Source organism: Pelobates fuscus, chromosome 11, assembly GCF_036172605.1.
Source record: "Pelobates fuscus isolate aPelFus1 chromosome 11, aPelFus1.pri, whole genome shotgun sequence".
Classification (NCBI taxonomy): Eukaryota; Metazoa; Chordata; class Amphibia; order Anura; family Pelobatidae; genus Pelobates; species Pelobates fuscus.
In genome coordinates, this window is record NC_086327.1 from 130,507,106 (window position 1) to 130,795,463 (window position 288,358).

The 288,358-nt window shown below is 42.2% G+C and overlaps 6 protein-coding genes and 1 long non-coding RNA gene across 8 annotated transcripts; 4 read left to right on the top strand and 3 right to left on the bottom strand.

The window, feature by feature from the left end:
* Positions 1-12,136: 12,136 nt before the first annotated feature.
* ESAM (endothelial cell adhesion molecule) lies at positions 12,137-74,336 on the top strand. Its single transcript, XM_063435431.1, has 7 exons — positions 12,137-12,201; positions 68,838-68,992; positions 69,386-69,599; positions 70,754-70,909; positions 71,901-72,023; positions 72,875-73,016; positions 73,365-74,336. The coding sequence occupies exons 1-7, from the start codon at positions 12,144-12,146 to the stop codon at positions 73,816-73,818; spliced, it is 1,302 nt and encodes a 433-aa protein (XP_063291501.1). The 5' UTR covers positions 12,137-12,143; the 3' UTR covers positions 73,819-74,336.
* On the bottom strand, positions 32,486-187,125 carry NRGN (neurogranin). The gene is made up of 6 exons (XM_063435676.1): positions 186,997-187,125; positions 184,844-184,972; positions 176,959-177,074; positions 174,621-175,242; positions 141,550-141,763; positions 32,486-32,498 (listed from the first exon to the last, which is right to left on the bottom strand). Exons 1-5 carry the CDS (start codon positions 187,123-187,125, stop codon positions 141,566-141,568), a joined length of 1,194 nt encoding a protein of 397 aa, XP_063291746.1. The 3' UTR covers positions 32,486-32,498; positions 141,550-141,565.
* On the top strand, positions 102,894-125,317 carry VSIG2 (V-set and immunoglobulin domain containing 2). The gene is made up of 7 exons (XM_063437225.1): positions 102,894-103,089; positions 111,736-111,899; positions 116,154-116,361; positions 119,752-119,907; positions 120,873-120,992; positions 123,044-123,191; positions 125,077-125,317. Exons 1-7 carry the CDS (start codon positions 103,023-103,025, stop codon positions 125,177-125,179), a joined length of 966 nt encoding a protein of 321 aa, XP_063293295.1. The 5' UTR covers positions 102,894-103,022; the 3' UTR covers positions 125,180-125,317.
* A 73-nt stretch (positions 187,126-187,198) lies between the features above and the next one.
* Positions 187,199-194,107, bottom strand: LOC134577547 (uncharacterized). Its single transcript, XR_010086040.1, has 3 exons — positions 194,011-194,107; positions 187,724-187,901; positions 187,199-187,269 (listed from the first exon to the last, which is right to left on the bottom strand). It is a non-coding gene; the product is annotated as an uncharacterized LOC134577547 (long non-coding RNA).
* A 17,487-nt stretch (positions 194,108-211,594) lies between these two features.
* Positions 211,595-242,772, top strand: SIAE (sialic acid acetylesterase). The gene is made up of 10 exons (XM_063435902.1): positions 211,595-211,675; positions 234,846-235,007; positions 236,596-236,771; positions 239,318-239,456; positions 239,790-239,982; positions 240,412-240,509; positions 240,626-240,759; positions 241,076-241,230; positions 241,319-241,511; positions 242,295-242,772. Exons 1-10 carry the CDS (start codon positions 211,627-211,629, stop codon positions 242,529-242,531), a joined length of 1,536 nt encoding a protein of 511 aa, XP_063291972.1. The 5' UTR covers positions 211,595-211,626; the 3' UTR covers positions 242,532-242,772.
* Positions 242,773-245,168: 2,396 nt separating this feature from the next.
* PANX3 (pannexin 3) lies at positions 245,169-260,059 on the top strand. Its single transcript, XM_063437038.1, has 5 exons — positions 245,169-245,469; positions 250,808-250,950; positions 251,780-251,994; positions 256,341-257,017; positions 259,835-260,059. The coding sequence occupies exons 1-5, from the start codon at positions 245,286-245,288 to the stop codon at positions 259,861-259,863; spliced, it is 1,248 nt and encodes a 415-aa protein (XP_063293108.1). The 5' UTR covers positions 245,169-245,285; the 3' UTR covers positions 259,864-260,059.
* A 1,117-nt stretch (positions 260,060-261,176) lies between these two features.
* TBRG1 (transforming growth factor beta regulator 1) lies at positions 261,177-282,067 on the bottom strand. Of its 2 annotated transcripts, none has more exons than XM_063436089.1 (10): positions 281,987-282,067; positions 279,513-279,651; positions 276,949-277,019; positions 275,135-275,349; positions 270,690-270,829; positions 269,214-269,360; positions 267,757-267,854; positions 267,143-267,259; positions 265,277-265,419; positions 261,177-262,143 (listed from the first exon to the last, which is right to left on the bottom strand). In XM_063436089.1, exons 2-10 carry the CDS (start codon positions 279,648-279,650, stop codon positions 261,992-261,994), a joined length of 1,221 nt encoding a protein of 406 aa, XP_063292159.1. In that variant the 5' UTR covers position 279,651; positions 281,987-282,067; the 3' UTR covers positions 261,177-261,991. The 2 variants fall into 2 exon arrangements, with proteins under 2 accessions (XP_063292159.1, XP_063292158.1); XM_063436088.1 differs by having other exon boundaries at positions 281,937-282,067.
* Positions 282,068-288,358: the final 6,291 nt, after the last annotated feature.

Genomic DNA, 288,358 nt, shown 5'->3' on the forward strand with positions numbered 1-288,358 from the left:
CAGTACTGCGTACAATGGCATGAGCACTTCCCTCTTTCTACTGCTAATACCTCTCCCTATACAACCAAGCATTCTGCTAGCATTTCCTGCTGCTCTATTACATTGTCTGCCTACCTTCAAGTCATCAGAAATAATTACCCCTAAATCCCTTTCCTCAGATGTTGAGGTTAGGACTCTATCAAATATTCTATACTATGCCCTTGGGTTTTTACATCCAAGATGCATTATCTTGCACTTATCCACATTAAATGTCAGCTGCCACAACTCTGACCATTTTTCTAGTGTACCTAAATCATTTGCCATTTGGTTTATCCCTCCTGGAACATCAACCCTGTTACATATCTTAGTATTATCAGCAAAAAAAGTCATACCTTACCATCAAGACCTTCTGCAATATCACTAATAATATTAAAGAGAATGGGTCCAAGTACAGATCCTTGAGGTACCCCACTCGTGACAAGCCCATGCTTTGAATATACTCCATTGACTACAACCCTCTGTTGTCTGTCACTCAGCCACTGCCAAACCCATTCAACAATGTTGGAATCCAAACTTAAAGGAGCACTATAGGGTCAGGAACACAAACATATATTCCTGACCCTATAGTGTTAAAACCACTATCCAGCTCCCTAGGCCCCCTTTGCCTGCCTAAAGATAGTAAAATCTTATGTGTATTCAAGTCTGAAGCTGCTGCAATCAGGTGGCCTGATCCAATCACAATGCTTCCCCATAGGATTGGCTAAGACTGACAAGGAGGCAGATCAGGGGCAGAGCCAGCACAATTCAAACACAGCCCTGGCCAATCTCCTCATAGAGATGAATTGAATCAATGAATCTCTATGAGGAAAGTTCAGTGTCTACATGCAGAGGGTGGAGACACTGAATGTTTGGATGCATTTTAGGCAGCCATGACCCAGGAAGGTTCTCTAACAGTCAACTAAGGAGTGGCCAGTGAAGTTATCACTAGACTGTAATGTAAACACTGCATTTTCTCAGAAAAGACAGTGTTTACAGCAAAACGCCTGAAGGTAATGGTTCTACTCACCAGAACAAATTCAATAAGCTGTAGTTGTTCTGGTGACTATAGTGTCCCTTTAAATATTGCAGTTTATTGATAAGCCTTCTATGTGCAACAGTGTCAAAAGCCTCACTGAAATCTAGGTAAGCAATGTCTACAGCACCACCCTGATCTAATATTTTAGTTACCCAATCAAAAAAATCCATAAGATTAGTTTGGCATGATCTCCCTGAAGAAAACCCATGTTGTCTCTGATCCTGAAATCCATGTGTTTTTAGATGTTCAACAATCCTATCATTTAACATGGTTTCCATTACTTTCCCCACTACTGAAGTAAGGCTTACTGACCAATAGTTGCTCGACTCCTCCCTTTTACCTTTCTTGTGAATGGGCACAACATTCGCTAATTTCCAATCTTCTGGGACTACTCCTGTTAACAATGATTGGTTAAATAAATCTGTTAATGGTTTTGCTAGTACACCACTAAGCTCTTTTAATAACTTTGGGTGTATTCCATTAGGTCCTGTTGACTTATTTGTCTTTACTTTTGACAGTTGATATAGAACCTCTTCCTAAGTAAACTCACATGTAACAAATGACTCATTTCTCCTTTTTCCTAACAGGTCCATTTCCTTAAATTTCATCTGTAAATACTGAACAACAATGCACACATCCCTTGCTTTGAGATGTTTCTCCAGTGATATTCTATGTGTTTTTTGATAAACTGGTCCGATATAACACAAATGGAAGAATGTTGCCAATTTAGCTATTAATGTGCAAGTCTCTGGTACATTCCTGGTTATTCGTGCTTTAGAAATAACCATCTTCCTCCTTTTTTCTGACATAGTGAATTGGTAACATGTTTAATGACTGACTTTCCCATGAATTTTTTGCAGAGTGAATGCATGCAGTAAAGTGCATATGGAAGAGTTGCACACAGTGTTTCCTGTGGAGCAGTGAATAGTGAATATAACCGGTGCAGACATGGGAATTGGGTTCATCCTGAACTGATACCGGGGGCTGCGGAAGGATTCCCTCCCGATTTGGCCACAGAAATCACTACTTCAAGTGTTTCTCGAAGTCTCATGCTCTGTCTTTTCTGCATGGTGCCAGTTCATTGCACTCTACCATACTCCTTTCTTTTACCGCTCCACTCTGCTCTACCACACTTCTTTCTTTTATCACTCTACTCCTCTCTACCACACTCTTTTCTTTTACCACTCCTCTCTACCACACTCCTTTCACTCCACTCCTCTCTACCACACTCCTTTCACTCCACTCTGCTCTACCACACTCCTTTCACTCCACTCCTCTCTACCACAATCCTTTCACTCCACTCCTCTCTACCACACTCCTTTCACTCCACTCTGCTCTACCACACTCCTTTCACTCCACTCCTCTCTACCACACTCCTTTCACTCCACTCCTCTCTACCACACTCCTTTCACTTCACTCCACTCCGCTCTACCACACTCCTTTTTTTTTTACCACTCCGGTCTATCACACTCCTTTCACTCTACTCCACTCTATCACACTCCTTTCATTTACCACTCTGCTCTTGGGTATGCGGTCTACGCTGTCAACATAATGTGGCAGTTCCTCTGTAGGGATCGCTGTGGAGACACCCTGGATTTTTATATGAGGACAGCGTTGGCGGTCCTCCATTGCATTCATCTGGATTGTCATGACTTTCTGTTGGGTCTGCAATTGTTGCACCGAGTCGCTTAGTGTTGAGAGATAAGTTTTCACACCACGGATTTTCTCCTCTGAGGTTCTCATGCATTCTGTTGTTGACTGTATGTCAGCCCTGATGAGGGTTGTATCCGCAGCTAACTGTTTATATCTGACAGCAGGACCTTCAGGTTTTTCTTGGTGATCGAAGCCGAACTGTGAGTAGCTCCGTAGAGGTCTCCAGCTGTTATTGCTAGAGTGTGGTCTGTGTTCCCTGAGGGTAATTTGGGGCTGGTCGGGCCTTTGTAACATGGTCCCCATTTCCCTGCCCTTTGCCGCTGTGTTGAAATTCTGTGATCGGCTACCCATGGCCAGCATGTAGGAGTGGAATCGGCTCCCCTTTTGGATGCCACACAGGAGAGCTTCAAGGCTTGCTAATTTCTCTGTGATACAGGCCCCAGACCTCCTCCTCCGCTTGGGTTAGTTCGAGGCAAGAAAGAAAGGCATCTATCGATGCAGTGGAGTTGGTAGAGCTCCGAATGGGCCTTGAATATGAGGATTTTTGGTGAGTTTTGAGCAAATTTGTGAGAGCTGTGAAATATGGCGGCTGCTCAGGTCGGTTAGCAAGCTCCTCCCCAAAGTGAATTTAGATTTTAAGACCAAAACAGTCAAACTTCAAACAGAATAGACTTGGGGAATTTTTCTACATTGGATATTTTGGGCTCAAGTGTTACATTTCTGGCATTTCTTACTTTAGTGAATAACTCTGCAAGTCTGGGGTTGTGCCATTCTGGCATTAGCCCTTTACGCTATATAGCGGCCCACTGATAATACTGAGAAAGGCTTATATATAATGCTTTGAGTGTCGGAGGGATGTGAAAAGCGGTCACACTAAGGGTTAATGCTGGTTCACAGGAAGAGCAGTGTGCGCTGTTTAATGTATTAATCCTGTATGTTCTGAACCCGGGAGCTGACTAGTTATTTAATGTGGAATATTATGTATAAATTAGTGAGGCAGGCAGAAGCGTCTTTTTTCAAGGAGACGTCCTTAAAATCTTCCTCAGAGGCAGCGCCAGCGCAGAGGTCCTCGGTTTTCCTTCCAGGCCTCTGGCTGCCATCATGCTTGACTGCACCCCAAACCTAATGAGCCGGTAGCCAGGATGGGGAGGGGGCGAGGGGCACAGAAATTGTCACAGGATTGCGATTTAAATAGCTAGAAATCTGTGTTTTACCGGAGCGCTCTCTCTCTCTGTTAGGAGTCACTCAGACCTACATCATCCTAATAACCTGTTCAATGTGTCAGTGGGACGCCGAATTATACCGACACTCGAGATTTATTCAACAAACACTGAATTTGAAATGGCTAACATAGCCAAGCTGTGAGTGTCACTGAGTGAGGAGAATTGGGAGGGGGTGAGGCAGATCTACTAATTTTTCAATTAGTTTTCATAGAGGTCACTATTTAGCGAATAGTCCCCTTTGTTATGAATGTTGTGTTTATTTTTAGCAATAATGGTATGGAAGCATCTTATTTGTGAATAATGCAAAATGTGCATGGAGACTCTTCATTTTACTCTACAGTGTAGAGCACTGGCTTAAATAAAAATGTAAACCTTTTCAGACCAATCATAATGACATTTAGACCAATCTGGGGTGACATTCAGACCAATCTTGTGTGGCGTTCAGACCGATCAGGGGTGACTTCCAGACCAATCAGCGATGACATTTAGACAGATCGGAGGTGACTTTGGGTGACGTGACCAGGGGTCATGATGGAGGTGACGCCCCACATATAGAGTGAACACATTTACTGACAATCAGTTTTACAGCAGGCACGAATTCGAATCCTGGACCTGGTTCGTTTCCCGGGATCACCTAGTAATGTCTGTCTGCTCCTATCTTATGGTGACTGACACAAGCTCTGATTTTACCGGCCCACATCCCGCTGATAGCGTGTACGGTGTGTACAACGTATATCATCAGGACTGGCAGCAATCGTAGCCGTGGCAGACTGGTGTGCAGGCGCTCTTTGCTCTAGGTAGAAATTCCCATCATTGGTTTGGATGTCAAACATCACGTTCTGCAGGACCAGAAAAATGGAAATCCATGAAAAACCTGCACCATTGCCGAGGAGACAATCTTTATTAATTCAACCACATGTGACGTTTCGCTGGATCACATGACGACCATACATGTATCCATTGCCACCTGCGTAACCTGGGACCGGCACTGGAGCACACTGCCCTGGGTGCCCTTCTGGTTGCTGACCCTAAATTCTCCTAGGAACGTCTCCATAATCCCTCACAAACTGGGAATTCAATGAACGGACAATAGAATTGCTTTAGGACAGATTTTCTGAACTGAACAAATCTCCAACCCAAACATTTTTAGTTTGTTTTTTTTAGTCTAAACTGCAATTCCTTCATCAAATCTCCCAATTGCTGGTTTGGTGGATAGACCCCCTGGGTGACAGTACTGGTCTCATTATTCTCTACCTCTGGCGTGGGGCAGCCCAACATTTCAATATCCGTCACTATCCTGAAATTCAAATCAAGGAGGTCAGAAAACATCTTCGCCGGATTTAATATGTCATGAAAAAATACTACAGATTATTACTAAAATAATACTACGTATGGTGAAAGAATACTACAGATCATTAATAAAATAATTCTACAATTTATTAATAAAGTAACATTATGTATCGGGAAAAAGAAATACAAATCATTAAAGGACCACTCTAGTGCCAGGAAAACATACTCGTTTTCCTGGCACTATAGTGCCCTGAGGGTGCCCCCACCCTCAGGGACCCCCTCCCGCTGGGCTCTGGGGGGAGGAAGGGGTTAAACTTACCTCTTTCTCCAGCGCCGGGCGGGGAGCTTTCCTCCTCCTCTCCTTCTTCCTTGCGACGTCATCGGCTGAATGCGCATGCGCGGCAGGAGCCGCGCTCGCATTCAGCCGGTCGCATAGGAAAGCATTTACAATGCTTTCCTATGGACGCTTGCCTGCTCTCACTGTGATTTTCACAGTGAGAAGCACGCAAGCGCCTCTAGCGGCTGTCAATGAGACAGCCACTAGAGGCTCTAGATGATGGATTAACCCTCAGTATAAACATAGCAGTTTCTCTGAAACTGCTATGTTTATAAAGAAAAAAGGGTTAATCCTAGCTGGACCAGGCACCCAGACCACCTCATTAAGCTGAAGTGGTCTGGGTGCCTAGAGTGGTCCTTTAATAAATAATACCATTGATCATTAATACATTGTGTAGGCTTTACTCTGCCTAAAATAGCCGCAAATCACCAAACTGCATTCACATTTCACGTTCGTGTTTTGTGTATTTTATTACGAATTGTGTTCATTTTCAGTAAGAGACATATTAATAAACTCTGTGTTCTGGACTATTAGATGATTTGATATTTATGTCCGGTAATTGCTTCTTTGTTTTCGCCCTTTATTTAGGGAAGCCTTGGTTTCCGCTGTTTGAAGTTCTGAGACGCTGGAGGAAGTTCTGAGACGCTGAGATAAGGCGTCTATGAGTGGACACAAGTAGATCCCCAAGGGGACGAAACTACGTCCTTTCCCATGAATGTGAGTTCATTTCCTGTGTTTCTTTTCTTTCGCCCTGAAATAAAACCAGTTTTACTGACGGTGGAGTGGCAGCTACAATGCCCAACTCTTATTACACGTATTATATTCCCTCAAGAAATGGCTGTTATCTGAGCGACGCAACAGGACAAGTAGGAAATGCAAAACCTACCCTGGGATATCACTACATAGAGTGTGCACTCCATTCTATCACCATCCTGCCTGAAATATACCACTTTATAATCATCCTGCCTAAAATATACACTTTATTATCATCCTGTTCTGAGATATACACTTTATTATCATCCTGATGGAAATATACCACTTTATTTCACCCCAAAATATACCAATTTATTTCACCCCAAAATATACCATTTTATTATCATCCTACGCCAATATATACCACTTTCTTATCATCCTGCCCCAGGACACTGCATTGGGATATTGCGTTGGACAAACCGTGTACCCCGATTTATCTATTGCTTTCCGATGGAATTGGGATTTTACTAATGTTTCGTCAACATGTTTGACACATGAAGCCCATGTACAGCTATCTTCACCATTGGCACATAGCTGACCACCATGGAAACAATAGATTCGCAAGAATAGAGGAGAAGCTCCTCGTTTCGAACTTTGTCTTACTTCACGCTCAGTGACACTTTGTAACTCTATAAATCTTTTTATTGGTTCCAGTTTCAGAGGGTGTACCCTGTACGACACTCGCCTATCCACCTCCGACACAACATATTCTCGATCTTGTTTTAGAGATTAAAGTCCATAGGGAAGGAGAGGAGCCGGCCAAACGCAAACATGTCACAGAGATCATAAACTGGATTTTCAGCCATTTGTGATGAGTTAACATACGGAATGCAAGCGGCTGAATTCATATTTCATAGAAAATTAAAATTTTGTCGGTTAAGGTACAGGTGTGTCAGTTTGACAAATTCACTTAGAATTCATAGCTATTCACACATTACTACTTTAGTGATTAACTCTATAGAGTAAAACCCCAAATCATAGCTAATGGAAATCTAAATGGCAAAATTTAGGCCGGGAGGGGGCAAATGAGACACATGGAGGACTGGAGGAGCTAATGAGACACATGGGGCCAATGAGACACATGGAGGGTTGGGTGGGGCTAATGGGACACATGAGGGGGGATTGAGGGGGCTAATGAGACACATGGAGGGCTGGGAGGGGGGCTATATAGACACATGGAGGGCTGAGAGGTGGCTATAGGGACAGATGGAGTGACTGGGGAGCTAAGACGGAGGTCTGAGGGGATAATGAGACAAGATGGAGGGCTGGGGGTGATGGATTGAGAAACATGGATGGATGGGGGCTAATGAGACACATGGAAGACTGGAGAGGGTGGAATGAGATATATGGAGGGTTGGGTGGGGGTAATGAGACACATGGAAAGCTGGGAAAGAGGCTATAGGGACACATGGGGGGCTATTGAGACATATGGAGGGCTGGGGGTCTAATAAGACGCACAGAGGGGCTAATAAGAAACATGGAGGGTCTGAGGGAGCTCATGAGACACATGGAGGGCTGGGGTAATGAAACACATGGATGGTTGGGGGGATGGATTGAGAAGCATGGAGGGGTGTGGGGTTAATGATACACATGTAAGGCTGGAGGGAGTGGAATGAGACACATGGAGGGCTGGGGGGTAATGAGACACATGGAAGACTGGAGAGGGTGGAATGAGACACATAGAGGGCCGGGGGGGGGGGGGGGGGTAATGAGACACATGGAGGGGCTGGGGAGTAAAAAAAAAAGAGAGGCTGGGGATAAAAAAGACACGGAGGGGTGTGGGGTGAAAGAGACAGAGTGACTGGGAAAGGGGAACAGTAGACACACGGAGGAGCTGAGGAAGACAAACAAGAGACACACAGAGGGGTTGGGGAAGGGGATAATGAGACACACAGAAGAGCTGTGAGGAAAAACACACAGAGGTGCTGGGGCCTGGGAAATAGACACACAGAAGAGCTGGGGAAGGGGAGAAAGAGACAACGGGGCTTGGGGGAGAAAGACACAAACAAAATGCATCTTCACTTGTGTCTCCTGCTCTCCCTGTAACTCAGTCAACCATTGAGAGAAAGAAGTCGTATTAAAGGGACTATGGTCACCAGAACTACTACAGTTTAATGTAGTGGTTATGGTATCTATAACCTTTTTCCTGTAGGCTAAGCATTGTAAATGCTTCCTATTTAGAGAAAAAGTAGTGTTTACATTGCTGCCTAGGCACATCTCTAGTGACAGTCTGTGACAGCGTGCAGCACCTATGTTGAGCGTCTCCACACTCTGCATGGAGGTGCTGAATGCTCCCCGTAGAGATGCATTGATGAGTAGAGGCTGATTTTTTTCTACTTTTCAATATGTGTAGTTCAAACATGTCAAACTTGCGGCCCACGGGCCTCATGCAGCCCACAATAAATATCTTTGCGGCCCAGCGAGCCGCGAGTTTGACATGCTTACTGTTGAGCTCTGCTATCCCCACATTGTAGGTGCCTACTTTAAAATGTACCTGGCCGGGTGGAGAGGACGCTTGGGGCATCAAGGGAACTCAGTCTGTTCTTCCTGCTCTTCACTGCTCCTTCGCGCACGCCCTTTGTAGTGACAGAATATGACGTAATTCCTGCCCGACATCACTAAACTGCGCGCGTGAGAGAGCAGGAAGGGAGATCTCCAAAGAGAAGAACCCCACTGGATCCCAAAGGTAGGAAGCAATAAATAAAATGATTTGTGAGTGTGTGCAAGAATGTGTAAATGTGTCTGTCTGTCAGTGTGTGTCTGTCTGTCAGTGAGTGAGTGTGTGTGTGTTGCTATGCCCGCGGCTAGACAGTGGAGGACCTGGAGGTGCACGGAGGCACGCAACGCCACGTCACATTCAGACATGACGTCAACGTGATCCACCTTCACGGTGCTGCAAGGAGTAGCGGGAGGATCCACTTTGGCACAGGGTGCGGACAGCGCCATTGGGGGTATACCAGTGGCTGGACTCTGGAGTTGCATACTGGCAGCGGCAATGTGAGTGGAGTCTGCTTATTGCTTAAAGGACCACTATAGTGCTAGGAAAACATACACCATCAGGGACCCCCTCCCGCCGGGCTCTGGGGAGAGGAAAGGGGTTAAAACTTACCTTTCTCCAGCGCCGGGCGGGGAGCTCTCCTCCTCCTCTTCTCCCATTCGGCTGAATGCAAACGCGCGACAATAGCTGCGCGCGCATTCAGCCGGTCTTATAGGAAAGCATTATCAATGCTTTCCTATGGACGCTTGCGTGCTCTCACTGTGATTTTCACAGTGAGAATCACGCAAGCGCCTCTAGCGGCTGTCAGTGAGACAGCCACTAGAGGTTTGGAGGCTGGATTAACCCATTTATAAACATAGCAGTTTCTCTGAAACTGCTATGTTTATTAAAAAAATGGGTTAACCCTAGCTGGACCTGGCACCCATTAAGCTGAAGTGGTCTGGGTGCCTATAGTGGTCCTTTAATATATATATATATATATTTTTTTTTTTTTTAAACAGGGGCTGGGCTTTATTAGAGGGTAGGACTGGGATTTAGTATGGGGGGTGGGGGGCGGGGACTGGGCTTTAGTATAGGGGGTCTGGGATTTAGTATACAGTTTAGTAGAGGGGGGGTTTGGGATTTATATATAGGGGGGGTCTGGGATTTAGTATAGGGGGGCTGGGCTTTATTATAGGGGTGTCTGGGATTTAGTATACAGTTTAGTAGAGGGGTGGTTTGGTATTTAGTATAGGGGGGGTCTGGGATTTAGTATAGAGGGGCGGGGGGACTGGACTTTAGTATAGGGGGGTCTGGGATTTAGTATACAGTTTAGTAGAGGGGGGTTTGGGATTTAGTATAGAGGAGGGAACTGAGGTTTAGAATGGGGGGGGGGGTTGGGCTTTAGTATAGAGGAGGGAACTGGGGTTTAGAATGGGGGGTCTGGGATTTAGTATAGAGGAGGGAACTGGGGTTTAGTAGAGGGGGTCTGGGATTTAGTATAGAGGAGGGAACTGGGGTTTAGAATAGGGGTGGGTCTGGGATTTAGTATAGAGGAGGGAACTGGGGTTTGGTAGAGGGGGGCTGAGGTTTGGTAGAGGAGGGTGCTGGGGTTTAGAAGGGGGATGCTGTTTTTTTTTAATATACTGTACTTTTCAAAATAAACCTACGTTTGTATGAAAATTTAAGTTTTTAGGTTTTTTTTGCGGCCCACATAAACCTGTTTTTTTTGGCCCGTGCTAGCCTTTGAGTTTGACATGCTTGGTATAGAGAAATTGACAAAGTGAAAGATTTTAAAAAAAAAAAAGCGTTTTATTAACAAACACGTGTTTATATTTAGCTGGAATACAACATACCATATTGCCCCCATCCTGTCTATATTGTCCGATCCTCTCTCCATATTGTCCCTCTGTCCATTTTGCCTCCATCTTGTGTCCATATTGGCCCGTCCTGTCCCTAAAGCCCTTCTCTCCATATTGCCCCTCTGTCCCCTTTTGCCCCTCTGTCCCTATTGCCCCTCTCTCCGTATTGCCTCCATCTTCTCTCCGTATTGTCTCTATCCTTTTTTCCTATTGTCTCATCTTCTCTCCATATTGCCCCACCCTCTGTCCTTTTTGCCCAATTTTCTATCCATGGTGCCCCATCCTGTATCCATATTACCTTATCATCAGTCCCTATTGCCCCAAACTCTTTCAATATTGCCCCATCCTCCTCTCCCTATCGCCTTATCCTCTCTCCATATTGCCCCTTTCTCCATATTCTCTCTCCATGTTTCCCATCCTCTGTCCTAGTTACCCTACTCTCCCTATTGCCCCATCCTCTTTCCATATTGCCTCCATCGTCTATCCATATTGCCCCTCTCCCCATATTGCCTCATCCTCTCCGTATTGTACCTCTGTCCCTATTGTCCTCACGCCCTGCCCTTTGCCCCTACCACTCTCCTTTTTGCCCCATCCTCTGCATCTAATGCCCCATTCTCTATCCCTATTACCCAATTCTCTGTCCATATTGCCCCATCCTCTCTCCATTTTGCCCCATTATCTATTCCCCCCATCCTCTCTCCATTTTGCCTTCATCCTCTGTCCCTATTGCCCCATCCTCTCTTAATATTGCCCCCTGTCCATATTGCCCCATCCTCTGTCCCTATTGCCCCATCCTCTCTTCATATTGCCCCTCTGTCCCTATTGCCCCATCCTCTCTTCATATTGCCCCTCTGTCCCTATTGCCCCATCCTCTCTTCATATTGCCCCTCTGTCCCTATTGCCCCATCCTCTCTTCATATTGCCCCCCTGTCCATATTGCCCCATGCTCTCTTCATATTGCCCCCCCTGTCCATATTGCCCCATGCTCTCTCCCTATTGCCCCCGGTTCATGCTGCCACCACTCTCTATACTGCCCCTCTCTGGTTAACCCTTTAAGCTGCCTCCTGCCCCCAGCAGCGCTCTCTCTGCCCCCCATGGAGCAGTTCTCTTCCATTGGGGTCTGCACAGACTCATATCCTTTACTCCCATCACTCCCAGCCTTGCAGAGAGCGGCCAGTGGTGTCCCTGCTCAGCCTGCAGGGTGTGCCTGGAACTGGGGGCGGGCTGGCAGGAGGTAACAAACTGCAGGTGTCCCCTCTCCCCGCCCCCTGCCCCAATTCGGGTCCCATTACAGCAGCTGAGCAGAGAGAGAGAGAACTGACTGAGCATGGACATGGGGCACAGTGTGAGCAGGGGGCACAGGATGGCACTCAGCAGGAGGCACTGGCTGGCAGCGCTGGGCACATTGCAGCTCATCATCAGTAAGTACCAGCAGGGTCTGTGGGGGGGTGCTGTGAGTGTGGGCAGGGGGCACAGTGTGAGCAGGGGGCACAGGATGGCACTCAGCAGGAGGCACTGGCTGGCAGCGCTGGGCACACTGCAGCTCATCATCAGTAAGTACCAGCAAGGTCTGTGGGGGGGGGGGGTGTGTGAGTGTGGGCAGGGGGCACAGTGTGAGCAGGGGGCACAGGATGGCATTTAGCAGGAGGCACTGGCTGGCAGCGCTGGGCACATTGCAGCTCATCATCAGTAAGTACCAGCAGGGTCTGTGGGGGAGTGCTGTGAGTGTGGGCAGGGGGCACAGTGTGGCACTCGGCAGAAGGCACTGGCTGGCAGCGCTGGGCACACTGCAGCTCATCATCAGTAAGTACCAGCAGGGTCTGTGGGGGTGCTGTGAGTGTGGGCAGGTAGGTGCAGTGAGTGTGGGCAGCGGTTGTTGTGAGTGTGGGCAGGGGGTGCAGGCAGGGAGTGCTGTGAGTGTGGGCAGCAGTTGCTGTGCGTGTGGGTAGGGAGTGCTGTGAGAATAGGCAGGGGGTGCTGTGAGTGTGGGCAGGTAGGTGCTGTGAGTGTGGACAGGGGCTGCAGGCAGAGAGTGCTGTGAGTGTGGGCAGCAGTTGCTGTGAGTGTGGGCAGGGGGGTGCTGCGAGTGTGGGCAGGGGGGTGCTGCGAGTGTGGGCAGGGGGTGCTGCGAGTGTGGGCAGCAGTTGCTGTGAGTGTGGGCAGAGGGTGCTGTGAGTGTGGGCAGGTAGGTGCTGTGAGTGTGGGCAGGCAGGTGCTGTGAGTGTGGGCAGGCAGGTGCTGTGAGTGTGGGCAGGGGGTGCTGCGAGTGTGGGCAGCAGTTGCTGTGAGTTTGGGCAGGGGGTGCTGTAAGTGTGGGCAGGTAGGTGCTGTGAGGGTGGGCAGGGGGTGCAGGCAGGGAATGCTGTGAGTGTCAGTCCCTGTGCTCTGTCCATGTTACTCTATGATGGGCTGTGGAGATGGCTGTGGGTGTATAGTAATACTAAGTAGCTCTATTTGTGTGTGTGGGGCTGCAGTTCTGTATAATTTGAGATTTTACTTGTCAAATGTTCATGCATCACTTTACTGAACAATACTTTGTGAGATTAACCCTTCACTGTCTGCTAGCACTACTGGAATCACATTAAAATAAAGTAAACAGGGACATTATGTTTGTTAGAAATGCCCCTGTTAATGCTATAATTTGCCATTATGGGGTATCATGGTCAGATAGGAAATGGCGGAGAAGGTGTAGGTGGTGACAATGCTGGAGATGGTGACAATGACAGAAAGGCAAAGCTTGGTTTAGGATGATATCAGGTGTATGACATGTAATCTGCTCTCACATGGTCTAATTTATGAGGATGTCATATAATGTCTTGATTTATGATGTGTCATGATTTGTTTGTTTTCTGATGTCATGATTTGTTTTCTGATGTCATGATTTGTTATCTGATGTCACAGAGTTCATTTTATGACATCACCTGCTTTGGTTTATAACGTCATGGTTTGTTATGCTTTGCTTTGGTTTGTAATGTCATAGTTTGTTATATGATGTCACATTATTTGTTTTGTGATGTCATGGTTTGTTTTGTGATGTCACCTGCTTTGGTTTATAAAGTCATGGTTTGTCCTATGATGTCACACATTTTTTTAATCTGTATTTACTTAGCAGGGTACTCTGCATTAAACGTATCTGATGTGGCTGATTATGTAGCCGCTTTTAGCAGGATTTTTTGGGTAATATGTAACCCCCGAATAATTCTATACCCCCAAATCCTAACATCACAAACTCATTCAGTGACTGATATTTAACAGGTTTCATTTATTTTCCAAAACGTCTCCCGGTTTTAATGCTATAACTCCAGAATCTTGCAATTTCTCTCCGTGTCCAGGTTCATTAATTTTATTGTTTCCCTAGTGACCTTCCAGAGCGTTTAAAACAATAACTCTCCATTTACTGATCATATATATGTAAATCGCTCCCTGGCGCTCACCCCCAGGATACGGGCACGGCTCATGTCATTTCTGGATTTTCTTTTATTTCAAACTTTTTCAAACTGTATTTTGCATTTTTTGTGCAAATTGAAACGTTTCTTATTTTCACAGCTTGGGATAAAACAGTGTGATTATTGGGCGACCGGGAACATGGTGTTAAATGGTTTACTGAACGGCGGTGGGAGTTATTTCTCCTATTATAAACTTCATTGGGATTCTCACTACAGCGGGAAAGGGCCAAGAATTGCTGTTGTAGATTCCACAGAGCTGGAAATTTTGGGAATTGTTCTCATTGAACGTTTAATGTACAGTTCCTGTTATAATGCCACTTCTCCTCCCAGCGGATATTGAGGAGAACTGACACATTGAATGGATTTTAATAACGATAGATATAAAATTCACAGATATTCCGATTTTAATGTGCGAGAAATCTTCCGTAGTAAGTTTGTGTGCCTGCGTTGCGTAGTGCATTGCCTGAGAAATCACTGACCTTTCCGTTTACAGTCAGAATCCCTAGAACTGGGAGTCACAGAGGGAATTTGAGTAATGACCGGCTTACACTCAATGTTTACAGGAGTCCAGCTCGCTGGGAGAGAGGGAATGGTAGTAGTGTGAGTGTACGCTCGGTAGGACTGTGAGCTGATAAACCTTATTTGAATGATTGAGAGAGGGTTTTACCTGGAAGGTTTTGTGGGCATTATATGTTAACATAACTCGTACAATAGTTCCGATATAAAGTTATACATTTATACAACAATAGCTCTTTAGAATTAGTCACAAAGAGAAAAGTGTTAGAAAGATCTAAAAATAGCTTGTGCTTCCTGGAAAGCTATAGAATGTTCTGTCTAAAATAGAGAAATAACCTGTGTTATTAACTTGGTTCAAAATGCCACCCTAAATGTGCACATTGGTTATAGTACTTTATATCGGTTTATTGCATTCTAACCATACTTGGCAAACCCATTGAGTGTTACATGTTATGATAACCCACCCAACTAATAAATGATAACCCACCTAGCCGGTAGCCAATAACCCACCCAACTAATAAATGATAACCCACCTAGCCGGTAACTGATAACCTACCTAGCCGGTAAGCGATAACCCACCTAGCCAGTAACCGATAACCCACCTAGCCGGTAACCGATAACCCACCTAGCCGGTAACCGATAACCTACCTAGCCGGTAAGCGATAACCCACCTAGCCAGTAACCGATAACCCACCTAGCCGGTAACCGATAACCCACCTAGCCGGTAACCGATAACCTACCTAGCCGTTAAGCGATAACCCACCTAGCCGGTAAGCGATAATCCACCTAGCCGGTAACCGATAACCCACCTAGCCAGTAACCGATAACCCACCTCACTAATAAATGATAACCCACCTAGCCGGTAACTGATAACCCACCTAGCCGGTAACCGATAACCCACCTAGCCGATAACTGATAACCCACCTGGCCTATATTTTAAGTTGTTCTTTAATGAATTATATTTATAAACTAAGATTAGCGTGTGGTTGTTATGGTACTAGATTATAATGGCAGCTAGTAATTCCTTTGACTTTATATAGTGTGGTTTTGTTGTGTGGCTCGATGCAGCAGTTACTGTAACTCAGCCAAATCGTTCTTCACAAATGTCACATCTTGCTCCCGAGAGGATGTTGCTACTTTTGGCCCAAGGGTCATGAGAAATGCATCGGGGGACGTTCCCAAAGCGCACAGCTCTGCTTTCTTAGGACACAGATTGCCTATTTTAGATAAATATTTCATGCGATCTGTCAAAGCTTCACACTGGGTGAACGGGGCAGGTTTAATGCTCAGAACGTATCTGGATTATAGGATATGCACACTTCACACTGTCACACTTTACATTGAGCTATTATCGCACTTATTTGCTGTAATAACCCCACAGTCCTCAATCACTCCATGATTCCTGAAGATTTTGTTATCCCTGTTTAATTTGCTCTGCACTCTTATGTGGTTTAATCATTTTAATCTTACAGAGCATGAGATGAAATCTCTCTCATTCTGTAATTCCCAAATAGCTTTATGTATGCAGAGCTTAATTGTAACGGACCAGTTATATCCCAGCTGACGGATTGTAAGAAAGATATCCAAATTCAGTAAATAACTGAATAATATCTGCTCTTTGTTACCATAGTGTCTGCAGACTGAGAATTATTCTAGTTACTGTATAGACAATACTGTATGTACTAGTTACTGTATAAACCCTTGGTTATTATATGGACTGGTTACTGTATAGACTAGGCATTGTGTAGAATAGTTATTATATGGACTGGTCACTGTATAGACTAGGCATTGTGTAGAATAGTTATTATATGGACTGGTCACTGTATAGACTAGGCATTGTGTAGAACAGTTATTATATGGACTGGTTACTGTGTAGAATAGTTAATATATGGACTGGTCACTGTATAGACTAGGCATTGTGTAGAATAGTTACTTATGGACTGGTCACTGTATAGACTGATCTCTATTTATTAAAGCATACTCATTGTACTGCGTATAGAGGGTTCCACATGCTAGTCATTGTGTAGACTGGTCACTGTGTAGACTAAGCTCTGTTAGATTTGTTCATGTATAGACCTTGTCTTTGTATAAACTAGTTTATAGACTGGTCACTGTATAGACCAGTAGATAATGTACAGTATACATATTGAATAGACTGGACTTTGTATAAACAAATTAGTTATAGATTAATAGCTAATGGAAACCTGCACTCCTGCAGGTAATTGGAATTGTCCCATTACCCTATTACCCCATTGTCCTATTGTTCCATTACCCTATTACCCCATTTCCCTATTGTTCCATTACCCTATTACCCCATTGCCCTACTGTCCCATTACCCTATTACCCCATTGTCCTATTGTTCCATTACCCTATTACCCCATTTCCCTATTGTTCCATTACCCTATTACCCCATTGCCCTATTGTTCCATTACCCTATTACCCCATTGCCCTACTGTTCCATTACCCTATTACCCCATTGCCCTATTGTTCCATTACCCTATTACCCCATTGCCCTATTGTTCCATTACCCTATTACCCCATTGCCCTACTGTTCCATTACCCTATTACCCCATTGCCCTATTGTTCCATTACCCTATTACCCCATTGCCCTATTGTTCCATTACCCTGTTACCCCATTGCCCTACTGTTCCATTACCCTATTACCCCATTGCCCTATTGTTCCATTACCCTATTACCCCATTGCCCTATTGTTCCATTACCCTATTACCCCATTGCCCTACTGTTCCATTACCCTATTACCCCATTGCCCTATTGTTCCATTACCCTATTACCCCATTGCCCTATTGTTCCATTACCCTGTTACCCCATTGCCCTACTGTTCCATTACCCTATTACCCCATTGTCCTATTGTTCCATTACCCTATTACCCCATTGCCCTATTGTTCCATTACCCTATTACCCCATTGTCCTATTGTTCCATTACCCTATTACCCCATTGCCCTACTGTTCCATTACCCTATTACCCCATTGTCCTATTGTTCCATTACCCTATTACCCCATTGCCCTATTGTTCCATTACCCTATTACCCCATTGTCCTATTGTTCCATTACCCTATTACCCCATTGCCCTATTGTTCCATTACCCTATTACCCCATTGCCCTACTGTTCCATTACCCTATTACCCCATTGTCCTATTGTTCCATTACCCTATTACCCCATTGCCCTATTACCTAATTGCCCTATTACCCCATTGCCCTATTACCCCATTGCCCTATTGATTCATTACCCTATTACCCCATTGCCCTATTGTACTATTACCCCATTGCCCTATTGATCCATTAGCCCATTGCCCTATTGTTCCATTACCTATTACCCCATTGCCCTATTGATCCATTACCCTATTACCCCATTGCCCTATTGATCCATTACCCCATTGCCCTATTGATCCATTACCCCATTACCCCATTGCCCTGCTAATATTTTTTACTCTGGTTTTATGTTTTCTTTTAACATCCAGTCTTTCTCCAGATTCTGTAATTGCTTTAATATTATTACTGGTATTTGCCCCAGGCTGAGGTAAGATGCTATTAAAGGTACATTATAATGTCCTAGTCACCATTTAGGTTACCGGGTCCCACTTCCAGGGTTAAAACTGTGATTTTACTTATCATATCTCCCTCGCAGTGCTAGTCGTCTTGGTGAAGCTCCATCATTTGATCAATGATCTCAGCCAATCCAATGCTTTCCTTTAGGAAAGAACTGGGAGGCCAGTGTGTGTCTGCAGGAAAATGGCACGCTGTGCCAATCAGATGGTCTCTCTGATACCATCTGACAGATATAGCAGCGTTTTACTCCATTATCAGTATGACAACCACTAGAGCAGGCTAAACCTGCAATGAAACATTACAATACCTGCAGAATGACAATTTCCACAGCTGTAGAGTTAAAACGGGGGCGAAGACCTGGCCCCCTCACCGCTTTATTGAGATCAATATATCTACAGTGTGCCTTTAATGTACTTCCTATTTCCTAGCCTGAATTACTGGAATTTGCTCCTTATTATATATTGTAATGAACAATGCCACCAGACTTATCTCCTTTTACCCCTCGCCCCTCTGCCAGTTCTTAAATTAGCTTTCTGTACCCTTCCGGGTCCAGTTCAAACTACGGACACTAACATAAAGGAACTCCACAATTCCAGCTCTCGTTACATTTCCAATTTCCAATCTCACCCGTTACCCTGTCCTCATTCTCGCACACCGCTTACCGTCGCCTACAGGGCCGCGCCGTTCCTATAGATTCTATTAGACTTTGTGAAGAAGTTTCTTGAAACTCTTCTCTTTAGGAAAACCTGTCATCAAAGTCCTAGCAGTGGATAGTAACCATAGAAACCAGTGACGCAACACGCACACTCCATTGGTGATTTCTCCACGTTTACAATTCTCACCACTTTTCAGAATCCCCCGGAATTTATATTCTCATTCCCCCACGTCCTCCTAGATTACCGGATTGTTAAAGCTGGGATATGTTTAACTCTTCTCTCTTTTGACACATTATTATGTTTGTTTGTTATATAATACCGGTATGTTGGTGCTCTATAAATCATTGTGAGTTTAATTATTGCTATTGTGCATCACCATTGTAAAAAAATTATGCAATATATTGATATCCTTTACCGCTACGGCAGGAATGGATGGTGAGATTCAGATCCCGTACTGTAAGGCGTGCCATGTTAAACCCGCCATTGATTCAGCGCACCGGCCCTATGGCTACCAGGAAGCGTTCTGAAATCAAGGCTGCTCTCAAGTCTGGTAAGGAGGAGACTATATTTAAAAGAAGAAAAACTACCAGAAGAGGACATAGTTTTAAATTAGAGGGGCAAAGGTTTAAAAATAATATCAGAAAGTATTACTTTACTGAGAGGGTAGTGGATGCATGGAATAGCCTTCCAGCTGAAGTGGTAGAGGTTAACACAGTGAAGGAGTTTAAGCATGCGGGGGATATGCATAAGGCTATCCTAACTATAAGATAAGGCCAGGCACTAATGAGAGTATTTAGAAAATTGGGCAGACTAGATGGGCTGAATGGTTCCTATCTGCCGTCACATTCTGTTTCTCTGGTAACTGTACAAACTCAGTCATGTTCATCCCTAGAAAAAGTAGAATCCAATAAAGCCGTATTATATAATCTCTGTCCCTATGTCTTGGCAGTGGGAGGCTTACATTCAGTCTAACCCACCCTGGTCCTTTCTACACCTTCGTCTGACCTGGAATATCTTTGTCCACACCAGCGTCCGCCTATATTTAGACAGATCTATTTCCATACATTTATTATTCATGGTGTACACGGAATATCCTGCACACAACATTCTGTGTGAGTCTTACAATTAGTCAGAATGCAGACTCTAATAATCTCTAGTTTTTAAAGTTAATTAAATACATTCCATTCTTTTTCTTTCTTTATTGATAATTTTACGGTTTAATAAAATGGCCAATGTTTAAATATCTTTAAATTAACTTTAGTTTGAATAAATGAAATGTACCACATCGGCTGGTTTTTTTGTGTGAATATTGCAGGAATGGTGAATAAAACTGATATTTAAAATCTTACTCGATATCGAGTAGGTATTGTGTCGGTCTTTTTCATGGTCGGCGTGTGAGGATGATGGTTGGGAACCTACCCATGACCTGCCGACACCGTGTTGTACTCTCACCACACGGATGTTAACAAAATCATATAAACATAGCGATATACCGTAACGTTTTCTAGTGATGTAGAAACACATTGCTTTTAGTAGTGTGATGTCAGCACTGGGGTATGATGTCATTACAGAGATAGAACTGGTTGTGTTTCACCTTGTGATCTTAAGATTTCTCTCGTTACCCTGCATGGGACTCCGTAACTTTTATCATTTTGTTTTTATGCAATGGAAGCAATGTATGGTAGCACTGAACAATTGCAAAGACTGAAATGCACGTTAAAATTCATTGTAATATTACATGAAATACACAACAGCCCTCATAAACCTTCACACTAACAGAAAGACAAGGCCTCTGCCTAGTGAGCTCACAATCTACTCCGAAGGTTTGTTTGTAAAAATCCTGTTACCCATTATCCTAGCTTTATCTGTAATTTTAGATTGAAAAATGAATGTAATGTCTTCATAGTGTGTGTCAGATATATGTGTATGGTAAGTAACATGTATGTAGTGTGTCACGTATCTGTGTGTATAGTCTGTCTGTGTATTTTAGTACATGGGTATAGCAGGTTTGGGTGTGTGTTTAGTATATGTTTATAGCCTGTACATGTTTCTTTGTGTGTGTTTTGTACACGGGTGTAGCCTGTATGTGTTTCTATGTGTGTTTAGTACATGGCTATAGTGCGCGCGTGTGTGTATTTTTAGTACAAGGGTGTAGCCTGCATGTGTGTATGTTTGTGTGTGTGTTTCGTACTTCGGTGTAGCCTGTATGTTTGTCTGTGTATGTGTTTAGTATATGTTTATAGCCTGTATGTAGATGTGTGTGTGTGTGTGTTTCATACATCAGTGTAGCCTGTATGTATGTGTTTGTTTAGTATATGTTTAAAGCCTGTATGTGTTGGGTGTGTGTGCGTGTGTTTAGTACATGGGTGCATGTAGCCTGTATGTGTGTCAGTGTGTGTGTGTTTAGTATATGTTTATAGCCTATATATGTTTCTGTGTGTGTGTTTAGTATATGTTTATAGCCTATATATGTTTCTGTGTGTGTGTTTAGTATATGTTTATAGCCTGTATGTGTGTGTTTAGTACCCGGGTGTATCCTGTTTGTCCGGCTTTGATTTCTGTTGTTGTCGTTCTGTGACGTGGTCCTTTGTTACTTGAATCTGTCTTTCCATTCATTCTGTGTAAGTGATGACTGACGGGCCGTGTTATATCTTTAAACCTGGGCCTTGCTTTATATTTCAGACTCTGAATGGGCTGTCTGCAAATAACACCACTGATTCGGGTCTATGGTTTGATAAATCGCTTTAATCTTAAAATGCCAAACTCCTTACAAGCGCGGTGACGGTCACTTTGGGGATTTACCTGCAAAGAGCTAGCTGTTCGCACACCTGTCTCGGGATGGAGACACACCTTGCTCACAGTGATGTCAGTAAACCCAGGAACTTGTCAGCAATCAGAACTCATTCATTAATCAAAAAATCACTAAACTGCCACTGTGCTCTGGAATAGATTGTCAGCTTGTGGGCTGGAGTTCTACTATACACAGTATCATCATGTTGAACCAGTTTAGAGCAACATATAGCCATTTCTGAATGATTTTCTGATTACTGTATAACTCGTTCTGCTTTGCATTAAATAATTTAAACCAAAATCCACCAGAAAGTGGTTTTATTGATAGTGCTGTCAGATCCCGTCTGTTAAATAAATCTCTGATACAGTGTCCGTCGTCATCCCGTCCTGGCGTCAGATATTAGCTCTGAATTTGTATATGCAAACAGCCAGCCAGTTTGCATGGAAACACTTTGTATAAAATGGGGCGTAATAACTACAACAATAATAATAAAAATTAATAGCATGAGTAGTGATTTATAAAGTATAATAGATTTATAGAATAATGAGAGTTCATCTGTCATCACATTTAATAACCATTAAATTACAGTTATCTCGCTCTTTTTTTAATGCTTAAAGTTAATTCAGTCTTTAAACACACTGTCCGGTGGCAGTCATAGGCCCAGGTTTGGTTCGGTGGCAGTCAGGGGCCCTGTGGCAGACAGGGGCCAGGTTTTGGTTGCAGTCAGGGGCCCTGTGGCAGACAGGGGCCAGGGTTCGGTTGCAGTCAGGGGCCCTGTGGCAGTCAGGGGCCAGGGTTCGGTTGCAGTCAGGGGCCTGTGGCAGACAGGGGCCAGGATCCGGTTGCAGTCACGGGCCCTGTGGCAGACATGGACCTGGGTTTGGTTGCAGACAGGGGCCAGGGTTTGGTTGCAGTCAGGGGCCCTGTGGCAGACAGGGGCCAGGGTTTGGTTGCAGTCAGGGGCCCTGTGGCAGACAGGGGCCAGGTTTCGGTTGCAGTCAGGGGCCTGTGGCAGACAGGGGCCAGGGTTCGGTTGCAGTCAGGGGCCCTGTGGCAGACAGGGGCCAGCATCCGGTTGCAGTCACGGGCCCTGTGGTAGACAGGGGCCAGGGTTCGGTTGCAGTCAGGGGCCCTGTGGCAGACAGGGGCCAGGGTTCGGTTGCAGTCAGGGGCCATGTGGCAGAAAGGGGCCAGGGTTCGGTTGCAGTCAGGGGCCAGGGTTCGGTTGCAGTCAGGGGCCCTGTGGCAGACAGGGGCCAGGGTTCGGTTGCAGTCAGGTGCCCGGTGGCAGACAGGGGCCAGGATCCGGTTGCAGTCAGGGGCCCTGTGGTAGACATGGACCAGGGTTCGGTTGCAGTCAGGTGCCCGGTGGCAGACAGGGGCCAGGATCCGGTTGCAGTCAGGGGCCCTGTGGTAGACATGGACCAGGATTCGATTGCAGTCAGGGGCCCTGTGGCAGACAGGGGCCCAGGTCTGGTGATAGGAAGGGGCCCAGAATAAATGAGTGCATATCTCCCCAAGTCCAGAGATAATCTCTTAATGTATAGTACATTTTAATTTCATAATAAGGACTCAGTCGAGCATCACAATACCCTCTCACCCTTTTAACGGCTTCTGAGAGCACTTACTGTGCGTCCCAGCTCAGTGGGAAATGGGAAACGGGAAACAGTGCTAATTCTTCATCTTCACACATTGTACTCCGCGGAGACCCTCTGACCAGCCTGAGTAATGCTGAGACCTCAAAATCTCACTTTATCCCCATCTCAGATCTACTGAAGGAGAAATACAAAATGAGTTAGATTTATTAACATCTGGCTCAAATCCACACCCATGAATTCAGGACAAAAATAACCAGCAGGATCCACAAAATACAGATTCTGTAACTTTACATCCTGCTTCAGCCGCTCAATAACTAACAATAAAACCAGCTAACTATTAATAACTCTCATTAAACCCGCTAACTATTTATAACTCTCAATAAAACCAGCTAACTATTAATAACTCTCAATGAAACCCGCTAACTATTTATAACTCTCAATAAAACCAGCTAACTAATAATAAAACCCACTAACTATTTATAACTCTCAATAAAACCCACTAACTATTTATAACTCTCAATAAAACCCACTAACTATATATAACTCTCAATAAAACCTGCTAACTATTTATAACTCTCAATAAAACCAGCTAACTATTAATAACTCTCAATAAAACCAGCTAACTATTAATAACTCTCAATAAAACCCGCTAACTATATATAACTCTCAATAAAACCCGCTAACTATTAATAACTCTCAATAAAACCAGCTAACTATTAATAACTCTCAATAAAACCAGCTAACTATTAATAACTCTCAATAAAACCAGCTAACTATTAATAACTCTCAATAAAACCAGCTAACTATTAATAACTCTCAATAAAACCCGCTAACTATATATAACTCTCAATAAAACCCGCTAACTATTTATAACTCTCAATAAAACCCACTAACTATTAATAACTCTCAATAAAACCCGCTAACTATTAATAAAACCCACTAACTATTAATAACTCTCAATAAAACCCGCTATTAATAACTCTCAATAAAACCCGCTAACTATTTATAACTCAAAAAACTCACTGTCAATCAATAATTCTCAATAAAACCCACTATCAATAAAACACACAAATCATCAATAATTCTCAATAAAACACATAAACTATCATAAATTCTCAATAAAACACAGACTGTCCAAAATTCTCAGTAAAACACAGACTGTCCCAAATTCTCTATCGCAGTCTGTTACTTGGACACTCGACCTTTGAGACATGCAGACTGTGAAAACGAATTACGAGCTTTCAAAGTGCTGTATAGGCCATTGGTCATTATGGACCAAACCATTCTGCTTCCATTAGGTGAGCTTTGTGCTAATATTATTGTAGTGGAAAAGTATGTTAATAGAAGTTTAGAAAACTTGTTTTAGCTGATGATGTGACATCAGTACGTGATAGCCCTTTGTTAAGATTGAACGTTTTTCCATGAAGGGCTAGGGCTCCCTTTTACCCCTCCCTGGTAACACCCAGGAATATGGTCTCACCCGTAGTGAGAACGTGCTGATATCTTGTGAGTGAAGTCCTGTCATTTTATTTTTCGTAACAGATTAACTTGTCTATGGCCTTTGGATGTCACCTGAGTTTATATTGATTGTTTGTTTGTAACCTGTTCTGACCTGTAAGTGGCCTTGACCTATACCTTGGTTTATCCACCTGTGTTAATGCAGAACAGCACAACTTGTACCACAATCCCTGCGTTACATTATATTTTACTTAACAGTATATATAGTCATCAAACGTATAAAGAATAACGAATCAAAGAACCAATAAACATGGTAACTTCCTTCATTTAACTTGGCCGGGATATCAATGAAACCAAGAGATTATCTATAAAGGCAATACTAAGCGATACGGCCTGGCCTGGTACACTTCCTCACTTCTTATTGTCTGTATGTTAGAAACCAGGCGAAGGCCAACCAGCAGGAATATTTATATCTGGGTTTATACAAAGTGTCTCTCGTACTCTGTCACACGGAGAGAGAAGATAAATTGTATTTAATAGATTGTATGGTGTATATTGCAACGTGTGAGTGCGTATAGCTATTATATGTGTATATGGATGTATATTGCGGTTATATGGTAGTATGTCATATTAAGTGTGAGTATACTGTTATTATATAGCATTATGAATGCCTGTATAAATATTTGTTATTATAATACATTATGCGTAAGTATATAGCTGTCATATGTTGTTGTTATATAACATTACATATGGTATATAGTGGTGTTATGGTATATAGTTATGTTATGGTATATAGCGGTGATGTGATATATAGCTGCGATGTGGTATATAGCTACGATGTGATATATAGCTGCGATGTGGTATACAGCGGTTAGGTTATATATAGCTGTGATGTGATGTATAGCTGTGATGTGGCATATAGCGGTGATGTGGCATATAGCGGTGATGTGGTGTATAGAGGTGTTATGGTATATAGAGGTATTAGGGTATATAGCGGTGATGTGGTATATAGCGGTGATGTGATATATAGCGGTGATGTGGTATATAGCTGTGATGTGATATATAGAGGTGATGTGGTATATAGAAGTGTTATGGTATATAGCTGTGATGTGGTATAGTGCTGTGGTATATAGAGGTGTTATGGCATATAGCGGTGATGTAGTATATAGGTGTTAGGGTATATAGCTGTGATGTGGTATATAGCGGTGATATATAGAGGTGTTGTGGTATATAGAGGTGTTATGGTATATAGCTGCGGTGTGGTATATAGAGGTGTTATGGTATATAGCTGTGATGTGATATATAGCTGTGATGTGATATATAGCTGTAATGTGATATATAGAGGTGTTATGGTATATAGCTGTGATGTGGTAAATAGCCGATGTGATATATAGAGGTGTTATGGTATATAGCTGTGATGTGGTATATAGAGGTGTTATGGTATATAGCTGTGATGTGGTATATAGAGGTGTTATGGCATATAGCGGTGATGTAGTATATAGAGGTGTTAGGGTATATAGCTGTGATGTGGTATATAGTGGTGATGTGATATATAGCTGTGATGTGATATATAGAGGTGTTATGGTATATAGCTGCGATGTGGTATATAGCTGTGATGTGGTATATAGAGGTGTTATGGTATATAGCTGTGATGTGATATATAGAGGTGTTATGGTATATAGCTGTGATGTGATATATAGAGGTGTTATAGTATATACCTGTGATGTGATTATATAGAGGTGTTATGGTATATAGCTGTGATGTGGTATATAGAGGTGTTATGGTATATAGCTGTGATGTAATGTATAGAGGTGTTATGGTATATAGCTGTGATGTGGTATATAGTGGTGATGTGATATATAGCTGTGATGTGATATATAGAGGTGTTATGGTATATAGCTGCGATGTGGTATATAGAGGTGTTATGGTATATAGCTGTGATGTGGTATATTGTTATGGGCAAATGCAAATATTACAAGTTTTAGAATGAAATGTTGTATTTCTTAAACTGTGTACTTTGTCTTTAAGAGATATTGCAAACTGACAAGGTGTTAGAAATGGAACATATTGTTTTTCATAGAAGTTTCTTTAAGCAATAACCTCAGTGCATAATATGTTTGCGCCAATTTGTCCCAGACGAATTACAATAACAATAATGCATAAACAAGCTTCAAGGCTATACTACGACTCTTTCAGTACACAATATACTGTGGTAACCCCAAGTTAATGGAACTTCCCCAAATCCGGGAATCTCCCACGACTGTGCACTTACGTCTTAGTATAAACAACAGATAAGCTATTCAGACTTTGGGAAACCATCTTGTCCCTTGAACTTGATGGAAGTTCCCCAGGTCCGGGAGTTTCCCATGACGTGTGCACTCGCTTCTAGTTATGGACTTTTTCATATGAACTATGGTGACTCTAAAATGACGACACCCAAGGTATAAATAAGTGTACTTTTAAATGTTAACTAACAGAGGAGAGACTTGGAGACAGACGCTGCTCCATCTTAAAATGACTGAGAGGCTGACATGATGACATGTTCAGAAGGGTATGTTTACCTATTAATGATATTTGCAAGCATTTAATTTCATCTTATAAACTCTGCTATAATGGATTTTATATGTCTATATTTATATTTTTATATAATAAATATCTAAAAGACAAAACTATTGCTTCCAAGACAATCCTTATTTTATATTGTATTCTCAATTATTTACATATGTTAAATAGAGGATCTCTTACTAACTATATAACATTATGGCTAAGATATCTGTATGGTTAGCCCTGCTAAGTTCTATGCTTTAAGACATTATAGAGGTAAATAAGGGAACCGCCCACGGTTACAATTGGCGACCATGAAGGGACTTGTACTTGGAAGCGTTAAATAAACAATAACAAATACCCAGGTAACCTCTTATACGTAAGAGAAGACACAATACTTTGTCATGGCACAAGTCTTGAAATATCAAGAATCTAATGAGCTATTTGTAGCCCAGACTCAGAGAGAGATCTTCATCAATAGAGATGATTTTAATGTGAACTTGTACAAGGCACTTTGAGTTCAGGTGCCAGGTACATTGTAATTAGCATACAATGCTGACATTTTGTGGATCTTAATTAATATCATAAGAGAGCAAATATACATATTTGGTAAACTCCCTGATATGCCTAATACACCAGCACAGCATTGCCCATTAGTTCCAGGACAGTGGATTGCAGGCAGAGGGGTATGTTCTCTTTGTAGCTGCGTAGTATGCATGCGCAGGAAAAAGATTAATGCAAAATGTTGTCAAAAGAAAATTGATAAGACAGAGCGATGAAATTTGAAGTCTAATTCCAAGAATGCAAAGAAAATTGCATTGTAGCTTAATGAAAACATTCATGCAACAGACAGACAGGACTTTTAATTATTGCATTACTGCATTCTGGATTCCAATCTCCACTATAAAAGAAAAGTTTTATAAAACAGTGATAATTTCCATATTGTCAGTTACGCTAGCTGTTGATTGAAAATCAGGAATTATAACAGCATAACTATTTTTGAAGTCTGGAGTTTCCAGCCAAGGTTGCGGAGATAGGAGACATGTAAACATTCCAAGGAATTGAGAAGTCGTTGGTTTATATTCCAAATTATGAACAACATTATTACATACAGCCATAAAGAGAAAGACATGGCTTTTAAATACATTCAGTGCAGTACAATGCAGTACACTGCAGCATATATTTTATATAATATATGATAACTAGCTCATATTTTTTCCTTAACAGAGTTGAAATTATACTACCCTCCTAGAAAAAATGCAACCAGTGGTTATTCATCCTTTGCTTCCCTAAATGCTCTGCAAAAATAAATAGTTATAAAATGATTAAAAATAATATATATGTAAAATAAATGAGGGCAAAATAAAATTGTAACTATACAGGATCTCTGATAACTTTTAAACTGAACTTATTAAAGGCTTATTTAAATAAAATGTTAAATACATTTACAGCTTTAAATGTGACCAAAAGATACTAAATGATGTGTTAAGCAGCCAGCCCAATTCACTAGAATAGCATACGTATTCTACTATTTAAAGTGCACAATTCCTGCACATAATGACTTTGCTTACTCAGGTACAGTCTTTAGTCTATTGCAATGGCAGGATTAAAATCCACCAATTTTAAAAGGGAAAGCTTACTTAAATAAGTGGTACTATCCCACTGTACCTGTATTGCTAGCAGTAAGGAAATTAGAACAATGATATTATACTACTGACTGTAATCAGATCAGACACATTTAATCTCAGTGAATTTCATAAACTAGGTTTTCATAAAATAACATAAAATAAATACACCAATGTTGTTTATAAATAAATGTATATAGACTAGGTAGTAAGAGCATTTACATGCATTCAGCAGCCTGCTCTCTCAGAGCCAGAAACAGATTCATACAAAAATAAAAATAAAGAATAGGTTTTAAAAAAGTCCACAGTCAACCACACATGACGGGTGAAATAATTGCTTCTTTAAAAGCTATATGCTGCCGCAATGTATATAAATACAGATTAGGGCACAGCGTAGAAATAAAAATACAGTTTCAAATCTCATATATGGGGATTCAGTTCCACCACATATTGGTGTATCTTACACTAATTCCAGTGGTAGATAGTGCTAATGCTGAAGGAGGCTTATTTTAATAATAATGAGTCGTAGGAGCATTGTAAATATATATACTGCAAAATTAGTTTGATATTGCAAAGCCTGCAATATTCTAAACAGACATTAAAATGTAAGAAAAAAAAAAATCATAATGCATAAAGAAGAATGCATAAAAAAATGCAGTGTCAATTAAAGTGATAATACTCTGATATATTAAATCACATTGCATATCATATATCTGCTAAATGAAAAGTATAATTAAGGTAACTTTACTGTCCAAAGCCCCCTCACATCTATTTTATAGAATCTATACTTTTATGTGGTCACCTCCAAAGGGGCCTCTGAAACTGGGGGGCTGAGGAGGGGTGCTCATCCTAAGAGGAATCAGATTTCACACTTAAAATAAAATAAAATAAAAAATATAATAATAGAAGAGGTATTGTGGGAACATCCAGAACATGCATTTTGTATATAAACTTAATTTGCAGATATTTATGCCTTAAAGACATATAAAGGATATTTCATTAAATATGCAGGTATCTTTAAAAATTAAGCAATGTTAAAAATAAATAAATAATAATAAATATATATATATTTTTACCACAATATAAACAGTTTTGTTAAACAGATTTAAGTACAAGTATTTATGTCAAGAAATATACAGAATACATTTACAACAGGCAAGTTTAGCATAAATGCAAAGTTGTTGTTTTTTGGGGGATTTATTATTGCCCAAGAAATCTCTGAACATATTCAGAATTTTTGAGAGCAGCAAGTAAGACAGCAGATTGCAATGGACACCATTACAATATTGCTTTACCGATTGAGGTCAGAGCTTTAAAGAATAAATAAATAAATATTCTATGGCCCGCTAGACCACTGGCTTTTAATGAACAGTTTGCACAACACTTATAACATAGTTTGTTATACTGCACATTATAGCTGTGACATAATATACAGGGTAAAAATACTATTTCACTGTTTAATAGACTTACCCAGTATTTAAGGACGACATGTTTCTTGCAAAGTCAACGGGACTTTGAGGGAGTTTCTAACTACGTTTAATTAATTAATTAATTTACTAAAGAGAAAAAGGTTGGTTTTTTTTTCCCCTGCAAGTGAAATTTCAGCGCAAGGTCATTTTGTGTTCAGACTATTCGGTTTTTAAAAAAAGCTGTTCTTTATCTCACACTACGAACGGCCTTGTAATTCCTATGCACACTAAAAGTTGGCTTTGAAATGTTATTGTTTTAACTTTAATATTTCATAGTTAATACAGAGGATAAAGTAATTTAAAGAAAGTATATTGAAAGTATATTAATTGATAGGATTTCATTTATCTATTTTGGTCCACTGTAAACTGATCTCGAGTCTCAGTCTGGTGTTCAAATAGTTTTTCTTACGATACGTCGTGTGTTTATATCCACAACTGCATGTTGCTTTGTGGAAACAAATTGAAAGCCTGGCATTGTAATACGTGTATGGACATGCTTATAACAAAGCATGGGCCCTCTCCTCATATAGTTGGTCATTACCAGGCACTTTGATGCAATGTGTCTACCAACACTTTTCTGTGGTCACTGGATCACATCGCATACCCTATCTCTCAGTCATGATGCAGAGTTTATGCTTGCAAGGATATCCAGACCTTATCCACCTGGTATCCACGTAAATACTCCTATCGTTTAGAGGGGTTAATTACATAATAACCATTGAAGGTAATATGTTGGTTGTTCTTCCTATAGAGGAAAGATAGACTTGCCCAAAAGCTTTTTCATGGCTAGGACAAGCTCTTATAGAGAGAGGTAATCTACTACTAACTCCTGAAAAGGAATATTGATGGTCCAATATGGGAAATACTGTAATTCATGTGTTTAGTAATCATAAGCATTTGCTTATTGTCACATTACTGATGTACTGTTTATTGAAATACTAATATCTAACGTACTGTTTGAATTACTATAAATTGGAAGTTTGGCAACATCTCATGGTTATAAATATGTTTTTGTATGTGTTGATGTATGTACCAGGTTTACTTGGATATATCCTGTGCGAAGTGCAACCTCTGATGCCACGTTTTCTAGTCTCACTTCCTTAGTATGCATTTGATAATCCCAGGACCATCCATTTGGATGGTGGTCCTGCAGTTACTGCAAAGGAATCCTAAAACTGGGCAACCACATTTGGGTTACTTTGGGATTTCAGTGCCCCAGCCACCCCCAAAGTAGTGGGGTTGTGGTCTGGGAAAATGCTGAGGTTAAATGATTATTAACCAAGTTACTAGTTGCTTGCCCCACACAGTGGTATCTATTTATTCCTATGGTACAGATAAGCATTCACAACATACCTGATGATACAAATGGTGAGACACCATATGAAATGTTACATGTTTTTCACTGACAAACTTATTTCTGCACCAGGGAGAGCTTAGAACCATTGGTTCTATAAGAGAAATTTAGGGAATTTTTTTTTCCAGCCCACCTCACCATGCACCACCACCTATTTCCTACTGTTGGCCAGCTTGTCCTGGAGAGGGTAACTGCGAGAACTTTTACTACAGAGAACAATCAGAGCCAACAGAGAACAGTGAGTTTTTATATTTTACAACCTGCTAAATACTTCCAAGATGTTCACAGAATCACTGACTGACACAGTGAATGCTGTTAAAGATGACAAGATAAAACAAATAGAGGACGACAGAAAAGTCACCAGAATCATAGCCACGTAACAGACTGAATCGTGATCTGACATCTGAACCTGCAAATGTGAAGGAGAAGGATGAACAGACAGATTCCAGTGAACATGGAATGTATGAAAAATGAATCATCAACATCATTATAAGAAAGACTGGAGAAAACAGACTGAACCTGAATTATCTTATACAGTAAGAAAGAAATGCAAAGATATAAGCAAAAGGATGCTAGAAAATTGGTTATGGTGCCTCCTTCTCAATCTGCAGCATCATCATAACATCAACCCTAGCTGTCGTTTTAAAACTGCATTGGGATTATGTTAACAAGCAGGAAGCACCTGAACTGAATTGGACTGCACACTATACAAGTTCTTTGATCGTGAGGACTACCTCCAAGAACCTTCTCAAAAGGAGAGACACAGCTCACAGTGAAATGAATACACTGGTATTTCACAAGGAACCTATTGAGATCATTCCAAAAACTGATTATACATGAGAAAGATGTGATTGGACTATTTCAAATCCTAATAATGGACTCAACGATGATGGCAAAGCATGCTGAAAACAGAAAAAGATGGGACAGATGCTTGTGAAAGACTTTGGATGCACCTATGAAGGTGATGTAAGAAAAGACTATGCAATATAGTTTATCATTGAATGACTACCGCAAACAGCCTTCTTATGCTGAAAAGAAGTGCTATGTTAATTCTGGACATTGCTATTATCCAGACAGAAGATGACCGGAAAAAGAAATAAAGGCTGATAATTGTCAACACCCAGCTGTTTCTCAAGATGGAACATGGTACTGAGAAAACCTGATTGACTATCAAAGCGCCTCACAGTACAAGACACAGATTGTTGCCTACAACTCAGAAAACGTGGTTAATAGGAAGGAGCAGAAGAAGAGGAATATAGATTTCGTACTGGAGTGAAAACCATGCTGGAACAATATTCTGTAACAATGAACTTTACAATGACATTTGGTGGCATATGAATTTGAATTCGGAAGAAACATATCAATTAACGAAAGAAACCTTGATGCAATTAATAAATAATAACACAGGCCTACTAAGAGCAGATGCCCTGCCAACAGAATGGAATATAAAAGGCCAGCAAAATCTTTCAGAAACCTGACATCATGGGACACTTGTACTAAAGCACGATTTGCAGCTTTTCTTAAACTCTACATATTATTTACATACTTGCAAAGCAAAGAACTCCTGTAAACATAAACACAGAGACATTGATACAACAAGGAATCTGTCATGGTTCTGTTGCAGATGTGATCTACCGATGTACTCCTTGCTCTTTTGGTATAACTATACCAATCAAAACGTTAAATGGCTCCATAGAATCAAACGACAAAGGATTTTTGCTATATTCTGGACTTCCAGGAATGTGGTGCATGGACAGAAAAATTATAATTACTAAAGCAATCATGCTATTTTTTTCCCTGTATCAGAAATGTGTCAGTGACAATGTGTAATATAATACAGATACTATAATTAATGGTATAAAATAAACACATAATGTGTTAATTACAAAGGTGGATAGACTTTGTGAATATCTGAAACGCAATTGAAAATTATTGCTAAAATGCCAAATGCAGCTGCAGTATGGCCTACAAACAAATATATTAGATAAAGTATAAGAGCATAACAGCTAATTACCCAGATGAATAATTGAATCATGATAGTTAAAGATCATATGATTGCAATAACAACTGCAATAATGAATCATGTTTTAACCTTAAAAGAAAGTGTAAACTGTTTTTATTAAATCAGAAACTACTCGATATTCGTTTAAGTTTGCAGAGTGGTATAATTAATATAATCTAATTAATATAAGTGAAGTACTTCAACAGTTAAAATGTAACTGAAAGACAGGCAGAAACTTTACTTCACCTATCATAAAGTTTATTTACAATGATCAACATATTCAGTCTGCCATAGCTAAGGCCAGCCAATGGAAAGTAAAAGAGTATTATGAATTAACCCGTCCAGGTGATATACATGATGATTTTGGAAATTGATTATTTAGGTCACCGATTGCAAACAGGTGAAAAGATGTCAGATATAAATTCAACATCAATACCACTCTATGTATATATATTAAAATACACATAATCAAATATTTTATCGTTTTTTCAAATACCAAGGAAATGTTATTTGCTTTGTGATGTTTAAAGGTACATAAAGCCACCTATACAAAGGTAGAGTTATAATAACCTTCAATATTGTATCTGAGTGCTTTCTTAACTCACGTTTAGAAATAATAAAACATTCAAATCATCATCATTTTTCACACCCAACAGCCACTGAAAAATATACTTAAACAATTAAGATTCACATTGTTAAGCATCCAATGTCACGAACGTAACTTTCCACAATGGCTGTCAGATCTTGGTAAAAAAATAAAAATAAAATTCAATATTTGGGTGTTTCTGGTATTTTAAGCCACTAATAACTGTAGTTATTATATTAAAAAACCGTAACTTAGGGAATAAGTTGTCTTCTCCCTAACAGGACAAAGAAAGATGAATAATGTCATATTTCCAATTATCAACTATTCTAAATATATTGAGACATTTTGAATAAAAGAGTATTTTTATCATTTAAAGAGAATGTAATTTTACATACCATTGTGAACAAAGGCGGTAAATACTGTTTCATATTATCCTTATATCTCTAAATCATATACAATGGTTTATCTTTAAAACAAAACACTATAAAGATTAACTATGTTACTATTTCATCTATCATTATTATACAAAGTATAACAACAAATGTAAAGATTTTTCCACAGATTTTACCTGTTAACATTTTTAGCACAACAGCACCTAATGTCATTGAGATGTCTATCACTGAGATGTTACAAAGATTCCAATCCAGCAAAAAGAGGCATTCTTGAGAATCCACTTCGATTGCTGTATCAACATAACATTTACTATAATGGGATCCATGTCACTTAAGACAATGTCTTGGAAATGCTGTAAATTAATTTATTCCGTAAAAGAATATTGGAGAGTATCCAATCTATACACATCATAAACGGTGTAAAAATGTTTCATGAAAAAAACAAAATAAAAAAACAAAAGACAAAGACAAATACCAACACCATCACCACAGTGATAACAGATAATGCTGATTCAAAATCTGCAACCAATTCTAGCCAAATATTTGGAAAGCTGGACTCTACAACCTATACTCTACAACAAATACCCGGGTATTCTACAAACACAACCTCCAGCAATGTATCTAAGGAATGTAAACTTCTACAGGCCTTTAAAGACTTTGGATTACAAATACAAATACTACTTTTAACTTTGGATTACAATTCGTATCTGGATCCATCCAAGAATATCTTACTCTGGAACTTATGTTCTTTTCAATTCTTTCCTAGACAAAAGCTTTGCTCATTTTAATCAACCACCTTTACAGGCAAAGATCACACTACGGATGTTTTACTGTTACAACAATGATCAAAGATGCTGGGAGCACAAAAAACCTAAAGACTGTTGGAGAACTTTGGTTCACTAATTTAAGGAAGAAATGGTCTACAATGCCCACAGTTTAATGGAGAGGGTGTTATGGGCAAATGCAAATATTACAAGTTTTAGAATGAAATGTTGTATTTCTTAAACTGTGTACTTTGTCTTTAAGAGATATTGCAAACTGACAAGGTGTTAGAAATGGAACATATTGTTTTTCATAGAAGTTTCTTTAAGCAATAACCTCAGTGCATAATATGTTTGCGCCAATTTGTCCCAGACGAATTACAATAACAATAATGCATAAACAAGCTTCAAGGCTATACTACGACTCTTTCAGTACACAATATACTGTGGTAACCCCAAGTTAATGGAACTTCCCCAAATCCGGGAATCTCCCACGACTGTGCACTTACGTCTTAGTATAAACAACAGATAAGCTATTCAGACTTTGGGAAACCATCTTGTCCCTTGAACTTGATGGAAGTTCCCCAGGTCCGGGAGTTTCCCATGACGTGTGCACTCGCTTCTAGTTATGGACTTTTTCATATGAACTATGGTGACTCTAAAATGACGACACCCAAGGTATAAATAAGTGTACTTTTAAATGTTAACTAACAGAGGAGAGACTTGGAGACAGACGCTGCTCCATCTTAAAATGACTGAGAGGCTGACATGATGACATGTTCAGAAGGGTATGTTTACCTATTAATGATATTTGCAAGCATTTAATTTCATCTTATAAACTCTGCTATAATGGATTTTATATGTCTATATTTATATTTTTATATAATAAATATCTAAAAGACAAAACTATTGCTTCCAAGACAATCCTTATTTTATATTGTATTCTCAATTATTTACATATGTTAAATAGAGGATCTCTTACTAACTATATAACATTATGGCTAAGATATCTGTATGGTTAGCCCTGCTAAGTTCTATGCTTTAAGACATTATAGAGGTAAATAAGGGAACCGCCCACGGTTACAATATAGAGGTGTTATGGTATATAGCTGTGATGTGATATATAGAGGTGTTATGGTATATAGCTGTGATGTGATATATAGAGGTGTTATAGTATATACCTGTGATGTGATTATATAGAGGTGTTATGGTATATAGCTGTGATGTGGTATATAGAGGTGTTATGGTATATAGCTCTGATGTGGTATATAGCTCTGATGTGGTATATAGCTGCGATGTGATATATAGCTGTAATGTGATATATAGAGGTGTTATGGTATATAGCGGTGATGTGATATATAACGGTGATGTGATATATAGAGGTGATGTGGTATATAGCTGTGATGTGATATATAGCGGTGTTATGGTATATAGCTGTGATGTGATATATAGCGGTGATGTGATATATAGAGGTGTTATGGTATATAGAGGTGATGTCATATATAACGCTGATGTGGTATATAGCTGTGATGTGGTATATAGCTGTGATGTGATATATAGCTGTGATGTGATATATAGAGGTGATGTGATATATAGCTGCGATGTGATATGTACCGATGATGTGATACATAGAGGTGATGTGGTATATAGCTGTGATGTAGTATATAAAGGATGTGATATATAGAGGTGATGTGATATATAGCTGTGATGTGATATGTACCGATGATGTGATATATAGAGGTGATGTGGTATATAGCTGTGATGTAGTATATAAAGGATGTGATATATAGAGGTGATGTGATATATAGCTGTGATGTGGTATATAGAGGTGATGTGATATATAACGGTGATGTGGTCTATAGCTGTGATGTGATATATAGAGGTGTTATAGTATATAAAGGTGATGTGGTGTATAGCTGTGATGTAGTATATAAAGGATGTGATATATAGAGGTGATGTGATATATAGCTGTGATGTGATATGTACCGATGATGTGATATATAGAGGTGATGTGGTATATAGCTGTGATGTAGTATATAAAGGATGTGATATAGAGGTGATGTGATATATAACTGTGATGTGATATATAGCGGAGATGTGATATATAGCGGTGTGAGGGTATATAGCTGTGATGTGATATGTACCGATGATGTGATATTTAGCAGTGATTTGTCATTATAAATTGTGATGGGGTACGATGTGACTGTTTGAGGATTTTTGCGGTGTTTGATTGCTCTGGGTCGGGATCCTTCTAATACTCTGAAAACACAGGATTAAGGAATGCCTGATTGCTACAGGAGCAGTGAGTTCAATCTTACCACCAGCTGCTCCATCATTAATCTGTACATTCACCGTTCTTTCCTTTACGTTACTGTGCATCAATGCCAGTATCATATAAATCATATACCATCGTACATTACTGTGAGTTTTATTGCTGTGGAGCTCTGTGATACAGTCATACCATCGTACATTACTGTGAGTTTTATTGCTGTGGAGCTCTGTGATACAGTCATACCATCGTACATTATTGTGAGTGTTATTGCTGTGGAGCTCTGTGATACAGTCATACCATTGTACATTATTGTGAGTGTTATTGCTGTGGAGCTCTGTGATACAGTCATACCATCGTACATTGCTGTGAGTTTTATTGCTGTGGAGCTCTGTGATACAGTCATACCATCGTACATTATTGTGAGTGTTATTGCTGTGGAGCTCTGTGATACAGTCATACCATGGTACATTACTGGGAGTTTTATTGCTGTGGAGCTCTGGGCAGTTTTAACACACTGTTAGTTTTGAAATCAGAATGTTTTTGTGTATTTCTAAGACTCCATATGGACACAAGTCACACAAGCCAGGAAAAAGTCAATATAACAGTCTATAAAAAGGTCACAAATAAGATTTTGTTGCTAATTCTAAGCTAATGTGATCCTTCGACCTCAAGGAATCCAGAAAAGGGCGACAGATGCTAAGGGAGGGGGTTCTCAGGCAAAGAGCAAGAAAGTACTTATCCGTCCATTACAGTTACCACGGGTCTGTCTTGCTATCTATCTCTTCATGAAGTTCAACAGCCCAATACAATGAGCTGCAATAATCTAACCATAGGTAATAATATAGTAAACTGCAATAGCACACCGAGCTGTAATGATACAATGAGCTGTAATGATACAATGAGCTGTAATGATACTATATCCTGCAATAACACACCGAGCTGTAATGATACAATGAGCTGTAATGATACAATGAGCTGTAATGATACTATATCCTGCAATAGCACAATGAGCTGTAATGACACAATGAGCTGTAATAATACTATATCCTGCAATTACACAATGAGCTGTAATGATACAATGAGCTGTAATGATACAATATCCTGCAATAACACAATGAGCTGTAATAATACTATATCCTGCAATAACACAATGAGCTGTAATAATACTATATCCTGCAATAACACACCGAGATGTAATGATACAATGAGCTGTAATAACACAATGAGCTGTAATGATACAATGAGCTGTAATGATACAATGAGCTGTAATGATACAATGAACTGTAATGATACTATATCCTGCAATTACACAATGAGCTGTAATGATACAATGAGCTGTAATGATACTATATCCTGCAATAACACAATGAGCTGTAATAATACTATATCCTGCAATTACACAATGAGCTGTAATGATACAATGAGCTGTAATGATACTATATCCTGCAATAACACAATGAGCTGTAATAATACTATATCCTGCAATAACACAATGAGCTGTAATAATACTATATCCTGCAATAACACACCGAGATGTAATGATACAATGAGCTGTAATAACACAATGAGCTGTAATGATACAATGAGCTGTAATGATACAATGAGCTGTAATGATACAATGAACTGTAATGATACTATATCCTGCAATAACACAATGAGCTGTAATGATACAATGAGCTGCAATAATACAACCATAGGTAATAATATAGTAAACTGCAATAACACACCGAGCTGTAATGATACAATGAGCTGTAATAATACTATATCCTGCAATAACACAATGAGCTGTAATGATACAATGAGCTGTAATGATACTATATCCTGCAATAACACAATGAGCTGTAATAATACTATATCCTGCAATAACACACCGAGCTGTAATGATACAATGAGCTGTAATAACACAATGAGCTGTAATGATACAATGAGCTGTAATGATACAATGAGCTGTAATGATACAATGAACTGTAATGATACTATATCCTGCAATAACACAATGAGCTGTAATGATACAATGAGCTGCAATAATACAACCATAGGTAATAATATAGTAAACTGCAATAACACACCGAGCTGTAATGATACAATGAGCTGTAATAATACTATATCCTGCAATAACACAATGAGCTGTAATGATACAATGAGCTGTAATGATATTATATCCTGCAATAACAAAATAAGCTGTTATAATATACAGAGCTGTAATTTAAATTTGTTTGAAATCTAGGAGCCAGCTAGAAAAGTTAGGAGCCCGTCTTTTTTAAACTAACAAAGTTTATTTTTGAATGAGAAAAATGCAATACTTAAAGGGACATTATAGTCACCAGAACCACTGCAGCTTAGGTGTTGTGGTGTCTGTAGCATGTGAGTGTAAACACTGTCTTCAATGTAAATACTACATTTTCAGTGACACACACACACATACACACATTTTCTCATAAACTTACACATTTTTTATTTTCATTCATGTTAACCTTTGGGAGAGCCGAGTGGATCTTTTCCTCGGGTCCAGTGTGGCTGCTCTGATCATCTCCCTGCAGTTCCTCTCTGCTTCCCTGCGCCGGATCTGCAGTGATGCCGGGGCCGGAGTGACATCATATTCCGGCTCCCAGCATCACTAATCAGTGCGGGTGGCCGGCTCCCATGGTGCCCTGTGCGGGCTAGCGGCCTTCGCTAAATGGCTGCCATGACAAATCCCAGGTGCCAGGACAAAATATTTAGTCACCATGGCGACCTGGCACCTGGGATTTGTTGAGCCTTGCTGTAATGATACAATTAGCTGTAATGAAACAATTAGCTGTAATAATACAACAAGCTGTAATATACACTGACCTGTACTAATACTATATCCTGCAATAACACAATGACCTGTAATAATGCACAGCGCTGTAATGCTACACCAAGCTGTACTGATTCACCGAGCTGTACTGATTATGGTGGTTAGATTGTCCCTTTTAAGCGACTGTCACAGTCTGGGGACTTTGCATTATTTGCGGTGTTCCAGCGGCTGTGGGGTCATCCGAACCTGTCCCTTACGGCCCCCTCCATGGTCTTCCCACATCAGCGTTTTACTCTCGGGAAGGTGTGAGAGAACCACACTGAGCTCTATGGACACAGGAATTCAATATACGGAGCCTTTTTCCCTACAGCCGTCACCGATGACGTCTGGAGGAAGTGACAAAACTTCACAAAGTGAGCTCCACCTTTGTATCAAGCTTTGCAAGCATAGGAAATAGTACATTGTCTTAGAATACATTCTGACTGTGATGTACCCTATGGGGTGCGGGGACAGTGCGGCTTTAATACGGATACTTAGATTCGATCTGGACCAAACTAAATTTTACTAGAATCGTTTTTAGAATTAACTTAAGGTTTCTCATGGCAACACCCAATCCATATTGATTCCATAGATTTTATTACATCACTCTGAAGTTAACCACTCATCAAACTTTAACAAGTCATCCGGAATTTTCAAAGCTAGTCCTGGAATTGGATTTAGCCAAGGCAGCCGCTGGTCCTTCAATAAGGAGTGGGCACTGCTCTGGAGACCAACCATATAGTGACGTGCCGGGTTCCTGAGTGGGAATGTCACATTTACAGTTTTCTGCATTTTTTCTAAAATAAATGTAACGAGAAGCATTAGACATTCTTCACATCCCTTAAATATTCTCACGTCATACTCTTGTTCTCTGGCTAAATATTCTGGGGAAACAGTTAGAAGGTCCGTGACCCAAATTAGCATAAATTAACGAGCAGTTATTGACCTCTAATTAGTCTTTGGCTTAGCATTATTCCACGTCCTGGTCTGGTCTGCAGACACAGAGACACACTGGTAACGCGCTCATTAATCCGGGGCCGCCAAGCTGTGTCACTCAGCGTTACTAACAGTCGGTTAATCCTGGGAATAAGCACACAATTCGTGAAGAATCTTAAAACGTCAGAGGATTAGTTCACTTTTATTCCATCTATACCAATATATCAGTCTATTCTCTGCCTTTGGGAACCCCTGGCTCTAAACCACAGTTAAACTAAAAATAAACCAAAAATCTCCAATTTGGCCAAGTTAAGGTTTCTTTATTAACATAGGCTTTGATTTAATATTTTTTTTTATAAACTTTTCAAATTATTTATCTATAAAAGTCACAATTAACGTCCATGGGAATATTTGTAGAAATCATTTGATAAGAATTTATTTGATAGAAATCTTCACTCCAGGCCCAGGTATAGTGTGGTCCAAATACTTTGTCACCCTCACCTTGCTGCAACTTACCAAGAAGAACAATTAGTAAATCGACCCTTAATTTGGTTATAAAAACAGCTCACATGAACGATTTGATTTTACTAAAGTTCAGCTACTTTGGTTTAATTTATGCAATTTGTGTGACATCAGAATTTAAAGTTTGTAAATGTATTTCCCTGCAGAAGTTATTTTACAGTCAGTATAATTGCACATTTCACCGTGTTTTCATATTTCCAAAGCATTTGGAAATATATTGAATATATATTATAGAAAATAAAGGGGTGACTGAGCAATGGGGGGAGTTGTATTCTGCAAGCCAGGATGATGGGGATTGAGGGGCACTGTGGTATGGTAATATTGAGTAGTCAGTTATCAATGTCAGTTTGGCGTTTAGGATTAATTGGAGTACCATAATATGCAGCATATCTCGGATGTGTGTATTGGGGCGCAGTAATTAGATATAAGGCTGAGGTAATATTCTTTACATTATTTTGGGCCTCGGTAACGTACAGACCGTACTTTCTAAAAATCTCAGTCACCTGACCCATACAGGGGTCAATAACTAAATTTGTTTTTTCTTTCCATAATTCAAGCAGATTAGTTTTATTTTCTCACTAGTAAAGCTTTAGAAAGTTTGGGCTGGAGTTAACCCTTAAAGACCTGTCCGTGGTTCAGTGTGGAGGCAGCCATCTTGGAATTGTATGACAATTTCCGAATCCGCATTAACTGCTACTGATAGAAGTAAGGCTGCAGTGAGTGCGTGAGGTCCATAACCCCCAGCATTCCACTGGGCTAGCTTTGTTTACTGACTGACATACCGTGTTTCATAAATTTACACCAAGGATTATTCATTTTAGCTATAAAAGAGTTGAACGCTTGGATTGTGGAAGTTGGCAGGACGGATTAATTAATTACTATGCAGCCACGCTAATTGTTTATATACGGCCAAACTATTCCACAACATTGGGGACAATAACTGCTCAAAATAAAAGACACTAATGAGCGCGATGGAACCTCCCACTCTGACCCGGTTACTGTGAGATCTAATCAGATCCATCGGAATGTTGATATGAAAGAGCGTTATTCTGGCCACGTGCTGCTCGGATATAACTCCTTGTAGTAACATGGAATAAATTGTCCCCCACCCAGGCCATGACACAAGAGAAAGGGGTCCCCTGGACTGTAAGGAAAAGGGAAGCATGACTGCTGCCCTACAGTAAGGGGTGGGATAGAGAGGGATACTATGTTGCAGAGATGGGATGGTATAAGAAGGGGTGTAGAGGGGAGGGCACTCACCATTCGCAGAAGGAAAAGCTAGGAACAAGTTTTCCCTTTATCACTTCTGTGGTTTACAAAAAAAAAAAAAAAGATGTAAAGAAAAGATAAGCTACGTTAGAGTTAGTTTCGGGCCTGTTACTTACCTGAGAATTAGTGTCCTAAGTGCCCCTTCTTCAAGATGGCTGCGGTGTCCAAAGATGCGCTGATTGGGATACTGCAGGCTTACCAGGCTTCCAATGGAGCGAGTTCCCTGTCGGTGGTGATGGCCGGGTTTCCCCAAGAGCTGATGGGAGTGGAACAGCGGGTGGCGAAGAATCTATCTCTGGCCAGCTGTAGGAGGCCAAGGCGGTCCATGCCTCCTACTCGCCTTTCCCCCAGTCCAGTTTGACAGAGCAGCGGAGCAGAGGTCACGATGAGCAGGAGGCAGTCTGCTCTCAGCAGTGGAGTAGTTGAACGGAGGATCCCGGGCTTCCAGGAGCTGGCGGAAATGACGGAGAGGCACAGGATGTCTAGGCAGAGCTTGGAGTCGCTGTATGTGACACGGAGTGCTGATGTTACAGGCTCCGCCATCTTGGAATCCAGAAGTAGGTGATTTTTCGCTATCGGAGCCGCAAGAGAGCCGGGAAAGGGCTGAAGATACAGTGTGGAGGTCATTCCAGAGCAGGCGGAAGCACGGTGTGTTTTATTTCTAACACATAGACTCGCGAACCACCCTAGGAGATAAACCTGTAGGACCAGCTTATAACCCTGTCTGAATTCACAGCATGGGCTCAACAAGCTGCTAAAAACTCTCCCCTAGATATTATGATCCACGCACCATGATGGTGTCATGCAGTCATCGCGGATTTGTAAGATTTGTTGGTAGCACATTCATGTTGCGAATCTCCCGATGCACGCCATCCATGCCAGGTTGGAGACGGTTAGATTGGAATCACTGCTGCACCATAACACGATAAACAATCAGTTACACAAAACCAGTTGGCACAAAACCGAGCAGATCCATGGATTCACTCAGTTCATGGTGAATCTTGACCCTACCCATGCGCCAAAACGTAAATAAGAACCATTAAAGCAGCTGTTTCCGTTCTTCTGCTGTGAAACCCGGCGTGGTCTTCTGCCGCTTGGACACATCCCTCAACGTGCAATCAGTGATGATCTTCTGCAGAATGATGTCACAATGTGAGGTCCGGCCACACACTCTGACCTCACTCGTTAACAAGCCATTTTCTCCCACAGAACAGACGCTCCGCGCATGATGTTTTTTTATTTATTTTTTGCTCTTCAGTCTATGTACAAATTACATATTGTCGCCAATTACCAGTATACTCGAACCAGCATGTCTGCACCAGGATTCGTTCCTCGTCACTTAGATCAAAGTTTCTAACGGAGAAAAAATTCCCGGCCTCCAGAAAGTAATTTCTATTGATTTAAATTCCAAATGAAACATGTAGACGCTGATACTGAAGTTAATCCCATATTGGAGAACACGCCTGATTAAAGGTAAAGAGTCAATCCTCAGTGAAATGATTAATGTACAAATTGTCCATAATTCAATATGTCATTGCATGTATCTACATAGACTAATTGCAATGTCTTTTCAAAGGAATTACTAAATATTCGGAAATATTTTTCGAAGTGAAATTCCATCCGACAGAAAAAATAAATAAATAATTGACCCTCTGAAATATAAAGGATAACAGCTTCGTCATGAGTTGAAGTGTATTAATGAAAGGTACAAAGGCCAACGGCGTCTTTAATTTATAAATCCAAAAGGACCCCAATCTTTTTTCCTGGGGTTCTTCTTTACAAGTTCAGTACAGGAGTACCGAATAAAGCAAGCAGGTCTACAGGATACCCTTTCACTGTTACCACCCCCACTGGAAGGCTATTCCAGGTATCTACTACCCTTTCTATATCATGGTTACTGCTCCCACTGGAAGGCTATTCCAGTTATCTACTACCTTTCTATATCACTGTTACCGCTCCCACTGGAAGGCTATTCCAGGTATCTACTACCCTTTCTATATCACTGTTACTGCTCCCACAGGAAGGATATTCCAGGTATCTACTACCCTTTCTATATCACTGTTACTGCTTCCACTGGAAGGCTATTCCAGGTATCTACTACCCTTTCTATATCATTGTTACTGCTCCCACTGGAAGGCTATTCCAGGTATCTACTACCCTTTCTATATCACTGTTACCGCTCCCACTGGAAGGCTGTTCCTGGTATCTACTACCCTTTCTATATCATTGTTACTGCTCCCACAGGAAGGCTATTCCAGGTATCTACTACCCTTTCTATATCACTGTTACTGCTCCCACTGGAAGGCTATTCCAGGTATCTACTACCCTTTCTATATCATTGTTACTGCTCCCACTGGAAGGCTATTCCAGGTATCTACTACCCTTTCTATATCACTGTTACCGCTCCCACTGGAAGGCTATTCCTGGTATCTACTACCCTTTCTATATCATTGTTTTCTGCTCCCACTGGATGGCTATTCCAAGTATCTACTACCCTTTCTATATCATTGTCACCGCTCCCACTGGAAGGCTTTTCCAGGTATCTACTACCCTTTCTATATCACTGTTACCGCTCCCACTGGAAGGCTATTCCTGGTATCTACTACCCTTTCTATATCATTGTTACTGCTCCCACTGGATGGCTATTCCAGGTATCTACTACCCTTTCTATATCATTGTTACTGCTCCCACAGGAAGGCTATTCCAGGTATCTACTACCCTTTTTTATAACATTGTTACCGCTCCCACTGGAAGGCTATTCCAGGTATCTACTACCCTTTCTATATCATTGTTACCGCTCCCACTGGATGGCTATTCCAGGTATCTACTACCCTTTTTTATAACATTGTTACCGCTCCCACTGGAAGGCTATTCCAGGTATCTACTACCCTTTCTATATAAATACTGGTGGAAGTTATGCTGCTGTATAGAAAGTCAAATCCAGTTTATGACGTATTGTGTACACACAGGCTGTAGTTTACAGTAACCGATTCATAGGAAATTGTCCTTTGCCCACAGACAGATGTCACCTGTCACGCAGCCATTGACCATGTGCTGGGCAGTAGTTCATTAACAGCATGGTAAATGATTTAAAACGCAAGAAAATGAGGTAAAACGCTGAGATTGTAATTAAACCAGAGAAAAATTACATTGCAAAAAGATTCAGCTTCTTAATATTCCTCACTGGGTTAATGAGATTATATAAATGGCACCTTAGAACAGACTATATACCCTACTCAAATCCCTATATACCCCACTCCTGCTTGAGCAATCACCATATACCCTACCCCAGACTGAGAAATCACCACATACCCTACTCCAGTCTGAGCAATCACCATATACCCCCCCCCCCCAGACTGAGAAATCACCATATACCCCAGTCCAGCCTGAGCAATCACCATATACCCCCAGACTGAGAAAAGTCCATATACCTCACTCCAGCCTGAGCAATCACCATATACCCCACTCCAGCCTGAGCAATCCCCATACACCCCATTTCAAACGGAGAAATCCCTATATACCCCACTCCAGCCTGAGCAATCACCATATACCCCACTCCAGAATAAGCAATCCCCATATACCCCACTCCAGACTGAGCAATCACCATATACCCCACTCCAAATTAAACACTTTTTGTCTTGTTGAACCCAATCCAAAGATGTCTGACCTTGGGTTTACTGAGCAGTGTAGGATATTTAGTTCACAAACATCAGGACTACCAAAGTTAGGCTTCACTGGTATAGACTGTCCAGCCATGTGTCTTAAATGAATACATAAAAACCCATAACTTATTCCCTTTTAAATATTCTATCAGGAGAGTCATTTGTCATCTTCCCTTAACCATTGACCGTGGCACCCTGACCTGGGCACCCTAACACTGGTACCCTGATCTATTCACCTTGACCTGGGTATCTTGAGCAATGCATCATAACCCAGATATCCTGTACCGGCATTCTGGCCCTGGCACACTGAGCCTGGCACCTCGACCCTAACCCCTGTTCCTATTCAGAATCTGTGCCCTCAGTACGACCAATTTCCGTCCTGTATGGAGATGATCGGCTCCAATGGGAGACTTTGCTCACAGTTTCATAAAATCCCAACGAACATCACATTACTTGTGCAAATCTGTTCTGAATGGCACGTGTGAGGAATTTATTGAAATGTGTTTGTTCTATTTATTACAAAGAAAACATGGCGGCAGGGGGGTGCAGCAGTTTGTCGTGTTTATCCAGCGTTTAGCTTTCCTTGGATTTTGATATCTGGCAGGAAGAGCCAAGACAATTAGCAGGAAACACAGGAAATACATGGAGTCCGTCCGTTGTGGTGAAGAAATCTTACGATCAGTTTAAGTGTTGGGCTGACTTGGCAGATGAAGGAAATTCACCTCCTCGGCAGGATATCTGAACTTTGTCCAACACAATGTGAAGGACACACCATGTTCCTCTTAGCTGTGTCTTGCCACATTGAACAGCTGCCAGTGTCAGCCTATTCAATGGCCATTATCTTTACTCATGACTGTAAATACTTACACTAACCATAACTTTAAATTATATCAATAACCGTAAACACTAACCATGACCTGAAATTATATCAATAACCGTAAACACTAACCATGACCTGAAATTATATCAATAACCCTAAACACTAACCATAATCTATATGAGTAACCGTAAACACTAACCATAACTTTAAATTATATCAATAACCGTAAACACTAACCATGACCTGAAATTATATCAATAACCCTAAACACTAACCATAACCTTGTATTATATCAGTAACCGTAAACACTAACCAATAACCTTATATTATATCAGTAACAGTAAGCACTAACCATGACCTGAAATTATATCAATAACCCTAAACACTAACCATAACCTATATGAGTAACCGTAAACATTAACCATAACTTTTAATCATATCAATAACCATAAACACTAACCAATAACCTTATATTATATCAGTAACAGTAAGCACTAACCATGACCTGAAATTATATCAATAACCCTAAACACTAACCATAACTTTTAATTATATCAATAACCCTAAACACTAACCATGACCTTGTATTATATCAGTAACCGTAAACACTAACCATGACCTGAAATTATATCAATAACCCTAAACACTAACCATAACCTATATGAGTAACCGTAAACACTAACCATAACTTTTAATCATATCAATAACCCTAAACACTAACCAATAACCTTATATTATATCAGTAACAGTAAGCACTAACCATGACCTGAAATTATATCAATAACCCTAAACACTAACCATGACCTGAAATTATATCAATAAACCTAAACACTAACCATAACCTATATGAGTAACCGTAAACACTAACCATAACTTTTAATCATATCAATAACCCTAAACACTAACCATGACCTTGTATTATATCAGTAACCGTAAACACTAACCATGACCTGAAATTATATCAATAACCCTAAACACTAACCATAACCTGAAATTATATCAATAACCCTAAACACTAACCATGACCTGAAATTATATCAATAACCCTAAACACTAACCATAACCTATATGAGTAACCGTAAACACTAACCATAACTTTTAATCATATCAATAACCCTAAACACTAACCATGACCTGAAATTATATCAACAAACCTAAACACTAACCATAACTTTTAATCATATCAATAACCCTAAACACTAACCATGACCTGAAATTATATCAATAACCGTAAACACTAACCATAACTTTTAATCATATCAATAACCCTAAACACTAACCATGACCTGAAATTATATCAATAAACCTAAACACTAACCATAACCTATATGAGTAACCATAAACACTAACCATAACTTTTAATTATATCAGTAACCCTAAACACTAACCATAACCTTATATTAAATCAGTAACAGTAAGCAGTAACCATAAACACTAACCATGACCTTGTATTATATCAGTAACCATAAACACTAACCATGACCTTGTATTATATCAGTAACCATAAACACTAACCATGACCTTGTATTATATCAGTAACCGTAAACACTAGCCATGACCTTGTATTATATCAGTAACCGTAAACACTAGCCATGACCTTGTATTATATCAGTAACCGTAAACACTAGCCATGACCTTGTATTATATCAGTATACCAGGCTGCCATTACTTTATATACAAAGAAATTGTGCGAAATGCAGTGACGCTATATATGTTTCTAAGTGCAGTCAACCCCAAATCCAAAACAAAATAGAAAGAGGATGGGCACTCTGTGTGACATTGCAATTACATACATGTGCTCTGTGGCTTAGTGCATTACATAAAATGAAATATATTTACCCCTTATTCTTCTGTATTATGTATATATTTTGGTCACTACAGTAGCAGATTTCCTGTAAAATGCATGTTCCTGGGTGTGTCCACAGTGGCTAATTATAACCAGTCTAATAAGCCGCTAATTATAACCAGTCGGCCCCCCCCTCCCCCGTATTCTATGTTCTAGAATGGAACCAGAGTTTTTTCTGGATATCTTCCTTGCTCTTCCCTGTGATTGGCTGTCCCCCTACCCAGCCTGCCCTGCTCACGTTATTAGCATGCACAGGCTAGTAATGAGTTTAGCTCATTATGTTCTTATTATGATCGTAGCTTGTTCTCCTGGTCCTGACGTGATCTTTGTAACAGGGAGATTATCTATTTATAACACGTTGAATTGTTACGGCCTCTGTCGCTGTTTGCTTAGCCGGGTAGTGTATTGTTCTGGCGCAGATGTCTGCGTATTGTTTATCCGTATCAGACAGTAACACGGCTTCCTGATCCATTAAACAGGAAATGTTTCATAACACCGTATAAAAAATAAATCATGAGTTTATTAGAACACTGCATCAATCATCCAAAATATCAGACGGACATCTTTCTATTTCCTGTCTTAGGTAAGCACCCTGGTTTTCTACTGGCCCCCCGCAGAGCCTTCTACTTCCCCCCGCAGAGCCTTCTACTGCCCCCCTGCAGAGCCTTCTACTGCCCCCCTGCAGAGCCTTCTACTGCCACCCCACCGATCCTTCTACTGCCAACCCGCAGAGCCTTCTACTGCCCCCAACAGAGCCTTCTATGTCTTTCTGAATGCAGAACCCTCTGTGGCCTCCTCCCTGCAGAGCCTTGCAGTGCTCTGCTGATTCCAGTAAGCTGCTGTGTAATATATAATAGTATAGAGTTGTTTTGGTGTTGTGGAATTTGGGGGTATACAGAACATAGGGTGCTGGGCTGACAACTACCGCCGCAGCGTATGTTTGTGTTTATCATCCCATCTGAACACGTTAATATTTCACGTAATTAATCTAATACCTAATGTAATAAACCTATTGTTACAAACCACCTTTTTGCCGGTAAGATTCTATCACAGATCTTACGGTAACCACACCCACATCCAGCTCAGTTTCCCAGAAAAATAAACAAAACAAACTTGCGCACTTATTAGACACTATCACTATCTGTAATTGGGTGGCTTTCCCACTTAACAATTTTCAATAACAAAATATACATGACTGCTGTCAAGATGACTGTACCACCCACCCGATGCCCCCCTTTCCCAATGACACACAGAGACCGTATTAAGTTGGGTAAGGGCATCGGCCACAGCTTTATTTAATTTTTCCATGCCAGCAACATAAAATACTGTCAGCTGTTGGGGTGATTGCCCAACAGACAGGTCTATCCCCACAAACCATGAGTCCATGAGCAGCCTGCCTCCGACATCAGCTCCCAACAGGCTGCGACTCCCCAAGCCTCCTCGGCAACTCCATCACTTCTGCCTGCGCTGGCCAGTACTCCCGCGTGCTGTGACAAAACAAGAAAAGACAAACCAACATCAAGCACCAGAAACAAAACCCACATTCCTTCAATAACCAAATGTCCTAAGGGCGGGAGGGTGGGAAAGTCAGGATCCCTGCACTTCCAAGAGCTGACTGGTAAGTCCCCTCTCCTAACTGTCCTTATAACTGCCTTCCATCTTAGCAACTATGTATCCATATATCCCCCTCCCATCTCCTATTCCTTTAAGACTCCTTAGCCTAGCCGCAGTCATGTCCCCCCTTCCTTGTCAGTCCAGGGAGGTGTCTTTACAATAACCACAATGGCTCTCACAGCTAGCTTTCTCACTCACTCTGCAGCAAGCCGATCCCTTCTTTTAAAAGTCTGCCTGCTAATTGGCCAGATACAGGTGAGTTGAAATTAGTCACATCTGTGGAACTTTTAAGATAAGCTTGAGTTCTGGATTGGCTTTTACTTAGCAACTACTGCTGTTGTAGCTCTGGCCCACACAGCTCTCCAAATGCTACACCCCAGGGACCCTTACTGTGGTTTGCAGAGTACCAGCAATGTATATTGCAAACTTAACATTTCTCCCTCGGACATTAAACTGAAAACCTCCAGACAAAGCAGGCCTGATGTATCTTCCCTCAACCACCATTCCACATTGTCTCTCACACTATATACACAAACAATACATCCAACTATGTTAGCAACACCGAATCCAAAAAGTGTAAAATGTCACCTCTAAAACCATTACTAACTCTGTGGCTGTTTGGTGGGACACGTGGAGCAGGGCATGCAGCTCTGACCAGTGTCTTCTTCCACCAATGGTCCTCGTAACGCCATCTATTCAAACAGCAAGCCATGGGTCAACTATAGCTGCAGCAAGAGGGAAAAATGTATCCATAAATAAAATTTGCTGTTAATAATTATTGGACCTGTGATGTAATTCCAGTAAAATACAAGTTTAGCAGGCTAAGATTGCCACAAGGCATATGTATGTATATGTGTTTGTAGTATCAGTTGGTTAATTACACGTAGCTAAGATACTGTCATCACTGTACTGACCAGGTGCAGGAATGTAAGAACTGGAATTACGCGTCCCTCTCCTTTGTATCAGATGAGCCACGTGGTTAGACCGGATGGATGAGTTTAGACTCTATTCATTAAATAGGTTAAGGGTATGTGTGGGTGTAGTTAATTGTGGGAGGAGCTACAGTGCTATATAAGGAATGTACTCTATGTATTCAGTACTCAGACTTTGCTGTATTTTGGTGACGCTAGTCCCTCTGAGTCCCGATCGGTGATCCAATAAAGAATCTCTTCCTTCCTGAAGAAACCTGTGTCCATCTCTCTGTGCTTGGCTTCCGTCAGTTTCTCCGGTATCATTTGGTGCATTGGCCGGGAAGCTCATCGTTCAACGGTAGCTGAGAGGCAGAGGCGTGAGACGGTCTATCTTTGCCCACGTTCTCTACGGCTGCACCCCTGAACTTCTGCGTGGACCTCCCTTCGTCTCGGCGCCACTGGTCTGTTGTCCAGGAGATCATCGGCCTCTACGTAAGAAGTGCTGGGGTGTCCCCGTCGATGAGTGTGAACTCAGGTTCAGGAACGAGGAGGTAAGACAACTGCTGTTTTAGACGGCAGGACCCGCTAGGGGTATACCGATTGTGCGGTAGGCCCAAAGGGGTTTTTGAATCTGTGTATCTGCCCCCTCTGTCGGAGGGAAGGAGCGAAGGCGCACCGCTCGATCGAACGCTCTTTAGTCAGACCGTTTGATTTGGTTAGTCAGGCGGGGTCCTGGTGTAAGATAGCCCTAGCCGGACACCGGTGTCTTGTCTAGACTAGCGTTCTAGGGTGTATATTACGTTCGCTAGGTCGGAGGGACCGGGAGACTAAGCGGCGCCTGTGTAAATTCGGTTCGCTAGTTCTCATCCTATCTGGGCTAAGTGGGAAGGCGTGTAAATTTGGAACCCACTAGACTTTTGATAGTACGACTAAGAGGCGCCTGTGTAAATTCGGATCTCTAGCTCGTTGTATAGTGCGACTAAGAGGCGCCTGTGTAAATTCGGTTCTCTAGCTCGCTATGTATATGTGGTGATTGGGCAGTGTGGCTAACCAAAACGGGTGTATATAGTTTTAGGTAGTCCATTCAAGGTACTGGCCAATAGTTTAGTTGGGAATTGTAAATGTGTTAACGATTGTTTAGTAAAGTGTATATCTTGTTAGATAGCGCGAGCTCAGCCGTCTAGCGAGAGTGTTAATAGTGTGTTGCTGTATTATAGTGCACGGTACCATAACCCTGTATATTTACTGACATTGTATAATAAGTACTAATCATTGTCGTCCATTGCATGTTTTAACACCATAACCACTAATAATTGTATTGTGACCTTAACTTGTGCTTTGACCTATGCTAACCGTACTGTAACCGCTATTTGTAAAAGACGATGTTACTGGGTGTGTTATAGACGGGTAATTCGTATATAGAGAATTATAGCGTGGGTGACTGTGTAGTTACGCCAAAGGGCATAATATTGATTATATAGTGACTGGTGTAGCAGCTGTGTGTGTATGGGAATTCCCTGAGTGTTTATTGTTATTGTGTACGTTTCACTTGGTAACCGTACCACGTGGTGCTGTTGCCAGAGGAAACGGGTGTGACTGTTGAATAGTACGCGTGTATAGTAATCGTTGTCGACAACGTTCCACTGTTAAATATGGGTGCGTCGCAGTCAACGATTCCGGATCCCTTAGGATGTATGGTTAAGAATTTTAAAAAGGGATTCAAAGTTTGTGATTTTGGGGTAAAGATGTCTCCTGTACGTTTGGTCACTTTGTGCACTAGGGAGTGGCCTACTTTGGTTGCGGCATGGCCGCCACGTGGCAGTTTGGATCCAACTCTGGTACAGCGCTTACACGTGGCTGTATCAGGTAGGCCTGAACTTTACGGCCAGTTTCCTTATATTGATTGTTGGAGACAGGCCGTAAATGACTCGCCAAAATGGCTCCGGACATGCCACGAGGAGCAGTGTCGCCTCATGGTAGCTAGGACTTGTTCGTCCACTAGGACTGGTGTTAGGCCCATTTTGGACACGCCCCCTGAGTCCGAGATCCCTTTGCCGCCCCCTTACTTTCCGTTAAGAAGAAGTGACGCAAACGCAGGAAGTCCTGTAACCCTTCCCTCACTACCCCCATCCACTTCCGCTTCCTCCTCCAGTGCAGGATCCACCCCCCCTCGTACTAAATCCCCCCTTCCGGAACCAGATAGACCAACCTCCATTAAAAATGAATATCCTGATTTGGCGCCACTTCAGACTTCCGGTCAAGCTTCATCTAGCTCGGCCCGAAGTGTTCTATTCACTACCTTTTCCCAAAACCAACCTCCCACATCCCCATACCCTATCTCTCCCCGACCGGAACCCATGACTGACGCTTCCCTACGTAGCCCCATCCAAACCCGACAGTTGACTGGTGCCCAACAATTAAAGCACTATCAGATGCCTCTTCGCTTAAATCCCGGGTCAGCTTATATCGATGCCGCAGGTCAAATGGCACACGCTGACCCTGTCTTCGTATATGTCCCTTTCACCACTACCGACCTTTTAAACTGGAAGACCCATAATTCCTCGTATACTGAGAAACCACAAGCCATGACTGATCTGTTCACCTCAATAGTACAGACACATAATCCGACATGGGCTGATTGCCAGCAGTTACTAATGACTTTATTTAACAATGAGGAAAGGACAAGAATAAATCAAGCAGCCATTAAAGCATTAGAAGATAGAGCCCGTGCTTTGAACCAAGCTAACCCAGCAGCATGGGCCGCAACACATTATCCCAACACTGATCCCGATTGGAACGTAAATGGTGCTGATATGGTTCAACTCAGAGCCTATAGAGACGCTATAATTGCTGGCATGAAAGCCGGAGGAAAGAAAGCTATTAATATGTCAAAGACAGTTGAGGTGATTCAGAAAAGCGATGAAGCGCCCAGTGTCTTTTATGACCGATTATTGGAGGCGTACCGCTTGTACACCCCCTTTAATCCGGAAGACGCAGACAATTCCCGAATGGTGAACTCCGCCTTTGTCAGCCAAGCTTACGGAGATATTAAGCGCAAGCTACAAAAGCTAGAAGGGTTTGCAGGTATGTCAATCACCCAACTAATGGAGGTAGCTAATAAGGTGTATATGAATAGGGAAACAGAAAGCAAGAAAGAGGAGGAGCGCAAGATGCGTAAAAAGGCTGATATGCTAGCGGTAGCGATCGCAGGCGTAGATAAACGGGGCCCAGATAGAGGCAATAATAGATGGAGTAGGGAGCCTTTGAGTAGGGATCAGTGCGCGTATTGCAAGGAAGAAGGGCATTGGAGGAACGAATGTCCGCAAAGAGAGCAGTACGAGAGGGTCCTACCCAGGGCAGGCTACGGAAACTTTAGAGGCAGAGCGAGAGGTAGAGGAGGCCCCGGAGGGAGTAATGGTTATAGAGGGAGTAATGGGAACAGAGGAAGTGTTAGGGAAGACAGATATATTCCAGCAGCGCAAAGGTCCCGCGATAGAGAAGGTAGGGACTTCGTAGGATTGGCTGACACGGTCATGGAGGACTATTGATACCGACCGGGCTCCATCCCCCTTGGTCGAGCGGAGCCTATGGTCGATGTATCAATAGGGGGGAAAAGGAGTGCGTTCATGATCGACACTGGTGCTGAACATTCAGTGGTGACTAATCTAGTTGCTCCTCCATCTGGAAGGACTATTACTGTGATAGGAGCAACTGGAAGAAGTGCTGAAAAACCGGTTCTTAAAAGTCGACTCTGTACATTGGGAGGCCACGTAGTAAAACACCAATTCCTTTATATGCCTGAATGTCCAGTCCAATTGCTGGGACGTGATATGCTATCCAAATTACAAGCGCAGATTACGTTCCTACCAGATGGAACAACATCTTTAAAGTTTAATGGACCTTCAGGTATTATGACTTTATCCGTACCAAAGGAAGAAGAGTGGCGACTTTATACAGTGTTGACTAGCCAAAACCCTAGGAGTGATGAGACATTATTTAACATACCAGGAGTTTGGGCAGAGAACAACCCACCAGGACTGGCCCGCAATATTCCACCTATAAAAATTGAACTTAAACATGGGGTTTATCCAGTGAGCCTGAGACAATATCACATCCCGCAGAAGGCTAAGAAGAACATACAATCCTACCTGGATAAGTTCATACGGTATGGTATCCTAAAATTCTGTACTTCCCCCTGGAACACCCCATTGCTGCCTGTTCAAAAGCCCGGCACAGATGAGTATCGACCTGTGCAGGACTTAAGAGCAGTCAATGATGCGGTTGTTAGTATACATCCAGTTGTACCCAATCCATATAACCTGCTTGCTTTAATTCCGGGCGGGGCTACTTACTTCACAGTTTTAGACCTCAAAGATGCCTTCTTTTGCCTCCGAATTGCCGCAGAAAGTCAATGTATTTTTGCTTTCCAATGGGAGAACGCTGTAACGGGCTCAAAACGCCAAATGACTTGGACAAGACTGCCCCAAGGGTTTAAAAATTCACCTACCCTATTTGGTTCAGCCCTAAGTCAAGATCTATTGGATTTCGAGTCCATCCCAGGAGAGTGTGTATTGTTACAATATGTAGATGACTTGTTGATAGCAGCAGTTACAAAAGAAATCTGTCAGCAAGCAACGCACGATCTACTACACATTCTCTGGAAGGCAGGATACAAGGTGTCTAGAAAGAAGGCTCAGTTGTGTTTGCCAACTGTCAAGTATCTGGGGTTCCATATCTCTGAAGGTCAAAGAATTATGGGGCCAGAGAGAAAAGAGGCTGTCTGCCAAATACCAATACCCAAGAATAGAAGACAAGTGCGAGAATTCTTGGGGGCAGCAGGCTTCTGTAGGATATGGATTCCCAGCTATGCGATACTGGCAAAACCTCTGTACGCAGCTATCAAAGGTACAGAGCACGACCCCTTCCTATGGACCCAAGAACAGCAAACGGCATTTGAAGATGTGAAGAAGGCTTTGATGAGTGCCCCAGCATTAGGTCTACCTGATCACACACGACCATTCTACCTGTATGTACACGAGCAAAGAAGAATGGCTGTGGGAGTATTGACACAGTACTTGGGATCATGGCAAAGACCTGTTGCCTACATGTCTAAACAATTGGATGCAGTGGCCAGCGGACTTCCACCTTGTCTAAGAGCCGTAGCTGCAGCCGCCCTGCTAGTAGCTGAAGCCGATAAACTCACTCTGGGTCAAGAACTTTATGTACGAGTCCCACATGCAGTACAGACGTTGTTGGATTACAAAGGAAATCATTGGTTTAGTAATAGCCGTATGACCAAGTATCAAGCAATGTTGTGTGAAAACCCAAGAGTGCATTTAGAGACTGTAAACACCTTAAATCCAGCTACCCTTTTGCCACAACCTACTGAAAGTCAACATGATTGTTTGGAAGTAATGGATGAAGTATTCTCAAGTAGACCAGATCTTCGTGATTTTCCCATCCAGAACCCCGATGTTCAATATTACACCGACGGCAGTAGTTATGTGAAAGAAGGGATCCGCTATGCAGGATATGCAGTGACAACAATAGACAAGGTGATAGAAGCTCGGCCACTGGCGAAAGGAACATCAGCACAAAAGGCAGAATTAATAGCACTAACACGAGCGTTACAATTGGCTGAAGGTTTAAGAGTAAATATCTATACGGACTCTAAGTATGCGTTTTTAACCACTCATGCCCACGGAGCTTTGTATAAAGAAAGAGGACTACTGAATTCAGAAGGCAAAGAAATCAAGTACGCAGCTGAAATCCTACAACTATTGGAAGCAGTGTGGGAGCCGAAAGAAGTCGGTATCATACATTGTCGAGCGCATCTGAGAGGAGATGGTGATGTAACCAAGGGAAATCGGATGGCAGATAGTGCAGCTAAGCGTGCTGCTGAATCAGGAAGACAGGAGTATGTAGGGCATATAGCTGCTCTTATACCAACTCCACTGTCCCAATGGACTCCAGTTTATACAGCTCAAGAAGAGGAGTGGTTAAAGACTGAACCGGGAAAGTATCTGGAGAACAAGTGGTATCAGCTAGAAGATGGAAGAATAGTTATACCAGCATCGCTAGCGGTAGAAATTGTCCAAAATTATCACAACGGGACACATTCTGGGAGAGACAGTACTGAAGAATCTCTTAGAAAACATTTCTACATACCAAGATTGTCCAACTTGACTCAGGCCATTGTACGCAGATGTGTAACGTGTGCTAAGAATAATGCAAGACAAGGACCAGTAAAGCCACCAGGAGTCCAGTTTATGGGGGGACTCCCCATGTCCGATCTACAAATAGACTTTACAGTGATGCCTAAATCGGGTGGACATCGTTACCTGCTGGTAATTGTGTGCACCTATTCAGGCTGGGTAGAAGCATGTCCTACTCGTACAGAGAAAGCAGGAGAAGTTGTGAGATTCCTGCTACGAGAAATAATACCCCGATATGGACTACCCTGTTCTATAGGATCGGACAATGGTCCAGCTTTTGTTCACCAGTGCCTACAACAACTGACTCATATGCTTGGTATAAAGTGGAGGCTTCATACTGCATATAGACCCCAGAGTTCTGGTAAGGTAGAGAGAATGAATAGAACTATTAAGAACCAGTTGGCTAAAATGTGTCAGGAAACCCAACTTAAGTGGAACGTTCTCTTACCTATAGCTCTATTGCGAATCCGCAGTACCCCTACCAGAAGGATGGGCCTCTCTCCTTTTGAAATTATGTATGGACGACCACCTCCCGTACTTGGTAACTTAAGGGGGGATTTGAGTCAGTTGGGAGAAGGAATTACTCGGCAGCAGGTTGTAGAGTTGGGTAAGACTATGGAGGAGGTACAGAAATGGGTACAAGATAGATTACCTGTGAATATTTATCCCCCTGTTCATAGTTATCATCCAGGAGATCAAGTGTGGATTAAAGAGTGGAATACTGTACCGTTAGGGCCCAAGTGGAGAGGTCCTTATGTTGTTCTTTTGTCTACCCCTACAGCAATAAAAGTAGCAGAAGTGACTCCGTGGATACATCACTCCAGGGTTAAACCAGCAGCAGTCGATTCTTGGCAAGTTACAGCAGATCCAGAGAATCCCTGCAAGATCCGGTTAAAACGTACTACTCAGTCGGAGTAACGAGGAATTATTGTGGATTACAAATTTTATTGTTACAGGTGTGAGTGAGAAGGCCATAATAAAGCCTGTCCGCTTACCATCACATAGTGTATAAGCCAGGAAAGTCTCGAAGGGACACCTGTGAAGACGAGCAGAACTCCATTCCCTGCAGCCCTCACATCCTGGAAGCTGAGGTTCCATCGCACGGACGAAGACTGAGGATGACGGCGAAAGATGTGCTTTTGATTGTGTTTATTTACATGTGTTTTTATATTCAGGAAGGTAGAGGTACCGACACTCCTAGCTGTGAGGTATGCATTAAGACTACGAGAACAGGTAACCATATTTCCCAAACCCTAATTTGGCATTCACAATACGAGTGTAAAGGAGATGTATCGAGATGTAGATACTTAAATATAGATTATAGTGTGTGCCATTTAGGAGTAGGAGAACCTAAGTGCTTCAGTCCGGAGTATCAACCTCGTACAATTTGGTTGACTCTCAGGAATGGAGATCCTCAGGGGACCCTAATTAATAAAACGGTGTTAGAATCCGTACATTCTTCGGGTGTTCTGCTATTTGATGCGTGTAAAGCGATATCGAGTGGTAGAAAGCCGTGGAATGTATGTGGGGATCTTAGATGGGAGAGGACGTATGGGTCTAACGATAAATATATTTGTCCCAGTAGCAAAAATAAATATGTGAGTCCTAGATGCCCAAATAAAGACTATAACTTTTGTCCATATTGGTCTTGTGTGGGGTGGGCGACTTGGGGACAGACAGTAGACAAAGACATGATTGTTACTAAGTTGCCTACCAATCCATACTGTAAGTCTATGGAATGCAATCCAGTCCATATTCTTATAAATAACCCCGACAAGTTCTTAGATAAATATGGTAATTTATTTGGGTTTCAAATATACGGGACGGGTTTAGACCCTGGGACAATATTATTTATAGGGATAGAGACTGATACGGTATCCTCCCAGACTCATCAAGTATACCATTCCTTTTACGAAGAGATGAGTATAGATAATAAGATCCCCCATAATGCTAAAAACCTGTTCATTGATCTAGCTGAAAGTATTGCCGGTAGTCTTAATGTTACCAACTGCTATGTGTGTGGAGGTACTAACATGGGAGACCAATGGCCTTAGGAAGCAAAGGAGGTAATGTCCGGTTCTGAGGCAGTTCAACAATTAATATCTTCACAAGCCGATTATCAGATGAGTGTTAGAGGTAAATCTGAGTGGAGATTAAAGACCTCCATCATAGGTTATGTTTGCATAGCAAGGAAAGGAATGATGTATAATACTTCTGTAGGAGAATTAACTTGTCTAGGGCAAAAAGCTTATGATGATGATACAAAGAATACAACTTGGTGGTCGGCTTCAAATGTCTCAGAACCATCTAACCCGTTTGCTAGATATGCCAATTTAAAGGACGTGTGGTTTGATCTATCCATCACATCTACCTGGAGAGCCCCAGCAAATTTGTACTGGATCTGTGGTAAGAAAGCCTATTCGGAGTTGCCACAGGACTGGGAAGGGGCATGTGTGTTAGGTATGCTCAAACCATCCTTCTTCTTGTCACCGATTGAAACAGGTGAGACTTTAGGTGTTAAAGTGTATGATGTGAATCATAGGAAGAAAAGGGGACCCATAGAGATAGGTACCTGGGAAGATAACGAATGGCCTCCCCAGCGTATCATAGATTATTATGGGCCAGCCACGTGGGCTGAGGATGGTACCTTTGGTTATAGAACCCCTATTTATATGCTCAACCGTATTATAAGGTTACAGGCGGTGGTTGAGATTATCACTAATGAAACATCACAAGCGCTCAATCTTCTAGCGAAGCATAACACCAGGATGAGGACAGCAGTATACCAAAATAGATTAGCCTTGGATTACCTTTTGGCAGTAGAGGGAGGTGTATGTGGGAAGTTTAACCTGAGCAATTGCTGTCTTCAAATAGATGACGAAGGGCAAGCAATAGCTGAGCTTACTAGCCATATGGTTAAACTAGCGCATGTGCCTACTCAGGTATGGAAAGGGTATAATCCAAGTAGTTGGTTTGGTAGCTGGTATGAGTGGTTTGGAGGGCTTAAGGCAGTGGTAGGTGGAGTCCTACTAATTTTAATGTTATGTCTACTCCTGCCGTGTCTTATACCCTTAGTAGTTAGGTCTGTGCAAAGCCTGATAGGAACTATAGCAGAGAGGAAGGCTGCTGCACAGATAATGGCCATATATAAGTATAAGGCTTTAGATCAGGGAGAAACTATGCAGGAAGATGAGTGTTGAAAAGATTCACATCATAAGAAAAGTCTGGTCTGGTTCATGGTAACCTGAGGTATATGCAAACCAAGGTTAAGTGATGCCTCAAGTAATTGTGAAATATCAGAGGCATCAAAGGGGGGAATGTGATGTAATTCCAGTAAAATACAAGTTTAGCAGGCTAAGATTGCCACAAGGCATATGTATGTATATGTGTTTGTAGTATCAGTTGGTTAATTACACGTAGCTAAGATACTGTCATCACTGTACTGACCAGGTGCAGGAATGTAAGAACTGGAATTACGCGTCCCTCTCCTTTGTATCAGATGAGCCACGTGGTTAGACCGGATGGATGAGTTTAGACTCTATTCATTAAATAGGTTAAGGGTATGTGTGGGTGTAGTTAATTGTGGGAGGAGCTACAGTGCTATATAAGGAATGTACTCTATGTATTCAGTACTCAGACTTTGCTGTATTTTGGTGACGCTAGTCCCTCTGAGTCCCGATCGGTGATCCAATAAAGAATCTCTTCCTTCCTGAAGAAACCTGTGTCCATCTCTCTGTGCTTGGCTTCCGTCAGTTTCTCCGGTATCAGACCGATAAAACACGCTTTTACTGAAATAATAATAATTCCTTCTCTGGGGTACATATGTGATTTTAACCCATTCGTGATTTTGTATGTTTGAGATCAGGGTAGTGTCTGGAATGATGTAGGACGGTAACCTATCTGTTGGCACCTTCCACCGGGAGGGTATGGCCGAGTCCATGGGTTCATTGTCCTGCTAAAACGTACATTTCCTCCAAAGCGCTTCTGTTTTAGTGGAGTTGAGCCGTTTTTTGTTTTTTTTTAAATGTGCTTCCTGCTATTTGGTCATATTTACCATACTTCACTTTGATACTTCACTTTGAAAGAAGAGGCATTCTGCGGCACAGCCAAGGTTATTCCTGATGGGAAGAGCTGGCTATGGTGGTCACAAGTCCACCCACAGCTCATGAATGCACCCACACGTGTGTACGCACAACACGAACTATAATGGCATTATTTAGTAATTGTATATTCTCATTCCGAGTAAATCAGGAGAAATTATTAGGAAACTGCTGCTTTTAGGCCCAAATATTTCCTGCTCAGTTATTTTGGAATAAAATGAGCAAGTTGTCAATTCTCCGCAATTCTCAGGTTGGGGAATAATCTTTTTGTTGTCTCCATTTAGTTTATTAACTGGTGTTCTTAATCTGATTTTAGTGAGGTTAATAAAAGATTAGCAGAGCTTCGTGACTCACAGAAACCCTGAGAAAATCTGTTCATTTATATGTCAACGCCTCGATAAAAGTATTTAAAAATGTTTACTCTGTGTCTGACAGGACGCGGCTTCATTTAACCTGAATCTTTATTGACGATTGAGAGAGCGTGTGCTTGTGTGTGAGCGCGTGCCTGTGTGTGTGTGTGTGTGTGAGCGCGTGCCTGTGTGTGTGTGTGTGTGTGAGCGCGTGCCTGTGTTTGCTTGTGTGCGTGTCTGTGTGAGCGCGTGCTTGTGTGTGTGTGTGTGTGAGCGCGTGGCTGTGTGTGTGTGTGTGTGTGTGTGAGCGCGTTCTTGTGTGTGCTGGTTTGTTTAATGCTTGTGTGCACATGCTTTTGTGTGTTATCAGTGGATTGTGACACGCAGGGAATTGAGTAAAATGTGAATTTATAGTGAATTTCATATTTTAAGTCAAAATTTGTGGTTTGTGGAACTATGCCAAGCTTCCGTTTGGTGTTTTTAAAATGTGAAATTTCCTCTCTGTTCTGGACAATTCCTAGAATAGTGGATGGTGCCTTGTAGCAGCCGTATGTTAGTTAATGTAATGCTAATGCAGTCTTGAACCCCCGGGCACGTCTGATAATGGCCGATAATGGCCACTTTGTCACTATTTCAGGATTTGTCAATATGGCTTCAGTCAAATTATCAATAATCCCCCATTTCACTGTTTATTTTGCTCATTCCTGACCTGATACTGATGTCACATAAATGCATTTTCTATGAAATAGTGACTAGGGAATAACGGTGGAGTGTAAGATGAAGATGAAGGCTGTCCACGAATATCTTCTGGGTGATACCAGACACAAACAGCATAATTATAATGATAATAATTTATGGATTTCATTTTACTGTATTTGCTTGTATGAAGAGGAGCGGGTAGTGCCACATACACATTTTACTGAGTTCTGTTATACACTTAGACACATTACTGGGACTGGGAGTATTATTGCTGTGGAGTATTATTGCTGTGTAATGTTATACACTTAGACACATTACTGGGAGTATTATTGCTGTGGGGCTCTGTTATACACCCAGACACATTACTGGGAGTATTATTGCTGTGGAGCTCTGTTATACACCCAGACACATTACTGGGAGTATTATTGCTGTGAAACTCTGTTATACAATCAGACACATTACTGGGAGTATTATTGCTGTGGAGCTCTGTTATACACTCAGACACATTACTGGGAGTATTATTGCTGTGGAGCTCTGTTATACACTTAGACACATTACTGGGAGTATTATTGCTGTTGAGCTCTGTTATACACTCAGACACATTACTTGGAGTATTATTGCTGTGGGGCTCTGTTATACAATCAGACACATTACTGGGAGTATTATTGCTGTTGAGCTCTGTTATACAATCAGACACATTACTGGGAGTATTATTGCTGTGGAGCTCCGTTATACACTCAGACACATTACTGGGAGTATTATTACTGTGGAGCTCTGTTATACACTCACATTACTGGGAGTATTATTACTGTGGGGCTCTGTTACACCTCACATTACTGGGAGTATTATTGCTGTGGAGCTCTGTTATACACTCGGACACATTCCTGGGAGGATTATTACTGTGTAGCTCCGTTATACACTCAGACAAATTCCTTGGAGGATTATTGCTGTGGAGTTCTGTTATACACTCGGACACATTCCTGGGAGTAGTATTGCTGTGGAGCTGTTATACACTCAGACACATTACTGAGAGTATTATTACTGTGGAGCTCTGTTATACACTCACATTACTGTGAGTATTATTGCTGTGGAGCTCTGTTATACAATCAGACACATTACTGGGAGTATTATTGCTGTGGAGCTCTGTTATACACTCAGACACATTACTGGGAGTATTATTACTGTGGAGTTCTGTTATACACGGATACACATTACTGGGAGTATTACTGCCGTGGGGCTCTGTTATACACTCAGACACATTACTGGGAGTATTATTGCCGTGGAGCTCTGTTATACACTCAGACACATTACTGTGAGTAGTATTGCTGTGGAGCTCTGTTATACTCTCAGACACATTACTGGGAGTATTATTGCTGTGGAGCTCTGTTATACACGGATACACATTACTGGGAGTATTACTGCCGTGGGGCTCTGTTATACACTCAGACACATTACTGGGAGTATTATTGCCGTGGAGCTCTGTTATACACTCAGACACATTACTGGGAGTATTATTGCTGTGGAGCTCTGTTATACTCTCAGACACATTACTGAGAGTATTATTGCTATGGAGTTGTGTTATACACTCAGACACATTACTGGGAGTATTATTGCTGTGGAGTTGTGTTATACACTCAGACACATTACTGGGAGTATTATTACTGTGGAGCTCTCTTATACACTCAGACACATTACTGGGAGTATTATTGCCGTGGAGCTCTGTTACACACTCAGACACATTACTGGGAGTATTATTGCTGTGGAGCTCTCTTATACACTCAGACACATTACTGGGAGTATTATTGCTGTGGAGCTCTCTTATACACTCAGACACATTACTGGGAGTATTATTACTGTGGAGCTCTGTTATACACTCAGACACATTACTGGGAGTATTATTGCCGTGGAGCTCTGTTACACACTCAGACACATTACTGGGAGTATTATTGTCGTGGAGCTCTGTTATACACTCAGACACATTACTGGGAGTATTATTACTGTGGAGCTCTGTTATACACGGATACACATTACTGGGAGTATTACTGCCGTGGGGCTCTGTTATACTCTCAGACACATTACTGGGAGTATTATTGCCGTGGAGCTCTGTTATACACTCAGACACATTACTGGGAGTATTATTGCTGTGGAGCTCTGTTTTACACTCAGACACATTACTGGGAGTATTATTGCTGTGGAGCTCTGTTATACACTCAGACACATTACTGGGAGTATTATTGCTGTGGAGCTCTGTTATACACTCAGACACATTACTGGGAGTATTATTGCTGTGGAGCTCTCTTATACACTCAGACACATTACTGGGAGTATTATTGCTGTGGAGCTCTGTTATACACTCAGACACATTACTGGGAGCAGTGGTAGAACTACCGCGGTCGCAGGGGTCGCAGCTGCGACCGGGCCCACCACTTCAAGGGGCCTGGCCGCCCTTCAGACCCCTGCGACTGTGGTGCCCACCGCCATGTGTGCGCTGGGCCACGCGTTATGGGGTCCATTGGGTGGCTCATGTTAATGTTGGTCCCTTCATTTTAAATCAAAGTTAATACAACCAGTCTCAGAAATTAAATCTAATTTTAAATGCATTGACTGTGTTAATGTTGTTGACTCCTTGAACCCCATGCTGTAGAAAAGGTTAATATTAGTAGTTTAATTTCTGTCTGTAATAACACCCCAGGCAGTGAAAGGGTTAATATTGATGACTCCTCTTTGTGATGACATTGGCAATGCCAGGCAGTGAAAGGGTTAATATAGGTGACTCCTCTTTGTGATGACATTGGCAATGCCAGGCAGGGGAAGGGTTATTATTGGTGACTGTTTGCGAGGACAGTGGCAATGCCAGGCAGTGGAAGGGTTAATATTGGTGACTCCTCTTTGTGATGACTGTGGCAATGCCAGGCAGTGGAAGGGTTAATATAGGTGACTCCTCTTTGTGATGACTGTGGCAATGCCAGGCAGTGGAAGGGTTAATATTGGTGACTATTTGCGATGACTGTGGCAATGCCAGGCAATGTAAGGGTTAATGGTGCAGAGCGTTCTTCCTGTGCAGTGGAAGGGTTAATGGTGCAGAGCGTTCTTCCTGTGCAGTGGAAGGGTTAATGGTGCAGAGCGTTCTTCCTGTGCAGTGGAAGGGTTAATGGTGCAGAGCGTTCTTCCTGTGCAGTGGAAGGGTTAATGGTGCAGAGCGTTCTTCCTGTGCAGTGACGCAGAATGAGCTGCTTCCCGCCCTGCGCTTAATCATGTTGATAGGACTTTGTAGCTGGAGCTGGAGGGAAAATGTTCCACTCAGCGTCCTGTCTCTTCCTGACAATCAGAACGCAGACGCACACAGCGCCAGGATTTCCAGCCAGGGGTCACATCAGCAAAAGCGCTTTCCATCCACATTAAACGGTTTATTCACAGAACGCAAAAATAGCCAAACTGTCTCCGAATCAGCTATTTCAGTCCGAATTTGACAGTTCAGCTTTAAATTCACTATAATTCAGTGATCATTCATGGCAAACTGACAGCACCGGTACAAGCACGGTTTATTATTACGATATATGTCAGCACGGTGCACCCGGGAGCCCCAGTATATGAAGGGAATGCAGGTTTTTGTTGTCGTGTAATGAATGTGGTTAAATATTGCCCGTAGTCTTCATTGTGGCAGTAAATCCGCCCTGTTTGGTGAATTATTGACACCATTATTGCAGTAATATTTCACTGACGAAGCCCTTGGTTCTTCATGTAGAAACAATTTAATTTATGACACTGTGACCATCTCTATAGGGATAATCAATAACACCACAATAAAATGTATTCACCAGAAATCCTATCGTTTCTCTTTGAAAGTTTGCGGGGAAAGGGTCTGGATTGGGATAGGACAGGTAAATATTGAATCTGGGTCCCCAGGTGGGGTTCCTGGTTATGGGTCAGTACATAAACACTGTGGGGAGATTTATACATTTTAGCCAGAAGTTTTGCTTTTTTGCATGTTTTTTGTGTAATTTTTTTAATGTATTCTTTTTGTCTGCTATTCCTGTACATACTCCATTTTTTCAGGGACGCAAGAGATTTAGCAAGTTTTCTGTCACTTTTTCTTCCTGAAATGCATCCTATTGACTCTGATCTATGTTCGCAAATAGTTTGGCAGATATCTCCCGATTCGCCTGTGTCTATAGGGCATTCCGCACTGTGCTCCAACCATTTCAGAAATGAGAAATTAGCACTTGGTAAATGCGTTAGACAGTGTCCAGTTTGTCTGTTTAGGCAGACATATTGCAATAAACTCTGTTTACTGAAAACACCGAATTATTGCAAACTGTTACCTACACATAAATTGAGGTAGTCTTGTTTTCCAGATCCTACGACAAGGATCAGTCCCATTGTATGTACCCTACATGGACATCCCCTATTGACCCACTATATATCTCCCAGTAATGTCATTGGTTACCACACACAGTTACAGCTCGCACATTATGTACATTAAGGTAATGTTTAATTTTTACAGTCACTTTCAGTATCTGCAAATACAATAAAATGCTCTCAATGATCCGCTCCTGTTTGGCCGAGAGATTTATTCACTAAACAGTAGATTTGCCAGTTGAGTTGAATTACAGTCATACCATGCGAACCAACCTTCCAATCTGAGCCCACCATGCAATTCCAACCCACCATGCAATTCCAACCCACCATGCAATCCCAATTAACCTTGTAATCCGATCTAACCATCCAGTCCAAACCAACCATTCAATTCCAACCCACCATGCAATCCCAACTAACCTTGTAATCCAAACCAACCTTCCAATCTGAGCCCACCATGCAATCCCAACTAACCTTGTAATCCGAACTAACCGTCCAATCGACACCAACCATTCAGTCCGAACCAACTATCCAGTCCAAACCAACCATTCAATCCCAACCCGCCATGCAATCCCAACCAACCTTGAAATCCGAACTAACCATCCAATCCACACAAACCATTTAATCCAAACCAACCATTCAGTTCTAACCAACTATCCAATTCGAACTAACCATCCAATCCGAACTAACTATCCAATCCGAACCAACCATTCAATCCAAACCAACCATCCAATCCGAACAAACCATTCAATCCGAACAAACCATTCAATTCGAACAAACCATCCAATCCGAACAAACCATTCAATTCGAACCAACCATCCAATCCCAACTAACCATCCAATCCCAACCCACCATGCAACCTGACTCAAACTTGCAATCCATACTAACTACCCAATCAAAACCACCATCCAATCCCAACTTACCATGCAACCGGAACCATCCATTCAATCCAGACCTACCACGCAGTCTGAACAAACAACCTTGCAATTAATCATGACATCATATTGAAATGTCCTCCTGGTTGTGTTTTGCAGATCTGACTTCTGGTCTCTTAGAAGTATCTGTTCAACAAGCCCTCATCGTGGTGGTGGAAGGACAGAGAATTACCATACCAGCCTGGTACTCATCCAGCGTTCAGAAGGACCCGTACGTGGCCTGGAGTTTTGTACAGCAATCCGAGGAAGTGCAGGTCACCATTAGCAGTATAACTCATGTCTTAATGTAATTAGTAGCTAATTAATTATTGTGCTACATTTAGAAATCGTGCACTACAGATAACAGCATGTGACACGCAGGGTTTTTAGGGGTTAAATTGAAGTTCTAGGGGTTCAGTGTGATTTTTGTCTCACTGCATTAATCAGAACAATATTGTGTACTTTAAGTTAAGGTCATTTGTTTATTTTTATTATCTTCTGTTAACCCTTAAAAACCATTGATGTTCCTCACCACCATTTCAATGCACTGTATAGAATAATCTGATTTATCAGCAGCAGCTCCATAAGGGTTAATTAATGATTTTAAGCTATCAAAAAATGTAATTAAAATTAGAAATTATTTGAATTTTTTTATTTCTCCACCTCAGTTTTTGAAATATTTCGGAGAAGTGACCAGCACGGACAGTCCTCAGTTTAAAGACCGGGCAAGGTTCATCCACCAGATGCCATCCCAAAATATATCGATTACAATTGACAATGCGCAGGAACAGGACTCGGGACGATATAAATGTTACGTGGACATGGTCGGTGAAAGCAACTCTGGCGGGAGTAATATGAAAATAATTAATGTGACCGTACACGGTATGTACCCGGGCAATGCACAGAATACATCACAGATACAGTGTGCAACAAGTGGTATTCACCTGCCATCTAGTGGAGCAATGCTGGTACTGACACTTCATGTAGAACCCTAACCACCCTGCAGCATTCAAACTAAAGACTATAATAATATTATTTTACATGTATCTATTTAGTAACATTGAGGCAAGAAAAAAGGGTTAAAAAAAAGCTTTTTTAACTTATCTGGAACAGACACTTCTTCCATCACTCTGCCTAATGATCACTAGTGAATCGAATAATACGTCAGGTGTACATACTGTCCTTGTGACGCTTTGTGATCAGGCGAATTCGATATCCCATAATTCCTCAGGATCACTTGTCTGGCAGTTCTTAAAGGGACACTATAGTCACCTGAACAACTTTAGCTTAATGAAGCAGTTTTGGTGTATAGAACATGCCCCTGCAGCCTCACTGCTCAATCCTCTGCCATTTAGGAGTTAAATCCCTTTGTTTATGAACCCTAGTCACACCTCCCTGCATGTGACTTGCACAGCCTTCCATAAACACTTCCTGTAAAGAGAGCCCTATTTAGGCTTTCTTTATTGCAAGTTCTGTTTAATTAAGATTTTCTTATCCCCTGCTATGTTAATAGCTTGTTAGACCCTGCAAGAGCCTCCTGTATGTGATTTAAAGTTCAATTTAGAGACTGAGATACAATTATTTAAGGTAAATTACATCTGTTTGAAAGTGAAACCAGTTGTTTTTTTCATGCAGGCTCTGTCAATCATAGTCAGGGGAGGTGTGGCTAGGGATGCATAAACAGAAACAAAGTGATTTAACTCCTAAATGACAGTGAATTGAGCAGTGAAATTGCAGGGGAATGGTCTATACACTAAAACTGCTTTATTTCGCGAAAGTAATTTAGGTGACTATAGTATTCCTTTAAATAAAATATATCTATCTATCTTTCTTGTTCTCTTTCTATGTATCTGTCTGTCTATCTATATATATGTCTGTCTATCTGTCTATCTATGTATAGTCTATATAACTGTCTGTTTGTCTCTATGTATCTGTCTGTCTAGACATCTGTCTGTCTGCCTGTCTGTCTAGGTATCCATCTGTCTGTCTATGTATCTGTCTATCTATATTTATTGTTCCATATTTATTGTTCTCAGTTATTCCGTCGGTTCCCTTATGTAAGTTGATCGGGAATCCATACGTTGAATCCAATGTTACGTTTAGCTGCAAGTCAGCCAAAGGAAAGCCAGACCCCACGTATTCCTGGATGCGAACTGCGCCATCTTCCCAGGTGTTTTTCCCTCCTGCTCAGGGTAAGAAATGTTTTAACTTAATTAACTCAATGAAAGGCAATGGTTTTGTATCTACATGAGCAGCCTCTGCGGTCTATACCGCCTCTCGCAGCGCGCCAGGTGGGAGAATTGAATCACCTGATGTCACTAAACGCTTCAATAGACAATTATTGTGATTTATCTTGAACTAAAAATGTTTAACAGCATTTAGTCCAATTTGTGTTAACATTTAATTTAATACATTTTGACAAGTGAGAAATTGCCACCTTTCCGGATGATCTGACGTTTTCCTGTATTAATGATGAATTTATAGAAAGGAATTGAAAGAAATTATCTGGAATCCACTAAATAGATTTAAAAAAAATCATTATTTTAAGGGGATATTGAGAATGCACCAGTTTAGAGCAGGATCCTGGAATATCTTGGCTATAAAAGGCTTATTGAGAATATCACATGGGCCGCACACTGCGTGGCACAGATCTCACCCATAACGCAACGCTTTCATCCCCCCCCCCATACTTAGCGTTGGAGCCCCGTCCTGCCACTGTTAAACGAAGGCAGTGTTCCATCTCGGTCATTAAAAGCTTGTTTGTTACAGTTTCATTATTCTGTCACTGGTCCTTAAGAGGTCAGAGATTTTAGGTTAATTAGACTAGCAGGCCAGAGTATTGGGAGGTCTCTGTGAATAACAGCAATTTATAGTAAATGAAATAAGGCAAAATTCTGACTAAAAAAAGCTGATATAGAAAAACGCTCCACCTTGTCCTCTTCAGGATTTAGCTATTATCACCTGGTCTTTGCTGCTCAGTCTGTGAATATTGGGTTACTGAACACAGGGAAAAATGTAATAAAAATGAAATGTTATGCAGAGAACCAGGAATCCTTCTTCTCTCTTTATGGAAGATTACTGGAGACTACACGTCCTACGAATGACAGCTATACTATTTAAGAATTGGTTATCTGGTTAGTTAATAAATTCTATTTCTTTGCATTTCATTTTAATTTGTTTCAGACGCTGAGAAAGGAACGTTAACGCTAACAAATCTCACCGCGCAGATGTCAGGAACCTATGTTTGTACCTCGACAAACAGAGTTGGCAGTAACTCCTGTAATATCACCATGGCAGTGACTTCATGTAAGTACATTGTAAGCTCTCTGCCAATACTGTCAAACCCGCTCTGTTCTGTGAATATTTTGCCGTGCAATCGCAGTACTGTCAAACCTGCTCTGTTCTGTGAATATTGTGACGTGCTATCGCAGTACTGTCAAACATGCGCTGTCCTGTGAATTTTGTGACGTGATGCCGCAGTACTGTCAAACCTGCTCTGTTCTGTAAATATTTTGCTGTGCTGCCGCAGTACTGTCAAACCTGCGCTGTTCTGTGAATATTGTGACGTGCTATCTCAGTACTGTCAAACCTGCGCTGTTCTGTGAATATTGTGACGTGCTGCCGCAGTACTGTCAAACCTGCTCTGTCCTGTGAATATTGTGACGTGCTGCCGCAGAGATATCTGCCAGTCCTTAAAACCTGCTCTATTCTGTGAATATTTTGTCCATGTGTCTGTGGTACTGTCTACTCATCCTTAAAAACTGCACATATTGGCCTCGATTTAATATTTTTGGATAAACTTTTCAAATAATAAAAAATCTATTAGTAAAATCTTTTCATGCAATTTATCTACAAAAATTCTCATTGATTGTCAAATAGATTGTGATCATTTGAAACGCTTCTCCAAAAAGTATTAAATCGAGGACTCTATGTCCATGTCAACTTCTGCCAATCCTTCCGATCTGCTCGGCCTTAATAATGTCTGGATTTGATATTTTTGGATAAGCTTTATTGTATTAATAACATGTCAATCACTGCTGCCTGGGATCCACCTGTATTATCTATAAAGCACTGGAAGTTATTAATCAGTTATGGTATATATATTGATCTCTAATAAATGGGATATTGATATCCGATGTTCACATACTTTGTTCCAGATTCCAAAACCGGAATGATTGTTGGAGCTGTTATCGGGTCCATTGTTGGAGTCTGTTGTATTGTGATATTGGTGTACGTACTGATCTACTTATATAGAAGAAAGAAAAAAGATTCACAGGAAGATATGGAGAACGAGATCAAGTGAGTACAATTGAGTTGTGTGAAACACAGAATGCCGTTCTAATGCTAATTCCAAAACCTTTTTTATTATTGAAATAGAATACTGGCGGAAATATAATAGAGAAAGAAAGAAAACTGGAAAATAACATTGTAAAACGTTTTAATAAATATATTTTAAAAAAAGAAAACTTTGGAGAGATGCGGGTAATAACAGCCTATGAGGTAGAAATCCAGTTTGTGAAGCTCCTCGGACCCTTTAATGTAGGTTCGGCAGCTTTTGGCGGGAGTGAATAGCGATACTCCCCTCTGGGGTAGCAGAGATATCAAAGTGAATAATGGTTTCATTTTTTATTAACTTGTATTTTTCAGAGAGGATTCTCAAGCACCAAAACCAGTTTCCTGGACCAAAGGTAACGAGTCTGACATTGTCTTCAAAAATGACACTTTGTCATCCGTCAATACAAACAGAGGCCACAAGGCTTACAATTCAAAGTCTCCGTCTGATACAGCGTCCATAACGACCACCACGGGAAGCAACCTGGGGTTTAAGCCGACCTACCTGAACGAAAGAAACACGAACGCAACCCCAACGCCAAATCTGTCTAACCAATCGTTACCCTCGTACATGATGCCACAGAATGGCACCTATTACAGTAGCAGTCTAACAAGCCAGGACCCTCTTCACAAAGCAAACGGACACAGCCAGCAGGCTCCGCGAAAGGACATTCCCATACAATCAGGGGTCACACCATCGAACCTTGTGAGAATGGGTGCCGTAGCAGTCATGGTGCCAGCGCAGAGCCAAGCTGGGTCTCTGGTGTAACCAACAATTTCTGTTCATACAGAAAATTATATTGAGAAATGTTTACAGAACTTCTCTCAGTCAAAATTCATAAACGTATCTTAATGCAATTTTGCATCGTCAGAGCCTGATAATCAACTAAATCGGATGAACCAGATTTTCACCAGTTCGTGTGTTCTGCTCAGTGATGTGGTCTGGAGCTTGGACCCAGCTCATGTGTTCTGCTCAGTGATGTGGCCTGGAGCTTGGACCCAGCTCATGTGTTCTGCTCACTGACGTGGCCTGCTGCGTGGACCCAGCTCATGTGTTCTGCACACTGATGTGGCCTGCTGCATGGACCGTGTCACACGACTTCAAGGGAGATGTTCTCAATCCTCGTTTTTTTTTTACAGAAGTTGGAGGGACTATGCAATTTTTTATAAAGCTAATTATTTGGATACATGTTACTCATTTTTGTGTCACAACAATTTGTATGTCACTTGTAAATAGGAGAATTGTTTTGTTTAAAGAAACATTTTGCTTGTATAAGAGAAATCATTGTTTTTATATATAAATTTAAGCTGAAAAAGTTCAACTGGAGAAATTCTTCAATTCCCCAATAACCCTTACTTGGCTATTGTCTGCATAATTTAACAAATTTGTTTTTTGTTTTCTGCTTTAGAGAATAAACCCCTGATAGATAATTGGAGAATATAGGATAGAAAAAACGCTCCGGTTTTGAATTGGCTGATTTGGATCAATTTTCTCTCCATTTTCCTTATTTTAAAGGTATTTCCTAACAATCCTAATATATTGAAGCGCGTGAAGATGACATTAGTTGGAAATTTGCTGCATCTATAAAATAATATTTGTTTTTCTCCAGAGAAGGGAGGTTTTTGTTGGTGCGTTGAGCCCGGTCCCAATCTTGTAATTAGTTAAAGGTTTTTAGCCTGGATTCCATCCATCGTGAAGTAAGACTATCTGGGCTGTTTACTAGAGTCAGTATTGTCAGGAATTCAAGTTCAAAACCATAATACCTGAACTGGAAGCTTGACTTATAGAAATACTCCAGTTCTGTTGTTTTAGCCTTAAAGGGTTACTCCAAGCACCATAACCACTTCAGTGATTTGACATGGTCACAGTGCCTGGAGTCTATGCTACGCATATAGAATTTAACCCCTCTATTGCCAGTGGTTTAATTATTTCTCCAGCAGTGTCATTGGGACAGGGGACTGGCGGCTAATGTCAATTCTGTGCAAGTTTCATTGCAAAGAATGTAATTCATTGGCTGACGCTCTCAGCCAGTGAATTGTGACGGCCGAGGCTTCTGCTGTTCTGCACGTCGTTGGACCACCAAGGAGCATCAGAGCCTGGCATGGACCAATTTAAGGAGGGCAAGCCATTGCTAACCAGTTTGCCTCATTGCTGGGAAACCGGGCACCATAACCATGACAGAGGGCTGTTCAGAGAGCGATAGCAGTAACAATGTTTGGTGTAACCCTTTACGTTTGAAATTCACTTTGAATTGTTGAAAGTTCTGACTGTAGTAAGACGTAAGACTTGTATGACGTAATTATTGTAATATTTCACCCCGCTATCAACAGACACGGCTTAGGAATCACTCCCATACTGTCACTGTAGTATAATACATTGAAAAATATTTTTTTCCTAAAACTGAGATAGGTTCATATTTGACCTAAAAAAAAAAATGACACTGTTTTAATGCAAAAGGTATTTATAAAACTTTTTTTTTAAAAAGGGGCAAATGCCATTTAAAAAAGGGGCATATCTTGTGCTGATCAGCAGTATTTTATTTATATCTGGGACAGTGGGGAGCAATGGGTCTGAAAACTATAATGTAATTCTAAAACGATCCCATCTCAACAAAACCAGTCAGATCTTCAGGGGGTGATTGCTGCTTAATATAACTCAGTGTGAGGAAAAGACAATAATTTCTGGTGTTTTAGTGATAACCTGATTTATGGGCAGGAAGTGTTTGTAACATGATATTTTTAGACTCTGAGTTACCTTGTAATATAGGTGAATTCTCATCACACGGAGCTTGGGGAGAGATATTGACCTAGATTCAGGTGGATTGATATATTAAAACAAAGTTTTTATCCATTTTATAGAATGATGTTAATTAAGGCACATTCTCTACGCAGAAAACAATGAAGATATCAATTCTGTGTATTAATAACCGATAAAAGATTAGGATTATATCAGAGGATGATTTTCCTTTATTTACGCCATCGCAATCCCAAGATTTCGCGATATATTCTGCTTATAAACTGTTAGAATATAAGGATTTCACTAAGAATTTGTGTAGTTCTGAAAGTGAGTTTAAACATTCTGGGTCAGAATCCTAAAGCAGAGTTTTATTAAAACTGCTCAGTGGGAAATAAGCCAAGAAAATAACTGTATTTATCAAAGAATCGCCACGTTTCATGTGTTTGCAATACAGAGTTAAACAGGTTTTTTATTTTAAACATGATTCTGGGACCAGCTTCACCCTTAAAAACTCATCAGTTATTTAGACAGACACTGACTACACCTGGTAAATGGTATATAATGCAGTGTTTTATGTTTGTTATGTTCCATTAGATTGTAAGCTCTGCAGAACAGTTGTTTCTTTGTTTGGATGGTTTTTGGCACTTTATCAATCACCGTAGAGTATTAACCATTATTCCTTGTCTGGATAATAATGGACAATATAGGAAGTGCAGGCTGTAATGGCAAATAGATGCAGTTCCGTCTGGCAGTTTGGACGTATTGTGCCATGTGTAGTTGGTTTAATTGGGACTGGCCATATCTTCTTGAACCAGAAATGACCTTATTTTAGCTAAGCAGAAAGGCGGTGGACTTGTGGTGGATGTGGTCAGCCTTCCCTTAGATCAAACAAGTGTTTTTTTTTTCTCTGGCCCACAGTCAGTGAATGTGGCCAGTGTCCGGCTGGGCCGTGGTTAGACCACCTGTGCCAGATTCTCTGTTCAGGGCTGGAGGATGGAGAATCGAATAGTTTGGTAAATGTTGTCTTAGCCAAGGCTTGCGTTACCCTTCCCTTAATGGGTCGACTTGATCTGAAATGCAACTCAAACTCAGGGTATTTGTAAAACTAACTCTAAATCCCTCTCACTAAACCAAAGATTTGTATTTAACATCTAACCTTTAATCTGAATTATGTTCAAACTGCGTATAATAAAGGAAGCTATATATTTAATTAAATGCTATCTTTTAATGTATATATTGATAAAATGTAGATTAAACTAATCTAAGATCGTAAAACAGAACATTTTGATAAAGAATGAGAAATATTATCAAATAATAACATTAAATAATACAATTTATGTTGTCCCTCGGTCCCAGCAAAAAAATGATCACCCAAAGCTCAGTTCTTCCAATAGCGTCAGCCGGGATAATACTTAGTATTGTATTTAGCCTTTAAGATTTTGGTATTTTTATATGTTACAAGCAGCTGCAGTAGCGCAGTATCAAATAATCACATTTCCGTTGTTATTATTGCTTACACTGGATTTGGGTTTTTTTAACGTTACATATCCGTATTTATTCGGTGCCTCTGTAGACTTTTATAGATATGTCGCTTTTTGGGGCTGATGAGATGATCCCCAAGATGTAAACGTTTTATACATGGACCAGCCTTACTTTCATCTCATTTTAAAACATCCATTAAATAATCAGTGCTTGATTTGAATCCTTGTGTTAATTTCCAATAAGCAGTGCTGCCATACATACTGTGGACTGTGCGTTCTTTATGATCTCAATGCGGAGTCTCCCACAAAAAGTGCTTATAGTGAACCCTGCTTCTGATACTTCCGAGATGTGCAGAGAAAGGTGCCTTGGTTCCACCTGGAAGGGCAAGATGTGATCGTAATATGACAAGAAAGTTCTAATGATGGAATCAGTGTCCCCCTAATTACTTGCCAAATGTATTCATCACTAATGGGGCACTGGGAGGGTTTGCAAAAGTTATGGAAGAGAATCCGAAAACGATTCATTTGTTTTCTTTACAGGCACATAGGTCCTTGTTTATAAAAAAAAAACATTAATTTCCTAAAAATTGAATGAAACGTATTGTCAAACATTGCTAGGAAGGAGGCCCGGATTATCATCAATGTTATGCACAGAAGTTAAATATTATAATGTATTCAATAATAAGCTTTTGTGTTGAATAAGTTTTGCATCGGTTTAAAGGAACACTATGGTCACCAAAACAACTACAGCTTAATGAAGCAGTTTTAGTGTATAGATCATTCCCCTGCAATGTCACTGCTCAATTCACTGTCATTTAGGAGTTAAATCACTTTGTTTCTGTTTATGCAGCCCTAGCCACACCTCCCCTGGCTCTGATTGACAGAACCTGCACAAAATAAAACTGGTTTCACTGTCAATCAGATGTAATTTATCTTAAACAATTTTATCTCTTGCTCTGTAAATTGAACTTTAATCACATACAGGAGGCTCTTGCAGGGTCCAGCAAGCTATTAACATAGCAGGGGATAAGACATTTTTAATTAAACAGAACTTGCAAAAAAGGAAGGATAAACATTAGATGACTCTTACAGGAAGTGTTTATGGAAGGCTGTGCAAGTCACATGCAGGGAGGTGTGACTAGGGTTTATAAACAAAGTGACAAAGTGATGTCCGAGAATTGAGCAGTGAGACTGCAGGTGCATGTTCTATACACCAAAACTGCTTCATTAAGCTAAAGTTGTTTTGGGGACTATAGTGTCCCTTTAATTTTCCCATAAATATAATTTCATAGCATTGATGTGTCATATTGTGTGTGGCCCAGTAGAGGGCGCTGTTATACATTCTGTAAATTCCAAATAAGCAGCCAGTGTCAAACATAAAACCACTATATTTATTAGCAGAATTTATGACAAATGAATAAAAAAAAAAATGATAAAGTGAGATTGTCAGAAATGAAATAAAATAATACATTTACACTGCGTTGAGTTTTTTTGCTACCTTGTTGTTATAAATATACTTTGTTTCATTTTTGTGCTGAAGGAATAATTTTTAAAGTCAGTGGTTGCTATGGTAACAGTGGTAATTTTGTAGTTAGATCTATGCACCCCTCTCATATGCACATCATCACTCCTACACTTACACGTTAAGTCTGTGAATGTGTGTGAATTTGTGGTTTATCTGGTTTAAAATTCCTGTTCGCTCCCTTGTGTTTTGTGAAACTCAGCACCTGCGAGAGCGTAATGTGACCCGCTGGGGTTGTGCTCGGAAGCGGTTTGATTTTAACAGCGGACGTAGAGCAGCCGCAATAAACGACAGCCAGCGGCAGACTGGGATCAGAATATGTAGCTTCATCTCTTAAAGGAATATTCTAAGCACCATAACCACTACATTCCGCTGTTGAGTAGAGTGTGACAGTATTCTGGTGGCCTCGATATGTTAGCTTGGAACAGCGGCAGCCTCAGTCTCTGGGTAATAAATCAGGTGGCCACCTTCCTCCTTAAAGCCAACATGGCGGCATGGTCAGAATATTACAGGAGACCCCCGAGATCCCTCGTGTTATGTGTTCAGGGCCCTAGAGAGCAGTGTCTGCTTATCACAGTAACGTTAATCCCCTAAATTCACTCTAATCAGCAATGTATCTCTCTCCACGTATTTCTCCTTTACTCTGTGCTTTGCATTTTATAAATCGTTACTGTCTTTTTATGGTGCGTTTATCTCACACGTTTTTATTATCTTTTCATGTCGCCAATGACTGTTTTGACTTTCTGATTACTCAGCAGACAAATGCTGAAGGGGGGGGGGGGGGGGATATTCTGTAGCAAATTCAAACCCAAAGTGCATAATTGAGCCTAAAATAGTTAGACTAAGGCCTAAAATTAATATTTTTGGATGAGCTTTATTTTAAATGATAATATTATATAATTATATTTTGATAAATCATTTACTATTTGGATATATCATTATAAATCGATTTTTTGATATTTTAATATCTTGGGGGTGAAAATTACTTAAAAAGTTTATTCAACAATAATAAATTGGGGCCAAAGTTGGAATTTTTTTTCCAGATCAGATTTTTTTTTGTTGTTGGAGTTTTTAATTCCGTAAATCTGGCGCTTAGTCCAGTAGTAAGGTTATAAACGGTAACACAATGGGCGTCCGGCCAGTCCCACATGCTACTATAATGGAAATACAAAGGAATGAGCAGAGAGGACAAATGATATTCAAAACAGAAATGATGAGCGATTTGTTGGATAGAGCGCACTGGTAATGAGAGAGTGAGTGTGTGTGTGTATATTGTAGTGGGGCTGCTGAGAGAGATCACATGATGCTGTCGCTTGTGAAAGCCCCATCCTCAGAGAGAGAAACTGTGTGTGTGTACACGTGTGTGTGTGCGTGCGTGCATGTGTACACGTGTGTGTGTGTGTGTGTGCGCGCGCGCGTGTGCATCTGAGGAAATAAAAACAGCCATACAACTGTCCTGTCAAAACACAAAAACTGTTTGTGATTAAAAACCTCTTTCCAGCTAAATAAATGACAAGATATTGTGTAACCAAGTCTTCTATTAGTCAAAATCATTACTTCATGTTAAATGAACATTTTTCCTGTCACAATAACATTCTGCAACAACTGCCTCGATTGAGGTGAGTTTTACTAGCAAAGAAATCCTGTCAGGAACAGACATTTTTGTTAATAAAAGAAATATACAAGCTTTGTCAAAACATAACACATATATGTATCACTGTTATTCATCACCTGCACATCATGTCTGACGTTGGACTTTGAAGGTTCTGTCTTGGCCTGTTCTTCCTGTTAAAATATTTTATATATATGTGTGTGTGTGTTGTATACAGCAGACCCATATTCCAAGAAATCCATATATAAAGTGGAATTATGAGGTGTGGTTCTTTGTTGAGCTCATTTGCATACGCCTACCCAGAATCCCTTGCAGTAGTGAGAGCACTGTTAAAGTGAGATTTCTGTGGGAAAAGCAAGTCTTATGGCTTGACTGGTGTGTGTATTTGGGTTTAGCAATGTATTAACTATCCACTTACCTCAGGTGGAAGGGGTTTTCATCCACACTTTTTTCCCCACCACAACTTTTTTGGTATGTAATATATATAAATATATCAGCCACCCTGCTCAGTCATAAACAGATAATGTACAATGCAGTTCTCGTTTTCTTCCAGTAGATGGCAGCATTATTGCTCTCCTTATTTATTTGATCAATAAAATGTTACACATTTAAAATAAATACAAAATACGATGTTTATACATTCACACTAAATGAAACATTGTGGTTTTTACTGGTATGTGTTTAATGTATGTTCTGTATGTATTGAGAGGTTTGTTTTTTTTTTATAGAAAATACCTTAAACTAGCTGGGAAGAAAAATAGAAACTCATTACTTATGGACAAACCTAAAAATACCCAAAATACGAACTTTCAACAAAGCTTTAACTAGATACAACAAAGACCATTCGAAAATAAAGAGAAGTTTGGCCAAACATTGACCTATTCTCCTACAGGACCCTATACTGACTACTATTATGCCAGAAAATCCAACGATACTTTTTTTTAAAAATTGCAATTTAAAAAACCTTTTAGCTCCTAGTTACGTAAAAGGCATACAAACTACTAACCAAGGAAAAGATCCGAGAGATCCAGGTTTCAGAGGTTTTGGGAGTTGTAAAGCCTGCCGAACCATGACATTGCCAAAAACTACCAGATTTAAAAGCAACAAAACAGGGGAAGAATTCCCGGTCAAGTCATGTTAGACTCACCTATTGGGGCTTCCCTTGACGTGGCAGGTGATTTTGTTTAAATGCACATAAGGGTTTAGGCCAGAGCGCAGGTAACGCTCTCTTTGTTTTTACTTTGTTGTATATTTGCTGCAGTGTCCGTGCGTCAAACAATATGTGGGACGCAATAAACAGTGTTTCAATATTAGGATGTTGGAGCATGCCAATAACATCAGAAGAGAACTTGTGTCCCATTCGGTTCCAGTGCACTGAAACTCCTGTCCAATGTTTAATTTAAAAAAATTTGACAGGCATAGGAATTGAGAAAATCAATCCCCATTAGAGAGGAGGGGACAGATTGAGATCCTTGTGCCAACGGGAGACCTTTTGGATCCAAAAATTGCAGACACCGGACCCGAATGGTTTAAATGTAGACATCGATATGATTTGGTTTGCTTTTTATAAATGAGATAAACACATAATAGATGGATGTACCCCACTGGACAGGCATAATTAGAATTATTTTTGTATATACATTTTTTATCATTTTTAATTTTATAATATATAATTTTTGATTTTGAAACTTATTTTGTTTAAATTGAAATACATTTTATAATGTATTTCTTCTTTTGGCAATTGGATATGTAAATATATATTTTTGTCTTAAGGATTTAATACCAGGAATCCGGGGAGACTTATTTCTGAAGAAATACGTTTTGCGATATAACCTTTTTTTAAATATATTTTGGATAATGTTTTTTTGGAGAACTTCTGGATATTTATTTTTTTCTTTGTCTTGTAGCTGAATTTAATAGATATTCATAATGGTTTGAGCTTGTCAAGTAGGGCAATCCATATACCGATATACATATATATATAGAACGAATAATAAAACAATAGATTTACATTTATTGCACTTTATCAGATGGTGGGTTCACTTTAAAGAAACATTATAGTCCCCTAAACAACTTTGGCTTAATGAAGCCGTTTTAGTGTATAGATCATGCCTCTCAGGTTTTACTGCTCAATTCACTGCCGTTTGAGTTAAATCACTTTGTTTAACCCCTTAAGGACCAAAATTCTGGAATAAAAGGGAATCATGACATGCCACACATGTCATGTGTCCTTAAGGGGTTAAAACAGATGTAATTTACCTTAAATAATTGCATCTAAATCTCTAAATTGAACTTTAATCAATCACATACAGGAGGCTCTTGCAGGGTCTAGCAAGCTATTAACATAGCAGGAGATAAGAAAATCTTAATTAAACAGAACTTGCAATAAAGAAAGCCTAAATAGGGCTCTCTTTACAGGAAGTGTTTATGGAAGGCTGTGCAAGTCACATGCAGGGAGGTGTGACTAGGGTTCATAAACAAAGTGATTTAGCTCCTAAATGGCAGATAATTGAGCATTATGACTGCAGGGACATGATTTTTACACCAAAACTGCTTCATTAAGCTAAAGTTGTTTTGGTGACTATGGTGTCCATTTAAGTTTAGATATATGTAACAAAGTCCCTTTTTTTCTATATCTAAGACTATTTTGTTTCCATTAGAGCAGAAAGTTGCAAACAAATGTGTGGTGTTTTTTTGTATTTGGGACACTATGAACAATAAAGCTTCATACAAAATTTGGAAGGCAAGGAAATAGGCAGTGGAATGCAACCCGAAACAAGGACGAATACAGAATCACACGGTGCCGATTGCATCATTAGAAACAGCTGCCGAGAGGAGGATTGGAGGAGACCGATTGGTAGGAAAGACAGAAACTCCGGAGGACATCAGGAACAAAATATGAAACAAAAAAACTACCTCTACTAGGAGGTAAAATGTGATAAAGTGTCTTGGTGATCAGCAGCTCAACACTTAATGTGGGATACAATTTTATCCACAAACAATACATAAAATATCAAAAGAAAATATGGCATAAAATATCTATTGGTGGAGCGCTCAGTAATAATGTCTGGCCTGTGGGAGTACCATGTTTACCCCTCAAATACAGTATTGAAGTGTACTCGAAGAGACATAAAATGACACAAAAACAAGGCAAAAATAATAGTGCAGCTGGTATAGAAAAGTTCTAATCTAGTGTTAAACGAAAAGCTAGAACCACTCACATGTTCTGGGGCCTATATAGTATTGGCTCCGTAAGATGGACCTTTTTGCTCTTAGGGCAGAAACACACACTTACAATGTCGTCTCCTCCAAAGGGGGAAATAGGAAGATAAACAACCAATATGCAGTATTGTAAAGTGGTTAACTTAAATCTAATGGTATGTATTAAGCTCACCTTTGTTAGAGCCTTCAAATCTTGGCTCTAAAGGTAATACGCAGAGTGCCAATTTTCTGGGGATGGCACCACCCGAATGAAGATTCTCTAAGGCTTCAGAGGACTTTGTTGGAATAATGTAAAAAAGTTATTACAGATTAACCTCTAAGCAGAGTTTAACTTCTTAACTCCACCTCCGGCAATGTCATTAGCACGTCATTAGCTAGCTCTGAACTAGAGTCCCTGCTGGCTAAAGTTAGTTCGGTACATATTGTCTACACACAACATGCTGGCGACAGCGGTTTAATGGCGACGTGGTCCCGTACCATGTTCTCCACTCATCCTGTCCTTTCTGACACCTATCTTCCTCAAACAAGGCACAGGGATGTCAGCTAGGAAGATCTGGCTGCCGGGATAACTTGGTCTCAATGCTGGAATCGAGTTGAGATTTAGCTATTTTTTTAAAATGTATTTATTTATTTTAATTTGGGAGGTGTGGACAAGCACAGCAAGGGTTACTCTAACCAAACACAGTGTTTTCTCAAAACTTTTAATCCAAGCCCCAGTTAGAAGCAACGCTTTGGAATAAACCTGGGAACCGTGTTTAATAATTGTTCAGATAACTCGTCCCCGCGTGCGTCAAACAATTATCGTTCAAACATTAAAATATTTCACACCATAAAAATAAAATTATCCCAATCAATAAGCATTGATTCTTACTAAAGACAAAGACAGCTAATGGTAATCACCATTGACCAAACCCATCACAAACCCATCGGTGGCAGTAATAATGTAGATCACATTATCCTGGGAAAAATACAAAGAAAATCTTTCATATTTCTAACACGTTTTACAGAACCTCCTGGTGAGAATTATAAATAAACACTGGGGGTGAGGGGATTGGGGGGGGGGGGGGGGGGAGAGGGGGGCAGGAGGGGGGACTGTTCTCAAGCTGTTTGGGTGGAATTTCTGCGCTGAAGGAGAAATACAATAAATATTGGGCATTATTTTTACAGGATTTTTCAGCGTTCAGCGATAATAAAACAAATTTCTGGATAATCGAAACTTGTTCTATGGTTTGTGATTTCCTTGTGTCGGACATTTCTCTGTCTGTTAAAATAAAGCCTCATTTTCTCAATGCAAAACTACTTCACAATCGCAGCCCTGTTTACGTGAATTTTCCTTTTTCATTCATTTGATCTCATGCAGAATAAGTGCTCTGTATGGAAGGCCTTTCGCGGTTTTCATGCAGTTTTCTACAATAGCTAGTAAATAATCGCGCAATTTCCTTGAAAAGAATGGAATACGGATCGGAGGGGGGAGGGCGCCGTCACAGGAGCCCAAAAGACACATTTTATGGAAAATGGAACTTGCCATTTCTGTGTAATTGTTGTAAAATGATGGAATTTAAACTCATTGAAGAGCTGGCATTGCGTTTCCTAGCCAACAAACGCCTGACTCCTATCATTCTCAGCAAACCTGTGAATTCTTTATTCAGAACAATTATTATTTAAAACGTCAAATGCAGGGGTTTAATTCTGCGCATTAATGGACACCCAGCTCCCTCACTCCAACAAACACGCTGCGTATCGAAAAAAAGAAAATGGCAGCCGATAGACTCTCAAGGCATCATGGGAGATCTAATGCACAGCTCTCAGAGACACACAGGTTATTTCACCAGTCGCTTATTTCACACGTTTTGCATATGTCGCAGAATTAACATGCTTGTAGGAAACAAATTAATGTATTAGATATATTTATATTAAATATATCTATTCTTCAATCTCTTTTATTGTTCCATTGAAAGTACTGGAGTTTGCATCTTGCTGGACTGAACCAGAATCACTAGAATTAGCCCGACTTGACAGCCAAACCATATCTTTATTTTAGCATTTCTGTCACGTTCTCGCACTCAGAGGACAGAGGCTTACTGGGTAGGGGTATAGTAGATAAACAACAAGCTGAGAGGTATTGCCGGCTAACTTGCAAACATGGCAGTCTAAAGCACTTGTATCACCATTTATTTTTAATATCGGAGTAATCAGCAGTAATGTCTCCATACCAAGACTGGGAACTGTGAAGCCGGTTGGGAACGGATAAGAGTACCTTATATTCTTAACTTCTTTTATATATTTTTTTTACAACAAAATTACGTTTTCTTGTATTTTCACGACGTGGTCACCTAGTCAATGTTGTACACATGTTAATGATGGTCATGTGACCTGATAACATCATAAAAATTTATTTTATTTTTTTAAAGTTTGTATTTTCAAATGATATTTTCAATCATCACTTGAAAAAGCCTTTTGGCGAAATGCGTTGTGATTCTATACCAACGTTTTTATTGGTTTAATTTATTCTTTTTTTTTTTATTGTTGTTTTAATTATTTTTATTTGTTTGGTGAATTACAATAAAGTTGTTTTTACCGTCCAAATTTATTTTATTGATCCTGCATCTATCCTGACACGTCTCCAATCCCGCATGTTTCCATCCATCTTTATACATCCTTAGTGGGGATTGCAACACTCAGATTTTATTGAGCATGACGACTACATTGGAAAAAAGCAAAACAAAGAAAACCAATGACTGATATATCCGTGAGCTGGGATTATACCGCTTCAAGCCTTCACTTAGAGCTGATTGGAAGCTCTTGCTTTGTGAATGCATTTTTGTTTTTATATATTTTATGTGGTTTTACACTGGATTACACTATTGGTGCTTCTTTGTGTCCCCGTATGTTCCATGTGAGACATCTATAACAGGCACCAACTACAACTTTGCTTTTGGAATGCATGTGACTATCCATCCATGTCCTTGGTATGGATGCTATTGCCATAAGCCGGTAAGATTGTATGGATGCTATTGCCATAAGCCGGTAAGATTGGTATGGGTGATATTGCTATAAGCCGGTAGGATTGGTATGGGTGATATTGCTATAAGCCGGTAGGATTGGTATGGGTGATATTGCTATAAGCCGGTAGGATTGGTATGGGTGATATTGCTATAAGCCGGTAGGATTGGTATGGGTGATATTGCTATAAGCCGGTAGGATTGGTATGGGTGATATTGCTATAAGCCGGTAGGATTGGTATGGGTGATATTGCTATAAGCCGGTAGGATTGGTATGGGTGATATTGCTATAAGCCGGTAGGATTGGTATGGGTGATATTGCTATAAGCCGGTAGGATTGGTATGGGTGATATTGCTATAAGCCAGTAGGATTGGTATGGGTGATATTGCTATAAGCCGGTAGGATTGGTATGGATTGGTATGAGTGATATTGCTATATGCCGATAGAATTGGTATGGATTGGTATGAGTGATATTGTTATCAGCCGGTAAGATTGGTATGGATGGTGTTGCTGCTATAAGCCGGTAGGATTGGTATGGGTGATATTGCTATAAGCCGGTAGGATTGGTATGGATTGGTATGAGTGATATTGCTATACGCCGATAGAATTGGTATGGATTGGTATGAGTGATATTGTTATCAGCCGGTAGGATTGGTATGGATGGTGTTGCTATAAGCCGGTAGGATGCTTCGTCCTTTCTTTACATATCACGGCACGGAACCCACCTGAATTTGTCAGGATATCAAACTGTTTGATCAAAGTACATTACTTCCAAGATTCCTCCAATATCATAAAGACTTCTCTTTAGGAACTACCGCATACCATCTATAAGACAATTCCAAGTATAGACTGGACAATATTGTTTACTTATATTAGTATTTGGCGCAGCCAGGTTTTCTTTTCTTAACATATAGAATAATCTGAGGTCTTAGAGTCGCAGGATTGGGTTAAAAAGAAATTTTGAATATTTTTTTGTCAACATCAATATTTTTGGATTCCTTCCCTGTGGATATTGTGTTGCCATGGCGACAGCTTTAAATGTTCCAAATAAACTGTTCTCCTCAGCAAATTCTAATAGCGAGTGTGAAGGAATGCTAATCACTATTAACATTATTTCAAAGCGATACATCAAATCCCAGACAAAATCCTGTTTGTTAAAAATACACGTTCAAAATAAAATGAAAAGACGGAGTAACAACTGTCAATACGTACGCCCACTCGCCATATTGTACGCCAAGCGCCAGAACAAACAGCAACTAATGATGAAGTTTATGGTTTTAAAACATGGAAATGAGAACCGTGAGTGAATGAGGGTATGGCTTACTTCAAACATGATGAAGGATGGGTTATAGTTAGACAAAGATATTATTCCAAGAAATTCACATCGAACTGTATCCACTAAACTAGCAATTGTGGAGAAACGATACAAGGCGAAAATTACTGAACCAGAAGAATTCTGCAATGACGCCATGTTCCCGATTTAGGCCTCGGTTATTATTGGCTCCTAATAAGGCAGGGCCGGCGCTTCTATAAGCAACTTAGTCGCCTAGGGCGCTGGTGGAAGTCAGATTTGGGTGACCTGGCAGGAGGAAAGCGCACACTAAGGGGGGGGAAGGAAGGACCACTAAGGGGTTGGGGGAGATGAAGTACCACTAATGGGGGGGTGAGGGAGAGAGGACCACTAAGGGGGGGGGGGTGAGGGACAGAGGACCACTGAGGGGTTAAGGGAGATGGAGTACCACTAAGGGGTGGTGAGAGGACCACTAAGGGGGGGGTGAGGGAGAGAGGACCACAAAGGGGGGAGGGGAGGGGGTGGGGAGGAGAGGGAGGACCACTAAGGGGTTGGGGGAGTTAGAGGACCACTAAGGGGTTGAAGAGATGGAGGACCACTAAGAGGGGGAGAGTGAGAGAGGTCCACTAAGGTGGGGAAGACCACTGAGGGACAGGGAGGGGAGTGGAACACTGTCCAATAAGCTGTATACTGTCCAATAAGCTGGATACTATACAATAAGCCGGATACTGTCCAATAAGCTGTATACTGTCCAATAAGCTGTATACTATACAATAAGCTGTATGCTGTACAATAAGCCGTATGCTGTACAATAAGCCGTATACTGTACAATAAGTTGTATACTGTACAATAAGCTGTATACTGTACAATAAGCTGTAGTTGTTCTAGTGACTATAGTCACACCAGGACGAATTTCCAGTTTTGGCCTAAAATTTTAAATTCACATTAAATTCGTGACAAATCCAACCTTTGTAAATATCCTGCTGTGTCCACAGCCTGTCACATGAGCTCATCAGGCTGGAATTAATAAATTCACTAACAATCAGTCAATGAATCCACTCACACTCAGCCAATGAATCCACTCAAACTCAGCCAATGAATCCACTCAAACTCAGCCAATGAATCCACTCACACCCAGCCCAGTGGTGTATCCTGGTTTTGTGCTGCCCTAGGCAGGACAAAACTCAGGCGCACCCCTTCCCCCCCGCGCCACCCCCACCCAACCTTTCCCCCCGCCCCGCATTCTATATACACACACACACACACACACACACACACACACACACACATTCACTGACAGATACGCATACACTAGCTAACAGAAACACACACTCACTAACAGACAAACACACTCACTAACAGACACACACACTCACAGGCACACACTAACAGACACAGACAGACACAGACACACACTCACCCACCCACATTAACACATTTTTTTAAATTTATTTTTAACACATTTTTTTAAAATTTATTTTTAACACATTTTTTTAAATTTATTATTAACACGTTTTTTTTAAAATTTATTTTTAACACAGCCCCCCCCCCCCCCCAGCCTCCTTACCTTTGGGAATGCTGGGGGGGGGGGGGTCTCTTCCTCCCTGGTGGTCCAGTGGCTGCTGGGCGATCGGGCTGCACTGCCTGGCGGGCGGGCGGGCGGGCGGCCGGCGAGGGAGCACTTCCCCAGAGCGGTCTGCTCAGCTCCCTCGCGCGCCTCAGAGTGAGGCTGGGAGCCGGAATATGACGTCATATTCCGGCTCCGCCTCCCAGCCTCACTCTGCGGCTGGCGAGGGAGCTGAGCAGACAGCTCAGGGGAAGTGCTCCCTCGCCGGCCACCCGCCAGCGCCGCCCGACCGCCGGCATGTCTGTTAGCCCCAAGGCTAACAAGACATTTGCCTTGGGCATTTGGGGGCAGCTTTTTTTGCCGCCCCCTGGAAAATGCCACCCAAGGCAAATGCCTTGTTTGCCTCGCGGCTAATACGCCCCTGACCCAGCCAATGAATCCACTCACACCCAGCCAATGAATCCACTCACACCCAGCCAATGAATCCACTCAAACCCAGCCAATGAATCCACTCAAACCCAGCCAATGAATCCACTCACACCCAGACACTCACACTCAGACAACAAATCCACTCACACAGACTATTTATCCATTCACACTTGGATAAAAAAATTCACTCAACAATGTATTCCTTCTACTTAAGACAATGCATCCACTCGTACTCAGTGAATCCACTCACACTCAGATAATGGGTGACATTTAGTAAACAGAGTTATTCTATACAGAGACAGAGCAGCGACTCGCATGTTTTGGTTTACATTGTCAAACGTACTCTGAGTGTGTGTTTAGGAGATAATCTGGAGCCAGTATACTGGTAGATCTGAGAGGACAAGAAGGTAAAGCGAATTAATTAGCCATCACATTGGGCAATAAGTCAGCACGCATAGAGCAATATCTTCTGCTTATTACTGAACGGCAACATTGTTAACAGAACTGGCTTTCAAGGATATTAAAAACCAAACATTGCACATCCCTTTATAGCCAACCCGGGCGCGTTGGAATTACAGGGCAGCGAGAAATCTCTCGTAGGCGTAGGTAAATAACATACATAAAATAATTGTTAGGGCTGGCGTCAACGAAAAACAAAGGGACGCTCAGATGGTGAGTGGGTGTTACAGACTGATATATAAGCCACGGGCCGCTGAATTCCCCATTGCTTCATAAAACATAGAACATTTCAGCAGAGAGACTAATTCCTGCGTTTAGCAGCGTCTGCATCACTTTATACTACCGAGAATAAAAGACAGGATATCCCGTATCTAACATCCTCACAGGATAGGGTTTTATTACTCCGTGATCTTTGTTTGATTGCTGAGATGAAGTGATTGAAATGTTAACTTTCACAAGTTGTGTCTTTGTCCTAATTTACTACAAAACTTAAAAAAATGCAGATTTACAATGGGGGCAGCATTTATTGGTTAGCTGCTTAAACTCACCACCTGCGTCACAAGGCAGTTCTTTACTACTGCCACCCAGTGACCTCCCTGACGGCTCCCTCAGACCTTCGGGTACACAGGAGCTGGAAGAGTAAGTTAGGATTACGTTTGTAAACAATGGGCTGTTCCTGCTGATTTCCCCAAGTTTGATCCTTTACACAATCCGCCATTGTGTGACCAGACTGATAATGCGGGTACATAGTACACCACAATAATGTTTACACCCAGACCCAATTACCATCTCATGGGAAATTAAAAAGATTCGTTTAAAAAACAGGTGAAAATATAGAGTTTTACTCTAGTGATAACCATGTGTTTACATAGAGTCACCTTTCATCAAAAACATAACAATCCATCGCAAATTCGTGCCCATGTGGCCTACAAGACTAAGCAAGGGGCATTAGGACAGCTTAGCCGACTATTATGGTATGTTTGGGCACCAAGTACGGACAGCTATGTCCAGAATAAACCATTTTCTGACACAACATGAACCCGAGCCGTACAGTTATGGTCAGTCTGTATTTTGGCTACATGTTACTATATTAGTCTGGATTACACGTTGAGCCGGGTCAGTCAGTATCACTTGCTACAACATAGGTTACAAAACTCAAACTCTGGCCCTTACACTGAACCAAATCCTAAACCAAACCCTGACTTAAACTCTGACCGCTGAGCTCGTATTTCTCACACAGGTCACGACCCGTCAGGAAAAGGCTGATGAACATATTGTCACGTTTTCAGAACTCTGGTAAAAGATATTTGTTAGTTTCGTGTCTCTGAGTGACAGAATTGGGTCTGGATCACCCACTCACAGGTTCCCATACACCCCCTTCCACCCTCCTCTTATTAAAATATTAAACATGACATACGCTAAGATAGTGCTCCAGTTATAAATATCTATCGTGTGAAGCTCTCCTGCGCTCTACTTCCCTAATTACACCGAAAGTGACAAAATATTCCTTCAGTATGTAACTTCGCGTACTAGGCATATTGCACATAGAAATGGAATTTTATTTCAGCTAATCTGTCTGCTTTATTCCTCACATAAATATATTTTAGATTTTTATTAACTCTGTACATTTTGGTGGATTTTACAGGAATTCGTACCCCTCCCCCCCTTTAACAATATCTGGTAGCAAAAAATAAACTTCGGGAATAAACTCTGTGTTAAAAGGAAACCGCTGAAGGAATATTTCACAATTTCAAATTTCGCCAGATTTGGCTTAAGATCACTTTATAAATCATTCATTTCGATCTACGCATTGGGCGTGCCGAATAGCCAAAGAACGGGCAACAGGAAACATATAAACATTTGTGTATTCTTCCTCATTTTCTGATACACTGTCTGGGTTACTCACTAAAGAAAGAATTGTCCAGAATTCACAGTAAATTTAGAATTTAAAGGTCTAAATCGCCGAACTGGAATGATTCTTGTAATTCCTGAACACTATAATTTTAATAAACACCGTATATACTCCAGTATAAGCCGAGTTTTTCGGCACATGTACATTGCCATAATACAGACCAGGACCGCTGGGCTCATTACAAGCCTGGCGGCCCTTTTGGGGGCCGGGAGCAAGCTGTTACTTACCTGTGCAGCAGCTCCGTGCAGCTCCCCCATTCAGCTCCAATGTAAATCTCGCAAGACCCGCGGCCGTCAGAGCGTTGCCTCGGATTACCGTGGCAACGCTCCGCGCGGCACGCAGACCGCAAGATTTACACTGGAGCTGTCCGGAATGGAGCTGCACGGAGCTGCTGCACGGAGCTGCTGCACAGGTAAGTAACAGCTTGCTCCCGGCCCCCCTCCTGCACAGCCCATGCCACTGGACCACCAGGGAATGATATAGCCCCCCTCCCTGGCCAGGTATCAAGCAGGGAAAGGGGACAAAAAAAGAAACAAATAAATATTAAAAATAATGGTATCAGGTTGTCAAGAAAATCCACCCACAGAAAATAGTTTTCACATTCCTGCTTTCATTTTTTTGTCTTGTTTCTGTGTCTATGTTTGTCACCTGCTTGTCCATTGATGCCTGGACCTGACTGTCATTGAGATAGCCCCCTTCCCTGGCCAGGTATCAAGCAGGGAGGGGGGACAAAAAAAAAATTAATTAAAATAATAAAAATAATAAAATATTAACACTATTAAAATAAAAATGCCCTTCCCCCACCCAGTTTACACACACACTCTGCATCATATACACACACTGCATTCATTATATACACACACTGTAAATAAATATTCAATTAATGTAATTTTATTGGGATCTAATTTTATTTTATTTAGAAATTTACCAGTAGCTGCTGCATTTCCCACCCTAGGCTTATACTCGAGTCAATACGTTTTCCCAGTTTTTGTGGTAAAATTAGGGTCCTCGGCTTATATTCGGGGCGACTTATATTCAAGTATATACAGTAACCCTGTATAATAAACTGTAAAATTTAGGTTACAATAGCCAAACTGTGGCTATAGCTGATATAGATCATTTATCTAAATCCAAATGTTGACCTGAGTTTTCCAACGTAGTCTTTATATCCCCACAATTCACTGTTTAGTGATTAAACATACAGCGCCCACCATTACTGCAGCCATTTACAGAGGGTGCAAGTCATTTTAGGAAAATGTATCTTTTGAGTTATGGAGCTGCTGACAAAGACCTTGATTTAATCTTTTTGGATAATATGATTTAAGCTTCCGTGCCACAGACTTTTGGAGAGGCTAAAAAGCCAGCCTCCTTGATTTTTTTTTTTTTTTTTTTTGTCAATCTTTCTTTTATTGAGGCATGAGACAAGCGGGGATACAGAATAAGGAAGAGGGGAATCACAGTATTTGTACAGAGTGGGAACATTTTAACATAACAGTACCTCTCCCTCTAATGGTAGCCTCCTTTTATATTATACAAGTTTGCCGAGAGATTAGTATCATACATATAATAACAGTTATGAGAGAAGTTTTAAACTATACGATTGTATTGTCAAAGTGAATTTGAGTAAACAGGTGTTAATCAGATGAATTACAGCCTAAACTTGTCGCTGCTGACCTAGTCATGGTGCGTAATCAGATCAGGATGTTGCACAGATTAACCTTCGGGGTGCATAAACGTAACTTAGATGGGTCACATAAAATAGGCAAGACCTTGCTATAAACTGGGTTTGCGTAAGCAATGTTTGAGATTGAACAACATGCTGAGTGGGGCACCACTGCGATTACTTGTGTCGTTACGGGCTGGGTTATGCGCAGGTGGCGCCGATTAAGTGGCAGTCAAGAACGATCAGACTGGGGATATATGACTAGAGCGAGTAGGTGCAGCTAAATTATTTTAACAGGATTGTCTAGACTTATAGGTTGGTAGCATAATACTGAATGGTAGGATTTGATGATGCATACAGTTGTTATCTTATACGCTCGATGCTAAACGTTCTTGGCGGTGTATGCACTAGTTATTGGGTATGCTTAGCATCCGTTACTCGCGGTGTTGATTATGCAGGGCAGCAAATACGCGTGGTAATGATAGTAGTTATGCTTGGCCACAGATACGCGTGGGAATGAAGTTGCGTAGTGGCACATACGTGGAGGGTTGAATATGTTTGGCACCTTTTTCGCGTCATTATTAAATATGCTTGATGACAGCTGTTCTAGATAGCGAATGTGTTCGGTATCATATATGCATGGAGTGCAAGGGTATCACCTAGAAAGAGAACAATAACAATGACAAAGACTCCCTAGGAATTAAAGTAAAACATTGTAACGTAACTGAAGGGCCTGTGGTAGGCTCACGCTGAATACCTGTCTATCGTAGGAACATGACAGTCTGACTATGGCACTCTTGTATAGGTAAATTTGTGGCTCGCGTAACGTAAACTGCACATAGTGAAAACATCATTGTGCTGTACAAGGTGAAAACAGTTGAGGGTTATTCTAGGCCAGTCTGTCTAGTTCTTTGATGCTTTAGCTGTAGCTGACTCTGACATAGACATTGAAATGGTTAGTACTATGTTTGAGGGAATATATGTTAAAAAAAAAAAAAAAAAAAAAAAAAAACCCTCCATGGAAGTGGGGCACAATACCCGTTTGTGGGGCACGAGTATATAATCAGCAGGTGCCAGGCTATCTGGGAACACGTCTAGTGGGCGTAATCAGGCGGTAACAGGTTGGAAATGAATATGTTAAGAAGTGCAAAACCAAGTAAAAATGGGAAAACAATGGAGAGCACTTAAAAGTTCAGTGTTGTCCGTTAGGTGAGGCCGGGGCAGCGGTGTCCCCTATGTCGGTGCCCGGAGACAGTCCAAGGCCTCTTACCCGGTCGTCCGATGCTTTGTCCGTGCGGTGATCGGAGGTCGCCTGGCCGTTGGTAAGTGTCGTTCATGTGGGCTGTACAGCCGTCGTCTCGAGTGGGGAGCTGCCTGCAGTCCAGTGGTCTGGTTAATTATATTTCCAGGGATGGGTGAGTTGCAGCAGTGAGCGCTGGTCAATAGCGGTGTTCGGAGTTAGACGTGACATCCTCGTGTAACTTGTGGTGTGGCCCCAGACGTTGGGAGCATAAAACACAGTTCAGGTAGGTTGTGATAGGCTGTTTAGTGACTGACCCGACTGCAGCAGTGGTTTGATATGCTGGGAGTTCCGCATGTCCATGCCTGCCTTCGGGACCGGTGAGCCATGCGGCCGCCAGTCGCGGGTCAGTTCAGGTGGTGATAGTAGCGTAAGGGTCTGGTGTGAGGCCTTGTGGGACAAATGGGACAGTCCTGGTTGGGTCCCACCCGTGACGCGGGGAAACTTGGCTCGTCTGGTTTTGTGGCGTGAGGGAGTCTAGCGTTAGGCCTAGAGATTGTAAGAGTGGGACTGCGTCGCTCGGTTCTCGTATCTGGTGTAAGTCAGTACCTTGTTGGACCGTTAGGGTGTGGGATGGCCGCCAGCGGTAACTAAGGCCTCTTTGACGGATGAGAGTGGTCAGTGGTTGAAGGGATCTTCTCCAGGCCAGGGTGCCGTTGGAGAGGTCCGCATAGAAGCTCAGAGCCCTTCCGTCGAACTGCGGGGGCGTTTTGCCCCTCAGGGCGTCCAGTAGCGCCTTTTTGTCAGTGCTGTTCCGGAAAACGAGTATGGTGTCTCTGGTGGACCCGGCAGGTGCCTTAGGTGACTTGGGGACCCTGAATATGTTTTCCGGGTGGATGGTCTCTGCCTGTGTCGGCGGTAATATCGTTTTGAGTAAGCGGTTGACGACCTGTGGGAGGTCTGCCTCCGTTGTATTCTCTGGGAGCCCCCTTAGCTTCAGGTTGTTACGCCGTCTGGCGTCTTCGTTCTCGGCCATGCGGTGTTCTTGAGAACGTTGCTGTAGTTGGAGCTCCAGGACAGTGCTTTTGAGTTCTCTAATGTCCTCAATATTCGTGTCGGTGAGGGTCTCCACTGTAGTTAGGCGGCTTGTTACTCCCCTAAGGTCCCCCCTCAGCGCTGTGATCTCCTTGTGGATATCGTCGTGGTGATCCGACAGCATCTGCCTGAGGATTGCCACTGTTACCGGTGCGGAGTCCTGAGTGGCGTTAGGCGGCGGTGAGGGTCGTCTAGCTGTGTGGTTTGGCAGATATTCCTCCCCTGAGAGGTCGTCGGAGAAGTCCGAACAACCTCCGTGGAGCGCCGCCATGTTAGCTTCGGTTGCGCCTCGGGCCTGCCGCCACATGTCTCCGATGGTGAGTCCAGGGTTGTTTTTCCCCGGGTTTTTTTTGGCGGTTTTGCGACCCATCCTGTTACGATGTGGGCCTGTGGCAGTTGCCGTGGTTCTGTAGCCGTTTGAGTGGATTTTTGTCAGTTTTTGCTCGCTTGGGCCTCGGAGCTCTAGAAGAGTGCGACCGTTTGTGTCGGCTGTCAAGCTCCGCCTCTCCAGCCTCCTTGATTTAATCCCAGTTAGTACTGAACACGCTATTTAAAAAATATCATGTAAACATACCGTTGTAATCGAAATTATTGAAGCCCCAATGTACAGACTTTCAACTGTTTGCAATGAACAAACCAAACAAAAGCTCAACACAACGAATGCTTCAAGTGCTTTCCCCAAATTCAACTGAAAAGGCAACTTATAATGACTTCTCCAGTCTCAAAATTGTTCAACCCCTTCCTGGCAAGCATCTTTAGTATTTGGTAGAGCACTGTTTTGCTGTTATAACCTGCTGCAAACGAGATGCATAGCCAGACACCAGCTTCTGGCAGAGTTCCCAAGGAACCTTAGTCAATTGCTCATGAGCAATGTCTCCAGTTCAGTAATATTCTTGGGTTAGCGTGCATAAACCGCCTTCATCAAATCCCACCAGAGATGTTCTTTGGGGTTCCAGTCAGGCGACTGTGATGGCCACTGTAGAATTTTCCAGGACTTCTTCTGAAACCAAACCTTGGTGGAATTTGACGTATGCTTGGGATCATTGTCTTGTTGGAAGGTCCAGTGACGCACAAGCTTCAGCTTCCTCACAGATGTCGTTATTACAAAATTTTCTCCTAGGATTTCCAGATACTTTAATGAGTCCATCTTGCCTTCCACAAGCTGCAGATTTCCAGTGTCAGAGGATGCGAAGCAGCTCTAGAGAATCACCAAGCCACCACCATGCTTAACTGTAGGCAGAGTGTTCCTTTTAGAGCATGCTTCATTCTTCTTCCTCCAGACACACCGCTGATCCATTGGGCCAAAAAGTTCCAGTTTTGTTTCTTCGCTCCACTGAACATAATCCCAAAACGTCTGTGGCTTATTTATATGATTTTGAGCATATTGGAGGCAACTTTCCTTATACTTTTGGATCAGTAGTGGTGTACGTCTTGGAGTTCTGACCTGGAAACCTTCTGCGTTTAGTACGCGCCTCACTGTGCACACTGAAACCTCAGTGCCTGTTGCCACCAATTTTGCTGTAGGTTGTTTGCAGTCACTCTCTAAGGTTTTTCACAACCTGCCTTCTCAGAAATCTGGTTGCAGTCATTGATAGCTTCCTTTTTCTTCCCCGTTCAGGTAGTTTAACCACTGCTCCTTCGACTTTGAACTTGCGGACAAAGCTTCTAATGGTGTCTTTTGGAACAGTCAGTGCCTTCGCTATCTTTTTGTATCCTGTTCCTGGTTTGTGAAGGGCAATGATCTCTTCTATTAACTTTGTGGAGCATTCTTTTGACTTAGCAATATTTCTAACATGCAGTGAAATGTGACACTCAACAAACCCCTGCCCAGCTCAGGTATTAAAATTTTTCCAGCTCAAGCACATCTGGTGCAACTATAATTGCATTATGTGTGCTTGAGACAACACCGGTCTTGCATATGCATATTCAGGGGGTTGAATAAATTTAAGACTGGAGAGGAGATTATAAATTACATTTTCAGTTGAATTTGAGGAAACCACCTGAAGCATTCTTTGTGTTGAGCTATTTCAATTGCTTTTGTTTGATTTATTCATTGCAGAGTCTGTAAATTTTGACAATAAACTTGGTTTTCAATGAGGGGGCGGTTGAATAATTTTGATTATAACTGTATGTATCAATTGACATTGACTTCCTGGCAATTTACATAATTTAGTCAATTCTTCTAGAATTCAGATTTGCTCCTCTTTCCTTGTATTTACCTCTGATTTAGTCTAAATATCTATGCAAATACCTGTATTAGCAGATAATAGCCCAAACTCCAGCTGAGATTATAGAAAGTCAAACGCCGCTTGGCCCTAATGGGAGTCCGTGAGATTATGATCCATTGTGCCTGATATAAAATATAAAGCTAATCTTTGTTAAATGGTAACTTTTGATTCAGATATTGACACTTCCAACTTATAAATAAAGATTTAAAAAAAAAAAAAAAAAAAAAAAAAAAAAAAAAAGATATTGACACTTCCACTGGACATATTGCCCATTCTGACTTAATCTTTCTTTTAAGATATGATTGTGTTGGCGCTCCAGGGGTTAATGTCTTAAAAGAGGGAATGTGGGAGCGGAGGAGGAACCGTGGGCTGTAGTAAAGGCAGATCCCGCTCGATAGAGGAGAGTGGGGAAAACCCACATCTATTCAGGCACGTTTAGCAGGGCTTATCGCCATGGCAACTGCCACTGGAGATTAACCCTGTGGGGTGCATAACGCGAGGGAGATCTCAATTAGTTAAACGCCACCAGAAATAATGGTCTTTTAATGGAGGAGGTTATTGGGTTAGTTTTGCTATTGTAAGAAAAGGGTTTTAGAGCAAAATGTTCCCTCTCTGGGATTTAATTAATTAACAATGATCAGCGCTGACACGAACACTTAGTGAAAAGTTAATCTTACTAATTTTAAAATATATTGTACAAACATGTTTCCCATTAATTAGGATATTCCACAATCCGATCACTACATGCCGCTCTTTCTTAAAAAAAAAAAAAAGAAACACAAAGAAAAAGAAGTTAAATAAGACAATTTGAAATGTTTGGTGGAATGCACGCCTGTTACAGGAACGTAGGGCAAAAAAGAAATGATCTGTACAGATCGCGCGTTCAATCCCTGTATTTTCATGTATTCATCCAAGCTTCCATCGTTAATATTGGGATAATAGAGTCCGTGCTGGGTTTACCACGAAGCTGTGTAGGCTCTATCCATTGTACAGCGCTACGGAATGTGATGGCGCTATATAAATAATAAAATAATAAAAATAGGCGCCTGTCTATTAATGGAAGCTCCCTTGTTTACAAAAATGCATTCTTCCATTGTAGGTATTTGGGTATCATTTTTGATCTTTGATCTTGATAGATGGTTGTTGCACGTTTTGTTCCTGTCCGCCATATTACACTATTTTTGCTTTTTCTATTTAGATTGTTTTATTATATTTATCACAGCAGGTTGTATATTTTCCACTTGTTATATATCGTGTGTATATATATATATATATATATATATATATATTCTGTACCTTAAATGAAGATGGATACAGTCAGATATATATTTGTATAATAACAATAATGACAGACACTGGGTCCAGGCCTGGCCCATTCTGTGCAGCTGACTGTTACTGTATTTCTATATTTATTACCCCTGATATTTCGGTTTCAGTGATACTTGATACCATTATTTACAGTAAGTGCAGTATTTGTTCTCACATTTCTCCGTTATCAGATTTTGCTGTTGGGCCTCACCTTCTTCTCTTAGTAACTATTTAAATAATTGAGATTCAGCGGTTACACAATGTTAATTATTAAACAATTCTCATCGAGGAAAGATGTGACTGTTACTGTTCCTTTAATTATTACTAAATGTGGACAGGGCATTATGGAATATGAAGTGCCCCAAAGGCCAGAATGAGGGATTACTGATTAGTGGAGTCTTTTTCCTCCCTGGGCGAGGCCTGTCAGTGTAAATTCAGGAAATTGAACCCCCTAAGGACCAAACTTCTGGAATAAAAGGGAATCACGACATGTCACACATGCCATGTGTCCTTAAGGGGTTAAAGAGGTCTAATTTTTCTTTTTTTATTTATTTTTTCTAATTTACTTATTTTGCCTTTTTCTAATCCAGTGTAATAACCATTGGTTCAGTTCCTGCCTGCTGGGTCCCTTTTACCCTTTGAGTGCCAGAGATATCACCAGCACAATGCAGAGCGTGACCCGCATGGCACTGAGAGAGTTAAACAATGAAGGCGCTAAGAGGGGAGACAATAAGGCTAATCCAAAACTGGAGGTTTCAGAATAAATAAATACTAAGGTAAAAAGTAAAAATAAAGCCATCAGTCAGCCGTGATTGTAAGATAAATTACAGGATACGCCTTTCCTCGTGGGAAGAAGGGATCTGCGATGTTTGTTAATCTCCAATAACTTGTGATTTTGCTGTCATTGTTTCAGCAACTCATTGTCGTTACCCAGCAATTAATCATACGTTCATTAACATGGCCCACAATGCTTTGTTTACAGTAACCTTCGCATAAATTAAAGCAAACTAGCGATCTCACAGGAAATGCAGGCCGTCGATGCGCAATGCGGGATGGCACAAGTACGCAGAGCCCAGGAACACGAACGGGCCACATCCGGACACACAGGAGGAAATCTCAACATGTGTCTTGTAGGGACGAGCGGAGGAATTGTTTTACTTTTGGTCCATTTCGTTAATTTTCTGATTCTGGTTCAATCGAAATTCAGAGAATATAGGTTTGGGCACCTTTTATCCCCTGTGGGTAATGAATGAAGATCTGATCCCCAATGTTACAAAGCACCAACTTAGGGAGTTATCTGCTAAACTGCTGAGAGCGAAACTAAGGAAAGTCCTTAATGTTGAACGTTCCGCTGTTTAGTAGATAACTCCCTAATTTACTATCCTTAGCGAAACAAATGGATCTGGATCTACTCCATTCGATTCATTATGGATACGTTTGTTTTGGTTTTAATTTCTGTGAATTCAGACATAATTTGATTTGGATTTAAAATTAATTTTACATGTCTACTGCCTTTTCTGTAGTTTACTGAAAACTGTACAATGTAAAATGTACTAGATACCTGGAATAGCCTTCCAGTGGGAGCAGTAACAGTGATATAGAAAGGGTAGTAGATACCTGGAATAGCCTTCCAGTGGGAGCAGTAACAGGGTTATAGAAAGAGTAGTAGATACCTGGAATAGCCTTCCAGTGGGAGCAGTAACAGGGTTATAGAAAGGGTAGTAGATACCTGGAATAACCTTCCAGTGGAAGCAGTAACAGGGATATAGAAAGGGTAGAAGATACCTGGAATAGCCTTCCAGTGGGAGCAGTAACAGGGTTATAGAAAGGGTAGTAGATACCTGGAATAGTCTTCCAGTGGGAGCAGTAACAGGGTTATAGAAAGGGTAGTAGACACCTGGAATAGCCTTCCAGTGGGAGCAGTAGCAGGGTTATAGAAAGGGTAGTAGATACCTGGAATAGCCTTCCAGTGGGAGCAGTAACAGGGTTATAGAAAGGGTAGTAGATACCTGGAATAGCCTTCCAGTCTCAGCAGTAACAGTGATGTAGAAAGGGTAGTAGATACCTGGAATAGCCTTCCAGTGGAAGCAGTAACAGTGATATAGAAAGGGCAGTAGATACCTGGAATAGCCTTCCAGTGGAAGCAGTAACAGTGATATAGAAAGGGTAGTAGATACCTGGAATAGTCTTCCAGTGGGAGCAGCAACAACTTCCATGTAAAAAGGGTGTGGCCTTTTATAGCATACTTAATTCCTGCTATGCAGGTGTGAGACTGAGGTGGATAGTTGCTAGTGAGGCCACTAGAGGCGAGAAACAGGTACTGGATTTAAAGGAACAGAAACAAACAAACAAACATAAAACTTATTTGTCAGAATAAGATCCTGACAGTGGGTGTCACAGTGGGTAGTAGATACCTAGAATGGCCTTCCAGTGGAAGCAGTAACAGTGATATAGAAAGGGTAGTAGATACCTGGAATAGCCTTCCAGTGGGAGCAGTAAAGCCATCACAAACTGCAGCCTGGGTTGTTTGTGGGTGACCAGGATATGATGACTAGTAGCCGAAGTGCTCATTAACTAATGGAATATATACCCAGTCTGTGCTAGCCCAATTTCTATCACACAGTTTTCAGTTGAGTGAGGGTCTAGCTTACTCCCGGCCTTTCATTCAGTGTAAAGAATGGTCGATGCTCCGGGAAAGTCACTTTCGTGATGTTTCCTAAATGTTGGATAAAGCGATTTCTCTCCAACAGACTCAGTTTGTCACAATTTGATTCATATCTGAAAAACATTCATTTTGAAACAAGTAGATTTATTCCCTAAACAGGGGACGGGGGAATCCTGAGGTTATAGAAATCCCCAATTCTTTTATTTGCAGATTTGGTTGGCTTGGCTGAGGATTTGCTATTCCCTGTGAATTCCCACTAATTCCCTGTGAACTGCCCTGATTTGTATCTTGCCGACATTCCACAAAGTGTGGAAGTTCCAACGGATAGGTTAAACGGATTCACGGAGAGCGTCGGCGTGTAGAGGACCGGATGAAAGAGGCAGTTTTTGGAGAATGTCAGTGGGCCCAGCCCGTACCGTGTCAGGTTTCTCCGTATCAGAGTGACTCAGAACTAGGACAAAGCTGTTTGTATGTACACGAAAGATAACGTGTGCTACCATTCAGTCCACCAACACCCCTGACCGAAGCACAGCGCGTTCATGGAGGATCGGAACATGCTCCTAAAATCCCTGCTTCTTGTTATAACTGGCCTCGTTTTACACCAAGGTAAGGATTACTAATATAAAGCGAGTACATTAGCGTTACTTTTCGCCAGCGGGCTGTTCATGACGTTTTTATCCTTTCGCTGGCATTGGAATGGTATATAATGGTTAAACATTTTTTCTAAAGCTTAACAATATTAGATTGTTTAGGATATTATAAAGGGTATTTCTATGCTGAGTTGAAATTAAATAGATATTTGTCGAGAAAATAAATGTAATAAGCATGAAAATCTTCAACTAATAAAACTTTCTTCTTCATACACTCCCCCATGCAGAATAAACAATTTATTATTAATGTTTGCATTTATATAGCTCCAACATATTCCGCAGCGCATTACAATTATAGAAAGGTGATAGTTAGAGGTGAAGAAGGCCCTGCCCAGACCAGCGTACAATCTATGACGACTTAACGTAATAAACTGCCAGCGTACAGATTGTTTCCAGCTAACTTGTCCTAAAACTTGCATTTCCTCGTCTGCTCGGCCCAATTCTGGGAATAAACCCCCAAACAGCTGTGATTTCCTGAATTATATTTAATATAGGAGACATGGTAGGGATAATTAATTTATTTACTAAACAGCAAGATGTGACAACGTCTTACAAGATGTTGGAATAAATAGCTAAATTGTGGAAATTCTTCAGTTTAGCAAAATATTATCACAATGCTGTGACATTCACATCACACATAAATCAATATGTTAAAATATCGCCTTATGCATGTTAGTAGATATCTCAATGTCTGTGTATTTAATGTTCGCACTAACATATTGTAAAGAGTTTCTCTATAAAAATTAAAGAGGAACTGTCATTTTCTGGCATGTGCCCGTCCCTTGTTCCTCTGTCCCAATAAATTATATTGCATTGCTTACCACAGAGCAAGATTAACAATGAGGGGACTATAGGCGGCTGCCTAGAGCCCAGAGATTAGACAGGGACACCGGAACCGTGAATTTGTCTGATCCCATTCTCCACCCCTACATAACTTTAGAACATGGGCCCCCAAACCAGCAAGCTGACTCAGGCCCTGCCAGGTGGCAGTTTTACTCTCCTGTGATGTCTCGGGCACATCCATGCGTACTTGGACTAAGAAATTCAGTATTTGCACGCAGTACGCACAGTGCGGCACTGCGAACCGTAGCTAATTTGCAAACTTTGTCAGGCTTGCAAAGATTGTTAGTTAAAATAATAGAAAATATTCTTGTTCTCTATGGTCCCTCTTAAAATTCCTAAGGCTTGGTTAGTAATGATCCAATCTGCCATTAATAAATTTATCTGGAAAAATAAAAAGCCTAGAATAAGTAAAAAAAAATATCTCTAAAAAAAATTGTCTCAGGGAGGGCTTAATTTTCCAAATATTACTAATCTTTATTATGCTAATACTATCCGACATATATACACTTTACAAGAACCACATTTTTTTTCTGAGCCATGGTATAATATGGAATCTGAAGCTCTTCATGCTTCTAGACTTGATTCTTGTGTATGGTCAGATCCTGGGAAGCTCTCTAGGGACTTTCCTAATTGTTTAATATCGTTGGCTCAGTCCCTGGAAACATGGGCTGAAATTAAGAAAATTTGGGGTTTTACTCATCTAATTCCCAGAACATGGAAACTAAATATATTAGAAAATAATTTAGAGGATTTACCATTGAGGCACTGGGCTAACAAAGACACATTAACTCTATCGGACATTATGCAGGGTGATAATATTCTGCCCTTCCAACAGATTGTGGATAATTTACATATACCATCAAAATAATTCTTTACTTACCTTCGTATTAAACATTATATTCAGAAACATGTCATTCAATCTTCCTTTCCTTGGGCTAAGGAGTTGCAAACCTTATTTTGTTTTCAAACCGTACCCAAGGTTATTTCTGTTGCTAATTCGCTTTTCAAAGGTTTAGACACCTTCCCTTCTAAACTGGTTAAAACATGGGAGAATGAATTAAATCTAGTGATTTCTCCAAACGACTGGTTTTCCTCTATAATTCTTGTAAACAAATTTGTTCATGGCCTAAACCTGACCGAGTGTCACTTCAAGCTACTCCACGGATGGTATTACACCCCGACAAGATTGGCCAAAATGTACACTTCCCAAGATTCTACCTGTTGGAGATGTGGTACCTATTCTGGTACATACATTCATATATGGTGGGCTTGCCCAGCACTTAAGTCACTTTGGGCCTGGGCATTTAATATTTTTTCTGAAATATCTCTCAATGAGGTATCATTTAACGATATAAATAAAAATCCAGCTTTGGCCCTTCTTCATTTGAATTGGCCCTTTAAATCACGTAAATACATCTGTTTAGCTATTCATTGCTTTATCGCAGTTAAAATTACCATCGCGAGACAGTGGAAATCCTCTAATTCTTTTCAGAAAATCTCTTTGATTAATCAAATGAAATTCAAACTGACAATGGAAAATGATATTGCCAAAAATTGTTCAGCGGTCTCAAAAAAAAAAAAAAGAGACTGGTATTCAACTTGGCTTCAAAATTGCTCTTTACTTTATGGTAACTTATAAATTCTATTAGGTGGATTAACTGGAAGTATGGTATATGTAAATCTATCTGGTCATTTGAAAATAACTCATGGACAATATGTATTTAAATCCGTGTTTGCTTCCACCGATACATTCCTTTCTATTTTTTACTATTTGGCTACTGACATTTGTTTATATCATATTAATGACTTCCTGGTTCTTTAAAGATTTTTTTTTTTTTGTATGTTTTTCACATTCGTCTGATTGTGATATTTATATGAATCCACTTTATTCATAAGTCGACTTATTTATATCAATCGGACGTTCTATGTATGACTGTATGTATGCATTTTGAACTGTCTTGTATTATAAAAACAAAATTTCTCAATAAAAAAATTATAAAAAAAAAAAAAGAAATGCTGTATTTGCACGCAGTACACACAGTGCGGCACTGCGAACCGTAGCTAATTTGCAAACTTTGTCAGGCTTGCAAAGTTTGTTAGTTAAAATAATAGAAAATATTGTTTAAAACTTTTAGTTTGCTTTTCGGTTGTGCTAGAAAAGTAAAATTTCTACTATATGTTTGTTTTGTATGAGGGATTGACATGGGGTTAGATAGATGAACAATATCATTGACATTTTCATGATTTAAAACATATTATTAACATTTTGTCAGTTTCCCAGTTCTGTCTATTTAAATTCCTTGAAATGCCATGTAATGTGTCAAAGTTGATGAGAGATCGCTCAAACAGAATAAAGTCTTGCAAACTATATTTATTCCTTCTGGTAAATGAATGTGGAATGCAAATATTGAACAAGCAAAGTCTCCCAGATCCTATTACACATTTAAGAGAGGCCGTGTTTTCTGAACCTCGTACGTTATAATACATGGAGAAAGGAGATTTTCAGAACTTTTAATGGGGTATCGGGGAAGATGACAATGTGTGAACTGCTACATATTATAAAATGTTTGGATTAAATACAATCGAAACAAGTCACAATATTACTGTTAATATATCACATCAGCACTATGTTACTAAATTACTCCGATATTAATATGTCACAATATTACTATGTCACTCTAATAATGTTACTGTTATTACAGGGAGTCAGGTGTGACTAGGGCCGTATAAACAAAGGGATTTTACTCAACTTTTATCCTACGTCTTGCCGGTCTCGCTGTGTCTGGCCCCGCCTCCATGGTTGGGATAATCAATCTTGATGATCTCAGCCAATCCAATGCTTTCACATAGGAAAGCATTGAAAAGCTATTGCACATGCACACCAAAATGCCACACTGCACCAGTTAGCATCTCCTCATAGAGATAAATGAAATCAATGCATCTCTATGAGGAAAGATGAGTGTCTCCATGCAGAGTGTAATAGATTAAAATGCTACAAAATAAAGAAGATATTCAGCATCGTAGTCTCTGTAGTGGCGTTCACAACCCAGCGCCAGCATGTCTGCGGATAATTTGGGTAAAATTCACATATCACAGGAGGAGGAAGTATAAATCCTCTACTGCTGTGACAGAGCTGGGAGTAGAGTGGGTGCAGTACGCACAGTGGGTGTAAAACAGACAGTGGATACAGCACGGACAGTGACAGTGAGTGTAAAACAGACAGTGGATAAAGCACGGACAGTGACAGTGAGTGTAACACAGACAGTGGGTGCAGCACGGACAGGGGCAGTGAGTGTAACACAGACAGTGGGTGCAGCACGGACAGGGGCAGTGAGTGTAACACAGACAGTGGGTGCAGCACGGACAGAGGCAGTGAGTGTAACACCGACAGTGGGTGCAGCACGGACAGTGACAGTGAGTGTAACACAGACAGTGGGTGCAGCACGGACAGTGGCAGTGAGTGTAACACAGACAGTGGGTGCTGCACTGACAGTGACAGTGAGTGGAACATAGACAGCGGGTGTAGCACGGATAATGGTTACAGCTCGGACAGAAGGTGCAGCACAGACAGTGGTTGTAGTAGAGACAGTGGGTGTAGCTCAGAAAGAGGGTGAGGCACAGACGGTGTGTGAAGCACGGATAATGGTTACAGCACGGACAGTGGGTGCAGTATGGACAATAGTTACAGCACGGACAGTGGGTGCAATATAGACAATAGTTGCAGCATGGACAGTGGGTGCAGTATGGACAATAGTTACAGCACGGACAGTGGGAGCAGCATGGGCTGTGGGTGTAGCTCAGACAGTGTGTGAAGCACGGCTAATGGTTACAGCACGGACAGTGGGAGCAGCATGGGCTGTAGCTCAGACAGTGTGTGAAGCACGGCTAATGGTTACAGCATGGACAGTGGTTGTAGTAGAGACAGCGGGTGTCGAACAGACAGTGGGCGTAGCTCGGGCAGAGGGTGCAACAGGGAGAGTGGGTTTACTACAGATAGTGGGTGCCATGCTCTTGATCAGGTCGGGTAGGAGACGATTGCCAGAGTTAGCTAAAGAGGTTTTATTTGTAGGTTTTGACATATCAGCAGTATAACAAGGAGACAGAAAGGGAGAAATATGCCCTATATAGATCATAAACAGGGTTGCAAATAATACGAAATAAGAAGAACAATACGGTTTTAGGGTATGGAAATAACACCTTCTAAATAAGAGTAAACAGCAATGTCCAGTTAGTGGTTATGCAGGTTGGAAGTAAACCAGGTTGGCAGGATAAAGCAGAGTTGTAGGAAATCCAGGATGGTATGGAGCAGGGTTTGAAGTAAACCAGGTTGGCAGGATAAAGCAGAGTTGCAGGCAATCCAGGATGGTATGGACCAGGGTTGGAAGTAAACCAGGTGGCAGGATAAAGCAGAGTTGCAGGCAATCCAGGATGGTATGGACCAGGGTTGGAAGTAAACCAGGTGGCAGGATAAAGCAGAGTTGCAGGCAATGCAGGATGGTATGGAGCAGGATTGGAAGTAAACCAGGTTGGCAGGATAAAGCAGAGTTGCAGGCAATGCAGGATGGTATGGAGCAGGGTTTGAAGTAAACCAGGTTGGCAGGATAAAGCAGAGTTGCAGGCAATGCAGGATGGTATGGAGCAGGATTGGAAGTAAACCAGGTTGGCAGGATAAAGCAGAGTTGCAGGCAATCCAGGATGGTATGGACCAGGATTGGAAGTAAACCAGGTTGGCAGGATAAAGCAGAGTTGCAGGCAATGCAGGATGGTATGGAGCAGGGTTTGAAGTAAACCAGGTTGGCAGGATAAAGCAGAGTTGCAGGCAATCCAGGATGGTATGGAGCAGGATTGGAAGTAAACCAGGTTGGCAGGATAAAGCAGAGTTGTAGGAAATCCAGGATGGAATGGAGCAGGATTGGAAGTAAACCAGGTTGGCAGGATAAAGCAGAGTTGTAGGCAATCCAGGATGGTATGGAGCAGGGTTGGAAGTAAACCAGGTTGGCAGGATAAAGCAGAGTTGTAGGCAATCCAGGATGGTATGGAGCAGGGTTGGAAGTAAACCAGGTGGCAGGATAAAGCAGAGTTGTAGGCAATCCAGGATGGTATGGAGCAGGGTTGGAAGTAAACCAGGTTGGCAGGATAAAGCAGAGTTGTAGGCAATCCAGGATGGTATGGAGCAGGGTTGGAAGTAAACCAGGTGGCAGGATAAAGCAGAGTTGCAGGCAATCCAGGATGGTATGGACCAGGATTGGAAGTAAACCAGGTTGGCAGGATAAAGCAGAGTTGCAGGCAATGCAGGATGGTATGGAGCAGGGTTTGAAGTAAACCAGGTTGGCAGGATAAAGCAGAGTTGCAGGCAATCCAGGATGGTATGGAGCAGGATTGGAAGTAAACCAGGTTGGCAGGATAAAGCAGAGTTGTAGGAAATCCAGGATGGAATGGAGCAGGATTGGAAGTAAACCAGGTTGGCAGGATAAAGCAGAGTTGTAGGCAATCCAGGATGGTATGGAGCAGGGTTGGAAGTAAACCAGGTTGGCAGGATAAAGCAGAGTTGTAGGCAATCCAGGATGGTATGGAGCAGGGTTGGAAGTAAACCAGGTGGCAGGATAAAGCAGAGTTGTAGGCAATCCAGGATGGTATGGAGCAGGGTTGGAAGTAAACCAGGCTGGCAGGATAAAGCAGAGTTGTAGGCAATCCAGGATGGTATGGAGCAGGGTTGGAAGTAAACCAGGTTGGCAGGATAAAGCAGAGTTGCAGGCAATCCAGGATGGTATGGAGCAGGGTTGGAAGTAAACCAGGTTGGCAGGATAAAGCAGAGTTGCAGGCAATCCAGGATGGTACGTAGCAGGGTTGGAAGTAAACCAGGTGGCAGGATAAAGCAGAGTTGCAGGCAATCCAGGATGGTACGTAGCAGGGTTGGAAGTAAACCAGGTGGCAGGATAAAGCAGAGTTGCAGGCAATCCAGGATTGTATGGACCAGGGTCTGTAGCAAATAAGGTTGGAAGCAATGAAGGTAAGTCAAAGGTTGTTTCAGAAGCCAGGATCTGAAGTCTTTTCAGTATGAACCTCAACTTCAATGTAAAGGCTACTTGGTTTGTCGGGCGTGGCCTTTTATAGCATACTTGATTCCTGCTATGCAGGTGTGAGACTGAGGTGGCTAGTGGCTAGTGGCTAGTGACTAGTGGCTAGGGAGGCCACTAGAGGCGAGAAACAGGTACTGGATTTAAAGGAACAGAAATAAACGAACATAAAACTTATTTGTCAGAATAAGATCCTGACAGTGGGTGTCATAGGGACAGTGGGTGTAGTACAGACAGTGGGTTCAGCACGGACAGTACGTGTAGTACAGACAGAGGGTGTCATGTGGACAGGGGTTATAATACAGACCGTCGGTGCAGCGTGGACAGAGGGTGTCATGTGGACAGTGGTTATAATACAGACCGTTGGTGCAGCGTGGACAGAGGGTGTCATGTGGACAGTGGTTATAATACAGACCGTCGGTGCAGCGTGGACAGAGGGTGTCATGCGGACAGTGGTTATAATACAGACCGTCGGTGCAGCGTGGACAGAGGGTGTCATGTGGACAGTGGTTATAATACAGACCGTCGGTGCAGCGTGGACAGAGGGTGTCATGTGGACAGTGGTTATAATACAGACCGTCGGTGCAGCGTGGACAGAGGGTGTCATGTGGACAGTGGTTATAATACAGACCGTCGGTGCAGCGTGGACAGAGGGTGTCATGTGGACAGTGGTTATAATACAGACCGTCGGTACAGTGTGGACAGAGGGTGTCATGTGGACAGTGGTTATAATACAGACCATCGGTACAGTGTGGACAGAGGGTGTCATGTTGACAGTGGTTATAATACAGACCGTCGGTGCAGCGTGGACAGAGGGTGTCATGTGGACAGTGGTTATAATACAGACCGTCGGTGCAGCGTGGACAGAGGGTGTCATGTGGACAGTGGTTAAAATACAGACCGTTGGTACAGTGTGGACAGAGGGTGTCATGTGGACAGTGGTTATAATAAAGACCGTCGGTGCAGCGTGGACAGAGGGTGTCATGTGGACAGTGGTTATAATACAGACCGTCGGTGCAGCGTGGACAGAGGATGTCATGCGGACAGTGGTTATAATACAGACCATCGGTACAGTGTGGACAGAGGGTGTCATGTTGACAGTGGTTATAATACAGACCGTCGGTGCAGCGTGGACAGAGGGTGTCATGTGGACAGTGGTTAAAATACAGACCGTCGGTGCAGCGTGGACAGAGGGTGTAACACGGGCAGTGGCTGTAACTCGGACAGGAGCACATCTATTTATTAAACTCTACCATTAAACTGATTGGTGGAATCTCTTCCTGGTTAAGTGGGTGATGGGCTGCCAGATCTAGAAAATATCTGCTGTGAAGTTTGGATTTCCATGGAATTCCCGCTGCCTGATTGACAGCTCGGGAGGAGGAGTATAGCAATTAAAATTATGCAATTTTGAAGGATAATAAATAAGGTAAATAATATAAACAGTTATGTTTAATTAAATGCATCACTTAGCTACCATCCTTCCTTCTGGTTCAGACTCCATACGACATATCGCCACATTGCTTTATAACCCATGTATAAATTGCTGCCTGTATTTACTGTTTTACGTAACTTCCAGTACTACTCAGGCTGCCGCGGCATGACGTTTGCGGTCCCTGCACCCCGTATATTGGGGGCTTATTTATATCTGATCCTGAGAGTCTTATAAACCGTCTGTTTTCCAGACCCTGTGAATTCTGTGACCGTCACAATACGAGAAAATGTGGTGGTTGGTAAAGCTGGCGCCAGCGTCACGCTCCCCTGCTCGTACAGCACATCCGTTGGTACCAACTTTAACGTTCAATGGAAGTTCGCTCCCGGAAACACTCTGCCCTCAAACGGAAATCAGGTATGTCATAGTAACCGGTACCAACCGGTTACATCAAACACAGCCATGTTTAATAAATGGAAGGACAATAATGAACACTTGGCCATAGTTTGTGCAGAACCCCCAAAATGTCATATTTCATACAAAGAGGGACACTTTAATATTAGGGGTGTGACCAGGGGCGGGGCTGTTCTGGGTGTGGGAGAGGGGGGCAGTGGTGGGCTGCTCTGATTTAATTATAACAATTTATAAAACTAAAATGTAATTTATAACAATGTTTTATTTACACAGACTGATTTCTTTTTTTTGTAAATCTTTCTTTTATTGAGGCATTCGTGAGGGGTACAGAATAGAAAAAGGGAAATGCATGGGTAGTCATACGAGTGGATTAGTACAGCGAAAACAGTGTGAATTACATTTCCAGAGTGGTATTGCCTCATTTTTATGTTTTTGTGAGACGGTAAACGGGAACACAATTTAAACAGGTTAACAGTAGATGCTATATGACAGGTGCGACCTTATCAATATAAGCAGTTATACAGGAACGTACAGGCTGTTTGACATGAGCAAAGGCTGATCTGTTAGAGCTAAAGAAAAACCCTATCGGCTCGAAGCCTAGTGCTAGTGCCGACTGCCTGGCATGCAAATTAGGTTACCTTGCTGGTCTGCCTGGGCCCAACGATCTATACAATTCAATAGTGCTTAGTGTGTAACTGGTAGGGCGGTGCATTTTACAAGATACAGTATAGTGCCTCCTGTTGCTAATCAATTGTATTTCGAGTAATGTCAGCATATAATGAAGAGCAGACGTGTTAAACCAGACAAAGCAAAGCTCTACCAGAGAGGGTATATACATAATATGAGTTGAGTTATATGTGATTGAGTAAGGAGCCGAGCATTTTGTAATAGACAAGCTTCTCTTGCACCTGTGCAATGGTTTATGTTAGTACGATAGTAGGTGCTACGGCAAACGCTTACAGTACTCAGCAGAGCAGTATGTAGTAAACCCGACATGGCATGTATTTAGCAAGCTATGAAGTAACAGTATATTAACAGTAGTAGTGGACATATTAGGTTATACATGCATACAGTCTCGTGAGTCAAGCTAGTTAGACACTATAGGGACCGTCACTCAGTAGGGGCAATCCGCTGAAACAATGCTATCAATACAGGCATACGCAAAAAATTGTCCAGAAAGTCACTGGGTCACACATTTCTACATTGGACCCAACTCCAGCAGGGTGTGGGTCGCCAAAAAAAAAAGAAACAGAAAAAATGCCAGGGGAGTGGAGAAGTGAGGGTATCGGCAAAGTGTAAGGCCCCCAAGGCGTACACTTCACCGCTCTTCAGCTGTAACATGCTCTCGGTTCGTTCGCAGGGCATGTCTGCCGGAAGGCTCGGCATCGGGTGCTTCATCCGATACCCAGTGCTGGAATGTCCCGGGATTCAGCGTCAGGAGCCCCGTCACTGGGCATCTCCTGGAGCAGCGGTTGTGGGTGTTGTGGTGTGGGGGAGGTTTGCGTGCGGAGGGGGGCTGCTCCCCAGCTCCAGGTCTCGTGCGGGGTCGACACCCTGTGGCCACAGACTCGGATCCTGCTCGAGGCCGGGTCTCTCCCATTTTGGGCGCAGCGGAGGGTCCTGGTGGTCTTCCGCCGCCGGCGGCGGGTAACCCTCCTGCGAGGTGGCTTGTGTCTTGGAGGTAGTCTCCTGGTGACCCCTCGCCTGGAAGGGCGCTCAGCCCGCTGGTGTGAGTCTGCCTTGCCCGGGATCTGCCCTTCCTGCCACATGCTCTCCTCCGTTTTCCACCACCTTGTAATAAGTGAGAAATTGTTGGGCTTTCCTCTGCTCCAACCGTGCCCAGAAACAACGGAACAGAAGGTCTAAGCGCTCGTGCAGGGGCTGGGTGTGGTCAGGCTCGGCAGCGTGGTCTGCAGGCGCCATGTTGCTAGGCCCCGTGTTGCCCTCAAGCGTTCTGCCTTCAGCCTCCGATAGTCCACCTGTCATGCTTAAGCGGACCGAGATAACCCCCACCGGTCCAGGGGGGGGGGGGACTGGGGCTCCGTGTAGGGTCCACCCAGGGTCGTGGCGGCGGGAGAGCGGCCGTCTCTCCCATGGCGCCCTTGCCTCGTGGCTTCAGGAGGTTAGTGGGTCGCACGGTCCGGGACCCCGTCATGCTTGGTGTCTGCAGGTTCGTCTCGAGCTTCCCCATCAGTAGGTGGCCCCCAGGGACCTTAAATCTGTCTTGGTTCAGGCTAATATGGTCAGTATTGTCGCTTTGCTCGGGAGCCTCTGCAACCTGCGACCGCTCCGTTCAGTAGTCAGGCCCCGCCCCTCCAGACTGATTTCTAAACACATTTATTGTAGTCTAAAGACACATTACTGGGAGTATTATTGCTATGGAGCTCTGTTATACACTCAGACACATTACTGGGAGTATTATTGCTGTGGAGCTCTGTTATACATCCAGACACATTACTGGGAGTATTATTGCTGTGGAGCTCTGTTATACATTCAGACACATTACTGGGAGTATTATTGCTGTGGAGCTCTGTTATACACTCAGGCACATTACTGGGAGTATTATTGCTGTGGAGCTCTGTTATAAATTCAGACACATTACTGTGAGTATTATTACTGTGGAGCTCTGTTATACACTCAGACACATTACTGGGAGTATTATTGCTGTGGAGCTCTGTTATACATTAAGACACATTACTGGGAGTATTATTGCTGTGGAGCTCTGTTATACATTCAGACACATTACTGGGAGTATTATTGCTGTGGAGCTCTGTTATACACTCAGGCACATTACTGGGAGTATTATTGCTGTGGAGCTCTGTTATAAATTCAGACACATTACTGTGAGTATTATTACTGTGGAGCTCTGTTATACACTCAGACACATTACTGGGAGTATTATTGCTGTGGAGCTCTGTTATACATTCAGACACATTACTGGGAGTATTATTGCTGTGGAGCTCTGTTATACACTCAGGCACATTACTGGGAGTATTATTGCTGTGGAGCTCTGTTATAAATTCAGACACATTACTGTGAGTATTATTACTGTGGAGCTCTGTTATACACTCAGACACATTACTGGGAGTATTATTGCTGTGGAGCTCTGTTATACATTCAGACACATTACTGGGAGTATTATTGCTATGGAGCTCTGTTACACTCTCAGACACATTACTGGGAGTATTATTGCTGTGGAGCTCTGTTATACCCTCAGACACATTACAGGTAGTATTATTGCTGTGGAGCTCTGTTATACACTCAGACACATTACTGGGAGTAGTATTGCCGTGGAGCTCTGTTATACATTCAGACACATTACTGGGAGTATTATTGCTGTGGAGCTCTGTTATACACTCAGACACATTACTGGGAGAATTATTGCTGTGGAACTCTGTTATACACTCAGACACATTACTGGGAGTATTATTGCTGTGGGGCTCTGTTATACACTCAGACACATTACTGGGAGTATTATTGCTGTGGAGCTCTGTTATACATTCAGACACATTACTGGGAGTATTATTGCTATGGAGCTCTGTTACACTCTCAGACACATTACTGGGAGTATTATTGCTGTGGAGCTCTGTTATACCCTCAGACACATTACAGGTAGTATTATTGCTGTGGAGCTCTGTTATACACTCAGACACATTACTGGGAGTATTATTGCCGTGGAGCTCTGTTATACATTCAGACACATTACTGGGAGTATTATTGCTGTGGAGCTCTGTTATACACTCAGACACATTACTGGGAGTATTATTGCTGTGGAGCTCTGTTATACACTCAGACACATTACTGGGAGTATTATTGCTGTGGGGCTCTGTTATACACTCAGACACATTACTGGGAGTATTATTGCTGTGGAGCTCTGTTATACACTCAGACACACCAACAATATTGAGCTCCTAGAAAAGAGGGACAGAGGGATTTGGGAACAATATAGGGTCTGACCCTCCTAAACAGGGACACTTGTGATGCGAGATAAGAAATATATGCAGAGGGTTTCATTAAAATGTGCATTTACAATAAATTTTCCAATTCAGGCCACAAAAGATAAACTGGAAAAATGTTCTTTATGTTCGGCGAGTTTTTTTTGTGATTTCCACTATACTGTAAGAATGAGAGAGGGTGTTACACACAAGGAAAATGCTTTGTTTAACGATGGGTGATTTTATTACGCACAGTTTCTCTCATTGAATTGTTGGAGTAGCAGGTGTTTATATCTGATCCGCTCATCCTGTAACATTTCAGATATATTATTATTCAAACGGAGGCTCCTATAAACCTGGATCCCAAGCTGATAGACTGACCATTGTCCATAATCCTCCAACCAGCGGGGACGCCTCAATCCAGCTAAGCAATATCAGGGCGTCCGATAACGGATCTTACGCGTGCGAAGTGAATAACCCGCCTGACTTCTCCGGTACCGGATCAGGGATTGTCCAGCTTACAGTTCTGAGTAAGATCAGGTTACGTTCATTGGAAAAATGTTTTATCTTTTTACATACAGCACACAGTGTGGGTAATATATATTGTTAGTATACTCCATAAACCCCGAAATACATACAGCACACAGTGTGGATAATATATACTGTAAGTATACTCCATAACCCACTAAATACATACAGCACACAGCACACAGCGTGGGTAATATATATACTGTTAGTATACTCCATAACCCACTAAATACATACAGCACACAGTGTGGGTAATATATATACTGTTAGTATACTCCATAACCCCCGAAATACATACAGCGCACAGTGTGGGTAATACATAATTTAGAAAAGCTGAATGTAATAGCGATAGCCAGTTTTCTGGAAAATTGAGAGGGATCATTCTCCAAAGGTACAGCCATTTTGGTAAAATGTATGCTTTTAATATATTGATTCTATCCGACCAAGAGAATCCCATTCCTCTCCAATCCCTTAGGTTTTTATTACTTTGTTTTTGTAAAGGTAAAAAGTTGGCTTCTATTAGATCTTTTAGATTCGAAGTTATAGTTATACCCAACTATTTCAGCCTATCTTTTTTTCCCGGGAGCCCAATATATTTTACAAGAAAATCGGTAGACATTTTATCCATATTTTTAGCTATGAAAAGTGATTTGTCTAAATTAATCTTATATCCTGAAACTTTAGAGTATTTAGCTATCTGTTTCAGTAATTCTGGGACCGATGTTTCTGATTATTCTATCGTCAATAAAATATCGTCTGCATAGATATTCAATTTCAATTGTCCTACCTGATCCTTAAAGCCTCTGATTTTCTGGTTTGTCTCATTAAAATCACTAGAGGTTCTAGCACCATTATATATAGTAAAGGGGAAAGAGGACACCCTTGTCTTGTCCCATTTTTAATATTAAAGTATTGTGACACAAATCCAGACCCTATGACTTTAGCTGATGGTGAGTCGTAGAGGGCAAATATAGCCTGTAGTATTGGAAAATTGATGCTTAATTTTTTTAAGGTCAGACGCATGAAACCCCATCCCACCCTATCAAACACTTTTTCTGCGTCTAATGATAAAAGCAAGAGTGGGATTCCAGTTGTCTCTGTTTCTTCTAGTATGTTTATGATTTTCCTTAGGTTATTAATTGGGAACCTCCCTGATATAAATCCTACTTGGTTGTTATTAATTAGTTGTGGTATTACTATGTTTAGTCTTTCAGCAAGAATAGAGGATAGTATTTTGATATCTGTATTAATCATCAAAATAGATCTATAGTTGCTTATTAGTTCAGGGTCTTTGTCCACTTTTGGTATTGGAACTATATTCACTCTCAGTCACTCCCCAGCACATCTTTCTGAACCCTTTATGTGGTTAAAAATATTTGTAAGTTCTCCTTTCATCTGATCTTTCATTTATTTGTAAAATGTATCTGTGAAGCCGTCCGGGCCTGGAGCGTTCTTTATTTTAGGCTTTTCTATTGCTTTACTAACCTCTACTTCTGTTATGGGTTGATTATGCAGTTTCAGTTGGTCGGGCCGAATTTTTGGCATCTGTATATCGTTGAACAAAAAAAAAAAAAAAGATAAATAAATAAATAAATAAAATATAATAATAAAAGATTTTAAAAAAATAGACTCTCTTTTTCTTTTGCCCTTCTTAACTCATTCCCTGTGTATATTTTATATTCATCCTTCCTTCATACCGTTGTGATATCTTTCTTTAATTCAATAGTTTGTGTGATTTCTAGTATAAGAGAGTGCCCGTCTATCCACCTTATCATAGTTTATTCTTCTTGTGTTTAGTCTACATTTTGTGTAATATTAATTTCACTAGTTATCCACCTTTAAAAAAAAATTAAATCTACATATAAGTATATATATATATAAATAACCTGATTTCTTTTGTTTCCGAAGCCTTTTCTGATTCGTTTTATCTATTCGAGGAGTTAAATCTCACTAATGCCAATTTCCCCCTTTCACTTTCTTTCTTTTCCTCACCTTTTCCCTTCCCTCTTTCCCCTTCCCTCTTTCCCTTTCCCTTCATCCTTTCCTTATTTTAATTTGCTATCGCCTTGTTGTTTGTTGATGGATTTTTGGTGCCACTTCCAATTTTCTTTGCTGTTATTCAGCTTTTTAGATCTTCTGCTTGGTTAAAAGGAATAGACCTACCATCGTGTAGTATAATGATTTTCGTGGGGAAACCCCATCAATATTTCACATCGTTGTTTCTCAATAAAGTGATGCTACCTGTAAAGGTTTTCCTCTTGTGTCTGGTTTGCCATGACAGATCCTGAAATATTTTCAGAGACACCTTTGCACATTTACCCTCTCTTGTTGCTCTTAATATTTGTATCTTGAGTTTAAAAGAGGCACAGCATATCATTACATCTCGTGGCAGATGATCTGGGACCCCTTTTGGTTTATTCACTCTATGATACATATCCATCATAGGGTTTTTGGAGTCCCAATCAACCTCCAGATGTTTGATAAAACCTTCTACGTATGATTCGAGATTTATTGTGTTTATTTGTTCTGGTATTCCTCTGATTCTTAGGTTATTTCTTCTTGACCTGTCTTCCAGGTCTATCAATTTGTTCTCCATATCAATCATTTTGCTTTCTAGTGCCGTATATTCTTCCCGGAGGACCTTTTCCCTATGTTCCATCAGGTCTAGTTTTTCCTCAATACCTTGAATTCGTGAACCAAGAGTCAATAATTCTTTCTTAATCTCCAAAGTATTTGCTTGAATCTCTTCTTTCATTTTCCTGAATTGTATGTCTAGATGTTTGAGTAAGTTGTCATCGTCATTTCCTTCTAGTCTCGGTTCTTCATTTTCCTCACTTTGTTGTTTACTGGTGTCTCTATCTAGTGGGTTATCTAACAAAAGGGATTCCGACAGGTTTGATTTGTTACCTGGGGGGCGTGGTGAGAAAAAGGAGAGGCGTTTTTCTGGTTTATTTTCCATCTTTTTTTCTTTTGTTCATCTGTTTGCCATTTTGTATCTTTTTAGTGGTCATTTTTTATTTAGTTTCAGGTAATCTTTTATAGAAGGCTATGGTTTGTTTGATATAAGGCTAGCTTTGGATGATTTTGATTTTGATGCTCCACCCCAGTCTGTAACCTACGTTCATTGAAAATTAGGTAAAAGAAAGAATAGAAATTTACAATCTAATTTCTAACAATATCACACGTGGACCCAGCGTATATAGAGCAGCTCTGGGTAATATGCTAAAAGTGGAGCAATCACCATAGAAGCCAACAGAATCTTCTCGCTGATTGATCCACTTTTAGGGTGCGTTCCTGAGGGATTAAATATCATTGTTTCCCCGTTTATTCATTAACCACTCCTAATCCCTGACGCCTGGAACTACACTAACTCTAATTGTTTCTGCTTTCAGCTCCGCCGGGCTCCCCAAGTTGTCAGATGTCCGGGAGCCCCATTGCTGGCAGCGATGTCACCCTACAATGCAGCTCCTCTGGGGGAAATCCTCCCCCAATATATTCCTGGATATTTGTGGGATCTAAGACGCCTTTACTCCCTGGAATGATGGAAAGTACGAAGTTTCTAAAGCTAGATTTAATTGATTAAAATAATCAATCGAAAGGGACAGGAATAATGGGAGTGAGTAGCAGAACATGGACACATAGAGACCCCGCGTCTGCACGATGTCATACCAGCACGGGTGACATGTCCCCATAGAAACCAATGTGAGTTACTGCCACACTCTCAGTGCAGCCTTAGAGCTGCAACCTGACAGGAATGGAGGGACCGCAGGGGAGCCTGCCACTCGTTCCAATGGAGAACGTCGAGCAAGCACGATAGTGGTAGGCGCAGTACATCCTCCCGCCATGACAGCCGTGATTGTCAGAGATGGGGGACACACGTTCTCCTCCTATGTTTACTGGTTCATTAGTATACACACCAGTCAAGCATTGTCCATTGCAGGGGTAGGCCACCTTCGGCTTTCCACATGTTGTGGACTGCATCTCTCATAATGCTCTTGCAGCCATACTACAGGAGAGATGTAATCCAGATCATCTGGAGTGCTGAAGGTTGCCTAGTCCTGGCCTATAGCATCCACTCCAGCAAATACAGCACCTGGAATATCCCCTGCTTTGTGTTCCATGATGTCTTTATCCTAGGGATTAGCAGAATGATTTGGGGGAGAATTTAGAAGCCAATCGTCCCATCCGATCTGCCCTTCCCCCATTTTAAAGTTTCCACCACATTGTGTTCACGAATGAGTCTCTACCACCTCTGCTGGAAAGCTATTCAATGAATGTACAACCCTTAGGTGACAGATAAATCTGGTAATTCTTGCAGGTGCCTTATGTACTGGGACCTTGTAATACCCGGTTCCTGTAAGAAATCCAAAATCTACGTGTAGGTTTAGGGTGAAGGGATGAGCTTTGGGGAATGTCAGGAAATTCATGGAATAATTTTTGCCGTTTACATTGTGTTTTACGCAGGATTGATCCATACAATTCATGGATGTATTTTCTTATTTCTCTAATTTAGACCAAAGAACGGGGGCTCTCCTGCTCACCAACCTGTCACAGTCAATCTCGGGCAGCTATAGGTGCACAGCAACTAACGAGCTCGGGCAAGCTACGTGCGACCTCAGCATATCAGTAACAAGTATGTTTTCTATCTCAATATTCTTTCGTTTTTTTTCAACATACACAGAGGGTGTTCGGCATACGAAGCACAGATTAGATTCAGCTCAGTAAATCCTATGTACCAAAGTGAGAGACACTTTACACACTAACAGGGCTATTCACACAAAGTAAATTTAAAGTGGATTTCAAACTTTAGACCAAAGAGCTGACTGGAAACATAGCTGACATGGAGAATGTTTTCCTGTTCGGCTATTTTAGAATGTGATGGCAGATAAGAACCATTCGGCCCACCTAGTCTAAAATTTTGGCCTTAAAATTTGAAATTCACTTTCTTCACTCTGAATTTCTGCCAATTCTTACTTTATGAAATAATTCTAAATTAAATAACAACTGTCAGTCATCTGTGAGTCTCAGGACTGCACACGGTATATCCTCTGCAAAATGCATCAGAGATTTATATTGACATAGAAACACAAGGAATATAGCTGCTTGTCGTATTGGTTTCTATGGTAATTGCTCCTGTTTAGAAATTTGCCCACTTTACTTTTGGCAGCAATTTAAAAACTTGCCACCATTTTAATAACAGGTGGCGTGATTGGCGTCCTCATTGAGCGTGTGTAATATTTATTGTCATCTATGCGCCAGTGTTAATTTTGGCGGCAAATTTCAATTTAGTTTTAGTCATAGTCTTTTGACTAAAAAGCCATTTTAATTTTAGTCGTATTTTAGTCATCAGAATTGTTTTAGTTTTAGACTACTTTTACTCGACTAACCTCCAGTAGATTTTAGTCGGCACGACTAAAATCTAATGGGTTTAGTTAAAGCCTCTATCTGTCTCTTTTGCCCCTTTAGTCTAGTTTAAAATTTGACTAAATGTGTTAGTCGACAAAATTAACACTGTTATGCGCAGCATTAATGTGGCCCTCAGAGGACGAGACAGTTACAAGTCTGATATAAAACAAACCTTTGGAGCAGAAAGGTATTCTGGGGATATTGACTGATAAATGTATACTGCCTCTTAGCGCTAGATCGCATAGTATCGATTTTTATTGTGTCTCGGGCTCGGTAACCCCAGAGCATGATGGGGGGGTGGAGGGCTGACGTTGGAGTGTTAATATAAACAAAGTACACTAGATTAGAATTGGGTTTTTACTGAGATCATTTTGCCCGATTCCTCACATAAATGCTTCGTGGAATGAACGCCAGTCCGCTGCTTCACAACAAGAAAACGATCCGTCTTCCAGTGACATGTTGGAAAATAATCAACAAGAAATGACAGATATCAACTCATAATATTGAGGAGGAATGCCGCGTCAGCCGTCACTGACACCACCGTTATAACAATTTATTTTCAAGCTGTCCGTTTCTATAGCAACTAGAAAGAGGACGCCATAGTATGTGAGCACCCATGATGCACTGCTCCTGGCACATTCTAATGATAAACCAACAGGACAAGCCGCACAATAATGGGGAGATTAGCGGGAGACATGGGAAATATTGGGGAACCATGCAGGTAAATGGGGGCGGGGCTGTGCAGGCACTGTGAGAGGAGCTATGCAGGTAAATGGGGGCGGGGATTCCGCTTCAGCTCTGATTTCAGTGCGACTATTTTGGCCTCAATTTGAAATTCACTTTGAATTCTCACTTTAGTGAATAAGCTTGATTGTGTATGTGACATTAATATAGGACGATGTGAAGGCAAAATGGGAGGGGCTGTGCAGGCAGTGTGGGAGGAGCTGCGCAGGTAAAATGGGAGGGGCTGTGCAGGCAGTGAGGGAGGAGCTATGTATGTTAAATAGGAGGGGCAGTGTGGGAGGGGCTGTGAATGCAGTGTGAGAGGGGCTGTGCAGATAATATGGGAGGGGCTGTGAATGCAGTATGGGAGGGGCTGTGAATGCAGTGTGGGAGGGGCTGTGAATGCAGTGTGGGAGGGGCTGTGCAGATAATATGGAAGGGGCTGTGAATGCAGTGTGGGAGGGGCTGTGCAGATAATATGGGAGGAGCTTGATTATTCTGACAGCAGGATCATTAGTAGAGTTTATTTCAATATGTTTCTTTTATTTTCTCCAGGCTCCTCGAACTCCGGGGCTATAGCAGGTGCCGTCATAGGAGTCCTCTTGGCGCTGCTCCTCATAGCGGCCATTGTCATTTATTTTCTCCGCTACAGAAAGAAACAAAGGAAAGTTCCAAGGCCAGAATACCGAGGGAGTGAAATAAGGTCTGATAATATCTATTATTTATACATACATATATCTATATACACACACACACACACACACACACAAAAAACGATATAAAACTAACTTAAAATTAAGTGTTGATGTTTATAAATGTGTGAATTGATGTCCCCTCCCCCAGTAAACACTGGCAGCACTGATAAGAAACACTGCGGAGGTATGGCCACTGCTTGTGCGCACTCTGACCTCTTCTTTCACAATGCTGTCCTTCCATGCCCTCCTTGGCCTGATGGGATTTACATATTATGCCAGCTTGTGCCTTGTCGAGGCATGATGGGAGTCAGAGAGATTTACATAATATACCAGCTAGTCCCACTGTGAGTCCCATCTTACCGAGGCATTGTGAGACTCAGAGTGATTTACATAATATGCCAGCTTGTGCCTTGCCGAGGCATGATGGGACTCAGTGATTTACATAATATGCCAGCTTGTGCCTTGCCATAAACACTTGGGATTTTATTAAAACAAATACCTACAACTATTACAAACCTTTTTTAGGGAGCAGTCAGTGGAAAAGAGGATCTAGAACTAGATAAACCTAGCCTTGGACCTGAGATGGGAGGTTTTAGACAGTGAGCAGGAATACAATGAATCTCTGTGGGTTTATTCAATAAAAACGTAGAGCTCTATCAAACTAGAATCCAAATGACAAAACACAGGATAAAGTAGCCGATCTGGAACAATTCTCTGACTCGGCTATAGCCACACCTTGGCTATTTTAGCCCCAATTTTACCTTTTGGATTTTAATTCCCCACAGTCTGGAGTTTGGTGAACTAGCCTGCATGTCGTGGATTCCCTGGGATTTAATGTTAACGCTGCTGTTTGAAATTGAATGAGGTCAAAACTCTGACAATGTTCAGATTTTAAAAAAATCACTAAAAAGGATTTATCTCCCACTATTATTTTTAACACAGCAATAATTGGATTAGCCAGGTAGACGATGCCAACAGCAACCAGATTTAAAGGGACACTCCACTGCCTGAATAAAAAAAAAAATGCGTAAAAATCACAGTTTAGTAGATACACCCAATGAAAACATGCATGCATTTAATGATGCATTTTTTTCATTGTGGTTTATCCTAAAGGGACACTATAATCACCAGAAGAACTACAGCTTATTGAATTTGTTCTGGTGAGTAGAATCATTACCTTCAGGCTTTTTGCTGTAAACACTGTTTTTTTTCCATAGAAAATACAATGTTTACATTACAGCCTAGTGATAACTTCACTGGCCACCTCTCAGGTGACTGCTAGAGGTGCTTCCGGGGGCAGTGCTGCACAGTGTGACTGACATTCAGTGTCTCCACCCCTGCATGGAGACACTGAACTTTCTTCATAGAGATGCATTGCTTCAATGTATCTTTATGAGGAGATGCTGATTGACCAGGGCCATGTTAGACTTGTGCTGGCTCTGCCTAGATCTGCCTCCTTGACAGTCTCAGACAATCCTATGGGGAAGCATTGTGATTGGATCAGGCTACTACTTCTAAAGATGTCAGCAGACAGCAGGCAGATCAGGGGCAGAGGCAGCAGCTGCAGACTTGAAGTCAAGTAATATTTTAACTATATTTAGGGAGGCAAGGGGGTGGGTCGGGGGGCTAGATGGTGGTTTTAAACCTGTTTACATGTTTGTGTTCCTGACCCTTTAGTGTTCCTTTAAAACAGCATGTAAAATTTGCAGATCTCTTGTTTGAAGCCTTTGCAAGCCCTCCCCTTCCCCCCCTGCGCTGGGGAATCTTCCAATCAGAGGTTTCTCATTGAGAGAGATTCCTTGCACTGTAACCATTTCAGCCAAAGTGGTTTTGATGCTTTGAGTGAGACTTTAAGAAACATACAATGTAACTCGTGTTTCCTTTTACCAAAAGGGAGGATGCAACATCCCCAGTGTTACATGAAGATCGTCGAGGACCCCAAACAGACTCCATTTTACATGACACGCGGGACAGAGATGAGAACATCGTTATATAGCAAACCCCAAAAATGCACTAATTGTTCATCATCAAGTCTTTATGCTTTTGTTTTTTTAACTATTCTTGTACATTTTCACTGAAATTGTGTTGCTTCATTACTGTGTTTTTGCACAAAATAAACAATTTGACAAGGAAATTGAAAATTTTAGGCCAAAATCATAGAATTGGTCAAATTTGCTAGTGTTATCCCCTTGTTGAATGACTGCACATTAAAAGAGATACATGTGGATCAAATTCTGAGGGCTTAGTGAGAACATGTGATATCATTAATAAGAATATCGATAGCTATTTGATAAGGATGCAGTATAAGAATATCGATGCGCTATTTGATAAGGATGCAGTATAAGAATATCGATAGCTATTTGATAAGGATGCAGTATAAGAATATCAATAGCTATTTGATAAGGATGCAGTATAAGAATATCAATGCGCTATTTGATAAGGATGCAGTATAAGAATATCGATAGCTATTTGATAAAGATGCAGTATAAGAATATCGATGCGCTATTTGATAAGGATGCAGTATAAGAATATCGATGGCTATTTGATAAGGATGCACTATAAGAATATCGATAGCTATTTGATAAGGAAGCACTATAAGAATATCGATAGCTATTTGATAAGGATGCAGTATAAGAATATCGATGCGCTATTTGATAAGGATGGAGTATAAGAATATTGATGCGCTATTTGATAAAGATGCAGTATAAGAATATCGATAGCTATTTGATAAGGATGCAGTATAAGAATATCGATAGCTATTTGATAAAGATGCAGTATAAGAATATCGATAGCTATTTGATAAGGACGCAGTACAAGAATATCGATAGCTATTTGATAAAGATGCAGTATAAGAATATCGATAGCTATTTGATAAGGATGTAGTATAAGAATATCGATAGCTATTTGATAAGGATGCAGTATAAGAATATCGATAGCTATTTGATAAAGATGCAGTATAAGAATATCGATAGCTATTTGATAAGGACGCTGTATAAGAATATCGATAGCTATTTGATAAGGATGCAGTATAAGAATATCGATAGCTATTTGATAAGGATGCAGTATAAGAATATCGATGCGCTATTTGATAAAGATGCAGTATAAGAATATCGATAGCTATTTGATAAGGATGCAGTATAAGAATATCGATAGCTATTTGATAAGGATGCAGTATAAGAATATCGATGCGCTATTTGATAAAGATGCAGTATAAGAATATCGATAGCTATTTGATAAGGATGTAGTATAAGAATATCGATAGCTATTTGATAAGGATGCAGTATAAGAATATCGATAGCTATTTGATAAAGATGCAGTATAAGAATATCGATAGCTATTTGATAAGGACGCTGTATAAGAATATCGATAGCTATTTGATAAGGATGCAGTATAAGAATATCGATGCGCTATTTGATAAAGATGCAGTATAAGAATATCGATAGCTATTTGATAAGGATGTAGTATAAGAATATCGATAGCTATTTGATAAGGATGCAGTATAAGAATATCGATAGCTATTTGATAAAGATGCAGTATAAGAATATCGATAGCTATTTGATAAGGATGTAGTATAAGAATATCGATAGCTATTTGATAAGGATGCAGTATAAGAATATCGATAGCTATTTGATAAAGATGCAGTATAAGAATATCGATAGCTATTTGATAAGGACGCTGTATAAGAATATCGATAGCTATTTGATAAGGATGCAGTATAAGAATATCGATAGCTATTTGATAAGGATGCAGTATAAGAATATCGATAGCTATTTGATAAGGATGCAGTATAAGAATATTGATAGCTATTTGATAAGGATGCACTATAAGAATATCGATAGCTATTTGATAAGGATGCAGTATAAGAATATCGATAGCTATTTGATAAGGATGCAGTATAAGAATATCGATAGCTATTTGATAAGGATGCACTATAAGAATATCGATAGCTATTTGATAAGGATGCAGTATAAGAATATCGATAGCTATTTGATAAGGATGTAGTATAAGAATATCGATAGCTATTTGATAAGGATGCACTATAAGAATATCGATAGCTATTTGATAAAGATGCTGTATAAGAATATCGATGCGCTATTTGATAAAGATGCAGTATAAGAATATCGATAGCTATTTGATAAAGATGCAGTATAAGAATATCGATAGCTATTTGATAAGGATGCAGTATAAGAATATCGATGCGCTATTTGATAAGGATGCAGTATAAGAATATCGATAGCTATTTGATAAAGATGCAGTATAAGAATATCGATAGCTATTTGATAAAGATGCAGTATAAGAATATCGATAGCTATTTGATAAAGATGCAGTATAAGAATATCGATAGCTATTTGATAAGGATGTAGTATAAGAATATCGATAGCTATTTGATAAAGATGCAGTATAAGAATATCGATAGCTATTTGATAAGGATGTAGTATAAGAATATCGATAGCTATTTGATAAAGATGCAGTATAAGAATATCGATAGCTATTTGATAAAGATGCAGTATAAGAATATCGATAGCTATTTGATAAGGATGTAGTATAAGAATATCGATAGCTATTTGATAAGGATGCAGTATAAGAATATCGATGCGCTATTTGATAAAGATGCAGTATAAGAATATCGATAGCTATTTGATAAGGATGCAGTATAAGAATATCGATAGCTATTTGATAAAGATGCAGTATAAGAATATCGATGCGCTATTTGATAAGGATGCAGTATAAGAATATCGATAGCTATTTGATAAGGATGCAGTATAAGAATATCGATGCGCTATTTGATAAAGATGCAGTATAAGAATATCGATAGCTATTTGATAAAGATGCAGTATAAGAATATCGATAGCTATTTGATAAGGATGCAGTATAAGAATATCGATGCGCTATTTGATAAAGATGCAGTATAAGAATATCGATGCGCTATTTGATAAGGATGCAGTATAAGAATATCGATAGCTATTTGATAAAGATGTAGTATAAGAATATCAATAGCTATTTGATAAGGATGCAGTATAAGAATATCGATAGCTATTTGATAAGGATGCACTATAAGAATATCGATAGCTATTTGATAAGGATGCAGTATAAGAATATCGATAGCTATTTGATAAGGATGCAGTATAAGAATATCGATAGCTATTTGATAAAGATGCAGTATAAGAATATCGATGCGCTATTTGATAAGGATGCAGTATAAGAATATCGATAGCTATTTGATAAGGATGCAGTATAAGAATATCGATAGCTATTTGATAAGGATGTAGTATAAGAATATCGATGCGCTATTTGATAAAGATGCAGTATAAGAATATCGATAGCTATTTGATGAAGATGCAGTATAAGAATATCGATAGCTATTTGATAAGGATGCAGTATAAGAATATCGATGCGCTATTTGATAAAGATGCAGTATAAGAATATCGATAGCTATTTGATAAGGATGCAGTATAAGAATATCGATAGCTATTTGATAAGGATGCAGTATAAGAATATCGATAGCTATTTGATAAGGATGCAGTATAAGAATATCGATAGCTATTTGATAAAGATGCAGTATAAGAATATCGATAGCTATTTGATAAGGATGCAGTATAAGAATATCGATAGCTATATGATAAGGATGCAGTATAAGAATATCGATAGCTATTTGATAAGGATGTAGTATAAGAATATCGATGCGCTATTTGATAAAGATGCAGTATAAGAATATCGATAGCTATTTGATAAGGATGCAGTATAAGAATATCGATAGCTATATGATAAGGATGCAGTATAAGAATATCGATAGCTATTTGATAAAGATGCAGTATAAGAATATCGATAGCTATTTGATAAGGATGTAGTATAAGAATATCGATAGCTATTTGATAAGGATGCAGTATAAGAATATCGATAGCTATTTGATAAGGATGCAGTATAAGAATATCGATAGCTATTTGATAAAGATGCAGTATAAGAATATCGATAGCTATTTGATAAGGATGCAGTATAAGAATATCGATAGCTATTTGATAAAGATGCAGTATAAGAATATCGATGCGCTATTTGATAAGGATGTAGTATAAGAATATCGATAGCTATTTGATAAGGATGCAGTATAAGAATATCGATAGCTATTTGATAAGGATGCAGTATAAGAATATCGATAGCTATTTGATAAGGATGCAGTATAAGAATATCGATAGCTATTTGATAAGGATGCAGTATAAGAATATCGATAGCTATTTGATAAAGATGCAGTATAAGAATATCGATGCGCTATTTGATAAGGATGCAGTATAAGAATATCGATAGCTATTTAATAAGGATGTAGTATAAGAATATCGATGCGCTATTTGATAAAGATGCAGTATAAGAATATCGATAGCTATTTGATAAAGATGCAGTATAAGAATATCGATGCGCTATTTGATAAGGATGCAGTATAAGAATATCGATAGCTATTTGATAAAGATGCAGTATAAGAATATCGATGCGCTATTTGATAAGGATGCAGTATAAGAATATCGATGCGCTATTTGATTAAGATGCAGTATAAGAATATCGATAGTTTTTTGATAAAGATATAGTATAAGAATATCGATGCGCTAATTGATAAAGATACAGTATACAAAATAGAGACCGGTCTGTATGTGGGTGGACAGAATAAAGACTGCTCTGTATGTGGGTGGACAGAATAAAGACCGCTCTGTATGTGGGTGGACAGAATAAAGACCGCTCTGTATGTGGGTGGACAGAATAAAGACCGCTCTGTATGTGGGTGGACAGAATAAATACCGCTCTGTATGTGGGTGGACAGAATAAAGACCACTCTGTATGTGGGTGGACAGAATAAAGACCACTCTGTATGTGGGTGGACAGAATAAAGACCGCTCTGTATGTGGGTGGACAGAATAAAGACCGCTCTGTATGTGGGTGGACAGAATAAAGACCACTCTGTATGTGGGTGGACAGAATAAAGACCACTCTGTATGTGGGTGGACAGAATAAAGACCGCTCTGTATGTGGGTGGACAGAATAAAGACCGCTCTGTATGCGAGTGCAGACTGTTCATACAGTTTATTCTGCTGACTTTCAATAACCTTTATTTTGCATGACTGCTTTACAGAAAATGTATTTTTATTCAACACAACCGTTAAAACATAATTTTCCCTTGTGTCCCTTTAAATATGAAAGCAATCACCCGTAGTAATTGGTCCATGGGCTGTAAAGAACAGTCATTTCATTCTGTTAATAATTCAGCCACAGATCACGGCAGGATTTAAACGCTCTCACAGCCAAAATACACATTACTCTAATAAAAACGCGGGTGTGGACACAAACAGAAAGCAGACATACACCATGTTGTGGGATCCGGCACTAGTTGTCATTTCCATGGTTTATATAAAATATAGAAGGTGTTCTAGTGTGATTGAGCAGAAGTATAACTTCATGGAGGGGGTTCCTTATCTGTAAAATGCCAGTTAGCAGAGAACAGTATAGAGAATTAAATTGGGAACATTTCTTTGGTAAATCAGATGGATAAAAGCCAATAGAATGGTTCCTGAATTATTACTTTGATATAAGAATGGATGAGATTTACTGACTGACACAAAGATTGACCCGTGGCTATAGAACTCTACCAGCACTGAGCAGAGGATCCAGAACGGAGGTGGAACACTCGCACAGGAACAAATTAGTATCCAGAACAGTTATTTATTTAGTTCTGGACCTTTAGTGCGGTGCAAGAGCTTGGACGTAGTGCCAATCAGACAGGAAACAATGTGTCCAAGTCCCGCTCCCACTGTGGAATGCATGGGGAGATTAGGTGGTTTATTGGGAGAGAATTCATCGTGCCCACTGTAGATTGTCTGAAACGAGTTAATACATGGAGTGGTTGTGACAAAGACAAATCTTTTTTCCTATTATGTGTTTACATGTGATTACAGATATCTGTACGTGGGATAGCACATTTCTTCTCTAGCAAAGGAAAAAGGGCCAGAGTGCCTCAGTCAAATACATAGTGCCCCCTAGAGGACAAATCTAGTATTGAACTAACAGGAACTCCATTCATTTATGTTATTGTACATAGAAAATGAGAGCCAGTGATGTTACATTCGCCTTGATATTGCTTCGAATTTAATTCGTATTTATTTGGAAGATAGTGAATAAATGATCATATACATGTTTGAAAGGGAAGATTATGTGATTGTCCAAGGAGATAATGACTTTATCAATAAAATTCCTAAATCAGCTTTTATAATTATCTATCATATCATCTATTATTTTCATAGACTTTATGAATATTAGTTTTCCATCTAATACACAGAAATCATTTTATCATACAATTTACTGATATGCTGTGGCTTTTAGAAATTTAAACAAACAATTTGGGTTTTTGATGCAATAAGTGACAATCACAAGTTATTTTTTTCTCATTTTTATTTTTTCTTGCTTAAATTACAGAAAATTGTGTTTCTAAAATTGTACATAAATAGAGAGAGAATTCAGATTTCAGAAAATTCATTATTGCAGAATTAAAGTAAAGAGATTTCTAAATGAATCATTTTCTTTCATACAGACTGCTAGGATTCATGCAAACAGGTTCTGTCCAAGTTTACAAAGCAAATTCGAGCAAAACATGAGAATTAATTAAATCACAACATTTCACAGCAACAGGAGAGGAATCTGGGAAAGTAATTAGACAAAACTGAAAAAAAAAATAATAAAAATAATTAAATTACAGAAATAAATTACACATTCCAGTGGCCACTGCCAGGATCTCGATCTTCAGGACAGGTGAATAAACGCACTGGTTTGCTGTGGATTGCTGTGGCCCCTGGGTACACTGGTGCATTATTCCAAAACCTGAAATGAAAATAGAAAAAGCGTATCATCTACTGCGCTATATTACAAGGTCACGGAATAAACGATGGGACGCAAATTACAATGTAATACGGATATGGAATGTACAATGTCATCCTGATACAGAATGGAACAGGACGGCAGATGTGATCGCTGTAACGGCTCATAATATAGTACGCAATTATATGGAATACAATATGGCGGCAGTTGTTATCGCTGTACCGATCATAATATAGTACGCAATTATATGGAATACAATATGGCGGCAGTCGTTATAGTTGTACCGATCATAATATAGAATGTGGAATAGAATATGGCGGCAGTCGTTATCGCTGTACCGATCATAATATAGTATGTAATTATATGGAATAGAATATGGCGGCAGTCGTTATCGCTGTACCGATCATAATATAGTATGTAATTATATGGAATAGAATATGGCGGCAGTCGTTATCGCTGTACCGATCATAATATAGTACGCAATTATATGGAATATGGCAGCATAAAGTTTCACTCTACTGGCTATCGCCAATATGAAATACAATATGGCAGCAGTCGGTATCACTCGACCAGCTCATGCAAATATGAAATGAAACGGCAGCAGTTGTTGTTGCTGAACAAACTCACACTAATAACAAAGATCAAGAGTGAAATCTTGGTCCATTGGAAAGTGCGATGGGTGAGTTAATCAATGAGGATCAGGACAAGGCAGAAATTCTAAATAAAATATTTTTTCTTCTGTATATAGGGAAGAAGAATCTATGGCGGAAGATTTCCAAATCCCTGTTACAAAAGCCTTGCATCAAACAGGTGATTGGTTACCACAGGATAAAGTGCTTCAGAAATTAAATAAAGTTAATACAAACAAAGCCACAAGGCCAGATGGTATTCACTCACGCATGCTTAGGTAGCTTAGTGTAGAAATGTCTATAGCACTGTTTTTCATTTTTCAGGATTCTTTTATTTCAGAAATTGCACCAGATTGGAGAAAAGTAGATGCGGTGCATATATTTAAAAAAGGTTCAAAAGCTCAACCCTGAAACTACAGCCTGTGAGCTTAACAAAAGTTAACATCAATGGTTGGGAAATTATTTGAAGGGCTGTTAAGGGATAATATTCAAGAATTAAGTTTGAACAAAAATATCAATAGCAGTAATCAACATGGTTTTATGAAAGACATGTCATGCCAAACTAACTTAGCTGCATTCTATGACGAAGTTTGTATAAATATAGATCTGGGTGATCCACTAAATATGATCTTGGATTTTGCTAATAAAAAAATACAGTCCAAACATTTGGGTTTGGATGATTTGGGGGACTGGGCAGGCAAGGCAGCAGATGAGATTCAATAAAGATAAATACAAAGTGATATAGTTTGTGATAAGGAACCCACATTCCACTTATAAACATCAATAACAAACAAGGAAACAGTACACAATGCTGGTCTGCCGTTGCAAAAGCTAGAAAGGTGTTTCCATGTATAAAAAATAGCTTTTGATGCACGTGATCCAAATATCATTTTGCCTCTTTAGAAATCAATGGTAAAACCCCACCATGACATGAGGTGCAATTTTAAATACACACAATATGAAAAAGTGAACTTCACTTAATAATAATGGATAATAAAATACATACAATTATTTGAGATGTATCTTAATATAAAACTAGAAACAAAATAAAAAAATAATGCAATACTATTTAATATGAAAGATGGTGGGTATAATCTGCCAAGAGAACACTCACACTTTCTAGAGCTACAGGAGCTCGGCTGTAATAAAGCGTGGATGGTATAATCCCAGTCTGTGGATGTGGTGGATAAGGGTCAGCATTCTTAGCGTCAGGAAAGTATAACCAATGTACAGAAGGAAGCAGGGAGAAAAAGATGTGTCAAATGAGGACACTTCATTCCTATGTAAACTGGTATGATATTGAAATTGTTTTTATTCACTTCTTTTATATATTTAAAAAAAATCAATACAGTTATTGGAATTTTTACACAATATTTTCATTTGGTCTTTGCTCTCTGGACCTCCTGCATATCCTAAGATGGGCATCATTCCACCTAAAGCTCTACATTACTAGATCAGGTCTGTGTTCTAGTTCCTGTAAGAAGGAGACTACGTATATACCTTTTATCCATCGCTGGCTTATTGCACTATTGGTCGTTTTCTCTCTGCTTCCTTATATATATATAATATATAATATATAATATTGTTGATACGGAGACGGATGACCCTTACCCACCACATCCACAGACGGGAAATATTATATTACAGGGTCACGGAATTAACATTAGGCAAGGGGCACAAGTTACAATGTAAAATTGATATTGAATATAATATGTCACGTTAATATAGAATCTAACATGGCGGTATTATATATTATGGAATGTACCATGTCACGTTAATATAGAATCTAACATGGCGGTATTATATATTATGGAATGTACCATGTCACGTTAATATAGAATCTAACATGGCGGTATTATATATTACGGAATGTACCATGTCACGTTAATATAGAATCTAACATGGCGGTATTATATATTACGGAATGTACCATGTCACGTTAATATAGAATCTAACATGGCGGTATTATATATTATGGAATGTACCATGTCACGTTAATATAGAATCTAACATGGCGGTATTATATATTATGGAATGTACCGTGTCACGTTAATATAGAATCTAACATGGCGGTATTATATATTATGGAATGTACCATGTCACGTTAATATAGGATCTAACATGGCGGTATTATATATTACGGAATGTACCATGTCACGTTAATATAGAATCTAACATGGCGGTATTATATATTACGGAATGTACCATGTCACGTTAATATAGAATCTAACATGGCGGTATTATATATTACGGAATGTACCGTGTCACGTTAATATAGAATCTAACATGGCGGTATTATATATTACGGAATGTACCGTGTCACGTTAATATAGAATCTAACATGGCAGTATTATATATTATGGAATGTACCATGTCACGTTAATATAGAATCTAACATGGCGGTATTATATATTATGGAATGTACCATGTCACGTTAATATAGAATCTAACATGGCGGTATTATATATTATGGAATGTACCATGTCACGTTAATATAGGATCTAACATGGCGGTATTATATATTACGGAATGTACCATGTCACGTTAATATAGAATCTAACATGGCGGTATTATATATTACGGAATGTACCATGTCACGTTAATATAGAATCTAACATGGCGGTATTATATATTACGGAATGTACCGTGTCACGTTAATATAGAATCTAACATGGCGGTATTATATATTACGGAATGTACCGTGTCACGTTAATATAGAATCTAACATGGCAGTATTATATATTATGGAATGTACCATGTCACGTTAATATAGAATCTAACATGGCGGTATTATATATTATGGAATGTACCATGTCACGTTAATATAGAATCTAACATGGCGGTATTATATATTATGGAATGTACCATGTCACGTTAATATAGGATCTAACATGGCGGTATTATATATTACGGAATGTACCATGTCACGTTAATATAGAATCTAACATGGCGGTATTATATATTACGGAATGTACCATGTCACGTTAATATAGAATCTAACATGGCGGTATTATATATTACGGAATGTACCGTGTCACGTTAATATAGAATCTAACATGGCGGTATTATATATTACGGAATGTACCGTGTCACGTTAATATAGAATCTAACATGGCAGTATTATATATTATGGAATGTACCATGTCACGTTAATATAGAATCTAACATGGCGGTATTATATATTATGGAATGTACCATGTCACGTTAATATAGAATCTAACATGGCGGTATTATATATTATGGAATGTACCATGTCACGTTAATATAGAATCTAACATGGCGGTATTATATATTATGGAATGTACCATGTCACGTTAATATAGAATCTAACATGGCGGTATTATATATTATGGAATGTACCATGTCACGTTAATATAGAATCTAACATGGCGGTATTATATATTATGGAATGTACCATGTCACGTTAATATAGAATCTAACATGGCGGTATTATATATTATGGAATGTACCATGTCACGTTAATATAGAATCTAACATGGCGGTATTATATATTATGGAATGTACCATGTCACGTTAATATAGAATCTAACATGGCGGTATTATATATTATGGAATGTACCGTGTCACGTTAATATAGAATCTAACATGGCGGTATTATATATTATGGAATGTACCGTGTCACGTTAATATAGAATCTAACATGGCGGTATTATATATTATGGAATGTACCGTGTCACGTTAATATAGAATCTAACATGGCGGTATTATATATTATGGAATGGAATATGGTAACAGTGTTCTGGTTTTCAGATGTTTAAATTAATGTATTTTTCGCCAAATGCCTTCTGTTCTTTCTACTAGTAAAACTGCAGCTGGGATTCGGCTTGCTCAAATGTCGAACCATTATCACTAATATAAAAAGCATCACAACACCGTTCATTAAATGAAAATGTTGTCAATTAAAATGATTTCTTGTCTCTAAAGGTTAGAAGTAGAAAGATATGTGTCCCAGTTTTGTACAGATAATTATCAAGGACAATCTTAGTTCCCAACAGGTCACAAATACATGATTTCCAAATGTAGTCTCCTTCATAGCAACACTATTTAATTAGCTGTTTCTGGGCAAATATTACACAGGGTTTGGTCAGTTTATTACATTAATACAAATTTTATGTAGAAATAATCAGAACAGAAGATTGGATGGAAGGAAGGAATATATAAGGATATCACAAGGCATTCTTACAAAACAAAATTACTGATCGTTAAAGGGTACCCAGGAAAAAACCTTCCTGTGCTGGTGCAACCCCCCTCCCCCCAATTGAGAAAAAAAAAGCTAAAGTACACCTCAACCCCACGCAGAGGCAAAATTCTCCCAGCAGCACAATCAGCCTCCACTAAGCTTACTCCCCATTGCTGTAGGGGGGATGGAATGTTGGAGAGGGACATCAGGTAGGGTGGGCTGACTGGAGAACATGGGTGGCAATGAAGGTAAAATATGCCACCATTGGACGCCTGTCACCAGCATGCTATGTGTGCTGATGTCAGTCATTTAATATGCTCAGAATTAGCATTAAGCGCAGATTAAGCGTACCCTAGCCATAAGTAAACTGCCACCAACAGACCCTTGGAAGCTGGGTGCCTGCTACAAAGTGAACATAATAATTCTACTGAATCACTGGAGCATTCTGGGAAGTAGCACAGATTAAATTAGCCAACTAATTTCTCTAAACACCTGACCTTGTTAAAAATCCTTAATTATTAAATCACTTTGTCCTGATACTTAATGGGGGGGGGGGGGGGGGGCAAGTCCTCCCCTTCTTCCCTGTGTATTCACGGTTTACTACAACTGTGTCAGTGTGGTATCTTTAGAAAGTCAAACGATCCGGTTGATGAGCACCTAAATAATTCAAAACATTCTAAGTAAGTGGGATCACGTTTAGCTTTTTGCTGATTTTGTAGGAAACGGGTCCTGGCATCCCCTAAAAGTATGCGCTTTCCTTTCTGTTTCTTCTCTAGTACAGCAGACCCTCAAAAAGGCAAGTTTCGGATATTAGTGACACTGGTCACCATTACAGCCTCTCTCCATAAGATTGAAAACAGACAGTAAACTCATTGGGAGATGATCCTGTATAAAGTGTATATATATATATATATATATATATATATATATATATATATATATATACACACCATCACGTTTTAGGCAAAAGAATCTGCTACCGATGGTGCTGACACTATCTTGGGCCTCAGAGGTTGTAAGAAAGATGGCGGATATCTTGGGATTGTGGCAGCTTTATTCCCATTCTGTTCCCAGATGAGCTTGTGATGGTTTGCTGGAAAATTACTAAATCAGGCAAACACAGAATTCTACAGAGTACAACTGCTCAGGGTGATAATAACCCTGTCACCCCATATGATTCTTTATGATCAAAAACCACAATATAAAAAAAAAAAAAAAAAAATTATGAGCAGAAAAAAAATAAAAAATGTTTTTTAAATAATTACTTGTGCAGCATTTGGTGAGATTTGTACATTCTTTAAGCTCAGACTCTGACCATGACGGCTTCTGACTTCAGAATTCTACAGAGAATACAATCCAGAATATAAATAATAGCCGTCAGGAGCCTTCAAACAAAAGAACATAAACCGCAGGAGCATTCCTGAGCAGTGAATGAGCACTAATGAGAAATAATAAAACGTGGCAGAAAAGTCTCGTTCAGCGACACGTACAATTTAAAAGTAGATCAGCCTGGTCAGGTAGGAGCGTGATGGCTCTGAGGGTTTATTCCTGGCACGGCCTTTCTGAAGTCAATAAAATGAAGAGCAGTGAGCTGGATGGTAGTAACTTCTACTTCTCATCCATATATTTTGTGATAATTCTTGTCCTCAACTCATCTTAAAAGTAAAAGCATCAATCATTGAGTCTGTGACGGACCGCCGTCACCGAGTGCCATGCCCACTGCTTATTCGTGTGTTTTCCCCTTGTATCGTGTGGTCCTCTGTGTTTTCCCCTTGTATCGTGTAGTCCCTCTGTGTTTTCCCCTTGTATCGAGTGGTCCCTCTGTGTTTTCCCCTTGTATCGTGTAGTCCCTCTGTGTTTTCCCCTTGTATAGAGTGGTCCCTCTGTGTTTTCCCCTTGTATCGTGTGGTCCCTCTGTGTTTTCCCCTTGTATCGTGTGGTCCCTCTGTGTTTTCCCCTTGTATCGAGTGGTCCCTCTGTGTTTTCCCCTTGTATCGAGTGGTCCCTCTGTGTTTTCCCCTTGTATCGAGTGGTCCCTCTGTGTTTTCCCCTTGTATCGAGTGGTCCCTCTGTGTTTTCCCCTTGTATCGAGTGGTCCCTCTGTGTTTTCCCCTTGTATCGAGTGGTCCCTCTGTGTTTTCCCCTTGTATCGAGTGGTCCCTCTGTGTTTCCGATGTATTTCTATGCCTTTAGAGTAGTGTGCCTGTATATGCAGCTAAGGGCAAGGGCAGCACCTCGGTAAAGTATAGAAGTGAAATGTATTCTTCTGTGCCTCTCCCCCTTCCTTTTGTGAGTGTATGGTCTGCCTGTATCTCTCCCTCTTCCCCCTCCCTCTTCCTGTCACAGCAGGATGTGGACACAGGGACACTGCCAGCTCAGGTTGCAGTGTCCCTCTTCCGAATCCCCCTCCATCAGCTTCTTGGGATTGAGACCCCTGTTTTTGTGTTGGAGACCCCATGTAGGGGTCTGTGCATGTAAAACCATGAGTGACTTAATAAACTAAGTCAGTCAGTGTTGTACCACCAGAGCTGCGTCTCGTCCAGTTACTGCGGGGAAATGGGTCTCTTTATATTCTAAGTGGTTCCTGAGCGGCTGAAGGAAGGAATTATCATAGGGAACCGGTCGGGTTACCCCGGGGTTGATACAGAGTCTTCTTGCAAATGATGTCTAAATATTGAAGGTTCCCAGAAAACCAGACTGTAAACGAGGTAAGAGGCCTTATTAGTGTTCCCATGAGCTGTGCCTCTGCAATAGAGAAAAACCCTAAATAATGGATTACCTGGATTACCAATTCTTCTACCATCTGTTACTGGCAACCTTTATATCTCTGATATTTTATAGCTAATCCTATTGTTGGCCGATACAGAGACAGGTTTTGAAGTGGTGGATGGTGCTTTCAGGGACCCCGGTGTAACGAACGCTGATATTGCAGATACCCATTCGTCCATTTCCTCCCAAACTGCGAGAGGCTGAGTGATTATAGCTCGCAGTTCGGGTGTTGATTCGAACTTTCTCCAGACGAACTACAGCATCCAAGTATATTCCCCAAGCAAATCAGACAGATACCCAAACATCAGCCTAAACTTGATGAAGGGTACAAAAGGAATGGTTTATTCAGGCTAACCACCCGGTTTATATGCAGTTACAAATGTACAGGGTTTACGATGTAATCCAGGGGTATTCCCCACTGGACCTGACAGTGACAAAATACATTCTGCAGTTACATTGGCTCTCAGGTCCAGGACACTCCCACATACAATAATATCATCCTTCCCCTGTACTTGTGAGATAAAGAAGTCAAGCACTATACTAAACTCAATTATCTCCAAACACAAAAAACACACATTTCCACAAGACCCAGAAAGTACCCCAAACTCTATGGAAACCCCACAAAAGTCCTGATTTGGGGGACCAACATATTCAAAAATCACCCAGATCGGTTCAGGGGTTTCATGGGAGGCTTAAGTTGACCGATCGCACACGAGGCTCCTGCCCAGAAACAGTTCCATGAAATTAGGCTGTGCGGTCGGTCCATTTCGAAAAGTCTAAAAACCGAACAAATCCACAAACGGTTTCCGTGGCTCATAGGTAGCGTTTGTTCCCCTAGTTCGTGGGAAAAAATCTACCGAATAGCGCTTTCCTGGCTGGTTGGTGAAAGGAAGCAGGCGTTCGCGAAATTGACCGGCGTTCGGGTAGTCGAGTGTCAGATTTTACTTCCAGACACTCGACGACCAAGCCCGGCTGCCTCCTTTTGTGCGAACAAGATGGCCGCCGTTTTCTTGTGCACGTAAGAGAGAGCACTTAATTTGCGGTCTGCTTTGTAGTTAATAAGCCAGGAGGGTGGTCAGTGTTCGGTAGTTTTATCTACCGAACAAGAAAAATCAAAGGGAATGAAACAAAAGGTGTAGTTTCTTCACACCCGGTCTCAGCATTGGAGATCACACTTACCATTAACACCAACAATGAATGTACTACAAAGAAAGCAAGCATTCTATCTAAGATCTCCAGGAAACCTCTGTGGACTGAGCACAGGGTTAACAGAGCCACGGCAGAGGTGAACACACAGCTCAGAGGTCTTACCAATACTGCACTTGCCAGCCCCTAACTAGGTGTTTGTATTTCTAATGCTATATTGTTTCTTTAACACATTAGCTTTGGTGCATAAATCATGCCCCTATAGGTACATTGTTTAGTTCACTGCCATTATAGGGACACCCAGTCCATAACATATTTCAGCTTGATTAGGTTCTTTCAGGGCTAATTTTATAAAATTTCCAAAATCAAGTTTCAACGTTCCTAAATCTCCATAGTAAGAGATTGTAACTACCCTGTCTCACTCACTTTGAGCGCTATTCACAGAAAATCAGAGTTGGGGGATCGTGATTATTGCCATACATGCGCAGTGTCCCAAAGCTATTCTATGAGAAGCATCCAATACTGGAGTTCTCAGTACTGATAACTTCACAGGAGGACGAGTGAAGCTGCAGGAAGGTGACTCTCCTCCGCTGGAGTAAAGGTGAGTTAATATGTTTGAATCCTCTAAAAAAAAAATTGTCAAAATGGGGGTCTAGGAAAATAAACACTGAAAGAACATTTCAATTAATAAATAAACAAAATGATCCTCACCTAAAAAAAAAAAAATCCCCTAATTTTCTCTATTGTGGATGATTGAAGCACTCTATTTACCTCACTCCAGTTTTGTTTAGTCTCCTTCGGTGGCCCCCTGTGAGGTGCCGGCCTCCTTGCTATCCTTTTTAATGTCCCTATCACCACTTTTCATCTTCTTCCTTGTCATGTGCCCACGAAACCCGGCCTGGATCTTGGCAGCTGCAGCATTAGCGTCAGGGTCATCGAGAGGGATGTCAAGAGCTTCATCCTGCTGCTTCCTAAGGCTTTCATTCTGGAAAACCAAAATTAAAGTAATTAGAGTCTAATTTCTTGGGTAGTATATATTATAACATAGAGAGGGGTTAGGTAGGATATATTCTAACACAGAGAGGGGTTAGGTAGTACATATTCTAACACAGAGAGGGGTTAGGTAGTACATATTCTAACACAGAGAAGGGTTAGGTAGTATATATTCTAACACAGAGAGGGGTTAGGTAGTACATATTCTAACACAGAGAGGGTTTAGGTAGTACATATTATAACACAGAGAGGGGTTAGGTAGTATATATTATAACACAGAGAGGGGTTAGGTAATATATATTATAACAGAGAGAGGTTAGGTAGTATATATTATAACACAGAGAGAGGTTAGGTAGTATATATTATAACACAGAGAGAGGTTAGGTAGTATATATTATAACACAGAGAGGGGTTAGGTAATATATATTATAACAGAGAGAGGTTAGGTAGTATATATTATAACACAGAGAGAGGTTAGGTAGTATATATTATAACACAGAGAGAGGTTAGGTAGTATATTGTGGCAAACGTGCCTATGCTACGAGCTCCTGGAGAAGCCTGCTAGCTAGCCTCCTGCCCAAGGACTATGGGCCATATACAAAGACCCTGATCGGGAGTTAAACCTCCCCAGCTGCCATTAGAAGCTTTCCCTGGGTGCCCCTTGTTCGGCACTTTCCCTTCATTCAAATGGAACCAAATACTAGCTTCCTGGCGGCCGTTCTTATGAAGAAACCCACAAATTGTCCTCAGCTGTACTTAGCAGCGAATGTTATGGAACTGTTTTCGACATGAGGTGACCGTACGGCTCCCGAACAACTTGGTCTGGGGTTTTGAACGACTTTGCAACACGCCAGGAGCGCGCTTTTTTGAGGGAATGTGCCTGAGACTAAAGGGGCACAAACACTACCTGAGAGCCAGCCAGAGCACCCTATATTTTGGATGCAGAAGCTCCTTAAAGTTGACCGGCCAAAGCACCGCCCTGGAACGATTTTGGACATAGGACCACATGTGCGAGGCCGGTGAAAACTTTAACACGGTGGCATTTCCCCTACACTGCATGGATGGGAGCGCTATTTGAAAAACTTGGGTGTTCAGATCAGGGCTATTTGGGAATATATTATTTGTGGGGTTATGATATATTTTTATGATGTTTCTGTGTATTTTCATGTTTTTTTATTTTTATGGCACTATAGTCCCTTTAAATAAATCAGTAAATGGTTTTGCTTATGCACCACTAAACTTTCTTAATAGCTTTCCATCAGGCCCCATCAACTTATTTGTCTTTACTTTTGACAGTTGAAATAGAACTTCTTCCTCTGTAAACTCACATGTAACAAATTACTCATTTGTCATTTTTCGTAATGGAGGTCCCTTTCCTTCATTTTCATCTGTAAATACTGAACAACGATATTGATTGGGGCAAGCAGCTAGACCTTTATCTTCTTCTACATACCTTCCTTTTGTTTTTAATCTAACTAATCCTTATTTTACTTTCCTTTTCTCATTTATGTATAAAAGAAAAAATATATTTAATCTCCCTTTTTTTTGTACTGACTGTGCCATTCTCTCTTGTGTGTGTGATTTGGAGGCTCTTATAACTTGCTTAGCCTCTTTCTGCCCAATCTCATAGATCTGTCTATCTTCCTCACTCTGTTTTTTCTTTATAATTACTAAATGCTAACGTTTTGTTCTATCCATATTGGCCACTTCTGCTGAGTACCACAGTGGTTTCTCTATTTTTCTGCTCTTACTGACAAGCCTAACGCAATTTTCTGTTGCCTTTGGTAGCGCAACTTTTACTAAATGTTTGCTGTTTAGCACAACCCACTCACTTTCTCTTTTTAAATCTATTTCATGAAATATGATCGTACAAAGCAGATTCCTGTATGGAACTGCACAAGATTTACACACTACATATATCTATATTTATTTATATAATATGTGTGTGTTTATATATGGGTTTATGTATATCTCCGTTCTCAAAATTTCCACTAGTCGACTGGCCACGGGTGAATGGAAATTCAGCTTTGAGAAGGGACCACTGTGCGTATTGTAACATTGCAGTGCTGGTATCTGCGTGGGAGTGTAATCAGCAGTTTAAATAATGTATAAACCTTCCTGTTAAAATCAGACCCCATTCAGTTAGTATTGAAATCCTGCATGCACCCATAAAGACTGACAGATTTACAAGTAAGTTCCTCGTTTCACCTCTTATACGGCAATGCTCACAAACATTTCAATTAAAAGCTCAATTTAAAAAGTCACAGTGAGCTTAATGCTGTATTGGACTGCTCTCATTACGGTGATTAACTTGTAAATCTTGCACTACATTGGGGTTATTGGTTTCTGTTGCTGTGCTGGCCACATTACCTGTAAATGTAGAGATGGAAAGTGATTTTATGGACTCCTCAGCCTTTTGCCGTACAGCTGGAGATACTTCAGATATTAACAGGACCCAGGTAAGCTAGGCCCAGCTTGCACCAGACTGTGACCCGGCGGATACCATGGGGTCATTGTGGTACAGGGTGGCTGCGTATCTTTCCAGCAGTTACAAGAAGAGGCAGTGAGTAACATTTTGGCCTGCTAAGTAGCATACACGAAGTGAAACACACACACACACACACACACACACACACTCTCTCTCCGAATGCCTTCCACAGTAGGTGAGTGACAAATCCATCCATTTGGCTTTTTTCTTACTCCTTCCTGTGAATTTGTAGAGATTTCCCTGCACTCAGAGCTAAACACTCCTTTACATTAAAGGGAAGATGTAAGGATGTGGGTAATGATACATGAAAGGTAAGCTCTCCTTTCAGCTTTCTCTCACCACTAATTAGGTTCTAATGGCCCCAGCTCTTCCTAATTACAATCGTTTGATTCCTCGAACAGTTGCCTTCCATGTATTTGACACATTGTATGACGTAAATATCCACATTAATCAACGTTTCTTTACTGCAACACAGGAATTTCATATCAAATAGGCAAATCCTTTTAACTCCAACGATTTACTACTGTGTACCCCATAATCTGGGTCAGAGGAACGTATGCTTTTCACTGTCGGTGACAATCTAGAGCAGGACACAGCGTATTAGATACAGTGAACATCGCTGGTAAGAGGAAGCCCCCTCTACCCACAGGAGGACCAGCTCTAATGCCACAGTGAAATTCCTACCAGTTAATACAGGTTAAGGGTACATGCGCCCTCTCTCACTGCTGGGGGAGTATTTACTGTATTGTGCTCAAATCCTAGCAGGGATATAACAAGGGATACTTACTATTACATGAAGGCCCTGTACAGTACGAATGATCCGGTCTTATCATTGTCATGCAGAATATAAATATATATAAATAATTATCAGTAACATTTGAATGCGTTCCCCTCTCCCTCCACACTGACCAGTCCATAAAAGAGAAATGCACAAGGTCCTTGACAGCTGGTCTTTTATGTGATCTCAAGAACCCACACAACCTCTGTCTGAACAGAGCTCCTGAGAAGGCAAGTTAGGGTTATTTATCCCAAATTAATATATGAACCAGCAATGACATTAGATCAAAAGAAAGTAATGTATTGTTTTTATAGGGAATTTTTACAGTTTTCTAATAGCCCTCATTACCTCACTCCAATCAACGCTAGCAAAGTGAAGGAAACTTAATGAAAGACTATTTAATATGCAACATTCAGGCCTGTATTAATGCCTTGAGTGTCTGTCATTAGGCATCCTTCCATGGGATGGGATTAGCTCTTTGACGGCCTGAAATATATTGCAATTTTTCCGCTAACATTCAGTCTTCGGGTTACACAAAAAATTAAAAAACGTGTTGATGTTCATTTGTTTTACTATCAAGAAACATAAACATTACACAAATAATAGCAGAAGGTATTAGTGGGTACACAGTGCAGATTGTCTTCCTACTGACACGGCTGATTTATATCAATGTTCTGCATTCTGGCGGGTTTCACTTCTAGAACAAGAGCAGATATTGCATTAACACACAGTACATCGAGAAAAACTCACATTTTGCAAACTTTTAAGACTGAAGCAATCCCCATGGAAACCAAAGGGAGGTTCTTGCCAACTCCACCGGTTTCCATGGTGATTGCTGTTAGAAAATCCCGCCCGGGTCTTCTGTTAGTGATTCTTTCAATCTTCCACCTTTGTTAAAAGTATTTCAAAAAATTTCCAGTTTAAGAGATTTCAACCCTGCTCCTGCTTTTAAAACAGGAAATAAATATGCACCATTGTTACAATAAACACAAGCTGCTCTCCCCTTTCCTTGTTCAGCGAGTCGGTTATTGATTTGAGATTTGACACAGAATGTGCTAAATGCTTTTATACACGGGATACCTGGGAGGCTCGGCGAGCATTTCGCGTTCCCACAATTAGAAAGACGCACAACAACTTTAATTACGTGTCCTTTGTGCTCTGATTGCATTGAATTCTAGAAATTTGAATTGGGGTATTTTACATGAATAAAAGCTGATTATATCTTGAACTCACGGTTTTGTGATTGTAGGTTATACAGAGTGATTTATGTCTGCCAGCACGTCCGCTAGGGGCATATTGTGGACATTGCCCCAAATATACAGAAATAAAAGGAACAGTTAGGTTCCGATTCAGGTATTCTATATGAGCGGAAAGGCTAGCATCAATTCTGGCTTTATAGTGACGTTTTATACAACTACAATCAATTCAAATTACAATTGCACATTATGCAGCTCAGGATATTTAATAAAAATGTTTAGCAGCACGAGGGGCAATTGTGTCCTTGGACACTGGAGTCCTCAGAATAAACACTCAAATGGAAAAATTAGGGCAATGTGAGCAAGACATCACACCAGAACTCCAGGAGCTGCTCCAGATCCCTCACTCCCATCAGCCAGAACCAGAACTCCAAGCAAGCCACCCTCCTGGATACAAAAGGTAAGCCAACAGGAGGGTGGCTGCAGTTATAAAAAAAGATCACATGTATGGGTTTATCAGTTTGTGCGTGTATCTGTGAGTGACTGTATCTGTGTGTCAGATGTGCGTTTGTGTGTACATATAAGTCAGTGTATGCGTGTGTGTGTGTGTATGTATGTGTCGGTGTCTATATGAATTTGTCTATGTGTGTCAGCATATTAATGTGTATTAATGTGTATGTATATCTGTGTAAGTATGTATGTATATAGCAGTGTAAATGCATGCATCCAGACAATTGCACAACATGCAAACACACTCCTGCAATCTAACACAAATATTACATACAAATACACCTGTGTATTCAAACTCCCAAATTATATACAAATACACCCCTTCTCTCAAACACAAATACTAGACACAAATGTACATCTACATTTAAAAGACAACATTACATCCAAACACACCTACCCATGACTACTACATCAAAGCCCACTGTCAACATGTTCTACCTGTCACTGACCACCACATCAGAGCCCACCCTCAACATGTTCTACTTGTCACTGACCCCTTCATCAGAGCCCACCATCAACATGTTCTACCCGTCACTGACCACTACATCAGAGCCCACCCTCAACATGTTCTACTTGTCATTGACCACCACATCAGAGCCCACCCTCAACATGTTCTACGTGTCACTGACCCCTTCATCAGAGCCCACCCTCAACATGTTCTACCTGTCACTTACCACCACATCAGAGCCCACCCTCAACATGTTCTACGTGTCACTGACCCCTTCATCAGAGCCCACCCTCAACATGTTCTACCTGTCACTTACCACCACATCAGAGCCCACCCTCAACATGTTCTAAACGTCATTGACCACTACATCAGAGCACACCTTCAACATGCTCTACCGGTCATTGACCACCACATCAGAGCCCACCCTCAACATGTTCTACCTGTCACTGACAACCACATCAGAGCCCACCCTCAACATGTTCTACTTGTCACTGACCCCTTCATCAGAGCCCACCATCAACATGTTCTACCCGTCACTGACCACTACATCAGAGCCCACCCTCAACATGTTCTACCTGTCACTGACCCCTTCATCAGAGCCCACCCTCAACATGTTCTACCTGTCACTTACCACCACATCAGAGCCCACCCTCAACATGTTCTACCCGTCACTGACCACCACATCAGAGCCCACCCTCAACATGTTCTACCTGTCACTGACAACCACATCAGAGCCCACCCTCAACATGTTCTACCTGTCACTGACCACTACATCAGAGCCCACCCTCAACATGTTCTACCCGTCACTGACCCCTTCATCAGAGCCCACCCTCAACATGTTCTACCTGTCACTTACCACCACATCAGAGCCCACCCTCAACATGTTCTACCCGTCACTGACCACTACATCAGAGCCCACCCTCAACATGTTCTACCCGTCACTGACCACCACATCAGAGCCCACCCTCAACATGTTCTACCTGTCACTGACAACCACATCAGAGCCCACCCTCAACATGTTCTACCTGTCACTGACCACTACATCAGAGCCCACCCTCAACATGTTCTACCCGTCACTGACCACTACATCAGAGCCCACCCTCAACATGTTCTACCTGTCACTGACCACTACATCAGAGCCCACCATCAACATGTTCTACCTGTCACTGACCACATCAGAGCCCACCCTCAACATGTTCTACCTGTCACTTACCACCACATCAGAGCCCACCCTCAACATGTTCTAAACGTCATTGACCACTACATCAGAGCACACCGTCAACATGTTCTACCTGTCATTGACCACCACATCAGAGCCCACCCTACACATGTTCTACCTGTCACTGACCACCACATCAGAGCTCACCCTCAACATGTTCTACCTGTCACTGACCACTACATCAGAGCCCACCCTCAACTTGTACTACATTGATCTCTGCTGTATCTGCCTGTGTGAACTTTCTTGTGACATAACAGAGTCCCAGCCACGAGTGAAAAGGCTTATAGCTGCTTAAACTGTAAACAATATTCAAACATGGATTGTGTCACTGGCAAACCCTGGCTGTGGACAATTTTCTCATTTACAAAACTCAGGAGATTATCCTGGTCTCTAATTGAACAGACAAAGACTACAGACCAATAAGAATGAAAGCAGCCACCTTGTGTATTCCATAATACCAAGAATAAACAGAAAATAACCAATGAGCAATAAATCACTGTACGGGCAATAAGTGGGTCAGTAGACCATTTTACCACGGAATCAATGCTAACCCTTGTCCTCGGGGAGCAGTGATTATTTTATGCATAACAGAGAGATCCATTAAATTACACACTTTATGGCGGGAGTGAAAACGAATTGTATATCCATTATAGAATTAAATATATCTGTAAAAATCAATGCAAATTAGAAAACCAACCTGCAAAATGTGATCACGGAATAAAATAATAAGTTAGCACTACACGACTTGTATATGAAGTATGACTTCCCAGTATATATAAAACACATTATATATATTATCTGTATATTACTCAATTTTATAAAACCTCATACTATGTGATGGGCATCTTCACACACAGCGTACAATCCATCCCTTCTGCATTCTGGGAATTGCTCCTCCGAATATCCTCACGCTGTCCTACCACTAAAGTAGCCCTGAACCCAATTTTTTAAAAATCACAACATAAACAGATATAGAATTGAGGCAAGCCTGGAGACTCCACTTTTGGTCTCATGGTTAATTCTGATTGTTAAAGATCCTCTCGATAGCATACTTTTCGAAAAATTATTCGTATTCAGCATCTTGCATGTATTTACAAATTGCTAAATAGTTGGTAAATTGGTAAAAGCATTTTCCATATGAAATTAAAAGCAATGAAGTGAAAGTTAATACAAAGCAGATTAAATAAAAATATATAAAATCCAGAATCCGATCACTCAGTATAAGGGAACACATTCAAACAGAATATTGGACCCATCTGTTCTAATATTCGTTATACACAGAGATACCCAGAACAGCATCCTACCAAAGATAGATGTAAATATATATGTAATTAGCAGAGTACAGTAAATAAAACAATTAGCACATGGTACATACATGACAGCAGTCCATGACTTCGGCGCTCAGAGTAAGGGGTTCAGTGTGGGTTCCTTTAGTGCAGATATCGGAATTTCTCCTGTAAGCGAGCGAGTGCTTCTACAGCCGAAAGTCACACTGAGAAAATCTTATTGCGAAATTAGCATTATTCATGGAGGCCGGTAAGATTGAAATGAGCAGAGAGAAGAACAGGAGGCTGTAACGCTCTGTAACGCACTCCCTGATAATACCTCCCCGTGCCTGTTAGCAGCTGGCTCATTTCATCCACTGCCCACCCCAATCTCACACCCTCTGTGAGAACCTCTGACATCTATTAAGGCACCGTGTCCTATAGGTTATTTGGAAATACAAACTAATGGAACATTAAAAAGGATTTTGTGGGGGTTAAATGGAAATTCCCATGAGGAAAAGTACAGCACACAGATTATCTTTATACAGACCGCACAGCACACAGATTATCTTTATACAGACTGTACAGCACACAGATTATCTTTATACAGACTGTACAGCACACAGATTATCTTTATACAGACCGCACAGCACACAGATTATCTTTATACAGACCGCACAGCACACAGATTATCTTTATACAGACCGCACAGCACACAGATTATCTTTATACAGACCGCACAGCACACAGATTATCTTTATACAGACCGCACAGCACACAGATTATCTTTATACAGACCGCACAGCACACAGATTATCTTTATACAGACCGCACAGCACACAATTATCTTTATACAGACTGTACAGCACACAGATTATCTTTATACAGACCGCACAGCACACAGATTATCTTTACACAGACCGCACAGCACACAGATTATCTTTATACAGACCGCACAGCACACAGATTATCTTTATACAGACCGCACAGCACACAGATTATCTTTATACAGACCGCACAGCACACAGATTATCTTTATACAGACCGCACAGCACACAGATTATCTTTATACAGACCGCACAGCACACAGATTATCTTTATACAGACTGTACAGCACACAGATTATCTTTATACAGACCGCACAGCACACAGATTATCTTTATAAAGACTGTACAGCACACAGATTATCTTTATACAGACCGCACAGCACACAGATTATCTTTATACAGACAGCACAGCACACAGATTATCTTTACACAGACCGCACAGCACACAGATTATCTTTATACAGACCGCACAGCACACAGATTATCTTTATACAGACCGCACAGCACACAGATTATCTTTATACAGACCGCACAGCACACAGATTATCTTTATACAGACCGCACAGCACACAGATTATCTTTATACAGACCGCACAGCACACAGATTATCTTTATACAGACCGCACAGCACACAGATTATCTTTATAAAGACTGTACAGCACACAGATTATCTTTATACAGACCGCACAGCACACAGATGATCTGTATAGAGACCATACAGTACACAGATTATAATTATAGAGACCGTGTAGGCACTAGATGTAAACACACAGATTATCTTTATACAGACCGCACAGCACACAGATCTTTATACAGACAATACAGCACACAGATTATCTTTATACAGACCGCACAGCACACATTATCTTTATACAGACCGCACAGCACACACACACACATTATCTTTATACAGACCGCACAGCACACAGATTATCTTTATACAGACCGCACAGCACACAGATTATCTTTATACAGACCGCACAGCACACAGATTATCTTTATACAGACCGCACAGCACACAGATTATCTTTATACAGACTGTACAGCACACAGATTATCTTTATACAGACCGCACAGCACACAGATTATCTTTATAAAGACTGTACAGCACACAGATTATCTTTATACAGACCGCACAGCACACAGATTATCTTTATACAGACAGCACAGCACACAGATTATCTTTACACAGACCGCACAGCACACAGATTATCTTTATACAGACCGCACAGCACACAGATTATCTTTATACAGACCGCACAGCACACAGATTATCTTTATACAGACCGCACAGCACACAGATTATCTTTATACAGACCGCACAGCACACAGATTATCTTTATACAGACCGCACAGCACACAGATTATCTTTATACAGACCGCACAGCACACAGATTATCTTTATAAAGACTGTACAGCACACAGATTATCTTTATACAGACCGCACAGCACACAGATGATCTGTATAGAGACCATACAGTACACAGATTATAATTATAGAGACCGTGTAGGCACTAGATGTAAACACACAGATTATCTTTATACAGACCGCACAGCACACATTATCTTTATACAGACCGCACAGCACACACACACACATTATCTTTATACAGACCGCACAGCACACAGATTATCTTTATACAGACCGCACAGCACACAGATTATCTTTATACAGACCGCACAGCACACAGATTATCTTTATACAGACCGCACAGCACACAGATTATCTTTATACAGACCGCACAGCACACAGATTATCTTTATACAGACCGCACAGCACACAGATTATCTTTATACAGACCGCACAGCACACAGATTATCTTTATACAGACCGCACAGCACACAGATTATCTTTATACAGACCGCACAGCACACACATTATCTTTATACAGACCGCACAGCACACACATTATCTTTATACAGACCGCACAGCACACAGATTATCTTTATACAGACCGCACAGCACACAGATGATCTGTATAGAGACCATACAGTACACAGATTATAATTATAGAGACCGTGTAGGCACTAGATGTAAACACAGATTATCTTTATACAGACCGCACAGCACACAGATTATCTTTATACAGACCGCACAGCACACAGATTATCTTTATACAGACTGTACAGCACACAGATTATCTTTATACAGACCGCACAGCACACAGATTATCTTTATACAGACTGTACAGCACACAGATTATCTTTATACAGACCGCACAGCACACAGATTATCTTTATACAGACCGCACAGCACACAGATTATCTTTATACAGACTGTACAGCACACAGATTATCTTTATACAGACCGCACAGCACACAGATTATCTTTATAAAGACTGTACAGCACACAGATTATCTTTATACAGACCGCACAGCACACAGATTATCTTTATACAGACAGCACAGCACACAGATTATCTTTACACAGACCGCACAGCACACAGATTATCTTTATACAGACCGCACAGCACACACATTATCTTTATACAGACCGCACAGCACACACATTATCTTTATACAGACCGCACAGCACACACATTATCTTTATACAGACCGCACAGCACACAGATCTTTATACAGACAATACAGCACACAGATTATCTTTATACAGACCGCACAGCACACAGATTATCTTTATACAGACCGCACAGCACACACACACACACATTATCTTTATACAGACCGCACAGCACACAGATTATCTTTATACAGACCGCACAGCACACAGATTATCTTTATACAGACCGCACAGCACACAGATTATCTTTATACAGACCGCACAGCACACACATTATCTTTATACAGACCGCACAGCACACACATTATCTTTATACAGACCGCACAGCACACAGATTATCTTTATACAGACCGCACAGCACACAGATTATCTTTATACAGACAGCACAGCACACAGATTATCTTTATGCAGACCGCACAGCACACAGATTATCTTTATACAGACCGCACAGCACACAGATTATCTTTATACAGACCGCACAGCACACAGATCTTTATACAGACAATACAGCACACAGATTATCTTTATACAGACAATACAGCACACAGATTATCTTTATACAGACCGCACAGCACACATTATCTTTATACAGACCACACAGCACACACACACACACACACTATCTTTATACAGACCGCACAGCACACAGATTATCTTTATACAGACCGCACAGCACACAGATTATCTTTATACAGACCGCACAGCACACAGATTATCTTTATACAGACCGCACAGCACACAGATTATCTTTATACAGACCGCACAGCACACAGATTATCTTTATACAGACCGCACAGCACACAGATTATCTTTATACAGACCGCACAGCACACAGATTATCTTTATACAGACCGCACAGCACACAGATTATCTTTATACAGACAGCACAGCACACAGATTATCTTTATACAGACCGCACAGCACACAGATTATCTTTATACAGACCGCACAGCACACAGATGATCTGTATAGAGACCATACAGTACACAGATTATAATTATAGAGACCGTGTAGGCACTAGATGTAAACACACAGATTATCTTTATACAGACCGCACAGCACACAGATTATCTTTATACAGACCGCACAGCACACAGATTATCTTTATACAGACAGCACAGCACACAGATTATCTTTATGCAGACCGCACAGCACACAGATTATCTTTATACAGACCGCACAGCACACAGATTATCTTTATACAGACCGCACAGCACACAGATTATCTTTATACAGACCGCACAGCACACAGATCTTTATACAGACAATACAGCACACAGATTATCTTTATACAGACAATACAGCACACAGATTATCTTTATACAGACCGCACAGCACACATTATCTTTATACAGACCGCACAGCACACACACACACACACACTATCTTTATACAGACCGCACAGCACACAGATTATCTTTATACAGACCGCACAGCACACAGATTATCTTTATACAGACCGCACAGCACACAGATTATCTTTATACAGACCGCACAGCACACAGATTATCTTTATACAGACCGCACAGCACACAGATTATCTTTATACAGACCGCACAGCACACAGATTATCTTTATACAGACCGCACAGCACACAGATTATCTTTATACAGACAGCACAGCACACAGATTATCTTTATACAGACCGCACAGCACACAGATTATCTTTATACAGACCGCACAGCACACAGATGATCTGTATAGAGACCATACAGTACACAGATTATAATTATAGAGACCGTGTAGGCACTAGATGTAAACACACAGATTATCTTTATACAGACCGCACAGCACACAGATTATCTTTATACAGACCGCACAGCACACAGATTATCTTTATAAAGACTGTACAGCACACAGATTATCTTTATACAGACCGCACAGCACACAGATTATCTTTATACAGACCGCACAGCACACAGATGATCTGTATAGAGACCATACAGTACACAGATTATAATTATAGAGACCGTGTAGGCACTAGATGTAAACACACAGATTATCTTTATACAGACCGCACAGCACACAGATTATCTTTATACAGACCGCACAGCACACACATTATCTTTATACAGACCGCACAGCACACACATTATCTTTATACAGACCGCACAGCACACAGATTATCTTTATACAGACCGCACAGCACACAGATTATCTTTATACAGACCGCACAGCACACAGATTATCTTTATACAGACCGCACAGCACACAGATTATCTTTATACAGACCGCACAGCACACACATTATCTTTATACAGACCGCACAGCACACAGATTATCTTTATACAGACCGCACAGCACACAGATTATCTTTATACAGACCGCACAGCACACAGATGATCTGTATAGAGACCATACAGTACACAGATTATAATTATAGAGACCGTGTAGGCACTAGATGTAAACACACAGATTATCTTTATACAGACCGCACAGCACACAGATTATCTTTATACAGACCGCACAGCACACAGATTATCTTTATACAGACAGCACAGCACACAGATTATCTTTATACAGACCGCACAGCACACAGATTATCTTTATACAGACCGCACAGCACACAGATGATCTTTATAAAGACTGTACAGCACACAGATTATCTTTATACAGACCGCACAGCACACAGATGATCTGTATAGAGACCATACAGTACACAGATTATAATTATAGAGACCGTGTAGGTGATGTGGAATTATTAAAAATTACTATTGTACTTGTATTGAATTATTGTACTAACTCCATTTTAACCTTATACTGTGACTTCCTCCTCCATTTTGTCCCCTTAACCTGACTTCTTCAATCCTCCATTTTGTCCTCATGACTTAACTTGTTCATTTTAAAACTACATTACGTGACTGAACTTCTCAACCCAATTAGTACAGTAGACAAAGACTGTGTTTTCCTACAAGGACAAATACCAGGAGGTGCTGGTTACTCCTTAAGACTTGCCGGCTACTCCTTAGAATTTGTAAGATAGTATAGTTTGAAGGCCACAGAACACAGTAGTAATGAAATGTTCTATTCATAAGAGACCTTGCACCTGGACATGAAGCCTGATATCATTGACCGTGTAAAATGACGCTTAGGACCCCCTTATCCCCACCCGTGTCCAGAATAATCCCACCTCTGATGGGTGGGCACGGGACTAACCTTTCTTATTTTTGAACCAATAGGTAAGACACTAACACCGACACTTAACAATTAATCCAATTGATGGTGTTTATTTGCTGATATTCTAATAATCAATGATGACGCAAAATGCCTCTTAAAAGGGCCTGCGCGCCCGCTTTTTCTGCACTTGCCAATAAACTTTCTCGAAGTTATTTTAACCTGAACCTTGTGTGTCAGACTTAATTACTTCAGCGTATATACGCAATTTAATTTTATTGATTTGGACAGGAACAGATAGACATTTGAACATTTTGGTTTACTTTCAAAAAGTACCATAACAACTTGGCGCCCAACGTGGGGCATCGGGCTATGTCCGGCCGGTGAGCCGTCCTAAGGAAGACAAGGGTGGACGGAGGAATCCGGGGGGAAGGAAAGGAGATTGATCACCTCCAGGTACACGGTAGAGACTTCTGCAGAGCCACCGGTATGTTCCGGCCCCTTTGATTGACCCGTCCACGTGTCTGTGACTGCTTCCCGGGAGGACATCAAAGACAGGTAATATCTTGCCCGGTGCCTCGTTACCCACTTGTTTACCTGCATTTTAGTCTGTTGCCTGGGTGTGTTTGAATTGTTTGCCTGTTTCCCCTTTTTGGGATAAAGGGGGGTGGACCTGCGGATGCGTTCCTGGGGGTCTTCTGTGTGACTGTCTGTTTGTATTTTACCTCTTTTGGGATAAAGGGGGGTGGACCTGAGGGGATTTGCCTTGGTCTTCTGTTGCCTGTTTTACCCCTTTTAGGAACCACGGTGCTGTGGTTGTAGGGAAAAAGGGGGGTTGACCTGTGGATGTGTTCCTGGGGGTCATCTTTTCCTGTTTAACTCTTTTAGGAGCCTCGTGGCTGGGGCTGTAGGGAAAAAGAGGTGTGTTGGATCTGTGGAGATTGTGTAGACTCATAGTTTCCTGGGGATCCTTCTTGTGTCACTTTGATAGCCTAGCTAGCTTCTCTGTGCACGTTACTCTGCTTGCAGAGTGGTGGTACCCTCCAGCTTTGAGCGCTGAGCTGGAGCCATTCCAATTTTTATTTTGTGGTGTGTGAATTCGGGCAGGCATTGCTGTCTTCATCACCACGGAGTAGTGGGACTTATAAAGTGGGTCTTTATAGGGGCACTACAAGGGTGAGGGTAGCGCAGACACTACGAGTGGGCTGCTGTGACGAGGGAGGCATATGGATTTCGGACCGGTGTTAGCTGTTATCCTTGGCCGTTGGTAGTAAGATACTACGGGATTGAGGGAGGTGACTTTGGAGTAAGCACACGAGTAAAGGAAAGGAATTACTGTTGATTTCATTTGAATTGTGATGCATGCACTGTATTTCAACTGTATTGTTGTCTTGTTTGTTTAATAGGAGTCTCATGAACTCCTGTGTCTGTTTCTAAGGATTTTCCTTGCCTTTCATCTTTTCTGTACTTCCTATATTATTATACTATCCACTCCCATTCCTCTTGAAGGAGAAGTGATTGGTCACACACTTCTCACCTCGCTCCAATCCGTGTCTACCATCCCGGGTAGGCGGATTCAGTGACTAGTCTACGTTTTGGGAAGACGCACCTGAGAAAGTCCCACGGTTCTCGGGTGGCAGTCGAGCATTGTAGACGTTCTTGTTCCGTTTTTCCTCTCTCTCTCTCTATATCTAGGACGCTGGTATAGGGGTAGGGGGATTATGGGGCAGGATTTAAGCAAGCCCAGTAAGGGCTGGTTAGCATGTGATTTGGTAGAAAACAGAGAGGGTGAGGAGATGGTTAAAGGTGTTGTAAAGATTGCAAAAGTATGTAAAATTACTGTACCAACGGGTGGAAGATTGCAACCAGAAAGTTGGCGTAAGTTACTGGCAGAAATGAAAGGCAAGCTTACAGATAATGGTTTATTAAAGACTGCTGAAGCATGGTACAGAGTAGCGAAGGCTATTCAGCTAGAAGGTTGGGTTGAGGAAGAAATAAATCACAAAGGTGTGAAATTGTTTGTGTATCATCAGAATTGTGTTGCTGGGGTCTACCCTCAGCCAGCGCCCCAAAGTGGCGCCCAGGGGACGTCTATCCCCAAGGTTCAGTCAGCAGTAGGTGATAGCCAGCTGACTATGTTCCCCGCTCCCAATCCTCCTAACACCCATCCCGCCACCTCCCCTGTTTGCCCGGTCCTGAATTCTGATGGATCTTTCTTTTCCCCCTCCCCGTCCCTAACATTCCCATCATCCTCATCCATCCCTACGCTACCTGCTGTACCTCCCCCTAACATTTCATCTGCCATTCCTTCCCTACGCTCCCTCTCCGTTCATGACCCCCTCCCCTCCTCATCCGCCCAACTAACCACCTCTTCCACCCTCGCCCCGACTCCTCCCCCTCCACCCACCCCTACCAATCCCTCTCCGTCCCCTCCCATCTCCACCCCAGTCCAATACCCCACCTCCTTCCCCTCCCCAGCCTGGCCCTACCCCTTCCCGTATCCCATGACTCTGCCCTATCCCGGATATCCACTACCCCTTCCCCAAGCCACTCCCCAGGTCCCGGTCATGCCCAGTCCGACACAGTCTGCTCCGGATGTGCCCACATCCAACATGGCCGCCATTTCTTCCCTTAACCCTAATACAATACCCTTTCCGGCCACTAATATGGCGGCCCCCAGTACATCCCTGATGCCGGTAATTCCCGGTGACTACCTATCCCCCGGTTATGACTCGCTAGCCACCCCCGCATCTGGGACCCCCGCTCATCCTCCGGTACTGTCACCTTACCCGGGCCCTGCACGAAAGAAAGCTCAGATCATAGAATTAGATGAGAGAGATGAGGATAGTTCATCCCAGGACTCGTCGGAGGCTGCAGGAGCCGCTGCAGGAGCCTCAACTCATCGTTCCATCGATGATCCCTTTGGACACAAGGGCAGGGGTGAACGGACCCCTCCTAAATATGTTGCCTTTAACCCCACTCAAGCTAGCGCATTAATGAAATCGCTCCCCGACCCAGAAAAACAGCCTATGCCTTTTTACCGAGGGATAGTTCAAATTCAAAAGACTTATTCCGCCGCATGGCGTGATCTACTCAGCATTTGTGCTATTAAAGCAGGGGATGCCTATTGGCCAAGCATGGCCCGTCACCTCAGTACAGATCTGCTTTCCAGTGATGTTGATTACCCCTCCGGGGTAACCTTTTGCACCCAATTAAGAGAATGGGCTAAGGACAAACTTGCAGATCAGGCTGCTGGCCTTACTGATGTTATTCAAGAAAAAGGAGAATCAGTGGAAAAGTTTCATGCAAGACTGTATCAAATGTTCACAGATTTGGGATTTGATCTTACTGACAAAATTCATTCACAAATGCTGTCAGGTGCGTTTGTCCAAGGCGTTAAAGACTCTATACGCAAGGGAATTATTGCTGCACGCCCTGAATATAAGGTTGTTCCCCTGGATACCCTGCTTTTAGTCGCTAGGGGCCTAGAATCTGCCCAGACCCCCAGAAGGCCAAGCTCTGCTCCTCTTATGGTATCACGCAGTATCCCTGTTCCCAGGGGCACCAGACCAGAGGATAGCTTCTGCTTTAATTGCAAAGCTAAAGGTCATTTTAAAAGTGATTGCCCGGAACCCAAAAGAGAGATAAGAAAGCCATCCAGACCTGCCCCGGTCACTAAGGCCGAAAAAGGGGTCCCAATAGTTGAGGAACCCGATGAATAGGAAACTGGCAAGCCTGTGTCTGTAACCCCTGTAATGGCAGTGTCTACAGGGGATAAAGGGGGGCCACTTGCCACAGTGACTTTGCCCATTGAAGGCCACCCCACCACATTTCTTGTTGACACAGGTGCAGCCCGTAGTGTTCTGCGAGAACAAGACTTGCCAGACCCATCTTTTCTGTCAAATATTGATGTCTCTTGTGTTGGAGTGGATGGCCAACCGAGACATAGCCCTCTAACAACTCCACTACGAGTTGGTTCTAGCCTGCTCGCTCGCTTTGTAGTATCCTCCACATGCCCAATTAACCTGTTAGGTGCTGATGTTCTCTCACGCCTGCAAGCATCCATCACTTTTACCCCAGATGGGCAGGTAGAAATGTTTACACCTCTATCTGTATCAGACACTTCAGCCCTGTGCTCCTTGCCTCTGATGCTGCATTTAGAAAAGCCCCGTGAGGAAGCAGCAGAATTAAGGTCCAATTTCCCAGAAGAATTAAAAACACAGGTGCCCGCCAAGTTATGGTCCTCAGGCCCAGAGGACATAGGTCACCTAAATGTTCCCCCTGTGGTGGTAAAGCTTATTCCAGGGGCTAAGTTACCAAGAAAACCACAATATCCATTAAAACCAGCACAGTCTGCTGCAATTTCTGTCCACATCAAGGCACTCTTGGAGAAGGGTGCCCTGGTAAAATGTAAATCTGAATGCAACACCCCGTTATTTCCTGTGAAAAAGAAAACTCCAAAGGGTGAGCCAGAGAAGTACAGGATGGTCCAGGACCTCCGTGCTGTTAATGAAGCTACCGTCCTGGACACCCCTCTTGTACCAAATCCCCATACTCTGCTCTCTGGAGTCCCACCATCTGCAAAATTCTTCACAGTTATTGACCTGGCCAATGCCTTTTTCAGTGTCCCACTGGACCCATCCTGTCAATACCTGTTTGCTTTCACTCATGAGATGCAACAGTATACTTGGACTGTCATGCCCCAAGGGGCACAAAATTCTCCAAGTCAATTTGCAAAGGCCATGGGCACCATCCTTGACCCATGGCAAGCTGAGCACCCAGAAGTTGTCTTGCTCCAGTATGTGGATGATTTACTGCTCTGTGGAGATGATATACCCACTACTGAAAATTGCTCGATTAGTCTCCTTTGCTATTTGGCAGAACAAGGATGCAAAGCTTCACTCATCAAGCTACAATTCTGTCAATCTTCAGTGATCTTCCTTGGACATTGCCTATCTCAAGGTACCAGACATCTTACTCGGGACCGGGTAAGAGCTGTTCTGGACATTCCACCTCCAAGGACTTCAAAGTCTCTTCATGCCTTCCTAGGCCTCATTTCCTACTGCAGAGCATGGATCCCAGAAGCCTCTCTGCTTATGCAACCTCTCTATGATGCTCTTAAGTCTGACCCGTTCTGTCTGACCAATGAAGCTCTGGACAATTTCGGTGCTTTAAAACGGGCCATTGCTTCTGCTCCTGCCTTGGGCCTACCTGACTACTCCAAACCCTTCAAATTATTTGTCTCTGAAAGACAAGGCCACGCAACAGGAGTTCTCACCCAAACAAATGACTTAAGAGGCCGCCAGAGGCCTATTGGATATTTCTCATGTCAACTAGACATTGTGGCCAGAGGGACTCCTTCCTGTCTCAGGGCTGTTTTTGCCGCAAGAGAGCTCATTGAAAGAACCTCGGACCTGGTCCTTGGCCACCCTCTGGTTGTTTTGGCCCCTCATGACATTTCTGCTATTATCAACCAAGTCCAGCTCAAGCACGTGTCTCCAGCCAGACACCTGCGCCTACAGTGTCATCTTCTTTTGCCTGACAACATTTCCATCCAAAGATGTCAAGTGCTTAATCCGTCCACTCTTCTTCCACTCCCTGAGGGGGGTATCTATTATGGATTTATCACAGATGAAACCTACATCTACCTGCTCTGTGGATGTATCAAGAAAGTCATGCATCCACATTTGTCATTTTATGAAGATGAGACACCTCTTTGTGAAGGCCTGGATTACGCCTTCTGTACCATGTGGTACAAGCCAAACATTACTCCCGAACCTTGCTATGAAGATGAGCTTTACCACTGGACCGATGTAAAGCTCACTGCACAAGACTTTTATTGTGACTCTGAAGGTAATAGCATGGTCTTGGTCCAGCTACCTCAACAACTTAACTACCTCTACCGCCATTGGGATACCGCTATCCCACATATTCCTGTTACCAAGTTGAAGACAAGGTCATGGAATGATCTTGGGCCCATGGCAAAACTATGGGCCACCATGAATGAAGAACAGCTACAGGAAAATGGTATTGCCAAATACCCAACAACTGACCTTCTGGAAGCATGGCCACGCCATTTCCTGGAAAAGGAATTTCAAGACCTGGTCATAAAGAATGATTATGACCCAGAAACACCTCATGACTGTTTTGAACAGATGAAAATGGAAACAGTGCACTTACCAACTGTGCATGAGAATCCATTACCAGATCCGGATTTTACCCTGTTTGTGGATGGATCAAGATATGCCGATGAAGGAGGAACATATCACACAGGATATGCCGTAACCACAACAGACGAAGTCATCAAATCATCATCCTTACCGCCAGCAATGTCTGCGCAAGAAGCTGAATTACAGGCTCTGACTTCAGCATGCAAAATTTCCGAAGGAAAACGTGCCAACATCTATACAGATTCAAGATATGCTCTGGGTGTGGCACATGACTTCGGCCTAATTTGGAAGACACGAGGATTTCTTACCACCGCCGGTACACCAGTCAAACACAGCACTGCAATCAAGGAGCTAATGGATGCCCTCCTACTTCCCGAAGAAGTGGCCGTTTTGAAAGTTAAGGCCCATGGGAAATTGGATACAGATGAAGCAAAGGGCAACCATTTGGCTGATCAGGCTGCTAAGTTAGCGGCCAGGGATCTGCAGGAAGTGGATGAAGAAGTGTCCGGACAAGAAGAAGAAGAAGTCCCTGTTTTTGCTCTGCAAACTCTTCCTACTGATTTGCGAATTTTACAAGAACAGCAAGCTGCAGTCACTCCTGAAGAAATCCAGAAATGGAAAAAGAAAGGAGCTGTCCAAAAGGACGGAATATATTACAATAACTTTAAATTTTGTCTTCCCAGAAATTTGTATCCAGCAGTTGTTCAATGGGCACATGGGCCTGCACACCTGTCAAAAGAATTGATGGCCGCCCTCATACAGAAGTATTATGAAGCACCTGGAATCACAACATTGATCAATAGCTTCTGCAAGGCCTGTGTCATTTGTGCAAAATGCAATCCAGGAAGACCAGTTAAAGTACCTGCGAAACACCTGGCAAAGCCCATGTACCCCTTCCAGCGGATTCAAATTGACCACATCCAAATGCCCAAGAGTGGGCCCCATGAATATGCACTAGTAATAGTGGACATGTTCTCAGGCTGGCCAGAAGCCTACCCAGTGGCCAATATCACTGCAAAAACAACCGCAAGACGCCTACTTACAGATATTGTATGTAGATTCGGACTCCCAGAAGTCATTGAGAGTGATCAAGGTCCAGCCTTTACAGCAACTGTGACTAAAGAAATTTGGACTGCCCTAGGGGTGACTCTAGCCTTCCATACCCCTTACCACCCACAAAGTAGTGGTAAAGTGGAGCGCATGAATGGCACTCTAAAAACCAGAATGTTAAAAATGTCACAAGAAACAAAGATGCCCTGGCCAGAAAGCCTACCAATAGCTTTATTTAGTGTTAGGCACACACCTAGAGGGAAGCATTCACTGTCCCCATATGAGGTTCTATTTGGGACAGCACCCAGGCTAGGTTGTTATTATCCGCAGCAGTTGCAACTCCAATCAGATGTTTTAGTAGACTATGTAACTGAACTTGCAAGTGTCCTAAACAAAATACATGCCCAAGTTTTCTCTTCAATTCCAGATCCCGAATTGGATACAGGTTCTCATAACCTACTTCCCGGAGATTGGGTCCTGGTCAAGAAGTTTGTGCGGAAAAATACCCTAGAACCAAGATTTGACGGTCCATTCCAAGTTCTCCTGATTACCGCAACCTCCGTCAAATTGGCCGGTAGGCCAAATTGGATCCACGCTTCCCACTGCAAGAAATCTCCTGCCCCAGAGGAAGCGAATATCGCACAAACATGTATCTCTGGTACATCTTCTCCTTAATTAGCCTTATGAAGGCCCAGCAAGTAGCCATTACCAAAGACACTAGTGGGTACACCTTCTGGTATAATTCATCGTGCACCCAGGTGGCTACTTATACCTTTGACTACTGTGATATTGTAGAATGCCCATTTCCCACACCACAAATCCAGAGTATCTATAGAGATATCCCTCATTCGAAAGACCCATATGTTTGTGTAGTTGACAAGCAATGGGGGCACAATTGTGACCATTGGGGGGCGGCGGGATGGAATGCCGGGCCTGCCTGGGGTTACAAACCAAAAAGTGCCGTATCTAAAATAGATGATCATGGTAGATCCCTCCTCCAGAGGATGACTTTGAGAAAGCCTGGGGGGAGTACACCAATGAAATTAATTCTTAACATTGAGCATCCAAGCCCAACAGATGCAGACCAGTATGTGATGGGAATGTATTGGAAAAAGGGTTCCTATAAAAAGTTAGGGCATTTCTACCTCAAAGATATGTGCAACTCTTCTGAGTGGCAAGGGGCCACCCATATGGTCCCTAACCCATTAAAACCTCATATCCAGACCTTTCAAGACATGATGGCCATTGCTAACCCCACTTTTGAAGATACCATGGCCGCTGAAACAGGTTTTAATGATGTAAATCTATGGTTAGAATGGATGAAATATAATGCTAATAAGCATAATAGAACTGCATGTTATGTGTGTGGCGGTGCCCGGCCTCACCTGGGTACCGTGCCTTTAATCCTACCAGTAGATATAGAAGAATGTGTTTTAAGCCTTTTTGCCTATCACTATAATTTTAACAGGTCCATATGTATTGCATGGACGAAGGAGTATCCTCTCCTAACCCAGGATGTCAAACCCCCAGATGGTATTACCGTGTATAAAGGTAATTACACTTGTTATGCTAATTACGATGGAATAGGTAAATTCTTGGGTAACTTCTCCAAGGGGTATTGTGCTACCTACAGAAATGTCTCTATGGACTTGTTGCAGTTTCACACCAGGTCATTAGGGGATATTTACTGGTTGTGTGGGGATTTACAGCTAAGATCCAGAATGGACAAACAGTGGTGGGGGGAGTGTACTTTGGCTAAAGCTATTATGCCTATACATATCATCTCTGACACACACCTCGTCACCCATGGGTCCAAACACACTAAGGTGAAGCGTGACGCCCCAGTGAAAGGAAGTTTTGATCCTCATGTGTATATTGATGCCATTGGAGTGCCTAGGGGGGTGCCCAATGAGTTTAAAGCAAGGGATGAAGTTGCCGCAGGATTTGAATCAATTTTTACCATAGTTACCGCAAACAAGAATTTAAATTGGATAAATTACATTTATTATAATCAACAGCGTTTTGTTAATTACACCAGAGACGCCCTCCAGGGGTTGGCCGAACAGCTGCAGGCCACATCCCAAATGGCTTTCCAGAATAGAATGGCCCTAGATATGATCTTAGCCGAAAAAGGAGGGGTTTGTAAAATTTTGCCCGACACCATGACATGTTGTACATATATCCCAGAAAACACAGGCCCTAATGGTAAAGTTACATTAGCCATAGAAAAATTAAATGACCTGTCTGAAGAGTTAAAAAGGAATTCTGGGATAAAAGATCCCTGGGAAAGATGGTTTGGTTGGATGACAGGATGGCAAAAGGCTTTAATGCAGATTGGTATGGCTATACTAATTTTTCTTTTTATCTTTGCTCTTCTCTTTTGTTGTATCCTCCCATGTCTGAGAAAATCCCTCATGAAGACTGTTGACCAAGCGGCACCCACTTTCACCCATCTCGAAGTTGATGACCAAGAATCCCAAGACATCAATTCACCCTGTCTGCCGCTGCAAACATTCCCCTTTGTTGATAAAGTGCAGGAATTCTAGGAAGGGACTAGCTTAGGGACAGCATCTGTCAGTGAATGGTAAAGGCCCCGTGTTGGAGAAGTGGTGGATTAGCTGCCATGGGATACCCATGGGTGTGAAGTGTTCGAGAGCCATACTGACGGATGAGTTAGCCTATCAGGGTCAGATCTAGGGACAGACTTGCACTTTGCATTAACACCTAGCTAGCGGCCACGGGGTTTCTGTGCCTTTGGGTTAACACGTCTTCTGATACTAACATAATAAAGTTTTTATCTCTTAGAATCTAACATTTCATAGGGGGGACTGATGTGGAATTATTAAAAATTACTATTGTACTTGTATTGAATTATTGTACTAACTCCATTTTAACCTTATACTGTGACTTCCTCCTCCATTTTGTCCCCCTAACCTGACTTCTTCAATCCTCCATTTTGTCCTCATGACTTAACTTGTTCATTTTAAAACTACATTACGTGACTGAACTTCTCAACCCAATTAGTACAGTAGACAAAGACTGTGTTTTCCTACAAGGACAAATACCAGGAGGTGCTGGTTACTCCTTAAGACTTGCCGGCTACTCCTTAGAATTTGTAAGATAGTATAGTTTGAAGGCCACAGAACACAGTAGTAATGAAATGTTCTATTCATAAGAGACCTTGCACCTGGACATGAAGCCTGATATCATTGACCGTGTAAAATGACGCTTAGGACCCCCTTATCCCCACCCGTGTCCAGAATAATCCCACCTCTGATGGGTGGGCACGGGACTAACCTTTCTTATTTTTGAACCAATAGGTAAGACACTAACACCGACACTTAACAATTAATCCAATTGATGGTGTTTATTTGCTGATATTCTAATAATCAATGATGACGCAAAATGCCTCTTAAAAGGGCCTGCGCGCCCGCTTTTTCTGCACTTGCCAATAAACTTTCTCGAAGTTATTTTAACCTGAACCTTGTGTGTCAGACTTAATTACTTCAGCGTATATACGCAATTTAATTTTATTGATTTGGACAGGAACAGATAGACATTTGAACATTTTGGTTTACTTTCAAAAAGTACCATAACATAGGCACTAGATGTAAACACACAGATTATCTTTATACAGACCGCACAGCACACAGATTATCTTTATACAGACCGCACAGCACACAGATTATCTTTATACAGACCGCACAGCACACAGATTATCTTTATACAGACCGCACAGCACACAGATTATCTTTATACAGACCGCACAGCACACAGATTATCTTTATACAGACCGCACAGCACACACATTATCTTTATACAGACCGCACAGCACACAGATTATCTTTATACAGACCGCACAGCACACAGATTATCTTTATACAGACCGCACAGCACACAGATTATCTTTATAAAGACTGTACAGCACACAGATTATCTTTATACAGACCGCACAGCACACAGATGATCTGTATAGAGACCATACAGTACACAGATTATAATTATAGAGACCGTGTAGGCACTAGATGTAAACACACAGATTATCTTTATACAGACCGCACAGCACACACATTATCTTTATACAGACCGCACAGCACACACATTATCTTTATACAGACCGCACAGCACACACATTATCTTTATACAGACCGCACAGCACACACATTATCTTTATACAGACCGCACAGCACACACATTATCTTTATACAGACCGCACAGCACACACATTATCTTTATACAGACCGCACAGCACACATTATCTTTATACAGACCGCACAGCACACACATTATCTTTATACAGACCGGACAGGTACAATATGTAAGCACACAGTATACAGACGGTACAATAGCATCAGATATTATTTACTTAGAACCCCAGGACTGCCTGAAAACGAGAGAAATTCTCAATACCTCAATCCTACTGAAGCGGTTTGATTATACGAAGACAGAACTGTCTTTTAAATGCCAGTAATTTAAATATTTCTACCTTCATTACACCCAAACAGTCCTGTGTGATTGACTACGGAAGCATCAGATCCGCAAAGAGCAGCTCATGAGTCAGACTTTCAGATGCAAATATTGAGAAATGTGTAAACAAAATACAATTATGTAAAACATTTAAGATTATCTATTAAATAATGCACTTTCTCCTGTCTTCACTTTGTGCGTAGGAAATCTTTATATATTAGCAAAGCTGGCAAATTAAGCGTAGGAAGCAGTTGATGAATGTTTGGTTTCTCGTGGCAGCACGGGTGGATCTACTGGGAGCTCTGTGCGAGCCCGCTGCCTCCACTGGGAGCTCTGTGCCAGCCCGCTGCCTCCACTGGGAGCTCTGTGCCAGCCCGCTGCCTCCACTGGGAGCTCTGTGCCAGCCCGCTGCCTCCACTGGGAGCTCTGTGCCAGCCCGCTGCCTCCACTGGGAGCTCTGTGCCAGCCCGCTGCCTCCACTGGGAGCTCTGTGCCAGCCCGCTGCCTCCACTGGGAGCTCTGTGCCAGCCCGCTGCCTCCACTGGGAGCTCTGTGCCAGCCCGCTGCCTCCACTCGGAGCTCTGTGCCAGCCCGCTGCCTCCACTCGGAGCTCTGTGCCAGCCCGCTGCCTCCACTCGGAGCTCTGTGCCAGCCCGCTGCCTCCACTAGGAGCTCTGTGCGAGCCCTCTGCCTCCACTAGGAGCTCTGTGCGAACCCTCTGCCTCCAATAGGAGCCCGCTGCCTCCACTAGGAGCTCTGTGCGAGCCCGCTGCCTCCACTAGGAGCTCTGTGCGAGCCCGCTGCCTCCACTAGGAGCTCTGTGCGAGCCTGCTGCCTCCACTAGGAGCTCTGTGCGAGCCCGCTGCCTCCACTAGGAGCTCTGTGCGAGCCCGCTGCCTCCACTAGGAGCTCTGTGCGAGCCCGCTGCCTCCACTAGGAGCTCTGTGCGAGCCCGCTGCCTCCACTAGGAGCTCTGTGCGAGCCCGCTGCCTCCACTAGGAGCTCTGTGCGAGCCCGCTGCCTCCACTACGAGCTCTGTGCGAGCCCGCTGCCTCCACTACGAGCTCTGTGCGAGCCCGCTGAGACATATGCTTCCACTAGGAGCTCTGTGTTAGCCGGCTGCTTCTACCAAGAGCTCTTTGTAAGTTGTCTGTCACTTTTAGGAGCTCTGTGTGAGTTGGTCTCTAGGTCAGTAATGGATACATTAACACACACAAAACATGCTGTGATGAAGCCATTATAAAATGTTATTTATACAAATAAACTGTGCATTCCCTACACTCCGCACTCACAGGGTTAAACACAACTGAACATTCAGTGAATGCCAAGGATACAGGATGTAATTATCAAGAGTATTAAATGGATGCACCATGTCCTTCATATTTCATTTCAAAATGCTAATTGTTCCTCCTACTCGTTTCTCCTGGCAAGCGAATGCAATCAGAAAACTTCCAAACAGTAACAAGACTTCCACATTATCCACGTCCTGAGAAACACGTACATAACAAACACTACAAACAGAATAAAATAAAAACCTATTAAAAAAAAAAAAACAAGAAAGAAAAAGGGAATCTGAGCATTCCAATATCAGTATGGGAATATTAGACACCCCCTGTCCCTCCTTTACGGGAAGTTTAGTAAGCAGCAGATAATTTTTGGTATCTTTCACATTTAATAGTAGTGTGTGAAGAGGAGTGCTTCCCTCTTCAATAGTGTACTTGAGATATGCACAGATCTTTCTTTCATGTACTAAGTAGAGGCAAAGGGGTCTGAGGCATGGCATTACCTGCCAGAGATCTCCTATTGAGAACCACACCAAAGAATCGAGACCAGATCTCCTGCTGAGAGCCACACCAAGGAATCAAAAACAGATCCGGAGAGCCACGTCAAGGAGCCAAGAACAGATCTCTTACGGAGAGCCACACCAAGAAGTCAGAAACAGATCTTCTGCTGAGAGCCACACCAAGATGTTATGAACAGAACTATTACTGAGAGCTACAGCAAGGAATCGAGAACAAAACTCCTACCAACAGTCACACTAAGGAGCCAAGAGCAGATCTCCTGCGGAGAGCCAAGCCTAGGAGCCAAGAGCAGATCCCTAACTCAAAGTTGCACTATGGATCTGGCAACAGGTCTCCCAATCAAAGTCAAGAACAAAGTCAAGGTCAAGGATAACAGGTACACAGGATCAATAAACTAGCCAAGGTCATGGATACAGAGAGCAGAATAGTCGACACAAGCCAAGATCAATAAGCCAGGAATCAAATATTCATATGAACGCATAGGGATATAGCAAGATGCCAAGCCGCATGGGAAGTCAGGAAGCAGCAGCAGACATCAACTTACGCCCAAAAGCAGCTTCTGAGGAAGAAAGGATGTCGAGCCTGTAAGATGGGATGAAGATATTGATTAATGACCAAGTCGCCGCCTGACAGATGTCCTCAGGAGAGGCAAATGCTGTTGCTGCCCAGGAAATAGCCATAGCTCTCATGGAATGGGCTTTCATACGAGTGGAAAGAGGCAGATCGTGCATTTTATAAACCACCTTGATAGTTTTGGTTAACCACCTGGCAATAGTTATGCTAGAGGGCTCTCTTCACATCTAATAAGTGCAACTTGGCTTCTGCAGCAGAAGAGAATTAGTGGCACAGAGTGGGAAGAAAATGGGTTGGTTGATGTTGGCTTTGGAGAGAAAATTTGGTAGAAATTGAGGTTTTAGATGGTGCACTCTCTTATCATGATGGAACGTGGGGAAATTTGGAGAGAAGTAAAGGGCTAGAAGTTCGCCTCTCTTTTGTTAGATGTAATAGCCACAAGTACAGCGGTCTTCCATGAGAACAGTTTAGAGGAAACTTCATCCAGTGGTTCAAAATGTGATTCATAGGGTGTGGAGTACCAGCAACAGATCCTATGACAGGAAAAAGAACCTCCATGGAAGCTTTTGAAGCCTTTTGGTTTTATAATAAAAAATGAAAAAAAACACGGGAAGCCAGATCCATCAGAATAAAATGGCTAAAAGATGACCCCCTGAACTTTCAAAGTCGTCACACTGAATCAAAATGGAAAGCCATCTTGCAGAAAACCAGGAATGACTCGGATTGGTGGAGTTAAACGTAAGCAGCCGTCTTTGCTGCATCAGACAAGAAACTTTTTCCAGATTCATAAGTAAATCTTAGATGTTAGTATACTGGTTGAATTGAGCAGGATCCATTGTACATTTCTCCACCCCATGATTACTAAGGATTAGCCTTGCAGCAGCCATGCTATCAGACGGAACATCTGAAGAGTCTCCTGTGGGAGTTGCTTGTTTCCAATACTGGTTCCCTGAGAGGAAGCTCACAACTCAACTGCGTCATCTACTTTAGTTTCGAAAACCAAATTTGGTTTGGCCAATAGGGCATGAGGGCTTTCGCTGATGTCTTATCTGACCTTATCTTTTGCAGAATACATGGAATTAAAGAAACTGGAGAGAAAATGTATACTAGGTTGAAGTCCCAGATATTAGAAATCCCATCTAGAAAGTCTGGGTGTTCTGTCTGGCACAGGGAGGCAAATGTTGCTACTTTTCGGTTCAGTCTTATCACCATCCATGAGATACATTTTTGGTTGACCAAGCTTTTCTGCTATTCTGCCAAGCATTAACGGATATAGAGACCACTCTGTTTGCATCCTCTGTGCCCTGCTCAGGTCGTCTGCTATAACGTTGTCTACACCTCTGAAGTGGATGGTTAAAATGACTTCTAATAGTTTTCTGACCACGACATTATCTGTGCACAAAGACATGAGATATTAGGCAGTCTTGTTCCTCCTGTTTGTTCAGGCAGGTGACCACTGTGACATTGTTTCGATTGTATCCTTACAGGTTTCCTATGATACAAGACTTAAAAAAGGAAAGAGAGTAGCATCCTCAGTACTGCTTTTAGTTCCCTGAAGTTGGAGGCTTGCTGAGCCTCTTCTGTAGTTTATCTGCCTTGCCAGAATAAGGTATTGATAGGAGAGCCCTAACTGATAATTGAGGCGTCTGTGGTAATAATTGTAAGCGAAAATCTTTGCAGGTAGAAAGACCCAGATCCAGGAACTCTGGATGAATCCTCCACTTTAACTAATTTTAAACCTTTTGGGATCTAGTTAAATCTGTGTCCTCTAGGGCCCCAGAACAGGCTTGAAGAGTTTCCCATTGAATGAGTCTCATTCTCATTCGCCATTCTGAAGTTTTTCATGAGACGATTCAGTTCTTTGTCGGTTCCTTATAGGAGACAATCTTCCAGATTTGCAACCACAATGCTGCCTTTACTTTGGAACGCTCAGCTGCTTCTTGACATTTTCTCCTGCAGGACGTCTCTGCTCACTTGTTCATTGGATCCTTGAGCCCAGCCACTTTTTTTTTTTGGATAACTGTGCGACTTGCACATATACATTTGGCAGTTATTCTCAGGTTTAAGAATCTTGTAATTTTACGATCTGTTGGAAATGCTTTGAAACAAAAAGGGTTTTTTCATTCCCAATTTATGAGGCTTGGCTATACTGTGAAACCCTTCCCTTTGTTCTTTAGAGTCTCACCTTCCCATTAATTACAAACTATATGCTTAGTTTGCAAGTCTCAGAGTCTCGAATATTTACTGAGGTTTATCTGGTTTGTCCATCTTATCTGGTGAGACAGGACTAGACATCTGTAGAACATAATAAAAGAAACCTTCTGATAGAAGAAAATGACCATGAAGCCTTTAAGGTAAAAAAATAAATAAAAAAATACATATATATATCCTTTACCTTAACCCCTTAAGGACACATGACATGTCATGATTCCCTTTTATTCCAGAAGTTTGGTCCTTAAGGGGTTAAAAAACATAGTACCGTGTGGGGGGCTGGTGATCCGGTATTCCTGTACTGATAACCACTCTTTCTGTCAGACAGGTATGCACACCATCTAAATTGGAATTCGCACCAGAAACGAAATTTCGATTGCACAAGCGCAGTAGCATATTCAGAATCCAGGGGAACGCAAACAATGCTCAGGCATACATTATTAAACACAAGTGGTGGTTATAATAAAAAAAGGGGGGAAATTAATAAACATAGTTTTGTTTTTAGAAACATTTTTAATTTGTGCAGGTCATTAAATATGGTTCTTTATGTTCTTGTTTTAAACTTTTTCTTTTGTACTTCTCCCCAAAGCAGGGGGGGAGAAAAGTATATAATTCACTGGCTGCACGTTGTTTGCATCCATGTTCTAGATTTTATTTAGAATGGTGAAGTCACCCATGGAAGGTTCAATCAAATCAGCAAAGCATTAAGAATTCCAGGGGGCAGATCCCAGGCACAGGTAGCGACGCTAAGAGACCAGCAATAGATCTAGAGAGAACCTGCTGTAATAATGTCCGAGGCACATCATCTTAAATTAAAAATACTGGCGATTCCCAGGAGGATAATTAACTTATATACAATATGCGGCTGTTTCTCCGCCTGTGCAGATAATGTAGAAATATATAGATTTTACCTTCCCCGCTTGTATCAGAGCCTAAGTGACAGCTTGTCAGCATTTTCCTCTCAGTATGTTCATAACACCATACTCATGTAACACTTCCCAAATTTAGCTGTGTCTCTCACCACCTCAATTCCCTCTGCTGCCAATTAAATTAATAAAAGAGGAAGCACGGCACTGAATTGAAGGAACATATTGCTGTTATATAACTTGATGGTTTGCAGCACAGGAAAATAAAGGAGATATTTTACAAAAAGAAGGCAGACTCAGACAGTAATATGCAGTACATACTGCCATTACAAGGTTTCAATGAATAATGGGATATGGCTGGGGCTAGGGTCTTAAGATCATCTACATTGCTTAGTAACTCATTGTGCAACAAACTGCTCTGGGGGAACACAGGCTGCTTAGCCCACCTTTATACTACTTAAAGCACCCCTCTCTCAGCACAAGTGTCGAACCTCAGCTAGTTTTGGCAGGGCACTCTGTTACATGTTTTTTTACAATTTTAGGGGACAATATAGTCGCCAGAACAACTACAGCTCCAAGTGGCCGCTTCTCAGATGGCCACTGGAGGTGATTCCTGGCTCGGTGCTGCACAGTAGGCAGCACTGCCGTTCAGCGTCTCCACGCTCTGCATAGGGACGCTGAATTTTCCTCATAGAGATGCTTTGATTCAATGCATCTCTATGAGGAGGTGCTGATTGGCCAAAACAGCGTTTGGCCGCGCCCCCTTGCCAATATCCGCTAATCCAAGGAAAGCATTGGATTGGTAAAAATCAGCAATTCTGATGATGTCACCAAGGAGGCCAAGGCCAGTTTTAATTGCTTTTAAGGGGTGGGGGGGGGTAAGCCACCCAAATGGTGGGTTAAACACTATAGGGTCAGGAATACAGGTTTGTGTTCCGTTAAATGTTTTGTCTTGTTTCGTGTTGTACAACGCTGCTGAATATGCTGGCACTATAACTTATTATTGCCTTCATTCTCCACGTGTACCATTATACAAGTTATGGCTGTGTCTAAATTCTGTTTTGATTTTGTGTTATGTTATATGTTAACATTTTTTGGTGGTCCAATCAAGCACAAATCTTAGTAAAAAAAAATATTTGGCTGTGGAGCACTGAGAAGCTGAAACTCAAATTTAGGCCAAAATAGACAAATTGGAGTAAATCTCTAACTTGTCTGGGTAGAAGATTTCTCTACAACTTAATTTGGGACCCAGTTTTACAAATCAGTTGTCAACAAACTGCTTAGTGAATACATCACCCCCAAAAAAAAAAAAAATACACCACATTAATTGAATTGTAAAATTACCTCTTCCGTGGCAGATACATCCACAGAATCTGAGGGCTTGTTGTTAGAATGGTCTTCTGTGCTTTCAGATTTAACAATATTCTCATTAACTTCGCTGCTCTTGTCCTCCGCAGACGTTTGCGGTGTTGAATCATCATGAAGTGTTTGAGAATGGTCTGTAACAGTTTCTGCCAGATGAGCCTCGTGCTGTCCCGTGGTAAGGTCCTCTGTTACCTCCTCGCTTGTGAGTGCATGTTGCTCTGTCTCTAGTGAATCAGTCCTTATTGTTGTTTCTTGATTACCACCAGTTTCTTCCAAAGCAGCATCCAGAATTTCCAGTAGTTGCAAATCTTCCACTTGGTTAATGTCGGCCGGAATTCTATTACTTTCCTCAACACCGCTTTGGTCTTCATGTTCTCTTTCATCCCCCGGAATTTCCTCTTGTTTTGTCTCACCTGCCAGGTCTGTTAACATCTCACTGTGAACATCAATGGAGGTGTCTGTGCTTTCTGGATCAATAGGTGCTTTTGATAAAACACTTTTTTCTTCTTGGCTTGAAAGGGCAGCTCCTTCTGTCGAGTCAGGAATAGGAGAACTTTCTTGATGATCTTGGGATACAGACTCTGACTCCAAGTATCCAAGGCTGGATTTCAGGGAAATGAAAAAAACAAGACAATTATTGACAATGTATAGTATTGTGCTCTGTGATTGAAGGAATTCATTTACTTTGGAAAGCAATAAACATGAGACACTTCAGACATAACTATGTATGGCCAGCAATCTAATGAATGGGGAGATGGAACTAAGGGGGAAGGGGAGCTTCCGCTGGGAACTCTGGGGGGGGGGGGAGACGCCAGGGGGAAGGGGAGCTTCCGCTGGGAACTCTGGGGGGGGAGAGACGCCAGGGGGAAGGGGAGCTTCCGCTGGGAACTCTGGGGGGGGAGAGACGCCAGGGGGAAGGGGAGCTTCCGCTGGGAACTCTGGGGGGGGAGAGACGCCAGGGGGAAGGGGAGCTTCCGCTGGGAACTCTGGGGGGGGAGAGACGCCAGGGGGAAGGGGAGCTTCCGCTGGGAACTCTGGGGGGGGAGATGCCAGGGAGAAGGGGACCTTCGGCTGGGAACTCTGGGGGGGGGGGGGGGGGGAGATGCCAGGGAGAAGGGGAGCTTCCGCTGGGAACTCTGGGGGGGGAGACGCCAGGGGGAAGGGGAACTTCCGCTGGGAACTCTGGGGGGGGAGAGACGCCTGGGGGAAGGGGAGCTTCTGCTGGGAACTCTGGGGGGGGGGGGAGACGCCAAACGCCTGGGGGAAGGGGAGCTTCTGCTGGGAACTCTGGGGGGGGGGGGGAGACGCCAGGGGGAAGGGGAGCTTCCGCTGGGAACTCTGGGGGGGGGAGGGACACGCCAGGGGGAAGGGGAGCTTCCGCTGGGAACTTTGGGGGGGGAGGGACACGCCAGGGGGAAGGGGAGCTTCCGCTGGGAACTTTGGGGGGGGGACACGCCAGGGGGAAGGGGAGCTTCCGCTGGGAACTCTGGGGGGGGGGGGGGACACGCCAGGGGGAAGGGGAGCTTCCGCTGGGAACTCGGGGGGGGGGGGGGACACGCCAGGGGGAAGGGGAGCTTCCGCTGGGAACTCTGGGGGGGGGACACACGCCAGGGGGAAGGGGAGCTTCCACTGGGAACTCTGGGGGGGGGGACACACGCCAGGGGGAAGGGGAGCTTCCGCTGGGAACTCTGGGGGGGGGGGACACGCCAGGGGGAAGGGGAGCTTCCGCTGGGAACTCTGGGGGGGGGGGGACACGCCAGGGGGAAGGGGAGCTTCCGCTGGGAACTCTGGGGGGGGGGGACACGCCAGGGGGAAGGGGAGCTTCCGCTGGGAACTCTGGGGGGGGGGGGGGACACGCCAGGGGGAAGGGGAGCTTCCGCTGGGAACTCTGGGGGGGGGGGGACACGCCAGGGGGAAGGGGAGCTTCCGCTGGGAACTCTGGGGGGGGGGGGGGGGACACGCCAGGGGGAAGGGGAGCTTCCGCTGGGAACTCTGGGGGGGGGGGACACGCCAGGGGGAAGGGGAGCTTCCGCTGGGAACTCTGGGGGGGGACACGCCAGGGGGAAGGGGAGCTTCCGCTGCAAACTGATACGCCAGGGGGAGTTACGCCCAGAAACCCTGGGGGACATAAATTTGAAGAGGATCAGGTTAAGTGCAAGGAATAAGCGCAGTATGGAGTACATATAACAGTTACTAGGCCTGGTTTATTCAGTGCACACAGGGACGCAGTAATTAGGAGAGTGGATAATAGTTGAATAAACACCAGCTGCCTCTGCCTTGCAGTCGTCTAGTGGTAAAATAATTTAGTTGAATTTACTTCTGATCAGCAGGATCATTCAGCTTCTTAATTTCTTCTCTAGCGACATAGCCTCTGTACGCAGCCTGAATTACTGTGGCCGCCATGTCCTGTGTTAAATCACTCCCACTCTCATCCTGTGGTTAGAAAGTGTGAAAAGGTCATTTATTAGCGTTTTACACTATTTACAAATATACAGTAATATTATATATTACACATATAACAGAAATACGTGCTAGTTTCCTATTACCTATAATTCTTACACAGAATTGAGATTTGAATTTTGCTGACATTTGTTCGAGGAGCTGTGATAATCCCTGATTTAAGAAGTAAAGCTGGTGGTAATACATACAGAACACACATAGGTCGTCTCTATGCATTACATCAATAACTGCAGTGTGTTAAAGTGTAAAATGCACGGGATTTTATTTACCAAGCAGGACCAGCTGAACAATGATGCTCTCTGTGCTAACAAGAACGGCCATACTTGGTAGCCACTAATAACCAGATTTTTCCATTCACCTTCGTACAGTGGACAGTTACACCAATAAAACTCATCAAGGGCCGACGGCATGAGAACAGTAAAAACACTAATTAAACGTTAAGCAATTAGCTGAAGAATAAATTAATGTCCCTTTCGTTGTGCCCTATATATTAAAGAAATTAAAAGGAAGATGGCACATAATTTACATGGTGCTTAGCTGCCTTTCTAAATATTTCATACAGTACAGTAATGCATGCTGTATAAAACTTTTTGTAAACATATATTTAGAGAAGCTTTCTTACTCAATTTCCCTTTTCTTGGATATAGCAAAGAAGATTAATTAGAAGCAAATATACACTGCCTACTACTACTACTATAACCACTGTACACTGCCTACTACTACTACTATAACCACTGTACACTGCCTACTACTACTACTATAACCACTGTACACTGCCTACTACTACTATAACCACTGTACACTGCCTACTACTACTATAACCACTGTACACTGCCTACTACTACTATAACCACTGTACACTGCCTACTACTACTATAACCACTGTATTTATTTATTTATTTATTATTGCCATTTATATAGCGCCAACAGATTCCGTAGCGCTTTACAATATTATGAGAGGGGGATTTAACTATAAATAGGACAATTACAAATAAACTTACAGGAACAATAGGTTGAAGAGGACCCTGCTCAAACGAGCTTACATTCTATAGGAGGTGGGGTGTAAAACACATTAGGACAGGAATTTACAATCAAATAAGGTGGGCTGCCCTTTAGGAGAGGGCAAGAGACAGGTATGTGAGGTAAGGGTTAGTCTTGGAGGCCATAAGCTTTCCTAAAGAGATGGGTTTTAAGGCACTTCTTAAAAGATGCAAGACTAGGGGAGAGTCTGATGGCGGTAGGCAGGCTATTCCATAGGAAGGGAGCCGCCCGCGAGAAGTCCTGCAAGCGCGAGTTGGCCGTACGAGTGCGGACAACGGACAGGAGGTGGTCACGGGCAGAACGGAGAGACCGAGAAGGGACATACCTATGGATCTGTGAGGAGATATAAGAGGGGCTAGAGTTGTTCAGTGCTTTATAGGTGTGAGTTAGTACCTTGAATTGACTCCTATAGCATACAGGAAGCCAATGTAAGGACTGGCAGAGGGGTGAGGTGTGAGAGAAACGACTAGAGAGGAAAATCAATCTAGCAGCAGCATTCATTACGGACTGTAAGGGTGCAGTACGGCTATTGGGGAGACCAATCAGGAGAGGGTTACAATAATCCATGCGGGAAATTACTAGAGCATGGACAAGCTCCTTGGTAGTATCTGGTGCAAGAAAGGGGCGGATGCGGGCTATGTTTTTAAGATGGAATCTACAGGATTTGGCAACATGCTGGATGTGAGGCTCAAAGGTGAGACCAGAGTCAAGTATGACGCCAAGACAGCGCGCTTGCAAGGATGGACTGATGTTGGTACCACAAACTTGGAGGGAGAGCGAAAGAGGAGGATCAGTATTAGGAGGAGGAAAGACAAGGAGCTCAGTTTTTGAGAGATTGAGTTTCAGAAAGCGGGAGGACATCCAGTCAGAGATGGAAGAAAGGCAAGCAGTGACACGTTGCAGGACGGCAGGGGAGAGGTCCGGGGAGGAGAGATATAGCTGGGTGTCATCAGCGTACAGGTGGTAGTGAAATCCAAAAGAGGTAATAAGTTTGCCAAGGGAGGCAGTATAAAGAGAAAATAGAAGGGGACCAAGGACGGAGCCTTGGGGAACTCCAACTGAGACAGGGCAAGGGGAGGAGGTATCATTAGAAAAGGAGACACTGAATGAGCGTTGGGAGAGATAAGAGGAAAACCATGAGAGGACAGAGTCACAGAGACCAAGCGATTGAAGAGTTTGAAGAAGGAGAGCATGATCAACGGTGTCAAAGGCCGCTGAGAGGTCAAGAAGAATTAGTATGGAGTAGTGGCCTTTGGATTTAGCTGCGATTAGGTCATTAGTAACTTTGATAAGGGCAGTCTCTGTAGAGTGGAGAGGGCGGAAGCCAGATTGAAGAGGGTCAAGGAGAGAGTTGGAATTGAGGAAATGAGACACACGGTTAAAGACAAGTCTTTCCAGAAGCTTTGAGGAAAAAGGGAGCAGGGATATGGGACGGTAGTTAGAGGGGGTGGATGGGTCGAGGGATGTTTTTTTTAGTATAGGTACTACAGTGGCATGTTTAAGGTCAGCAGGGACGATGCCAGAGGAGAGCGAGCAGTTGAAGATGTGTGTTAGAGAAGGCACGAGACAAGTGGAGAGAGATCTAATAAGGTGAGATGGGACAGGATCGAGCGGGCAAGTGGTGGGGCGAGAGGAGCAAAGAAGAGCAGCCACCTCTTGGTCAGTAGCTGGGGAGAATGTCTGAAGGGTAGGAAAGGCATGATCTATGTGTGATTGAGAAACAGAAAGGCAAGGAGGGGAGAATTCTTTCCTTAGCTGTTCAATCTTGTCAGTGAAGTAACATGCGAAGTTATCAGCAGTAAGGTTAGTTTTGGGGGTGGCCACAGCAGGGCGAAGAAGAGAATTAAAGGTGTGAAAGAGACGCCTGGGGTTGCGGGAACATGAACTAATGAGAGTGGAAAAATAGGACTGTTTGGCAAGGGCAAGGGCTGCACTGTATGAACACAATATGAATCTATAATGGAGAAAGTCTGATTGTGTACGAGACTTCCTCCAGGAGCGTTCAGCACAACGGGAGCATCTTTGCAGGTAGCGCGTTGATTTAGTATGCCATGGTTGGGGGTGGGTCCTCCTCGAGGTGCTTGTTTGGAGTGGCGCTGCAGTGTTCAAGGCAGATGTAAGAGTAGAGTTATATATGGAGATGGCCTGTGAAGGACAGGAGAGGGAAGGGATGGACAGCAGTTGTGAATCAATGTCAGCTGACAACTGTTGGAGATCAAGAGAATTAAGGTCCCTCCTGAGTTGTGGGGGGTTAGGCTGAGGTTTTTGGGTGAGGGGGTATGTGAGAGCAAATGATAACACTGCCTACTACTACTACTACTATAACCACTGTACACTGCCTACTACTACTACTACTACTATAACCACTGTACACTGCCTACTACTACTACTACTATAACCACTGTACACTGCCTACTACTACTACCACTGTACACTGCCTACTACTACTACTATAACCACTGTACACTGCCTACTACTACTACTACTATAACCACTGTACACTGCCTACTACTACTACTATAACCACTGTACACTGCCTACTACTACTACTATAACCACTGTACACTGCCTACTACTACTACTATAACCACTGTACACTGCCTACTACTACTACTATAACCACTGTACACTGCCTACTACTATAACCACTGTACACTGCCTACTACTATAACCACTGTACACTGCCTACTACTACTACTATAACCACTGTACACTGCCTACTACTACTACTATAACCACTGTACACTGCCTACTACTACTACTACCACTGTACACTGCCTACTACTACTACTATAACCACTGTACACTGCCTACACTACTATAACCACTGTACACCGTCTACTACTACTATAACCACTGTACACTGCCTACCACTATAACCACTGCACACTGCCTACCACTATAACCACTGCACACTGCCTACCACTATAACCACTGCACACTGCCTACCACTATAACCACTGCACACTGCCTACTACTATAACCACTGTACACTGCCTACTACTATAACCACTGTACACTGCCTACTACTACTACTATAACCACTGTACACTGCCTACTACTACTACTATAACCACTGTACACTGCCTACTACTACCACTGTACACTGCCTACTACTACTACTATAACCACTGTACACTGCCTACACTACTATAACCACTGTACACCGTCTACTACTACTATAACCACTGTAAGCTGCCTACCACTATAACCACTGCACACTGCCTACCACTATAACCACTGCACACTGCCTACCACTATAACCACTGCACACTGCCTACCACTATAACCACTGCACACTGCCTACCACTATAACCACTGCCTACCACTATAACCACTGCACACTGCCTACCACTATAACCACTGCACACTGCCTACCACTATAACCACTGCACACTGCCTACCACTATAACCACTGTACACTGCCTACCACTATAACCACTGTACACTGCCTACCACTATAACCACTGTACACTGCCTACCACTATAACCACTGTACACTGCCTACCACTATAACCACTGTACACTGCCTACCACTATAACCACTGTACACTGCCTACCACTATAACCACTGTACACTGCCTACCACTATAACCACTGTACACTGCCTACTACTATAACCACTGTACACTGCCTACTACTACTACTACTATAACCACTGTACACTGCCTACTACTACTACCACTGTACACTGCCTACTACTACTACTATAACCACTGTACACTGCCTACACTACTATAACCACTGTACACCGTCTACTACTACTATAACCACTGTACACTGCCTACCACTATAACCACTGCACACTGCCTACCACTATAACCACTGCACACTGCCTACCACTATAACCACTGCACACTGCCTACCACTATAACCACTGTACACTGCCTACTACTATAACCACTGTACACTGCCTACTACTACTACTACTACTATAACCACTGTACACTGCCTACTACTACTACCACTGTACACTGCCTACTACTACTACTATAACCACTGTACACTGCCTACACTACTATAACCACTGTACACCGTCTACTACTACTATAACCACTGTACACTGCCTACCACTATAACCACTGCACACTGCCTACCACTATAACCACTGCACACTGCCTACCACTATAACCACTGCACACTGCCTACCACTATAACCACTGCACACTGCCTACCACTATAACCACTGCCTACCACTATAACCACTGCACACTGCCTACCACTATAACCACTGCACACTGCCTACCACTATAACCACTGCACACTGCCTACCACTATAACCACTGTACACTGCCTACCACTATAACCACTGTACACTGCCTACCACTATAACCACTGTACACTGCCTACCACTATAACCACTGTACACTGCCTACCACTATAACCACTGTACACTGCCTACCACTATACACTGCCTACCACTATACACTGCCTACCACTATACACTGCCTACTATAACCACTGTACACTGCCTACTACTATAACCACTGAACACTGCCTACTACTACTATAACCACTGTACACTGCCTACTACTACTATAACCGCTGTACACTGACTACTACTACTACTATAACCGCTGTACACTGCCTACACTACTATAACCACTGTACACTGCCTACTACTATAACCACTGTACACTGCCTACCACTATAACCACTGTACACTGCCTACCACTATACACTGCCTACTATAACCACTGTACACTGCCTACTACTATAACCACTGTACACTGCCTACTACTATAACCACTGTACACTGCCTACTACTATAACCACTGTACACTGCCTACTACTACTACTATAACCACTGTACACTGCCTACTACTACTACTACTACAACCACTGTACACTGCCTACACTACTATAACCACTGTACACTGCCTACTACTATAACCACTGTACACTGCCTACCACTATAACCACTGTACACTGCCTACCACTATAACCACTGTACACTGCCTACTACTATAACCACTGTACACTGCCTACTACTATAACCACTGTACACTGCCTACCACTATAACCACTGTACACTGCCTACCACTATAACCACTGTACACTGCCTACCACTATAACCACTGTACACTGCCTACCACTATAACCACTCTACACTGCCTACCACTATAACCACTCTACACTGCCTACCACTATAACCACTGTACACTGCCTACTACTATAACCACTGTACACTGCCTACTACTATAACCACTGTACACTGCCTACTACTATAACCACTGTACACTGCCTACTACTATAACCACTGTACACTGCCTACCACTATAACCACTGTACACTGCCTACCACTATAACCACTGTACACTGCCTACCACTATAACCACTCTACACTGCCTACCACTATAACCACTCTACACTGCCTACCACTATAACCACTGTACACTGCCTACCACTATAACCACTGTACACTGCCTACTACTATAACCACTGTACACTGCCTACTACTATAACCACTGTACACTGCCTACTACTATAACCACTGTACACTGCCTACTACTATAACCACTGTACACTGCCTACTACTACTACTACTATAACCACTGTACACTGCCTACCACTATAACCACTGTACACTGCCTACCACTATAGAAACGTAAATTATTGCAGGAACTACCTATACCCACCTATTGCTGTAAGTGCCGTACACTACAGATGTAATAATCCCATTACAGAGAATTTCTATTGATCTCTCCAAATAAAAGAAAATAAGTATTAACCCTTTAAGGACCAAACTTATGGAATAAAAGGGAATCATTTCATGTCACGTGTCCTTAAGGGGTTAACTAAAATGATATAGATTTATTATTGGTACTCTTCAGAGCTCCATGAATTTAAAATGCACTAAAGTTATATGTTTATGTTTTGAGCACTGTATTCTTTGTGTTCTTTATGTTTATTGAGTTTTTTCTATTCTACAGCAGTAAGGAGCTTCTAATTCTTTATGTGTAAAGAGTGTTCCCTCTTTTTCCATTTCATTAATATGCCAAGTTCAACAGAAAAGGTACTTTTATAAAGGAGCCTTGTTACACTGCAGGTCCGGTTACTTCGTGCTTTGGTTAGCTCAGTGGAGATAAACAATTGCCCAGGGCACTTGCTTTGCAAAGACTTCTCATTGAGCTGTATGGGGAAGTCTGTGATTGGCCAGCCTGAGAAAGTCTGGGCAGTGTTAAAAGGGGAGGGCTTGACAGTAGCTGCAGGTACTAGATCTGTAACTATTACAAGCCAAAATGTAATATACTCCCTTAGAAAATATACAAAACTAAATACATACACATTTTCTTTGAGGGTATATGTACAATTGTATTTATTCCTATAACATTTGCCATTACTATTGCACCGGGTGGTGAAACTGGGGTTTACTAGACACAAATTGTGGTGGTATTGATGTGCACGGAAGTGGAGCAGGAGACACGAAACTGGAACATTTAGCAGTTCATTCATATTGTTACTGCAAAAGATATGACACATTGGTATAATGTGTAAAATATTGAGATTAATATTTGGAATTAAATCTTTCTTTAAATGTTCCACCATTCCGTGGGTATTTTAATATATGCTAAAATGACAGCAATATAAACCATACTCAGAGCAGCACGTCAAAACAGAATTGCATCGTTTTACTAAAAACAGCCCAACAGTGGCTGTAATATCGGAGCATTAAAGACGGTTGTTTGGGAAAGTAGTACCTTTTGTTCTCTATCCAATGATTCAGAGGAGAGATCAGTATCTCGTGGGCTTGCCGGGACAGGGATCCCATAGCTTGCGCCATTCCTTACTTCTTCAGAGGACGAAGTCACGGTATTTAACTCAGGATGCTAAAAATCACACAAAACATTATCACTGCGAGATACACAATAGATCATTTTCTGCAAAATGCAGCATCTTCTAAATGAGACAGTCAATTAAGGAAAAGGTTATAATGTAGTGTAAATGTTCTCACTCAGACAACAAGTAATAAGCAGCTTGTAGGTTGTCCTTATAGGAAATGGGAACCACGCACGCTGCAGATAAAGGAAAAAATGACAGTATGTATGTGGGACGGCAAGGAGAGTGGGTATATATGGGGTAACAGAATAGAGGGTAACAAGGAAAGTGGGTATATGTGGGGTAACAGAATACGGGGTAACAAGGAGAGTGGGTATATACGGGGTAACAGTATACGGGGTAACATGGAGAGTGGGTATTTATGGTGTAACAAGGAGAGTGGGTATATATGGGGTAACAGAATAGAGGGTAACAAGGAGAGTGGGTATATATGGGGTAACAGAATAGAGGGTAACAAGGAAAGTGGGTATATGTGGGGTAACAAGGAGAGTGGGTATATGTGGGGTAACAAGGAGAGTGGGTATATGTGGGGTAACAAGGAGAGTGGGTATATGTGGGGTAACAAGGAGAGTGGGTATATATGGTGTAACAAGGAGAGTAGGAATATACAGGGTAACAGTATACTGGATAACAAAGAGAGTGGGTTTAAATGGGGTAACAGTATACGAGGCAACAAGGGAAGTGGGTATATATAGGGTAACAGTATATGGGGCAACAATTATAGTGGTAAAATATGGGGTTACAGTATACAGGGTGACAAGTAGAATGAGAATATATGGTGTAACGTGGAGTTTGGGAATATATGGGGTAACAGTATACGGGGTGTGGCGTACCTCCACCAATCGCTGCTTTCTAGTACCACCGAGTATTATAAGCACCGTAGTCCCCTTAGCTGCTGCAGCTTGGCTAGGGTCTCGCTGTCTCTTCCCACCATGGACCAACACCTGAATCCAGCTCCCAGTGGGAAGACCTCTCCTTCAAGAGAGTATAGCAATCCAAAGAGCAGTATAGCAACTATAGCTTTCCCCCACAGACATTAGTCGAGACTGAATGCTGGGGGTGAACTGGTTTATTGGAGGCCACACACACACACTTTTAAGCAAAAGACCCTGCAAGGTGTTTCCAATACAAGAATACAGGGAAATCCCTCCCATGATCATTTGTGCCTGAGAGATAATTATCTGAGAAGCAAACATATAATTAAATTATCTCTCAGGTACAAAAAAAACATTTATAAACATCCCAAAAGTACCCCTAAAATCCATGGAAACCCCACTAACATTCTCGGATAGCCCCGATCTGGGTGACCAACATATCCAAAAATCATCCAGATCGGTTCAGTTTTTCCATGGAAGTCAATTATTTGACCGACCGCACACATGGTCCTATGCCCAAAACAGTTCCATGAAATCAGGGATTAGGTCGGTCTTTTTCGTGAGTATAAAAGTTCATAAAATACCCAACTGAATACATAGTTTACATGTGTAGCTTGTTCACCTTGTTCTTGGGAACGATTCCACCAAACAGTGCCCTTCTAAGTTGTAAACAACCGAACGCAGACGATGATGGAAGTCCAACGGTGTTCAGGAGTTTCAGTGTCCAATTTCAGTTCCATGAACTCAAAGACCAAACACCGCTGCCTGCGTTCATGTGAACAAGATGGTCACCACCTTGTGGTCGTTCATACGAATTGCGGCCACCCAGACGAACAATTAGAACACTGCGGTGGAACTCCTTACAAGGTGTCAATTGGGCTTAACAAGCACACAGGTGGTCTCCGGTTCGTGCGGTTGTTCGGTTCCCGAACAATATAATCCCAAGTCACATGAACAGAGCCTTTTTAAAGTGTATTTTGCAGAGCCGATAGTCCTGAAGCAGGAGACTGGCAAACAGGCTCCTCCAGGAGCCCGTGGTGAGGTAATGCTCGCCACACGGGGTAACGAGGAGAGTGGGAACCATCCTCTCTTTTTAGGATCTGAATATAAGAAGCCTAGAACATGGGCTGTGTCCACACCATGAATACAACTAAGCAGCCTAGAACATGCTGTGTTCCCACCATGAATATGACTAAGCAGCCTAGAACATTCTGTGTCCACACCATGAATGTGATTAAGCAGCCTAGAACATTCTGTGTCCACACCATGAATATGACTAAGCAGTCTAGAACATGTCTATAAGAAAAGGGCTACAGAGATACCCCAAGAGTGATTACTTGCCTTAAAGACGTGGTTGTTGTAGAACCTGTCATCTAGTGACGCTCCCAATTCAGCTGGGTCGTAGTTAGACTCTAAGAAAGGGAAAAAAATATAAAATATATATATTTTCAGTTAGGATTGTGAGTTAACTGGTGTGAATGCCAAATACAGACAGATAGTCATATGGAATGTCTGCCAGTCGGCCAAGATCGCTGATGAAATTATCCCTTTACCATGCTTAAAATCAATGGTTAGGGCAACAAACTCTTTGAGAAAACCCCCCAATACTTCCTAGGCTGTGCCAGGACTGTTTCTCCCCAATTGTACAGTGCTGCAGAATATGTTGGCCCTTTATTAATGTCAATAATAATAATAATAATTGCAATAAGATCCAGACACTCAAAGTAGATAAGATGGCAGCTATACGGATACGGTTCAGTGAATGAAGTAACAGCAGCAACGTTACAATCTTAAATGAGGTCTTTATCAAGCACGGACGTGCTGGGAATCGGTACCATTGGTAAAGTATACGTTATGTCACTTTACCTTGTCTTTGTTTTAAGAGTGTTTCAAAGTACTTGGCGCCAAACACAGGGATATCCTTTGGCTGCTCTCTTAAAATTTCACGGGTTAACCCTTCGAGAAGATTTGCAAAGCCACGTGGGATACGAAGGTTTGTATTTGACAATGGAACTGACATCTTCCGTATACTGAGTTTTTCTTTCTGTAAATAATATTACAGTAAGTTAGAATTTGCGTAGTGGTCCTGGGACAGACCAAGGACAGTGTACCATAGGGCATCATTTTTACAGCATAACAAACAGATCATGGAAACCAATGGAACCCAGTATGGCTCTATATACAAAGATTACAGGGCAGTCATTATACAGAGTAAAGCAGACATTACAGAGCAGTCCTTATACAGGGCAAAGCAGGGATTGCAGAGCAGTCCTTATACAGGGCAAAGCAGGGATTGCAGAGCAGTCCTTATACAGGGCAAAGCAGGGATTGCAGAGCAGTCCTTATACAGGGCAAAGCAGGGATTGCAGAGCAGTCCTTATACAGGGCAAAGCAGGGATTGCAGAGCAGTCCTTATACAGGGCAAAGCAGGGATTGCAGAGCAGTCCTTATACAGGGTAAAGCAGGGATTACAGAGCAGTCCTTATACAGGGTAAAGCAGGGATTACAGAGCAGTCCTTATACAGGGCAAAGCAGGGATTACAGAGCAATCCTTATACAGGGTAAAGCAGGGATTACAGAGCAATCCTTATACAGGGTAAAGCAGGGATTACAGAGCAATCCTTATACAGGGTAAAACAGGGATTACAGAGCAATCCTTATACAGGGTAAAACAGGGATTACAGAGCAATCCTTATACAGGGTAAAGCAGGGATTACAGAGCAGTCCTTATACAGGGCAAAGCAGGGATTACAGAGCAGTCCTTATACGGGGCAAAGCAGGGATTACAGAGCAGTCCTTATACAGGGTAAAACAGGGATTACAGAGCAGTCCTTATACAGGGTAAAGCAGGGATTACAGAGAAGTCCTTATACAGGGCAAAGCAGGGATTACAGAGCAATCCTTATACAGGGCAAAACAGGGATTACAGAGCAATCCTTATACAGTGTAAAGCAGGGATTACAGAGCAGTCCTTATACAGGGTAAAGTAGGGATTACAGAGCAGTCCTTATACAGGGGAAAGCAGGGATTACAGAGCAATCCTTATACAGGGCAAAACAGGGATTACAGAGCAGTCCTTATACAGGGTAAAGCAGGGATTACAGAGAAGTCCTTATACAGGGCAAAGCAGGGATTACAGAGCAATCCTTATACAGGGTAAAGTAGGGATTACAGAGCAGTCCTTATACAGGGTAAAGCAGGGATTACAGAGCAGTCCTTATACAGGGTAAAGCAGGGATTACAGAGAAGTCCTTATACAGGGTAAAGCAGGGATTACAGAGCAATCCTTATACAGGGGAAAGCAGGGATTACAGAGCAGTCCTTATACAGGGGAAAGCAGGGATTACAGAGCAATCCTTATACAGGGCAAAGCAGGGATTACAGAGAAGTCATTATACAGGGTAAAGCAGGGATTACAGAGAAGTCCTTATACAGGGCAAAGCAGGGATTACAGAGAAGTCCTTATACAGGGCAAAGCAGGGATTACAGAGAAGTCCTTATACAGGGTAAAGTAGGGATTACAGAGCAATCCTTATACAGGGTAAAGCAGGGATTACAGAGCAGTCCTTATACAGGGCAAAGCAGGGATTACAGAGCAATCCTTATACAGGGCAAAGCAGGGATTACAGAGAAGTCCTTATACAGGGCAAAGCAGGGATTACAGAGCAATCCTTATACAGGGTAAAGTAGGGATTACAGAGCAGTCCTTATACAGGGTAAAGCAGGGATTACAGAGCAATCCTTATACAGGGTAAAGCAGGGATTACAGAGCAATCCTTATACAGGGTAAAACAGGGATTACAGAGCAATTCTTATACAGGGTAAAACAGGGATTACAGAGCAGTCCTTATACAGGGCAAAACAGGGATTACAGAGCAGTCCTTATACAGGGCAAAACAGGGATTACAGAGCAATCCTTATACAGGGTAAAGCAGGGATTACAGAGCAGTCCTTATACAGGGTAAAGCAGGGATTACAGAGCAGTCCTTATACAGGGGAAATCAGGGATTACAGAGCAGTCCTTATACAGGGGAAATCAGGGATTACAGAGCAATCCTTATACAGGGCAAAGCAGGGATTACAGAGAAGTCCTTATACAGGGCAAAACAGGGATTACAGAGCAGTCCTTATACAGGGTAAAGCATGGATTACAGAGAAGTCCTTATACAGGGCAAAGCAGGGATTACAGAGCAATCCTTATACAGGGTAAAGTAGGGATTACAGAGCAATCCTTATACAGGGTAAAGTAGGGATTACAGAGAAGTCCTTATACAGGGTAAAGCAGGGATTACAGAGAAGTCCTTATACAGGGTAAAGTAGGGATTACAGAGCAATCCTTATACAGGGTAAAGTAGGGATTACAGAGAAGTCCTTATACAGGGTAAAGTAGGGATTACAGAGAAGTCCTTATACAGGGTAAAGTAGGGATTACAGAGCAATCCTTATACAGGGTAAAGTAGGGATTACAGAGCAATCCTTATACAGGGTAAAGTAGGGATTACAGAGCAATCCTTATACAGGGTAAAGCAGGGATTACAGAGCAGTCCTTATACAGGGTAAAGCAGGGATTACAGAGCAATCCTTATACAGGGCAAAGCAGGGATTACAGAGAAGTCCTTATACAGGGCAAAGCAGGGATTACAGAGAAGTCCTTATACAGGGCAAAGCAGGGATTACAGAGCAATCCTTATACAGGGTAAAGTAGGGATTACAGAGCAGTCCTTATACAGGGTAAAGCAGGGATTACAGAGCAATCCTTATACAGGGCAAAGCAGGGATTACAGAGCAGTCATTATACAGGGTAACGCAGGGATTACAGAGCAGTCCATATACAGGGTAACGCAGGGATTACAGAGCAGTCATTATACAGGGTAAAGCAGGGATTACAAGGCTGTCATTATACAGGGTAACACAGGGATTACAGAGCAGTCATTATACAGGGTAACGCAGGGATTACAGAGCAGTCATTATACAGGGTAACGCAGGGATTACAGAGCAGTCATTATACAGGGTAACGCAGGGATTACAGAGCAGTCATTATACAGGGTAACGCAGTGATTACAGAGCAGTCCTTATACAGGGGAAAGCAGGGATTACAGGGCTGTCATTATACAGGGGAAAGCAGGGATTATAGTGGAGTTCAAAGCTATTGGGTTCAAACTAGTTTAGGATAAAATAGACTCAAGTTTCAGATAATTTGATTCCAATGAAAAGATCTTTAATAAGGACTTTAATGAGAAACAAATGCTCCATATAGCTGCAAACTGCTCTGCTGATTTGTTTTATTGTTGTTTTTATTGTGAATACTGTATATATTGTAAGTGGCAGGAAGCTCTAGGTATAAATGTATAGCAATGCAAACTGCATGTAATTTACAGTGTCAATCTTGTCCATACAGTTTATTGTAGAAACATCTACTGCCATCTAGTGTAAGAGGATGTAAGGTGCAAATACTAGTTCCAACCTGTTAAAGGAGCACTCCAAACCTGCTGTGGTGGTTATGGTGTCAGGAGTGCCCTCTCAGTGTGAGGTTTAACAAAGTCTGTGGTTACCTTGCAACACTGAGCCAACAGGTGGAAGAGCCCCTTCTCCACTCCCATTCACCCCCAGTAGCCCCCCACCCATTCACCCCCTCTCCACTCCCATTACACCCCCAATAGCCCCCCTCCACTCCCAGTAGCCCCCCTCCCATTCACCCTCAGTAGCCCCCTCCACTCCCATTCACCCCCTCTCCACTCCCATTACACCTCCAGTAGCCCCCATTCAGCCCCAGTAGCCCCCGTCCACTCCCATTACACCCCATCCACTCCCAGTAGCCTCCCTCCCATTACACCCCCTCCACTCCCAGTAGCCTCCCTCCCATTACACCCCCTCCACTCCAATTACACTCCCATTCACCCCGAGAAGCCCCCTCCCATTACACCTCCAGTAGCCCCCATCCACTCCCATTACACCCCCTCCACTCCCAGTAGCCTCCCTCCCATTACACCCCCCTCCACTCCCAGTAGCCTCCCTCCCATTACACCCCCCTCCACTCCAATTACACTCCCATTCACCCCGAGAAGCCCCCTCCCATTACACCTCCAGTAGCCCCCATCCACTCCCATTACACCCCCTCCACTCCCAGTAGCCTCCCTCCCATTACACCCCCCTCCACTCCCAGTAGCCTCCCTCCCATTACACCCCCCTCCACTCCCAGTAGCCTCCCTCCCATTACACCCCCCTCCACTCCCAGTAGCCTCCCTCCAATTAGCCTCCCTCCCATTACACCCCCCTCCACTCCCATTATACTCCCATTCACCCCCCCTCCACTCCCATTCTACTCCCATTCACCCCCCCCCTCCACTCCCATTCACCCCCCCCTCCACTCCCATTCACCCCCCCCCTCCACTCCCATTCACCCCCAGTAGCCTCCCTCCCATTTACCCCCAGTAGCCCCCCTCCCATTCACCCCCCTCCACTCCCATTCACCCCAGTAGCCCGCCTCTCATTCACCCCCCCTCCACTCCCATTCACCTCCAGTAGCCTCCCTCCCATTTACCCCCAGTAGCCCCCCTCCCATTCACCCCCCTCCACTCCCATTCACCCCCAGTAGCCCCCCTCCCATTTACCCCCCCTCCCATTCACCCCCCTCCACTCCCATTATACTCCCATTCACCCCAGTAGCCCGCCTCTCATTCACCCCCCTCCACTCCCATTCACCTCCAGTAGCCTCCCTCCCATTTACCCCCAGTAGCCCCCCTCCCATTCACCCCCCTCCACTCCCATTCACCCCCAGTAGCCCCCCTCCAATCCCATTCACCCCCACTAGCCCCCCTCCCATTCACCCCCCTCCACTCCCATTCACCCCCAGTAGCCCCCCTCCCATTCACTCCCAGTAGCCCCCCTCCAATCCCATTCACCCCCACTAGCCCCCCTCCCATTCACCCCCTCCACTCCCATTACACCCCCTCCAATCCCAGTAGCCTCCCTCCCATTACACCCACAGCACTCCCATTCACCCCCTCCCATTCACCCGCAGTAGCCCCCCTCCCATTACACCCCCATCCACTCCCATTACACCCCCATCCACTCCCATTACACCCCCTCCACTCCCAGTAGCCTCCCTCCCATTACACACCCCCCCCACTCCCATTTACCCCCAGTAGCCCCCCGGCCCATTCACCCCCCCCTCCACTCCCATTCATCCCCAGTAGCCCCCCTCCACTCCCATTCACCCCCAGTAGCCCCCCTCCACTCCCATTCACCCCCAGTAGCCCCCCTCCACTCCCATTCACCCCCCTCCACTCCCATTCACCCCCCTCCACTCCCATTCACCCCATCCACTCCCATTACACCTCCAGTAGCCCCCATTCACCCCCATCCACTCCCAGTAGCCTCCGTCCCATTACACTCCCCTCCACTCCCATTACACTCCCATTCACCCCCAGTAGCCCTCCTCCCATTCACCCCCTCTCCATTCCCATTCCCCCCCCAGTAGCCCCCCTCCACTCCCATTACACCCCAGAAGCCCCCCTCCCATTCACCCCAGAAGCCCCCCTCCCATTCACCCCCCTCCACTCCCAGTAGCCCCCCTCCACTCCCATTCACCATCAGTAGCCCCCCTCCACTCCCACTCATCCCCAGTAGCCCCCCTCCCATTCACACCCCTCCACTCCCATTCACCCCCAGTAGCCCCCCTCCCATTCACCCCCCTCCACTCTCATTCACCCCCAGAAGCCCCCCTCCACTCCCATTCACCCCCCTCCACTCCCATTCACCCCCAGTAGCCCCCTCTCATTCACCCCCTCCACTCCCATTAACCCCCATTCACCCCCAGAAGCCCCCTCCCATTCACCCCCCTCCACTCCCATACACCCCCCTCCACTCCCATACACCCCCCTCCACTCCCATACACCCCCCTCCACTCCCATACACTCCCCTCCACTCCCATTCACCCCCCTCCACTCCCATTCACCCCCCTCCACTCCCATTCACCCCCCTCCACTCCCATTAACCCCCAGTAGCCCCCCTCTCCATTCCCAGGTACCCCAGGTTCACCCCACTGTAAACACCAGTAGCCCCCCTACACCCCCTGGTACTCCCCGCTCACCCTCCTCCCCACATTGACCTCTCACCCCTTGTTACCCTCCAGTTACCCTGCACCCACTTACCACAGTGTGCGATCTGACAGTTGAGCCGTTTCCGGTTTGTTTTGGTTTCCATGGTGGCGGGTACGGATAGCGCGATAAACCAAACTGCTCAGTCGGCTTGGCAATCATGGGGCTGGGCAAGCGACCAGGCAATCCTCTAATCAGCACGGTGCCCTAAAAGCGCGTACCACAGAGCCCCGCCCCCAGACCGTATAACCCCGCCCCCACACTGAGAATCTGCCCCATTCACCCTGAGAATCTGCACATTAACCCTGAGAATCTGCCCCATCTACTCAAAGAATCTGCACATTAACCCTGAGAATCTGCCCCATTCACCCTGAGAATCTGCCCCATCTACTCAAAGAATCTGCACATTAACCCTGAGAATCTGCACATTAACCCTGAGAATCTGCCCCATTCACCCTGAGAACCTACCCCATTCACCCTGAGAACCTACCCCATTCACCCTAAGAATCTGCCCCATTCACCCTGAGAATCTGTGCATTCACTTTGAGAATCTACCCTATTCGCTCTGAGAATCTGCCCCATCTACTCAAAGATTCTGCACATTAACCCTGAGAATCTGCCCCATTAAATCTGATAATCTGCCCAATTCACCCTGAGAATCTGCCCAATTCACCCTAAGAATCTGTCCAGTATGGCTGTGTGTCTTGGAATGTAATTACCCCTCCCATGTTCCTCAGTGAGATGTGATGTAGTTTTGGTTTTATTTCCTGCAAGTTTGACAGATCTGTTATTGACCTGACATTCCGACACATGGTTTTCTCTTGCTAACGGTTCTTTTGGCTATGGGCGCAGAGTGCCAGAATGGATTTGCCCCCTCCCCTACAATGTCTGTATAATATACTGACTGTAGGGAGGAGAGGATGTCCAGGGGTCAGTTTGACTAGTACCTGGTATGGTATGGGGGTAGGTGGAGCCGTGATACAGTGTCTACGCTCTATCTAGGTGACCGTGACTCGATATTTGCTGATTGAGGTTTTATATTCATCAGATACAGCAACGCTGGCCGATTACATTCACTGTCGGCTACCAGAATAACAAGTTCAGCAGCTTCATTAACCTCAGCCCGTCAGCCAGGGAGATAATTACAAGTAAGGATCCAGAACCAGGTCAAAGAAATCAGAACTGGAGGAAAGGATACAGAATCGGAGGAAATGATCCAGCTTATTGGCTGAGAGTGATCAGCTGATGGGATTAATTTGCCTGTGGTTTGACTACTTTTGGGGGAGTGGTGTACTCCTGGAACCATAACCACTACAGAACACTAATAAAAATGGTGCTTGAAGTGTTCATTTAAGAGGTGTTAGTGTTATGGTATTACAAGTTTTAGAATGAAATGTTGTATTTCTTAAACTGTGTACTTTGTCTTTAAGAGATATTGCAAATTGACAAGGTGTTAGAAATGGAACATATTGTTTTTCATAACTGTTTCTAATAACCTCAGTGCATATTATGTTTGCGCCATTTTGTCCCAGACGAATTACAATAACAATAATGCATAAACAAGCTTCAAGGCTATTCTACGACTCTTTCAGTACACAATATACTGTGGTAACCCCAAGTTAATGGAACTTCCCCAAATCCGGGAATCTCCCACGACTGTGCACTTACGTCTTAGTATAAACAACAGATAAGCTATTCAGACTTTAAGATGCCATCTTGAACTAAGTCAGGAAAATTTCCATGACGTATACACCCTTTAGTTATGGCCTTGTATCTTTGCCAAATTAAGGGAGGTCCTAAATTGATTTAAAGTAGACAAGTTACTTTTTCATATATGAACTATGGTGACTCTAAAATGACGACACTTAAGGTATAAATAGGTGTACTTTTAAAATGTTAAGAAACAGAGGAGAGACTTGGAGACAGACGCTGCTCCATCTTAAAATGACTGAGAGGCTGACATGATGACATGTTCAGAAGGGTATGTTAACCTATTAATGATATTTGCAAGCATTTAATTTCATCTTCTAAACTCTGCTATAATGGATTTGATATGTCTATATTTATATTTTTATATAATAAATATCTAAAAGACAAAACTATTGCTTCCAAGACAATCCTTATTTTATATTGTATTCTCAATTATTTACATATGTTAAATAGAGGATCTCTTACTAACTATATAACATTATGGCTAAGATATCTGTATGGTTAGCCCTGCTAAGTTCTATGCTTTAAGACATTATAGAGGTAAATAAGGGAACCGCCCACGGTTACAATTGGCGACCATGAAGGGACTTGTACTTGGAAGCTTTAACTATAAAATAACAAACGGTGAGGAATTCTACTTACAGATCAATGGAACGGCCATGGGGACCAAGTTTGCCCCCAGCTATGCAAATTTGTTCATGGCCCATTGGGAGGACACATTCATTTACGGCCCACATAGCTGGAGGGACAATTTGGTCACCTATGGCCGTTACATCGACGACATCTTCTTCATTTGGAAGGGAGAAGAAAAAGACCTTGGGGAATTTTTAAACTTTTTAAACTCAAACTCATGGGGGATTAAACTCACAAGTAATTGGAGTAGAACAGAAGTTATATTTTTGGATCTTTCAATATATATAGAGGAAAATACCATCAAAACTAAGAATCATTTCAAAACTGTAGAAGCCAACAGCTATATAGAAAGAGAAAGTTGTCATTTTTCACCGTGGCTGGAAAATGCCCCGAAAGGCCAGTTTTTAAGAATTCGGCGGAATTGCACTGATCTTAATGTTTTTAAAGTCCAATCAGATAAAATTAAATGTGACTTTTTAGAGAAGGGATACGAAGAACAGAAACTAGAAAAAGCCAGAGAAGAAGTGAAGGGAGTAGAAAGAAGCAGCCTTTTAAAATATAAGGAGAAAAAAGAAAATACAACAAAAGATATCCCCTTCATATGCAATTACAGTAGTGACAATTTTAAAGTAAGAAAGATAATCTCCAAATTCTGGCCAATCTTACTACAGGACCCCATTGCAAAAACATTTCTTCCAGATAAACCTAAGTTCATACATAGAGGAGTTAATAATCTACGCACCACATTAACATCAAGCTTTATTAAAAAGAAAAAAAGAATAGAGAATTCTTTTTTAAATTCTGAAAAAGGATTCTTCGGCTGTGGCCAATGCCTGGCTTGTAAAAGATCTACGAACAAAAAGAGACACATAAAATCCTTCATAAACAAAGATGGTACAGAATATTCTATTAAAGACTTTTTAACTTGCCACTCAAATAACGTGATTTATGCACTAATATGTCCGTGTGGCTTATTTTATGTGGGCAAAACCACCAGAGCCTTACATATCAGAATAGAGGAACACGGCCGTAATATTACAAAAGGATTTGAAAATCACAGCGTCTCTTTACATTACAAATCTGTTCACAACTGTGAGTTCAAAAACACTAGATTCCTAGGTATAAAAAAAGTAGAGAAAGACTGGAGAGGAGGCAATTTTGATGCAAAAATGAGCAAACAAGAAATGGAGTGGATTTTTAAACTAGATACCCTCATTCCAAACGGGCTGAACGCAGATTTTGAGATGTGCCATTTTCTTAAATAGACTCAATCTTTGCCCCTTCCGTTATTATTAAAAAATGGACATTTTTATGGACGCTGTTATAGACGGATTTGTATGTATACATATACATTACCAGCCCTTAAAAATCCACTAAGTCTTTTAGCAGGCCATATGTTAAGGTAACTCTTCAAATAACATAAATCCTTTGTAATTAAGAACCTCTCGCCCACGATTGATTTTATTCTCTGTTTTACCCTTATCCATGCAGAGCATTTTAAGGGATTTAGTTTGGGTAGTTTTAGTATTATATAATTTTAACTAAATCCTAAGCACCTTAAGTGGTTTGTTTTAATATATATGTATTTGTGCCCATCTTATTTGTAAGGTTTTAGAGCTATATTATTTTTAGGAAACGAAATTTTAGCACCTATAGTGGTTCATTCCAACTTACTGTCAATTTCTCTTATGTATAATATTTACCCACTTCTAGTACCCACTTTGAAGAAATATAAATATGGAGGAGTTCTAGTGGTTTATTTTAAACTGTACGCTTTTAACTTGTGGCTTTAGACTTTAATGTATAGATCTAAAGACCCTTATGGGTCATAGAAAGAAAATAGAAAATATGTTTGAACGTTTACGGGATGCATTCTCCCTCTCTCCTTTCATAATCATGCCGATCCGGAAATACCCGTGAATGAACCGCAAGTTGAAACGCACGAAAAACCGGAAAGACGTCATACCGGAAGTGACGAACACGGAAGCAAACACACAAGAGAGGCTTGACACGCAGGGCATTACGGTTACCATGGTAATAGCCCGCGAAATAGAAAAGCCCAAACAGCAATAATTAGGATAAGAAGAAGGGATATAAAAGCAGGAACTGGTCCAAGGATCTTCACAAAGACTTTTTTCGATCCAGCTGAGGAAGCCTATTTGGCGAAACGCGTCCTGGAATATGAAAAGACTGTAACTATTGGACTTTTTTTGGATTTTGCCTATATAGTGATATTTGTATAGAAATTGTTTTATACTTTTATATACTTTTTTAAAGTGATAGTCAATAAATATATATTTTTACTAAGACACTATTTGGCAAAATTTATTCCTGCTACAAGAAAGAAGGATTGTGGTCCTTAACCACATATGCTGTCCCATTGAGCCTAGATTGAAGGCTCTAGGTTTGTGAGTACCCCTCCTTATATTTTTCACATTTTAGAAAATTTTACTAAAGGTACTGCACTATATATACTCTATATCTTAGATTGGAAAAAGAAGAACAAAGGTTCCCAAGAAGGGAGAGGGTCGCCTTTACGGACCCTACAGACGCTTGAACTGAGCTAAAATCTTTTGGCTCTAAAAAGTGTGAGTGAGAAAGACTTTATGTATATATTTTATTGTGTACACTACAGTTTTACACTATGAGATATTTTTTGTGTTTATACTTTTAAGGAATCTTAGATCAAGGTTAAGGTTGCAAGAAAGAAGTGATTTTCAGGTATATTCACTTATCTCCAATATTTCCATTTCTTATATTTTATTCAATATATAGCGCTTCACCTTCACCCCACATTTTTATAAAATAACAAATAACTAGGTAACCTCTTATACGTAAGAGAAGACACAATACTTTGTCATGGCACAAGTCTTGAAATATCAAGAATCTATTGAGCTATTTGCAGCCCAGACTCAGAGAGAGATCTTCATCATTAGAGATGATTTTAATGTGAACTTGTACAAGGCACTTTAAGTTCAGGTGCCAGGTACATTGTAATTAGCATACAATGCTGAAATTGTGGATCTTAATATCATAAGAGAACAAATATACATATTTGGTAATCTCCCTGATATGCCTAATACACCAGCACAGCATGGCCCATTAGTTCCAGGACAGTGGATTGCAGGCAGGGGGATATGTTCTCTTTGTAGCTGCGTAGTATGCATGCGCAGGAAAAAGATTAATGCAAAATGTTGTCAAAAGAAAAGTGATAAGACAGAGCGATGAATTTGAACATTCATGCAACAGACAGACAGGACTTTTAATTATTGCATTACTGCGTTCTGGATTCTAATGTCCACTATATATGAAAAGTTTTATAAAACAGTGAAAATTTCCATATTGTCAGTTACGCTAGCTGTTCATTAGAAATCAGGAATTATAACAGCATAACTGTTTTTGGAGTCTGGAATTTCCAGCCAAGGTTGCGGAGATAGGAGACATGTAAACATTCCAAGGAATTGAGAAGTCGTTGGTTTATATTCCAAATTATGAACAACATTATTACATACAGCCATAAAGAGAAAGACATGGCTTTTAATACATTCAGTGCAGTACAATGCAATATACTGCAGCATATATTTTATATAATATATGCTAACTAGCTCATATTTGTTCCTAAACAGAGTTGAAATTATACTACCCTCCTAGAAAAAAGGGCAACTTCTCTGAATGCTCTGCAAAAATAAATATTTATAAAATGATTAAAAATAATATATATGTAAAATAAATCAGGGCAAAATAAAATTGTAACTATACAGGATCTCTGATAACTTTTAAACTGAAATTATTAAAGGCTTATTTAAATAAAATGTTATATACATTTACAGCTTTAAATGTGACCAAAATATACTAAATGATGTGTTAAGCAGCCAGCCCAATTCACTAGAATAGCATAAGTATTCTACTATTTAAAGTGCACAATTCCTGCACATAATGACTTTGCTTACTCAGGTACAGTCTTTAGTCTATTGCAATGACAGGATTAAAATCCACCAATTTTAAAAGGGAAAGCTTACTTAAATAAGTGGTACTATCCCACTGTACCTGTATTGCTAGCAGTAAGGAAATTAGAACAATGATATTGTACTACTGACTGTAATCAGATCAGACACATGTAATCTCAGTGAATTTCATAAACTAGGTTTTCATAAAATAAAAAATAAATACACCAATGTTGTTTATAAATAAATGTACATAGACCAGGCAATAAGAGCATTCAGCAGCCTGCTCTCTCAGAGCCAGAAACGGATTTATAAATTTATTTAAAAATAAATAGGTAGGTTTTTAAAAAGTCCACAGTCAACCACACATGATGGGTAAAATAACTGCTTCTTTAAAAGCTATATGCTGCCGCAATTATGTATATAAATACAGATTAAGGCACAGCGTAGAAAAAATACAGTTTCAAATCTCATATATGGGGATTCAGTTCCACGACATATTGGTGTATCTTACACTAATTCCAGTGGTAGATAGTGCTAATGCTGAAAGAGGCCAATTTTAATAATAATAATAATAATAATAATAATAAGTTGTAAGAGCATTGTGAATATATATAATGCAAAATTAATTGGATATTGCAAAGCCTGCAATATTCTAAACAGACATTAAAATCTAAGAAAAAAGAAAAATAATAATGCATAAAGAATAATGCATAAAAAAATGCAGTGTCAATTAAAGTGATAATACTCTGATATATTAAATCACATTGCATATCATATATCTGCTATATGAAAAGTATAATTAAGGTAACTTTACTGTCCAAAGCCCCCTCACATCTATTTTATAGAATCTATACTTTTCTGTGGTCAACTCCAAAGGGGCCTCTGAAACTGGGGGGCTAAGAAGGGTGCTCATCCCAAAAGGAATCAGATTTCACACTTAAAAAAATAAATTAAATAAAATAAAAAATATAATAATAGAAGAGGTATTGTGGGAACATCCAGAACATGCATTTTTGTATATAATCTTAATTTGCAGATATTTTATGCCTTAAAGACATATAAAGGATATTTAATGAAATATGCAGGTATCTTTTTAAAAAAATTAAGCAATGTTAAAAAATAAAATAAATAATAATAATAAAAAATATATATATTTTTACCACAATATAAACAGCTTTGTTAAACAGATTTAAGTACAAGTACTTATGTCAAGAAATATACCGAATCCGTTTACAACAGGCAGGTTTAGCATAAATGAGAAGTGGGGGACTTATTATTGCCCGAGAAATCTCTGAACATATTCAGAATTTTTGAGAGCAACAAGTAAGACAGCAGATTGCAATGGACACCATTACAATATTGCTTTACCGATTGAGGTCAGAGCTTTAAAGAATAAATAAATAAATATTCTATAACTCGCTAGATCACTGGCTTTTAACGAACAATTTGCACAACACTTATAAAATAGTTTGTTATAATGCACAGTATAGCTGTGACAAAATAATATACAGAGTAAAAATGCTATTTCACTGTTTAATAGACTTACCAAGTATTTAAGGACGACATGTTTCTTGCAAAGTAATCGGGACTTTGAGGGAAGTTCTAACTATGTTTAATTAATTAATTAATTAATTTACTAAAGAAAAAAAAAAGAAAAAAAAGGTTTTGTTTTTTTTCCCCTGCAAGTGAAGTTTCAGCGCAAGGTCATTTTTTGTTCACAAACTATTTGGATTTTAAAAAAGCTGTTCTTTATCTCACATTATGAACGGCCTTGTAATTCCTATGCACACTAAAAGCTGGCTTTTAAATGTTATTGTTTTAACTTTAATATTTCATAGTTAATACAGAGGATAAAGTAATTTAAAGAAAGTATATTGAAAGTATATTATTTGATAGGATTTCATTTATCTATTTTGGTCCACTGTAAACTGATCTCGAGTCTCAGTCTGGTGTTCAAACAGTTTTTCTTACGATACGTCGTGTGTTTATATCCACACCTGCATTTTGCTTTGTGGAAACAAATTGAAAGCCTGGCATTGTAATACGTGTATGGACATGCTTATAACAAAGCATGGGCCCTCTCCTCATATAGTTGGCCGTCAACAGGCACTTTGATGCAATGTGTCTGTGGTCACTGGATCACATCGCATACCCTATCTCTCAGTCATGATGCAGAGTTTATGCTTGCAAGGATCTCCAGACCTTATCCACCTGGTATCCACATAAATACTCCTATCGTTTAGAGGGGTTAATTACATAATAACCATTGAAGGTAATATGTTGATTGTTCTTCCTATAGAGGAAAGATAGACTTGCCCTAAAAGCTTTTTCATGACTAGGACAAGCTCTTATAGAGAGAGGTAATGTACTTCTGACTCCTGAAAAGGAATATTGGTGGTCCAATATGGGAAATACTGTAATTCATGTGTTTAGTAATCGCAAGCATTTGCTTATTGCCACATTACTGATGTACTGTTTATTGAAATATTAATATCCAACGTACTTTTTGAATTACTATATATTGGAAGTTTGCCAACATCTCATGGTTATAAATATGTTTTTGTATGTGTTGATGCATGTACCAGGTTTACTTGGATAATCCTGTGCGAAGTGCAACCTCTGATACCACATTTTCTAGTCTCACTTCCTTAGTATGCATTTGATAATCCCAGGACCATCCATTTGGATGGTGGTCCTGCAGTTACTGCAAAGGAAACCTAAAACTGGGCAATCACATTTGGGTTACTTTGGGATTTCAGTGCCCCAACCACCCCCAAAGTAGTGGGGTTGTGGTCTGGGAAAATGCTGAGGTTAAATGATTATTAACCAAGTTATTAGTTGCTTGCCCCACACAGTGGTATCTATTTATTCCTATGGTACATGTGAGCATTCACAACATACCTGATGATACAAATGGTGAGACACCATATGAAATGTTACATGTTTTTCACTGACAATTATATTTCTGCACCAGGGAGACCTTAGAACCATTGGTTCTATTGGAGAAATTTAGGGAATTTTTTTTTTGCACCACCAACTTTTTCTTACTGTTGGCCAGCTTGTCCTGGAGAGGGTGACTCTGAGAACTTTTACTACAGAGAACAATCAGAGCCAACAGAGAACAGTAAGTTTTGATATTTTACAACCTGCGAAATACTTACAGGACGTTCACAGAACCACTGACTGACACAATGGATGCTGTTAAAGATGACAAGATAAAACAAACAGAGGATGACAGAAATGCCACCAGAACACAGCCACTAGAATCATAGCCACGTAACAGACTGACATGATCTGACATCTGAACCTGCAAATGTGAAGGAGAAGGATGAACGACAGACGTGATACATTCACAGTTAACATGGAATGTATGAAAAATGAATCATCAACATCATTATGGAGAAAACAGACTGAACCTGAATCATCTTTTACAGTAAGAAAGAAATGCAAAGATGCAAGCAAAAGGATGCTAGAAAATTGGTTATGGTGTCTCCTTCTCAATCTGCAGCATCATCATAACATCAACCCTAGCTGTCGTTTTAAAACTGCATTGGGATTATGTTAACAAGCAGGAAACACCTGAACTGAATTGGACTGCACACTATACAAGTTATTTGATCGTGAGGACTAACTCCAAGAACCATCTCAAAAGGAGAGACACAGCTCACAGTGAAATGAATACTCTGGTATTTCACAAGGAACCTATTGAGATCATTCAAAAAAACGATTATACATAAGAGAGATGTGATTGGACTATTTCAAATCCTAATAATGGACTCAACGATGATGGCAAAGCATGCTGAAAACAGAAAAAGATGAGACAGATGCTTGTGAAAGACTTTGGATGCACCTATGAAGGTGATGTAAGAAAAGACTATGCAATATAGTTTATCATTGAATGACTACCGCAAACAGCCTTTTTATGCTGAAAAGAAGTGCTATGCTAATTCTGGACATTGCTATTATCCAGACAGAAGATGACCGGAAAAAGAAATAAAGGCTTAAAATTGTCAACACCCAGCTGTTTCTCAAGATGGAACATGGTACTGAGAAAACCTGATTGACTATCAAAGCGCCTCACAGTACAAGACACAGATTGTTGCCTACAACCCAGAAAACGTGGTTAATAGGAAGGAGCAGAAGAAGAGGAATATAGATTTCGTACTGGAGTGAAAACCATGCTGGAACAATATTCTGTAACAATGAACTTTACAATGACATTTGGTGGCATATGAATTTGAATTCGGCAGAAACATATCAATTAACGAAAGAAACCTTGATGCAATTAATAAATAATAACAAGACCGGCCTACTAAGAGCAGAAGCCCTGCCAACAGAATGGAATATAAAAGGCCAGCAAAATCTTTCAGAAACCTGACATCATGGGACACTTGTACTAAAGCACGATTTGCAGCTTTTCTTAAACTCTACATATTATGTACATACCTGCAAAGTAAGGAACTCCTGTAAACATAAATACAGAGACATTGCTACAACAAGGAATCTGTAATGGTTCTGTTGCAGATGTGATCTACCGATGTACTCCTTGCTCTTTTGGTATAACTATACCCATCAAAACGTTAAATGGCTCCATAGAATCAAACGACAAAGGATTTTTGCTATATTCTGGACTTCCAGGAATGTGGTGCATGGACAGAAAAATTATAATTACTAAAGCAATCATGCTATTTGTTTCCCTGTATCAGAAATGTGTCAGTGACAACGTGTAATATAATACAGATACTATAACTAATGGTATAAAATACACAATGTGTTAATTACAAAGGTGGATAGACTTTGTGGATAGACTTTGTGAATATCTGAAACGCAATTGAAGATTATTGCTAAAATGCCAAATGCAGCTGCAGTATGGCCTACAAACAAATATATTAGATAAAGTATAAGAGCATAACAGCTAATTACCCAGATAAATAATTGAATCATGATAGTTAAAGATCATATGATTACAATAACAACTACAATAACGTTTAAACTTTAGAAGAAAATGTGAACTGTTCTTATTAAATCAGAAACTACTCGATATCCGTATAAGTTTGCAGAGTGGTATAATTAATATAAGTGAAGTACTTCAACAGTTAAAACTTAACTGAAAGACAGGCAGAAACTTTACTTCAACTATCATAAAGTTTATTTATAATTATAAAAATATTCAGTCTGCCAGAGCCAAGGCCAGCCAATGGAAATCAAAGAGTATTATGGATTAACCCGTCCAGGTGATATACATGATTATTTTGGAAATTGATCATTTAGGTCACCTATTGCAAACTGGTGAAAAGATGTCAAAAATATAAATTCAACATCCATACCACTCTATGTACATATATTAAAATACACGTAATCAAATATTTTATCGGTTTTTCAAATACCAAGGAATTGTTATTTGGTTTGTGATGGTTAAAGGTACATAAAGCCACCTATATAAAGGTAGAGTTAAAATATAAATACCTTCAATATTGCATCTAAGTGCTTTCTTAACTCACTTTTAGAAATAATAAAAAATCCAAATCATCTTAAGTTACACCCAACAGCCGCTGGTAAATATATAAAAAAAATTAAGATTCTCATTGTTAAGCATCCAATCTTACGAACGTGACTTTCCACAATGGCTGTCAGATCTTGGTAAAAAAAATAAAAATAAAATTCAATATTTGGGTGTTTCTGGTATTTTAAGCCACTAATAACTATAGTTATTATATTTACTAATTGTAACTTAGGGAATAGGTTGTCTTCTACCTAACAGGACCAAGAAAGATAATTAACGTCATATTTCCAATTAGCAACTATTCCAAATATATAGAGAGATTTTGAATAAAAGAGTATTTTTAACATTTAAAGAGATTGTAATTTTACATACCATTGTGAACAAAGGCGGTAAATACGTTGCTGCTTCGAATTATCCTTATATCTCTAAATCATATACAAGGGTGTTTATCTTTAAAACAAAACAATAGAAAGATTAACTATGTTACTATTTCATCTATCATTATTATACAAAGTATAACAAATGTAAAGATTTTTCCACAGATTTTACCTGTTAACATTTTTAGCACAACAGCACCTGATGTCATTGAGGTGTCTATCACTAAGATGTAACAAAGATTCCAATACAGCAAAAAGAGGCGTTCTTGAGATACCACTTCGATTGCTGTATCAACATAACATTTACTATAATGGGAACCATGTCAATTAAGACAATGTCTTGGATGTCTTGGAAATGCTGTCAATTAATTTATTCCGTAAAAGAATATCGGAGAGTATCCAATCTATACACATCATAAACGGTGTAAAAATATTTCATGAAAAAAACAAAACAAAAAAAGCAAAGACAAAGACAAATACCAACACCATCACCACGGTGATAACAGATGATGCTGATTCAATATCTGCAACCAATTCTAGCCAAAAATTTGGAAAGCTGGACTCCACAACCTATACTCTACAACAAATACCCGGGTATTCTACAAACACAACCTCCAGCAATATATCTAAGGAATGTAAACTTCTACAGACCTTTAAAGACTTTGGATTACAAATACAATTACTACTTTTAACTTTGGATTACAATTCGTATCCGGATCCATCCAAGAATATCTTACTCTGGAACTTTGTGTTCTTTTCAATTCTTTCCTAGACAAAAGCTTTGCTCATTTTAATCAACCACCTTTACAGGAAAAGATCACACTACGGATATTTTACTGTTACAACAATGATCAAAGATGCTGGGAGCACAAAAAACCTAGACTGTTGGAGAACTTTGGTTCACTAATTTAAGGAAGAAATGGTCTACAATGTCCACAGTTTAATGGAGAGGGTGTTATGGGCAAATGCAAATATTACAAGTTTTAGAATGAAATGTTGTATTTCTTAAACTGTGTACTTTGTCTTTAAGAGATATTGCAAATTGACAAGGTGTTAGAAATGGAACATATTGTTTTTCATAACTGTTTCTTTAAGCAATAACCTCAGTGCATATTATGTTTGCGCCATTTTGTCCCAGACGAATTACAATAACAATAATGCATAAACAAGCTTCAAGGCTATTCTACGACTCTTTCAGTACACAATATACTGTGGTAACCCCAAGTTAACCCCTTAAGGACACAGGACGTGTGTGACATGTCATGATTCCCTTTTATTCCAGAAGTTTGGTCCTTAAGGGGTTAATGGAACTTCCCCAAATCCGGGAATCTCCCACGACTGTGCACTTACGTCTTAGTATAAACAACAGATAAGCTATTCAGACTTTAAGATGCCATCTTGAACTAAGTCAGGAAAATTTCCATGACGTATACACCCTTTAGTTATGGCCTTGTATCTTTGCCAAATTAAGGGAGGTCCTAAATTGATTTAAAGTAGACAAGTTACTTTTTCATATATGAACTATGGTGACTCTAAAATGACGACACTTAAGGTATAAATAGGTGTACTTTTAAAATGTTAAGAAACAGAGGAGAGACTTGGAGACAGACGCTGCTCCATCTTAAAATGACTGAGAGGCTGACATGATGACATGTTGAGAAGGGTATGTTAACCTATTAATGATATTTGCAAGCATTTAATTTCATCTTCTAAACTCTGCTATAATGGATTTGATATGTCTATATTTATATTTTTATATAATAAATATCTAAAAGACAAAACTATTGCTTCCAAGACAATCCTTATTTTATATTGTATTCTCAATTATTTACATATGTTAAATAGAGGATCTCTTACTAACTATATAACATTATGGCTAAGATATCTGTATGGTTAGCCCTGCTAAGTTCTATGCTTTAAGACATTATAGAGGTAAATAAGGGAACCGCCCACGGTTACATTAGTGCGCATGTGCAGCAAATGCCGAGCTACTCCAGTCTGTCTGATAGAGAGAGCTGAGTTTTACTCTGTCTGATAGAGAGAGCTGAGTTTTACTCTGTCTGATAGAGAGAGCTGAGTTTTACTCTGTCTGATAGAGAGAGCTGAGTTTTACTCTGTCTGATAGAGAGAGCTGAGTTTTACTCTGTCTGATAGAGAGAGCTGAGTTTTACTCTGTCTGATAGAGAGAGCTGAGTTTTACTCTGTCTGATAGAGAGAGCTGAGTTTTACTCTGTCTGATAGAGAGAGCTGAGTTTTACTCTGTCTGATAGAGAGAGCTGAGTTTTACTCTGTCTGATAGAGAGAGCTGAGTTTTACTCTGTCTGATAGAGAGAGCTGAGTTTTACTCTGTCTGATAGAGAGAGCTGAGTTTTACTCTGTCTGATAGAGAGAGCTGAGTTTTACTCTGTCTGATAGAGAGAGCTGAGTTTTACTCTGTCTGATAGAGAGAGCTGAGTTTTACTCTGTCTGATAGAGAGAGCTGTGTTTTACTCTGTCTGATAGAGAGAGCTGTGTTTTACTCTGTCTGATACAGAGAGCTGAGTTTTACTCTGTCTGATACAGAGAGCTGAGTTTTACTCTGATACAGAGAGCTGAGTTTTACTCTGATACAGAGAGCTGAGTTTTACTCTGATACAGAGAGCTGAGTTTTACTCTGATACAGAGAGCTGAGTTTTACTCTGGCATATTTCCATCGCCCTTCAAACATGCAACTGTAGACCAAATTCTAAAGAAGCCCAATCTTGACCCTAACTCCCCATCCAACTACCATCCTATCTCACTACTGCCTTTTGCATCCAAGATCCTTGAAATAATTGTATATGCGAGATTGACAGACTTCCTCGAGTCCAGCTCTCTGCCAGACCCGCTTCAGTCTGGTTTCCACGCTAAGCACTCTGTGTAAACGGCACTGACCAAAGTATCCAATGATCTACTCGCTGCAAAATCTCGTGGTCACTACTCTATCCTAATTCTCCTTGACCTTTCTACGGCTTTTGACACAGTTGATCATCAACAGCTTCTTCTCATCCTCCGCAATATCGGTCTACAAGATATTGCTCTCTCCTGGTGCTCTTCCTACCTCTCCCAGCGCTCTTTCAGTGTTTCTTTCTCTGGCTCTGCTTCTTCTCCCCAACTCCTCTCTGTTGGTGTCCCATAAGGTTCAGTCCTTGGTCCCCTACTGTCCTCTACCTATACTGCCTCCCTTGGTAAACTCATTAGCTCCTTTGGCTTCCAATATCATTTCTATGCAGATGACACGCAAATCTACCTGTCCTCTCCTGATTTCTCCCCGTCCCGCTTGACTAGTGTCTTTAACTGCCTCTCTGCTATTTCTAACTGGATGGCTTCCCACTTCCTTAAACTGAAATTTTGGTCTTTCCTCCCTCAAGTGTTGCTACTCCTGTGTCTCCCTCCCTCCAAGTCAACGGTGCTACCATCAGCTCCACTACGCTATCTACCAAAAGGCTGAAAGACCTAAATTGGTCTTTCAGACAAATTTACTAATACTAAGTAAAGATAACTTAGTATTCGTAAATGATGCCGCGAGTAGGGGCATGTCTAATAAACAGTAAGCAGCCAGTGTACCCGCCGCTCAGGGGTGGGGGCTGGGGGGAGCACAATAGGTCCCCCCCCTCCCTATTTTACCTTAGGGCCGCCACCCACCGCTCAGGGGTTGGGGCTGTGGGGGAGGACAATAGCCCTCCCCCCCCCTTATTTTACTTTAGGGCCCCCACCTGCCACTCGGGGGGTGGGGGGGGACAATAGGTCCCCCTTTCAGTTTAAAAGCCCCCACTCGTGTGGCTCTCGAGGGGGGTGGACACACGTTTTTTTTTTGTTTTTTTACAGTGAGCAGCCACGGGCTAAAGCTTGCTATTGAAGTAGAATAAATGCATATTTTTTTAAAAAAGAACGTCAAATTGCATATTAGTACTTTTTCATTAATATAGACGTATACTAATGTGCGAGCCTTTGACCCAAGAAGAAATATCTATATATAAAAGACTTATTCAACTAAATATACACAGGCTAGTTAATATACACAATGTGTATATTGTATATTAACCCCATTTCAGCGAGGGGTTAATAGAATGAATGATGTGCTGCGGGTGTAATGAATGACGTGAGATGTGCTGCGGGGTGTAATGAATGATGTGAGCCTTTCTTCCATCTTTGACTGGATGTCCTCCTGCTTTCTGAATCTCAATCTCTCTACAACTGAACTCCTTGTCTTTCCTCCTCCTAATACTGATCCTCCTCTTTCACTCTCCCTTCAAGTTAGTGGTATCCACATCAGTCCATCCTTGCAAGCGCGCTGTCTTGGCGTCATACTTGATTCTGGCCTCACCTTTGAGCCTCACATCCAGTCTGTTACCAAATCCTGTAGATTCCATCTTAAAAACATAGCCCGCATCCGCCCCTCTCTTACGCAAGATGCTACCAAGGAGCTTGTCCATGCTCTAGTAATTTCCTGCATGGATTATTGTAACTCTCCCCTAATAGGCCTTCCAAAAGCCGTATTGCCCCACTACAGTCTGTAATGAATGCTGCCGCCAGACTAATTTTCCTCTAGTCGGTCCTCTCACACCTCACCCCTCTGTCAGTCCTTACTTTGGCTTCCTGTATCCTATCCTCTCTGCTCTGCTCGTGACCTTCTCCTGTCCGCTGCTCGCACCCGTACGGCCAACTCACGCCTGCAGGACTTCTCGCGGGCGGCTCCCTTCCTATGGAATAGCCTGCCTACCGCCATCAGACTCTGCCCTAGTCTTGCATCCTTTAAGAAGTGCCTTAAAACCCATCATTTTATGAAAGCTTATGGCCTCCCAGAGTAACCCCTACCTCACATACCTGTCTATTGCTCTCTCCTATAGGGCAGTGCTTTACTCTCTCCTCCAGCTCTGCTTCACTCCCACCCTATGTGATTGCTTTTTCCTGTCCTAATGTGTTTTACACCGCACCTCCTTTAGACTGTAAGCTCATTTGAGCAGGGTCCTCTTCAACCTATCGTTCCTGTAAGGTTTCTTGTAATTGTCCTATGTATAGTTAAACACTCCCTCTCATAATATTGTAAAGCGCTACAGAATCTGTTGGCGCTATATAAATGGCAATAATAATAATAATGCAGGGTGTAATGGGAGATGTGCTGCAGGGTGTAATGGGAGATGTGCTGCCGGGTGTAATGAATGATGTGTGAGGCATGACGTGAAATGTGCTGCAGGGTGTAAAGAATTATGTGAGATGTGCTGCAGGGTGTCATGAATTATGTGAGATGTGCTGCAGGATGTAATGGGAGATGTGCTGCAGGGTGTAATGAATTATGTGAGATGTGCTGCAGGATGTAATGGGAGATGTGCTGCAGGGTATAATGAATGATGTGATATTTGCTGCAGGGTGTAATGAAGTGTACAATATGTGATGCAGATCATTGCACTGACCCCTCCTCCTGGAAGTAGTTCTGTTTATTTCTCTGGCAGAACTTCCTGGAGGTGAGACAGTGAGAGCAATGTCTGTGTGTGCAGTGCTGCTGGTCCTGGCTGTTCTCCCCTCGGCAGGTAGGTCTCCCCTTATACAGGGCTCTGATCCTGCAACTATCTATTTATAAGCTCACTGTCTATGGGAGGATCACAGAGCTTCACAGCAATAATACTCCCAGTAATGTGTCTGAGTGTATAACAGAGCTCCACAGCAATAATACTCCCAGTAATGTGTCTGAGTGTATAACAGAGCTCCACAGCAATAATACTACCAGTAATGTGTGAGTGTATAACAGAGCCCCACAGCAATAATACTCCCAGTAATGTGTCTGAGTGTATAACAGAGCCCCACAGCAATAATACTCCCAGGAATGCGTCTGAGTGTATAACAGAGCTCCACAGCAATAATACTCCCAGTAATGTGTCTGAGTGTATAACAGAGCCCCACAGCAATAATACTCCCAGGAATGCGTCTGAGTGTATAACAGAGCTCCACAGTAATAATACTCCCAGTAATGTGACTTTAAACTGCAATAAATGTTTAGAAATCAATCTGTGTGAATAAGATACATTGTTATTGTTATGAATTGTTCTATAAATGGCTCTCAGTGGTTGTTGTTTGTTAATGAAGGTGAAGTATCCGCTCCCAGGGTTAGAAAGAGTCTGGTTTCTGAAACCCCTATATTTACTGTGTTTATAAGTCTGGTGAATATAATTAAATGTAAAGGCCCCTCTTCCACCCCCCAACTGCCAGCTGGGTGCCTCCTGCTCCCTGTCAATCATTGTTATAAGCTCCGCCCTTTACACCTGGCAGTCAGTATAGAGAGAGCCACCTCCATCTTAGCTCCCTGTCAATCATTGTTATCAGCTCCGCCCTTTACACCTGGCAGTCAATATAGAGAGAGCCACCTCCATCTTAGCTCCCTGTCAATCATTGTTATAAGCTTCGCCCTTTACACCTGGCAGTCAGCATAGAGAGAGTCGCCTCCATCTTAGCTCCCTGTCAGTCATTGTTATAAGCTCCGCCCTTTACACCTGGCAGTCAGTATAGAGAGAGCCACCTCTATCTTAGCTCTTTGTCAATCATTGTTATAAGCTCCGCCCTTTACACCTGGCAGTCAGCCTAGAGAGAGCCACCTCCATCTTAGCTCCCTGTCAATCATTGTTATCAGCTCCGCCCTTTACACCTGGCAGTCAATATAGAGAGAGCCACCTCCATCTTAGCTACCTGTCAATCATTGTTATAAGCTTCGCCCTTTACATCTGGCAGTCAGCATACAGAGAGAGACGCCTACATTTTAGCTCCCTGTCAATCATTGTTATAAGCTCCGCCCTTCACACCTGGCAGTCAGTATAGAGAGAGCCACCTCCATCTCAGCTCCCTGTCAATCATTGTTATAAGCTCCGCCCTTTACACCTGGAAGTCAGCATAGAGAGAGCAGACAGAGGGAATGACAAACAGAAACATTGTATCTCCCCCATTGTGACGTGTGCCCTACCCGTGCCAGGACTGAGCTGGGTGTCACGTGGTAAATATTTCATAGAATCCGATCATCACATGAAAAAGGTTTTATTTATTGTGTCTTTACAAGAAAAGAGACGTTTCTCCTTTAAATGTCTGAGAAAAACTCCTTCCCTGACCCCGCCCCCTAATATGAAGCTCGCTCTTTAACTTTTAAAATGTTGGGAGGAGTTAGTTAAATGTTGGGAGCAGTGTGCGTGTATCACAGAGCTCCACGGCAATACAACTCACTGTGTGCGTATCACAGAGCTCTACAGCAATACAACTCACTGTGTGCGTATCACAGAGCTCTACAGCAATACAACTCACTGTGTGCGTGTATCACAGCTCCACAGCAATACAACTCACAGTGTGCGTGTATCACAGAGCTCCACGGCAATACAACTCACTGTATGCGTGTATCACAGAGCTCTACGGCAATACAACTAACTGTATGCGTGTATCACAGAGCTCTACGGCAATACAACTCACTGTATGCGTGTATCACAGAGCTCTACAGCAATACAACTCACTGTGTGCGTGTATGTATCACAGAGCTCCACGGCAAAACAACTCACTGTGTGCGTGTATCACAGAGCTCTACAGCAATACAACTCTTTGTATGCGTGTATCACAGAGCTCCAGAGCAATTGAAGCCCCACGACCGGGCAAGGCCGAAGAGAGGCCAGCGGTCATATTAAAGGAGAGATCAATGGCCTGGACTGGAGTAAATGTAGAAACACATCAAACTGTATGGTGGGGAGGGGGCAGGAAATCAGCCATTATCAGAGTGTTAGGGGGGCTTGCAAAATAGTGTGACACATCCCATTCCTCACTACCACTATCGATACAGTGGAGTATGGCGGGGGTAGCATCACGCCACCTGTTATTCGTTCCTGGGAGAATGAATGGAGCAATATCCAGGATAAAACTGCAAGGGAACCTTTCTTTAACTTTTAAGCTGAAATTTGGGATAAAGTTCCCCTTTCTGCAGCACGAAAAATTCCGTCATTATTTATATGATCAATTTTAAGTAAAATAAGGAATAGTGGGGAACCAAACTACCGCATTCCTTGTCTATGGAATTGTATTAAAAGAACAATATAGGGCCCGGACCACAAACCTGTATTCCTGACATTATAGTGTTAAAAAGCACAATCTGAGGGCGTGGCTTGAACGCCGACGGAGATGGCCGCCTAACTGAGGAGCTCCGTCCCGCTATGCCATAATAAGCGCACTACTCACTGCAAAACCTGCCCGATGGGACGCACCAAACGGTCGGACTCTCACCCGACGAAGAGGGGCTCCCAACATTCACCCCAGTCGGGCACGCTAGACGGATACCTCCGCACGCCAGGCAGGCAACAACGAGCTGCACCAGGCCCCAAGATGGCCGACGAAAAGGCCGCAGCGCCACATGCACAAACACCCGATCCACAGGGACTCTCATTGGCGGATATTAGAGCTGACATCAGGGCCCTCACTGCCACGATGGTCACAAAATCTGACCTACAAGCCCTATCCGATAACCTGAATGAAGCGATCAGGTCAGAAGTTGCCGCACTGCAACGAGATCTCACAGCCCAAGATGGCCACCTACAAACCCTGGAAGGCACCCACCACACCACGGTAGGACGACTCGACGCAACATGTACAGCAGTGACCAGACAGGGTAACATGTTACTCCAATTGAGGAGGCAAACGGAAGACCTGGACAATAGAGGCCGCAGGTCCAACATACGGATCCGTAATATTCCAGAAGCCCCAGGTGAGGAAGACGTAGCAGCAGTACTGTCGGAACTATTCAGCGTAATCTTAGGCCCAGAAGCCCCACAGCACTTTGACTTTGACAGAGCACCTAGGGCCCTAAGACCCCGCGCAGCGGAAAACCCGCCTAGAGACATTATCTGCTGCCTGCATGAGTACAGGATGAAGGAACGCATTATGATTAAAGCTAGAACCAGGCAAACATGGTGGTTCCGCGGGGCAGAAGTCGCCCTATTCCAAGATTTATCACCCCTCACTCTAGAGGCCCGCAGAGCTCTGAGGCCAGTGACACAGCTACTACGAAGCCGCAATATACCCTACAAATGGGGTTTCCCCTTCTCCCTAAATGTCAGACACGAGAACGCATGGAAATCCCTCCACTGGCCGGACGAAGTACCCGCATTTTTACAAGCGCTGGGACTACCCCGCACCGAAGTAGAAGACTGGGTCCTGAGCCCCCTGGGCCGCAGACCCAACATGCAGGCACCGAGAGCACAGAGGCGCCGCAGGGAGGACTCGCCACACGGACGACAGGCCCGAAGGCACCAAAACCCTGCACCGCCTGAAGTTGACTAGGCCCTAGGACACGACTCAGCCCGTGCAGCCTACACCTGCAGAGCCATGAACTCTCCCGTGGACCGATACCGACAACGACCCGCTTCGATGACCCCAAAGATAAGTACACAACGCATTCGGACTTAGACTGATATTTCTATACTGATATTTCTATACTGACTCTCACTCACACCCTGGGACCCACCCCACCACGTCGGCCCCAGACACCTGTGATGCCCTATATGCCCCCCCTTTCTGCTTACGGACAGAAGCCCTACCACCAACACCTGGAACGTTGGCCGACAGCTATAACCGGGGAAGCCACCGATGATTGGGAGGGGTATGGGACGGGGACAAAGCTGAAGCCCTAATGGCATGAGAGGGTACACCATAGAACCCCCCGCGGGTTTGACCTCAAACACTGCATAACTGAGGCTATTGACTGTAACAATCTGAACGCTGGTTGGTGGGGGGGGGATATGCTGATAGTGTATTACTGCCGGGGTTGATGCTGGCGGGGGGTGGGGGGGTGTGGGGTGTGGGGGGGGGGCCGGGTGGGGGGTGACGATGAGGCTCTCTGCACTGGGCCGCCGTCCCACGGGTGGGCCGGTGGGGAGGGGGGGTCGGGGGGAGATATGTTATGTGGGACTGCGGAGCAATGTGATACTGTTAGAAACGTAAATGCGCTATGTACTATTTAGACCAGCAGAGTCATAGGATATGATTGGAATCGTAGATATTGTAAATACTTAATGTTGTTCACAGATTTGCTTAATCACCTAGCGGTTTGACCTCGCAGGATGCTCTGCCCCCGCCCTCCTCCCCCCCCCTCCTCCCCCCCGGGGGAAACCTGCAACTCCTGTATAAGCTAAACATGCACCTCTCCCCACCAGCTATAGATGAATCCCGGGACCTCACGACTTCAATGACAGACGGGCGGCGGGAGGGGACATGTCTTGACAGCACGGAACGGGCTGATACTCCAGCCGTCGGACGCCCGCGGACAGGGGCGCCCCGCTTAATTTAATCTAAGTTAATTACATCCCTATTCAGGCTACATACCTAACACATCCGTAAGACATAGCACTGTGCACCCACACCGCTACAACTATCGCGGGACAGATAACTCCCGAGACAAAGACCGATTCATCTCACGTTACACCACCAGACAGAACGGTGGACGACCACTCCAACAGGCACAAGCCACCTCCAACTTGATACCCGTGTAGACTACCCACTGGGGGACCCCTGCCGAAGCCTTGCTGGGCAAGCTACCCAGCGGTACGGCATTGTCTATCTTCCCAGATACACGGAGACACCCCACATTGGGGTGACACCATATCCCCACCGGAACCGACCTCCCCCACACACCCCACAGCCGACACAGCAGAGCACCTGGTAACGTCAGCTCCACACACACACACGCACCACTCTAAACACGACACATCACACACAACCATACACTCACCAGCAGCACTAATCGCAACTACTTACCCCCCCCCTCCCTTCACCTCCTGCCTACATCCCTCCGACCCCCCCCTTTTTTCCTCTCCAGGAGCCTCCTCTTCCCCCCCCCCCCCCGGGGACGTGCCCGGGCGTACCGACCAGAGAAGTGTGCACCGCCCCTGTGGAACCGGTGGGGTGTACCTGGAGCTCCATACCTGGTGACGCATAGATGGCTTATACGCCGTCCCCCCTGGTGGTCCGCTCGCAAAACTGTAGGGGCCTCAATGCTCCAGAACGAAGGTCCCACCTTCTACGTAGCCTTAGGCAACAGCATGTGTCAGTCGCCCTGCTGCAGGAAACGCATCTCAAACCCGAAATGAACAGGCTGTTAAAAGATACCCACTATGCACACAATTACTTCAGCAACCACCCGACCGCACGCAAAGCTGGAACAGCGATCCTCCTAGCGGCCCATCTCCAATTTACCCCCATGGATGTGCTGTCAGACGCTGGAGGCAGGTACCTCTTCATTAAAGGGGAGAGAGCGCGCAAAACATATACGTTCGCCACCGCCTACGCACCGAACTCCGGGCAAGCCAGTTTCCTCAGACGAACCCTGACCAGATTATCACGATTCACTGAAGGCACCCTAATATTTGGGGGTGACCTCAATATACCATTGGACCCTCGAATAGATACCTCCACAGGTAGCAGCAGTGTCCCAGATTTGGCGATTCGGACGATACGAAAAGCGCTCAGAGACTTGCGCCTGATAGACGCATGGAGAGCCCTGAAACCCGATACCAGGGACTACACCTATTATTCCACACTGCATCATCGTTATACCCGAATCGACTACATATTCTTACAACAAGAAGGGCTGACCCATCTACGGAAAGCCGATATCCTCACCACACCGTGGTCAGACCACAGTGCGGTACAGATAGATACCACATCACCCCTGTTCAGGCCGAACAGGACCTCCTGGAGAATGAACGACTCCCTACTCCTGGACGCGACCACGAAGGCTCAGATCGCGGAACACCTCAATCAGTACTTTGCCGAAAACAACACTGAGGGAATGTCCGCCATGACACTCTGGGAAGCCCACAAGAGTGTCATGAGGGGACACCTCATTCAGATGGCATCCCGACGGAAGACAGAAGCCACTGCGCAACTCAGGGACCTCACACAGAAGATCTCTGATCTAGAACTAACGCACAAACGAGATCAACAGATACAGACCTACAGGGACCTAATAACCGCTCGGAAACAATTAACGGATCTCCTCACCTCCAGACACGCCAGAACCATAAAACGCTCACGGGCGTTTTTCTACCTACATGCCAACAAGGGAGGCAAGCTGCTCGCCCGAATGCTGAGGGGTACGCAGGGGAGAGCGCAAGTACACACCCTACAAACGACACTGGGGACACCGACACAATTCCCGGAAGAGAGAGCAGATACTTTCAAGCGATACTACACAGGTCTATATAACGTCCGAGAAGGGGACACCGAACCGAATATAGCCGCACGACAGACCGATATTAGGAACTACCTCGACAACCTGCCTCGTGACACTTTAACACCATTAGAAGCTGAAGAACTGGATGCCCCCATCACAGAGGAGGAGGTACGCCGAGCCCTGAAGACGACCAAATCCGGGAAAGCTCCAGGCCCTGATGGCTACCCGGTGGAATACCTCAAACAGTATGGGCACATTCTAATACCGCACCTAACTGAGGCCCTCAACGGGGTAAAAGACGGACACACCTTTCATAGAGAGGCACTGGCGGCAATCATAACAGTGATCCCCAAACCGGGAAAGGATACTGAGCAAGTAGGGAACTACCGCCCGATTTCGCTCCTTAACACGGACATTAAATTATTCTCCAAGATTCTAGCGATGAGGATTCATCCTTACATGCCAGACTGGTGCACCCCGACCAAACAGGATTCATTCCGGGACGGGAGGCTCGGGACAGTACGTTACGACTGTTTACCATCCAACACCTAGCCAGGCACACGTCGACCAAACTGTTATTGCTTTCCACGGATGCCGAGAAAGCATTCGATAGAGTCGACTGGGACTTCATGACAGAAACCCTGCGGAGGACGGGAATGGGTACGGGTATGCTCGCATGGATCTCGGCACTCTACGGTCAACCTACAGCTAGAATCAGAGTAAACGGGGCACTCTCTGAAAGCTTTAACATTAGAAATGGCACGAGACAGGGCTGCCCACTGTCACCCCTGATATTCGCACTCACCCTGGAACCGCTACTGGAGTATATAAGGAGAAATGAACAGATCATGGGCTTCCGGTACAAAACGACCGAACATAAAGTAGCCGCATATGCGGATGATATGCTTTTCTTCCTTAATAATCCAGTGGATACACTCCCCAAGCTCATGACCGAATTCGACAGGTACGGTAGACTATCTGGACTCAAACTAAACCTCCCCAAATGCGACATCCTGAACGTCACGACCCCGAAAGCAGATTGCGACAAAATAATTAGCAGGTTCCCTTTCCACTGGTGTAAGGACAAAATGAGATACCTTGGACTGTGGATACCGGATACGACTACAGAGGTCTATACCCATAACCACGCCCCGCTCCTGGCTAACATCCTAGCGGACCTTAAACGATGGAACTATCCCCACATATCCTGGCTAGGGAGGATCGCAGTCATAAAAATGAATGTTCTCCCGCGGATACTATACGTCCTTCAGACAACCCCGCAGACAGTCCCGCAAACGTTCTTCGCAACACTAAAAACAGCGCTCATCCGATACGTATGGCGGGGGGAAAGAGCGAGAGTCAGCTATGACAAACTCTGCCTCCCCAGGACCTGGGGCGGATTGGCACTACCAGATATCAGAAAATATCATCAGGCAACAATCTTACAGAGGATCAAGGAACTACACACAGACTCACCACACAAAAGATGGGTGACACTATGGAGGGAAGCGGTAGACAAACAACTACACACGCTGGTCTGGCACAAGGACGCAGATGCACAAACAGTCCTGGGAGCCGACTCACCCATCGCGCACACCCTACAACACTGGACCACCCTGAGGAAGGACCAACAAATCTCACCCAAACCCAGCCCCCTCATACCAATCACGTACAACCCAAACTTAGGAGACAACCTGCCACCAAGTGCCTGGCCGATGGCCAACCGAGCCGGATATATCCCAATTCACGCGGTCCTTAATAATTCGGGAATACGCCAGCTCAGGGACATTACGACGATGGGTCCACCCACGCTTATGCACCAATTTCACTACGCCCAACTCGCACACTATTACCACAACATGCCGCGCAGGGGATCACTACACAGGGACCTAACTTGGTTCGAGAGTCTCTGCACGCAGACGCCAGAAACGGAAAGCAGGGTGTCAACCATATACCAAAACCTGTTAACGGGACATCGAACCCACAACTCCCTCTACAAACGGCAATGGGAAGACTGGACAGGGACTACGTTCACAACCGAACAATGGGAAAAAATACTGCTTCTACAACACAAAAGCTCATCCAGCTCGCACCATCAAGAAACAAACTATAAGCTTCTATCCCACTGGTATCGCACACCGAGTCTGATACACCGCTATAACCCAACGATCCCTAACACCTGCTGGAGATGCGGCGAAGAACCTGGTACCCTACGACACATATGGTGGGACTGCGCTAAGATCAAACCGTTCTGGACCAGTATTGAGCACGAAATTAAAGAGATCATGGACGAGCCAACACAGCTGACTATGGAAGCAGCGCTCTTACACCACACGGAACTCCCAGTGCCGGCCTACAGGAGATCAATCCTAAGACACTTGCTCAACGCGGCCAAGACTCTCATCCCTCTCCACTGGAAGTCGGAGACTCCACCCACACTGGAACACTGGAAGCGAACAGTAGAAGACATTAGGACAGCAGAAGCCAAAATCGCGGAACTACAGGGGAGATACGAAAAACACATTACAAGCTGGACACCCTGGATACTATACACGGCCTAAATGGCGGCAGGGGCGATCGTGGCCACTGAGGGGAGATGGTCCGAGAGACGTGGAGGAGGGCTTGGGCACGCCGCTGGGGGATTTGGCTACATCCTCTCCCCCTCCCCCTCTTGCCCCCTCCCTCCCCCCCCGCCCTCACCTCTAGGCTCCTTCACACCCCCCCACCCTCCCCGATCTAACACACCCAAGCAACCTCACACACACACCGCTCAAACTTCACCACACACACGCGCATTATCGGAGGACGATACCAGGTAGATACACTATAGCCCCCACTATGCCCAAACTGACAATACCACGGAACAGGCGCAGTTACCTACACCCCAACAATGTATACACAGGAGACCACTCCCTTAGATACATGATAACCGCCACTAACCATCGCCCGACAAACCACCTAAACCCAAGGCTGGAATACATTGACGGTAGACATGGGCGGAGACGCTACCGTCAGACACCGAGGTAACAGACAAGAATAAGACACGTACCCAGCCCAGGCCTCTTAGGCTCTCCGGACTTGGGGACCAAAGTACACAACACCCGTCAACTACCCGGACACCCTAACACGATGTCATAGGCAAAGGGGCCCAACACGGACACTAGGCGGTATACCTCCGACAAAACTAAAATTACGACTCGCCATTCCTACCAGACACACTTCACAGAGACAAGTCAGAGACCCACCTTCCACACCAGCTGACACCTCACTCCTCCCCCCCCTCCCCCCCCCACTGTGAAATACGATCTGTTATGTTCGCTAACACTCACGAACTCCTAGTGAGCAAAGTTTGACTAGTTACAATACCGTTGCAACGTTACCTTTATTAGAAGCGAAAATTATTAGAAGATATTGGAGGCACTTTGTAATGGGGATCTGTGATACACTGGAATAAGTACTGCATACCACCACCAAATCACTAGATCCCAATTTTCTTTATGTTATAGCCTAATGTTATGCTTTATTATAAAAAAGGGAAACAAAGAAAAAATATGTATATGTATGTTTCATGGGACCTGCGAGTCCAACTAGACACTGCTACTGTCGCTACACTGTGACCTGCGCGTCACCACTCTACGTTCGCATGTTCAACTACCCCACTCTCTCAAATTACCTAACCCTTTTAGACCCTTAACAAGTTCTTATTGGGACCTGCGTGTCCGCACTGTATATCATCACATAATATGGAAACTACCCAATAAAAATATATTTACAAAAAAAAAAAAAAAAGCACAATCTGCACCCCCTTCTCCCCTAATTATAGAAAAATCTTACTTGAATTCCAGTCTCTGGTGCTGACTCTGCTCCTGATCTGCCTCCTTGGTTGACTTTATCAGACGTGGTGGTCTGAGCCAATCACAACACTTCCTCCCTGTCACGTTCACATAGAGTTTGATGGAGCTCAACTGCAGATTTCTGATTAATTAGATGTGAATGTGAGGAGTTGAGGAAATAAAGAGATGACAGTTCACCAGGAAGTTAACCCCTTAAGGACAGAGCTTCAGAAGCTTGACTTACGCTTAATGACACAAGCAATTTTTGCATTTTCTTGCTGTTTGCGTTCAACTGCAATTTGCATCTCTCTCATTTATTGCACCGACACATATTATATACTGTTTTTTAAAGGACAGAAAGGGCTTTAATTTGATATAACATATAAATGCTTACTTATTATAAAAAAAAATACAGAAAAATGCAAAAAAAATGAAAAATATTGGGTTTTTTTTACAGTTTTTGCAATCATAATGTGTGCATAATTAGTGCAGGTTAAGGAAAGTAATTAAAAATAAATTCATTTATTTGTTCTGATTTACAGAATATATAATGTGTCTGGGATTTTAAGTTTTTTTTGGTAGTTACAGGTCACAAAGCACAAGGAGTAAAATAAAATTTTAATATGGAGCGATTTTAGAATTTGGTATGTTTGTCTTGTAAGCCTAATAGCCATAAAATAAAACAAAATTGCCACACAAAAGTATATATTTATATAAAGTAGACATCACAGGCTATTTACCTAAGGTTGTTTTGACACTTTCTACGTAGCCATTTTACCGCCAACCTCTGCTAAATATTGGAGTAAAATTCTGTTTTTGGGGGGTTTTCGCACACAAACGTATAACAAAGAACTTCTCATGTGTATTTTGTAAAGTTTTTGTGTGCTATTCCTGTACAAAGTTTTATTATGTGTTCAGTTACTTCTGCTGAGTACAACGGTACCCCCATTGTATGTCTTTGGCACTATTTTGTGAAGCTACAGTGCCATATAGGAGACCTGTCCTTTTCAGTATTCACAGTAGAATTTTGAGAGACGGATATAATGAGCCTATGCTTCCATTTGGGGTATTATAACAGTTTGACTGTTCAAAAACCCCCACAAAGGCCTACCATTTGTAAAAGTAGACACTCCAGGGTATCTCATAAGGTGCATATTGTGCCTTAACATGCCCCCATTTTTTTACCATTACATGCCAAAGTATGTGGTAAAAAATAATTTTGTGCATTTTTTACATACGGATTGCATTTTTGCTGGGCATTTTGTATATTTCATATGTGCCACTAAGTTCAAACCCCCCAAATTATGCTCAGCTAAGTCTTCTGAGTAAAAGGACACCCCCATTGTATGTCTATGGCACTATTTCGTGAAGCTACAGTGCCATACAGGAGACCTGTCCTTTTCAGTATTCACAGTTGAATTTTGAGAGACGGATTTAATGAGCCTATGCTTCCATTTGGGGTATTATAACAGTTTCACTGTTCAAAAAAAAAACCACAAAGGCCTACCATTTGTAAAAGTAGACACTCCAGGGTATATCATAAGGTGCATATTGTGCCTTAGCATGCCCCCATTTATTCACCAATATATGCCAAAGTATGTGGTAAAAAATAATTTTGTGCATTTTTTGACATACGGATTGCATTTTTGCTGGGCATTTTGTATATTTCATATGTGCCACTAAGTTCAAAACCTTCAAATTATGCTCAGCTAAGTCTTCTGAGTAAAAAGACATCCCCAATGAATGTCTTTGGCACTATTTTGTGAAGCTACAGTGGCATATTGGAGACCAAGCCATATCAGTTTTTACAGAACTTTGAATTTTGACGCTGGACCTATGTGCAATTTCCAAGCATCTTCGTAAGTTTTAAATTCAAACTACCCCACAAAGGCCTACCATTTCTTAAAGTAGACACCCCAGGGTATTTCAAAAGGCATATTTTGAACCTTAGCGTGGGATAATTTTTCCGCTAGCTTGTACCAGGTGTAGTGGTAATAAGCGTTTTTTCTGCCTTTTTGACACACAAAGTGAGTTTGCACAGTATATTTTGCAAACATTTTGTGTACCACCACTCTATAATACTTTATATGTTGCTCAGCTATGTCGGCTGAGTACAAAAATACCCCCGTATGTACCTTTGCCAGGTATATGTGGACATCGGAGGGGCACATTTGGGACACAGCCATTCCATTTTTTTTCAAACTTTAAATTTTTACGCTGTGCCCATGTCCCATTTTAGAGTATTTTACCAGGCTATATAATCCAAATACCCCATAAAGCCATACCATTTCTTAAAGAAGACATCCCAGGGTATTTCAAAAGGCATATTTTGAACCTTAGCGTGGGATCATTTTTCCGCTAGCTTGTACCAGGTGTAGTGGTAATGAGCGTTATTAAATGTATTTTTTTACTTTTTAAAACTTTTTTTACTTTTTAAAACTATTTTTTAAACTTTTGTTTTGCTTATTCATTTTTTTAAAGTTTCCTAAACTTTCGTAAAACTTTTTTTTACAGATTTAACATTTTTCTAAGCTTTTTCTTTTACCGTTAACCCCTAACTAGCAGTAAGCAGCACTAACAGTAAATTCCCCATTTTCCCATAACTCCCACCCACCCCAGCTAGCAAAATATTTAATTATACAATATTTAAATTAGTTAATTAAATTAATTTAACCCCTGAGGGTTAAAAAATAAATAAAAGTTAATCGTCAGGGGTTAAAAAAAAATTAGATCACAGTATAATACTGTGATCTGTATTTTGATCACTGTAGGCAGTGATAGACTGGCAGGCAAGGGGTTAATTTTTATTTGGACTGGGTAAAGGGTTTTTTTTTTTTTTTTACTTAAACGTTATTAAAACTTTTTTTTTACTTAATTTTTTAACTTTTTAAAGCTTATTTTAAAAATTTTTTTAACGTTAACCCCTAGTTAGCCTAACACTAAATCCCCCAATTACCCACTAACTTCCACCCTCCCCAGCTAGCTAAATTTATAATTTTAAAATATTTAAATTAATTAATAAAATAAATTTAACCCCTGAGGGTTAAAAAAAAAAAAGAATTAACCCTCAGGGGTTAAAAAAAAAATCAGATCATATTAAAATGTAATCCCTGCCAATTGATCACTGTAGTCAGTGATCAATTGGCAGGGAAGGGGTTAATTTTTTATTAATATGGGTAAAGGGGGGGTGGGATTTTAATTTAACTTTTTTTTTAACACCAGGGGGCAGGATCACTGCAGATCCGGCTCCCTGCACTTCACACTGAACCCGGAAGTGCAGGGAGGCGGAGGTGAGTATAGAGAGCACATGTGCCCGCTCTGGCATGCTGTCAGAGCGGGCACATGTACTCTGACAGCCCGATCCGGTGCTCCCGGTCTGCCTCTAATGCAGAGGCAGACCGGAGCACCATTAACCCCACGATCGCCGCGATTGCGGCGATCTGGGGTTAATTTTACCGCGTGACGGACGAGGTCCGTCACCCGTCGTTAAGGGCATCCCCAGGATGACGGACCTCGTCCGTCACCCGTCGTGAAGGGGTTAACTGATACTGTGTCTTTAATATATTTGATTGAAGAAACATAGGTACTGTATCTTTAAATGGTTCAGGTTTGTTGAGTGGATTCTTAGATTAATTTATACAATTGAATTGTAGCAATAAAATGAAGGAAGCAATGCAGATTAACTTGCAGAGATTCAATATAGTTTAATTGATAGGAAACATCTCATATGAAGGTAGAGAGGTAAATGATTAGGAATTACTCCTATAACGATAGGAGCATGTGTGAGCAGGCTGAGCTTGAGAGCTCAGTAGTCAGGGAAAGTTCGTATAATACAGCGAGGTAACTTAGCTTCCAGAGGAGTTGAAGTTGGTCCCAGAGTGCCCTCCGGAGAGGTTCCGTGGAGAGAGGTCGAGAGGAGTCAAGTGCTAGCCGTGGTCGAGGAAGGAGAAGGAGGTTAGTCGATTACGAGTCCGGTTCGGTACACAGGTAAGTTTGTAGAGAAGAGTTGCAGCCGGTTTAATTCCGCGGTACGCTGTTCATTAATCCAGCGTCTGTTGCCTGGCGCGGTCGCATTATGTAGCGCAATGAGACCGCGTCAGAGAGGGGGTGTGGCTACAGTCCGTCAACCCGGAAGAGACAGGCAGTACAGGTAACGGCCATGACACTCCCCTCCCACCCCCCACCCCGTAGGATTGGCTGAGACTGTCAAGGTGGCAGATCATGGGCAGAGCCAGCACAAGTCAAACACAGCCCTGGCCAATCACCATCTCCTCATAGAGATACATTGAATCAAAATTCAGTGACTCCATGCAGTCACACTGAATGTCAGTCACACTGTGCAGCACTGCCCCAGGAAGCACCTTTAGCAACTATCTGGGGAGTGGCCACTGGAGGTATCTGTAGGCTGTAATGTAAACACTGCATTTTTCTGAAAAAAACATGTTTTACTCCAAAAAGCCTGAAGGGATTGACTCACCAGAACAAATACATTAACCCCTTAAGGACCAAACTTCTGGAATAAAAGGGAATCATGACATGTCACACATGTCATGTGTCCTTAAGGGGTTAAAGGGACACTATAGTCACCTGAACAACTTTAGCTTAATGAAGCAGTTTTGGTGTATAGAACATGCCCCTGCAGCCTCACTGCTCAATCCTCTGCCATTTAGGCATTAAATCCCTTTGTTTATGAACCCTAGTCACACCTCCCTGCATGTGACTTGCACTGCCTTCCATAAACACTTCCTGTAAAGAGAGCCCTATTTAGGCTTTCTTTATTGCAAGTTCTGTTTAATTAAGATTTTCTTATCCCCTGCTATGTTAATAGCTTACTAGACCCTGCAAGAGCTTCCTGTATGTGATTTAAAGTTCAATTTAGAGATTGTGATATAATTATTTAAGGTAAATTACATCTGTTTGAAAGTGAAACCATTTTTTTTTTCATACAGGCTCTGTCAATCATAGCCAGGGGAGGTGTGGCTAGGGCTGCATAAACAGAAACAAAGTGATTTAACTCCTAAATGACAGTGAATTGAGCAGTGAAATTGCAGGGGAATGATCTATACACTAAAACTGCTTTATTTAGCTAAAGTAATTTAGGTGACTATAGTGTTCCTTTAAGCTGTGTTTTTTTTTCTGGTGACTATAGTGTTCCTTTAAGCTGTGTTTTTTTCTGGTGACTGTAGTGTCCTTTTAAGTAGAAATGTATAAAAAACATTTTATAGCTTCGCCTCAACGGTGCAGACCGTGATCACTGTGGGTTTATTACATGGAGACAGTTACTTTGCAGGGTGAGGTCAATGCAATGTAGTGATGTTCATACCAACACAGAACCAAACAATACACAAAACGTAAATTACAGCTAGGAGCAGAAATGTTTTTCAACAACACAATCTGATCTGGAAAAAAAATTCACCTCTGCTATAGTCATAACTTTTTTTTTTTTTTTTTTTCTTTTTCTTTTTCCCCATTTTGGATTTAATTTGTGGAACTTTTAAGTTTAGTGCATAGCTCAAAGAGTCTCACACTCTGCCTCGCCATAATGCATGGTGTTTGTGTGTGTGTGTGTGTGTGTGTGTAATGTTTGTGGTGTGTGCTCTGTTTTGTCCTCCTCGCGGTGGAAGGCTAAGCAGGTGGGACAAATCAGAGCAGACAAACATTATGAGTCATGGTCCAAGGTGGTTAAAGTCCTTGATGGCGGGGGGCGTGGCTTGCCGGTGAATGGAGTGAGACGTACTTTCCCGGAGCTCCGCGATCTCGACCCACACAGCCCCTAATATTAGCGAAATAGTGCATGTAAAATGGGGAAAACTAGACGCCAGGGCACCCCAGGACCATCGGGCACTAGCCCATCGAGAAAGCAGGCCGGCCCGATGGATGATTTTCTCTCCACACCCGACGCTTACCGAGCCACGAGGCAGGCAGACAAAATGGCGGCGGCATCCCCTGGAGCTGAGAGCGGAGCAGGCTCGGAGCCTAGCTCAGCAAGAGGGGAAACACTAACGCAAATCACGGCAGAACTGGCGGCCATATCGGCTAATATATTCACCAAGCATGATAAAACCGCCATGGTAGCGGAACTGAGAGCGGCGATCCGTGAGGAGATTCTAGAGGTGCACAGGGATCTCACAGCCTTAGAGGAGCGTGTCACAGAGTTAGAGCATGAAAACATACAAGCTATACAACACTCCCAGGCAGCCGACCATGCCACTGCCAGACAGGGCTCAGTGCTCCTGGAGCTCCGCAGGCAGGTGGAGGACTTGGACAACAGGGGAAGGCGGAATAATATTAGGATCAGAGGCATGCCAGAAGCTGAATCTGAAGACCTCAGTACTGCCCTTACACAGCTTTTTACTCATATTCTGGGCGACAGAGCTCAGGACGACTACCACATCGAACGAGCACACAGGGCATTGCGGCCCCCGAGAAGAGATGGCCTGCCCTGAGATGTGGTCTGTTGCCTCCTCTCCTTTCAGCCTAAAGACGCCATTATGAAGGCGGCACGCACGCAGAACGTCACCTATCAAGATGCCCCGATCTCCTTATACCAGGACCTTTCGGCCCTCACCCTAGATGCACGGAGAGCCCTACGCCCACTGACAAGCATCCTCCAGGAAAAACGCATCCCATACAAATGGGGCTTTCCTTTTAACCTCCAGGCCAAGAAGGGCAACATGTGGTGCTCCCTGCGCTGGCCTAACGATATACCCAGCTTCTTGAGAGCCCTCGATCTGCCGCCAGTCAACATCTGCAATTGGATCTTGGACCAGCCTCCACCGCGTCCATCTCACCCCGAGGTCCCCGAGGCTCTCTGCAATCAACCAAGAAGAGACGCGCAACCCGCTCGCTGGGGGGGCCCTGCTAGCCCGGAAGAATAACTGCTTTCCTCCAGCAGGAGCCGACCCAGGGACGCATCCCCAGACGACGTTGATAACAGATAAGTTACCACGTTCACATTCACACAAGAACACTTAGCACACAGTATGGGTGGGAACCGGGACATTCCAACAGCAGGGCCTCCCTACACATGTGAGGCAGTTTGAACAGCCACGGCTTTTCCAAGGCTTCGTCTAGGCCCTTGACGATTTTGGGTGGGGAACAGGTAAACGCTAACACCGTCATGCGTGGGACATGTGAGAGGCCATACTCCCTAACACCCCCTGCGGGTCCATTCAGTTTGGACGATTGCACACCACCGCCTGGGGACCGACCACCTTACCATACGGCGGCAGTATAAGGCCCAGCTTAACATGCTGTCCTCGGTGGCCTTCCAGACTGAACTACAATGCCCTATAATGCCGTGGCGGGTGGTCCGGATCGCGGCTCTGGGGCTGCCCCCCACCCCATGAGGTTCCTAAAAGTTAATATATGTCAAATGTTATGATTGGTTTCTTGCTGTTATATATTCGTTATGGTTAGCTTTGTTAGCTGAATTCTACGTCAGTACTGTCGAGGTGGGGCCGGCCATGTCCAGCCTGACCTCTTATGACGGCCCGGGGTCACCTCGCTGCCTGCGACGATAGGTTTCACTACCAAATTGGGCCTCCCTCATCAATTCACCAACTCCTCCGACCCGCGGCTGCGAGTTGGACACCTGCTGGCCTTTACATTTGGTGAAGTTATCGCCCCTTATTGGGCCTCCCAAGGCATGGCGCCAACAGTGTCAAGCCGCTATATGTACCCCCCCACTAACCACACACGTAGACTTACAGGCTCGCCAGGGCTCCATGCCACAGCCACCACCCCCATGAAGAATGATTAACTGGGTGGGATATGGCTCGGCGGGGGGACCCCGGGGCCAACTACCTTATTAAGCACTGTCAAGTTGTATGCAAACTGCCTAAAGCTGTCGGGGTATGCTGGTGGCGTGCAGCGGCAGCACTCGCATAGCCGCGACCCAAACGCCCCAACCTAGACGGAACCCCCCCACCCCTCCCTCCTATTATACAGATGGCCACCTAGCGGCTCGCGCACAACCTCTCTGAGAGCCACGCGTTGGTGCCGGCATGTCATTTGCCCTGCCTATACCACTGCTCTGGCCCTCCGCCACAAGACTTCCCACTCCCCAGACGCCTAATAGACGAGATGAACGCCCCACGACGTGGGTCGAGGGAGAGCGGACACCGATCTCCTTAGACGAACTTCTCCTACCGGACTTCCTCATCCCCCAGCAACCGACCCACCTGTAGATCAGGTCAACCTCGCACGACCTAGGGTCTTAGTTGCCTAACCCTCTGACGCCCTCGACGGGCCACGACCCCTGTACAGAGACAGTACCCACGCCTCTCCCCCTCCTCTCTCCACTTCCACCCCCCCCCCTCCCCGGACAGCCATGGCGACCACTTTCACCCCCACTCCTTTGACCCTATTCTCTCACAATACTCGGTCTTAATTCCCCTGAAAAAAGGCGACAACTGCTGAGAACCCTGTGGTCACAGAGGACCTCGATAGCATTTCTGCAAGAAACACACCTTAAAGGAAACTAGGCCCCCCAGATACGGGATAGACGGTACCCCTTGGGATTTTACGCCAACAACCCGGACTCCAAACGCTCAGGTGTGGCTATTATTTTCGCCAATACAGTCCCGATCGAGAACACTGCTTCGCAAGCAGACCCACAGGGGAGGTTTTTATTCGTAAAAGGCACAATCGCAGCACATAAGTACACCTTCGCCACGATCTATTGCCCCAATAAGGGACAACACCTTGACACAGTTGGAGAGGTTCCGGGAGGGAACCCTGATACTAACTGGCGATCTTAACATCCCGCTGGACCCCCGGATGGATACATCCGCGGGCACCAGCACCATCCCCGCACATTGTTTAAGGCAAGCCAAACAAGCATTGGGCAAATCGGGTCTGGTCGACTGCTGGAGAGTGGCGCATCCCGACGCTAAAGACTACACATGCTATTCCGCGGTACACAATAGATATAGCCGGATAGACTACATCTTTCTCGCCCAAGAATACCTCCCCTTTCTCCTCACATCCAATATTGGGATACAACATGACTCGGACCATGCCCCAGTACTCATTACACTCAAATCACCGCTTTTCAAACCCCGAGAGCGTCACTGGAGACTTAATGAAAGCGTACTGACGGACCCCACCTTCACCACACAAATTGCACAGGCATTGACGCACTATTTCGCTGACAACAACGGCCTCGACGTAGCCCCCCTCAATCTGATCCACTCCGCCCGGTCGACCAACAAAAATCTGGTGCTGGTCTCCACGGACGCCGAAAAGGCCTTCGACCGGGTGGACTGGAAGTACCTCAAAGCCACCCTCCGTCATATGCAATTCGGACCCAATATCCGCTCCTGGATCCTGGCTCTATACACTACCCCCACGGCCCGTATCCGGATCAACGGACCGATCTCACTCACAGCGGAGGGGATCGCACACCTACACTCACAATTCCGTTTTTCATGGTGCACCGATAAACTCAAATACCTCGGGATCTGGCTACCCACTAATCTGACCCTACTATACCAGTTGAACTTCCTCCCCATCCTTTCGGTCCTACAGAACGACCTCCAGCGCTGGAGGGGCCTCTATGTCTCCTGGTTCGGCCGGATAAATGCTGTTAAAATGAATGTGCTACCTCGTCTGCTATTTTTGTTCCAAGCGGTCCCCATTTCACTACCACGGATCTTTTTCCGAACAATCTCCTCGGCGGTTCGACACTTTGTGTGGAACGGGAAAAAGAGCAGGGTGAGCAAGGCGATACTAGAACGCCCAAAAACAAGAGGAGGCGCAGGGCTCCCTTCATTCCTGAGATATTACCACGCAGCTCACCTACTCAGGTTAGTTGACTGGCACGCTCGCCCAACCACCAAACTGTGGGTCCCCATGGAACTCGCGCAGGCGGGCGGCACGCTGCCATCTCGTCTCTGGCTAAGCACTCTAACGCTAGGATCCCTGCGATCTGGCAACCCACTGATTGACGCCACACTGCAAATCTGGTGCACACTGCGATACTCGCACCAACTCACGACTACGGACAGTCCTCTCACGCCCATAACGCATAACCCGGGGGTGGGAGGGGGACTAACACCCGCAGACCTCAGCGCATACACCGATACCGACTGGCTCAGCTTTCACCATCTCACACAAGGGAACCGACTTAAGCCTCTGGCGGACATCCTAGGGGACAAGGTACCCACGGGACTAGACACCTTCCATTACCTACAAATTCAATCATACTACAAGACCTTTCCAGCCAAACGGTGCTTACACAGAGCCACCACACAGTTTGAAACACTTTGCACAACTCGGTCTCACCCAGATAAGGGGGTCTCCAGGCTATATGCACATCTCCTCACTAGTGAACACCTGTCACACCCGAGATATGTAACCAGATGGGAAAGGGACACGGGGACCACGCTCACAGACCAGGAGTGGGAAAAGATCTTCACACTATCTCATAAATGCTCCATCAGCTCCAAATTCCAAGAGACAAACTTTAAGATCCTTACGCATTGGTACAGAACACCAGACACTCTGCACCGTATGGACGCGGAGATACCCGGAGACTGTTGGAGGTGCGGAGCTACAGACGGCTCCTACCTTCACATCTGGTGGAGCTGCCCCGAGATTACCCCCTTCTGGACTTCGGTCAGAGACTCCATCCGGCAGATCACGGATGTTACCCTGCCGTTCCAACCCCTCTCCATGCTTTTACACCACACAGACATGTCGCTCGCAGCCTATAAAAAGTCCCTGCTAAAACACTTACTGACAGCAGCCACCTCACTGATCCCCACGATGTGGAAGCAGCGGGATGCGCCCACGCTCCGGCAGTGGATGGATAGGGTGGGAGAAATCTACACCATGGAATCCCTTACGGCGGCCTTGCAGGATAGACCGGAGAAATGTACCCGTATCTGGACACCCTGGCTGTGGCACATATCGGTTGCCAGGGCGGGGGGCCGGAGGCACGCAACCCTGCCCACCCCATCCTCCCCCCCCCTCCCTCTCTCCCCCCCCCCTCCTTCCCTTTGTCCCGACGGACAGACTCGTTAAAGCCTCCGTAGAGACGGTCCTCCTGACTTCCACACTGTGTTCAGTTGCTATGGTAACTGCCACAAACCGTTCTTGGACGTTCCGAGTGACGGACCCACAGACCCCCCCGGAGGGTCGACTCCCCCCCTCCCCCGACACGACTTACTAATACTCAGTTTACCATTCAATCTCATCTGAACCAGTAATGGCCACCTCACACTCGACCTACTCAGTCGTGGCCTTATAACCCTGAGACGACGACTCATAGCATAACTACTAAAAAATAGCAAGACCGCCATGATGCGGGTGGGAATTAGAGGGGCAGGACGAAAAGTTGAGATGAAGTAAGATAGGATGAAGCTACACGTAGCACTGTAGGGGTATAAATTTGTAACACTAAACAGCGAACAGGAACCTAGATAGCCTGATATGTCTTACAGTGGGTTTACACAAGAGTTCAACAACACCCTATATATATATATATATATATATATATATATATATATATATATTTACTCACAAATGCCTAATATTTGTCTTAAAATATACTCTGGGAGAAGATAGGTTTGCAGTAAATATATTGATTTGGCATTTGTGATTCTGTATTACTTGTAAACTGTAAAAAACTATCATTTTCACGGGTTCTGGATCCTTTTTTACGGCACAGTATATGCCAATCCATTTTAGTGAATGGACTGAGATGTATATTATCCACACGGTTACCTCAAGCAATGCCTCGACCCATTGCTGCTGTTATTATTCCTGCAACGCCTTTTATTATTAAAATAATATTCCTCTATAATGATTTCTGGGATATAAATAATATACAGCAATATTTTATTTACATCTGATAAACTGTACCCATGTTAAGTAGTAAATCTATTAACATTTTTACTAGTATCACCCTTTGGTGAGAAGGATTTGGGAAGAAAGCTGTGACACCATGAGAGCTAATAATGACTTTAGACACAGACAATGTATACACACACTGACACACACACACAGACAATGTATACACACAATGACAAACATCTATAGACAATGTATACACACACACATAGACAATGTATACACACACTGCCACACACACATAGACAATGTATACACACACTGCCACACACACATAGACAATGTATACACACACTGCCACACACACATAGACAATGTATACACACACTGCCACACACACACATAGACAATGTATACACACACACATAGACAATGTATACACACACTGCCGCACACACATAGACAATGTATACACACACTGCCACACTGCCATACACAGATGGACAATGGCACACTGCCATACACACATGGACAATGGCACACTGCTGTGACAAATGACAAATGTTTTTGTTTCGTTTTATCCCTGTGAGGTTACATAACATCCCATGACGTTATACACATATCATTATGCAAATTAGCACAGGCGATATTTTGGTTTTCAAAGAACGCCCTAATATCATCTGAATATTATTACGTGGTCGAGCGGAACATACAGACTAATGGGGGTCTAAAAGGGAAATAAAATGTCATGTTATTGAATTAATGTTATTTTTTTTCTTTCCGTTTTCTGTGTTCATATCAGGATTATGACGTGATGTAAATAACATGCAGTATAATTGCACGCAGGCCTTAAAATGGCCACTAATCTATTTCTCTGGATTTTAGAGAGTAGCTTTCGTTTTGCTTCGTATTATGGCGATCACATGGTCCTGCAGAAAGCGCCATCTAAAGCCGTTATTTGGGGCTACGGAGAGGTTGGAGCGACTGTGACGGTATCGCTCTACAAAGATCTGGACACGGTGACCAAAAAGTCCGTCTTCATAAATGGTAACAACAAATCCCATTAGTTTTTTTTAAATATACTGTGACCATAACCTGTTGAAAATAAAAGGCAGGATGTTAAGGTTAGTTTTGGTGTGTATCTGCGCTCCCTTAGCTTGTACACACAGCACTGCTAGGAACACATAGTGGGTGAGAAGGGGAACATATAACAGCTAGAGAGATCAGGAAAGAACGCCAGGCGGAATTAGCTGGTTACACAAGGTCTGTCCGGAAAAGGTCCAGCAATTATTAATATAACAATGAAGGTTTGCGTGACATCGATGTATTCTGGCAGCCAAGGAGTGTGCACTGGAATGAGAATACGTGAGCAATGACAACTTCACTGGATTACTTATAGGAGGTACTGGACACCGTTGAGTAAGCATGTGTACTTTGTGGCCGTCGCATTCAAAATGGCTGAGCGAGTAGCGCAACGAATCTCCATAAAATTTTGCGTTAAGCTTGAGCATTCCTCACCGTAAACAATTTGGATGATTCAGAAGGCTTCCGGGTGCGATGCAATGAGTTCAGCGCAAATAAGTGTGGCACAAATGCTTCCAAGGTAGTCGAGAAAGATTTGGCGTCCCGTGACTTCTGGCTTTTCCCAAAACTAAAATCGCCTTTGAAAGGGAAGTGATTTCAGACCGTCGATGAAATTCAGGTAAATATGATGAGGCAGGTGAAGGCGATTCCAACAAAGCATTTTGAACAGTGGAAGAGACGCTTGGAGAACTCTGCGAGGTCCCAAGGTGCCGACTTTGAAGGGAACTGTGGTGTCATTGTCCTGTGTATAATGTTTTTTTGTATCTAATTCAATAAATGTCTCTATTTTTCATAATACATGGCTGGATACTTTACGGACAGATCTCGTAGCCGTTTATAGCCCCAGGTTGTCCTAGCTGATCAGAGCTCTTCGAGTCTTCCTTAAACAGGGATTGAAATACTCTAGAATATTTCTAGACATTCGAGTGTAAAGTGAAACTGCCACATACGGGTGTTTTACAGAATTATGGGTTGTGGTATTTTTAGCCAATCAGCTGTTTTTTGTTTGTTTTAATGTCAACTCATGACAGGAAGTCAGAAAAAAACAAGCTTTGTTCACTTTATACTAAGGTAATTTTCTTTACTAAATAATCTTAACAAACACATTCTCCAGGGTTATAACAGACGACCGGTAAAAAAACAAGGTCTCCTGCGGAGGAGTACTTCGTATTAAAGAAGCCATTTTATCAATACGGCTAGCTAGTGTTTAATCACCTGACAAGCCGAGCTTTGTGATGTAATGCTCCTTGATAGCGTCAGTCTGTACCATTCGTTTTGTCCCCCAAGGAGGAGCACAGGTTTGCAGGTTTAGCTACATATGGTATTTTCTCACCCAGAATCACTAACCTTCCACTCCTCTTAGATCCGCAATCCTGCAAATCGACATTATAATAGTCACATGTATGGTAAAATATAAAATGTGTATCAAGTCTTATTAAGAGATTTGAAGATCGGGACGGGGGATTAAGGGACTTTGGTGAAAGCTTTCAGTTCTCTAGTAATTAGTGATTCATTGAATAACTCTGTTTTAATTTGTTCTCCTGTCTGCTAGAACCTGAGGCAGTTTGGAGAGTGGTTCTAGATCCAATTGATCATGGAGGACCGTATCAGTTGGTCGCTACTCAACATTACGAGGGAGAAATTACGTACATCATGCTGACAGACATTTTATTTGGCGATGTGTGGCTGTGCGGGGGGCAGAGTAATATGGAAATGACTGTGGCGCAGGTAATAAATATTCTTCAATGACCGATAAACCTACTCGAAGAGCTGTTACTGCCCCCCGCAGTTTTATTGAACAAAATAAATAAATAATTATTGTAATAAGGGACTTTTCACCATTGGAAATAGTTCACGATGAGTTGCTTTTTACTTAATCCCTTTTTAATTATTTTTTTTAACGCTGAATGGAAGGGCAGCATCAGAGGACCCCAAGCACTATAACCACTTCAATGAGGCAAAGCAGCGTGTAATGCAGGCATTTAGCCCTGCACACCTCCTTGCACATCACGCTTACAGACAAATGTAAATTAAAACTTTAATCTTAAAAAATGATTTCACTGTTAGAATGTGCCATTATCAGTACATGTTCCTTTTTAATATAAAGTGAATCAAATATTCTGAACACCACAATGCTCCATTACATACAGTGTACAGATAAAAAGATGCTGCTAGAGGCGTAACTAGAAACCCTGGTAAGAAATTGCCCGCCCCTCCCCCCCCCCCAACCTCCCCACATGTGTGTCATTCTCCCCTCCATGTGTCTCAATCAGCCCCCCCACTTCTTCATGGGTCTTTTTCCACCCCCTCCCTAGCGCTTCATGTGTCTCGTTCCCTACTCCTCCATGTGTCTTGTTCCTGCCCAGGCCCTGACTGGCCATCGGGCACACCAGGCAAATGTCACAGGATCTCCCCTGCCAGTCTATGCAGGGCATGCACTATCGGAACACCGGCCCCGCTGTGTGCCTTCATGGGCAAAGATCTCATTCACCAGCCCATTAGCAGTGTATTGCGGCCGCCGGCTGGGGAGAGAGACAGGAGAGGACCCGGAGGAGCTCTATCTTACAGCTCCACCGGATTCCTCTCGCGAGATTGAACTCTAGCCCTATAGGCAGTGGTGTATTTTGGATTTGTGCTGCCCTAGGCACGACTAAATTCGGGCAACCCCAAAATAAAAATTTGCTCCCCAATTAGTGTCAAGGCCAGTTTTTTGACTGACAGACACATGCCCTCATTGATACATGCACTGATATACACTCACTGACAGATACAGTCATTGGCACACACATACAGTCATTGGCACACACTGTTTAACCAACACACACTTTCACTGACAGGCACACACTCTCAGATACACATAAAATGACATACACACACTCACAGGCACTCCCATTCTCACTAACAGACACACAATGACAGCTACACTCACTCACTCACAGTAAGGTGGACAGCCCCAGAACACGAGGCAAACAAGGCATTTGTCTGGGAGCTTGGGGTGGCATTTTTTGGCGCCCCCCCCCCCCCCCTGAAAGTGCCTTGTGGTAAATACATCACTGCCTATAGGTTAGAGTTCACTCACCACTAGGACCACCAGGGATGGCAGCATGCCCCCCCTCCCCCTCCCAGGCTAAAGGTGAGAAGGGAGAGGGAATACAATGCTTGTTTTTTTTGCTTGTTTAAAAAAAAGCATATATATTAACATTAACCTGACTCCCCCAACACACAATCCCTCCAAACATACACAAACCGCATCCTCTCTCACACACTGCACCCTTACTCACACCCTTCACACACAAACTGTGCATCTCATGCATATACGCTGCACCACTCACTCACACACACACACACACACAATACTTCCAAACATATATGTATATATACTACAGAACCCCTCACACACATACTGCACCCCTAAACACATTACATTCCAGACATACACTAGATCCCTTACCCAACTCTGGATCATCTACACACACACACACACACACTAGATCTCCTATACACACTCTGGGTCCTTCAAACACACAGTAGATCCCCTACACACACATACTCACGAGATTTTAGACATACACACTCTGGATCCCCTATGTATACACTAGATTCCTTGTAAGCAAAGACATACTACATTCCCTAAAAACACACACTCTACAACCCCTACACGCATCATGCCCCCTAGACACACATACATTACATCACAAACACAACCAACCTATTAACACAAGACAACACCACAATCAGCTCACTCTACACACACGCAATTCCACAAACAGGCTCCAAACACATGCACCATACGCTTTCCTGGCCCTTTTGTCCTCTGGTATCCCATTTATGGAGACACCAGAGACAAATTTCAAGCAAACACAGCACAATCAAGTTATTATATTTGCTTGCGCTGTGCTAGAGCTCTTCAACAGGGCTCTGTGCATGATCTGCCCTGGAAGAGCATTGAATTAACATGCTCACTTTGAGATGGGGTGTGCATGTCATTGGGGGTGTAAAAAAAACACCCTCTCTGGCACCGCTCACTCTCAGTGGGCCGTTGTGATTAAAAAATGCCCTGGCTGAATTCTTTTTCCCAGTTCGGCCCTGTTCCTGGCCCAACATGTGTCTTATTTCCTCCCCCCCCAAAGAGTCTACATTTGTCCTCCCTAGCCCCCCGTGTGTCTCTCCCCCCTATTCTATTTCCTATTTGTAGACACTGCTTACAGATGATTTGTTCCCGTTTTGTTTATTATATTGGTCAGATAATCTTTGAACAAATTTTTTGTTAACAGATATTTAATGCCAGCAAAGAATTTAAAAAAGCGGTTCATTACCCCAATGTTCGACTCTTTACAGCAGCGCTGGAAACCTCACCAACGGAGCTGGAAGATCTCGCCAAGGTGGACTTACAGTGGTCTTTGCCAACCCCCGGTAAGTGACCCTGCATATATCAATCTGTACCAATGCCACGTTTTATTAAAAATGTATCTGTGTATGGGGAACAGCTACAGAAAAACAATATACCCCCAATCGCTGTCCCCTCATACAAGCCTTGGTTACATTAGGAATACGAAGTGGTAAAACCCAACTGGTGGCCAAGCCGCCGAAATCTGTGAAATACAGTGATTTCCAAACCATTAAAAGCATTTCTTCATTTTACAATTAATATATCATTGTTAGGTGTCTGTTCTCGTGTTAATTTATTCTATTGTAAAGCCTGTTGTGGTGGTTTGTTTTGTTTATTTTGTTTCTTTTATAAACTAGAAAACCTTGGAAATGGAAACTTCACCTATTTCTCGGCGGTCTGCTGGCTGTTTGGCCGTCACTTACATCGCAGACTGAAATATCCAATCGGATTGGTGGAGTCTGTGTGGGGAGGAACGCCCGTAGAAGCCTGGTCCTCAAAACGAGCTCTGTCCAAATGTGGCCTGAAGCCAACTGAATGCACGATGGACAAGTAAATGTGCACAGAATTTCTGGATATTCTTTCATTTTAATATTTTAAATTTTGTCTGTGATTTTATTTTTTCTGCACAAATTTCCCAAATGATTATATCGGATAGGTCCAGGTTGTACGTATTGTACCACGCTGCAGAATATGTTGATGTAATCGTGTAAAATATTAGATTCACCATACATTCCCACCTGAGATTTTGCTATGTTAGCAGACTGGATTTTAGCAACACCTCTTTGAAACCATTGAAGCGTCAATGACCTGCATCATCCATAAATGATTTAAGGTTTCAGGAACACGGTGGCCAAGAGACTAATTGCTGTGAGCGTTGAGCAAAGGCGATTGTTTCAGAGTGAGGTGTTATGATTTATGAGGAGGTGTTTCAGGATATTTGAATCCGTAAAATGTTAATGATTTATAATATGCCTGTAGGTTTTATTACGCTGGGCCATGTACGTTTTCCGTCCTGTGGAACGCCATGATCCATCCTTTACTCAATATGACTATTAAAGGAGCCATCTGGTACCAAGGTGAGGGCACGCAGTCTAGTGGGTGAGGGGTTAATACTCTCCTGTGTTCTTCATGGCTTACTAACAGACCATTTTCTAGAAACATTTGCTGAATAGAAAGTGTTTGTTATTTTTAGGGGAGCAGAACACGGTGACGGACACAAATCTCTATAACTGCACGTTCCCCGCTATGATCGAAGATTGGAGACAGTCCTTCCACGAAGGTTCCAGCGGACAAACCGATCAACACTTTCCCTTTGGATTTGTTCAGGTAACTGGCGCAGCGAGGATCGGGATCGGGTTTTATTTTGGGTTTCACGTGTAATTAGTAAAGATAACAAAGTTCTCTCGTCATTCATGGAAACCAGATACCGGGTGAGGAATAAAAAACCTTTTAATCTAAAGTATTTTTACTCTGTTTGTACAAATTACCATTTACTCATACTGCAGAACACACATCACAGATCTTGCCACTTTGAAGCTTTTATGAACATCAACGTTTTTTTTTCTTTTTCTGTTTGTAATTCCGTGTTAGTCTCTATTTTTATAGGTTTATAGAAATATGTAACCTAATGTATATTTTCTAGTTATCCACAAATCAAAAGAGCAAAGAGCTAGATAACTTCCCGATCATACGATGGCATCAAACCGCCGACTATGGCTTTGCGCCCAACCCAAAAATGGTCAACACTTTCATGGCTGTCGCGATGGATCTGGGGGACGAACGCTCTCCATACGGCTGGTATGGTATTGTCGTTCCTGTTCCGAGCGTTTCTCTGTGATGTCTGCTGAATAAACACGTCACACAGGTTGTGTCCTCTCTCTTTCAGCATTCACCCGCGGGATAAGCAAACCGTGGCATACAGACTGTATTTGGGGGCGAGAGCTATTGCTTACGGTGATAAGATTTCATTTAGAGGGCCGTTTCCAGAGAAAATGGATGTGGATTATTCCGCTTCATACATCAATATCACATACGATCAGGAAATCTTAGTAACTCCTTCTAACCAGAGTTTATTTGAGGTAAATCTTTCCTGTGAAATGAGGAGGGGATTGATTTAATTTCCAAAATGTACAGGGAGTTCTTTGCTATTATTTACTAAGCAGGTGGGGCATTCAGCGGACTAGGAAAGTTACATATTTAGGCCAAAGTAGCTGAGTGAGGGAGATTTTCAAATTCTGTTGAGCTTGACTTTTGGTCTAAATATTCAACTTCCTTCGTCACTTGCCCCCGAATTTACTTCAGTTGGGTTTATTCATTAACCCCTTCACTACTGAGCACTTTTTGTTTGGAAAAAAAGATTGGCATAATATTTATTTGAAACGAGGAATGCATGGCTAGAATGTAAACACATTACAAAGTTGCAATTTTGTAACAGATTGCTTTGCAGACAAAATTAAATTTTTATGTAAGTTGACATAATACCAATTTTTCACTTATTTGATAATCTATTTATAGCAATTTGGGGGGAATATAAAGCTGTAGACGGTATAGTGTATTTTTGCCTGCAGACATCCCTACCTCTGGAAATGACAAAGCTTATATATCAGACAACGACTACTAAATCTGACTAAATACATGTTAAATTATCTTCATCTATAAACTGATAGATAGAGATATATATCTCTATCTCAAAACAATTATCATCACTCCAGTGATGCAAGTTAAGTACAAATATTTAATCAATTTAAAATTAAATTAATTACTATTATTAAATTAATTACTTTTTGCGCATATTTTTTTTTTCAAAATAAAAAAATCTAAGCAACCCCAGTGTATATATTAAAATGAAATGTATTTTGCAGGTGTTATGTAAGAATACTGTGAATGAAGATGGCGAGGACTCCGTTTACTGGGCTCCGGCTGCCTTAATGTCGACGTTGCCCCGCGTTGTTACCGTATCGTTTAAACAATGTGTGCAGATTTCTGGGATTCGCTACGCCTGGATCGACTGGCCGTGTGAATACAAAGACTGTCCCATTTATAGCAGCAATGGGAGACTGCCTGCACCTTTATTCATAAAGTATATTCAGCAAGATTAAATTAGCATTTAACTTTTTTTTTTTCGACGATACTTAATGTCCTCTTTGTCCTTATGGACGTTAATGAAATTTGACTAAATTCACCTTCAGATTTGTGTAAATGGAATTTGTATGATTTACCAGGGACAAGCATGATGTAAATGTTTGTACATATTGTAATTTGAGCACACGGAATCTATATTGAAGAAATTTATTTTTGTAAATGGTGTAATATTATATAAAGACAATCTGTGCCATTTAAGGCCTGGTTTGTTTCTGAAATTAAATGATGATCTCACCAGTTCTGTGTTTATCCTTCATATTAATAAATCATTAATCTCCAGGTTAAAACATTGGGTTTAATTCGTTATTCGCACTGGAAAAAGTGGCAGAAAAAAAGTTCTGAGAAAAAGTTAAAAGTTCTTAAATAGCGTTCTTATCCAGAGCACTTTACAGTTTCTTCAGAAACAACATTCTACAGACCGGGGATAAATTATTACACACTAACACACTAAACTTTTAGTTTATTTCATAACTTGGTGACGAAACCAGTGAAGGTTTTATTACCGCCATCATTTCAGTGATTTCTGGTTGCAATGTGTCTGATTAAACCGTGTGATCCAGAGTCCCGTGTGAGAGTTTTATATGGTAATAAAGTTATAATTATCCTTTAGGAAATAGGCCGTGGGTTGCTGTGGTGTCACGTGACTCTGATCCAATTAGACTGTCAGCTTCCCCGGACAGCAAACACTGCACCCATGGAGGTTCTAAGAATCTGCAATATAAAGCGAGTGTTTTAAAAATCCCCGTGGCTGTGTTTGGTAAATGCTACAAGCATTCTGGGGGAGGGGGGGGCGTGGAGGAACATAAAGATTTATTTATTTTGTGATGGTTAATGTCTCATGCGTATATATGGCATTACACACCGCACACAGTATTTACAGGGTTAAACAAATATCAGGATTTTATTATAAAACGTTTTACTAGTTGGCAATCCTAATAAAGATGAAGAGGGGTATTACACAATGTGGGAGACGGATGCTGTTCGATGAATATTGATTGTTTCCAGAAAACAGCATTTGTTTTCAAAAGAAAGACCCCCTAAGAGTGGATATAGTATAGCACTAGTCAAATCTATACCGAGTCAGTACAAACCGCTATATGCTGACCTGTTCATTAGCAGGAATATACAACAGACAAGAAGAATCGCGCATTCAGACTGGAAGAAAGGCGATGTCACTTACAGCAGAGGAATGGGTTCTTTACAGTGAGAACACTAAAGATATGGAATTCTCTGTCTAAAGAGGTTGTCTTAGCAGATTCTATAAATAATTGTAAAAAAAGACTTTGTTGTTTTTTTGAATAAACAGAATATTCAAGGATATAATTGGTGTGTATGGAAACAGGTTGTTGATCCAAAGAGAAATTTATCGCCCAAAATCTGGATGCGGTTAGGAGGGGAGTAAAGGGGTTGGGTCAGTGGCGCGATTGCATCACTGTCTCTGCCCAAAAGCGGGCAGATTTGCCACGATAGGGCGTCTCTGCCCACATTATTAGCAAGTTGGCCTGTTGTGTAAACACACCGGGCTGTCCGTCAATCACTCAGGCCGGCCCATGGGAGCAGGAGATGCCGGGGGTGCGGTTTCAGTCTCCTTGCAGGGTCCTAGTGCTCTGAACATAGTGCGAGCACGTCTTTGATACATGGAGATCGGGATAATACCCAAAAATCAGGACTGTCCTGTGGTATTTAGGACGGTTGGGAGGCATGTCATTGTTTCCATTTTTTGTGGCATATAAATCATCGTTTCAAATTGTTTTATTTTCACCTTGGTTGGGATCAACAGCTTAAAAAGATTTGTAAAAGTCCGAAGTTGTCTTTTTTTTATTTTTTTTTAATGTGTAGATAACTATGCAACTTTGAGATCTCTGTGCTAGCTCTGTGATTTAATATAACTCGACTGATGTATTGTGGGGACGTGTTTTTTTTTTCTCCCCACACGGGCTCTTTATGTTCGGACACCTGGATTTGTGGTTGTGGTTTAGATTCTGCATTTCACGGTCATTGTGGACATTGACCAGTTTGATGTGTATTAAGAAAAGTTTCTACATATTTAGATAATTATTGGCGTTTTCTAATCCTATTTTAGACGACGTGTTAAATAAACCTAAAATAAATATAAATACCTCTAGCACACACTGGGCCTCCCTTCGTATAAATCACATCCCAGCTGTGAAAACTGTAAATATGCAAGTTGTTTTCAGCGAGGAACACACAGCTGCTGGCCAGGCCGTCCGAACACGCCAGCCATTTAAATGGGAACCTTTGGGGGCTTTATTCACATACATAATTAAACAAGCACTCTCTTTAAATAGAGAAACACACCCTATAATTGTAATGTTTCTTATAAAAGTATTTCGGGGCAGCTGGAACCACACCTTCTATCTTTAATTTACGGTTCAGCTCAAACTTCATGTTAGGGACTTTGTGGTCGGTAAATTATGTAGCGTGGATAAATGACACGATTTGTATCTATTTTTGCACAGCTTACGCTCAGTCCTGCAATTTTAATATATAAAGAGCTTTATGGTTAAACTGAAAAAGTCCTTTATTATTTAAATTTGAAGCTGGTAGTTTGGGGAGTTACTCCATTGGCTGAGTGAGGGGTACATAATCCAGCTGTCGGGGTGACTGGAATCCATTGCTGCTGTGACAGAGGTCGGCTCCCTGCTTTGGGCGTTAGATTGTGTTAGTAGTTTGGGGATTTCAAGAACACCATGTCGTCCATTGCAAACACTGCGGCGGAGTACATGCTCTCGGATGCTTTGCTACACGACACCGGCCCCCCAAACAAGAAACGGCTTCGCCTAGAATTACCCCTGGACCGAATCATTAAATTGGTTTCCATCGGACTCCCCCTTCTACTTGTCTCATTAGCGTTCGCTCGAGAGATTTCTAACGGTAAGTTCTGATATACAGAGGATTATTCACTAAACCAAAACAGACAAAACAATTGCAAATTTTAGAACAAAGAAGCAGAGGGGGAATTTTTCATTAATTAACTCAAGCTGTCTATATTTATATCTATAGTTACAATTATATGTATATCTATAGTTATATTGTATCTATATTTCTATTGATAGTTACAGTTAGATCTATATTTATACACAAAAATAAGTCCTGCTCTCAAACTCCCACTACTCCTGGGCGGCAGCAATGATCATAGCACACATCCGCCCCAATACATACAATAAAAAAACAAAGAAAAAAAGAGTTACCTGCACACTAGCCCAAATCCCTTTGTATATTTAAATTAATGGCGGTCATTTAGCTACTCCAATGGCCATGAGAGGGTAAGCCCACCTGCCACGTCAAGACAAACCTCACAGGTGGGTCCTACACTAACCATTCACCTTGCTTCCTTGAGCTTCTGGCAAAGATATCTCTAATAAGACAGAAAGGGGTATTTTTTATGTACACCCCTATATACTTATTAACCCTTAATAGGGAACACATGGGATGGGCGGCTGCATTGTAACCTAGCTGTGTGATACAAAAGTGAATCCAAATACACAGATAAAGAAAATTTGTACACTTTGTTAAGAAAAAAAACATTTTGTAGATGAATGGGCATTACATCCAGTAATAATGAGTAATATGTAGAGTAACGGGCATTACATCCAGTAATAATGAGTATTATGTAGAGTAACAGGCATTACATCCAGTAATAATGAGTATTATGTAGAGTAACGGGCATTACATCCAGTAATAATGAGTATTATGTAGAGTAACAGACATTTCATCCAGTAATAATGAGTATTATGTAGAGTAACAGACATTTCATCCAGTAATAAAGAGTAATATGTAGAGTAACGAGCATTGCATCCAGTAATAATGAGTATTATGTAGAGTAACGGGCATTACATCCAGTAATAATGAGTATTATGTAGAGTAACGGGCATTACATCCAGTAATAATGAGTATTATGTAGAGTAACGGGCATTACATCCAGTAATAATGAGTATTATGTAGAGTAACGGGCATTGCATCCAGTAATAATGAGTATTATGTAGAGTAACGGGCATTACATCCAGTAATAATGAGTAATATGTAGAGTAACGGGCATTACATCCAGTAATAATGAGTATTATGTAGAGTAACGGGCATTGCATCCAGTAATAATGAGTATTATGTAGAGTAACGGGCATTGCATCCAGTAATAATGAGTAATATGTAGAGTAACGGGCATTACATCCAGTAATAATGAGTATTATGTAGAGTAACGGGCATTGCATCCAGTAATAATGAGTATTATGTAGAGTAACAGACATTTCATCCAGTAATAATGAGTATTATGTAGAGTAACAGACATTTCATGCAGTAATAATGAGTATTATGTAGAGTAACAGACATTACATCCAGTAATAATGAGTATTATGTAGAGTAACAGACATTTCATCCAGTAATAATGAGTATTATGTAGAGTAACAGGCATTACATCCAGTAATAATGAGTATTATGTAGAGTAACAGAAATTTCTTCCAGTAATAATGAATATTATGTAGAGTAACAGGCATTACATCCAGTAATAATGAGTATTATGTAGAGTAACAGACATTTCATCCAGTAATAATGAATATTATGTAGAGTAACAGGCATTACATCCAGTAATAATGAGTATTATGTAGAGTAACAGACATTTCATCCAGTAATAATGAGTATTATGTAGAGTAACAGACATTTCATCCAGTAATAATGAATATTATGTAGAGTAACAGGCATTGCATCCAGTAATAATGAGTATTATGTAGAGTAACGGGCATTGCATCCAGTAATAATGAGTATTATGTAGAGTAACAGACATTTCATCCAGTAATAATGAGTATTATGTAGAGTAACAGAAATTTCTTCCAGTAATAATGAATATTATGTAGAGTAACAGGCATTACATCCAGTAATAATGAGTATTATGTAGAGTAACAGACATTTCATCCAGTAATAATGAATATTATGTAGAGTAACAGGCATTACATCCAGTAATAATGAGTATTATGTAGAGTAACAGACATTTCATCCAGTAATAATGAGTATTATGTAGAGTAACAGACATTTCATCCAGTAATAATGAATATTATGTAGAGTAACAGGCATTGCATCCAGTAATAATGAGTATTATGTAGAGTAACGGGCATTGCATCCAGTAATAATGAGTATTATGTAGAGTAACAGACATTTCATCCAGTAATAATGAGTATTATGTAGAGTAACAGGCATTACATCCAGTAATAATGAGTATTATGTGGAGTAACTGGCATTACATCCAGTAATAATGAGTATTATGTAGAGTAACAGACATTTCATCCAGTAATAATGAGTATTATGTAGAGTAACAGACATTTCATCCAGTAATAATGAATATTATGTAGAGTAACAGGCATTGCATCCAGTAATAATGAGTATTATGTAGAGTAACGGGCATTACATCCAGTAATAATGAGTATTATGTAGAGTAACAGACATTTCATCCAGTAATAATGAGTATTATGTAGAGTAACGGGCATTTCATCCAGTAATAATGAATATTATGTAGAGTAACAGGCATTACATCTAGTAATAATGAGTATTATGTAGAGTAACAGACATTTCATCCAGTAATAATGAGTATTATGTAGAGTAACAGACATTTCATCCAGTAATAATGAATATTATGTAGAGTAACGGGCATTACATCCAGTAATAATGAGTATTATGTAGAGTAACAGACATTTCATCCAGTAATAATGAGTATTATGTAGAGTAACGGGCATTACATCCAGTAATAATGAGTATTATGTGGAGTAACTGGCATTACATCCAGTAATAATGAGTATTATGTAGAGTAACAGACATTTCATCCAGTAATAATGAGTATTATGTAAAGTAACAGACATTTCATCCAGTAATAATGAGTATTATGTAGAGTAACAGGCATTACATCCAGTAATAATGAGTATTATGTGGAGTAACGGGCATTGCATCCAGTAATAATGAGTATTATGTGGAGTAACGGGCATTGCATCCAGTAATAATGAGTATTATGTAGAGTAACGGGCATTACATCCAGTAATAATGAGTATTATGTGGAGTAACGGGCATTGCATCCAGTAATAATGAGTATTATGTGGAGTAACGGGCATTGCATCCAGTAATAATGAGTATTATGTAGAGTAACGGGCATTGCATCCAGTAATGATGAGTATTATGTGGAGTAACGGGCATTGCATCCAGTAAGTATTATGCAAAGTAACAAGTATGGTGTTGAGCAATAAGTATTATTTGAGTAACAAGTATTCTGTAGAGTAAGGAGTATTATGTAGAGTAACGAGTATTCTGTTGAGTAATAAGTATTATGTGGAGTAACGAGTATTGTTTAGAGTAACGATTCACTGTCACCGTTTGGGGACTTGCATCGCTTGCAAACACCCCAACGATGACATCACTGCTGGGAGTCCGGTAGCTGGGTAGCAGATAAAGGTGAGATTTACTTACCTGAACTTATTCCTCGCGGCACCACCTCTTCTTCTGGCCAGTCCTCTTCCACTGGGGGAATTGACGCTTCTAGATGGCGGTCACTCTGCCCAGTGTCAGGCGTAGGAAAAAGCAGCCCCTCCATTGTCTCACTATATCTCTTGACTGGGTTGGAATTTCAACACAGTCAACATGAAGATTTCATACAGATATACCTTTATGAAATACCCTTTTTGCAGGGGCGGGGGGGAGGGTGAAAGTGCTGCTTTAAAGGGACAATATAGTCCCCAAGACCTCCCAAGAGGTCTGGGTGAGTGCCCCTGTCCCCTTAACCCTGCAATTCTAGTTATTGTAGTGTCTGAGAAACTGCATAATTACCTTGCACGGCTAACACCACTTTTATTGGCTGTCTACCAGAGCTTCCAGACCCTTATCGGACCTTCGGTCCGCCAACTGACGCTGGACGTCCTCACGCTTTGCACGAGCACATCCAGAGTTAGCTGAAATCTCATTGGAAAGCATAAATTCAGCTTTACTGTCCTAACGTGATCACAGTGTTCGCCGCGCATGCGCCTTAGGTCCTCCGCCAGCTGACATCTGTGGAGGTGCAGATGTGGAGCCTGATCAGCGTTGAGTTATATCGGCATTGGAATCAAGGAGGTGACAAAAGTGTTTTTAACCCTATCAGCCGACGGTACTCTAGTGATAGGAATACAACTTTGTATAAATAGCACTATAGTATCCCTTTAAGTGCTATCTGACCCTATGATTCCAGTGTAGATCCAATTCATCTGATGGCATAAGGCACATTCCCAGTCTAACAAGCGAGGCACCTGGGTTATTAAGGGGATTCTATAGTGCCAGGAAAACAAAACTGTTTTCCTGGCACTATAGGCTCCTGCAGTGCCCCCCTCCCGCGGCACTGTAGGGGTTAAACCCCTTCAGTCACTTACCTGAATCCAGCGCCTATGTCCCACGCTGCTGGGTCAGTCTCCGCCCACGTCCCTCCCCAGTCGATGTCAGCCGGCAGGGGAGACCTAATTTGCGGCTTGATTTAGGATTTCCCCATTATTCAATGCTTTCTTATGGGGAAAAAAATCTGACGGTGGAGGTCCACTGCAGGGTTAAGGGACATGGGACATTGCACCTAGACCACTTCAATGAGCTGAAGTGTTCTGGGTGCCTACACTGTCCCTTTAACTATAAAGAGATCTGCATAGAATTTTTAAAGTAAAAAAGGCAACATTAGCTGAACTGGTTAAATTGTCCAAATCATCTATGCTTCGAGTTCCACTAATTTGTTCTAAATATGCAGCTGAGCTGGTATCACCCAATGAGTTGAATAGACTCACTGACATCTAACAAGTGTTAAACTGATGGGCAGAAATCTAAGAGGTGTTGATTGGCCGAGAAACTTCCTGGTTTGGAGAGAGTTCACTACAAAACCTGGAAACCAAACGCATGCACAAATGTTGAAAGATTTTAAGATATGTTATTTTGTTTGTGTTTAGTGCATTGTGTATGGAAAGCATTTAAAATATATGTCTAAGTAGTTTGGTTATCTGTACTATGTTTGATAAATTTACCTTTATTTATTTTGTATTGCTCTGTTGTGGTTTTTGTGATGTTGTTTTCCTTGTAACACTGTTACTAGAATTACCCTCAATATATAATGTGCCGATAACGTCCCTTTAATGGCTGGCTGAGCGATTCCTCGTTTATTCCACCTCAGGCACGTTCCGTTTAATGTGATCTGCACTGGGCTGGCAGTAACGTTGTATTTGTTTTTTAGGGTCCCAGGTTATCTGTTTTCCTCCCAGCAACTTTTCAGAGAAGCACGTTCAGTACGTGGACAAACACTGCTGGCATTCACTGCGACATCACGATTTCACCGCTGGACGAAATCCAGAAGTGCGATCACTTTGGGTTCATAAGGTAACTCTATAAAACACTCTTTGCACACCTGCTTTCTTAACGCGATTAATAAGCCAGACCCCGAGAACTCTATTTTTAAATGATTTCTCTCACACAATAATTGGCACCAATTGCATTTTGTTCTTTATGTTTTTATGGTCAAATTCTCCCTGTAATTTGAGGTCACGTTAAAATTATACATTTCAAAGGAAAGGACACTGCTGGATTCTACAGTGCCAGGAAAACGGCGTTGTTTTCCTGGCACTAGAGAATCCCTTTAACCCCTTAAGGACACATGGCATGGGTGACCTGTCATAATTCCCTTTTATTCCAGAAGTTTGGTCCTTAAGGGGTTAATCCCAAACTAAAACGAGTCTAGAGGCAACAGTACCGTGGAGCGCCACCACTCATGTGCAGGCTGTAAATGGTATTGCGCTCTGACACTCCAAGCACCATAACCACTGACGGGTCAAGATATAAAGAAATTACTAAAATGTGTCAAATCTTTTAGTGAAAAATTGAGAAGTCCAGCCACAGCTCCATAACAGACTCTGTTTACATTCCAGAAGTACACACTAAACACACGAAGCAAAGTGATATATAATAAAATAATGGAAGCGAGGGACATATTTGCTACAGAATTGTGCATTGTGTTTGACTGATCGTAAACTCTGAATGTTTTACACCAAACTGCCATGACCTACCCTTTAATATCGACTTACAATTCGCTGTTTGATGGGTAAACCCCTGTGTTTTATAACATGCCGCAGTTATTACAAGTTCTTTTTACTCAAAATTAGGAATGAGAACAGTTTTTTTTTGTTTCACTGCCAGTTTGCTTTGCTTCCAGGTGTACCCCTATATACTGCTGCTGGTTTCGGTCGCCATGTACGTACCCGTCGCACTTTGGAAGTATGTTTCGAGGTCTTTGTTGTACTCAGATCTGTCTTTTATTGTGGATGAACTGGACAAATCCTACAATCGCTCCATCAAGCTGGTCCAGCACTTAGTAAAAACCCACAGAACGTGCACAGACTCGCTGCTTTTCTGGGAGGAGCTTAAAAGGTACAAAATGTCTGGCCGTAAAGAAGCGCAAACACAGAAAAATGGTAGAATTATTATAATGTAATGGTTGCTTGAGAGTCCTCTCTGAACACGTACATGTTTATTCACGCATGACGTAGCACAATATGACTGACTGACGTAGCACAATATGGCTACCTGACCTGCCTGACGTAGCACAATATTGCTTCCTGACATAAAACAATATGACTGACTGACGTAGCACAATATGGCTTCCTGACATAAAACAATATGACTGACTGACGTAGCACAATATGGCTGCCTGGCGTAGCACAATATTGCGGCCTGACGTAGCTCAATATGGCAGCCTGGCATAAAACAATATGACTGACTGATGTCAGTCATATTGAGGCCTGATATATAACAATATGACTGACTGACGTAGCACAATATGGCTTTTTGACATAAAACAATATGGCTGCCTGGCATACAATATGGCTGCCTGGCGTAGCACAATATGGTGGCCTGGCATACAACAATATGACTGAATGACGTAGCACAATATGGCTGACTGGCATAGCACAATATGTTTGCATTACATAGCACAACATGGCTGCCTGGCGTAGCACAATATGTTTGCATTACGTAGCACAATATGTTTGCATTACGTAGCACAATATGGCTGACTGATGTAGCACAATATGTTTGTATTACGTAGCACAATATGGCTGCCTGGCGTAGCACAATATGTTTGCATTACGTAGTACAATATGTTTGCATTACGTAGCACAATATGGCTGCCTGGCGTAGCACAATATGTTTGCATTACGTAGCACAATATGGCTGCCTGGTGTAGCACAATATGTTTGCATTACGTAGCACAATATGGCTGCCTGGCGTAGCCCAATATGTTTGCATTACGTAGCACAATATGGCTGACTGATGTAGCATAATATGTTTGCATTACGTAGCACAATATGGCTGCCTGGCGTAGCCCAATATGTTTGCATTACGTAGCACAATATGGCTGACTGATGTAGCATAATATGTTTGCATTACGTAGCACAATATGGCTGCCTGGCGTAGCACAATATGTTTGCATTACGTAGCACAATATGGCTGCCTGGCGTAGCACAATATGTTTGCATTACGTAGCACAATATGGCTGCCTGGCGTAGCACAATATGTTTGCATTACGTAGCACAATATGGCTGCCTGGCGTAGCACAATATGTTTGCATTACGTAGCACAATATGTTTGCATTACGTAGCACAATATGTTTGCATTACGTAGCACAATATGGCTGCCTGGTGTAGCACAATATGTTTGTATTACGTAGCACAATATGGCTGCCTGGCGTAGCACAATATGTTTGCATTACGTAGCACAATATGGCTGCCTGGCGTAGCACAATATGTTTGCATTACGTAGCACAATATGTTTGCATTACGTAGCACAATATGGCTGCCTGGCGTAGCACAATATGGCTGCCTGGCGTAGCACAATATGGCTGCCTGGTGTAGCACAATATGTTTGTATTACATAGCACAATATGGCTGCCTGGCGTAGCACAATATGTTTGCATTACGTAGCACAATATGGCTGCCTGGCGTAGCACAATATGTTTGCATTACGTAGCACAATATGGCTGCCTGGCATAGCACAACATGGCTGAGTGACATAGCACAATATGGCTGACTGGCGTAGCACAATATGTTTGTATTACGTAGCACAATATGGCTGCCTGGTGTAGCACAATATGTTTGTATTACGTAGCACAATATGGCTGCCTGGTGTAGCACAATATGTTTGTATTACGTAGCACAATATGGCTGCCTGGTGTAGCACAATATGTTTGCATTACGTAGCACAATATGGCTGACTGGCGTAGCACAATATGTTTGTATTACGTAGCACAATATGGCTGACTGGTGTAGCACAATATGTTTGCATTACGTAGCACAATATGGCTGACTGGCGTAGCACAATATGTTTGCATTACGTAGCACAATATGGCTGACTGGTGTAGCACAATATGTTTGCATTACGTAGCACAATATGGCTGCCTGGCGTAGCACAATATGTTTGCATTACGTAGCACAATATGGCTGCCTGGTGTAGCACAATATGTTTGCATTACGTAGCACAATATGGCTGACTGATGTAGCACAATATGTTTGTATTACGTAGCACAATATGGCTGCCTGGCATAGCACAATATGGCTGCCTGGTGTAGCACAATATGTTTGCATTACGTAGCACAATATGGCTGCCTGGCGTAGCACAATATGTTTGTATTACGTAGCACAATATGTTTGTATTACGTAGCACAATATGTTTGCATTACGTAGCACAATATGGCTGCCTGGTGTAGCACAATATGTTTGTATTACGTAGCACAATATGGCTGCCTGGTGTAGCACAATATGTTTGCATTACGTAGCACAATATGGCTGCCTGGTGTAGCTCAATATGCTTGTATTACGTAGCACAATATGGCTGCCTGGTGTAGCACAATATGTTTGCATTACGTAGCACAATATGGCTGCCTGGTGTAGCACAATATGTTTGCATTACGTAGCACAATATGGCTGCCTGGTGTAGCTCAATATGCTTGTATTACGTAGCACAATATGGCTGCCTGGTGTAGCTCAATATGCTTGTATTACGTAGCACAATATGGCTGCCTGGTGTAGCACAATATGTTTGTATTACGTAGCACAATATGGCTGCCTGGCGTAGCACAATATGTTTGTATTACGTAGCACAATATGGCTGCCTGGTGTAGCACAATATGTTTGCATTACGTAGCACAATATGGCTGCCTGGTGTAGCTCAATATGCTTGTATTACATAGCACAATATGGCTGCCTGGTGTAGCTCAATATGTTTGTATTACGTAGCACAATATGGCTGCCTGGTGTAGCACAATATGTTTGTATTACGTAGCACAATATGGCTGCCTGGCGTAGCACAATATGTTTGTATTACGTAGCACAATATGGCTGCCTGGTGTAGCACAATATGTTTGTATTACGTAGCACAATATGGCTGCCTGGTGTAGCACAATATGTTTGCATTACGTAGCACAATATGGCTGCCTGGCGTAGCACAATATGTTTGCATTACGTAGCACAATATGTTTGCATTACGTAGCACAATATGTTTGCATTACGTAGCACAATATGGCTGCCTGGCGTAGCACAATATGTTTGCATTACGTAGCACAATATGGCTGCCTGGTGTAGCACAATATGTTTGTATTACGTAGCACAATATGGCTGCCTGGTGTAGCACAATATGTTTGTATTACGTAGCACAATATGTTTGCATTACGTAGCACAATATGTTTGTATTACGTAGCACAATATGTTTGTATTACGTAGCACAATATGGCTGCCTGGTGTAGCACAATATGTTTGTATTACGTACCACAATATGGCTGCCTGGTGTAGCACAATATGTTTGTATTACGTAGCACAATATGTTTGTATTACGTAGCACAATATGGCTGCCTGGTGTAGCACAATATGTTTGTATTACGTAGCACAATATGTTTGTATTACGTAGCACAATATGGCTGCCTGGTGTAGCACAATATGTTTGTATTACGTAGCACAATATGGCTGCCTGGTGTAGCACAATATGTTTGCATTACGTAGCACAATATGGCTGCCTGGCGTAGCACAATATGTTTGCATTACGTAGCACAATATGTTTGCATTACGTAGCACAATATGTTTGCATTACGTAGCACAATATGGCTGCCTGGCGTAGCACAATATGTTTGCATTACGTAGCACAATATGGCTGCCTGGTGTAGCACAATATGTTTGTATTACGTAGCACAATATGGCTGCCTGGTGTAGCACAATATGTTTGTATTACATAGCACAATATGGCTTCCTGGTGTAGCACAATATGTTTGCATTACGTAGCACAATATGTTTGTATTACGTAGCACAATATGGCTGCCTGGCGTAGCACAATATGTTTGTATTACGTAGCACAATATGGCTGCCTGGCGTAGCACAATATGTTTGTATTACGTAGCACAATATGTTTGCATTACGTAGCACAATATGGCTGCCTGGCGTAGCACAATATGTTTGTATTACGTAGCACAATATGGCTGCCTGGTGTAGCCATATATACAGTATTAACAGCAATTAACGTAATCATGTGTGTTTGGTTTCTCTAAACTGTTTAAGTGCTTTGAACCGATTTTATTTTTATAAACTGACTTTAAATCTGGTGAATACTAATGGAAACATTTCACCATTTCTGAAATAATATTTTCCCCAGTTTGGAAATATTCATTGTTTATAAGCAGCGCACATAGCATGGTTTGACAGAATGCTAATTAATGTTACGCTATTGTCTTCCAGCGCTCGTCACGTGAGATATTTTGAATTCCCGCTGTTGGAGAGATATCTGACTTGCAAACAGAAATCCCATCAGCTGGTGTTTGCGTATCTCCTGCGTAACATACTCCTCCTTGTCATCATTCTCTTTACTTGTGCCTACCTGGCCATCTTTCATCTCACCGTCTTTTATCAAGATGAATTCAACTGTCACATCAAAGAAGGCTTTCTGAGAAGAGAGACCTCCAGCTCTGAATTTGTAAACTGTAAATTTGTATCTTTGTCAATATTTCAAATAATCAGTGTCGCCAACGCTGTGGTGTACATCTTACTGGTGCCGATTATAATATATAATATGAGTAAACTCTGCTACTGGGATAAACAGCTTCTAAATGTATACGAGATGCTCCCCGCATTTGACCTCCTTAGCAAGAAGATGCTGGGGTGCCCCATTAATGATTTGAACATCATTATTGTCTTCCTTCGGGCCAATATTTCTGAACTCAAGTCCTTTAGCCGGTTAAGCGTTTTGTGTACGCTAAAAAACACAACAAAAAACAATCAGAACATCGATACGGTGGTGGACTTCATGACATTACTGGTTGGCATGGACATCGAAAACGCCACCACGCAGAACAACCAATTATGTGATGCCAACTCTGATATCAACCAATCACAGACCTCAAAAAAGGAATGTTATGGTAAGATTGGGTATCTAACTCCTCGTTGAACACTTATCTGATACCTAGGATAATGCGCTGAAATTAAACCTAGGATAAGCCAGAGATTCTGGATAGATTGCTGTACAGTTGTAATGAAATTTTAACAATGTAATTTCTATAATCAGAGTTCCGTTTCCCCCCTTTAACCCCTTAAGGACCAAACTTCTGGAATAAAATGGGATCATGACGTGTCACACACGTCATGTGTCCTTAAGGGGTTAAAGGAACTCTATAATCACCTAAACAACTTTAGCTTAATGAAGCCGTTTTAGTGTATAGATCAGTGATGGCGAACCTTTTTGAACCCGAGTACCCAGACCGCAATACATGCCAACTTTTTTTCCCTCAAAGTGCCAACACTGCAATTAAACCTGAATACTGAGGTTTAAGTTTAGAAAAAAACAGCTCGTACAGTTGTCCGAACTAATTAACATTTTTTGTTTTAAAAGAAGAACACAACTACAGAGAGTTCAATGATACAAATTATAAATAATGATATAAATTATATAAATTCTTTATTTTTGTAGTGCACGCATATAGTACAGACAGGCTCGAGGTACCCCAAAGGCAATCCTCAGGCGTTTTCCACGCGAGCATGCGGGGTGTATTCTTAACTGGCACATTTTTTTTTTTTTGTTATCAGGCTTAACAAACATATATAAGTAAGTTATCGCTTTACATAAGTATAAGTAACATGCTAAAACAAAGTAGCTTATTTCCTCGTAGGAGGTACAATCATAGTGTGTACATTAGCAAATTAGGCACGTGTTAAGGAGGCCGATACATGACAGGTAAGCTGGCATATCTTTAGTTATCAGCATACAAGTAAGTTATCGCTTTATATGAGTATAGGTAACTTTAAAGATGATTGAGGAGTGCATTTAACGTCTTAATTTCTGATAGCCATCTTAGCTGAAAAAGTAATGTAATGTTACAATACAGGAACCAGGGTTTAAAAGAATAAAAACATATCATAACATGTTTTCAACATAAGAGTCCCTAGCTCATCTGTATAAGAAAAAAAAAAAAATCCCTGACAGTCCAGGGTTATGCCCGAGTGGCCATGTAACTAAATACTAACACGTTGAACAGGAATGAGAAGTTGCAGTGAGTTACTACCGTATGGTGGATGCTTGAGCATACTTATCAGTGGGAACAATCAGGCAGGAGCATCACACCGGGAGAGACCTGGCATGTAGATGGTAAAATGATTAAGTAAGTGTTATGCACTATAAAAGATATGGCATGAGGTTAGGCTTAAACAGTGCAAATATCTCTCGGTAAGGCAATTAAAGTTAAGACAAACCTTAGTACAGAGCATTATGTGTTAAGGTTAATTAAGTTTATGCTTTCCCTAGGTGGGGCGAACTGTTAAACAACAACTTAACATGACATTAGGTCGACTTTGCACTGAGACTACACAGTTTAAAACTTATGTGGAATTAATTGTTCAATGTTGCTGAAGTATGGAGACATAACAATAATAGTAAAGTGTCTGCAGTTCAATAGGTACATTTATTGCTAGGTAGGTGTCCGGGCCGTGGGTTGCTGCCAGTGGTATCAGTGTTCCTTTAAGTTAGTCCCTTCAGCCTATGCCCACCTGACGGACCGACCTGTCCTGCATGAGGGTACTGAACAGGAACTCTGTGCGGTCAGGAAAAATGTTAAAGTCCTTCAGCATAATCAGAGGCATCAGCATCTGGGGGTGAGTCATGTACTTGCAGGTGCTAGTCTGCCGTGGCTCGTCCATGATATAAATTATAGATAAAATTAATCTTATATTTATGAGTATCTCCAACAAATGCAATACATACACACAAACTGCTGAATACGGTCACAGACTGCTGAACACATACCCCCACACACACAGTCTGCTGAATACATACAGACTGCTTAAAACACACACACACTGCATTGAGGGGTGCAGTGTATGTGTTTGTGTGTACGGGTGCGGAGTGTGTGTATGTGTGAGGGGTGCCGTGTGGAAAGGGGGGGAGGAGCGCTGTGTGTGTGTGTGTCATGGGTGCTGTGTGTGGGGGGTGCTGCAGGTAGCAAATGTGTTGTTTTTTTTTTTTTTATAAATAATCCTGACCTATACATAAAACCTTTATCCCCCTTCCCTTCTTCTTACCTTTGGTGAAGGAGGAAAGGACACAGCCAGCCCTGGTGGTCCAGTGGTGGTAAGTATGTGTCTGGCTGCAGCTCTCCTGTCCTCCCACTCAATGCTGCCATGGGAACGGGGGGTAACGCTCCACACAGCCTGCTCGTGGAAGGACAGGAGAGCTGCTTCCCAAATCCCTCCCCCTGCTTCCAGGTCCTCCCGATGCCAAAGTAGAGTAGGCGCCTGCAGTTTTGGGCAGGCCTCCTCAGTGCCTCCCCCCACCCCCTCCGCTTGCAGGGTCTAGCAAGCTTTTAACATAGCAGGGGATAAGAAAATCTAAATTAAATAGAACTTGCAATAAAGGAAGGATAAACGTTAGATGACTCTTTACAGGAAGTGTTTATGAAGGCTGTGCAAGTCACACGCAGGGAGGTGTGACTAGGGTTAATAAACAAAGTGATTTAACTCCTAAATGGCAGATAATTGAGCACTGAGACTGCAGGGGCACGATCTATACATTAAAATGGTTTCATTAAGCAGTTGTTTTGATGACTAGTGTCCCTTTAATATGTTATCACGAACGGTGTGAAAAGAAAGTCTTTGCTCCTCCAGTCCGAAATTTTGAAAAATCTGCTCCAATTAGGTTTCATTTATGTAGAAATTTTGTTTTCAATCTTTTTTTTTTTTATTTTTAGAAATGGGTAAACTGCAAGAAAAGAAATAGAAGATTTAAAGAAACCTCTTACTCTATCGGAGAAAGAACGTCCTTCCAAGAGAATTCCTGGACGAGATCAGTATCTTCCACTTACACCCTTTTAAATGGCTACACACAATGAAATTATATTTTTCTTCAATCCTATGAACAGGTGCCCTTATGTATGATGAGATATTTATTAAAACATATCATGGTATAGAACAGACTTACTGGTGTTTGAACTGTGACAGCGAATGGACAGACGACTTGAAAATTCAGACCAAAATCAAACAGATGAAAAGATGTTAACGCACAGAGAACGAAGGCCAAATATTTATAAATAATAATGCAAAATAAAGCACAGTCTTCAGTAGATTACAGGGTCTTCTGAATAAGCTTTTATTATAATCAAAAAGATAATCAAATTGGTGAAATTGTCAATCTGGCTCAGATTTCAACAAAATGGAAAGGTCAGAAAAAAAAAAAAAAAACTAGCCTAAACTCGGTGACATCCTTGGCTTTACCTACAATGGATTACTCAGTGGCATGGTAGAGACTGACTGACTCCCCCAGTTAATGACTCTGCAGAGTGGTAGAGACTGAATGAACCCCCAGTAAATAACTCTACAATGTGGTAGAGACTGACTGAACCCCAAGTGAATAACTCTGCAGAGTGGTAGAGACTGAATGAACCCCAAGTGAATAACTCTACAATGTGGTAGAGACTGAATGAACCCCAAGTGAATAACTCTGCAGTGTGGTAGAGACTGAATGAACCCCCAGTAAATTACTCTGCAGTGTGGTAGAGACTGAATGATCCCCAAATGAATTACTCTGCAGAGTGGTAGAGACTGAATGATCCCCAAATGAATTACTCTGCAGTGGTAGAGACTGACTGAACCCCCAGTGAATTACTCTGCAGTGTGGTAGAGACTGACAGAACCCCCAGTGAATTACTCTGCAGTGTGGTAGAGACTGAATGAACCCCCAGTTAATTACTATGCAGAGTGGTAGAGACTGACTGAACCCCAAGTGAATAACTCTGCAGAGTGGTAGAGACTGAATGAACCCCCAGTTAATTACTATGCAGAGTGGTAGAGACTGACTGAACCCCCAGTTAATTACTCTGCAGAGTGGTAGAGACTGAATGGACCTCCAGTAAATAACTCTACAATGTGGTAGAGACTGACTGAACCCCAAGTGAATAGCTCTGCAATATGGTAGAGACTGACTGAACCCCAAGTGAATAGCTCTGCAATATGGTAGAGACTGACTGAACCCCAAGTGAATAGCTCTGCAATATGGTAGAGACTGACTGAACCCCAAGTGAATAGCTCTGCAATATGGTAGAGACTGACTGAATCCCCAGTTAATTACTCTGCAGAGTGGTAGAGACTGAATGAACCCCCAGTGAATTACTCTACAATGTGGTAGAGACTGACTGAACCCCAAGTGAATAACTCTGCAGAGTGGTAGAGACTGACCGGCTGTAAAGTTCTCAACTTTGCTGGTCTGATAAATAAATCACTTCCCATCCTCTACATTGCAAATACAGTAGGATGCATAAAGGTCTTCATGGAGCTGCGGGGGATTCTAATTCAATAAATTCTGAATTAATAAACACGCTGCACAGTAAGTTAATAATAGACCCTTCAGATTAGGATTCAAATTCCTAGAGCTTTTAAAAAGGATCAAGTCTTAATCTGTTTATTAGGGAGCCGGTAGTTTGCAATGTTTCCAATGGTTTTGGGACCCGCAGTGGCTCATTGCAGAGAAATGGAGTTCTGGGCTTTTACATCTTACATCAACACAAGCAGCGTGTATCTCTTAATAATGGTCAGCGTGTATCAGGAATCTGGGAGAACAGCACTGAGGGGATACAGCGGTAAGCAGAGGAGATAGCATGAGGAGGATGGAGTAGTAAAAGGGGGTAGAGCAGTGAGAAGGGGTATAGCAGAGGGGTACAGCGGTAATCAGAGGGTATAGCAGTGAGAGGAGAAAAAAAAAGTAAATCTGGATTTTAATTGAACATGGGATATTGCGCAAAAACAAATAAAAAAATAATATGTTCAATAAAAAACAAAGCAACAAACAGTACTGATAAATACAGACAGCATCAATTAATGCCATTGAATAAATAATGTGATTGCTAAAGCATTTACTCTGAAGATCGAGAAGGGCTGTACTGATTGGACGGTGATTTCATGCGCTGCAGGTCAGACGCCAGTTGTGAATGCGAGAAGAAGATTTCCCGGTAAGAGGATATATAGTCATGTGATGAGGGAATTTCTGGAAGATCTAATGTTCTTGCTTTAAATGTAATAAAAAACAGAAATATTTTATCTCAATATTGCATTTTTTGGAATATAATTTATCATTATTTTTTTTAATAAACAATTCTAAATTTTACAAATTAAAACATAAAAAAAAAATAAAAATTGTAATATGACCATAAATACAGCATATTCAGCGTTTTGGTGGCACCAAAGATAAACAATAGGCACCATGACCACTTCTGCTTTCAGGTCATGGTGCTAGGTTACTTTTTTTTTTGCATCAATACAGGTGTTGGAGTTTAATGCTCAAATTAAAAACCCTGCCAATCACGGAGTTGGATATTCCCGCATTAGATACCTGTTCGTTTCAATGAGTTGGTGTGTGGGGTTGCAGGCTATGCTCCCCAGGATAGCATGCTCTGTCTCTGCAGTGATTGGTGCTGCCTGCAGACCTGCCCACACGGCCAGAACCAATCACTGCAGAGAAAGAGCACGCTTTCACTTTGCAGTCCCTCTCACAGTAACACCAAGGTCTCAATAACATGATTTAATAGTTTTAGATAAACTTAAAATTATAAATTTTTAATATTAAAATATCAAAAAATTAAATATAATATATATATATATATATATATATATAAATAGAAATAAATAAATATCACAAAATTGTTCATATTAAAATCATTGAAATGCTCAGCCAAACATTAAAGTAACACTATAGGGTCAGGCCCCCCTGGCCTTCCTAAATATAGTTAAATCTAACTTGTATTCAAGTCTGCAACTGCTGCCTCTGCACCTGATCTGCCTGCTGTCTGCTGACATCGTCAGAAGTGTTGTTCTAAACCAATCACAATGCTTCACCAAAGGATTGGCTGAGACTGTCAAGGAGGCAGAGCCAGCACAAGTCAAACACAGCCCTGGCCAGTCAGCATCTCCTCATAGAGATACATTGAGTCAATGCATCTCTATGAGAAAAAGTCAGTGTCTGCATGCAGAGAGTGGACTCTACACTGAATGTCAGTCACACTGCGCAGCACTGCCCCAGGAAGCACCTCTAGCAGCCATCTGAAGAGTTGCCAGTGGAGGTATCCCTAGGCTGTAATGTAAAAACTGCATTTTCTCTGAAAAGACAGTGTTTACAGCAAAATGCCTGAAGGGACTAATTTAACACACCAGAACAAATACAGTAAGCTGTAGTTGTTCTGGTGACTAAAGTGTCCATTTAAATCAGGACCATTGTGTGCTGAGAGAAGAGAAGTGTAATTTCTGGCAGTCTGAGAGGGTATTTTAACACCCTGGTGTCAAACGGTGAAATAAATAAATCAGAATTAAGCATGGATGATATGCTAGCACAATAACCACTTCATTAAGCTGAAAGTAGTTATGGTACTTAGAGTGCCTCTTTAATTGTTAAATGTTTCAACTCATGAAACACGAGGGTCCCTTTCTGCAGTTTCCCTTACGATTTGCTGGAATGTAAATATAACTATCAACAGCACAAAACACGTTTAACCCCTTCATGAACAGAGTTTTGCAGGATTTAGGTGTACATAGAGATAGGTCATATAAAAAAAAGTATTGCCTTCTCTGAGAATATTTTAAAACCCAAACTGTGACTAAATGGCTATGTGTAGTTCCCCCCCCCCGCCCCCACTAAACTCAAGCATTTTTTTTAGTGTGTACTTAATGTGAGACTGTTCTATGACAGAGATTAAATCAATACATGATGATCAGAATTCCTTTTTTTTTTTATTTTATTTTTTTGTTGTGCTAGAAGATGACAAAAAGAAGTTGCAGATTATACACTTTATAAATGACAACAAATTAACATGTCAGCGTAGGTCACAAACAGCAGCACATTTTTTTTATGAGAGAGAAATGATAGGATTAGCACAGAGCAAGTCGTTGTGGTATTAGTATACTGGCTGTGCACATAAGATTGGTCACAACTGAGGAACTAGTAATAGAAATAGTTTTGTAACAACGATTCATTTGTCTGAGTAAGACCCCTAGAAATAGTGTAGAACGCCCAGAGGGTTAAGCAATCATACATACAAGACAAAAGGAGAAAGGCTGAGTGGTTATGTGCCTTTTAGCGTCCAGGCTGGGAGTCCTCCACTTGCAGGGCCCTGTCCTTCAGCAGGAAAGTATACCACAGGCCCTCGAACCAATATGAGAACAGGCTGCTCCATATAAAGGGCAGGATTGGTAATCCTTGAAGCGCGTGATCTAGCCGTGAGCCGCAGTAGTTGAGCCTTGGACACCATAAGAGCCCCTAGCGCTTGTACGTGACGGTTCACTCTTACGTGTCACTTTGCACTGAAGTGAGTGTTGCTTCCTGCAGCGCCGCCGTTTTGGGGACCTTTTCTCCGTTGGAGCTTTGGACTTCTGCTGCGGGTAAGTGGTCAGCTGTCGAGGAAAGTGGCTGTTCGCCTGCTGCAAGGTGGCTTGGTGCTTCTTATCCAGTTTCTGCCAGAAATTGTGGAAAATCCTGTCCAGTATGGACAATATATCAAGTTTTCCCTCCATGATGTCGGGGTGCCACGTCGTGTCCACCATGTAAGGTGAGTCACTACATTGTTCCTTGGGTTCTGTGTAATCACCTCGTGCCTTCAGTAGATCAGTATAGCCTTCCAGGGGTGGAAAGTGATCACCCCCACCTGTCCAAATGGGTGGAGGGTGGGCGGGGTAAAAGGGCACCTGCACGTCGCTGAAAGCTTTCAAGCAGCCCTAGTCTGGGAGATCAGCCACTTACCCCACCCAGTGTGCTCTAGGCTGCATGATTAGCAGATGAGCTTCTGCCAGATCTCCAGAATACTTCAGGTTTGTCAAGTCGCTGGGCAAGTTTTAAACCAAATTTGGTGTGGCTTAAAACTGCATTAATTGCCAGCATAGGAAATTAACTCAAGCAAAACACGTCTCTCCTCCATGGCAGTCAAGCCCGCTTCCGATGAGGATCATAATTCTAATGCATATATAGAAAATACGGCAGAACATATCCCCCAATTCAATAACATTTAGCGCAATGAAAAACTCACACTGTACCATCAGTAACTCAAAAAGAAAGCTCCCTTTAAAGATTTCTGTGTACAGTGTCTAATATCATTTATCAGAATTTCCGAAGGGAACAGTTATTTTTAAACAATGTAACAAACTGTTTTTTTTACCTGATAAGACATTATCATTTTTCATTTCTTCAAACGACTGTCTTTGAAAAGCCTGTATTTGTACAGATGACCTATTTTCGCACGACTCCTGTGGGATATGTCCATCCCCCGATTTGCAGACTTCAAATTTCACCCACTGGTAGCTGGAGAGAACAAAATGTACAATAAAACCTGTCCAAGCATTGCCATATCTTAAAGAAACACCCCGTGCAAGGTCAGAAATACAGAGTTTACTGCAGTAATGTCTCTTTTCACTTTAAAAGTTTATCACATTTAATGAAACTTAAAGGAACACTATAGTCAAGCTAAATAAAGCGGTTTTAGTGTATAGATCATTCCCCTGCAATTTCACTGCTCAATTCACTGTCATTTAGGAGTTAAATCACTCTGTTTCTGTTTATGCAGCCCTAGCCACACCTCCCCTGGCTATGATTGACAGAGCCTGCATGAAAAGAAAAACTGGTTTCACTTTCAAACAGATGTAATTTACCTTAAATAATTGTATCTCAATCTCTAAATTGAACTTTAATCACATACAGGAGGCTCTTGCAGGGTCTAGCAAGCTATTAACATAGCAGGGGATAAGGAAATCTTAATTAAACAGAACTTGCAATAAAGAAAGCCTAAATAGGGCTCTCTCTTACAGGAAGTGTTTATGGAAGGCTGTGCAAGTCACATGCAGGGAGGTGTGACTAGGGTTCATAAACAAAGTGATTTAGCTCCTAAATGGCAGAGGATTGAGCAGTGAGGCTGCAGGGGCATGTTCTATACACCAAAACTGCTTCATTAAGCTAAAGTTGTTCAGGTGACTATAGTGTCCCTTTAATGATTTTTTTGTAAATTATGTAGATTGATTTAGTTTGAGCATATTCCTTTTTTTAAATGGCTGAGAGGCCATGTTAGGTCAGACTCCAATGTTATCCGACCAACTGCTGCTACTGTGATTGCTCTGTGTTAACCTGCAGCAGGGAGCAAGTTAGGGTGAGCAGCAGTTGATCAGGTAACACTCTAAACCCAACATGGCGTTCATGAGATAAAAAGTGAAATTTTCTCCAAAAAAATCAAATGCATTATAAACAAAACAAAAAAAAATTAAATTAAAAGTTTAATTAAAAGTTACACACACAAAATAAATTAAAAAAATTTGACGACATCTGTCCTGTAAGTTTTCTTTTTAGAAAGTATTTAGATTTGCATGTTTACGGTTAGATACCGTAATGGCTGCTTTGAAACAAACTTTCATTTGTTGAGATTTATGGTGATCTCCCCACAGTGAATTTGCTCATTCACAGATGTGAAACACCATATCATTTAGTAGTTGTTTAAATGCACAAAGCTGCAATAAAACCCTGTTGTCATTTTATTCTACGGTTTGTCTTAGCGGTGCGATATTTTAACCCCTTAAGGACACATGACGTGTGTGACATGTCATGATTCCCTTTTATTCCAGAAGTTTGGTCCTTAAGGGGTTAAACAAACCTCGGGGCCATAACATGGGCTGACACAGGGCCCAAAGTGGTTTAAACCCATCTGTATGTTGTTGTTTTTTTTAGAAACATATGATTGTTGAGTTGCAAAAATTGTCTTAATATATGAAGCTGTATGCACATCAGCATACATAGCAATGTATTTAAATCAGTGGTATGCTTGGCACTCTCAGCCATATATTTATGTAAATACCAGACTGCAAGAGAAACAGAATAATGTCACACAGTACGCAGAAGGCTGCCTCACTGCGTGCAAAACAGACAACAGGTGTAACAAAGGTGTTTAGAATGTAGCTACGTGAGAAGAGAAGAAATGACATCTAGTCACATATAATGGCGATGCTACAATTTATGCATTTAAAAATAAACCGTATTTTACCTTAAACATTTGCGAGCTCCCGGACAACTCTGGACTAAATTTTGAATGGTGGGATGTGTAAATCCGAAGAAATACGCCCCAGCGTGATCAGAGCTTGGCGTAGAGGTCCGCTTTCCCCTGGAGTAAAAAAAGAAAGAAAAAAAAGAAAGAAAAAAAAAAAAAGAAAAAAAAGAAAAGAAAATATTCTTATTTGTGGAACATCAATTTTCAAAGTACCACCTGAAGACAAAGGACAACACTTTAACTACAGCGGCAACACAAGCTCCTGGGATGTGCGAATGGCAGTGATCTGCAGCTGCCATGAAAGAGTCATTATCGGGCATCTTGGCGACAGCTGCAGAAAAACAGCCCATTTCAATTCACCAAGTTTATATAACGGTTTCACTGCTCATTTAAAATAATTAACAGCCAAGCCCCTGACATCACCATTAGCGAATGTAATACGAAAGTCCTAAACACTTGCTGGAAAATTCACAAAACTTATACCTATACCTGAATGTAATATGAAAAGGCAAATCCCGAAACGAGCAAGTTTTGTGCAAAAAAAAAACAAAAAAAAACCCAAAAAACCATAACAGTAAAAAGCTCTCTATAGCCGCAATACATTTCCATACCGTGCTGTTGCGATTGTATTTAATAGGATAGCGTGACATTCGTGCGCAGAACTCGCCACGATTGAACTCTGCGGATCGTCTTCAGGAACGATCTCAAACTGCAAAAACAAAATGATAAAAGAACATGACGTCATGTTGGCTGCATAAGGAAGTTACAGAAAATGAACCAGTGACACAAACCATCCACGCCAAATGTAAAAGGCTTACAGATTGTATGCTTGCACTCATAAAGGAAAACATTGAAAACATCAAATACAAGGCAACTGGGAAATTCTCTACTTGGATGTTAGAGATTTTTCAAGAGATGTGAACTAGTAAAATAAAGTTAGAAAGCAAGTACCAATAATTCAGCAAAATAACACATTGAAAAATCTTCCGTATTACCGGATCCTCAGATCTCACACTGGACCATTCGCTTTGATACGGTGGTGTGGGCTCTTGCACAATTTGTTTGCAGTTTATAGAGGTTAATGTAAAATATCCAGTTTTCATTTATTGTTATTTACATACTTCTACTGGGAATTTAAAATGGATTCTTTTGTTTAGTGAGTCCTCAGAATGAGATATTCACTGGCAAACAGTTCCAGGGATCAGAAAGGTTATTAAAGGGACACTAAAGGCACTTCATTCTCTATGCAGTGATCCTGTGATTTTTAACCCTACAAGGTAAAACATTGCTGTATTGCAGAAAGGGCATTGTAGAATTCGAAGGGTTAAACAAGTCATTTAAGACGGTCATGCTGACAACCACTAGAGCCGCTTCCTCTACACTGACCGAATAGCAGTCAGTCATGCAAAATCATCACAGCTCATAAGATAGCAATGGATTCCACGCTTTCCTATTAGAAGCAGGGGATCTGAGCACAGAGCTCGCCGTGTCTCCTCGATGTCGCTGTAGGAGGAGAGATGAACAGTGCTGATGGAAACTTGGTGCTGGAAAAAGGAGAGTAAACCATTTATTTTTTACTAATTTTATTGGATTAAGGAGGGGGCCTGAATCTAACCTGGGACAAAGACACAATAGCATTAGGAACACAGGTTTATATTGCTAGCCCAATAGGCTTCCTCTAAACAAACCGGAAATCACAGAAAACTGTCAACGGAATTTCACATTTTAGGTAAAAATATTCATATATCTGCGATGTTTCCAGCTTGGCTATTCTCGCAAATAAATGTGCAATCCCCATGTTAACGGCCAGTTTAATGAATACATTCTATAAATACTTGCTGTCAGCCAGGTCCCAGAAGCAGATAGTTACCGTCAGACAAGGTGTGCTAACGGGGGCTCCACAAACCCAATAGAAACAGTGTAACCATCCCTTAGAAAGTAGGACAGAAAACCAAAAATAAAGTGGTGTGCTGAAACCCACCTACAAATGGCTAACACCTACAGTGCGTTAAAGTGCCAATAATTATCTAGAGTTGCCCGATTGCATATAAACCTGCAGTGTACCTACCTGTGGTCCTGTGCCACCATCTTTTATTTGACAAGTATAAAGACACTGCTGGTCTGGGTTTCTCATACTGACATGCACTCTTGTGCTACAGAAGCCGACAGGATAAATGGCAGCTTTATCATGGAAGCCGGGTCGATCGGAAACAATCTGCAGAGGGAACAGATTGTACGGTCATTAGAGAATTTTCATGAGTATAAATCTACTCCCATAACAATAATAATAAAAACTACTCTATTAGTAACTAGGAATATTAATACTAATGGAAGTTACGTTACGGTAAAGAAAAACAATACACAACAAAATGCCCACATTAATTACACAAAAAAAAAAAAACACAATAAAAAAATAAAATATTAGTAAAATCTAGAACTGGTCGATATTGATCAATAAGAAACTGTATACTTTGGGTACAGCACAGAGTGCACAAGAGTCCACAATAACACAAATACCAAAACATGTACGACTGCCAGCATTGTGAAGGATAACCCCAAAGATAATACACAAAACAACGGATTTATAGAACGCTTCCTTGCAGAGAGCAGGGGGGTTTTCTTACTCTTCAGACTGCTCTTTGCTGCTGCCGAGGTAACGCCAGGGGGTACTCGCAGGATATTACTGATGTATACATTTTGACAGATTTGTATATTTAAAGTGTTTTCAGTGCAATGTTTGAAGAAGAAAGAAAAAAGAGGAGCTGGAGTGTTTGCATGGGATTAGTGAGAAAAGAATAGAGTGGAAAAAATAAATAGAAAAAAAAAAAAAAAAACTATTCTTGTTTATATAAAATATATTGATTTACTAATAAGTTACTGCCTGCAAATGGTAATAATTAATAGAAGAGACCAATGTAAACTAACACAGGCGAATTAATGTCTACATAAAGGCCAGCATGTTTAACCCATTATGTCATGATTCCCTTTTATTCCAGACGTTTGGTCCCTAAGGGGTTAAACAATCACTTGGAAGGTAAAAATGTCGAAACAGATTCTCTGTGAATTAAAAGCATTTGCAAGTAATAACGTATTCTATCATTGAGGTTTTTTTCCGCTGCTTTAAGATATAAGACACTGCTTGAGAGCGGTTTGTAGGATTTCCATTGAAACCACCATTTAGGTGATAATTGACTTTTTTGGGGACTTTATATATTTTTCTTAGTAGCAACATGTGACTCCTTGGTCATAATACTAGTCAGGCTTTTAATAGTGAAACTATAAAAGTTAGGTTTTAAACAAGAATTGTTTTTCTATTTACTTTATCCGCTCAATTCTTTTCTCACGCATTCCATGAAAACTCTCCAACTTTTTTTGTGGTTCTATGGTTTCAGATTAAGTTAGGGGTTACCCCCTCCCCCATTAGGTGTGTTTTTGACAATGTAGCTTATTTATTGTTTGGTTTAATAAAAAAAAAAAAGGATTATAATCTGTGTCTGGAATACCCTTTCATTGCAGTAAACGGTCACACAAAATGATACGTCACCTCGCCGAGACTATAAACGGTCAGACCATCCAGAGTGATCGGGAACACGGGCCGTCCACACGAATCGAGAGGAATGGGTTGGACCCATTTTTTACAGCTGCCTTCAGGAGCTCGCACCTTTTTTGTAGATTTCTTTACAGCTACGGAAAGGACAAAAAGTGTATTATTCACAGGTTAACGGGCTAGATCACGCCGGTAATAAGAGGAAACGATCTGTCTTCCTGGAGAATACTCAGAAATGACAAGATAGCATTGTGCCAGTCATTTTCAGTCTTCGTTGAGCTTTACAGATTTCCAGCTTTGCCAGTTTTTGTTTATGCCAGAGATCACCCCTGCTGTCTCTTAAAACCAAATAATCCCAGGTGGGGATTATACCACCTACGCACTACACACCAAGCAGCGAGCCTGCTCGGTAAATTGTGAGTATGTCTCTTATATTTTATATTCACAACTGGTCTTGTAGTTACAGTGAGCACTATATTCTGCAATCTTTTATTTTTTGGGTTGGAATCCCTGTTGCTACACACGATTGAAAGCTTGGAGAACTACACATATCCTTGAGTGGGGATTATACCACTTTACACCTTATAAACCAGAGCTGGTTTTAGCTCTGTAAAATGTGAGTAATATTTCCCCTCATATAACCTCCAAAAATATTGTATGTACATACACTTCCATTGGAGTTTTTCTTCTCTACTTCCTTCCATATGTTCCACAGGATTCCAAGTCCTATTATGTGACATCACTACTATCAGTTTGCTGCATCGTAAAGAATCTCCTTTCTGACTGTTAGACTGTCTTATTTGGACATTTGTGATTTTATACTATTTTATGTTATCTTATTTACCATTTTATCGGATATATACACACACACCTCCTCTTTCCTGTTTTATACTTTCTATATTTTTTAATTATTATATGTATTAAGGCCTTTTGGCCTGTAATTGTGGGAGGGGCGTATGACTCACCTTCTACCTACTTAAGGGACACCCCTTACCTGGCTCCATACCGTCCGAGGTCAGCGCTGCATCCTGAATCCACTTCCGGTTCACGGACGGCGCCATCTTGCTTTCGGGGAAACTCTGCGTTTCGTTGGTGTTAGCGGTGTCCAGGAACTCCTTTCAGGTCTTTCCTCCCGGCCAGCCACGCACAAAAACCCGGTCTTCATTGTTGATTGAGTCCTCAGGTCTTCAAAAACGTAAGTCCGTCGCCCGGATCACTTCCCACGGCGTCACGATTTTTCACGGCCTTACTTTACGGCCGCACGCTTTACGGCCAAGTCACAGGCGAATTAACCCTCTGGTTTCCGGAAACCTATGTACCGTGTATGTAGCAATCGTATGCATCCTTATTCAGTATTCACAGTATGTTACCATGTTTCTATTTATCCTTATAAAATTTTCTGTACTTGGCAAAAAAAAAAAAAAAAAGTTAACGTTTGGTTCAAAAGTAGTCCGGCCTTTTTCGACGTATTCGCCGAAACACTATGCTGATTATTGTTAAATGTAGCCAGATGCCCTACAGTTATACACTACTGGATGATTTCTTACTGATCGAAGAGAATATTTCTCCACCCAGTAGCCTCATAGAAACCATCAGTCTTTTTAAACAGGTGGGCGTCCCAGTTTCCCCCACCAAAACCGAAGGACCAGATACAGTTATCACTTTCCTAGGAATCATACTAGACTCAGCCACAGCCAGCAAGCCAGCCTGCCACACACCAATATAGAGAACATTCTTACCAACATCAACCTATACTTACACCTCGGTACTTGCAACCGCAAGAATTACATCTCTACTTGGGTCACTAAATTTTGCCATGCGCATTATACCCCAAGGCCGGGCTTTCATCTCACGACTCCTAAACATGTTCCCACTGTTTAGCATGATGCACACAGGTTACCCCTGGATACCCAGGCCACGGCAGACCTACTTATGTGGAGAAACTTTTAACCACCTGGAATGGGAGAAGCATGTTTCCCCCTGAATTGTCTGACTCTTCACCTACCATCTGGTCAGACGCGGGTCTACCACAGGTTTCGCAGTAATTTACGGGAATGAATGGCTTTGGGGTAGTTGGCCTCCAGAGGTTCAGGACCTGGAGAGTTTTTCCAACTACTTCAGCTCTATTTGAGATATATCCCATTGTGGCAGCTGCCGTGACATGGGGGCATCTATGGGCAGGTTCGTCAGTACGTTGCTACTCAGACAACCAAGCAACGCACCACATCATAAACAAAGGTCGATCCAAATCACTGACCATTATGAGGTTCTTGAGGAAACTCACCTGGCTGGCCGCGTGTCACAATTTTTTCTTGTTTTGTGTGCATGTCCCAGGTGTATACAACACGGCTGCTGACCATTTGTCTTGTTTCAATTTACAGGCTTTTCGACAAATACTTCCGTCAGCTGCACGCACAGCCACGACCACTCCACCTTTCCACCAACTAGTCATGGACTAGACGCTATAATGCAACATAGCAGGACATTGTCACAATTAGCGCTATCCGCCAATACCCGGAAGACCTATGACAGGGCTTTCCTTCTATTCAAAAGATTTCTGTCATCACACAATATCGCACAACCTTTCATTATGACATCCTTGTTGGGTTTTGCTTCCTTTTTGCCACCTCAAACTCAAATTATCATACAACACAATCAAGCTATATCTAACAGGCATACAACATCACATGTTAACATTACAACCAATCAACACAAGTTTCATGTCCTCCTACCAGATCAAAAATATCCTTAGGGGTATTCAGAGATCCGAACCCCCACGTACTGCGCAAAGGCTACCCATAGACGTCAATATTTTCAAAGATCTATCCAAACTACTAGATTTAAAACCCTTTGCCAACAACACAAACCTTGTTATTAAAACCGCCATCTATATGGCTTTTTATGGGTTTTAAGACCAAGAGAATTTACCGCCATCTACACAACCCAGTCCACTCACATTCTGCTTCACTCACACTTAACAAAACACATGGATTACTATATCTTGCCTCTGCATCACTCCAAAACCAATCAACACGCACCTCCGGTAGAGGTTAGATACTATCCTACCCACAACGAGTGGTGCTCCGTCACATTACTGGACACATATACCCAGGTTTTACAAGCATCACCATCTCAACCACTTTTGTCTACAAGGTTCGGTACTCACTACCACCACCTTCATGACCCACGTCAGGTCATTACTTACACAACTAGGCCTAAAAGCAAATAACTATTCGGGCCACTCCTTCCGCTTAGGAGCAGCCACTACAGCGCTGGAAGTCCTCTGCATACTCTAGATACACACCTAACCCAGTACAAGAAGTTAGAAATGCCTTTCAAGATATGTCTGGTTAAAGTATGTATATTGCTCGTTTCGTAATAAATTTTGATTTTCTACTTTTGCCCTCTTTATTTACAGGTCTACCTCATCGTCGGTTCCGGCACACCACAACCGACTTGCTCTTGTAATACCATCCCACACCTAACAGTGTTTGTATCTTCTGTACTATCAGGAGCCCTTAACACAAGTATTAAGGCCTTTTGGCCTGTAATTGTGGGAGGGGCGTATGACTCACCTTCTACCTACTTAAGGGACACCCCTTACCTGGCTCCATACCGTCCGAGGTCAGCGCTGCATCACCCTCCCACCCACTCCTCTTTATCAACTCCTTTTTCTTACATTTCTTCTAGGTGGGCCCTCTTTATTTACAGGTCTACCTCATCGTCGGTTCCGGCACACCACAACCGACTTGCTCTTGTAATACCATCCCACACCTAACAGTGTTTGTATCTTCTGTACTATCAGGAGCCCTTAACACAAATATATATATATATATATATATCTTACATATATTCCTTCCAATATAATACAGGCGGAACCTTCTTTCTTTCTTTCTTTCTTACGTTTACATTGTGGGGTGTAAGGGAACCCCATGGTCTATAGGTGTGCTGCCATTTTTTAGATTTACAGTTTCTGTGGCCTGCTAGCGCTGATCCATTCCTGCTCTCTATTTATCCGTATCCTAAAACATGTATTATTCACATGTAGAAAATATATTTTATTAGAATATTCCCTCCACTTAGTAAAGGTGTAGAAAAAAGCAGTTTTATACTGGAAAGATTCGTTCTGTAAAAAAGAAAAGATAACTTCCACAGTTTCTGGGAATCGGTTTTAGAAATTGATGCATATTTTTTTTAAACTAAATTATTTTTATTTTAATAATAAAATTAATTTTTCACTTTTATTTTCATTACTTTCTATTTTCTAATTATTTTTCATGTTTTTATATTTTTTATTTTTAAAACAAACAATAATTTATATTTTTTTGTTTTTAATTTTGAAAAATATATATTATGAATTAATATTTGGAATATTTTAGTAGTGAATCATGTATTCTGCACACAGAACGCACATCGCTGTCATGTTACATACCACCACCAACCTTCAGACTTAGTGTCTCTTCCTTTTTCTCTTTTGTCTTTCTTTAGTTTTTTACCCAAAGCTTCGTCACCAGTTGACGGACATATGTCTGCGCTGCCCTCGCTTGCTCCGGTCAGATCGGGCATGTTGTAACTAAGCGACAAACTGGAGTTATGAGATGCCAAGGGATCGTCTTCCCCTAAAGCTTGAAGCTGCAGAAGTCGCTTTATTAAAAACCTACAATAAGATCAATTGAAAATGAGAAAAAAAGCCCAGCTGGACACTGAGTGTGACGATTAACAGACATTTTTACAAGGACACAATCACCCGGGTAACGGCTCAAACACATTCTGTAGCATTCACTGGGAATGTGCTCTGCATTGGAAATCCATACCAGCTAACAGTGATTGCTATCTGTGACAAACTCCCCTTTTTCTGTGAGTTTGCCACAAGTTTTTGGAGGGGCCTGTTTGCCAGCCTCAAACCCTGTGACTATGGCTCCTGCAATAGAACTGGCTAATATACTTCAGACAGGCTTTGTTCGTGCAATTGGGACTATTTGGTTCGGTTACCGAACAACCACACAAACAGAAACCACCCGGGAGCTTGTTAACACCTATTAACAGCTTGGAACGTTTCTCACCGCAGTGTTCTAATTGTTCGACTGGGTTGCTGCGAACAACCACGGGGTGGCGGCCATCTTGTTCGCATGAATCTCATGGAACTGAAATCGGATAAAGAAACTCCCGAACACCGCTGAACTTCCATCATCGCCTGCGTTTGTTTCTATTCAGCTTAGAAGGGCACTGTTCGGTGAGATCATTCATCTGGATGAAGGGAACAAGCTCCAGGGTAAGACTATAGACTCCGTTCGTTTGCAAACTACCGAACTAGACCGGCCGCAAGCCCTGATTCTCTGGAACTGTTTTGGGCATGAAACCATGCTTGCGGGCAGTCAAAAAGAGACTTCCATGAAACTTTTAAACCCCTGCTCTGATCTGGGTGATTTTTGGATATGTTGTTCACCCAGATCAGGGCTATCCGGGGATGTAACATGTTTTAACACTACACAAACACACACACATTCTGCATTCATTATATACACACTACACAAACACACCCTGCATTCATTATATACACACTACACAAATACACACTGCTCCCCTGTCTAAACACACTGCATGCACTACATGTGGCATTTATATTTTGTGCATTTACCTTTAGAAATTGTTTATTTTTTCAAAATGGTAAATGTACAAAATATCGGCAAGTTATCGGCTATCGGCTCTAAAAAAAAATCAATATCGATCGATCGCTAGAACTACACTCTGGGGGATTGCTATAATAACTATACTCCCCTGAGTATAAATCACTAAGCTCTTGTAAGAGCTTGTTCCTGCTACGCTCTCTGGACTAAGAGAGGTCTACCCACTGGAAGCTGGATCCTGGTCATAGGTCCAGGGTGGGTAGGAGATGGCGAGATCCCAACCAAGCTGCGGCGGTTCGTGGGGTTTGCAGTAGTTATGGTGTTCCAGCACAGTGATTATGGTACTTGTTAGTACCAAGAAGCAGCGATTGACGGAGGTACCTGGTTGGGGTGCCAGGCGGCCCATCACACCATCTATTTGCAAGGAAGCGGCTAAGGACTATGTGTCCCATGAAGCTCAGTCAGCCTGTTAGAGCACCATAGGAAATACACCAACCGATGTGCTGGCTAAACATCATGGGAGTTCTCATACTAGATCAGTTCCGTGAATGAGACTGATATTGCTCAAACAGAGATTCACCAGAAAAATAAATGTGATACATTAGTCTTAAACACAAAATAATAGTTACCGTCTTTCGTCCTTTGCTTTGATGAATTTACTTTCAACTCGAGCAATTTCATCCGAAAGAGATGCGTTTTCCTTTTAAAAAGAAAAAGAAGAATATATTTTTCACAAAGTTCCGAACATCCTATAGAAACAGAAAGCAAAATATTACTATATATGGCTGGAGGGAACATCAGGGATTGGATGATAAGAAATGCAAGTGGCTGGAGGGAACATCAGGGATTGGATGATAAGTAATGCACGTGGCTGGAGGGAACATCAGGGATTGGATGATAAGAAATGCACGTGGCTGGAGGGAACATCAGGGATTGGATGATAAGTAATGCACGTGGCTGGAGGGAACATCAGGGATTGGATGATAAGTAATGCACGTGGTTGGAGGGAACATCAGGGATTGGATGATAAGTAATGCACGTGGCTGGAGGGAACATCAGGGATTGGATGATAAGTAATGCACGTGGCTGGAGGGAACATCAGGGATTGGATGACTTGGCCAAAGAAAAAGCTGTAGTATTCACCGGTCTAAATATAGATTACAAATGTTAAATACATTGCGTGTTCTCTGGACGCTTACAGCGAGCTATAATAATTAACCCACGTCTCTGGATGCTTACAGCGAGCTATAATAATTAAGCCACGTCTCTGGACGCTTACAGCGAGCTATAATAATTAAGCCACGTCTCTGGACGCTTACAGCGAGCCATAATAATCAAGCCACGTCTCTGGATGCTTACAGCGAGCTATAATAATTAACCCACGTCTCTGGATGCTTACAGCGAGCTATAATAATTAAGCCACGTCTCTGGACGCTTACAGCAAGCAAAAATAATTAAGCCACGTCTCTGGACGCTTACAGCGAGCTATAATAATTAACCCACGTCTCTGGACGCTTACAGCGAGCTATAATAATTAAGCCACGTCTCTGGACGCTTACAGCGAGCTATAATAATTAACCCACGTCTCTGGATGCTTACAGCGAGCTATAATAATTAAGCCACGTCTCTGGACGCTTACAGCGAGCTATAATAATTAAGCCACGTCTCTGGACGCTTACAGCGAGCTATAATAATTAAGCCACGTCTCTGGACGCTTACAGCGAGCTATAATAATTAACCCACGTCTCTGGATGCTTACAGCGAGCTATAATAATTAAGCCACGTCTCTGGACGCTTACAGCGAGCTATAATAATTAAGCCACGTCTCTGGACGCTTACAGCGAGCTATAATAATTAACCCACGTCTCTGGACGCTTACAGCGAGCTATAATAATTAACCCACGTCTCTGGATGCTTACAGCGAGCTATAATAATTAAGCCACGTCTCTGGACGCTTACAGCGAGCTATAATAATTAAGCCACGTCTCTGGACGCTTACAGCGAGCTATAATAATGAAGCCACGTCTCTGGACGCTTACAGCGAGCTATAATAATTAACCCACGTCTCTGGATGCTTACAGCGAGCTATAATAATTAACCCACGTCTCTGGACGCTTACAGCGAGCTATAATAATTAACCCACGTCTCTGGACGCTTACAGCGAGCTATAATAATTAACCCACGTCTCTGGACGCTTACAGCGAGCTATAAAAATTAACCCACGTCTCTGCAGGCAGGCACGCTCTAACCCAGCACACCCATCACTTCCATTAGCTTTGTGAAAACATGCCTGGCTGTCTGAGTGACTGTTTTACAAAAGTAACGATTTGAATTTTTAATAATGTGTCAAAAAAAATAAATGACATACTCCAGCAAGCTGAAGTGCTTTGTGTGTCTGGAGTATTCCTTTAAACTACACTATGCAGAGACTGCTTCCCGAGAAATACTGAACACTGTGCTCACACAATAACCAAGCAATATCGCCAAAGTACCGTAATGTGTCAAATTAAAGAATAATGGCATGGCCAATTCGGTTTAACACACATCCTGCAGGTAAATCCACCTTGAATTTAGCAGGAAAAATATGTTGGCTGTTACAACAAACACTGCCCACATGATGGCAGTAGAAAACATGGTAAAAAGAACTGTTTTATGACATATGGGTGAAGGCCACCAGGAGGCACCAGCACTCAGACAATCCACTGGTGGGATCACCTAACAGACTCGCCATATTCACAACGAAGGGGGGCACTATAGGGAGCTATTACCCCAGGAAAACAATTCAGTTTTCCTAGCACTACAGTTTATCTTAAATGTGTTTACTGTGCTGATTTAACTATTGGTTGAGTGTTTGTTGACCTCAGCCATCAGTCAAGAAACACACGGAGGTTATCGAGAAAATGGAGCAAGACAATTTATTAAAACTGTTCAATTACAGTCAAATAACGCACGAGATAAAAATATAGGTTATGGGTTATTCACTAAACTAAAATATGTCAGATTGGGAAAAAGATTCCCAGCTCAGCATCTCGGTCTGTTTATAGAGCTTGCCGTTGGAGGGAAGACACCCCATAGATAGAATTTAGGAGGATATTTTAAACGTGATAAAAAGGAATAAAGAAACCCATTACTAACCTGCTTTCACAGAATTAAGATAGAAAACTATTTACATCAAAGTATAATAAATACTCACAAATATCATCGCTTTGGCAACTCGTTTTAGCCGCAGACACTTTAATCTGTACTTTTCTTTGTGACTTCTTTTCATCATCTTTTTACTTTTAATTTCTGGATACACGTGACGTGGAGGGAGAGAGCTCAGCAGGCTCATACTGCGGGAGACAGAGGAACTTATTATAAAGCACTCCACATGCAGTAGTGCAGTATGATGACTATTATAAAGCACTCCACATGCAGTAGCGCAGTATGAGGACTATTATAAAGCACTCCACATGCAGTAGTGCAGTATGAGGACTATTATAAAGCACTCCACATGCAGTAGTGTAGTATGAGGACTATTATAAAGCACTCCACATGCAGTAGTGCAGTATGAGGACTATTATAAAGCACTCCACATGCAGTAGTGTAGTATGAGGACTATTATAAAGCACTCCACATGCAGTAGCGCAGTATGAGGACTATTATAAAGCACTCCACATGCAGTAGCGCAGTATGATGACTATTGTTAAGCACTCCACATGCAGTAGTGTACTATGAGGATTATTATAAAGCACTCCACATGCAGTAGTGTAGTATGAGGACTATTATAAAGCACTCCACATGCAGTAGTGTAGTATGAGGACTATTATAAAGCACTCCACATGCAGTAGTGTAGTATGAGGACTATTATAAAGCACTCCACATGCAGTAGTGTAGTATGAGGACTATTATAAAGCACTCCACATGCAGTAGTGCAGTATGAGGACTATTATAAAGCACTCCACATGCAGTAGTGTAGTATGAGGACTATTATAAAGCACTCCACATGCAGTAGCGCAGTATGAGGACTATTATAAAGCACTCCACATGCAGTAGCGCAGTATGATGACTATTGTTAAGCACTCCACATGCAGTAGTGTAGTATGCTGATTATAAAACACTCCACATGCAGTAGCGCAGTATGATGACTATTATAAAGCACTCCACATGCAGTAGCGCAGTATGATGACTATTATAAAGCACTCCACATGCAGTAGCGCAGTATGATGACTATTATAAAGCACTCCACATGCAGTAGTGTAGTATGAGGACTATTATAAAGCACTCCACATGCAGTAGTGCAGTATGATGATTATAAAGCACTCCACATGCAGTAGCGCAGTATGATGATTATAAAGCACTCCACATGCAGTAGCGCAGTATGATGACTATTATAAAGCACTCCACATGCAGTAGTGTAGTATGATGATTATAAAGCACTCAACATGCAGTAGCGCAGTATGATGACTATTATAAAGCACTCCACATGCAGTAGTGTACTATGATGATTATTATAAAGCACTCCACATGCAGTAGTGCAGTATGATGACTATTATAAAGCACTCCACATGCAGTAGTGTAGTATGATGATTATTATAAAGCACTCCACATGCAGTAGTGTAGTATGATGATTATTATAAAGCACTCCACATGCAGTAGTGTATGAGGACTATTATAAAGCACTCCACATGCAGTAGTGCAGTATGATGATTATAAAGCACTCCACATGCAGTAGTGTAGTATGAGGACTATTATAAAGCACTCCACATGCAGTAGCGCAGTATGAGGACTATTATAAAGCACTCCACATGCAGTAGCGCAGTATGATGACTATTATAAAGCACTCCACATGCAGTAGCGCAGTATGATGACTATTATAAAGCACTCCACATGCAGTAGTGTAGTATGAGGACTATTATAAAGCACTCCACATGCAGTAGTGCAGTATGATGATTATAAAGCACTCCACATGCAGTAGCGCAGTATGATGATTATAAAGCACTCCACATGCAGTAGCGCAGTATGATGACTATTATAAAGCACTCCACATGCAGTAGTGTAGTATGATGATTATAAAGCACTCAACATGCAGTAGCGCAGTATGATGACTATTATAAAGCACTCCACATGCAGTAGTGTACTATGAGGATTATTATAAAGCACTCCACATGCAGTAGTGTAGTATGATGATTATTATAAAGCACTCCACATGCAGTAGTGTAGTATGATGATTATTATAAAGCACTCCACATGCAGTAGTGTAGTATGATGATTATTATAAAGCACTCCACATGCAGTAGTGTAGTATGATGATTATTATAAAGCACTCCACATGCAGTAGCGCAGTATGATGATTATTATAAAGCACTCCACATGCAGTAGTGTAGTATGATGATTATTATAAAGCACTCCACATGCAGTAGTGTAGTATGATGATTATTATAAAGCACTCCACATGCAGTAGTGTAGTATGATGATTATTATTATTATAAAGCACTCCACATGCAGTAGCGCAGTATGGAGGTTCAGGGCCATCAGCACACAAGGTGTTAGTGACTGAGCTCCTTTAATTATTGGGCCCCTGGACTAATCCAAACACAACCACCCCCGCCAGCCTCATACAGCGAGATTTACTAACCTGGGAGAACCAGCGAGCGCTACACACTAGAGACAGTGAGCCGCACTAACATCCTGAGACATCGCAGAGCGCTAAACACTGGAGACAGTAAGTGAGCCGAATAAACAAGCTGAGAACGCGCCCAGGATAATTGGCTGGTTCGCTCTGTGGGTGGAGTTTTGTTTCGCGCATGCGCCGTGCAGGACGGGCGGGGCTGGTAGTAGGATATTTGCATTAAAGTGACAGTGTACCTGGATTACACACTGGCTATTCAATAAAGTGAGAATTATCACCTCAAATCTATCTCATCTCAATAATTCATCAAAGGAAATAGATTTTTTTTTTAAATTAAATTCATATAAAAATCATGAAATTCCTCCACTAGAAACCTATGCTTTGTGTCGGACATTGAATCATTGTCCCTGCGTCACTCACCGACACGTTTCACCGTTTACAATCCACCAATAAAGTCACGACCCATTGAAACGTTAACCAGACACCATGGGCACCATCACCACTTCAGCTCATTGAACTGGTCTGAGTGCAGTGTCCCTTTAATGACAATAATCACATTGAGGTTACATCCACCGCTAATGGCTATCTGCCATGCACCAGTCTGTTGCCAAATCTTAAAAACATATCCCGCATCCGGCCCCTTTCTTACGCAAGATGCTACCAAGGACCTTGTCCATGCTCTTGTAGCCCCATGTAGCAAAAGCGCAGCTTAGCGGAAAAGGGCCTTGACAGGGGTTAGGAGGCGGGCTTAGGAGGAAGGAAGCAGGGATTGGAGTTATGGGTAAGTGGGCTGGCTATTTAAATAGGCAGCCAGTTTAGAGCAATCACTTTTAATTCCTACCTGGCTGAGTTTGTGTGCACTCCTGTGCTCGTAGATTTGGCCTGGTGGGGTTTTTTCTCTTCTTCTCGTTGCTGCAGGGCCATGGATGATGTGGAGAGGCTGCTTGCATGGATCCGGTCGTGGGCCCGGAATCAAGGAGCGGACTGGCTGCGGGCCTAACTTGGACCGGCCCTGGCGTTGGCGGCGGATCCGGGGAGTGGACGTCCTGTGAGGTCCAGGAGGCCACCGAGGAGGCTTAGCCCGGGCGCTAGGCCCAGTGAAGATAGCCCAGGTGTCGGCAGGCTGGCGGGAGCGGGCCACGGCAGGCCCAGCGGGCGCGTGGTTGAGGCACCGCCTCCCAGCGCACCGCCAGGGCCTAGGAGGACCATCGCCCCGAGCCGGGGCTTTGGATCTGGCGCGGACGGCCCCGGTGATGGTATGGCGGCTGGAGCGGGCCGCAGCAGGTCCGGCAGCCGCGTGGTCGAGGCCCGGCCTCCCTGCATGCTGCCGGGACCTCGGATGCTTGCCACGCGGCGGGCGGCTGCCCGGACTGGTGACGGTGCGGCTCCCAGGTCGGGAGGGGCCGCGCCGGGAGCGGGGACCGCTGCTGAGGTCGGGCGGTCCCCTGGAGTGCCCGGAGGCTCGGGATCGTGGCCCGGGAGGGTGCCCCCTCCAGTGGAGGCCCTGGATGTCAGGACCAGAGCGGGGTGGACGCACATCAGGCCCCTGGAACAGCAGGCGAGTACGGGGGGCTCCGGCAGGGGCCCCCTGGGCGAGCAGGACAAAGGGGGAGCCCGGAGGGGGAGCCATAGGCGGGGGGAAGGGAGGGGGAGCAGACAGGCACCTACTGGGACTCTAGGAGAGGGGGGGAGAGCGAAGGGGGGCTCAGTTGAGCTTAGGGGGCAAGGTGTCTGGGCCAGCCTCTATTGAGTCTTGGGTGGGGATTCGTGAGGGGTCTCCAGGGAGGGGGGGGGTCCTCCTTGGGGGCTGGGACTGGGTCAGCACACCAAGGGCAGTTAGGTTCGCGTAGGGTGAGAAGGTCAGCTGAAGGGGCTGTGGCTGGGCGGGAGGTGCTGGTCCAGGGTGGTTTCGATAGCCAGGTGTGGTGACATTCTGTCATCAAACTAACATGGTGACCAGGGGTTATGTGATCAAGTTCATGTAGATCTTTCTTACAGGGGGATAAGCTTTACCCTTTGATATGGTAAGTAGGTAATTCAATACCTTTACAAGTCAGGAGAGAGATAGCCACTCCCCCCTATCCTCATTCCTCTCTGTTCCTTCTTGGCTGTGCTACTGAGCAGACCCTTAAGCAGACATGGGCTAATTTTTATCATAGTGAACTGTGAGTGGGATCTGGTGATTTTATAAGATATAGTTGTTATTGTTAGTTAGGTTGTTTTTGCTGTTGTTGGTATAGTTAGTTAGATTGTGTGTCATTATTTGTATGTTGTTGTTGTTTTGTCTCTGAATAAATATTTGTTAAAGTAGACGGACCAGAGTTTATATATGTATGCGTAGATAATAATTTATAGAGTTTGGTAATACACCACACCAGGGTGCACCCTCGGGCGGTGGGTGGGGTTCATCCCGGAGTAGCGGGCAGTTGGAGGGGGGCTCTGAGTCCAGCAGTAGGACGTAGGACGGGTGTGGGCGCAAGGGGCTGCGGTCGTGGGTTCCAACGACGGGGTGGCCGCAGGGCCCGGTTCGAGTACGGTCGTCGGGGAGGTGGCTGGGACGACGGACGCGGTGAGTGAGCGGGCTGAGTTGACCGGAGGGGGGGTCCCCGAGGCGGCCCAGCAACACGCATATGTGTTGTTTGCAGGTCCGCTGAGGTTATACCTCAAACTGGAAGTGAAGGAAAAGATCTGGAAAGGGGAATTCTGAGAGATCTTTTCCCTTCTCCCTTTGGAAGAAGTTAGTGACCTCAAAGAGGAATATAAAAAAGATGAGAAGAAGGAGGAGGAAGAGAAACGGCAGCGGTATCGGAAGATACCGAAATCCTTCGGGAACTGGTTACGGGCGTTTTGCGAGCTGGCCAGTGTATTGGGCGAGAAATCCCCCGGTTTATGCTCCTCCCTGTTCTGCTACTTGGATGGAATTTGGGAAGCGTACCGCACCTATGGCGGATTGGCATGGTGGCGGTACGATGAGCAGCTTCGGCAGCGGCTGGCGGCCAACCCAGGTATGAGGTGGGACCAAATGGACCTACCTCTTTGGATGAAACTAATGATGGCGCAAAAAGCGCAGCCCTTTCAGCACACGGCCGGCGCAAAGGGGCAGTCCGCCTTGTCGGCCGCCTTGCAAAAGGGCTTCTGCTGGCTCTTCAACGAGGGCCAATGCAAATGGGGAGCCACCTGCCACTTTAAACATGACTGTGGCGGCTCCCACGGGCTCAACCGATGTTTTAAGAGAAGGAAGTCGGGGCTTCACACCGGTGAGGCACAACGCGATGGAGCCATGGCTAAGCTGCTACAGTAACAGGGCGGATGCCGCGGTGCTCAAGGAGGGCTTCGAGCGCGGGTTCTTTATCCCCTTCCGGGACAGGGTTGGGACGGGGGGACTGCGCAACCTAAGGTCGGTGGTGGAGTTCCCGGGAGTAGTACGGGACTAACTGGGTAAAGAGGTGCAGCTGGGTAGGATGGCGGGACCGTTTCCGATACCACCGTTGGAGGGTCTCAGGGTTTCCCCTCTTGGGGTGGTCCCCGAGGAGGAGTCGGGGAAGTTTAGGCTCATTCACCACCTCTCCTATCCAAAAGGAGCGTCGGTGAACGACGATATCGACAGGGATCTGTACTCGGTCTCGTTATGCATCATTCGACCGGGCGGTTGAGCTGGTAAGAAGGACCGGGCGCGGGCACTGATGGCTAAGGTGGACATTGAGGCCGCGTTTCGGCTGCTCCCGGTCCATCCGGCTTTTCATCACCTGTTGGGGTGCTTCTTTGAAGGGGGATATTACGTGGACTTATGCCTCCCGAGGGGATGTTCCATCTCTTGCGCTTACTTTGAGAAATTCAGTTCCTTTCTCGAATGGGTGGTGCGGGTTGAATCGGGAAGCGGTGCCGTGGTGCACTACCTGGATGACTTTCTCTGCGTGGGGCCGGCGGAATCCCCGGCGTGCCTGCACGTGCTGAGAACTGTCGAATGGCTGGCAACGGAAAAAACGGAGGGCCCGGCGGCTTGCCTTAGTTTCCTAGGACTGGAGATAGATTCGAGGCTCGGGGAGTGTCGGTTGCCGGTGGCGAAACTGGAGGGTCTGCGGGGTACGGTGGCAGCGGTGGCGCGAGCTCGCAAGGTTACCCTGCGTCAACTGCAATCGCTGGTTGGGATGCTCAACTTTGCATGCCGGGTGATCCCAATGGGTAGGGTATTTAGCCGCAGCCTGTCGGCCGCGACGGCAGCGGTGCGCTCCCCACACCATTTCATTCAAGTGTCGACGTCTATGCGGGCCGACCTGGCGGTGTGGGATACTTTCCTGCGGGACTTTAATGGGACGGGGTTTTTTCGGCAGGGTGGTGTATCGGCAGCAGAATTGGAACTGTTCACCGACGCGTCGGGTAGCGTTGGTTTTGGGGCCTACTTCGGGGGGAAATGGTGTGCGGAGAGATGGCCAGAGGCATGGGGGCTGAGCCCCCTCATGCGTAACCTGGCTTTATTGGAACTGTTCCCGCTGGTCGTTGCGATGGCTCTGTGGGGAAAGGGGTTAAGGGATCGGAAGGTGATCTTTTTCTCGGACAACATGTCCATAGTGCACGCAGTCAATAACCAGTCCGCAGCGTCGAAACCGGTGGTTCGGCTGCTGCGGCGTCTTGTTTTGATGTGTATGTCACTTAACGTGGTCTTTCGTGCGCGCCATGTGCCCGGGTATTTGAATGAGGTGGCTGACGCTTTATTTCGTTTTCAGTGGTCCCGATTCCGGAAGGCGGCCCCGGATGCACTGGAAACGGGCCAGAAGTGCCCGGACGAGATATGGCAACTAGGAGCGTCTTGCTTGGGGGATTAGTGAAGGCTTCGCTGGCGCCGGCCACTTGGGCCGCCAACAATAAGGTTTGGAGTTCTTGGGAACATTCATTACGAGGGCTGAATCAAGTGTCAGTGGGGGAATCACTCCTTGACGCCTTCTTGTGGGTTGCCTTTCGGCTACTGGCGGGGGAGGCGTCCCCCGCGGTGGTTGACAGGTCTATGGCGGCAATGGCGTTCTGGTTTAAGCTGCGCGAGAAGGAGGATCTGACTAAGACCTTCATCATTAGGCAAGTGCTCAAAGGGTACCGGAAGGGACGTAGATCTCCCGACACTAGGCGCCCGGTGTCAGTTCGGGTGCTGGGGGACCTAATACGGGTCTTGCCGGAGATTTGTTTCGTCGGGTTTGAGGTGTCGCTGTTCCGGGCTGCTTTCCTCCTGGCCTTTTTTGGGGTCTTCCGGATTGGAGAATTGGTGAGTGCTACTCAAGCGGCTTCTGGGAGGCTGCAGTTTTCAGGTGTTCGGGTTCTGGAAAGTAGGTTGGTGGTTCACCTGGCCAAGTCCAAGACGGACGTCACAGGGGTGGGCCGGGACGTGACGCTGGGGGCCCTGCCGGGCCCTGCTCTGTGCCCAGTGGCCGCGGTGGCAGGGTACGGGGCCAAGAGGCCGGCGGGTGGGGGATCGCTATTGGTACACGCGGACGGGTCCTCCCTGTCCCGCTTCCAATTCACCAAAGTCTTTCGGTCGGGCCTGGGTAAACTGAGTTTACGCGCGGATAGGTTTGGGACACATTCCTTCCGCATCGGGGCGGCCACGGAGGCCACACACCTGGGGTTGGTGGATGATTTAGTGAAACGGATTGGAAGGTGGGAGTCTTTGAGGTTCCGTTCCTATGTTCGTTTGGGCTTATTGGATTGATATGATGGGCCTGTGGGGGTCCCGACGGGGATGGGGGTGTCTTACAGTTTATTTATTTCTTCCCCGGGCCGCGTCGCATGGATCGTGGGACATTCTTTTGTCGTCGGGGCTGAAAGGAGGGCTGCAGCTCGAGCTCAAGGCCAGCAGCTGGGCTTTCCGAGGGAACACCTGACGGTCACTCCAGGCTCCCACACACATTAGATGTGCTTTGTAGTTTAGGTTACAGTTAGTTATACTGGGTGGGTTTATATTATTAAAGGGACACTCCAGGCTCCCACACACATTAGATGCACTGTGTAGGTTAGGTTACAGTTGGTTATACTGGGTGGGTTTTATATTAATAAAGAGACACTCCAGGCTCCCACACACGTTAGATGCGCTTTGTAGGTTAGGTTACAGTTAGTTATACTGGGTGGGTTTATATTAATAAAGGGACACTCCAGGCTCCCACACACATTAGACACACTGTGTAAGTAAGGATGCAGTTAGTTATACTGGGTGGGTTTATATTATTAAAGGGACACTCCAGGCTCCCACACACGTTAGATGCACTAAGTAGGTTAGGTTACAGTTAGTTATACTGGGTGGGTTTATATTATTAAGGGAACACTCCAGGTTCCATCACACGTTACATGCACTGTGTAGGTTAGGTTACAGTTAGTTATACTGGGTGGGTTTATATTATTAAAGGGACACTCCAGGCTCCCACACACGTTGGGTGCACTGTGTA

What these genes read in the sequence shown, in the direction of transcription:
- ESAM (XM_063435431.1), top strand. Translation starts at nt 12,144, where the DNA reads ATGGCACTCAGCAGGAGGCACTGGCTGGCAGCGCTGGGCACACTGCAG. An exon ending in CACACTGCAGCTCATCATCA is followed by an intron (nt 12,202 to 68,837) that starts GTAAGTACCAGC and finishes TGTGTTTTGCAG; the next exon opens with ATCTGACTTCTGGTCTCTTA. An exon ending in CACCATGGCAGTGACTTCAT is followed by an intron (nt 72,024 to 72,874) that starts GTAAGTACATTG and finishes ACTTTGTTCCAG; the next exon opens with ATTCCAAAACCGGAATGATT.
- VSIG2 (XM_063437225.1), top strand. Translation starts at nt 103,023, where the DNA reads ATGGAGGATCGGAACATGCTCCTAAAATCCCTGCTTCTTGTTATAACT. An exon ending in TGGCCTCGTTTTACACCAAG is followed by an intron (nt 103,090 to 111,735) that starts GTAAGGATTACT and finishes TCTGTTTTCCAG; the next exon opens with ACCCTGTGAATTCTGTGACC. An exon ending in TGTCCAGCTTACAGTTCTGA is followed by an intron (nt 116,362 to 119,751) that starts GTAAGATCAGGT and finishes TTCTGCTTTCAG; the next exon opens with CTCCGCCGGGCTCCCCAAGT.
- NRGN (XM_063435676.1), bottom strand. Translation starts at nt 187,125, where the DNA reads ATGGTGTGGACACAGAATGTTCTAGGCTGCTTAATCACATTCATGGTG. An exon ending in CATTGGATAGAGAACAAAAG is followed by an intron (nt 177,075 to 184,843) that starts GTACTACTTTCC and finishes TTCTAACCACAG; the next exon opens with GATGAGAGTGGGAGTGATTT. An exon ending in ATGTATCTGCCACGGAAGAG is followed by an intron (nt 141,764 to 174,620) that starts GTAATTTTACAA and finishes TTGGTTTTCCAG; the next exon opens with AATGAAAGCCTTAGGAAGCA.
- SIAE (XM_063435902.1), top strand. Translation starts at nt 211,627, where the DNA reads ATGTCTGTGTGTGCAGTGCTGCTGGTCCTGGCTGTTCTCCCCTCGGCA. An exon ending in GGCTGTTCTCCCCTCGGCAG is followed by an intron (nt 211,676 to 234,845) that starts GTAGGTCTCCCC and finishes TCTGGATTTTAG; the next exon opens with AGAGTAGCTTTCGTTTTGCT. An exon ending in TTCCCTTTGGATTTGTTCAG is followed by an intron (nt 240,760 to 241,075) that starts GTAACTGGCGCA and finishes TATATTTTCTAG; the next exon opens with TTATCCACAAATCAAAAGAG.
- PANX3 (XM_063437038.1), top strand. Translation starts at nt 245,286, where the DNA reads ATGTCGTCCATTGCAAACACTGCGGCGGAGTACATGCTCTCGGATGCT. An exon ending in GATCACTTTGGGTTCATAAG is followed by an intron (nt 250,951 to 251,779) that starts GTAACTCTATAA and finishes CTTTGCTTCCAG; the next exon opens with GTGTACCCCTATATACTGCT. An exon ending in CTCAAAAAAGGAATGTTATG is followed by an intron (nt 257,018 to 259,834) that starts GTAAGATTGGGT and finishes TTTTATTTTTAG; the next exon opens with AAATGGGTAAACTGCAAGAA.
- TBRG1 (XM_063436089.1), bottom strand. Translation starts at nt 279,650, where the DNA reads ATGAGCCTGCTGAGCTCTCTCCCTCCACGTCACGTGTATCCAGAAATT. An exon ending in CCGTTTATAGTCTCGGCGAG is followed by an intron (nt 269,361 to 270,689) that starts GTGACGTATCAT and finishes TTCCCTCTGCAG; the next exon opens with ATTGTTTCCGATCGACCCGG. An exon ending in AAATGATAATGTCTTATCAG is followed by an intron (nt 262,144 to 265,276) that starts GTAAAAAAAACA and finishes TTACATTTAAAG; the next exon opens with CAAGAACATTAGATCTTCCA.